Source organism: Antedon mediterranea, chromosome 4 (genome assembly GCF_964355755.1).
Source record: "Antedon mediterranea chromosome 4, ecAntMedi1.1, whole genome shotgun sequence".
Classification (NCBI taxonomy): domain Eukaryota; kingdom Metazoa; phylum Echinodermata; class Crinoidea; order Comatulida; family Antedonidae; genus Antedon; species Antedon mediterranea.
Genome location: NC_092673.1, coordinates 22183203 through 22449819, shown reverse-complemented (window position 1 = coordinate 22449819; position 266617 = coordinate 22183203). Strand labels below are relative to the sequence as shown.

Sequence of the window (266617 nt, the reverse complement as noted above, 5' to 3'; positions counted from 1 at the left end):
ATATAGTACAGAAGTAGTTTTAAAATTATTGACACCAATAATGAGCCTTACAGGTTAATATATTTGGCATACTGTGACAAAAACAAGAGGGTTTGTTTTATATAATTCTTAATATTATGAAGTTGTTTAAAATGCAGAAATAGTGTGTATGGAAATAAAGAAAATCTTTATGTCTATTTTGAGATTTAAAAAAAAAACCATCATACTTTGGTATGCCTGAACAAAGCACAAAGTACAGTCTACACTATCAAACATTATTTTTGTGTAAAATATGTGATGACGACATATCACTACCATATTTAACCATATCACTACCATATTTGGGCAAATCACATATTTTTGTCAAAACTAGTTTGTGTAGACAGAGCTTTAGGTCATTAAATTATTTATTTCAACTTTATTAAATTGTTTTGCTACATTTTATTATTTTTAATATTAAATAATCTAAACACCATACAAAATAGGTTTTCAGGAAAGATGATTACCAACATTAGGACATCATTATTATTTCACCTTCTCTGAGGAATGTTACCTTTGGGTTACCCCCTGCTGTGGAGTTTAATATGGGATCACCAAGAAGTTTACAAGTTTTCATTGCTATACTGCACAAAAAACTACAGTACATAGTGCAAAGAGACATTTTTTTTGCTCTAGGTTTAATAATAAAACGTACTTCTTTTAATACGTTATGTACTGTAGTTATACTGTATACTGTACTTTCTGTACACAGACACATACTATACAAATGCACTTGTAATTAATCAAACTAAACAATTTTCACTACAGTACACTACTACTACTAGTGTTTTAAACCAACCTACTACAGTACAATAATCAGCCAATTGAAAAACAATAGGATTAGGATAATTAATTATGGATACAGGATTATTAAGGATGTTTAAATCTTTCTGCAACATTATGAATGAGTGGATTACAAATACTAGCAATAATAATATAATTAACACATTTCTAATCAGTAAAATTCTCAAATCAAGAATGAGTCATAATAAATTGAACATTAATTGCCATATCCTAAAGCTCTGTCTACACTATCAAACTAGTTTGACAAAAAGTGTGATGTGCAACAAATGTGGTAGTGATATGCCCAAATATGGTAGTGTATGACATCATCATGTCCATATATGGGCATATCAGATTTTGTTGTCACATAAGTTTGATAGTGTAGACAAGGCTTAAAACATCGTTCCTTTTTAAAGCATTTTTTTTGGTGCAGTTTTTAAAATATTTTTTTTAAATTTCATACATATCCAACAGCAAGTAATTCACCAATTACAGGATGGAAACTATTTTATAATTTATCATGCTTATAAACTAAGCTTCATTTGAAGCTCAGGGAGTGGTGTTGAAAAAGTCTCGAGTTACAACCCTGGCACTAGGTCAGGATTGAACCCTGGCACTAGGTCAGGATTGAACCCTGGACCTTGGGATTGGAAGGCAAACATGTTTACCACCAAGCTACAGCTCCACTTCAGTTACAAAAATCATGCAAATTTGAAGTCAGACTAAATTCAAATGTAAAGAGACAAAGTCTGTACAAATCAATATTACAGTAACAACTTGAATAATTGCTAGTAAACTAAAGTATTATCTCTGAGACTAGTGACATTGACAATGGAAACAGTCTATCTTTTGTTAAACTCCAGAAATAGGCATCTCATCAGACACACATAATCCACTATAATTATTACAGTAATCAATACTTGTACCTTGGTATTTCATTAATACCTTCAATAAATTTGATTTTTTTTCAAATTGTTAATTATTACTGATGTGTTAATTATTACTGATGTGGTTATTATCAGTAAAATATTAAGATTTAAAGTTGACGACAAATATGGTAGGTGTATAAATTAAAAATTTGCAAAATTTAAAATGAACCAGTGAACTGAGCCAACTTCCAATGTAAAGCTATGTTCATTTCATTAAATAAACACTAAACTTATAGAAGCATTGGAGATCTTGTTCTTTGTTATTGGTTCTTTACCGGGGCAGACTCAAGCGATTCACTACAGTATGTCCCACAATAGTTGCAGAGGAACCCTTGAAACTTTGTTTTACTTACAGAGAAGATTAGTTTTTAATCGGTTTACAGGTACACATAAATATGGCAAACATTTATGAGAGGTACAAATCTGTTTTGTAAATAAAATATGTCAATTGTAATTGGACTGACAAATTTATAAATCCTTTTTACTGACACTCAACAAAATAAGTCTGCAAAAAATATATCCTGGACCTTGTGCAATTCCCGTTCAAATTGCGCATAAAATAACATTGTACACTTCCCAAATTATCCCAGCTACTGTAGCCCTATTATATATAAGCTAGGCCTAACGCACAGCTACTACAACTAGGCTAGGCCTAGAGCCTTATATCTATGACAGTGTGCAGTGCAGCCTAGCTAGCCTAGCCGCCAAGCAGCATCATCTCATCATGATGGGATAATACTTAATAGGCCTACTAGGCTAGGCCTAGTAGCCTAGCTAGCTAGTAGTAGTAGCCTAGGCCTAGGGCCTATGTCCTAGTAGCTAGGCTTAATAGAATTTATTCAAGAATTAATAAACTTACAATTGTCACGTGTATAACAAAATTATTGGATGAAAAGAATTAGGCCGACTTCTTGTTATATATTACATTTGTTGTTCGCCAATTAGTTTGTAAACAGAGTATTTTCTTTTGTATTTCACACATGCTTAATTTTCTGAACAAATTTATCAAATTGCACTTCCGCCAACAGTTGATCGTCGGCGTTGCAACAATTTCCTCTTTTTGATATGCAAATGAGACGTTGACAAGGAAACAGAATTAATGATTTGTTGTAAAAGAAAAGAGTTATATCAGATCAGATTTAGTCTAACTGTTGCAATTGGTTTCATATTTATTATACCACGGTTCATGTTTGTATTTTGATCAAAACAATATTGAAAAAATTAATTTACAGTAAAAAACCTTTGTTTACAGGCACTTACGTACATGACCAATCACCGATCGATAATTTGGTAGCCATATTGTGCGCGAAATGTATGCGTGAGAAATACCAATGTTTTCGTGGAGTAGTGGACGTCAAACGGAGTAGAATAACATAATAAATTAGCGAAATCACACGTTTAGACGATCACGATCGTTTTCACGTTATATCAAAATATGTAATAGGAGTTAAGTTACAATCTAGGACCGATTAGGGTAGGTAAAGAGGCTGTTTTGTTTTTGGAAAACGTGTTTTTATCCGTCATGACAAGATGTCTCTTCAACAACCTGTTCCGAGGCCGCGATCGAAGCACGGTCACAACAGGCAACAGTCTGCCAATTCCCGCACGTTATCCACTAACGTGAGGCGATTGAATGAGGAACTAACTGCAGTTTTAAATGAGGATGAAAGAGCTTTCTTTGTTGATGCTCTGAATGATTATCATTCTAAAAGAAATGTGTACTCGTTAGTACAAAATTTAAAGACGATTCTTAACACAACAGAGAAACAGAGATTGTATTTATTGCTGGGAAAAGTGGTTCCTAGTTCTGATCAAGCATTGTTTTGGCAAATTACCGAAGTACAGCAAGTAAAAAATGATAGAACAGTTAACAACAACAGTTACAATACTAGAAACTACAATACATTGCCGAATAGGACTCAACAGGTGGTTCAGAATCGGCAACCATTGATTGAACCACATGGAAAAACTATCCGCAAGGCATCTTCACAATCGGGTCTACCTCAACAGAATGTTCATACGAACATCCACAGGATTATATTGAAAAAAAATAAACAGGAAAATGAGGGATTGGGATTTAGTATCCGAGGTGGTGCTGAACATGGTGTTGGAATTTTTATTTCTAAAGTTGACGCAGGGAGTCTTGCGGAAGAACGAGGATTACAAACCGGAGACCAATTACTGTCTGTAAATGATGCGTCATTTGAAAAAATCAGACATGACGAGGCAGTTAAGGTATGGCAGTACTGTCAAATTTAAACGCCATAATAAATATTCTTTATTCTGTTATGGTTTTTTATTACAGTGGGATGCACACTTTTTTAAATGTATGAAAATTAGTACGAAATAAAAACATCAAAATGAATGAACAGTAATATAAAACATTTTTATTGCGTCAATTAAACAAAATTATTTGGAATTGCTTCTGAAAAAATAAGTTTTTTTTTTAAATTGGGTGAATATTTCGCAAAAAAAATTGTTTTTACAGTAATTATTATGATCTTTTCCATACTTGAAAATAAAATTACAGTATCAGTCTTTTTTTTTAATTACATCATCCATAGACAGCACATTTCTGCAGCAAATAAAAGTGATTTGCAAAATGTATGATAAATACAGTAATGATTTTTAGAAAGAAAAAAAAAACAATATATTATTATTAAAACAGTGTTTAGTTTTTGTGTATCCACATCCCCCTTTGAATATAGTTTTAAAATATTGAATTACATTCCAACCATTTGTTAAGTACATCCTTAAAAACAGTCTTATGCATTGCATAAATAATTGCACACATTTCTATATACTGTAGTACTGTAGAGTACAATATTGTACCAGCTACAGTATGCAAAATACACTTGAGACAGTATTCCTACATAAATTAGTGATGTTCTTGCCTCAATAGATTTGTTGTACAGTTAAGGGTTATTGTTACCATTCTACTGTCCATCCTTTTGTTCACAACACTCTGATTACATCAATCAGCTTATTCCTCTTAATTGTTATGAAAATACAGATACTGTACAATGATTTCTTATATTAATTACTATCCCTTTTCTATTTAATTTTAACGCCGTGGCCGTATCCTAACTTCCGTCTACTAAAGGTACGGTAAAATTGCATTATGTCATAATCAGCCAGGGGTGCTGGTACGTGTGTGACGTCATTGTATAAGGACTTTGGATTTTTGTTCACATCGCGTCTGTAGAGAATGCCTATCTGCGGCGCCAGGCTGCATGGATGTGTGCGCTGATGATTCTGTGACTCGGCCTCGGGGCTAGACGTAGCAATGTTGAATCCAGAATCGTCGATGCTGTAGTAATAGAGCAAGATCATGGGTTGGTGGACGTTACATAAAGCGTTTAAATCATGCACTCAATCTCAAATATTATTTCATTATACAACATTATACACTACACTACAGTAGAAATATGTTGATAGCCAAATTAGAAGTAAAGGAATTATAATTCAATGTTGGAAATTGTGTTGCGTCAAAGAATATATATTCTTTGGTTGCGTCTAGTTCATTCGTCCATAGTTACTACGAGGGTTTTATTTTTATTCCAAATGGCTTATTTAGGCCTATATTTTTTAATAAATTTTGTTTACAGATGGTAACCATAAACAAAATGCAAATGCGGACAATAAAGGGACCCTCAAATACTATGATTTAGACAATAGGCTTAGCCCCAGGTCTTAGTCACAGAAATCATCACACACATGCAGCTGGCCCCAGCCTGGCAAACAAACTCATATACCGAGGCTATAGGTTATAGCATGGTTATAGTACGTAGTGGTCACCTCTTTTGAAACGGTAAATTTCTGTATTCTAGAATTAAAATCAACATGTTTTGGCCTATCATAATAACAGACGTAGGCCTAGGCTACATTTAGTTTTTGTCACACGACGGGGATATTTTATAATAGCGCTAAATGAAGCATAAATAAAATGTTAAGCCGCACGCCAGTTGATCACTGTTTTTATTTCGCGATATGAAAAAAAATCCCAAGTCCTTATACGATGACTCACACACGTACCAGCACCCCATTGACTGATTATGACGTAATGTAATTTTACCGTACCTTTAGCAAACGGAAGTTGGGATACGGTACCGTATCTTTAGCCACAGCGTAATTTTAATCTATATTTTACAGACTGTAGATTTGTTTAAAGTTTGTTTTCTTACAATAGAGCCCAACAGTATAGTACTTTCTATACAGTATAATATCTTTTTAGTTGAAATAATTTTTTTAAATTAATTAAAGATGTACAGCTGTATTATCCTTCAAAAACCTGAAAAATAAAGATTAATAAAATCAGACTTTGAATAGGCCATTTTGCAGTTATTCACTTCTGTAGAAAAAAAATCAATAAAAATAATTATTTCACTTAAAAAAACATTGACAGACAATTTAGGTATTTTTTGCGTTAAATTACATTTTTTCAGGAAAATAATTTGTTTTTAGTTCAGTTCAGTTTTTAGTCAAAGTGAATAACTATTATGTGACATTAAAATGGCATATTAAAAAAAATCTTCTTTCATTAATGTATTTATTATTTCTAAACAATACTGTATTTAACATTCAGTTTTTTCTTTTTTTCTTTCTAATTACTGTAAAATATTTTTCATTAAAAATATAGATTCTTAAATCTGCTAAAAAGCTGAATATGGTGATAAGTTCTGTTGGACGTGTCCCTGGATCATACGTTTCACATCAGACATACACTTGGGTTAATCCCCAAGGTAGAAGTGTTTCCCCACCCCCTAATGTAGCAGCTATAAAAGGTCAGATGACAGAATCACAGGGTAGACGAAGCGGACTTAATCTCTTAAACGACGGCGATGAAAGAAAGGTTTGTTTATAATAACTAAGCAAATTACTGTAGTTTTAAATTAATACATTAATTTCATAATATTGTTTAAAGTTTACAAATTACACATACTGTACTACTGTAGAATTATTCGGAGGATAAGATAAGATTTTAAAGAATGACATGAAATATTATTTTAATAATCAATTTTATACAGTATGCTTTTATATGTTATGTTTTATTGTTTTACTGGTTTAATATTTTATTGTTTGTATGTATGTATATAATGGACCCCAATGGAAATAAGCTGGAATGATATTTACCGGCTTTTTTGGGTTATCCATGGAAGACTACAGTACTGTATGTTTTAATTGTTCTTGTTTACCAATTGTAATGTATTTTGTGTACTTCCGAATAAATTCAAATCAAATCAATTATTGGCTTGCAATCAAAATTACAATGAAAATTATAATACAGTACTAGTTACTGGACAGTCACAAATTACTGTTTACCTAAATCTTCTTGAGTAACGTTTTACTGTAAGTTTGGTGTTCTTGAAGCATTTTGCTTATAATTAAATACTTGCTGTACTGAAAAAAGGAGGCACCAATTTTATTCCTTTATCTTCACTTGTTTTTGTTTGTTTATTGATTTTCCACAAATAATAATATATAAAATATTTCTTTATAGATAATTAATTACTGTAAGTATAAATGTGGATGATGGTCAACATAAATCTACTTTAATTAGGGAAAATTAAGTACAGTATACTGTATAATGATTTCATTTTAAATTTAGGTGAATCTAGTGATAGGAGATGGACAAAGCCTAGGGTTGATGATCAGAGGTGGCCTAGAGTTTGGTCTTGGAATTTACATCACTGGCATAGATGCCTACTCTGTGTCAGATGCTGCTGGTTTAAAGGTATTCACAATCAATAAAATGATTTTAAAAGCATGGTTTTTTTTTCACTTAAACCATATACAAAAATTAATAAAATGCTGCACATGGTAGTGCTTCATTTAAATTGTACATATAAAAATGTGTACCTTTTGCTTCCAAATAATTAACCAACACATTTGCTTACTTGCTACAGTATTACAGTAGTTGTGTTGTTCATTTTTTAGTTAGATTTTGCACAACTAGGAAATGTTTGCTAGTGGATAAATTTTAGTAAATTTCTAGCCCTGGCTAAATGTACAGTAATCATTAAATGCTTTAATTACAAATTACTGTGAAATTTTCTTTTGTATTATTAAACTCTTTGTAATTCTGCATAGTAATTTCACTGTACATGAGTGCTGTGATTCTGCATATAGTATTGATTTTGTTGAATAGCTCGCCAGATAATCTCCTGCGACCCAGCCATGTCTTTTGTTAACTGTCAATAAACATCTCCATACGGACGCAATACAAAAATCAATTCCATCCAAATCACTGCTATTTGTTTTTAGTCAATTGCAAGGTGTTCTGAAATGTATTAATAAATAGACACTAATACTGTAGTAAATAATTTACAATTTTTTTAGTGTGTAACAAAATAACAATGAAATGTCTTTAAAAAATTAGTATTCTTGAATTTTTTAGTTTGTTCTGATTTTTTTCCACATTTTAAATTGTATAGAATATTAAATTAACAATTTTTTTCAATTTAAATTTACTATAAGAGATGTATACTATATAACTCTCAATGTAATTTTAAAAAAAGAAAAAAAATGTCATTAAATGTTATTTTGGTTAAATTTACTATAGTATAAACATATTTTACAGGGTACTGTAATTCTGAATAGTTTTTTGTGTATTTACACTGTCCACTTGTGTTTTGCCATACAGTATGTCTTTCCATGACAATTTTTTAACTAAAAAATGTGTAATTTAAGTGGTTTTCTGCGGCTATTGCTAAACTGAACAAATCTCATTCAAACCAATTAACATAAATTAGATCACAAGTAGAACTATAAAAGGAGACAATTTATGAGAGAAAATAAATGTAAAAATTGCTGTAAGTTTGCCTTTTTTTGGGTGAAAAACTTCAATTTGTTTTGAAAGTGTCAGATTCCACCACGTAAACCCAAAAAACTCTGCGCAAACCTCCTTCAAATAAATTAATATTGATTAGATTATAACTAGTTTATTAAAAAGAATTTTTTTAAATACTGTAAGTTTGCCCTTTTTTCGGTGAAAAACTCTACTTTGATTGAAGGGTTATTGGGTGTTTGAACAGTTTAGCAATACTTGTTTTCTGCTTGTAAATTACATTGTGCAGAATGTTTTGTTCAAACATTTTTATACTGTAAATACTCATGAATATTCATGATTATAATTTCCAGGTTGGAGACCAAATTCTTGATGTGAGTGGCAAAAGTTTTCTAGAGATTGAACACCAAGAGGCAGTTAACATACTTAAATCATCGAAATTGATGATGATGACTATTAAGGATGTGGGAAAACTACCGTATGCGCGTACCACGGTCGACAAAACGCAATGGATTATGGGAGATCAGCTGTCCATGCTTGGTGGCGATGACAACACTATGGAACCAGTACCTGATTCACAAAACGGAAATGTTGTTGGAAGAAGAATGGACATGGTATGATTATACATTTAAAAAAAATAATAACATTTCCAAATTTAAGGTGCTAAAAGTGATGAGGAAGGCATTTTAAGATACCTCATATTATACAGACATTAGAATTGGTTTCAAGATGTATTATTTCCCCAAAAACCTGAAAAATGAAGATTAATAAAATAAGACTTTAAATAGGCCATTTTGAAGTTATTCACTTCTGTTTAATAATAATTATTATTTCACTAATAAAAAAAAGACAAAAGAAACCTTAAATTTTTTACCAAAACCCATTGTCTGAAAGACAATTTAGGTATTGTTTGCTTTAAATTACATTTTTTTCAGATAAACAATTTTTTTTCTCATTCAGTTTTTGATCATATCACATCATGAAAAAAAAAATTTCTTTAGGGGGACAATATATCTTTAAATACCAGTAAAGCATAATGTTTGTAATTGTGACATACTGTCAACTACAGTATTTAATGGGTATCCATTCTACAATTAAAAAAAACAATGCAGTATCCTCCATTATTGTTTTTTGATTGGCTTACTGGTAATTATTGATCTCTCTTATTGAAAACACAACCAGATATTGTATACTATAATTGATTTGTATGTTCTACAGGTAGAATAGTATGAATACTACTGTACAGGTAGTATAGTATTGTGCAATTGCCAAAACAAATTGTGTGCACATGTGTGTTTTGATTGTGTGTAACTTTTATACTGTACCGCCGGTTTATGAATTCTACTGTGTATGTTTTTAATTAAAAAGCTCATACAAGATGTTATTCGATTATGAAATTAAATTTATTGTAATAATCAATGGTAATTATTGGAAATCAATTCTAGTAATACTAGTACTCATTGTATAGTGTAAATAAAGTGAGCAGTTGCAGTGTAAGTTGAATCATAGTCAGCTGAGTTTCAGGCTTTTGCATGCTATTGTTCTATAAGTATATAAATAACCTCGTTTTTATTTTATTGCCTGGGTACATATGATTTACAGAGGGCCCACAATACAACTAAACGAACAAAAGGGTAACCCTTTTACTACAAAGTGTTAATCCTACCTCTGTGCGGAAATTTGGTTTGGTTAATTTGAAAATTTTTTATTTTAGGTAGGAAAGAGGTTGCTCTAAAGTATGGGGAGAGGGGAGACAAACAAAATTAGTAAATTTGCATAATTTGTAGTCATGTGATCTGAAATCTATTTGTTTTCCATTTTTAATTCAATTCAAAAAAACAATTGTTCACAGAATTCTTATGTCTGCTTTGCTTGCATAAAGTTTAAACTGTTTTTGTAAGGATTTTCCTGGGCATACACAGCTAAGTTCAATAACATTTTGTTTATACGCAGTAGTTATATGTATGTCATAAATCATTTTGAATGCTTGCACAAAAACTTTGTTACAAATTAATTACTGAAAATGTTTTTCATGCAGCCTTCTTTCAAGAAAGGAATAGCTGGCTCACAGATCATGTATAACACATCGATGACTTGGAATATGATTGAAGAACAAGCAAGACAATTGCTCAATGAAAATGAACGTGGGACAATGAAGTACTATTTAGGAGAATATCAGAAAGCACACATCTCAGTTGATGAGCTGGTGTTGGCGCTGTTTGAGCTCCTTAACACACATGCTAAGGTAAAGCCTGGTCCACACTATCAAACTTTATGTGACAAAAAAATGTGATGTGCCCATATATTGACATGATGATGTCATATCACTACCATATTTAAGCATATCACTACTATATTTGGGCACATCACACTTTTTTTGTCAAACTAGTTTGATAGTGTAGACAGAGCATTAGACATAAACACTTCGTCTGTGGGACAAACCTCATTATTTTGAATTTTTATTTTTTAATTGTTTTTAATTTCATCTTTTTTTTTTTAGTTTTCATTACTGTCAGAGATCAGAAGTTTTATGATTCCAAGAGATATTGATCGATATGACACACTTGTATTGAAACGTGAAGTAGAAGCGATGAAGGTATTATATTTTATTAAAATTTGACTCACCTAGGTATCCTTACCATATATCACATGTATCGGTATCACTGTGTATACAAAACCCCCTATCTCTCTGTTTACACTCCTTTCAACATGCTTTTCTCCAAAAAAACTTGAACTGTAGCAGCACTGTGGTTTGATAATTGAGAAGTTTGCTTACCAATCCTAGAGTCCTTTGTTCAAATCCTAAATAAAACATGAATGAGAATTGGTTTTAGAAAGCATAGTTTACCATCCTGTGCTTGTTGTTCGATATTTTGTGAACATTTGAAACAAATAAAAATGTGTACTATTATGTAATGATATCAATTGGTATGTCATTCAAATATTACTTTATATTAATTACCATCATGCTCTAATATGGCTATATATAGACAAAAAATTTATATTTACTAATAATTTTCATTTTTGTAAATCGATGTACCTTGTTAAAGCCACATCATTAACCAAAATCACAACAATATTTATTCATCCTTTTTATGAATTCAGGCAAGACAGAAGATTTTTCCACAGAATGAGCGCGAGAACTCAACTGGAGAAACCTTCTCCGGAAGTAGTCATTACTCTTCAGGCTCCATTGATTCCAGACCAATAACGCCACCACAAATTCCCAGTTCCATCCCGATTGCCAAAAAGGTATATGTTGATTCCTCATTCTATACTTAAAAAGTAAATTTCAAATCTTTCTCTTAATGTTTTATTTTACTATGATTATTGAACTGAAAATGTGTGTTGTGATTTAAAGGCATTCTTAGGCCCTATATTTTTTGGTAATGGTTATATCGGCACATTTTTTTAGATACAATTATTAACATTTTCAATTCTATGCAAACACACACCACATCAAATTTTATTAACCAAACATTGCTAAACACTCAAAAACATATCTTCTTTTTTAACACCCCTCCCCTTACATTCTTATTTGATTTGTTATCGCTGCGTTACTTAGCAACAGACAGAGTTAAGAACATCAGCTCTCCTTTTACATGATATACCAATACTGGTAAGTGTTTTACATTGTTCGCAGTCTGGTATCGAAAGGCTATCAAGTGTTTAAATGTTGCTGGAGGGCGCTATCTTAAATGAAATTATTCTTTGCCGCAAGTACTTCTGTATGCACATCGATATTTCATCATCAAATTCCACCACCATCAATCTCACCATTACATTTTTAAGAATATAAGAAACCTTTTAAAATATTTTGTTGTTCCTATACTTTACATTCATTAATGGAGACAATTTTGACACAATTTGTGTAGCATGTGACTTTAACCCAATGTTGTAAATCTTTATATCTATGGCTCTGCAATGCATGATTATTATATTGAACAGTTGTAAATTCAGTTATTAAAATTGTTCCATTTTCTAACTAAACTAACTAAAGCTTTATCTACACTATCAAACTTTATGTGACAAAAAAATGTGATGTGCCTATATATGGACACTATAATGTCATATCACTACCATATTTCGGAATATCACTCCCATATTTGGGCACATCACACTTTTTTTGTCAAGCTAGTTTGATAGTGTAGAGCTTTAGAATAGTATTGTTGGGCACCCTGCATTCTGAAACATATCAGGATTTTTTTTACATTTTGAAACCTATGTTTCAATATATCCAGCATCATATGGATTAAATATTTTCTATGTTTGCCATTCTACATCATCATGCAATCATTTTAGTGTGTCTTTTGCTTTTTGATGCCAATTCCTTCTAGATTTAAACATATTAAAAAAACATAAGTAGTATACTTGAGCACATTTTTATTTATTTATTTATTCAACTTTATTTTACAAGGGTAGCTGTACTACAGCAGTACAGCTGACTTGAAGAGGCCCTCATAAAAACACTACAAAAATATACAATGACGTTCAAACATAAAGATACAAGAGGATCCATAAAAACATGCTTACATTTTTATTTTTTATTTATTCAACTTTATTTTACAAGGGTAGCTGTACTACAGCAGTACAGCTGACTTGAAGAGGCCCTCATAAAAACACTACAAAAATATACAATGACGTTCAAACATAAAGATACAAGAGGATCCATAAAAACATGCTTACATTTTTATTTATTTATTTATTCAACTTTATTTTACAACAGTAGCTCTACTACAGCAGACTTGAAGTTGAAAAGGCCCTCTTAAAAGTAATACAAAAATATTTAAAATTTAAACATAAAGATAATAATAATAATAGTCTGTTCTTATATAGCGCATATAAGCAAGCTCTCAATGCGCTTTACATAAAAAATAAAAGCAGTTCTGCATATTATCATTATTATTAATGAAAGCTAGTTGGAAAAGGAATGTCTTAAGTTGAGTCTTAAATGAGTTAAGGGAAGATACAAGAGGATTCATAAAAACATGCTTACATTTTTATTTATTCAACTTTATTTACAACAGTAGCTCTACTACTACATAAAAACATGCTTACAATTACATATTTATTTATGGTTACTTTACTGCAAAGTTTAGAATCTATGCTTACCATCCTTGTTGTTTCTTTATATTTTGTTTCTATGTCATACTGTATTTTGGTGCACTGTTGATTCATTGTATTTATTTCCATGGCTATTTTGTATATATTTGCTTATAAAGGTTAATAAATTGTGGTCAATGTTTTTAAATTATTCATCATTTATTGTCTTTACACATTGAATGCTTTGTTGTTCGCCACTACTGTATGATAATACAGTATAATGCGAATGGCAAATGTTATTTCTGTATTCTGTACAAAATGCTCACTGTATTCTTACAACATTTACCAATAATGTTTTAGTTTACTGCATTAATCCCAAGTTGTCTGCTTTCCAATGATTTTCAATTTGTTTCTGTATGATGACTTAATTTAATACAGTATCGTTATAGAGTGTTAAAGATGTATTGTCCCCCAAAAACATGAAAAATGAAGATTAATAAAATCAGACTTTAAATATGCAATTTTGCAGTTTTAATAAAGTTATTCACTTCTGTAATAAAAAACTTTTAAACTTTAAACGGTTAATTTTAACCAAAAACCATTATTTGACAAACAATGTTTGTATCTTTTGCTTTAAATTACAATTATAAATATTTTTTCAATCCAGTTTCTGGTCAAAATGAATAACTATTATGTGACATTAAAATTAGATATTCAACAAAAACTTGAAAAAAAATGTTTAGAGGGGATAATATATCTTTAATCAAATACTGTGGTTATTTTCAGGGGCAGCAGTATAATAATGGAATACACAGCCATATGAATGGGTATGGTGAACCAGAAAGGAATGGCTTTAATAATGATGTAATGAATGGGTACAACATGCCACAAATGAATGGATTTGATTCACCAGAAGATCACTCAAAGTTACCTGACTTTCTTCCTGTAAGTCCAGCATTGTGTTTATTTATTGTTTACAGTAATTTGTTTAAATTTTTTACTGATAAGAGGTTAAAAAATGTCTTAACCAATGTATATCCGCTGGTTTAATCCCACTCCCTCAGAACACGAAATTGGGCCGACTTTAGGGGATTGGACTATACTAGGGGAAACCCTGATTCAGGAAAAATATGATTGGTAAGCATTTCTTCTAAAAACTCATCTGAGCTGGCTAGAGAGAGGCCTACATCCACACCAAAAGTCAATACTGGGATTATACCTAGGAAATGCCTGTTTGTGAAATCAGACATAAAGTAGGGGGTGGGATTAAACCTGAATTGGGATTATACCCGAGGATTAAAAACTCATCTGAACTGGCTAGAGGGAGGCCACACCAAAAGTCAATACTGGGACTATGCCCGGAGATAGGACTGTTTGTGAAATCAGACATAGGGGGGTGAGAATAAACCTGAAGTGGCATTATACCCAAGGATATATGGTAAGCTAATTGAGATCATATGCTCAATATAGTGACAATTTAGGTACAAATCATATGATAATTATATCATTGCTTTCATACCATCAGGATTTCTTGTCCGTGTCACCCCCACCACCTCTCATCAACTCATCGTCATCCCATCTTTCATCCACATCACCTGCAAATCAACAAACAATCCAAGCGGATGTCCATCATCACGCCTCATTTGCCAGCCGCAAGTACATTGAACCAATTTACAGCGAGGTGAAGAGTCCAAGTGAAGACAGTGGGGTTGATGTCCTTATGAACTCTGGACGAATGACAGTACATCGGTATATAGCTTTATGTTATGTCCCTTATTTAAATGTGAAAAATTAGATTAATTAAATCAGACTTTGAATAGGTTATTTTGTACTTTTAATAGAGTAAATCTCTTCCATAGAAAAAAAAACGAAAAAAAAAAATGTTTTCACTTATAAAATGACAAAATAAATGGTTAAATTCAACCAAAAACCCATTGGCTGGCAGTCAATTTGACTACTTTTGCTTTAAATTACAGTTTTTTCAGGTAAATAAAATATGTCACAATAAGAAAATATATAATGTTGTTAAAATGGTTTTTGTCAAAGGCCAACTTCTATTTAGTCTATTTCATGCCTAGCTATCCCTAGATAAACCGACATTGGCCTATTATCTCCGAGAGCTATAACTCAAATATATACATTTTTATTAAACACCCCTGTCAGATAATGGTACATTCTATGAATAAATTTGTTTTAAAGTGTTTTGTGTGGTATTTTTCAGTCATGAGCCTGGTTTTGCCAACTTGAGTGACACAGAGAGTCCACCTCCATCTTTTGATCGTCCTGAACCAACTAAATCAAGGCACTCCGGTGAACATGAAAGACGGCACAGCTTTGACAGTGTAACAACAGAAAGCTCCAATACCAGCGTGGTAAGTTACCAATCATGCATTATGCTTTTTTTTTAACTTTTGTTATTATGTAATATATTTACTTTTACTTGTTAATATGTGTACAGCCACATCAAAACCAGGCGCTTGTCGCTAGATAGGGATTTGTGTAAAATGCATTTGAATGTGTGAAACTCATATTTTGACCATTTTGTTTTTTTACCATTATCTGATAGGAAATTTACCGTAGATTTCAAAAATATATATCTTATTAACTAATTCAAATGGAAAGGTGGTAAAAATTACATAAATCTGAGCCTCTATCCTCGTGTTTCGATTGAAAGAACGTGGTAATTCGTTATAAAAAAGCAGTTATTTTCGTCGTTCCTACGCCGTAATTTTGTAGATAACCCCTGAAAGCTTGGTATCATTCGATAGGTATTTTGTTCATGAATCTAAAAATAAATGAGTGATGTCACAGATTGTACGATATAGACCAATAAAAACCAATTTTATAGAACCCTTTAGTGTAAACAAAAACGGCCTTGTTGCTACGAACACGCTGAAAGAAGCGATGTGATTGGTTTAATTTTGTCACATGACCCATCCAGCATGGAAAATTCCAGGTCAACAAAATCTTATCGCTAGTACACGCTTGTCGAGAAAAATATATTTTTTATAGTTCATCTAAGTACTGTACACAGTAATACTAAAGTGACGTGTACTGACTCAGACTTGATAACAATAAGTTATAACATACTAAAGTAAAGGGCCTAGCTAAGTTATTTATCGTAAGAGTTGATATTAGCAATGTAACTCTCAATCCACTGGCACTACTAGCCTAGCTAGGCTAGGTACAGTAGGCTAGACCTGGCTCTACTAGCCTAGGCCTAGTACTATAAGCCTAGACTAGGCGGAGATCCGCCTAGGCCTACTACTACGCTGGGCTACTAGCCTAGATAGGCTGCATGGCATAGTAGGTCTAGCTAGCTAGTAATAATAATAGTAATAACAACAACAAGGCCTAGCCCAATTAAAATAAGATAGAGTTTTCCTCTCTATAGTATAATAAGCCTCCTGGAAGGCTTTACTTTACTTACTAGGCCTACTGCTGGGCTATTTTATTTATTTCAATTTGGTTAAATTTCATTATGCTTAAAAATTGCCAATGATGGGTTGGGTGTGTGGGGAGTGTGTGCAAAACATAAACCGTAAAAACCAGTACAATACAAATCCCTCACAAATAAAATACTGGTACCTTGGCTAAATTTCACGTTATTCGTCATGCTTAAAAACATTGTTCAAGCTAACAGGTGTGTCTATCTGTCATGATCAGACCAGGTGCTGGTTCAACAATAGACGTATTACATAACATTAACAACAGTAAAATCCAGTACAATACAAATCCCTCACAAATAAAATACTGGTACCTTGGCTAAATTTCACGTTATTCATCATGCTTAAAAACATTGTTCAAGCTAACGGGTGTGGCTATCTGTTATGGTGCTGGTTCAACAATAGAATACATAACATTTTTTGAAGGTTTGCATGGCGAAATCAAATGTTGATATAAAGTTTGCGGTACACCACGTATATTAAGTCTGAAAAGAACTGTTGAGTTTCTCTTACATACATAACATTAACACTAAAAACCAGTACAATACAAATCACTCACAAATAAAATACTGGTAATTGAATTTTGCCGACCAGAAACGAGGGACATTGTGTGCCCTGCGCCATTTTGAACAAAAAGCAGATAAAATAAAGTAAAAAGAGAAATAAAATTGAATAAAGTTCATTAATAAAATGTTTGCTGTTTTTTAAAAATTTGTTTAGAACTAATAATAAGCTAAGGCAATCTTCCTGAATACCTACTAGTAGGCCTACTGTATTATTCTTACACTACACTATTATAAATGAATTTGACAGATTTTACGTAAATTAGTGGTACTTTGTAATCGTCATAATTAACTATGATAACCACCTCGGATTTTGATGAAATTTTCATGAATATCAGAAAACACTATATTGAATAAGTGTGCCAAATTTCAGAATGATTGTTTATCTAGAAGGTAGTGTTGCTAAGGTGTTAATTGTTCAATCTGTAAAAGCATGGGGCAACTTCCTGTCTGATTTGTCATTAAACTTTGACTGTTAATTACTCAGTAATTACAAATAAATTGTTGTATAAATGCTATATACATTTATTGCCATAACTCTGGGAATATTTGCTTGATTTAAATGATCCAAACACCATTTTGAAGGATATATTGTGAGGAATACCATTATAGTATCAACTAAAAAAATATATATTTCACCAAGTGCCTGGTTTTGATGTGGCTGTACACATATTGTTATTGTTGAAGATAAAAAAATAATAATCTATTACATGTTAATTAGTTTGGGTAACTTTAATATATTATTTAAATATAAATTTATATATTTTTGTCCTTGTTCTATAAGCTCTTAGATTAAGATTTTTTTTTTCTCTCTTTTGCTATGGATATATTATGTCATCATGATATTCCGAAATAAAGATGAAATGAATATAGTTCCCTAGTGTATTAATATACAACATCTTTTGTTTCAAATTATAATTACCATATTGTTTATACATATTTTCTTCTATTTAAACAGTTACATGACCTACCTAGCAGGTCAAGTTTATCACCAAACGAGACAGGAGTTCCAAGACGAATCAGCGATCCGACACATGTAAGATAAGATAAGAATACTTTTATTGCAACTTTGAAATCAGTTGAATGTTAGTCTTTGATGAAGTAAACAGAAATATATAAAACTTTAACTCTTCAGCCTTGAACTGACCATTCTGTGTAAGATAGAACAATCAATCTTTTAACCCATGAAAATATTCATCCCATTCAACTCTCAAACATCATTCAGTATTTGTATAACACATTTTTTTTATTGAAATGTCTGCTGATTTGTAAACTTTTAGAAACAATCTAATTTATATATTGTGATTTTTCTATTTTAGCATGTACCTCGAGACCAAAAACGTAGCATAAATCGAACCAAAAAAGCTAGTCAACAGTTGTATGAACTTAAAAAGACAGACACGTCACCACAGTCAACCAACTATTCAAGTATCTATGAACAAATACCGCAAGGACCTCACATCACACCAGTCAAAAGCACGCCCTCGGCAACCTCGGCAATGAACGGTTCAATGATGCTGAGTCCGATTCCACAATCCAGTAAAGGAACACCAATATACGCAACTGTTAATAAATCACGGCAGAGGAATGGAAAGGCATCGTCAAGCTCGGAGATGGAAGCGAACTCGCGGAACTCGTCACTGAGGAGTCGTAGTCCAAGTGCTAGTAGTAGTAAATCAAGCACAGGAAGTATGAAAAGAAATCCTGCTGTAGCATCAAAGGTAAACCCTTTTCACACCTGCAAACAATTTGTAACCACATTATATGTAAACTTTTATGTAGAATTTTCCAAGATATCACAGGGATGAGAAAAACACACCAGCAAGGGGCTTGTTTTTTTTTGTTCCAAGTTGTTACTGTGCATGTGTACTTGCACTGGTGTTAAACTGACCAACCACTGTACATGATAGTACCCCAAACTACACAATACTTCTCTCAAGATTTTGTAAGGTTCGCAATTGTGTGTATGAGATCAAAATTATTATGTTATATATTCCATTTTCTGGCATTTTTATTTAAGTTTGGTTCTATAGATGTTGTTCTTGAGAGGTTATTGATATTTGGAACATATTTATTTCAAATAGACATATATGTAGTATATATAAACATTGTTTTTATGATTGTATGTGTTTTTTATTGTTATAATTTTGAACACATTTATCAACAATAATTACTTTGTGTTTATAATGGCAGATGGATGAACCTCCTCTACAGGTTGAAGTATTAATCAGCATCAGTGACCGTGAAGCTGTAACGAAGTATTCAGAAGAGGTACACATACGTAAAGTGAAACCAACACTGGGGATCGCTGTAGAGGGCGGTGCTGGCACCAGACAACCATTACCAAAAGTCATTACAGTGCAGGTTGGTGATTGCTATGTCTAGCTTGTATCATATTTTAACAACCTAGGATGACATTTTAATAAACAGTTTATTTACAATTTATGTCTAATTGTCCTATGAGAAAACTAGATCGCATAGTTAAATTGATAAAAACAATTTTGCAGTTGATAATACATTTCTTGATCCATTGTGTTTTGCTTACTTCTTTTTAAAGTTTGCAGGACAGAGATACCAATACTTACTATTTTAAATTTTCTTTTCTGTTGGTCTTTGGTTACTAATCTATTTTCAATTCAAAAAACATTTATTTCATCAAATGCCATACAAATAATATGAGCATAAAATGAAGTAAGTAAACTTGTCTCAGTAATATATATACTTTTATTGATATGATATATTTATATTCCTTTATTGTACATTTTCAGAGTGATGGAGCAGCTGGTCAGAGTAGCACCTTGAGGGTAGGTCATGTGATATTGAAAGTGAACAACAAAACGTTATTTGGCCTAGATCATAAAGCAGCGACACGCCTCATTGCTGAAGCATTCAAGAACAAGTCTCGTAACTCTGTTGATCTTCTTGTACTTGATTCAAATGCTTATAAGATCATGTACTGATCATTTCAATTATTTTAATTTGTCAAAAGACAAGCAGAAAACTGATTACTAAAGCTTGGTTCCCACTAGAACGTAACGCAAGGATGTAAACGCAACGCAAGCGTTTTAACCAATGGCCAGCGAAGTTATAGATAGTTAGCAATCACAAGCGAATAAGCCATCGTTTGTGATTGGTTAATTCACTTGCGTTGCGTTACGTCCTTGCGTTGCGTCGCTAGTGGGAACCACGCTTTTCACACATTTTTAGGAGAAAATGGAAGCTAGTATAAATAGTTACAAATTACAAGTCTGTAGCTAGGAATTTTACAGGGTGTTCGTTTTTATTCTTTACAGAAACCAAAACTATGTATTAGGGGACCAATAGGTGCAGGAGTACAAAAGAGGTTGTTTTAGATCTAGACTAGTAGATGAAATTTGCGTACTAGATAGAATTGGCCTGATTTGAAAATGACTTTGATAACCTGGCAACAGGCTTGGTTTTAAACAAAGATAGAAATAAAATTAAATTTAGGTAGTTTTTATTGAGAAAAAAATATACAGTAGTAGATTATTTTTAATTCATTTAACATCCATAGTAGTACTGTAATTGTTGTCTTATTCTTGTTAGATGCAGCTATTAACTACATTCCAATTATAAATATACCTTGATTTAATATATACCAGCCATATTTCATAGATTATAAAACTTAGATTATGATTTAATTTAAATTGTTCCGTTTTGCAAGTAATTAAACATTTTTTCTCATTTAAATGAAGAGGCTTAAGTTCCTATAGGTAAATGGAATCCGTGTAAATATTATATTTTGCAGGTTTAATTTAGAGTTTTTAGAATTATTGTTCTCGTTAAAAAAACAGTGATAAGGTTACTAATAGTTTTATCCATTTATTCCATCCATCCATGTGAACTTAATATTATTATGTCAGTAATGAAATAAATTCTATTCCATCCATGTACTCAAAAAATGATTGTTTAATAATGTAACTAAAAGTAAAAGAAGTAGTTTGTGTATTTAATTATTATATTCCATCCACATATAAATGATTTAATAATAATCATTTATGATTCCATCCATTTTTACTCATTTCTATAGTAAATATTTATTTCAAAGATACTTATGATATTAATTCTTACATATTTCTCAAATGCTGTGTTCAATTTGTAATCCCACAATTATTTAACCTTAACAATGTTGGTGTGCTTATGTTATTTAAGAGATTAAAATGACTAACGTAGTCACTGTTAATATTGTACATAATAGTAAAATTAGATCAAATGAATATAAGATAACGATATTAAAATAATTCAGGTCCGTTTAGTAAAAGGTTAAATGATTCGTAAGTGTTTTCTAAAAACTAATTATGATTACTACAGATAGCATTCTGATTCTATAAAATTATTTGATCCATTTGTATACTTAAAAGTGTGTTTGTAAATTTCAACTTGTTATGTTAAAAATGGAATTAATTTACATTCTTGTAATATATTTATTATACAATAGATTGCTGTGCAAGTACTTTGATATTTGTAAAATACTGTGACTATTTTAAATTTAGCTTTGAAGAATTTAATTGTGTAGATATCGAATGATGTGAGTATTGATTGTTACAATATTATTTTTACTGCATCAATATATTATTTGTATTTGCTAATAATTAAAGTTGCAGTGATTGGGTGTGTAATACTTAAGCATTTTGTACAGTTATATTTCGGAACTAATAATACTTAAGTTAAATGAATTTAGAAAATATTTGTAAATTTATCTTCAGAAACTATTGTTTTGTTAGTCATATTTGAAGCTCAATCAGTAGGTCATATTTTACATAATAGTGAAATAAATAAATGGTAACTTTATTTCCATATTTCTATCGAGTTATGAGGAATGATCCAGATCTTTCACTGCACACACAATAATGTGAGTTATTGTTACTCATGTCATTTTTAATACTTGATATGATTTTCTATATATGTAAAAGAATTCTCGTCTTTGCCTTTTTCACTACCGTCCATTTGCAGTGTCATTTTTACATTCCGTCCTAAATACATGGAAAATTGTAACACTGTTTGTGAACACTGAAATACATATCATTTAATTTTAAACTGTACAGCTCTGTCTACACTATCAAACTTTATGTGTGATGTGCTCAAATATGGTAGTGATATACCCAAATATGGTAGTGATATACCCAAATATGGTAGTGATATACCCAAATATGGTAGTGATATGACATCATCATGTCAATATATGAAAATATCACATTTTTTGTCACATAAATTTGATAGTGTAGACAGAGCTTTAAACTATAGATGTCACTGCAGATAAAACATGCTCTAGTGTTTTTTAAATTTTGAATCCGATTAACTGCCGTCCATTTTTAGCATCAACGTTTAGTACATTCCATCCTTTTAGTGCAATAAACTCTTATTCTTTCAAGTGTTAAAATGAAATTAGGAAGTTCATTACTATGGTAAAAACAGACAATATATTATGAATTAACCATAAGTCTATTTAAGAATGTACTTGTAGATTAAGTTTATTTCTACCAATTTATAGGTGTTGCCATCCAGTTAGCTGCTTAAGTACAGTACAGTAAACTATCCCAACACCGGACTCTCCCAAAACCCAGAGTAGAAGAGTGGACTGTATATTGAAAATACAGTACTGTATCTATTGTGAATTTGATTTTATTTACAGTATTTTGATACCATACAAAGTACATTATTATTACATTATCTGTTTATACAAAGATTATGAATATTCTTTTTTTAACAATGGAAATGGTTCTACTGTTAATATTGCAGTTTATTTTAAACAACCAATTCGGACGCTTTGAGTGTTTGTGAGCAATTGGTTTGGCAGAACGTCTGCCGTCAACATGTATACAAACATGGAAGTTCAAACTATATAAACGCCAGTTACTTTTTGTCTTTTTAACTCTATTATTATCAATCATTATTTGGTAAATTACATTAATAACTTAAATATTGCATAATGGTAATCATGAAATATACAATAACTGGTTTTGATATTGTTAAATTACATTTATATGATATGTAAATTACTACATAAAGTAATACAAATGTCAGCCTGAAATTTATTTTAAATCATGGATCTTTTAATTATATTTACGGTTAAAGATGTATTGTCCCCTTTAAAAAATAATTAAAACTTTTTTTGTTGAATATGCCATTTTATTGTCACATAATAGTTATCCACATTGAACAACAATAGAATAAAAAAATTGTCATTTACCAGAAAAAAAACTGTAATTTAAAGCAAAAAATAGTCAAATTGTCTGCCAGCCAATGGGTTTTTTTGGTTGAATTTGACCATTTATTTTGTCATTTTATATGAGAAAATATTTTTTTCCGTTTTTGTTTTGTTTTATGATAGGAATTAACTTCTACAAAATAACCTATTCAAAGTCTGATTTAATTTATCTTCATTTTTTTCATGTTTTTGGGGGACAATACATCTTTAATGTACTAATGTAATGTAATTAATAGTAATAATTGCTAATCTTCAATGCATTTTCAGTCTATTGATGGGATTGGTACTTATTTTGACATGCCCCTGTTTTGTAGTGCATGATGATATAAAGTCATTGCATTTCATTTTGGTTTCTCTTAAGTAATGTTTAAAATGTAGACTACATGTCAGATTTAATGAACAATACTATATTTTAAGTTGTGGGACCTGCTGTGTCCTTTTAAAGATATTGTACTAGATTTTAACTATCTTGATAAGAATTTGGCTAAATAATAAAGTATTTACTACTAATATTAAATTTTCATTTGTTTATTTAATACACTGGAAGTGTCAACATTAAAATGCATAAAAGGTCATTGAACTTTGACCGGACGAGGTCTAACATTGTGGCAGTCGTATCCGTTTTGATATCAAAGGTGCCATGTCTCTTGACGGCAGAGCGCAATGCAAATACGTTCATCATCGGAGATCATCATGTGATTCCGATGACTGGTCGATCTAAAAATTTCCTGGATTTAAAACACATAGGAACATGGTCTCTGATGTTTGTTTTACGTTTTCTTCATATAATATATATATATGGCAATTTGATAGATAACGATTGACGTTGGGTATTAACAAGAATGTAATTGGTTTTGATGGAGTTTATAAGGAGTTTATTTGAGATGAACCAGTCATTATCTAAACAATTAATTATTAACTTTAGAAAGTAAAACATATCAATGTGAATGTGAATAAAAACATGGTATATAATATGAACGGTTTTCTTCGTTTAGGCCTATATAAAGCTATTATTCTTCCTACCATGGAAACTAGGCAACTAGCAACAATAAGCACCAGTTTCGACGGGTGGGACCCCGATTAACAGAATTCAACTGAGAAAACTTGTCAAACGCATGTAAAATAATATGCAAGGGTTGCAATTGAAATCTCATTTTCTTTGTTTTAAATTCATTGATACACAGAATAACTCATAATTCAGTCAATATTTGGTTTACAAACTGTATAAAGACAATGACCATCTCCGTAGCAAAATGGACGTTGGGTGTAAAACCTGGACGGATCGGATATCGCACGGCGGCGGCGTAATAGCGGACAAACTTTTTGTGTTTGCCTTTTATGTATAAGATATAGACCTGGATAAAAATTATCTGTATTGGCGTTAACAATGAAAGAACAATCCAATCTGCTAACCCTAATTTCTTTTTAGGAAATTGTAGAGGAGGTCAAGGTAATCCAATTATCAATTGTGTAGAGCCCGTATTAAGGGGACAAAAGGGGACAAATTGTCCCCTTATTAGGGACTTTTGCGGCCGAAAACAAAATGAAAATAATTTATCAGAACTTAAAGAATTTAGAAGAATTCAAAATTTAGCAGCCAACTTTTCACTAATGAAAACTGTGAAGCCAGCGAAATTTGTATTCTTTTTCTTTTGTTTTTGTGATGGGAAAAATATTGTCCCCTTATAAGACTAGGCCTACAGCATGTCAGAAACAAGTGCAATGCCGAAAATTCTGGATGTTGTGTCATCAGTATCGCATGAGCAAACAGAAGGTTATCACAGATGTCTCTCAAAAGTATTGTTTGAACCAGTTTGATAGTCCAGCATCTCAGTTCCATATCACAAGATGTTTTAAATGTTTAACTGCAGAGGAGTCGAGCACTAGTAGATCTGCGTCATCGGATAATATGGCAGATGTTTTTTGTACTATTCGAAAGAACATCTGCATCAGCAGAACTGTAGGATCGATGCACACTCATATTTGCCTGTATGTACATATGACTTTATTGCCAGGATCTTGAATACATTGATTTTCTGTCGTAACCATATGGATTCTTCAATTGTCATTGTGTCCCTGACTGGTGGCCATAATTTGGTCTTGGTCACTGCTGGAGTAACACCCTGAACTATTTCAAGGCATTACATTCATTTCAGCGCAGATTTGGTCTGGATGTACTCATTCCTCTACCTCTTGTCATACCTCGAGGCTTCTCATAGAAACCTTTTCAATCACCAGGTCTGTTGACAATCCAGCCCAGACGGTCCGAACGTCATACAACATGGAGGTCATTGTCAAACTGCTGTTGAACATCTTGTATTTCCACTGGTTATAAAAATCGTTAAATATTATACTCTTATACATCTCAATATAAATTCTGGAATGCTCACTGATTTTAAAAGAGTTGTATTAAGATATTTAATGTGTGCTTATTTTATTACATCAGGTGGTTACGTACCAGCGCATTTCGAAACAAGTGGAAGGATGTAGAACCAATGTACAACGAAGGAAAGTTTGATAATGAGTTACAGCGATTAGAAAAGGTTGTTCGTAAAGAACTCTCTGATCTTGAAAATTATCAAAAACGTTATATCATGTATGTACATCAAATACTGTAATCGATAAATTTTGTTATTTAATTTTTGTATTAAAAGATTGGTAAAGACCAGCGTCATAAATACATTACAATATTGTATAGTTATTAGATTTATTACCGTACATAAGTATAGTAGGGCTAAGCGTGGGCCTACCACGTATTAAGGCCCATTTACACTAGGACGATAACAATCGACGATAAATAAACAAATATGCATTGCTCATACATAAAACAAAAGAAATCTAAAAAGTATTTATTCTAGGACTATTTAGAAACCATCTATGCTTCCTTTGATGAAAATGATATTTTCAGACGTCCAATCAAATGACGTCATGATTAGTAAGAGTAATAATATCGTGACAATACAACGATATTTTTTGTTTATTGATCATGACGTAATTTGATTGGATTTTTTAAAAACTATTAGTTTTAAGACAGAATAAATGAGTATTCTATAATTCTAGAACAAAAAACTTTCTAAATTATTTTGTTTTATATAAGAAAAATGCATGCTTATCTATTTATCGTCGATCGTTATCGTCCTAGTGTAAATTGGCCTTACCCGGTCTTATTACCCGATAACACTTTTTAATTACAACCCGGCTAATTTGAATGTCATGTAAATGGGTTTTTTTTCAAATAAATGTTACTTTTTCTCATTAAGATACATGTTTGTGTGATTGATGGTTGACACATGTCAATACGTGGTCAGACATTATTAAACGGGCCGGGCAGCATTCAATTGTTGAAAACCGCCCGCAAACCCGTTGAAAAATGCAACTGGACACTATTCAAAAGTGTCCGCTCGTATACTTTTAAATGCCGGACACATTTCAATCTTACACCGGCTCCGCCTCGTTAAATTCATTTGTATAATTATTCGTGACCATTTTAGTATGGCACCCTCTATTATTGAGTTACTTTATTAAATATAATCAGGACTAGATCAATATATTATATATCGAAGAACTACAATTATGTGTGAGTTTTGTGTATTTGTAAACTATTAAAACAATCTCGATTGGAACAATTACAGTACCGACACCACCAATACAATAATTAAAGTATATTAAATCGGTTCGAGTACTAATAATGCACTCTAGAGGGAGTCTTTGAGTGTTAGGTCAAAGATAGTTATAGACCGGCAGCCCAGAGACATTTGGTTAGATGAGCTAGGTACCAATATCTGACTATTTAAGTGTGTTGGGGGTCACTTTAAGGCAATGAAAATGAGAGTCTGCCGGGTACCCCCTGCTGCGTCTAGACCAGGGGGACCCCGAAACGTGCTAAAAAATCGACCCCGGTTAGATGAGAGAGATACCACCTAATTTTACCACCATGGGATGCCCATTGGCATCCTTATACCAGTATCACAAACGACAGACTTTTTCTCTGCTGCAAAAGGCCCGCCAGACCCACTCCCCCCAGGGAGGGCCTAAAATGGGGTTAGCATAGATGAGTGAGGTACCACTCAAAATTAATGCCAAATGAACAAGTTGTGTTCATACAATACTAAATGGATAACAACAGACTAATTGTCTGCTGCATCGCAAGTGACACCCTAAAGTTACACCAGAGACCCCACTTCCTCCAAATAGCCCAGCTTAGATATTGTAGATACCACCAGCAACCAATGTTATATGATTTAGCACATTGTAAGCAATACCAAATGACCTATTACAGACTATCTGTACACTGCCTTGGCCCTGGCAGACCCCTCTAAAGTTAGACTAGAGACCCCCTTTCCCCAACTATCCCAGCTTAGATATTGTAGATACCACCAGCAACCAATGAATATGATTTAGCACATTGTAAGCAATACCAAATGACCTATTACAGACTAGTACACTGCCTTGGCCCTGGCAGACCCCTCTAAAGTTCGACTAGAGACCCCATTTACCATTTAAGTATATGGCGTAGCTTAGATATTGTAGATACCACCAGCAGCAAAAAAAAACACCTAAAACAACATGTTTAGGCCTAATTGAATAAAGTTTAACTTTAATCGAACTAACACAAAACAATTGAAAATATATCACATCAATGACGATAAAATGACCATTACCATTCTAAAGGGAAAAATAGTTAAAGAGTTTCACTTAAAACTTATATAAGCCAAATATATATAACAAGTACAGATTAGAGTAATTTTTTTTTTTTTTTTTGTTTCTCCGACGTACTGTTTTCCACAAATATTACAGTATATGAGATAAATGACGTTTTTGGTTAAACAATTAATTGATTGTCTTATCCGAAAAATGCGGCCAGTTTGGTTACTCTTAAATTTTTCATTAGAATCAACCAATGAACAAGTTTTGCAAGATTTGCCTCAAATATGACTTTTTTTTTGGTCAAACTAGTTTGATAGTGTAAACTAACTTAATATCAATGAACTGTTTCATTAGAATATGAGATTTCAATTAAATTTGGATCTGACTAATACATCACGAAGGTTGGGAGGTCTACGAAATGCAATAATGGGTGGTTCCGGAAACAGTTCTGAGACGTTCTGTGGACTGTAGAATGGGCATTATGTTTCCAAATAAATAAATAGCCCGTAATGGAGGCAACTTAGCGCGATAGGTTGTGACCAATGGCACTTTGGTCGAACTTGGATTACGTAGTTTGTACGTCAGTGTTTGACATCGAGGAATATCTTTTGCTTTCTTTATAGCAGTTTCGATGTATTCCTTCTTGTAATTTCTATTCCGGAGAATGATGTCCGGTTAGTTCTTCGGTACGATTCTGAAAATCTAAATCTGAAGAACAGATGTCTGATACGTAATGCTTTACTGTTCGGTATGTTTTTAGTACAGTATTGGGGATGACAACTGCTAGGGAGCAGGTACATATTTTTATCCGTGTGTTTACGTAAACTAATCAACGCTACTAGTGGATTTGGTAGCTGTAAATTTGATAGTTGGGTGGGCTGAATTAATATTGAGAAGAAAAAATTCCAAATTATCTTCACCATGGGTCCAGATCATGAAGATGTCGTCAATGTATCTATATATTTTTTTATTTATTGCAATCCTGTTTTTTCTTTACACTGTTAGATCTTGAATAAATAAATAAAACCAAAAAAGTGGTTTATTAGGTTGGAGGGACAGAAATTTGGCCTCAAATTGTCCCATAAATAAATTTGCAAAAGATGGCGCCATTTTTGTGCCCATCGCTGTGCCATGAATTTGAAGGTAATGGTCATTTCCAAAAATAAAATTCTTGTTGTTAAAATCAACATGACCAGTTCTCATAAATGAGCTTTAGTAGGCGTTTTGCCTGTAATTTTTTTGTAATTTTAAATACTTCGTCGGCTCCTTCTTCGTGAGGGATATTAGTATACAACGATGAAACATCTAATGTAGCCAGAACAGAATTATTATGTTAATTTTGAATTTGGTTAATTTTGCGGATAAAGTTCGTGGAGTCCTGAATGTATGAAGGGAGATTAGTCACATATGGTCTAAGTAAATCATCCCCATATTCAGAAATTGTCTCTGTAGCAGTGCCATTGCCCAAAATAATGGGTCTACCAGGATTGCCTGTTTTGTGGATTTTAGGTAGGAAATAAAATCTGCCTGGAACTGGATTGACCTGTGCCAAATGAAGTCCAATCTTAGGATCGATGGAGTGTTTTTTTACCATCACAGAAACAGATTTGGCCACCTTATCCGTAATTTCCGGGGTGGGATCCGTTTACGATATATAATGAAGAGGATTGTTTAGCTGTCTTAAGGATTCCTCTTCATAAAATTTGATGTCCATAGCAACAATGGCAGAACCTTTATCAGCGGGTTTAATGATGATATCATTACGCTGACGCAACTTGGCAATGGCCTGCCTCTCTTGTTTTGAGAGATTGTCACGTTTATCTATCTGGACTCGGGACGTAGTTTTGTACATCCTCCTCATTATAGCCTGGATAAATGTTTCTAAAGCTGGACGATTTTTAGGTGGATTCCAGGAACTATTTGGTTTAAATTTGTTAACGTCGCCTTCGTTTTGCGTGGTGCTGCTGTCTGAATCAGCAAAATATTCACGTAATCGTAATCTTCTGGAGAAAGACTCTATATCCAAAGATAGTTGTTGTGCGCCGACCTGCCTTGGTTTGGGGCAGAATTTAAGTCCTCGGGAAAGACGTTTTTTCTCTGCTTTAGAAAGTCGACAATTAATTTTAACAACTGAATCAGAGGTGTTGCCCTGATTCTTGTTATAAGTCCCAACGAACCTTCTGCAGGGTTTCCTAAAAGCCCTGAAGTCATCCGAAGGTAGAGTCATTTGTGTTGAAATGACTAAGTCTGCAGGTAGACCACATTTGTGATGTCCCCTTCAGGCCATTACCATTGATTGCTTACGGCAATCATTGGCAATAATCCTGAGTTTGTTTTGAAACTCGGATGCAGGAAGTTCTCTTTTTAACTTCTTAGTTCTAGAGTGAATTTCAACGTCAAACTCAGTGAGGATTTTGCGGCAATTGCCAATTTGGATCTCATTGAGTTGACAAGCATTTTTGTAAAAGATTATACTAATTTTGTTCAAGTACATTTTTTAATAGATACAGTACTACATATCTACATAAATAAACTACATACAAAAAAAATATATATATATAATATATAATTATAATTATAATTATTATAATAATAATATTTTTTTCTATCGAGATATGGTACTGTTCAGTCTTATCTGAAGATCGTTTAACGTGAAACACAGTGTATAGACGTCCGTGTTCCATCTTAAATATTTGCTCTTGATTCCAATTGAGCACTTTTGCAGCCTCAACGCATCTATATAAATATATATATAAATATGAATACAGGATTAAGATTATAATATACAGCATTTAAAATTACCCACTATTAATTAATCAAATCACTTTAGATTAAGTTACTACAATCCTGAATTTGATTAAGGTGATTACTAAGCTTTCTCTTAAAGTAGGTCCAAGAGTTACAGACAAATGTATCTTTGACATCCAAAGGCTAGGAATGCTAAATTTACCCAAATCCGTACTTGTTATATAACATGGCTTATATAAGTTTTAAATGAAACTCTTAAACTATTTTTCCCTTTAGAATGGTAATGGTCATTTTATCGTCATTGATGTGATATATTTTCAATTGTTTTGTGTTAAGTTAGTTCGATTAAAGTTAAACTTTATTCAATTAAACATGTTGTTTTGGGTGTTTTTTTTTTGCTGCTGGTGGTATCTACAATATCTAAGGTAGGCTATACTTGGGGTAAATGGGGTCTCCAGTCTAACTTTAGAGGGGTCTGCCAGGGCCAAGGCAGTGTACAGATAGTCTGTAATAGGTCATTTGGTATTGTTTACAATGTGCTAAATCATATAACACTGGTTGTTGGTGGTATCTACAATATCTAAGCTGGGCTAGTTGGGGGAAGGGGGGGTCTCTAGTCTAACTTTAGGGTGTCTGGCACTTGCGGTGCAGCAGACAATTAGTCTGTTGTTATCCATTTAGTATTGTATGAACACAACTTGTTCATTTGGCATTAATTTTGAGTGGTACCTCACTCATCTATGCTAACCCCATTTTAGGCCCTCCCTGGGTGGGGGGGGGGAGGGTCTGGCGGGCCTTTTGCAGCAGAAAAAAAGTCTGTCGTTTGTGATACTGGTATAAGGATGCCAATGGGCATCCCATGGTGGTAAAATTAAGTGGTATCTCTCTCATCTAACCTGAGTCGATTTTTTAGCACGTTTCGGGGTCCCCCCGGTCTAGACGCAGCAGGGGGTACCCGGCAGACTCCCATTTTCATTGACTTCAAGTGACTCCCAAAACACTTAAATAGTCAGATATTGGTACCTAGCTCATCTAAACAAATGTCTATGGGCTGCCTGTCTATTAGTGTACACTATCTTTGGTTAGGTTTAGTTATTTTTTGGGTTGAGACGATTGTTGGGATTTATGTTATGCCAAATAGAGGTACATTGCACCTCGATGTTTTTATCATAATGAGTACAATATTGTATATAATTGCTATCTTCGTTATTAAAATTACCAATGATAGACGAATATTATTATATGATAAAATTGGGCATTAGGATTTAAAGTATATCTCCCTCTATAGTTCAATAACTTTTTTCTGACAGTTACTGTATACTAATAGTAATTTTGTAGGTCTAGGTTTTTGCATTTAAAAAAAATCTAAACAAGTGATAACATAAATATTTCTTGTTTATATTCTTGGCTTTGTTATAAGCTAGCTTATAATAATAGGCCTACGTTTCACACAGATCAATCGGCTAGAGAGAGCGCGCTCGGGCTGGGCGGCCGGAGTTTAATAAAGTTAAAAGTAATATTATTGTACTAATAGTCCGCACGCCTTTGAATGGGTGGGCATGGGAGACCATGGAGGAAAAAAACCCATGGAGAGACTACCCAAGTCAACAATAACCTAATTTAAATACATCCATACAGACGTCTTAATATAGCAGCACTTGATTTGGTTAAAGTTAAAGTCAAAGTATACAGAAGCTGCAAGCGCAAGCAATTTAAAAACTATGGTCTAGATGATGAATTAGTGTTTTACCATTTATATATCAATGATTTGTTTACGGTTTACAGCATTTACTTATACAGTATACTAAAATCATATCGCAATCATTAACTTATTCATTTTAACAACGTTTAATACATCACGTAGACAACGTGTTATATACGACCTATGCAACACCAGAAAACTGACTTTTATCTAGGCCCACTTAATTAAACATCAACATATATAAGCCCTATCTATACTTGTAGTATCATCTGATACTAACTGATAATGCAATAACGTTTATACATGTATACATGATAGTTAACCTTGACAGAACCTCTGTGTGAACCCCCATTGAGTTCAAGAAAAGGACAGCAGATCACATGATACATTTACTGTATTTGCAAAAGTACATTGCCATTGCACCAGCAGCCTGTGTTTATGTTTGTAACATACTTTATGTAACATTTAGGCTAAATAATAAACAGTTATGTCTAATCCAATTCGTTTGTTTAAATGTAAATAATTCTTCACTGATGATTACTGCGTATTTGTTTTCTCTTTTGAATATTTCTTCACCCCACCCTGTTATATTTTTTTCTCCTTTTTTTTATATTTTTTGTGGTTTACTACCACCTTTATTCATTCAATGTTACATAAACAACAATTACAGAATCTCATAATATATTTACATTATTTTCTGCATATTTTGTTATGTTATCTATTACAAAATATATTGCATATTTAATAACAAATTTGTTTACTTATGAAACGTTTATTTATCATAATTTGTGTGTCTTTCAGTTTATATATTTGTATATATATTTAATAACAGTACATTCACACGTGTATATATATATAGAAATACATTTTTTTTCTCCTTTTTATTGAGATCTCTCAGAACAAAAGCGAGTTGACCAATGACAAGCGACAGTTCGAATGATCCATCGCAGTATTGGTCAATCGCTTACGTTACACAACGCAATGATGTGCCGTACAAAAGTAACACAAGTTTGACCAATCACAAGCAAGATCATCCAACTACTATCGTTTGCGACATAGTCCATAGTTAATAAACTTACTAATAACTTATATAACATTACACTTTCGTTGTGAGCTTAGTCTTTGCGTTCTTATGGGGACCAGGCTTTAGAATGATGCAATTTAGGCAGTCTCTATCGTATCATTTTAACATAGGCTATATTTTTATTATCTAAACACCAAATCTATTATGGAATTTCAACACTGTGCATCCTTATCATATTTTATCATATTGTGGTTCATTCTATTTCCTATCATTATCTATTTCAAGTTCAAGGCATACATTTTCAATCGATGTGATAAACTGGCCTACGTGCAGTGCCCTTGACATCACAAACAATCGCATCTTACCAACCACACCTATTGGCTATCAAGCATATCAAAGCACTACCTTAAAAATAGTATATGATCCTCCATAGTTGATAACTAAAGTAGAGTCTGTGAAACCTCATTATGTAATGTTACTGCATGGTCTACTGTAGGCATACAAACGTTCATGTTGACGTTTAAAAACAAGTAGTGAAAAAATACAAACAAAGTTGTCGATCAAAATTAATGCAAAAACACTATGCTAAACCCAGTTTATTTCAAAACACACTCAATAAGCCTACATCCATGATTAGACATTGAAAGTAAAGTAACAAAATTGTACAATTAATCACTCTTTAAAAAAGTAATTGTAAACTGGATGGACTTAGCTGGCAGATTCAAATTTCAGATGCACCACCAGACTCAAAGATCGTATTATACAATCTTTGATCAAGTTGACACTTTGGTAACACATACTTATTAATACACCCAGCAATCCTCCGTTGACTGATTTTCTTGATTTAATTGTTATCTTTAATAATTAGTATCAAAATATATTTTAATTATATTTGGCACTCTCTGCAGCAGACCTAGGCCTAAGGTAGTCCTTTAGAGGCACAGATATTGTTCCTTAAAAATTTCTTTTCATAAAAACATTGAGAAACAATCATTCTAGAGCTTTTCTAGTCCTGCGCGCGTGCGCATATCGCATTTGTACCTTGATGACGCGTTATTGCACGTGCTACAAAACCTCTGACTACAGTATCCGTTTCATAGGGCAAATTGGTGCTGCTTCTCCCTGATATTTAAGCTGACCTTAAGACTCACTAACCTTGTTAAAAGATAGTATCTTTCGAGGTCAAAATGGCGCTAAACCGGATTTATCCATAATAATTGCAGCGATTAAACTCGAAGAATTATCTAAACATGTCACAGTATAATTAGTATACCGCTTGTGTGCTAAACAATTAATCGCCAGGAGCTATATGACAGTTTCTTTTAATCACAAAGGGATTTAGATAAGACATTCAGGTGCTTACTTGTAAAATTCCAGGGCCGTTTGTTGCTTCAACTTATAAAATACTGAACAAATTCCCATCAAATTAATCTCATTTTCCTAGTAGGCTAATTAGGGCGTATACCTCGACTTCCTAATTCACAGCTAGGCAAAAAATGTTTGTGTCATTTTTGTTGGTTACCGTATGTTAACAAAAAAGCTGATGAAACTAGTACTATGAGTTTGCTTTATAGAGTACAATACTGCAATACTACATATTGCGTCCGTAATCAGTGGCACTACCGACTCTCAGATTTATTCAAATATACATTTTGTTCTTTTTAAATTACCACAATGTATTATTGCGAGTTTCTGTCCATCACTGGCAGCCTTTTATGGAACAATATTGGAAACAAGAACGATAATGTGATGGACAGAGTCTTTTATATAGAGGAGATAGGGAATGAAATTATAAAACCTTGGCAGTGTCATTATTGTAATTTCGATATTTCTAAAACATTTAATATTATTCCCAATAGCTTTAATTTAGAAAAAGTCTTTTATTAATTTCTTTCCTGATTTTGGAAGAAATAAGATTTAAAACCAGTTGTAATCCTTTCAATTATTAAGAATAAACACAAAATCATCTGGTTAGACAAAATAAACACTAACATCGAAGAAGAATATCGTTTAAGGCCTATATTTAGACATAAATATCAAAACCAGTCATTTGAGGCATAAACAAATATTACTTAAAGAATAATATAATAAGTGGAGGAAAATTCATAGACCTAATATAAATGTTTATTATCAGACAACAGCAGTTTAATTTGTTCAATTTATTATTCGTATATTTACAAAATGAATGTAATGACCACACTTACTCTGTAAAATACTATTTATCTATCTGTAAAATGCAATAAACCTCTGTATTAAATTTGAATGAAGCTTTTGTTCAATGCGCTTTTGTATTTGTAATGTTTGACGGAAAGATATGCCGTCGAACTGAAGCAGCTCAATTCATACTGAGCAAATGGGGTTGATCAACAAATCTTAACAATTAATGATAACTGCCCATATGAAATTTAATCAGACATTATTTGAATATAATTGTTGAAATTATCCAAACTCACAGACTAATGATATCCACAATTAATAGCCTATTTACACAAAAATGACTGTAACCTGCGCCACGATAAATGTTAAAGAGTCGATGACGTCATTACGCAATAAATGAGTACGCGTTGAGGAAATAAGTAAGAACCGATGGAGGATTGACAATAAGGAAGCGTTAATAATAATAACAAAATACTTGGCAGTAATGCAGGGCTGAATCTTAATAGACAAGGCCCAGCTTCTTCCGAGGGCAAGTGTGACTCAGAGACGTAACCTACATAGTAAGAAGGGTTAGTGTCTAGGTCGTTGCCCTTCACCGAAAGTAAAGGTAAACTCGGGGAGGAGGTTGACAAGTCGGAAAATTAAAACTTTCTTTTTTTTTCAATTGAAATAGGCTGTGATCGTTTCCAGAAGGTAATAAAATTGGGACTCTCCCGTTCCCTGAAACCCTGTAGGCCTAGGCTCACAAGATTAAAATGTTCCTCCAATTTTTACAGGGGGTTGTACGGTAAGTTTACAGCTCCCTGATTTTACTGAACATTTCCGGACTTCTCGTATGCATCTACTGTTGTTTACGGTTTCTTTTAACTAAACAAATAACAATAAATCTGTTATAGACAATTTAAAATTATGCTAAATAGGTCATCTTCACATAATTGTTATTCACTTTTACACAAAAACAATTGGATCGCAAAAAAAAATTACATGATAAAATTGAAATTGAAGTAAAAAAAAATCCATTTTCTGGAAGTCAACAGGTTTTTGGTTAGATTTAACTGTTTACTTTGTCTTTTTAATTATTTTGGTAAATTTTTTCGTCACAACGTGACAATGTTAAAACTACACAATGGCCTATTCAAAATTGATCTTATTCATCTTTGTTTTTCATGTTTTATAGGGGACAGTGACAACTAATAGAGAACAACATAACACTGTATCACAGAAACCAAAACAAGACATTGGTAGGTTAGACAAACTAATAAATCGATGACGATTATATTATTTAGGTGATACAGAATTTATCGAATTGTGTGCCTATACCTATATAACCTAATGAGACAACGGGGAAACTAGTTTCGATAATAGGCCTACCTCATTTCATACGACTTTCAATATTTCGATTTTAACTGAACTACGGTACATTGTTTAGCGCTCTTAGGCCTATATGCGGCAGTAGAATGCCCAAATATTACAGAGCGTTTTCTATAGAAATCGGGCATAAATACGCTTTTAAAAATGGTATCATAACTATATCATAAACGCACGGGCAAATTGAATAGAACAAAAAGAATCCATTGCTTTGGTGTTTTTTAGTCGCGTGGAAGCGACTCTATAGTTCACTATGTCGGTCGGTCGGTCGGTCGGTCTGTCTGTCTGTCGGTCTGTCTGTCGGTCTGTCTGTCGGTCTGTCTGTCTGTCTGTCTGTCGGTCCGGTATCACTATGCGTTTTATCGCTTTATGACCTTATCTTGATATCAGTTTAATCTAGCTAAGTCAATTTTTCACAGAATATTCCTTATGGCCAGGAATCGATGTGGTTATGTTTTCACGGTGCGCAATAAAAAATTACGTGGTCTACGCACGATTTAACGAAATCACGTTTGTAATCATATCTTAACAACCATGAATCACAATTAAATAAAATTTGGTACTCATAAATTTCAGGGCATAAATCATCATATGGCAATACAATTACGTGCGTAGCGCATGTAACGCATGCGTAAGCGCGCTTAAAATTTTCAAAATTTATTTTCGATGAAATAAGAGTACCTTTCAGGCAATTTTAAGCGTTTACAAAATTGCCATGAGTGCGCAGATTTTTGCGCGCGCACTGCGCGTTAAATGTTATTGCGCATTCTTCTTGCCTGATTTCTGTTTTCTTGACTTACTTTTCAACTCGAAATTACGTTATACGAGCACGTCAAAAGTGACAGGCTACGCACGTGTAAATTAAAAAAATATAAATGTTTTTAAACATTTCAACATTTTTAAACATGTTCAGTAATTTCGGTCAGTATAGTTCACTATGTCGGTCGGTCCGTCTGTCTGTCGGTCTGTCTGTCTGTAGGTCTGTTTGTCTGTCGGTCCGGTATCACTATGCATTGTAGCACGCGACTTAATGGCTGTTGGCCTTGTTAAGTATGGGTCTACGTTGGTAAATGTAAAATAAAAGTCCACATATATCATAATTTCATGACTCTGAAGCTCTGTCTACACTATCAAACTTTATGTGACAACAAATGTTATGTGCCCATAATATGGACATGATGATGTCATATCACTACCATATTTGAGTATATCACTACCATATTTGGGCACATCCTTTTTTTTCTTCAAACTAGTTTGATAGTGTAGTCAGAGCTTTACAGCGGTAACGGGCCAATGATTTCTTTTTACAAAAAAAAAACCGAACGCATATAAATAATTTACAGTTACCAAAAACTACAATTGGTTTATATAGGCCTAATATAGGCCTGTGCCTGACTGTAGAAAAATACGCCTATATGAAATAAACAACAAACAAAATAATGAACACAATACGAGGATCGATGACGTTGCCCAAGGCGAGCATAAATAATGAATAATGTTTATTTTTAAACCGACCTAGTTTAATAATGAAATAATATATTGCGAAATACCGTATAAACATTATAAAGATAATGGTGGCATTATAGATATTGCGGGTTGGTTCCTTATTTTCTAATAAATTGTTTAATGTGAATTATGCTGACTCGGTCACTGTTTTATCTTAGTGATTTTTCAGTCCCATTCTAATTCTTTTTGGTAATCTTCCGTTTCCCACCCACATGCATACCAATTGCGTTTGGTATTGGCCGACCGATTGAATAATCAATAGATTAGGCTATGAATGAGGTAGGTGCCACCCGGAGAGGTAGAAATTCTCATATAACTTTTCTAGACCAGTTTTTTCTGGGGAATCCAAATATATTGGGTAAACGGGCTGTAACCTGAGAACTTTCGCGTGAGGGCGCTTTTTTCAAAATGGCTGCCAGTTACAGTAGACTATGATATCTTGGTAACCACTGGTCATAGAGAGTTGATTTTGGTGTCAAATTGTTTGGAATGTACATGTTCCTATTTGATGTAATAGAAAATTTTGTCAGAAAATTGCCGGAAATACCTCTATTGACCTTTGACCCAATATCTAACAGATATCATATCTCCGTAACTACTGGACACAGAAAGTTGTAATTGGTGTCAAACTCTCCAGAATATAGATGTTTATATTCAAACTAATAGAACATTATCTGTAAAAATGATCACGTTAATCCTGTCAATTAATTCATTTTGTGCCAATTGGAGGTTGACATTCTCATATTATTTTCTTGACCAGTTTTTCATGTGCAATCCGAGTAATATGAGATAAATAAGCCATAACAAGGCCAAGAATTTAATTCTTTTATTACATACATGCTTCCCTTTAGTGTTTCAGTCTGTATGTCGTGTATTAATCTTCAAGATCGCTCACATCACTGCAATCTGAAAAGTCTTCATATTCATAAAGCCTGGTTTCCATAAAATCGCTACACGACAGAGCGTAGCGATTCTATGGAAACGCTAGAGTTTATCGGGGATCTAGTACGCGTATACGATTCATCGCCGACAAAATCGGCAAAGTTGAACATGGTTGAACTTTGCCGATTTGACTGCGATGAATCGGGGAGCCTTCCCGATTGCGTCGGCGACATCTGCGCGTGTAGCGATTTTAATGGAAACCAGGCTTTATGTGTAAACAGTTCCTGGACATCAGTGGGCATCACTGTCTCAATCCATTTAGGCTCCATTTGTTCGTTCCATCCATTGTGTGTACTGTTGTTGACAAAATCATTGACGTCTGCTGATTGCCATTCTTTAGTAATGAAGTTTGCTCTAAGTATATGAAACTCAAGGGTCTGCTGACATAGTGGCAGTAATTATATATCTGTAATCTTGTTGTGTCTGGAAAACTTTCTGTTGAAGATATCATATCTTGCTTGATTTACACTTTTCCCCTTCACTCCATACAATGGTGAAACATACTCTTCAAGTTCCTCATACAACTCTTTTGATGGAACATCTGACACTCCAAGGTTGCAGAATGTGTCAACACATTTTGCTTTTGATTCCAGAAGCTTCCAGCAGGTACGTTTTCCTTTCCGAACGAAAGCGGAGTTATACTCGTTACCTGTGAAAGCATGGAATCCAATAAGGGATGATTTCTGCACTTTTGTTAAATCAATGTCACTCAATTTCAGTACATTTCGGTATTTCCCAGTGTTTGTATCAATAATTACCCTCTGCCCATCACCCTATGAAATGAGATAGTGAAATGACTGGAATGTCAAAGTCTCCAGAACTTTGACATTTTGAAACAAAAGCGCAGAAATCATCCCTTATTGGATTCCATGCTTTCACAGGTAACGATTATAACTCCGCTTTCTTTCGGAAAGGAAAACGTACCTGCTGGAAGCTTCTGGAATCAAAAGCAAAATTTGTTGACACATTCTGCAACCTTGGAGTGTCAGATGTTCCATCAAAAGAGTTGTATGAGGAATTTGAAGAGTATGTTTCACTATTGTATGGAGTGAAGGGGAAAAGTGTAAATCAAGCAAGATATGATATCTTCAACAGAAAGTTTTCCAGACACAACCAGATTACAGATATATAATTACTGCCACTATGTCAGCAGACCCTTGAGTTTCATATACTTAGAGCACACTTCATTACTAAAGAATGGCAATCAGCAGACGTCAATGATTTTGTCAACAACAGTACACACAATGGATGGAACGAACAAATGGAGCCTAAATGGATTGAGACAGTGATTCCCACTGATGTCCAGGAACTGTTTACACATAATGAATATGAAGACTTTTCAGATTGCAGTGATGTGAGCGATCTTGAAGATTAATACACGACATACAGTCTGAAACACTAAAGGGAAGCATGTATGTAGTAAAAGAATTAAATTCTTGGCCTTGTTATGGCTTATTTATCTCATATATTCGGATTGCACATGAAAAACTGGTCCAGAAAATAATATGAGAATGTCAACCTCCAATTGGCACAAAATGAATTAATTGACAAGATTAACGTGATCAGATGGGAGAAATGTCTTGCATTTTGGGTCAAAGGTCAGTAACGTTATTTCCGGTCATTTTTACAGATAATGTTCTATTAGTCTGAATATAAACATCTATATTCTGGAGAGTTTGACACCAATTACAACTTTCTGTGTCGAGTAGTTACGGAGATATGATATCTGTTAGATATTGGGTCAAAGGTCAATAGAGGTATTTCCGGCCATTTTCTGACAAAATGTTCTATTACATCAAATAGGAACATGTACATTCCGAATAATTTGACACCAAAATCACCTCTCTATGACCAGTGGTTGCCAAGATATCATAGTCTACTGTAACTGGCAGCCATTTTGAAAAAAGCGCCCTCACGCGAAAGTTCTCAGGTTACAGCCCGTTTACCCAATATATTTGGATTCCCCAGAAAAAAACTGGTCTAGAAAAGTCATATGAGAATTTCTACCTCTCCGGGTGGCACCTACCTCATTCATAGCCTAGTCTACAAGGTTTATTGATTGATTGAATAGATGGTCTTAAATTCAACAACATACAACAACAATCAATTCAATTTAAATTCAATTTATTTTCAGATACACCATTATGTTATAACACAAAAATAAGAGTATAATGCACTTATGCCAGAAAAACTTAAATAACCCTACAAACAATAGGGCTTTAAGGTTATAGTTCAACCAGAAAAAAGGAGTCAAAACGTATATACATAAATGACAATCAATTAATCGATCGATTAAATCAATAATATATTTATCCAATAATCAATCACTAGCTATATTTTTGGTAGCGCGTATAAGTGAAATCATTTACGTAATTCGTACGTACAAGTGCTCATAATACCAAGGCTTTAGTAATTGCATGTGGTATGCTTGTGACTGTACCTTGTTTCACTTGGATTTCCTCAATTACCGTATTTAGTTTTCGTTTCAAAGTCCACCGTGTCAAGTATATTTATATACTAAGCATTCATTTTTTAGGATACAGTATAGGCAATATCTATGGAACGCCGTTTACGCAACATTTCGATGATATGAATTTTTTGACGCGATATGTGAATGAAATGCATCGATATGAATTGAATGGTGTGATATATGAATGAAATGTTTTGAATTGAATGCTTTGAATTGAATGTTTTGAATGAAATGTTTTGAATGAAATGTTTTGAATTGAATGTTTTGAATGAAATGTTTTGAATGAAATGTTTTGAATGAAATGTTTTGAATGAAATGTTTGAATTGAATTGAAAAGTCAAACTATTGGCGGCGTATGTCATTCCCGCTCGCGATTTTTTTTCAACCTCTTAATAGGCCTAAGCATGGGTACCCTCATCTCCTTTCAACGCTGTCATCAATATGAATCCTTTACAGAGACTCCCTAACAGACCTGAAACATTGGAATACATATTTCCGAACCCAGGTTGTTAGGATTCTCTGTAAAGGCAGCGTGGAAGAAAAGAGATGAGGGTACCCAGGCTTAGGCCTAAGAGGTTGAGAAAATAATCGCGAGCGAGAATGACATACGCCACCAATAGTTTGACTTTTCAATTCAATTCAAACATTTCATTCAAAACATTTCATTCAAAACATTTCATTCAAAACATTTCATTCAAAACATTTCATTCAAAACATTTCATTCAAAACATTTCATTCAAAACATTTCATTCAAAATATTCAATTCAAAGCATTCAATTCAAAACATTTCATTCATATATCGCACCATTTAATTCATATCGATGCATTTCATTCACATATCGCGTCATAAAATTCATATCATCGAAATGTTGCGTAAACGGCGTTCCAATCCCTGCACACAATGCAAGCACAACCTTTTAAATTCGATGAATTGAAAGGTATAATAATAACTTGAAAATAAGACCAATTTTAAATATTAAAGTAGATTCTCTGCATTTCAATTCAATTCAATTCAAAATTCTGTAATCATCCCACACGATTTCTGTTTTCTTGCTTTCTTCTTCAGTTGGCAAATGTTTGTCTTTATTCAGCATGTTCTACATTTTAAGTTAAACGTTTGTCCGATTGCCTAATAAGGTTGAATAAAATTAATATTTATTTGTTTTTTCTTTTAGGCTAGCCTACTACACGTTTCTGTAGTGTTTGAATGTTTTCCTGTGTTGTTTACTTTTTTGGCTTTTGCTTTTTTTGTGTCATTTGTTGTTAAATTGTTTTGTAATTGAAAAAAAAAATTTAGGCCTAATTGAACAAATTGTTCAAAACAAGACTAGCAACGTTATTGGAAAGAAAACAATTAGAAGAAATGTTGAACATGCTAGTAACATTATTAATTCGGCCTACAAGAATAGTTTCAGCAGCATGATTGCTACCTGTGTGGGTTAATGTATAATTCCTGATTAATTTTATAAAAAAAAGCAACTAAAAATGAAACTTCAGAGGATATATGATAAAGGTAAAAACAAGGTGTACACGGAAATTGTTGTGAATATAACGACAAAATAAACACATATCGAGATAAAAATGGAAATTGTCTAGTCATTTGACTTTGTAGATAATGCCACGTCACAATTATCGTCATACGGCAATGAGTATTAAATGTATTTATTTAACAAAACAATATTACACTTATACATAAATATTAGTAATCTCATTCACGTGTATGAGAGTTCAACAGTCGCAACATTGAACATAATTTGGTGTGTTAATCATAATTAATGAGCCATAATGATAATGATGATGAAAGCACAATGATGCTAATTATTATAATGTTGATGAAAATTAACACAGTTATTTCACTCTGCCGCAGTTAAGAAGAAGACAGCAGCAGAACACAAAATGATTTTAAACATACAATTTTTTTTTTTACGTTTAAAGTTATAATTAGGCCTAAAAACATGAAATTGAATAAATTATCAGAAATTCATTTCTTTATTTCAGTCCAACAACAAAAACCATCAAATTATGAAACTTAAAATTTAAATTCTAATAAAATATGAGAAGGAAAGAAGAGGAGGGAAACAGAAGTAAAATCTTATTAAAATCTTTTTTCACTATAGGGCCTAGGCCTAATCTTAATTGTTCATGTTTTTGAGGGACAATATATCTATAAAGTTTCCACCATATAATACATTTTTTTTTAAATTACTATTGAGAGTTTTACCTTTATAACAGAAATTTATAAAGGTAAAGGTAAAAAAGTCACTTTTTAAGGACAATTTTTTGCAAACTTGAAAAAAACAAAACAAAAACCTTTTAATAATTATGAATAAATGTTTGTAGTATCAGTAATTCTTTGTTGTTACAGATGCATTGTCTCCCAAAAACATGAAAAATGAAGATTAATTAAATTAGACTTTGAATAGGTTATTTTGTAGTTTTAATCAAGTTAATCACTTCTGTAAAAAAAACGAGAAAAAATAATGTTTTCACTTATATAATGACAAAATAAATGGTTAAATTCAACCAATAATCCATTGGCTGGCAGACAATTTGATTTGTTTGCATTAAATTACATTTTTTCAGGTAAATAATTTGTTTTCAATCTAATTTTTGGTCAAGGTGGATAACTATTATGTGACATTAAAATTGCCTATTCAACAAAAAAATGTTCAATAATTATTTTTTCAAGGGGACAATGCATCTTTAACATTCCTTTTAGTGACAGTTATTTGAATTGTATACGGTTATACCACGAGTATCGTATGTACCTATTCGGCCATTCATGACAATAATTGGTCATCATTCAAAGGAAGAATACACACTAGCGATCGAGTAGGTGTTTTTTTAATGGACCCTGGATGCAGTGTGGCTGGAATAAAGCGTAGTCCCTGGATGATCTTGACCCATACGATGATGGCCTGTTACAGGTTATGTTACAACAGCGACCACAAACATGTACTTGTGACAAGTACAATGCTGATTAACATTCCGCTGACAAACATATGATGTTCACACTGGTCTATTGAACAATATTGTGATGTCTGATCCGTTTATTACATTTTCTTATAAACAATAAAAGCAATCAAGAAAACACTTGATATAAAAACAAACAAAAAACAAAAATAAAAACATTCTCAGAAGGTTCGTGTAATATTTGTAAAAACATACAAAGTGCATATGTGATAACATTTTGGAATATTTAAAAGAAAAGTTTCTTCTTGTTTGTGTGTAATTGAAGACATTTATGAAAGAGCTACCCAAATCATTGTATGAACTAAATAACAACAGGCCTCAATTTAACATTAACATTTATACTATTTAATTACTGCCTGGTAATAAACAGTCTCAAAATAATAATGATATTAAATTAAACGATTAAGTATCGGTAAATTCAGAGAGTGGTTAGGAATTGTTATTTACTATATTATTAAAACCAAGAATTTCTAAAACGGGGGTAATAGTCATGGGATTAGATTCAACTAGACTTAATTTAGACATATTAAATAATTGATTTATATATTATCATTACATTATTATAGCACGTTAAGATATATCTCACACTTTTTAAAATTCTAAACTATATGCCTCGTACTTTTGGAAATGATAAAAATAATGCCTCGCACAAATATTCGGCGCGCCTCGCATGCCCCGCTTGCCTCGCACACTTTGTCAACACTCAAAATAAATTGAACATTCTAAAAAAAATTGACATTATTTTTAAAAACAGAAAAATAGTGTATATATATATAGCATATAGTATGTGCAGCATAAATAATACATGACTTTCCGCCAATATTATTCAGAATCTATGACCATAATATCTGTATATCATTCACTTCTCTTGTTTCGCTTAAGTCCCAATCAACAACATCGTAAGTGCAATATTGCGCATAAATGTGGAAATGTTCGTCTGCACAGAGCAGTTCAATAACACCGAGCAATTGAGCAGGAAGCGCGACCCGCTTTTTTGTGTTACCCGAGTGAACTTGACGTGAACCTGACCGCGAACTCAATGAACGCACATCACCTTTTACAGTATTTTAATAAAATAAAAGATTTAAAGCTTAATACAAGTCTTAAAATGTAAGATAATGTACTCAAATAATATATACTTAGCATAAAAACATTTTATACTAACATTTCTATCGATTTCATTTAGAATTTGATAACTAAAACTTAATGCAAATTGTAATATTAGTGATCGAGGCTAGATGAATTCGGTGACTCACACTAACATTCCAGTCGCGAACGAAAATAGAACGCGGATAAACAAGTCGTGCTGTAGTATTCAAAGTCACGGTCGCGCAAGGTCGAGGTTATACGAGTGGGCCGATACATGTACATAAGAATGAATTAACCTAGATACTGAACCTTGCGCTTTAAGCCGACGCTAACTACACTTGCTTCCATGCTTCGTCGGTGATGTGAGGCGCTATACAACAAAGTGTACTATTGATTGTATTATGCAATTATATTGCAATGCAACGTATTTACACACCCACGCGTTTTATGTTTGTTTGATTACACGAAATAAGCTACAGTAATTTGTATAAAAAGTACAATGTATCTTTAATATAATATATATATTTTTCGTTGCATGTGTCAGTCATATTCTAATTAAAGGTTTATAAATAAAGTATTGTTTATGGTACAAACGGGGTATAAACTTATATATTTTTAAGACTAAATGAATTTTATAACAGTAGAGTACTATTAAGAAATAATATTTTATTATAATTTCTAAAATAAAATTTGACTTTACTTTTACTAAAACACAAACGTATGGGTTTTTTTGCAAATGTGTTGATATGCGCACCTGCTTAACGCGTATATTTGCGTGCGTACACTTAACTACAGTCAGTGCCGCACAACAGCGAACTAACTCGTTCGTGTGCGCTCTTAACTCTCGTGCATTATTCGGCGTACAGCCTATAACTCTCTATAAATATTTTTTTTTTTTTTATTTAATAAGAAGAAAAAAATATTTTCAGCATTTATGATCTATTTTATAATTCTATTTCGAATATATTTACCCAACAATACAGCAGTAGGCCAATTTAATATTTTTTAATTTTATTTGTGTGAGTAACGGTAACTGAACACGTATATGGTAGTCTTTTAATGAAGAAAATAATATGAATATGTTATTATCATTCATTCGCCTACATGATGAAAGACCGTTGTTTATATTCATAATTTAGTATTTGGAATACGAACAATGCTCGACCTAGATAAACCGTCATCGATACCGTCTGATCCATAGTCATGACGTTCGTATACTTGCTTTATTTGTTCACAATAAATGGGTTCTTTGATAAGACAAGCAACGATATTTTTGGAACAAAAATCATTAATATATTTCCTCTTCAATAGCGGCAGGCGGTGATAGCGCATGCGCGTTGTGGTCTATTAGTCAAGAGAGGGCATTGCCTTTGCAGTGGAAATGATGGGAAGCTTTCATTATAAAGCGACAAGCAACATGAAAGCCGGTGGATTTATCAGCTTGTTACCATTTGCTCAGACTGGTTCAAGTGATCATGCTACCGGGCAGAAACTTCCTGCGAGCTTTATAAATTACAAAACGATGCAGCCTTACTTTTTAAAAGTCACTTGTAAAACTAAAATATGTCATTTAACATTGTCTGTTAAATTACAGAGTCTAGGTGATTAGAAAAAGTACAAATTAGTTGGCTTTTTTGATATATTTATTGAAGAAGTGCGACACGGTTTGGCAGTGACCTTCTCTGTTCGCGGTGAAAGCACTTCGTCGCTTCATTTCACATTCAGGGTATGTCAACTAATAAGATGAGGTCGTACAATAGGTAAACTTTATTGTTAATTTTACAATTTTCTTTTATTAAATCTAACCAAACATAAAAACACGTTTTCGATTGTGTTTTAAGTTTAACAAAATATAATATTCAAAGAAGCGAAAATATGTCGGCACGTCGGACAGGGCAATTTATAAACGGATTCAATAGTTCTCCTTTTGCCGTACCATTTACCAAACCTATATATTAAAACCATTATATTTTAAAATGAAAATTTACATGATTACGTTTAAAACTCAAACGTATGCCTAATTTCTCCTATGTTTTGTTATATCCATCAATAATTAAAGGTCAATAAAGATTTTTGCCAAGGTATCGAATTTATCCCGAATTTATGTGTACTCAATTACCTGGAATTGAATATTTGCCATGTTTATTGTTATTGAAATGTATAACGATTTTTCTCTAACCGTATTGGTCACTTCGGGCAATGACTTAGTGACCGGTCAGTATGTCATAGGGCGCCCTCTTAACCAAGTGACCACAGGTTACACCAGACCATTCCACACCCAAAACAGGGGAATCTTCTTTAATATCACAAGAGAAAATCAGACAGTCGTCGTTCTCAATATTCTCTACAAATTAAACCAAGTCGTTGCACCTTCTTTTACAGTAAAGATTCATTAGAAATCACAGCTGTTTGGCTACTCCGTTAAATCTTCTAGCTGTGGCAATCGACAGCGGCACACAAGGTGGTTAGAAACTCTCAGTCAACGGTCAGCATGACATTTCTGTCTTCGGTCGTTCACCCATCCGCTGCCCGATCTGAATGCATAATTAATTAACCTGCACTTTCGAGTTGCAACGCACGGCGGATAATCGTATTGTATTTATAGCCTATTTCCATGCTGAACTTGTGAACGTTGGTGTATTAGGCCTACATTTGCCGGAGTATACAATTTTGCTTACATGCGATCAGACGTTGCTTTTGCAAGAGGTGACATTAAAACACTTTCAAAACAGCTTTACAAGGCACACATTTTACCAATATATCGGTAAGTCGTAGAAATGTTTTAATATTTTGTTTGCATATTTTAAAGAATTTTGTAAACTGAAAAAAATAGTCTTTAATACTATTTTTTAAAACTAAGCAGACTTACTGCTGAACGTTATTTGCTGGTATGTATTCCGGCGAAAGTAGTCTAACTTAAGTCAAGGTTATTGTTCGTTATTACTTATTTATTTATTCAATTTTAAGTTGAAAATTTAACTACTAGTAGATTATATAATGTATTTATTATATAAATAATAATGTTAAATTGAATATTGCCATTACAATTACATACAGCAGAGCAACATTTGTTCTTTTCTAAATAGAATAGCAACACATTTGTAATCGTAATATTATTAGTCACAATAAAAAAAATTTAAATCAAAATGATATTAATACTAAATGAATTAAAAATATGTTGCAATATAGACATAATATTAGGCATTATTTATTAGTACTACAGTTATGCCATATTATTTTTAATTAAATAATTACCTAGGTAGTATCAACAAATATATATTATAACTAAAAAATATAATACAGTCACTGAGCTGAGTAGACCAGCTATCTACTGTATAATATTTAAACATTGACATTGTAACATTGATTACAAAGATGTGTGTTATGATGTCTAACTAACCCTAACCCAATAAATTAAAAATCTTTATTTAACTCTAAAGAGTCTATTTAAAGTGAAAGCATTTAAGTTAATATTAACAGGAAGATAATTAGAATTTTTCAAGTGATAAAGGATTAATAATTATTTTTGTATATTTACTCTGATATTTGTATAGGTTTCTGTCTTTGTCTTTTGATAAAGAGAACCTAAAATTGACGATGTTTTTCACAAAAAGAAATACATATACAGTAGCACTTTGATTGTTGTATTGTATATATATGTATACCATTTGCATTTGCAAAATTTCAAATCAAACTTGGATTGTGATTTCTAGTTAAATTAATTTAACAACAGCAAAATAGATATGCTTGGTATACAGAACAAACATAGGAGAATGCAATATTATAAAATCAAATTTATACTTTGTCAATATTTCATACATGTTACAGGTAGGTAATTGAATATATTAAAGTATATTTAAAATTATATTACTTTTGACATATACAAGCTTATAATAATAATATATTTTTAATGCAATGATACAGGTTTAGTTTTGCCTGAAAGCTCTGCAATTTCTTTCCAGCTATTTTACTTTATCGTTTTGATTTAGCTTCTTTTTTTTTTAGATCCAGCAATTTTTTTATATAATATCAAAAAAATATTTTAAAATGAAATATGAATTCAGAGATTTTTAATTTCTTTACAACAGACAAAAATAATATAATTTTTTATTTAAGTATAAAGAATGATAATAAATATAATTTAGTTTTTATAGGCTAGTTTGTCTCTGTAAAATTATTCTTTGTGATTTAAAGGTTATAATTTATGATGTAAATTGATATGACTTTTGGTATTCACATAAAAACTACAGTTCAAGAAACTGGTGTTGCATTGGATATTCATATAGCCAATAGCAGTTAATATCATTTTATTAGTCTTATATCAACCAATTGTTTTATTGGATAAGAAATAGAACATGCAAATTTAAATTACTTTTTCACTATTGGATGAAAATCTTGCATTTGTAATGTTGTATTTATAAGTGTTTCTTGTTTAGTTAGTAAATATTGCATTTTGTGTAAATTTTCAGATTATGAAGAGATGTAGTGATGAGACAATATGTCAGCTGACAAATAATAACGATACACCGCCACCATTGAAGAAATTACCGCCGTCAAAACGCTGGAGCGAATTATATTTAAAAGACGATAAATCACCATCCCCCATCAAAGGAGAGATGTTCACACAATCGGACGTACTAAACAAATATCCTTTCCACGGATCTCATCACTTACCCCCTCCACCAATGTTAGTGATGCCTGGAATGCTACCCACTCCGTTAAGTGCTTCAGCAAGAGAATCACTTCTGATTCGTACATCGAGAGCAGGAATTGGCAGCTTCGAACCCGTAATCTCGAACCTTGCTGCAACATATTCTGGACTTTCATCACCGCGAGGGCACCATCCAACAGGAATCCCCAGTCCTGCAGCCCCGTTTATGCCATCACCGATGCGAGGGAACAAATTTGTGTGCTCTCCATACTCTGTGATTCCAAGTAGTAGTGCGTCACATTTTCAATTCCCACCGCAAATTCCTTACCAAGCGCAACCATTTTTAAAAGAAGCTGACCAGAAGCCGATAACGCAGAGCTCGGACACAGCCTCCTCGACATCATCTGGGATGGATAGTCAAGGTCAAAGTGAGGAAAGCAACTCGGACATTGAAGATGAAGAATCACTGATGCTTTGTGGGATCTGTAATGATCGTGCCACAGGACTTCATTATGGCATAATCACATGTGAAGGGTGTAAAGGTTTTTTTAAAAGGACTGTTCAGAATAAACGTGTGTATACATGCGTCGGCAGTGGCAACTGTGAGATCACAAAAGCGCAACGAAACAGATGTCAATATTGTAGATTTCAAAAGTGTTTACAAATGGGCATGATGCTAGAAGGTAAGTTTTTAATAAATTTTTTGTTACATAATACATAAAAACATACCTATCAAGGCTTTCCGTATCAGGACTAACCAACCAAAGTGGAAACTTGTGCTAAAATCAAACCCACAACCTCCAGATCACAATTCTGCCATTCACACCTCTAGACCAACAAGCTTGTGCAGATGGGAGGCTAGGGTTAGATTGAAGGCCAAAGAAGCAGACACGGTAATTGCACAACCTCCAGATCACAATTCTGCCATTCACACCTCTAGACCAACAAGCTTGTGCAGATTGGAGGCTAGGGTTAGATTGAAGGCCAAAGAAGCAGACACGGTAACTGCACAACCTCCAGATCACAATTCTGCCATTCACACCTCTAGATCAACAAGCTTGTGCAGATTGGAGGCTAGGGTTAGATTGAAGGCCAAAGAAGCAGACACGGTAACTGCACACCATTTAAAAGTTCCAAAAGTTACATTTACAAAGAACAAATTAATTAAGAAGAATTTAACAGTGTCCTTTATAAAAAAAACCTCACCAAGCCACTATGGGTATTGTAGTTTAATTTTCAAATGTTTGACAGCCTTTCTCTTGTGTTTGTGACTCTCAATTTGCCACTCTCGATTTGCCACCTCAATAATTTAACATACAATCGATTAATACATGAATAGAAGAAGTTTTTTTTTTTTTAATATAGGTATTTTTTATTTAGTGGATATTGTGTAAATAATAACACATTTAATTTGAATTAAATAATTTGATAGTTCATATTTTATAACACCAGAAGCAACAACTTATTAAAATTGATTATTTTGTAAATTATACCGATATTTGGTCAAGAGAAAATGATTAATTATTATTGCCAAATGATTGTATTGTGTATAGAACAGTAGATTGGTCAATCATTGTGCAGAAGCTGTTAGCATGAATGACCATTCAAAAGCTTTAATGTCCAGTGTATTGATTTTTAGAGAATAGCCATCAGTACACAAAGGTTATGGTTGACCTTGGAGAATGTTTTAAGATGAGTGAATTGGTACACACTTTCTACTTTAAATATACATAGTGTGCTTCACATTAACAATATAAAAAAAAAAATGATAGAAATCTACGAAAAGTATGAGTTAAAAAGATGAATTCACTTTTAAAGCTGCCTTAAAATAAGCAATTAAAGTTGTCTGACAGATAGAGACGAGTATACTGTACATTTCAACAACAAAAAACGACAAAGGCCTAAGAAAAAAAATGAAAATGCTTTGTTGAACTAAAAAATAATAAATGCCTTAAAGAGTTGAACACAATATCACAAACTTTCAAAAGTTCACTCATCAACTTCCGGTATACTGTATGCAATAATATTTGGGATTCAATATTAAAAAATGTAATAAAATCATCAGGCAAACTTTCATATTTACTTGGTAGTATGAAATATTATAATTTTATGTAACAATGTGAGAGTGCAAATCCTAAAAAGGTCAGTCCTGGTTATTAGGATTCTATGATATTTGCTGGTAGTTTTAACCTTTTATACAAAAAACTTATGATCCATCTTGATCGTAAAGAATCACATGTCACTATTCAATTTTATACCATACACCTAACAATTTATGTTGCTTTCAGTATATCGCAATTTGGTTTCCTAATAAAAATAGATAAGGGTAGAGTACGTATTATGCCCAAGATGTAAATCAGGCATCCGTAGTTTGGGAAATAGAATCATAGCCCAAATAATATTTGCAATGTATGGAACGTTCCCAATACAATAAACGCTGTCACAATTAAGCCAATCAGAAGCTTGTTTAAATTCTGCCCACTGCACAACACGCACCATTATAACCATATTACGCAAGTGAAAGCGTGCATGCGTACATCAAACTTCATGCAAAAGCAGAACAGCAGTTATCTTATATAGTAGTTTCATCTCTAACTTGGTTTTGTATCAGTGGTTTGTGCTTTTTTTTCTAGAGTTTTATACCAAATCATATCTCAAGTCTGAACAGGCAACTAAAATACTCATGCATTTCTTGTTTTAACTAAAACACTCTACAATAGGTCTGAACAGGCACCGAGAAAAATACTCATTGATTGATGATTTGAGCTTTTAAAATCTCATCAATTTCTCTTCAAATTTTCTTTCTTTCATCTATACTATATTATGAGTTATTTCAGAACATATCCCATGATAAAAGTGAAATACCCTAAACCTTGAGAAACCTTTGTTTTTCAGACAGTTGTGTAACTGCATTAATTGTGCTATTGTAGAGAGGGATAAGCCTCTAACTCATTACCATAAGAATAATGATTCTCCTTATTAATTATTCACCAAATCGGACTTTGACTTTTTGTCGTTACAACTTCCTTGTCTGTTTTCAATTGGATTCGTGGTAGCTTTAAAAGCCTGGTTTTTTTATGTGCGGAAAAACTTAGGTTAAAACAAAATTATTTTGTATTTAATTTATAAATTAACTACGCAAAAATATTAAATTTGGGTTTTAATTGCATAAAATAACATACAATAAATCGATCAAAATTATTATAAAAGAATCCATTCAAAAAATTAAGAATATTGTTCATTAATTCCATTTTGACCTAAATTTTAATAATTAAAATTGTTTTACCTTTTAGTTGTTAACTAAATTTGACTAATTTTAACATTGCATTGAAGGTTATCGCAAGTCAATATCCTTTTTACCCTTCAAAAACAGCAGTTACATGGAAAAAATCAATATTGTCATTATATGCAAAGTCATTAAAAAAATTTCTTTCTTTTTTCATCTATTATGCCGGTATTTTTTTTTACACAATTGTTGTTACCATTATTGTGGTATTGTTAAATATAATTCCAAATGAATTTCATTTAAATTCATTATTCCTGCAGTTGACATAATTAAAAAAATAAAAAGTACAGTAAAATTGCTTTGTGATTTTACAAGTCTGCTGTTAAAAAGCAACAATACATGCATTTTAAAACTCTTTAAGATGGAGCGTTGGCAAGATTTCAACATTTCGGCAATGTCAACATTCTGCCTAAATGCGAAAACAGCAATATGGCAGCTGAAACAGTTGAGTATTATGTTGTCCGCCTTATTGAAACAAAAATTAATGTAAAAGTACAGTACTGTGAAATGCATTTTAATTTTTTAAATGTTAAATTCTAGAGAAGTCTGAGGTTTTCAGAATAATATGTTTGATAGAAATTCATTTGAGTAAACCACACCTATTTGTGGTCAGCAAACAAACCCTTGACAAGAACCTTGGAACTTTATTATCTATTTAATGTCATTCACTATTGTATCAAGGACATGGTCATTTAATAACAGAACTAAGCCTGAAAAACTCAGAAGCAAATGAAAACCAACATTGATTACAAACTCAGCATTTATTAAATAAATAATTATTGAAAGTTTTGCCATTTCAATTTTCATCTACAGCAAAGATATGTTTATTAATTTACCTTGAGTAATTTATTGATTCAAAGCAAATTGTTTGTTCGGGAAGTAGGTTAAACAGAAGTATTTGGATCAAAGTGCATCATTTTAGAAATGAATGAAACAACATTTATTTTGTTAGTTAGCAGTGAACACTTAAATGAGTTACATATTCCAAAATAGTAACATCTTTATTCATATTGTAACTACAATATTCAGGATCAACAAAATTTCATAATTTAAGAATAGATGTTATGAACATTTTTGATAAATTGGAAAGTATGTTATTACAATATTAAATAAATGTTGTTACAATTCAATTTGAAAATATTCTCTCTTAATAAATGAATTTTCAAGATTATCTAATTTAATCAAAAAATGTAACACAAATCAACAAATTCAAAATTAAGTAAATATATAATTTAAAATAATAATTATGATATATTTATAATAAACAAAAAAAGTGTTCTTGTATTTTAACATTAATGATTATAATCCAATCAATATTGACTATATTTTTCAAATGTTTACAAAAAAAAATGAAAAAATGAAATACAATTTACAAATCAATGAATCATGTTTAAAAATATGTAAGTAAAATTTATTATTTTCATAATAACTTTGATAAATTTATGATTCTTAAAATATTATTTCTATTAAACTAACTATAAACAACTATGATATTGAAATTATTCATTTTTTTTATCATAATCCCATCAAATTTATTGCAATTTATGAATAATAAAGTCTGTATTTTCGAAAAGTTTGTCCTACAAATAAGACACAACTTCTATTATAAAATATATGTAAATGAAAATTTTAATTTCATAATAATTTTGATAAATTTATGATTATTTAAATATTATTTCTATTTTCTAATGAAAAATATCGTTATTCTTATTATTTTCTAATTTCATAATTCTATCGAATATATTACCGTACCTGTATTTTTCAAAAGTTTGTAAAATCAATTTATCATTCATTAGACTTAAATATTATAGCAACTAAAAATGCGTGTGTTTCACATCACACTAAAAATCTATTTCATTTGATTTATGTAATAAAATACTTAAGTTTCAGTAAAGTTGTTGTTGTGATCAAATACATACAAACAGGTTCAATATCTAAAGGTTTTTAGAAATTAAGTTAACACAGCGTTAAGCCTGTACACTTAACTTCCTATGTGACCATAGTGAACCTGCGCAATTCTAGGTCAAATGCAGTGAAAATGAGTGGTAAAAACTGAACATTAATTTATAAGATGACCTTTATGTTATTGAACCTTAGCCAATGACCATCAGTGTAAACAACTCTGTTCACTCGCTTGCCTTGCCAGCGATAATGGTAAAATGAAATATACCGAACGAATATTTAAATATTTAAACGAAGATGTACTTTATTATCAGACAAGTAAAGTTCCATGTTTCTAGAACTAGTGGAAATTTTAAGATTGCATTAAAAATTTATAATTTCGTTTGAACTGGTATTTCAATTGCATTGCTTTTTAATTGACCAACACTGTATAATTATTATTTTCCTTCCGAAAAACAATTGTGAAAAGACAATGCAATTCTTAATATCTTTAAAATTAATAAATTAAAAGAATATAAAAATAAATCAAACTGTGTTTTGTAATTATTAATTTTGTAATAATAAAAATTGTCATCTTATATTTCTACAGTTTCAAATTTTAATTTCTATTATATAATTATTATATAAAGCAGCTTCAACCTGTCAAATTTGTGAAATGATATCATTAGAGAAATAAAAGCCCAGATATGAAAAGGTTATTATATGCATTTGTGAAGTTTACTGGCACAGTTATGACCTTTGGAGCAATAACCTCTCAAGCTGAAGTTTCTCATCAATCAGTTAAGGGTATTTTCTTCATTATTTTCCATGTGCTAATTGCATTTATGTCTGTTTTTATCAGAAATAATTTGAGGGATTTATCCTAAAGTTTCCTGATAAATGAACCCTTTATGGTATTGCAGCTCACAATTAGTTGTTAATTGTCAGGATATATCAATAAAAATGGATCATTAATTACTCGATAAAACAACAATATCAATAGTTTAAGTTATATACAGAAAATTGCAAAACAATGTATACAGTATAAAAAGAGTATTATGCGATATATTATTTCTCCAAAGCCCCTTTCACACAGAGCTGTAAGACGGTAATATTGCGGTAATTCGCGAACGCCGGCTTATGTGTGAAAGGGTAAAAACCCCTTAATGCCGGCTTCCGTTAGACCGCCTCTGGACCTAGTAAAATTGCGGTAATATTACCGTCACAGTCGTAAGCCTGATCTGTGTGAAAGAGTCCACGATATAACGCCTGCTTACGCAGTGAAGCATGGATAAATTCGGGACATTTTCCTTGATTGAGAAAGACTGTGGCAATTACTTTAGGCCAAATTATTAGATTATATCCATATATATATTTTTAGGTTAGTTTGTAAATAATACAATGGAAGAATACGGTCAATAATAATAAAAATATAACATATATTGGTCCAAAGATTATTTAACTTGCTGTAACGTTTTATACGTAAGCCTAGGCCCTAGTTAGCATAGTTCTAGCAGGAACATCCTCCGGTGCGCGCTCCCGGTGCTAGCTCATAACAGCTTCTGATAATTAAATTCGCGTCTATTTGTAGGCCTAATAGATTTTGTTTCTGTAGAATGGCCATCACGATCGGGCAGTTATTAGCACGGAGTGGTGTTGGGCAAAAATATAGATTTTATGCATCGTAAATAAAAACCAATAAAACTAAACGACGGACACACAAAACAACATCAGCAAACATGTGCGCGCATGGCATGTTTTGTCGCAGGTGCCCGCCATTTTTTTTTTCTCAAAAAGTGCGACCTCTATTTTATGAAGACTGTAATCTTTAAATATTGCGCCTTTTCACTGTGGCCTTTCACACAGAAGACGGTAAAATTACCGTAATATTACCTTCTGTGTCAATGGGTTTAGACCGGCAAGAACGCCGGCTTGCTTACCGCAATATTGCCGAAGTTCTGTGTGAAAAGGCCTTTAGTTAGTGTATTGGAGTTTGGAAATTAGAGAAACAGTATTATAGTTTTAATATTACTATACTGTACATTTTTTTAATTTATAAATATTTTAAACAAATGCTACTTTCATTTAGGTTGTATAACAATTATATTAAAAACTGCAGTACAGTATTATTTAAAGGCCTATTTCTGATCCAAGCAAATAATAGACTAAATAGTATGTTCAAATCAATTATCTCCATATTTGGGCAATGTTTTACAGATTTTCTCATTTTCATCATTTAATTTACACAGTCATGTTTAGCTTTTCTTTATTCTGCTTAAAAATTTAATATCTTTTAAGTTCTACAGAAAAAGAAAGACTTGCATTCACAAATTATTGATTTACTTAAATTATTCATTAATATTTGCTTCAGAGAAGAATTGTTGGCCTTGTTGTGTGTTTTTCATGGCAAGTTTACAAGTTTAGGAGATTCTACTATATAATCTTTTAAAGGTCTTTTGTTCTTGGGTTATCCTATCTATCAGGTAACCTACACTATCTCATGGTCAGATTCTGAGAAAAGCCAGACATACTAAGGACAAAATAGGACAATACACATACAACATCCCATTACAAATGATGTTAAAAGGCTATGCTCAGCTGGTCAGTATTCCTGTTGTATTGTTACATGCAATTAAGTTCATTTAACTCATCCTAAGGGTATGTTCAGACCTACGGAGTTATGCTTTCGTATCACAGCCAAGGTCATATTTTAATGAGCGTCGTAAGAGCAAAGTGTTCAGATTCATTGCAACGAAGTTGCGTTACAAACGGATATGATGTCACTCGCTGGCGATTAACCAAACTCTAACGCACGTATAGACCTAGGCCTACCTTCGTTGTTATTAAAAGTAGTAGTGGTTGGGGTAGGAGTTACAGGCCTAGACCGAACACTTGGGCTCGGCATTATCGATGGGTTGTCAGGCATACCAACCAGCCGATCGTTTTGGGGTTTGGGTTTATATTTGGTCTAGGCCTAAAATATCATTTATGGCAGAAAAATGTTCAAATCCCGTACTTGCACCGGCTCCAGACTTATTTACTCGGTCTTTCGCCGCTTTATACGACGACCCCTTCAATTTCGTTTGGATATAATTTAAATCCTTCTTTATTATGAGGATGGCCCATCTGCTATCTAACGTGTCCGCCATCTCGTTGAACACAGACATCTTGTTGCCGGTGCTTTTACGCCAGTTTTTCACTTCCAACCGATCTCTAAACTCAGGGCTTCCCACCAATGAAATAAGGTATTTTACTTCGGTTTCTCGCCAATGCGCACGCTTCGATGACATTTTAAATTAATTAATATAATAATATTAATAATAATAATACTGTATACCTAGTGTAACAACAAACAAAAGGTATGATTTTTTCGCACGTTCACCGATCACAACAAATGGATCAGCTTGGCTGTACGATGAGGAGCACATGTCACGATGTGATGTGGCGAATATTGTAATTTGATTGGCTAGATATCTAACCTAGGTCATATTCATCGATGCGTGACTTTCGTATTGTAAGCGACGTCCACTAAACTCATACCTTGAGCTTTCGTAGCGTACGAAATATCAGTGTCGTACGAGGTGGCTTCCACTAATCTTTTCCTGGTTCAGACCTATGGACTTGTACGCCGCGTACAATACGAAAGCATAACTCCGTAGGTCTGAACAGGCCCTAAGTCTATTGACCATGAATATAATCAAAGCATAAAACAAGGACATTAATACCAGCCTGATTATGTATGCGTGTCCTAGTTTGCATAACAATTGGTGCACAAATACTGTACACAATTTTTTACACTTACTCTAGATATTCAAATTTATTATATACAGACATGTGATTATTGGTTTAATGTCGATTTCAATATTATTATTGGTAAGTCTGCTCTCTATACTCTGTAGTATTCAAACTCAATTATATTGCTTTATCATGTTAAAAAATAGGGAATTTTGATAGCATGGCTGACAATTTTTTAAAGACATAAAAATATTCTCCCCAAAATACAAAACATTTGTTTATTATAACACATAATTTTTTAAGGCTAGGCCATTCAAATGGTCGGCGCTTTTTGGTTGTAGAGCAGAGCAGTTATAGTTACGACAGCGCACTCTACGGGTTGGTTTTGTTGGTCGTACATAAGTCATGCCCATTGTGTCGTACAACAATTTTAACATTTTTACATGAAATAGGGGGAAATAATTCATGTCACATGATACGAAATCAACCAATAAAATGGCAAGGATTAACAATAGGTGTATAATTGATGTAGATTTTTTGTACATACTGGTATTATCAAACACTATACAGTATATACCTGTACTCATGATAAATTATTTATAGTTATGTACACATAGTTGAATAAATTAATAAAAACTACAAGTTGTTGTTTTATAGTTGTATAACTATATTATAAATATTAACATAATGAATATTTATTATTACTAATGAATTGGGACTGTTATTGCTATATTAATCCTACAGTATAAGAAATAAGTGTTATTTAATTTAATACACTTTGAAATAGGAAATGTTAATTTAAAAAATTTATCTTTACAAATTGTCTGGATTGTTGATGTAATAATCTGGAGGATTTCAGTGAAGTTTGTTGTAATTTTTAATAATCCTTATTGATCTCTACAAAGTTTCTTGTTATCCTGTTAATTTTCCTGTTTTTCACATTTTGAATTGAAATGCATCATCTATAACCTGTTGTTTTAGATGGTAATGTTATATATACTAACAATACAACATTATTTTGAAAAAAGAGTTTAAATCAAATTCAAAAAGTTTTAAGATGAAGTCTTAATAAACGCCTGCATGCAAAATAAAAAATGCAAAATAAAAAACGATAAATGATACAAATTTATTGAAAAATACTATGAATCAAAATAGTAATTTCCTTTGTAACCACAAGTCATTCATGTCGCTGACCAATGGTCAATTGATTGTCCACTGATAACCTTTCAAGGTTCCCAGCTGATTGGAAGCTAACATTTCAAGGGTATTTATTAGTCAAATTCAGACATCCAAGGTTACAAACATTATCAGCCTATTGTTTTGTGATGTACAATTATAACTGACTACTTCTGATCAATTGTCCATCCTTAAGAAGGTCAGATAACTGGCAATTTGTACATTCATTCATTGATGAATGCATTCAATATTACGTAACTGCATGTTAAATACCTACCAGCTTGTATTGTTTATTTTTTTGGCTTAGCTGAGTTTTCTTAATCTTTTTTATTTGCATAATATGAAGGTTCACAAGGCCAGGATTGCGAGGATTTTTCTGTTGTTTTTTTTTTACTGACAAAAAACAACTAAAAATTTCAATAATATCACAACATTCGATTATTGCAAGGGTACAGACAAAAAGAAGACATACAAATATATTGCGAAATTCAGCAAAATACCATTAAATCCAATTATTAAAAGTCCCTGGCATTTAAAGTTATAAACCTCTATCAATGAAACAGAATTATCCTTGGTTTGAGCAGAGACTTGTACAGGTACTACAAAATTGTATTAATGTACACCAATGATGACCATGATAAGCTAACCTTTGACCTTTGTCCATATGTATTGGATGTCCCGTGTCATTCTATCAAGGGCAGTGAGATTTATGAAGGAAATTTAAGTTTAATAATTTAATCTTCTTAAAGGTCAAAAAATAATTGTTTCATTCCCAATTAACTAAAATTGTTTTTCTTAAATCATACAAGTGCCACTTTTTTTGGGGGGGGTTCTGACTCTTTAGTTTTTATTTTGTTTAACATGTTTGTCTTAATATCATTAAAACTCGCACTAAAGATCTCACTTTTTTATTTGGTTTTAGGTAACAATATATATAATTCAACTACTGTAAAACTTAATATTTTACATGATAAATAATTTGTAATTTAAGTAAATGTACGATTGGCTGTGCTCTGGTATAGATGATGATTACTTCACTGGCATAATAGCAAATCTTTTTTTTGTTTTTTGTTTACAGCTGTGCGTGAAGATCGAATGCCTGGTGGAAGAAACACTGGTCTATCATACAAGGTATGGTTATTAAAAAATTCATGATAATAAATTAAAATACGAATAAAGAAGAATGTTATGTGGTACAGGGAAATTGGGTATTCAACATCACCACACATTAACTGTAGTAGGGGGCCTACTGAGCAACTGAATTTAAGATTGTTATTTATGTTTATTTTCAGAGCAAGCCAAAGAACTACGACAAATTACGGAAGAAGTTCCAATTGATGGCCCAACAGAAAGCACAGTTAAATCGAAAGAACCGTGCACAAAAGCAAGCATTCAAAGCTGCACGTGAAGCAATCAAGGCAGAACGTGAAGCTGGAAAATCTAAACACATAGTGAATCATATACCAACAAACAAGCCTATCGCTGAACTACGACAGTTAAGACCGCAAACAGCACAGCTTATTGAAGTATTGCAACAAACAGAATCAGCACTTTCAAAATTGTCTAGCAAAGAACATTCTGGTACCACATTGAGCAACTTTAATGATAAGAGTTTTGCGAATCTACTTTGTACACTCGGAGAAGATCTTGTGTACCAGTTGGTGCAATGGGTTAAACACCTTCCTTTTTATACGCAGTTGTCGGCCGTTGAGCATACTTATATGCTAAAAACGAAGTGGCAGGAACTCCTTCTACTGTGTACTGCCACCCGTGCAATGTATTTCAAACAGAATAGTGATGTGGAAAAAGGACTTAGCTTTGAACATTGTGTTCATGCGAATCTTATAAGGCTGCAGGAGTATATGAATAAAACACTTGATTTAAAACTAGATATGGACAATTTTCAGCAAGAAATGGGCGAGGTAGTCGAAAGGTTAACAAAACTTGCTGCAGCATTTAGAACAATAAGTATCACACGCAATGAATACCTGTTACTTAAAGTTATAATCCTGTTACATCAAGGTAATAATAATAGAATGAATGTAACACATTGTTTATACATTTTTGTGTATGTCAAATGACAATGCCTATAGTATGACAATAAATAAAACATCCCTCTTCTACTTTCAACAGTTTTTAAAACTGGACCACAAACACCTGGATAGTATACTGTAGGAACATACCAGATCAAAGAAATTAATTTTCTAGCCCTATATTTATCATCCAGATAAAACTTTATCTGAAAGCGTTATCTGAACTATACTACTCATTTTCTCAACTTTTGTTTCATGGTTTCTAAGATGCCCAAACAAGCTTATGCACTTTATTATGTCATCATTGACATTTGATATATATCTCCTAATAATATTAAACATATTAATTCTATCCACTTCCAAATGACATTGCTGATTAACTGCCAACTTTTATATTTTCTGTTAATAAATAGAAATTGTATGAACTCTGTTATTCATTTTTCCTGGTAAAAGATTAGTGTATCTTCCTCGAGGAATTTGTTACTTGTTGTTTAAATCAATAGAGATTTGGCTAATACATTAGCCTTGGTTATTGTCTTAATTTTGAAATGACGACAACATTCTAATAAGACAAAATATCTTTTTAGATGCTTTTTTTATGATCTTTAAAATAGATATTTAAATTACATATTTAAATAAACCTTTTTATAAGTAATTCTATAATAATATTTTTAAAATGTTTAGCATTGGCTACTGTATTCTGAATACTAAGAATGAACTTAGAATATTGAATCTAAATAATAACTTTTAACATGTTTATAATATCCACTAAAATAATTAATTGACAGATCAACGATTTCCTGCTTAAATAAAAAAGAACAAATACACGATAATCTTTTTTAATTGCAAATTTTTGGTACCAAACTAATTTAATTTTGTCTCTCTTTTGGTTGTATTTCTATGATTGACTTTTAAACAGATACATTCTTTTTTTTTGCAGATTCTTCAAACAAGGAAGAAAGCGTGCAATCTGTTCAAACACCGTACATTCTAGCCCTCGAAGACTACACACGAGTAAACTATCAAGAAAATCGTTTTGATGATATGATGAGCCTATTGCCCGAGTTACGGCTTTGTTCCAAATTGTTGTTGCATAGTAAACTCATTTATATGCCTTACCTTTTGAATGCAATGGCGATGGCAAAGTCTTAGAGTGCGTTGCTAAAAGTATGGGGAATGCTAAAAGTATGGGAGGATTTAACCAAATGAATATGTTTAACTAAGTTTCAATGGGTATAACGAGCTGTGCAGCATGAATATACTTTAATCTTGTAATTTGGCAACATCTTGGGGACGACTGTTTTGCCAAATAATTCAATGCTGTATTAAAATTTAGAAGACGCCATGTACAGGCTAACAAATGAAGACAAAACTTAATTGTCAAAGGGTGTTATAGGGTGATGGCCAATTTTAAAATTTTAGATTGTTGTCTTTTTTTATTGGGGAAGATTGGAAATTATATTAAAAAATTATCCAAAGACATTTCGTAAATGTTTTTAGAATAACTGTAAAATGTTAAAAATATTATTTATTGCTAGTCGATGCAGAAAAAAATATCAATCACTATATATATATATCCTCTTCTAACCAAAAAATGAAAAAAAAAATACAGTTGTTAATTATTTGTTTAAATACAGTATAGCTTTACCAAAAAATGTACTCTTTAGGAGTAATGTTATTGAAAAATGTGTTAAAAGGTGCTGTTGCATTGTTGATTGTTATGAGCTGTTTTTCCCTGTTGGGAACTTAAAAAGTATAGCAATTGATTTATTCAGCAATTAGCCTATTGGCAAAATAGAACACAGTTATATCTAGCCAAGTATTACTTCAAGTAGTCAGATGATTGTATATAGTTATTCATTGTAAATGAACCAATTTGGATGTAAAACAACTAAATACAAGCTGATTGTTGTCAGTTTAAAACCAGATGCATTACAGATTTTATTTTAATACATTTTTAAAAAACAAGGTACTTAAAAAATATACTGTTTGTCAATGAATTACTGAATTGCATTTACACAATTTTGGATGGAACATTTATATTTTGCTAAAGTTAATCTAGTATTAACATCGTAAGTCCTGCAATTTATTCATTTACCATATTTTGGGTAAAACCAGATTTTAAACAAATTAAGAGCTTTCACAATATCAGTGCTCTTATAATTGTGATCATTTTGAAACTTGTTATACTAATAAGTTTATTTTGTAGTCTTAACAATATTTAAATGTATATGTTATTAACAATGTGTACAGCATATAAAATAATCTTGTATTAGATTAATTCAGTTTTCATCCAGACAGTATATTTTTAAAAGTAATCTTGAATATGTAAACCATTTAATGTTGAATATGCTTATTTTGGTAGATTGTATTCTTGAAAGCTCAACTCGCATAGAGGAATCTCTGTTTTAGCCATAGCTTCTCTGTTTTTTTGTGATTGTAACTTAAGATGTTGCAGCTAATGGTTTCAATGACTCGCCAATACGCAGCTTACTAAAATCAGATATCTTTACTTTATGCAACTGTTGGTTACATTTTTGTTTTCTCCCAGAACAGCTGACAAATTTTTATCTTTGAAAATGCTGATGTTCTCCTTATTTTATTTTATACAGAAGCAGCTAATTATAAAAATGTTAGCAACTAATAATTATCAAAACTTTTATACAATACTTACTGCAGCTATATAATGCTATGCAGACATAATTATGTTTTATTGAGTTGTATACTTGGTAAATAACAGGGTATAAAGATAACTTTACATCTGTTTTATTATCTATAGAAAGAAAATCTCACCCCTGAATAGTATTAATTATGAATTTTATGGAGATATTTATTATTTATTTAAATAAATGTTTATTATTAGGGTAAATATAGTACATTGATATTGTCTGATTCAAAGGTCAAAGTTGGTTGCAGCTGAATGTACTGTAGTTTCTAGGTATGAATAATTCATCAGCTTAGAGACAGTGGTTGTGCCACTTGTACATCTAAACACTATCTAACGTCTTAAGCCTATTTTCCACTAGGCGAATTTGTTTAAAAGTGATAGTTTATACGCATGCGTATTCATGTTTCCATCTTCAAAATCTCTCTATGCATGTGTTTAATCTTGAGCTTTCGATTCGCACGAACAATTTGCCTAATTGGAAAATAGATTTTAGTCCATTCTGATCTGAAAGGGTTTTCAACAGGTTTTAGGTGTCCATTTGACTCTACCACTGAATAGTCTACCAATTACTGGTATGAACCGCTACTTGTACATATTGTTGTTGCAACAGATAATATAAAATCCTTCATATTTATAAATCTTCTTTGTGTTAATTTTTGTAAGTTTATGGTATTTAAATAATTCTATTTAAGACAATGATGTCTATTATGTTACAGTCTTTATTTATATATAATTGTTTAGTATACTTTTCTATTTTCTATTACAATTTAACTGGGATTCTTTATTAACTGTTGAAAGTTACATTTCTTGACTTAAAAAATGAAGGCTATTATTTTGAATAATTGTTTTGTAGATGTATTCGTTGGTTATTAATTAAAACGTATAACAGTATTGTTATATTATTATAGTCCCTAAACAAAATAAAATCTAGATTTTTATAGCAGATAAAACTTTTCCAGGTCAAATTGTATTTCAAATTCACCTTTGCCCTAAAAACATGCATATTTCAAATATTAAACTATTCATAAAAAGACAAAAGGCAAACTCCCATGTTTCAGATTTTATTACAATTACATATATATAAACATTTTATTATCCTGTAACCGCATTGATCATTTTGGTTTAAAATGTAAATTTTTTTTGTTACAAAGGCGAGCAAGGGGTATTTGTTTACACACAACATTGTTAAATAGTCGGTGATAAAAGCATTCTAAATTTGAACATACTAAAGTCATGAATATTATGATTATGTGGAAATGCTTGCTTGTATAGCTCTCATGGGTTGTATCGTGAATGTCAACATATAACTATTTAACAGTGTTTACAATGTACACATTATTTTACTTTAAATATATGTATTCAGATCTATATTGAACTTCACTCACACAAGGATAAAAGAGTTTCAATTGAGGTAAATGACTGCAAAGGTGAAGGCCACGTATTACATGTTACCTTTAAGTTATATAGTTCCGGTTTTTCACCACTGTTTTTCTAACAGTCTACCATATAATTATGCGGCCTATATAATTGGGTTTTTTCCTTACATGTTGGGACAAATAGGAAATGGTAAAGCTGGTACGGCTTTAGCTGCTAAGTATGCTTGATTGGGTCTCTTTGTTGTTTGTACTTTTTAAAAGGCAATTCAACTCTACATCAGGAAAGGCATAACTGAATAGGCACTCCTCACAGTCGACCTGTGAGAAGTTCCACATACACTTCCTACTGTTCTATATTGGTAGATTTTTTCAAGATATTGTTTTATACATGTCTTAATTCAAACTTTAAATTTGTTAATACAAATATTGGAAGAAAATGAATTTTATGTGGCAGATATCTCAGCAATGTAAATTCATTTGGTTAGAATACATTATGAAGGGTAAAATGCGTCTCCATTTAATGCTTTAAAGTTTATGTTGAACAAATTTAGTTTGCAGTCCATGGCTTCAAATGTACCTCATCAAAAAGTTTAATGTGCAAAGACAATTGATCAGTAAGTGTATATATATGTCTGTTTTGTGAGAGTTTCCGTAGCTTTGATGATAGTGTATTAAAAAATAGCTGTTTAAATTCATTGTGTGAAAATGTTGCGAAAATAAAAAAGGTATGAAAAAGAACAACAGAGTTAATGTGTTTTTTTTTTGGTGAAGCATATAAAAACCTGCTTATTTCAAGCTGATGGGGGATGGACAGCTGGTTCTGCTTGAAAAGTTAAAATAGGTTAAAGTGTGTTAAAAAATTTGTAGCTGAAAAAACCCTCTATTTGGAAATCACATCATCATGTTAATATGTAATCGTGAAAAAATGTAAAGGTGACTGGATTCTAGTTTAGGTTCTAGACAACATTTCAACTTATTAATTGTGGTAACAAATTTTGGCAAACATGGCATTTCATATGTATAATACTTCAGCCTCAAAAATTGAAACGCCGACTGGTGGACTGACAAAATAAAAAGACAACAATTAAATACTTGGGGATGTTCTTGTCATTCCATGTAAATACTATTATTTCCAGTGTTATACGAAAAACATAGTTTAATTAATGGGGGTGTTTCTACTAAATAATCCCAAATAGCCACTAGCTACAGTAGTTGAATTTCACAAAGAATCATCAGATTGGCCAATACACCAAGTCAGAACATAATTCATACGTTAAAATATGTTCTAATGTACAATTACCACATTTGTGAAGTGATGATATAGCATTACTACTACTAAACATTACAGATATATCATATTAGATGATTATTTATGTTTAAACTTAATTTTACAGACTTCTTAATTTATCTACCAACTGCAATATCTCTTATGCAAAAGTGATTTAAGGGATTATTGGAGACTTAAAGTGAATAGTGACAGAGAAGAAGAATGATCTGGAAATTGATACTATTAATATTGAGAATTAACATCAATCGCAATATTTTCCAATTTGCACTTTAAAGAAAATAAAAAAATAATCCTGTGTTATTAAACACATTTCCTCACTAATTAGTATGTATACCTCTTTATCTTAACAAATCAGACCACAAAGATGATTGATTTTATAATTTATCCCCTTTGCGGCAGTTACTATTGCTCGGCGAAGGACAATATTAAGTTACAAAATGAAATGAAATAATTTTGAGATGCCATAATAATATGCATGAGCGATAAGAAAGATGATGAGAATTAAGGCAGGTGTACAAGTGTTGAATATTCAAAGTATTGTTTGCCTAATCTCTAGGCATATCACTGTCTCTGAGGATTTAAACTTAACTTAGCAGTATCATCACAACCTCTACTGATGAGCAAATATATAATACTATCAAGTTGTTGAACCTTTAAGACAAGTGCAATAGACTATGCAATTGCATGGTAGTGTTTATGCTATACTAGATCCCCTCCTTCAAAAGAAACTTTCCTGTGAAATGAACAAGGGGAAACATATGTTTTAACACTACGGCTAACCCCTATTCAAGGGACACCCTATTCAGGGACATTTTGTTGGGTTCCGAAGTGGGTGTCTGTACTGTGTCTTGTACGTAAATACAGTATGTAAGAAAGTACTCAAATACATAAATAGTAAACATTGTTTTACAATAAATCAAAGAAAAAAAGTGTAATTTGTAAAAATGGAATACCACATGTTACTACAAAATATCTTTCATAATTGGTTCAAGATAAATGTATACCAAATTGTATGTATTCTGCATAGTGTGTTATAAAAAGAGATAGATATGATGTCATGACTTTACAGATTTGCCTTCTTTTGATTCTAACCACATCAATGCCATATTATAAAAAAGCCCAATTATTGCTACCCACTTGCTAAACCAAGCATTCCCCCTATTCAAACTTTCTCCACCAATAGGAGAAAAGCTCGTGGTCACAGTGAACCTTTTATGTCACAAAAGTTTGTTTGTCAAAGTCTGAATTCTTATTATCTTGCTCACCATCACTTTGATGTTTGATGACGTAATTATCACACACTGGACAAATAACTATAACAGCTAAACTCAACGTGTCTCGTTGAACTTTACTAATGATTTTGTTTCTTCGTAAGTTTAATATCTATTTTATTGTCTGTATTCCAATTTCTTGTCTCCATTTAAAAGAATATTAGCATTGTGGATATTTTATTGGCCACGATACTCTCCTATTTTGATCAGGTTACCTAACTTAAGTTTAGGTCATTGGCCATTTGGATATAGAACAAGATTATGATACACCAGGGAGATGCACATTAATGGTGTGTATTTCAAACTAATGACTAACAAACGGCTTCCTTTTTAAAAGGTAGATTTGCTGTCCTGTAATATTTTTTAATAAACTAGTCTTTTCAAAGCAAAATGGGTGTAATCTATAATTTGTTAAAAAGAAAATAATGATAGTTTTTGGATAAATGTATCAAAATATGATATCAAAACATGGAAAAGATACAAAATTAAAATAATGATTTCACTTAGAAAAGAAAAAATAAATGGCTACATAATAGTCTGACACAAAATGGGCTTCTTGTTGACAATTTTTCTTTTAACTATAGGTTTTTTTTACAGGTGAATAATTTTTATATGAAATTTAAATGGTAGGCCTATATTGAACAAAAATGTACTTTTTTCATGGGGAAAATATATCTTGCGTTATGTTATTACATAAAATGGTCATATTTTCTTGCTTTTATTTTTATATTGATTATTACATTTATATCTGCAATAGTATTAATATGGATTTTCTAATAAAAATGTAACCAAATTAAATAGTGAAATAAAAATAGTGTTAGGATGTGGTATCAAGAAATAAATCAAATGGCATAAGGAATTGTATTCATTATTGTTCTAGGAGTAGTTCAGTTGCCTGAAGAACTAGAGATAAACTTTGAGTGTATATCCTACAGTCACTTTATGAACTGAGAACGTGAACTGACATGAACGTGGCCCAGCTGAGGCTTAAACGGTCTCCAAGAGAGATACAGTTTACGGAGTTCATCATCTTTTCAGTACAAAAGTACTGCTTATGTAGGTTACTCAGCACATAAACTCTCCCAATCAAACACATTCAATTTTTCCCATTGTACTAAAGGGTTTTTTAATAGCCGAGGACATTGGCTTTCACATTATATATTGTATTTACTATTGTTGATGACATTTAATATACTTAATACTGCTTTTCTCCAAGGCCATAATACAGAGACAATTAGTTCTTATTTCACATTTTAAGATGAATTGTTGTCATATTTCATTAATTAGCATTTCAATCTCGCTTGATTTATTGTTTTAGACATGACAGATACTAGTTAGAATTTTACCGTTAATTAGGTATACCATACCATTATTATATTATTATATATCACAATAACACAATAACTAAAACAAACTTAAGTGGTACAGGTATAGCTCCTATATTTATTCATTTGTAAATAAATTCATAAATGAAATAAAATAAATCTCTGCAAAAAAATGACATTTAAATTTTTAAATAGTCAATGTTGATATAATATATATTTGATAAATATTTATTTAATTTTATTAATATTTTTTCTAAATATTTAATTTCAAAACTAGAAGGTATTACCAAATGTTTGTAGTTTGTAGTAAAAATGATATAAAGGTGTTTTATGAATAGATTATGATAAGAAATTAACATAATGTGCAATCTCATGTCATTACAGGTTATGTCCTAGCAAAAATGTTCCAACCTCAAGATCTGGGCCAATAGAATTATGACTAGCCAATCAAAAGACATGATCTATCCAATAGTAGGTCATGACATAATATTGACCTTGAACTAATGCTTCCATACCAGGGGTGAAGCGTTTATTCAGGCAACATAGTCCCAGTTCATTAAAAATTTAAACCAGTTTAACATATTTTGGATACATTGCACATCATGTTTGATTACCTGTATTGGAATGAACCAATTAGATAAACAAAAATAATGAATGTAACCTTTGGTTTTTTCCAGGCCATCCATTTCCTTTTGTTTTGTACAGCTTTCAGTTCTGTGAAACTCAAACAAGCAAATGGATTAGGAAAAGTGCATGTGGATTACAGCAGACCCTGTTATCTCTATTTCAACCAATAACTAATCTCTTAATCTGTTTTTTTATTCACACCTATGTCATGATATCGTTCACAGTAACGCCTTTGCCTTATAAAAACTCGCCAGTGGATTACCAGTATTAAAGCATTTCCTCTATTGATTCATGATGAAATTCATATTCATAAAGATTTTATACAAATGTTATATTAAATATAATTAGTACTCCCACTTGCACTGATGAAAGGCAAGTGTTGCATGAAATCTCTGCTAATTTTTCTAGCTATTTTACTCGTCTTGAGTTAGATTTTTGCCTTTTTTGTATTTTCATTGAGATCCAGCCACTAATACCCACATAATTGTCTTTTTTTTTTCAGTAATTTGCCTTTGGATTAAATATAATTAGGTTACACATTTGTTACAGAAATGTTGATTATGGTTAATATTTATTTTTCAATAAATGGTATTTGTTCAAATTTGCATATTACGAAAAGGTAAACTACACAGACTGCTTTTTGGACTTACAATTCTTTTTTAAATGTTTGTTTGTTTGCATAACATCAACAAATGTCAAGATCGTCCTTTTTTTATAATTATCAGTGTGTACCAATAGATCGTCTGATATTGATTTTCAAAAAAATGAATAATGTAAGAAAAGCTTATTAAACTACAAGTTATCTGTATGTTCAAAATATCAAAGGGCACACTCTCTGTCACTGATCTCTGCATTTTCATTCATTTCAAGTATTTCCAAGCATATAAATTTACATTATATTTCTAATCACAAGTTTTGAAGCATATTGATTGTGTATTTGACATTGATAGCTTTGTACTCTAAACACTGTAGGCCTAGTATTTGTCACTAGCTGGTAGTCTTTTATAATTCATATAATAATATAATTCATATAATAATTCATTGTGATTTTGTTAATTACTAGCTGACTGTGATAATAGTTATTCCTCTAACAACTTTTTGGGGCTATTTTGCAAAGGGGTTATATTTTTTACAAAAGGCTGACCATACAAAGTACAGGACCTTCAATTGTCGAAATTGGGGTCAAGTAATGGCCGACAAACTGATACGAAATCAACCAATTGGCCAAATGGCAATAACTTTGGTGTTTATTTATAATTCGACTTCAATTAAAATTGATGAAAATTTATTTTCTGTGCAATGATAAATTCTGTTTTATGTTGAATGTACTTTGTCTATTTTCAATACCTTTATAATTAATTTTATATTATTTATTTTGATTTTATTAATCTAATCTAATATTTTATATCTTGTTATGAATTATTATTCTGAATGAGCATACCAATTTCCCATAGTGAACAAATAAACAAAGTGAATTGACTTGTTGATGGGCAGAAACCATGAACACAGGTTTGATTGTAAAAGATAGAAAGAAAAAACTTATATCCTTCAAGATTCAAGATTTTATGTTACTGGTCCACTTAAAATGTAAATTTATTGGTATTGAGTGCAGTTGCATGTAGGATAGTGAATCATGTTTTGATCAATCTTTTATTAATAATCAAATTAATATTTAGGTTAATAATTACTAATTATGTTACATCTGCTTCCATGTTCAATTAAAACACGTTTGCTCATTTCTTTACGATTCACCTGTCCCTACCACTTTGACCTTTTGGCCGTTGACTCCTTACTATTTTGGGTTATACATTATCCCCTTGGTAATGAAATTGCAATAAATATTAAATCAAATGCTGCAATAGATAAGTTGATCATTAACAATGACAACATCTAATCCTCGATAAGATTTAAAAATCATATTTTAATTGCGTATGGTGAACTACAGACTGTCATTAACAGACACGGAAATAAGAATAAAGTAAGTTAACAATTAGAGTGCTGTATACAATAATGTAGTTAAAATATTAAATGAGGGCAAAAGTAAAAAATAGGCAAATAAATAGGCAAGACACAAGATGGTAAAAAAATAAGACTTTTGAAATGGGAAAACAAATAACTGTATGTACAGTATTTAACCTTTGGAAAATAAAGAAATTAAGATAGGCAAAAACAATCTCAGAATGCAGCACAAAACAAGGATGAAATAAAATTAAACCAATCAATAATCACAGTTAGTTGGCCCATTTAAAATAACTCCCTGGGTGGCCTACGTGAAATTTAAATCGCTATTTACCTTTTTGGTCTCTAGGCCTGTTGAATTCACCTTACCTTAGCTCATGAGGTCTTACTCTGAGACTTACGATGTGGCGAAATACCAGCGTGCACTCCGACCTAAACATACTTGGAAGTAGCCTAACAACTACACAAAATTGCTGCTTCAAATAGTATGATAAAATGCATAATTATTTATATAAATTACAAATATATATTAAAAATAAATGTTAGCTATAGATTCGGAAAATATATTATTTTGAAATGCTTGAATTGTAATATAGAAAATACTTACCATTTCTTGATCCCGCAAGAAAAACGGAGGTGGTGGAGTTGAGTCGTCTGATTTGACTTTCAGCCAATCAGAGAGCTGTATTGCTTTGAGGCTTCTCTTGATTGGTCTAAGTTCTAATCAAAGTTCAATTTGTTTGCATTTTAAATTAAGTTCATTATAAAGTACAAACAGAATATTCTTATTTCTTATAAAGAAAACACAACATCTGAAATAAACTCTAATGAATATTGTAACAACATTTAAACAATTATACTTTTAACATTAATTTACATGGTAGCATTGTTATTATAATCATATTGTAATACATTAGGCTATTCTTTTATGCATATTCTAATTCAGTGTTACATAGAATTATGTAAACATTAATAAGTAGGCCTAGTTTCCATTAAAAGTAATCTTATTTTACTAGAATAAAAAATTCATAAATTCGTTTTTCTATATATAGCATTGGTGTAGTACAGTATTGTTTATTACCATGATATAATAGTATGATCATGGTATGATATACAGTATTTCTCTTATGCCTATTCTAATCCATTGTTAATTATAATTATGTAACATAATGAGTCATTTAAAATCAATGTCTTTTTCTCATACAATTTATTCATTAATATTTTGTATTACGGTGGATTATTGTAATCATTTCCGGACATTATAATATAAATATAAATTTTTACATAATTGTTTATTTCATAATCACCCTTATCTTTACTGAACTTTTACATGGATAAATGTTTTTGTTGTTGATTTTAACATAGGGGAAGAATATGTTTAATCATACCTTTTAAAGTTTTGTTAAACATAATTATGTAATCAACAATTGTTATAGTTAAACAATTCTGATTGTATTTGATGTCCTAGAGCCTTGGAAAAAACTCTATTGCGGTTGACAAATTCTTTATGTGGTTAAATAAATGTTGTTGTTATTTATTTGGAAACACACAATAATACTTAAATATTTTTTATTTTTTATTATTTTATCATGACATGAATGTGGAAATTTTTATTTTTAGGTGATAGTTAAAAAATAATTCAAATCCTCCAATGTAAACTCCACTTAATCCGTTCATAATTTTCATCATACCATCTACGGTTGGTTGGTTGTACTCAGAGACAATCCATTAAAAGTGAAATATCACATTATTACAATAGTTAAATTAAATAAATAATTATATGTCTAGAAAAGATACCATAAACACATGAGGCTTTCTCAGGTACTGTATTTACAGCCTTCCTCTAAAATATGCTACAATTACTGTTTATTCCTATATTTCAGAGTAAAATCACAATGATTTAATATTTAATTAATTAATATAACATTATAATTTATTAAAAATAAATAAATTAACTTAAAAATTGTTATTAATTATTCATAATCATTATGTTGTTTGCTAATATTATTTTGTAAGGAAAATGTTACGTTTAATATGTTTAACCAATAAGTAACAGTTGATTTCGATTTTGTTTAAATATTATACTGTGACTTATCAAAAAAGAAATTCATTTATTTTCTGCATAAATAAATTACCTTATAATGAATTTAATGTTATTGATAGATTTTCATATTTTCCATATTGCACAGTAGGGCCTACTGTGTGTAACAGTACAGTACGTATATTGAGAGACCAATATGCCATACAATCATATTAGGAAGGATATACCTTATTTCCATAAAAAGATATTAGTAGTTGGTGCCTGAAAGCCTGTAGACTGAACAGAGTCAGGTTCTAAAGTGTTTAGAGTCTAAGCTGACAGCCTAGCAGGCATAACAATTTGGCGACAATCTCATATCGTAAAGCGGTGTCTTCAAAATTTAATTTAAACAATGGGATGTTATACATATAAATGAAGGAGTCTAGTTTATTTGAATCAAGTTATAGCAAACTAAATTTGCCAGATGTCACATTTATTCATTACATTTTAATTAAACATTTATTTAAATGTGTTTATATTTTATTTTAAAGGTTACTGATAAAGTTTTTAAAGATGTACTATCACCCCAAAACATAAATAGTATTTTACTTTTTGAATAGCTTTAGTTTCTCTTCAGTTAAAGATGTATTGTCCCCCTGAAAAAAAATAATTCTAAACCACATTTTTGTTGAATATGCCATTAAAATTAAACATAATAGTTATCTACTTTGACCAAAAATTGGATCGAAAAAATGTTTTGAAAAAAATGTAATTTAAAACAAAAAAAATTGTCAAATTGGTTGAATTTAACCATATATTTTGTCATTTTATAAGTGAAAATATTATTTTTTTTCATTTTTTTTTTTCTACTGAAGTGATTAACTTTATTGAAACTACAAAATAACATGTTAAAAGTTTGATTTAGTTAATCTTCATTTTTCATGTTTTTGGGGGACAATACATCTTTAAAATCTTTTCAGTTTCATAGAACAAAAATTATCATATTTATATCCATCAAAGATATTATTATTTTGCTTTTCATGTAATATTTCAAGAGTAAATTAGAACTGGTATCTGATCACTAGAACCTTTAAACTTAACTTTCCTTTGAGTAATTTTAAAGCTGTGTAAAAATAAAATCAATATTATTAGTTCTAAACAAAATTGAATAAAACGACTTGACTTACCGTACCGTAATGCATATATCGGAAATGATATCTTTATATTTAATTTTTAAAATTGACTAACCATAATCAATAGTGAAAAGTATAAGGAATATGCAATCTAAAGTAAACCATTAAGTGAATTTCTTATATAGATGAATCAAATTAAATAAATTGATGGATAGGTATAAGATACTAGAACGACCTGTTGGCAGGACGCATATGAATTAATGAATGAATACAAAGCATAAAGACATGATGTAACCCACAAGGATTGCTTGTCAATAGCTAAATCACACAGGTTACATTCTGACATACTTTTTTAACTCCAATGTTACAGTATTTTCAAACAAACTTGATTGCATTTCTTTGGATGTCTGTTTGACAACTTCAAAATTAACAGTTCTATTTTAAAGTTTTAAAGTTCCTTTTGTTTTTTTTCCTTTTATTGCATCAAGTAAACAATGATGAAGTTAACATAACTATTCATAAAAATTCAACAAAGACAAAATATACACTTAATAACTTCTTGTATACAAGTGTAGACTACAGTATATCTCTCTCCAAAAATCAAAACAAAATCAACACATTGGAAACAGAGAAGCCTTTTAAAGGTAATTAATTTCACATGTTATTTAATCAGTTATTTTCCCCCAGCAGACCCTTTGATAGAAATAGGTGGTTCCTGGAATGTATACAACATAGATAGAAAGTAAATTAATAATTAATTAATAGGCCCTACAAGTTTAACAAAACTTTAAAGTCATCCATAACCAGAGAATGCTGATATTTGTGCTGGTTATATATATAATATACTTTATAGAAAATACTTTACCATTTTCAATAATATAATTCATAGATTTTTAAATATCTTTTTACTTCAATTCAACTGAAAAAAAAAAAAAAATCTGCATTTAAAATTGTTAAATCTAATATTCAGTAATGTGAACGACTTAAAAGGTTGAGTGTGCTATACTTCAATTTTTGGGGTTTTCACATTGAAACATAAAAAAACAAAATGTATTAATAATTCAAATTGTTAAGATTATGCAGAAATGAAATGGTTCTTAAAATTTAAATTGTTGATTTTAACAAATAATCAGGCCTACTAAGAAAACCAATAATTGTTATTGTTTGAAATTGTACATCCAAATTAGGATCTTCTTCATTGATAAAACTTTTCATATTCCGAACTATACTTATATGAACCGCTACAGAAACTAGTACAATGATATCAAAAGTACATTTCAAAATAACAACTAAATCAATTCATTAATAAATGCAAGATACAAAATCTACCAATAAATAATTATTTAATAGCTATTATTGTAATTATTGGAAGGTAGTTTGAATGTTGAACGTATGTATTTAATTACAAACGTGCCTACTTCATTAACGAATAATTTGTAACTATATTATACCCTTCTGGATTGTCGGTTTTCCTTTGTTAACTTAATTTCTCCTTAAAGTGGAATCTACCCATTGATGATATTAATGTATCGTCCAGCTTAGCATGTTCGTTAATATAATTCATATTTGATGGATTGGTAATAAAGAAATTCAGGGTTTCACCGACTTGTTTAATGCTACAACGTGAGCACAAACTTCTTTATTAAAAAATATTGAATTTATCAATCAATGACAAAATGTAAACTAAATGCAGTTTATTATGATGAAATTAATAAATAAAAATTCAGTAACATTTTTATTCAATTTAATTCATGTAATGAGATAGATTGATATTAAAATGTCAGTCTTGAACGAAAGTTCCAAAGCAAATGTTATTTCTTATTTCAATGGCATTTAAAAGTTTGAAAATGGTAAATGCAAACTACATACATTTGTAGTGATAACATTGTTTTGTTCTGTAAAAACACGACAGCAATGTGAGGTGATTCACTTCTTCAACATTTACAAAGAAACATATAACAATAAACCATAACCACAAACACCGATTGGTAATATTAACATTTAAAAGTTGAAAGAAATTTGAAGGAAAAAAACCCCTGGGCGTGGGCGTGCGTCATCAAATCTGCAACCCCACCACAACATGCTCTCAGTATACAACTACTGTACACTGATAGCTGTGCTTCTTTCAGCTACAACACCATGACAATGTATGATGCCACCAGTAGCCCTACTAGACCAAATCAGTTTTTTCTACAACACCATGACAGTTTCTAATTATCAGATCCTTTTGCAATAGTTCTGCAACTAATCCTTGGCAAATCGCTTTTAAGTGTAATTTTTTTCATCAATCAACCAGTATGCCCTCACTAACTAACCAATTTTAAACCCGTTTAGCAATATTTAAAAATGTTCTCACTTAACCTTGTTTGTGGACATTGATACCTAAAAGTTCTTGCTGATTCTTCATAAACAATCCTCTAGTCTGGATATAGATAATTACCAATTAATCACCTTGTAGATCTCTATCAGCAGGGGACTTGGATGTGGGTGGAGAAAGGCTGAAAATAAATTTGCGTTAACATGTACCTTTATAAAATTATATTTTTAGGATGCAACAGGATAAATGGACAGTATATGAATATGAATTCATTCCTTGAATAATAAGTTTTTACATTGATAATAAAGTGAAATATTGATAATAAAATACAATGTGCTAAATATAGTTGATGTTCCTGAATTCAAAGAACTTCTCAACATGTTGTTAAAAGCATTATCATATTTATCACGCAGGGACTTAATTACTCTTGTACTATAATATAGACAAAAAGACCGAAGACTTTTGCATTGGCCCCAGATGTCTAAACAAGCCGCTTAAGAAGACGAGTATGAGACACTCTGTCTGATTCACAACACAGGCCTTATGGATGTAATTAATGAGAATTATATTGATGAGTATTCAAATTAATGCATGATAATTTTGAAAATAATAAAAAAAACTAACATTTGTGTTGTTAACAATAACATGTTGATGCCTAAAGCGATACTTACCTACGTTGTCTATGCACTAGTTGTATTGAAACTATATACCGTATACTCATGCGAATAACCTCCCGGCCGCCTATTAATATTTAGGACATGTTGATGTCTGTTCTATTAGTATAGTTTGAGAAGAAACTGAGAAAATGTGGCAAGTTATACTTAACCAACAGTAGAACCATTTCTTTGGGACACACAAGGGACTGGGCCAATGAAATCAACAAGGTGATATGTATGTCAACCCTACGGCCAACCCGTATTCCGGGCACACATCTCTATTCCTCATACTCTATAACACATTGTTGGGTCTCAAAGGTGTCCCCTTAATAGGAGTTCTACTGCATAAATATAAAAAACAAACTATGAAAGCAAAAGTTCCACAATATCTGTTTATCTTGATTAAGTTTTAACTACCGGTACTTTATTATTTAATTTATTGTGAACACCAACATCGTATTAAACTACCCTCTCCAGTCTACATCATGTAAGAGACCTCTCAACATTGAAACACAATCAAACGGTCATCTTACATGAAATGTATTTAAAACTACTGGTACTACCAAACACTTGATAGAATCAAAGTAATAAATTATGATATAATAATAATTGCAGCATGTGCATGAATCATAACAATACATATTTTCGTTCATGTTCTTTTTTTTCTGTCAATCCTTATAACATTCTTTTTCGGATAATATCTTGAATAACATTAAACAGTCCTTATTTCTTTCCAATATCTTTTAAAAAGTGTAGTGAAATAGAAATGATTAAACTCAACACTTCAACAAGGATGAATCTACATGAAAATATAATCTGCACATGGAAACTTGGTATTTATCAAAGAGAATACATAAAAGCTGGAGTAAGTCAGTACAAACATAGATTATTTTAACACCCTGCTCTATGGAAACTTTCTCTACTCTGCAAAGTAGGTGTGGATTTAGTTTTTTTACATGGTGTATAGCCAGTTAGAATTGTTTGTAACCATAGATTATTTTAACTTGGACACACTGTTCTATGGACACACTTTCTCTACTCTGCAAAGTAGGTGTGGATTTTGTTTTTTACATGGTGTATAGCCAGTTAGAATGGTTTGTAACCATAGATTATTTTAACTTGGACACCCTGTTCTATGGACACACTTTCTCTACTCTGCAAAGTAGGTGTTGAAAACAGTTTCATGAATTGAAAATGTTGTTTTGACAGGCCTTCTACAATGACTTACAAATAATGCATTGGATAGATAGAGAACAAGCTTTTATATACATTATTGACTACACCATGTGACAAATTCTCCATGTGTTATTTTGCTCATTTGAGATGATTTGGCAAGATGTAAAAAGCACCATTAATGCTGCTGCTGGCTTAGTATTCATCAAACCACAAATAAGCAACTTGCTTTTCATAATTTTTCCTATGGCAACCTGAAAACATGCAAATCTTTATATGCAAAATTAGCCGACTTATTTCAGCCTCTGTAGAATAATAATAATAAAAAAAAAACTATATTAAAAAAATGCAGACAATTACTAATAACATAGTATGTCATTATTTTACAACATAACTTACAAACACCTGTTAATTTGTAATAGTTATATGCAAACCTAATCAATTTTGTTCTATACAATTATATATTGCCATAGACATCATGAAATGAATTTGAAAAATAAAAAAACCCAGAATAACAAATGCCATTAATTGCAAATGGAAAATTTGAAACAAAATACACAAAGACCAGAATACGGTGAATATATGCATCATACAATGTAATTTATATTTAAATATATGTATGTCTTTAAATACCACATCAATTTATAGAAATTATTGTTCTAAGTAGGGTCAATGTTAACAACAGTTTCAAATAAATATTACAATTTTAAAAAGATGGATTGCCCATAAAAGAATAACTAGCTTATTAATGTATAATGTCTTTAAATTTAGCCAGTAAATATATTATATTGTCCTTATCATGTAACGGTTGTTTTGTTTTCAATATGATAAAAGACTAGTATAAGAGCATTGTTTCCTGTTAATCTATTCGGTGGGGTTACAACATGAACCATAACTGGGTAAAATCAACCTGCCTATTACAAAAACCGATCATTCACTAATTAAAGAACGCATAACACTTGAACTGCAAGAATGAAAACAAGGAGTTTCTTGTAATCACAATCGCTCCCGTCTCCTTCAAAAGATGTACTGATTGGCTGTATTATAGAAAAACATCTGCTACGCAGACGTCCGCCGTTTATTTGAGTAGTTAAAATTTCATCAACTTACAAATTGATGGTAGCATAATAGCTGATCGAATTTTCATTGGTTTTGCACTATATCCCTGGATATACAAAGCAGAATAATTAAACATAAATAAAAAATCAATACAGGTATATGTCTTTTAAAATAATATGACTATTTGGATTAGCATCCTATTGAAGAACTATTGTCTTCTATTTTTTTTACTTTCACTGTGACTTCAAGGCTAAGGCCAAGAGTAGTGAGCGTTGTTGAATGTGTTGGCTGTTTGCGGAACCATTTCCGTTGACCATATTTGGACACACATGCACGCACATCACAAGGTACAGCTTGAGTGGTTTATCAACGCCATTTCTACTTCTTCAAGCGTTCCTGTAGTTTTGATACAGCATGTGGTAGAAGGTACGAAGAAATCCTAAAGCTCTCATCTGAGCCCGCTCTTCACGGTTACTCACGTGTCGTGATGATGTTGTTTCTGTTGTTGTTGCCGTAGCAACATCTCTAATGGTGACGGCTCTGATGAAGAACCAATTGGGCTCGACCAAATTGACTATATAGAAAAAATAAACAAATGACAACATTGTATCTATAATCTACAATTACTATTTTTTTTTTAAATATACAATTTTGTCAATATGTACATTCATGGCATATTCAATTTTAAAAAAGCAGCTAAAGGCCAACTCAGACATCATCGTACAACAAAGCCCGACAAAACTTCTTGACTAGTCGGTGCTATCTGAGTTGAATCCAGACAAAACGAGTCGTCTTTAGATTGTGTCATGCATAGTTTTTAAACATGTTTCTCCCGTTCTACTATACAAGAAGTCAGTAAAAAAAAATAAATGAGCATTAAAACAATATGAGATTATTAAGACATATAATATACCGATGCTCGAGTATTAAGACATTTTTATCATAGGCCTCTATGGACAAATAGATAAAGTGCATGACACAGGTGGTGGTTTGATGACATGACTTGAAATCACTGGCGGTGTATTTGCCACCAATTGTATTATATCAATGCACATTCAACTGTAAATTACCCAGGAATTATTATATCCACTTATTCTAAAAACTCTAAGAATATACAATTTAAACTATTTGTAACTGTGTGCATGCTAATCCTATTTTAGTGGGATTGCACATTCACACTACAGCACCATTTATAACCCTCTTTTATGGAGAAATATCAATTTGTAATATATGGCTACCTTCCCAGGTTTTCAGTCAAGATTCTTCATGTAGAAAAAAGTGCATAATCTAACCAAATTAATTTGTAGCATAGCAGGCCTATGCTTCTCGAATAAGACGTAATAGTAATTTCAACAGTAAGTTATATATTCCAGTTTAATGAATTTTGATAATTGCTTATTTTGTTGTATTTGTTTAATAAATAATGTTAAGTAGTAACAATTGATGAAGTACACACATATTTGTGAAAAGGTTTCTATTGACAGCAATACTTGGTATCTCACCTGAATCCTCTCTGGTAGTAAGCTACTTGTAGGGGAGCTAGATAGTTGATGCGAAGGGCCCCAGACGTTGGATCTTTCATCACGCCAATTGAGACCTATGCCTGGTAGATTTTCTCCTAGGCCTAAGGTTCCTTGGTGAATGGGTGACTGAGATCGTGGTGTAGCATTCGGACTTGTTGGTTGGCTAACAAACGGTGAAGATGGCAAACCAAGATCTAATAACAAAAGAAAATTATTATAAATTTAAACAAATAAAAACACAATAGGCTTTTATATAATGTTAATTGTTTATATTCTATTAAGATTGTTCTCTCAGAGGGTAAAATCTATCAACTATAATAGTATAACCTCTCAAATGGCACACGTTTATTCAGGGACACTGCTATTAAGGGGATACTTTCCTGTGAAACAAACAAGTGGCAATATATGTTTTTCCACTAAGGCAAACCCAATTCAAGTGTTAAGCCCGGCGCACACTAGAGCTTCCGGCTGAGCCAACTGCCACGAGTAACACTTGCCTCACAGTGTGCGCCGGGGATTTCGTGAGGAATCGGCCACGCGTTCCGCTGAGGAAAATATCTATCGTGTTTAATATTTTTTGGCACGCGTGCCATTTTCCTCAAGTGTGCGCCGAACGTGAGCTTCCTGCTCACTCAAAAATTCCACTGCGCATGACAAGTTCTGATTTATTATGATATTTCAGCGCGTGCTGTATAGCGTAGTAAGTAATTATCCAATCAGAAAATCGTGTGCGTCCGATAGAACGTGAACATAGTTTGCGGCAATTTTTTTAGTGAGCCAAGTGTTACTCGTGCCAGTTGGCTCAGCTGAAAGCTCTAGTGTGCATCGGGCTTTAAGGGACACTTCGTTGGGTCCAAAAGGTGTCTCCTTTAAATAGGGGTTCCACTTTACACAATACACAAAATAAAAGCGCTACATGGCATTGAAAACCGAACAAATAAATGACAAAATGTTACAATTGCCACTATTTTGTAAATATATATCAAATATGTTGTTTTATTTTTAGTGTAAAATGTTTATCATTTTAATGACATGCTTTAGAAATATAATTTTAGGCTGTACCATTTAAGTGTTAGGAATCAAATAAAACACAAATAGCTGTAAACACGGATTATATTACTGATCATAAACAAGGTTTGTGGAGTTGGCCTAGAAAGGAATGGGTGAAAGAAAGGAGGTGAATTGGGAGACTGTACTGGCCATCTTGGTTCAATCCATCCCTGGGTACACATTACGCATTAAAATAAATACGGACCCTTTCCAACAAAGACAGCTTTCATAAAAACTAGTGCATACAAGTACTTTAAATGGACATCAATAAAAATGTAATGACATTTAAATGTCTAGATTTTGCTACAAAAGTCCCCCAGCTTCTAAATAACATTGAAATTAATATGTCATCATGATAGTAATACCACACAGCATTCTCATGTGTCTGATACCGCGGACTACTTGACTAATGGATTTACTATCATCGTCCCCTTTATGTGGGTTGTTTTACTTGAGGGAGTTTGTTGTGTTGTAAAAATCGGTGCACATTTCTTCATTGTGTTGATTAAATGAATATCAAATAACAGCTTTATTTGATAGCCAAACACTATTTACCCCAGCTCTATATTAAAATAGCACAAAGGAAAAATAGTGCTATATTACATACATACGAAACACAATTCTAAAATACGAATGGAAAAGTAGTATAGCAATTTTCTTTAAAATTGTATACGCATTTCTAAATCTATAGTATGCGAGTTAAACTTGATATTAATTTATGCTTGTTTTTATTTTACTTTGCCAATAAAAGTGACTGAATAAATACAAAATAAACAAGTTCAGTTTAAGTTTACTCAATATTTTTTTTTAAATATTTCGACTTTTAAATTTGATAATGCATTTTAAAAAGTTTTTAAAGCTTTTTTATAGTCATCTACAAAATTCATTTGCATTTTAATCATTGTTAAAATCCTTGTATCACTTTCTAAAATTAAGTAGGTGGAAAAATTTACACTTTGAAATATAAATATAAATCATTTATAATTCCTAAAACCAAACCTCCACCTAACTTTCAGAACAATTAAATAATAAATATTGCTGCTGACTAACAAGGTTTGAGGTTAAAGAATGAGGACGGGTTAAAAGAATCAAGCGTTAGTTCACAAGTGGCAATGCTACCAATAACATTAATGACAGTATAATTACATCAATTGAATTGTGTGCGAGTGACTAAGGTACATTAGCAAACTTGTTATCATGCATATTTAATATAACACTACTAATATATTGTATACTAAGCATACCCAACAGACGCGACCTGCTACTCTAGATTTTTTAATGCATTTATTAGCATTTAAATTTCTGTTGAAATATATAGATTGATTGCAAGTATGTATAGTTTCAAATATGAATAGGGATTTTATATTGTCAGTGAATAGATGATGTTTTGCTTGTGAAGCATGTCTTGCCATGAATAATCAAGAATTAACAACCTACATTATGATTACCCTTGTGAGCATAACGCACTTGACCTTCCAACAAACATCAATATGTGTTTTACCTCAGGACATTAAAATTCTAACTACTACCCGTTTTTGAATAATAAACCAAACAATAATCGTACACAGCCAGAGGTGGGTGGATCCCTCAGGGATAAATACATATGTAGGTCAACACATAATAAAGCCAACGATGAAATATGCGAAAACACTGATATTTGTGCTTGTACTTTTTATACAATGTAATTGCCTGGTTCCAAACTTTGTCAAGCATCATTTGTTTTTATAAGCAGTTTTGTTTATTCTAATATAGTTTGTTTAATAATGTTCTACTCAACAAACTGGAGCATGTTGTTTGGCACCTAAAGTCTTCAAATATGAATTCACTCAATTTAGGCTAATGCAAAATACATTTATATTTACGAATACATTTAACTAATCTAGTTTTATCGGAATTAGGATAATAACTGGACAATCGTTTTATTGTCAAATTACGAACAATGGCAATGTTTAGGTTTAGAATAGGAAATATCACACTAATTGTCATTAACAATGATGTCAATTTGATGCAACACACGTTCCATAAAAGCTACACAAATTATTCAAATTATAGCGATCTCAATGGAGATACAAAATAAAATAAGCAAAAAGCTGAATAAAAACGATAAAATAAGAGCTTTCGGTCAACACTAGCCCTTCATCAGTGCAAGTTTATTATATGGATTTATATATAGATATATTATTTATTTTAGTTATTGGTATTTTGTCATGATTTGTAATATTTTGAATGTGTGGAAGTTTTATAATAATAAATGGTATATATACTACCAGAATATTGAAGTAGCCAAGCACTAATGAAAGGATGAATAAAGATGACAATTATTATTATCAAACACTTACTATCACCCTGACCAGCTGTCCAAGGGGATGGAGTGAAGAGTCTGTAACCTCCAGTTAATCGTACGTTCTCATCGAAAAATCTAGAAAATATTATAATAAATAATATTTAAAATTAATTATAAAGAAAACAAAAAATGTATTAATACAGTACTTCTAAAAGGCAACATTGTGACCAGTGTTTAGATAATGGTTCAATCGATTTAATTTTAGATTTTATAATGACAAGTGGTGTTTCATTTAAGCTCTTTAGTGTGTAAAGCTCACTATCAAACTAAAAGAAAGTGTGATGATAGTGATATGCCTAAATATGGTAGTGATATGCCTAAATATGGTAGTGATATGACATCATCATGTCCATATATGGGCACATCAGATGTTTTTGTCACATAAAGTTTGATAGATAGACAGAGCTTTAGAAGGATCTTTTATTGAATAATAATACCAAATTACATCAAATTTGGACTACCTACAGTAGACGATAACGGAACCAGCTGGTCCAGGGCTCTCTAAATCGAAAATTACAATGCAAAAGATAGGACATTAGTTAAGAACTTAGATTTACAAAATCCTGGATAAGTCACTGGTTTAATAGCATGTCATAATAAGTGAAATAAATAAATTTGAAATTCTGTGACAAGGGGAGGCTGAATGAATTAACAGGCAAATGCTTGAATGTTTTTATTAGGCAAAATTATATTTTTAAAAAAATGTAAAATTGATGTGTTACAAAATACCAAATATTATTGAAAGTATAATAACCTATAACACTTGCTTAAATTATCTAGTTTAATTGCTATATTTGATTTTCAAATACCTTTTATCTCATCCTTTACTTTCATGTAATTAAACAGATTAATGATCTATTTCAGATAACCCAAGAGGATCCAATATGTGTTTTGTGGATCTGTTAGTGATCATTCGCATCTTTTTTACCCTATCTTGTTACAAGTAATAATGATTAAATTTCAATTTTTTTATTGTCATCTCATAAAATGAATTTCATAAAGTGATGTTGACTAATAAATCATTCAGTTAATATCATAAAAATTTCTAACAATATAAAATAATATAAAGAAAAAAACAATTTCTTACACAAGATCTTTTAAATACAGATATAAATATAAAGGCAAAAATATTTATATCATTTTAAATTTGAGACATTTTAATTCACAGCATTTTGGTTCCGTAATTTTTCTTTAAGAATTAAAACAATATATACATTTCGGAAACACTAACTAAAACAATAACAATAGTATCTACTGTACCCACTCATATACCAAATACATTAAACTATCAGTGTTTTTATAAATTCAATAAAGACATTTAAAATTGCATGACTTTAAATTTAAGTTTAAGTTGAAACTGTTTTTTTAATTTATTTAATTATTTTTCTTTTTTATTTAATTGGTATAAAAAGACTCAAAATACAACTCATAGTTGAAATGAAGAGCTTACATATGAAAATGATAATTCACATAAAACAAAGTTAAACGATGAAAAAACACATTAAGGCCTATGATGCAGTAATAATTTCTGTACAATTCATTAAACTTAAAATTACTATAAAAATTGCACAAAGGTCAAAAGATAAAATTAACTATTAAAAATTCTTAAATATTTACAAATTAAAAAAATAGAGACTAATAATATAATTAATCACATAATTTGTATACACCAGAGAGTTTGAGAGCCATTACAGTGTAAATCAGACCTGAAAGTACATAGACAGCATTAAGTGATACCTTACACCGTCTAATTACATATTTTGTCTCTTTTTACCATAAAAACAGCAATTCTATCACCCGGATAGTGTACAATAGTAGAATACATTATTTGGACGTACATCAACCGTAATTGGATTTTATGTGGTGAAACAATGATAATTGATAACAGCGTTGTGAACAATTTACTTGATGCGGTGTTAACGACAGGCTAATTGCTCATGTCCTAAACTTAATCTCTGCTTACGCTTGATGTGAACTTTCTCACCAGGTTATTTGTCATGGATAACGCTTGCCTGTGTACTTAGACCATTCTAAAGTATCACAACCAAATCATGATTTCTTTTTATTGAGTAGCACTTAAGTTATAAATGTATAAGGTGATTAATCAAATAAATGTTTCATATTTTTTAGGAGTTACCTAAGTGCCTTGTTGTTGTGCATTTCAATGTATATAGAAATAAGAACTTGAATGTGTAAGGTGTTTCAAATAGAGTGTTTAATAGAATAAATAGCAAGATATATACCGCCATGTCATTTATTGGTCAAACAAGCATGAATGTGCGATACACGGGGTACAGCAGAAGAAGCTGTAATGACGTCATAAGATGGGATGTAACGTCACATACACATCAATAACCTCGCTACCAAATACGGCTATATTCCGAAAAGTTACGTCACATAACCGGAAATGGCATAGTTACGGTAAATTATGAAATCTCAAAGTGATTTTTTTGCTATTTCCGGGAGCAGAAGTGACGGTAACAATATCATAAATAGGTTTTACTGTGTATATTCTTATTCTCCAATCAAGACCTTTGAAACGACACCAAACACGGCTATATTACGACAAAAATAAATAAAAGGTACCATCTTCAAAATGTCATATGGCTGCATCCGGTTTGAAATTAAAAAATCCGGCTCTATAGCTTTAAGGACATGTCCCTGTAGTATACCCATGCCAAATCCCAGCTCAATACTACAACGAAGGGTGGAATAGTACTTTATAAATCACACTTTTTTTTTATTGGTACCATATTTATGACGTCGTAATTCTGCATCCGATTGAAGTATGAACATTTTCTCTCTATAGCTTTGTTCACTTATTACCCTATGCACATGCCATGTTTCAGAGCCGTCAGACGACGCGTAAAGAACTAGTAGGACTTGAAAGTGTCCAGATGGAAGAGGAAGAAGAGGAGGAGGAAGAAGAAGAAGAGGAGAAGATGAGGAAGTCCTAGACTCGGTTACCCCGAGTAAAAATTATTTATAACAATGTTTGTAAGATAGGGTAAATTGTTAGAAGCCCACTTCACGACACAGGCCATAATCAGTATTTCTTCATCAACTAAAAACAGGCTGATATTTTATTTTTCTTGTTGATTAAATGTCATTTTTGTAGACTTTCAAACAATTATCAATATAGTACAACAAAGCATACAAAATCGTTCCTATTTTAAACATTGATAAAAAAAATATAATCACTACGCTACAGTACAATTAGGTGGGAAAACATTCTGTTATGAATAAAAAATGAAAATTTTTTATGAATTTTAAATTTGAAAATACGCTTTTGTACATTGTATATTAATGGCTGCTTTGATTTTAACAGTCAATCAAGTATGAATCCTATGAGACATTTTTATACTTCCAACAACTCTGCTGTAAGTATATTATTATTATTTTCTATAAAACAAGAAACATACACAATGTTTAAAAAAAAACTAGAATTTAATTCGTCACTTTGACGAATTATAGGTGATCATTGTTATCATTTTAATGAAATTAACATTTTTTAAACATGCATGTACGTTAACATACGATCGTAAAAAGTTGATGTACGCCATCCTATGACATGATGCATAATCTTATATCGCTGAGTTGTGCCTATTATATGCCATATACAATATGTACAGTATATACTGTATATCTATACACAGTGTAGCATAGGTGAAATTACGGGACACACATCATGTTCTAATTTTTTGGTATGATGGAATTATCAAAATAAACTCAAAGATGACAATTTCGAAAGATAATAAATTGAGCAAATAAATATAAGAATTGGAAGAGAATCTGGCACGTAGAAGCGCTGTGCGCGCTCTTTGAAATTTGTATAACTTTGACAAAAAAGATGAAAAAACTACTTTTTAACTTCATCTGGCCATATGTTAACGTCACAACATCTGATACGCTTGGTTTTTATATGAATTCATATCTACATTTCATCAGCTTTCATAATAAATTATAATCGTCAAGGTAACCTTCAATTCTGAAGAGCTGTAAGATATTCAAATTTACGGCGAAGGTGAAATTACACGACCTACGTTATTCAAGTTTTTACGCGTGATGACGTCATCAAAATGACAACACTGACAACTTATGAGAAAGATAAATAATTAAGCAAGCACACACTGAAATTTGTGCGAAAATCGAGGTCAAATAGCGGAGATGCGCTCTATTGAATGTGATAACCTAAACAAAACGGAAAAAAATCCTAATTGTTAAATTCAAGTGGCCATATGATGACGTAATACCATTTTTTACGTCTAATGTGTATATACATTTATATCTACAACTCAATGGCTTCACGAATAAGTTAAAAAACTTAGGTGTCATCGTGCATTCTGAAGAGTTATTTTCATTTTAAAAAAGACATATTTTTCACCATTTTCAGAACTTTTGTGAAATAAATGTGCGCATTTTGTCATTTTTAACGTGCTCGTATAGCGTTATTTTAAGTCGGAACTGACTCAAATTTGGTGAATGTACTAAGGATGGTGAGTAGAATGCGATTTCTACAAAAAAATCGTATTTTTACGCTTTTTAAGTATCGCGCGCGCAAAAACGTGTTTTTGCGCAGTAATTTTTTGAAACACGCAAATGGCCTAATTCATGCTCTAAATTGATCAAAACTTAATTTTGAGCCTTTTAAATTTTTAACGCGCGATTTCACGCGCATGTCTATACGTGCGCGTGCGTTTTTATTTGCTAATATTTTTACCTTGACCTGAAGTTTACGTGTAGTGAATTTCATAAATATGTGATAATGAATTATGGATATATGATTGATAATGTGATTTCACAAAATCGCGTATACGTGACGTCACGGGTCAGTGATCACGCTGAAAAGCTTATTATGGCTAAGTTAAAGTATTTGAAAGACATTGTAAAATTTTTGTGATCATTGCTATTCAACTTTTTGAGATATTTGACGAACAAAAAGTGTACAGAAAGAAGAATAATAAAGATTTTATACAATAACAATAGGTGATCATTTTATTCTAAAAATGATCACCTAACAAATGAAATAACATTGAAATAGTTCATAGTTCTAAATTTAGAAACAAGCTTTTGTCTCAAATAAAGAGACAATTATATAGGGAGGTTTCGCAACCTTACGAATACGATAACGAAAACAGATACGTCACACTTTTGTGAAACTTTTGAGCTGATCTCCATTTCATATTCGTAAAGCGTATTCGTGTTGACGAATATCACCAGTCATTTTCGTAACTACAAAACGAGTATAGTTTTTGATCTATTTTGCACATTTTGCATTTGAATCAGGAATGATTCATGATTATAATATAATTATACTTTTATTGAAAGTAATTTACTAAAGTAATTTACTAAAATGCCAGGTAAATTTTGATAAATAGCAATTTTTAAAGTCTTCACTCGCTTTGATGTTACGCTAGGCCTAGGCAGCCAAGCACCAAGCAACACGTACCTGCGCTTCCCTCACATTTACAGCAGTCATATTTTGGAAGGCGCCCTCAATATTTCGTTGCCATGCGAAACAGATTTTTACTGGCTTACGAAAAATGAATACGTGTGCGTGACGTATCCGTTTTCGTTATCGTATTCGTAAGATTGCGAAACCTCCCTATTATTATTAATAGTACAAATTTATAGTTTTAGTTCCAAGTGTTTTGATTGTCTTGTTATAACCTACCATGGAATTCTGATTTGACTGATTGATGTGATTGATATAAAACAAAATATCTGCACTATTAAAGCCAATTGCAACTCACCCCGGTTTTCCGCCTCCGCCAACATTGTTGTAATCATGCCCTCTATTGCTGGTGGGTATATTATCACGGCCTGGGAAGTTGATTGCTAGTCTTTGGTTGATTGCTGGACTAGGAGTTTGTCTAGATGAAGGCATGCTATCATCAGGGGTCTGAAGAATAAAGGGAATATAAAAAAAAAAGGCATTTAGTTGTATAGTAATACCTTATGGCAGATTAAAAATGGTTGGAATTTAAAGTTGTGTACTGTTATATTTATGTTATGGATGCCCCATCATTGAGATGCGTGCCAAAGAACGCATTTCGCCAACAAATATTACAAATTATCCAAACAAACACTACATAAAACATGGGTCTAATTTATACTGTACTGTAAACTGTTATTAATTTATTATTCAATTCAGTAACTTACTACAAGCTTGGGTGCCATTTTTTGCTGGCCATCGTTATTCATATGATAATTATATCCATAGGTATTACCAACCGGTTGCTGAAATGGTGCTCTATCGTCGCGAAAATTAACCTCCTGATCGATAGCGTTTAACAAAAGTTCATTCATACTCATGATAACTTCCTCCGTCAACGCTTGCATGGTTGCCGAATTGTTGGGCACGTTTGAAGGCGGCATCCTTGAATTATGGCTGTTCAGCTGGTCGAGACTGGCAGGCTGATTTGGATGCACGTCCATGCTAACCGGATTAAAATGTCTCATAGAATTGATTTCTGCAGCAGTTGGGAAGATAAAGCCATCCATGCTCTGTGGTGATTTGGTAGGTGTACCTGCTCTTGGATGGTTGATGATACCACCTTGATTCTGCATAGACTGCTGCGGACTGTGTGGAGAAGACTGTCTGGCTCGGAGTGGGTATTGCCCAGTGTGAGATGGTGGTGGTCCGCAGTTGGGATTGTTCATAGAGCGTGTGTGCATATTAGGTTTTGCAGTGGTGGGTGAATTCAGTTGGGTGGAACTCTCACCAGGACGATGAAATGGTGGTGGTCGATGGTTGTACATCTCTTGGGGAGACATGGGTTGAGAATGAATGCCTTGAGGATTTTGCTGGTAACATTTCCATTCCATCTTAGAAGCCTGTTGATAAGGCTGACGGCTGTCATTCGGCCACTGATTAGGTTGTCGTTGTTGAATGTTGCCATGGTTTTGATCTCCTTGCCATGGCATTCCTTTATTCCAGTTTGCTGGCAACATGCCAGGAATATTTTCTTTCATTTTATTACTTGATCCCTGAGGTAATTGGGGATAACCTGAAGGTTGCTGACCTCCAGGGTAATTAGGTCTTGGTGGATTAGTTTGAGAGGGACTACGTTGAGGAGACGACCAACCACCACCAGGGCTACTTGGCATTCCGTACGGTCCCATCCCTTGATCTTGCATATGTGGTTGAGGATGTCTATATCGTTGATTTTGATATTGTCCTTGCGGTAATTGCGGTCCCGATAAGTTCTGATAGGGACCCGCATTGTTGTTGCCTCCAGGGCTGTTGCTACCTTGCCAGGACTGAATATTATGCATAGGGTTTGCTTGAGGTTTAGGCCCTCCTTTATGAAAATGGGCTGCAGACTCTGGATCCCATGTAGTGACTGGTGATTGGTGGTTCTGTTCATGAAACACTCCAACAGGCTGGCGACCTGGTATGGAAGGAGGGCTACCAATCGGGGTAATTGAAGAATCAGATTCAGATGATGTCTTTTTTCTTGGTAGAATTGCCTAATATGTTCAAATAAACAAAACAAAAATTTAAATGTAAATAAAAAGCAGTACTGAAAAATATGTTCATTTCAAATTTACATTTAAAAGGAATAAAGATATTTAAGATGTCTCAAACACACTTAGTAGTTAATATCTACAGCCTCTTTTATAGGTATATTAGTTGGATATTGACATATTGAAAACTTAGTTATAAACAAAAAGATTTATTTTTAGTGAAATGGTAAACGTTACGCAAGTAAAGTCTGTTCGTGAGTACTAAATTAATGTTTACAATTGTCCGCTGTGGTGATAGTTCTAGTTTGATGATCTAGATCTTTTCATTTTCAGTAGTATTAGGTATACAGTATCACAATGAGTGTTTCTAAATACTTCAAAATATGTCTATGCTTTCACCTGTACAGCAATACTTTGACTTTTTGACTCAGGACGTTTGTTTTCTGATCGTCTATCATCATGAATTATTTCTTCAATTCCAGCAAATTCCACTTTTCTAGGGGGTCCATCTCTTCCTTTCTTCAACGCTGTCTTCAGATTAGTGTGAGTTTGAATCTTGTTCTCTGGTCTAAAATTATTAAAATAAGACTAAAAATACTAAATTGTGTAATAATAATGTATTTACTGTTATTATTGACAAAAAAAAAATTTTGAATATGGATAAAAGATTTTTTATACTAAAACGAAAATCAACAGAAATTTGTTACTTGTGGTAGTTTTATTGAACATAAGTTTACTAAAACATGTGTTATTCAACACAAACTAATCCTAAAAACAGGCAAAATACTTACTTTGGTTTTGTGGGTAAGAGTTTTTGTTGTTTTGATCTTTGTTGCTGTTTCCTCACCTGTTCTTCACTCAAAGCACACGTAAATATCAATTTACTTGAAGTGTCAGATCTTTCAGACTTCATTAAGCTATATAAATCAATTCAAAAGACTAATTTACAAATTAAAGCTGGTTCATACCAAAATGAACATGTTACATATTTGTCTTTGGTGGTGGCGCACCATAAATGTTGGCACTAATATACATTGTGTAAATGCATGTTTACACTTCTCATCTGCCTCCTTCAATTTATTTCACAGGGTAAACTCATACATTATGCTCTCCCTCAGAGGGAAAAAGGCCTATGCTGGTTTATCCAGCTAATCTAGGCATGTTAATATGCTTCAAGCTTCACAAATAGGATCACAAGCCCACTTTATAAATCTATAGTAAAGTTGAAAATGTATTATAAGTTTAATTATGTATTGAGCATTTTTCATGTAGTGTTTATTTCCATTGGTAAAGCTCACCCTGATTGGTTTTGAACAAGCCATTTTCCATGTTGCACAAGACGACAAACTCTTTCTCTACTTTCCATTTCTGCATTCAAGTTGACTTGATTAAATACATCAAAGTTTAAAATACTAAAAAGCAAAATAAAATTACAAGGATGTTAATCAGTGCTTTGGTAATAGAATAAATCCTAAACCGCACGGTGATATACTGAAATTTAATTAATTAATTTGAAACGATAAAGATAAGGAAATCTGTGAGAGTTAGAAAAAGTCGCCCCCAACCGAGATTCGAACTCGAAACCTTCTGCTTGATATGCAGATGTCCTAACCATTAGACCACTGGGGCTTTCATGGTATTGTTCAAACTCGATTGGATAGCGACTCTTTAACATTCTCAATTGATGATTTCATTTGATTTCTATTATTTGTCAACCATGACAGCAGAGAAAATTTGTACAGCATTTAAGTTTTCTTTTGCTGAATCCTGTCATGGGTTTATTTGTATTATATGATCATGTTTTGAATTGAATTGAATGAATTTGCTAGTAGATTTGTTATTATTGCTAGTTGACAATTTCAAAATTCAAATGTTTGCTGGATTTATTTTTGAAAATAAAGTTACTTTTTAGTCTAGCAAAATGTACTTTATTTGGCAATTTCTGTAAATTCAACTTTTTGTAGAATCTATTTACAAATATATAAAAAAAACATGTTTACTAGTGGGGTCAACAGTCCTTTGCCAGTTGACGACAAAAATAGTAATTTTTTACCTGTGAGCTTTTTTAAGAGGTAGAAACTCATCAACTTCAATATCTTCCCATAATGCCTGTTTATTGGGATGTACATTAGCAGAATCTTTATACTGAACAAAATTCAGTACCTTTGCTAATTTACTCCATACCCTGTTCAAAAATAAATACTACATAATTATCGTTTGTGCTAATTAAATCTAGAAGAATGATTACTTAAAAAATAGGCATGAAGAGCGAGAAGAGAATACATTCTACAATGGTAAAAAACACCAAGTTTACTAGGACAGCAAATACATCTTTGTCCAGTTAGAAAATTTAGCAAATTTATTTTAGATAGATGATGAATGATGTGATGAACATAGGATTTTAAAAACAATGCTTATACATTGCCATCTAATTAAATATGAATATTAAAAATCCACAAAAAAAAGTCGCATTGTCAAATTGAGATCTTGGAATACAAAAATTGTAATTTCACCTAATCTACAACTTTACTTACACTGGTTTTGATAGGACAACATCATCTTCAAAAATGTAAGGACGATGAATGAGCCAATCTAAGAAGACCTTTACAGCTGGTAGACACACCCATTGACGTGCTTTCTCCTGAGACTTTGATGGCATATAGTGCAACATTAGCTGGAACAACGTCACTAAAAATATATATATATAATATATTGCACTGATGAAGGACTAGTGTTGCCTGAAAGCTCTGCTAATTTGTCTGGCTGTTTGTTTTCTTTATCTTTTTGATTTAGCTTTTTGCTTATTTTATTTGTATCTCCATTGAGATTCAGCCACTGATTACCACAGTATTATCATCTTTTCAGTAATTTGTGTTTGGATTTATATATAACAAAAAAAAGCAAGTGTAGAATGCATTTCATTTCAACTTGGATATTGAGTCAAATACAGTATAAGTTATAATAATGCAAGGAAATACAGTATACTTTGAAACACTATAGTCAACCTCTATTTAAGGGTCAACCTCTATTTAAGGGTCAACCTCTATTTAAGGGTCAACCTCTATTTAAGGGCCACCTCTATTTAAGCCCGGCGCACACTAGAGCTTTCGGCTGAGCCAACTGGCACGAGTAACACTTGGCTCACTAAAAAATTTGCCGCAAATTGTGATCGCGTTCTATCGGACGCACACTAAACGCCTTCACTACGCGATTTTCTGATTGGATAATTACTTACTGCGCTATACAGCACGCGCTGAAATATCATAATAAATCAGAACATGTCATGCGCAGTGGAATTTTTTAGTGAGCAGGAAGCTCAAGTTCGGCGCACACTTGAGGAAAATGGCACGCGTGCCAAAAAATATTAAACACGATAGATATTTTCCTCAGCGGCACGCGTGGCCGATTCCTCACGAAATCCCCGGCGCACACTTGAGGCAAGTGTTACTCGTGCCAGTTGGCTCAGCCGGAAGCTCTAGTGTGCGCCGGGCTTTAGGGCCAACCCTTAAGCCTGTTTTCCTGTCGACGTTAAGTTACGTTGAGTTACGTTGAGTTGCGTTGAGTTGACATATTCAACGATTTAACAGGAAAAGGGGGTAAAAATTAACGTTGAAAATCGTTAAAATCTTAAATAGTTAAAGTTGAATCGAGTTCAACTTTTGTTGATTACGATTGTTACGATCGTTCAAAACTGACCAATCAAATGGTCCACAAATTACGTCATTGCAGTTTGTGAAAAAAAGGTACGCGCTGACAATTCTTGAATGTTTACAACGCGACGATGTTTTTCACCTTTTTTGTACACTTTTAAGGTCTGATATTTAAAAAAAACAAGTGTAAGTCAAATTAAATTATAATATTAAACCAATTAAATTTAATGTTTGTCTTTAGTGTAAGCCTAGATTAAGATATCAACGAAAGCATGTCCTAGGCTGGGTTTAAGCATCAAAACCCGTAACTTTTTCAAGTGGCCGGCCTGAGTTTTGCAACACTTCCCGTCCGCGTGTCCCAGCACCGCTCGAGAGAACCAAGAGAAACTATTAACGATCGCGTAAAAATGTGTAAATATTAGCGGTCCGACTCGATCATCGTCATCGCTATTTTATTTTCAACTTTAACGATTTTAAACTCAACGCAACTCACTGTAACTTAACGTTGACAGGAAAACAGGCTTTATGATGCATAAAGAGCAGTTTTTATTTAAGAGCCAGAACCAAGTTTCGACAAGCTCCTATCAATGGTGATGATGTCTTTTAATTTAATTTATAGAACAGAAAATCACAAAACTTAGATTTTGTACTGACAAGCAAATAGCTAAAATAGGACCCAAAAGTTGGAATTGTAAAATTGTGAAAATGTAGGGAATTGAAAAAGGGGCTTTACAGAAGTAGTAGTTATTCTTTCTGCTTCTTAATTATTTGTTTTATAAATATTGTAACAAATAATGAAATTTAACCTGTTAAATTCAGGGTTAGATTCCATGACTGAATCTCATCCTGTGTGAACATGTCATCTGAGGTCACGACTTCTTCATGGTCTTTTTCACCATCCACATTTACTGTCTCTTTATCAAGATGTTTAATATGGTGTAGTGTGAACAAATTGATAGACATCATTTGAACAAGTTGCTTTGCTGATAGTGACTCCTGTGCCAAGTGTGAACGGAAGTTCTCTTCTAGCTTATCACGAATCATTGATGCAACTTGTAAGTCTAAATTGATAAAATACATGAGAAAAATATAATTCTAGTGAGACATCTGGATGTATGTACATTGCTTTTTTGGAGTATAAATACAGTTAGCAATTGTTTTATTTATGATTTTTTTTAAATTTCCATATAGGTAGTAGGATTAATTAAAACATAACAATCACTATACAGTTTGCGGCACACCACATATATTTAGTTCTGAGAGGAACTGTTTAGTTTCTTGACGTTGTGATCAATATACTTTGATTGTTCTCAGGAGTGAGAATGTAGAAAATCCAGAAAACTGGAAATATAAATGAAATTGGATGGAACTGGTGTGAAAGCTAAAACAATAGCAAGTTCACCATGGGAGGGATTGGAACTAGCTGTAGAAGAGCGTTTTTTCTCAAGAACAATGCTGAATAGCAACTATCGCCATGCAAACCTTCAAACAAAAATCACTATACATAAACAACAATATAGATTTATTTGGGCCTTAATTCAATTATACCAATATATTAATGACTTAAGAATCATCAATGTTAAATAATTGGTAAAAAATATAAAAGGAAAATATTAATTTATAACTTCTAACCTGCATCTCCCACAGTGAGATGTATGACAGCATGAAACTTGGTAAAGAAATGAATCAATTCAACAAGCTTCATTTTAAAAAGCTTCACTTCATCTCTACATAACGAAAAACATTTTAACACAATATTATTTTGTGTGCTGTTTTTCAAATTATGATCATAAAGTAAAGCTTGGTTCCCACTAGAACGTAACGCAAGGACGTAAACGCAACGCAAGCGTTTTAACCAATGACAAGCGAAGTTATAAACAGTTAGCAATCACAAGCGAATAAGCCATCGCTTGTGATTGGTCAATTCACTTGCGTTGCGCTACGTCCTTGCGTTGCGTCGCCAGTGGGAACCACGCTTAAGAGTCTTAAAATACCATGTCAGACAAAGAGGGTTGTTTTATACAGTAGATCCTCCTCTTTTGAGACTCACACCTCAGGGGATACCCCTAAAGGGGACACCTCAGGGGATACCCCTAAAGGGGACACCTCAGGGGATACCCCTAAAGGGGACACTCTCACATAATATTACACAATTATGTTTTAACACTATCGCCAACTCCTATTCAGGGGAAATCCCTATTATCTCAGGGACATTTATATTAAGTGGGCACCTTGTTTGGTTGTGAAGGTATCCCCTTCATAGGGTTTTTACTGTATATGTGCAATGGTCATTTTTAATGAATACATATTCAAATCTAGGGTTGTACTATTACTTAATATATATCTATTTCATCTCAACTATAGTAGTTTGTTCTATATGTACTTTACTAATATCTTTCTGGCATCAGTTATGTTTCTGTTATTTTGCCACCAGCACTATCAGGAGAGTCTATTATAGCGATATTTTTGTTTTTTGACAATCCGCCAGGATAGTGTCCTGCGTTTTTCTATGCTTGTTTTTGTTTTATGTAATTTATGCTTTTTGTATTATTGTTTTTTTTATTTTTCTGGATAATAAATGAATATGAATATCAATATGAATATCAGATAGATCATTGTGATAGATAATAGCTATACTTATTATAATTTAATAAAACTATACTAACTTATCAACAAGCTTTGCAAAGGTACTCTGTAAATTAGTAGATGCAGCCGGGAAGGGGTGTCTAACAGCAGTGCTTCGAACGTAAAAAAACGTCATAGCTAACTGGTCCCCACGTGACGCTGCTACAATCGCCAGTTGGTTGTAAGGTTGTCCGCTTGAAGGAACTAGCTTAGCTGCATGCCGATAATAGCTCTCTGCTTGACTAGTCTCCAATCTGTAACGGGCTAGGATGAAAATAATAAAAATGTTGGAATCTCAAAATAGCATGCATTATAACATCATATGCATTATAAAAGTGTATATCCTTACTTTTGAAAAGTAGACCAATTAAAAACGGGTACGGTAGAATAAGTTTGAAACCCTTTAATAGACTTTTTTTTCATTTATTTGATTTCTGATTACATGTAAACAACAGAAATATAAAAGAGAAGTACAAATCACCTTTAGTATAAAAGTCTATAAGAATACCTATTAAATTGTGCATATTTTAAATAACACATTTTAAACATACACAGGTCTCCGAGATGTACGAGACAATACTGACAAATGTAGAGACAGGACGCATGTTGCGCTTGCTTCAGTTTGTGATGGTTTGGGTTCTTGTCATCAAGGATCCCTAGTTTAGCTGGTGTTACACGACATCCCAGCCTCAGTTCAAAGGCACTGCATAGTTCCTGTAGAAGCTAAAACACAATCACAGCATGTATTTATAATAAGTGTTTAAAGCTCTGTCTACATTATCAAATTTCGTGTGATGTACCTATATATGGACATGATGATGTCATATCACTACCATATTTGGGCATATCACTACCATATTTGGGCATATCACTAACATATTTGGGCAAATCACAACATGATGACTTAAACCTTTGAAGTTTCTGAAGTTGTTTATGACTGTATCCTCCAGACTAAAGTTAAAACTACAGTATTTCTCCATACTATATTGTACTTACACAATTATGTAATAGTTAATCAATCAATCAATCAGTGGTGGTGGCAACGTCAAAGAATTAAGGGGTTAGTGGATTTACCATGTTTTACCTAAAGTTAATAATTTGTATTTACTCTGGTAGTATCTTGAGAAACAGACAAAACATTCAACCTTGTATTTTTTTCATACAGTCCTCCATCTTGGGTCACTTTCAAAACATATTCGCTCTTAATAATTCTAGAGCCTTATTTAATGCAAGAATACTTTACCTGAAGGTAGAAGCCACTAGCACTGTCTAGGAATAATGTCAAAGTTGCTTGTAGTTCTGTACGTTTTGGATTCTATAAGAAAGTATAATCTTGTATAACTTATCAATTGTCAAAAGAATTTTGCTATATTATTATTGGTATGCAGACATACTAACAGATGGACTTTGCTAATGACATCATGGAGACTCATGGATGGGATCAGAAATAGAGGAAGGCAAAGAGTGCGATGACGAGATGAAATAGACAAGTATTGGGGTACAATGCAGTGGCAGGGAGCAGCTAGAGATCGTTCACTATGGCAGAAACATGCTAAGGCTTTCGTCCAGCAGTAGACTGACAACGGCTGATGATGATGATGATGAACACTAAATTTAAAAAGTATTTTTTTGTGAAAAATTGATTATTCTTTCGATTTGTAATTATATACTTGTAAAATGCCCCAAATTAAAATAAATATAATATTTCCTTTTTTTTTTATTTTCATGGCGCTTGTTCTGCTTCACAAAAATGAGTACTATAGGTGAAATTTCAATGTTGTTTATAATATATTAAATATCTTATACAGTAGTAAACAATTAAAATTTACCCTTTAATAATTAATTAATGTTTAATTTCTAAAAATAAATAAAATTAAATACATACCGTCTTGTCCTTTACTTTTCTTTGTAAGATGTTAATTTGATTCTTAAAGACATGATTCCACAAATCTTGCTCTACTTTTTTGTCGAGGGCAAACTCAAGATTGGTTACGAGAATTTGTTGATAGAGGTCCAGGAGCGTCTGGCGGGTTACCCAAGTTTCAGCATTTCCCTCTGAATGATAAATAAACACATTTCCAACAAGCAATTTACTTACTTTAGTTAGTACTATACTTAACTTTATTAGTACTAAATGTGGGGAAATGTCTAATTGAGTTGAATTGTGCACAACATTTTTCATGTACAGTACAGCTGCCACTAAACAGTACTCATTTGTATGGCCACATTGAGATGGACCAGTACAGTACACTGGGATAACTTCCTAATCTTCAAAAAGATGCTCTGGGTTTTTAGAAGTGCACACAAGCTATACAGTATGTTTACACTGGATCTCCTTATCCGAAAAGATTTGTTCTAAACACCAAAAACATATTTTAACCTGTGCCGATTATGATTATGGTTTTAAGCGCCACTGCCTTCCCCACTTGGCCATTCAAATCTATTCAATTAAATTCACTATAAATATATTATACAATTAATCAATGTATATGAGATGGAATATTAAATAGGACAGTTAGGCTTTCAACGATTCTCCCCCATTCAATGAATACAAACAAATTTTGATTTTTAAAACACATACTATTCAATGATTCAATTATGAATTCATTAATTTTCTTACGCTTACCTAATTTAATAACAATTAAAATATCTAGGCTAGAACCACCAACACTTTACATTCAATTTATGGATTGGTGGTGGCTTGTTAACTGGCTATACTGTAGCATTTGGAACCGATGATTAGTTCAGATGAGTTTGTTGTTAATGTACAGTAATTAGCATTTAAATAATCCGCTATTTGCTGGTTTACATTTGGAATGTGATTATCAAAAAATATCCACATGTTCTAAAAACCGGTAAATGTCTCAATTTGTAGAGGTTGGTTGTCTGTTCTTTTTACAGTATGTCAGTATTTTTTGTTTTTAACCTTTTAATGGGAATACAGTAGAGTAGGTAGAATGAAATATCCGATTGTTGCTTGTTGCAGCACAATTAATGTCCATCATATGTAGGCACTGTGAATATTATTATCCACTGTACTTTATGCGGCATAGCATCCACAATGGTTTTTGTAGCATAATGCAATTTTTGATAATCAATCTTCTGATATACGATCTTTGGTATTAATTAATTATTACTAATAAATAGAATAGGTCTTTCCTACAGCAATTGCTGTCAGTGTCATTGCAAAATTAAATTCTGTCTAAATATGGGAAAACATTACCTACCTATTATTTTTGCCTTGAGTTCATTAGCTCGCCTGTTAAGATAAACAAACATAGGAAATTTCAATTTGTTTTGTTTAAAAAAGGCTAGGCCTAGTTCTTATGTTCGCATCAAGCTCAGATGAAAAAACAATTGAACATGCACTACGTCCACGGCATGGCACTCCACTTTTTTACTGTGTCTAACTGAGCTCATCATCAATAAAAACAGGTCAGGTATAGGTTAGGCTAGGCCTCTACTTACTTACCACCACCTACAAATTCATTTATTTAGATAGATCATAGGCCTAGCCTAGATGTGCACAGCTAGCTTCAGTCAGGCTCATCACATATGCCCGTCAAAGTATATTACTAGAAGCAGCCTCTAAAATAGTAGCATGCCTTTTATAGTCTATGCCAATAGGTAGGGTACCAGACTAGTCTAGGCCTAGTATCTTCAGCTGGCTACCTGGCTAGCTAGGACTGTGCCAGGCAGCCGACCCCCGGGCCCAGGTAAGCCTCATACACTCTCCTGGACCTAAATTATACAGGGTCAAGGGCCTTGAAAAAAGTAACGAATACTTCTACCATTTTTTATACGCAAACAATAGATTTTTAAAAATCAAAGGGTACAGAAAATGTTTATCTTACCGGAGCAACTGAGCACAACTCATTACATTCCTGCGAAGTTTGTAAAGTTGTCGCCCAAAAATTATTAGTTCGTGAACTCCGCCGCCATTATTGTATATTTCTACAATTTGTGTTCAGTTATTTTCTTTTAGATTGTAAAATAAATAGTTAATGTTAGGAAACATTATTAAAAAAGTTATATAAAATCAAATAAAATAATATTAATTTAAATACATTTTTTTTATTGTTTAAGTTGTTTGCATTTACCTAATGAAAACGGAAAATATATAAATTAAATTAAAATAATAACCTTTGACTCTCGAGTCTGAGGTATAGGTGGCGCGCTTTAAAAATACAATTTTGCAATACTAATTTTCCTATTTCATAACAACAACAATTTAACAGGTGATAACTTTCCAAATCAACAAGCTTATGCTTATGCTACATAAAGGAAACAAGTATGAAATTTAGTGAACATTTACAAGCACACCTTACTCCAGAATGGCGAAAACAGTACATCGATTATGAGGTAACGTGTATAATATTAAAATAAATACACAGACAGAGTAGTAAGTAAGCCTACCTAGCTAGCTAGCCTCTCTAGGTTAGGCCTACTCTTTTACTACTACTACTAGAGCCTAGTACTACCTAGCAGGAGGGCAGGCCGGGCGGGTTGTCTACTAGGACTATGTAGTAGGCCTGGCCTATATAGTACAAGTAGGCTTACCCCTTCCTAAACCATTGGTCTAGGCCTACTACTAGCAGTACTAAGGCCCACTACTACTAGTACTAGCCATAGACAAGCCTGCTAATTTTCAACTTTTTTGGTTGAGATTTTAATACTGTAATTATTTTTTTAGAATGTTTTCTTGAAATCTAAATAGGCCTGGGCCTAATTGTTGTTTAATTAATAATTTACTGTTTGTTTTCTTTTCCACAGCAAAAGATTATCTAAGTAAACCGATATTAAATTATATGCTCTCAAGATGAATTATCTCTATCTAATCAGATACGATTATTTAAATCTGATTGTATGCAATAATTTTTAACCCATGACCAGACAAATTTTTTCCAGTCATTTCAGTTCATTTTTCCGAATCATTGGTTTTTACATACAGTTAATTAGTACAATGGAAGTACGCTAATGTGGTATTATCAATTTCCACCTCTTTGTTTCAAACATTCTGACAACACAATTATTGTTAGATTCTGAAATTTACCTAAAAATTGTCAATCATTGTATAAAACAACAGTATTAATTAAATTGTTGGAAATAATTGATAGTTCAATTAGTATCAATTTGACAAATTACAAAGTAAAAAGTAAAAAAACATCAACAAAGTTGTTGTTGTTTTTCTGTGTGTTGCTGTTTTTACCCTTTTCCACTTTATTACACAGGAAATTACTAAATCAGACATCTGCACAATATTTCATCATGACACCAAATGCTTTCCATTGTTAATTGAATTGTATAGTGACGCTACAGTATCATAGTGAGGTTACTTAGCAATGAGTCATGGGTCCAAGTCCCACCCAAAATATATAATTCTTGATATTTGTATAGTATTTGGTACAGTTTTGTCAGAGCTAAATATATTGTACCCCTTAATAAATAATTAACAATTTTAATGTCAACAATTTTTTTTTACCCAATAAAACCGTAATATACCAGAATCCATTGTCTGGAAATCAATGTGTTTTTGGTTTAACCTTTTTAGACTGAATAATTTTATTAAAACTACTGTACTGTACAAAATGCCTATGCCTTGGGTATTATTCATCTTTATTTTTCATGTTTTGGGGATTCGCATTGTAAAGTTGATTTCCTTTATAGTATTTTGTTTCAAATTGTTGTTGGCAGAAACTACCAATGATGATTAATGTGACCTTCCGTACTTAATTATTCAATTCCTGTTCATTCATCATTAGTGTACCCCATAATACAGTTATTGATGGAAAAATAAACCATCCATCCCCTATACATGTGGAAGACTTTGAATCCAGAAATATCAATTTTAGGTTTTTTGTTGAAAAAAGTTTTCATTGATTCTTATGCTAGAGTACAGAATAGTCTGTACCTAAACAACAGTTAAGAAGAAAGAAAGTGGTTTCTAAAAACAAAACAAGTAGTACAGTAGAACTAGTGTATTAGTTCACCTGTTTATACAGTACAATAAAAAAGGGTAACTTTAGTGGAGTGAGGGTGGGAAAGGTTGTCAGATTCTAGACCCCATGGACAGACACTACGGGATCTTATTATGAATTGCTTCCAGAATCACTTGTTGATCATCAGAAGTATGTATTTATTGACATATTGAAAAGTGTCAGTTATCTGTATTTATTGCAAATATCTTTTTCTTTTTTTTTCACAGAATCTTAAGGAAATAATATACAAATATTGTGAGAATATTCCACAAACAGAAGGTATGCATAAAGTGCAATAATATATTTGCAACCATTTCCAATTTATGTATTATAATGTAATGATGTTGATATGGAAGGTTTGGAAAAAAAAAAAACACCTGTTTTTCAATAGTGAATATATTCACACGAATCAAACATTCCTGATTTAAAAAAAATAATGTTAATGAAATCAGCCAATGAAAGTCAATAAATTCAAGTAATTTTTCTTCTTTATTTAGAAGTTGGGGAACAAGTTGTGGAAAGATTTACCAACACAGTAGAGGAGGAATTTTTCCACTATTGTGAAAAACAACTTACAAAAATAAATACTTTTTTCTCAGGTAAGTACAGTACTAATGCACTATACTGTAGTTATACAGTATAAATAACACATTGTGTCACAGCGCTTGCTTGCTTCTAATGTTGTTCAAATTGTTATTTTTTATGGACATATTTAACTATGATTTAATTGATTTAGAGAAACTAAATGAAGCAACAAGACGCTCTGCAAGTTTACAAGATGAATGTCGTCAATTTAACAATAACAAGTCGAAACCTAACACTCCGGCTAATCTTCGACGACGGAGAAGTTCTGTATTTTTTATGGAAATGAAAGATCCAACAATGAAAGCATTAAACAGAACGGCTGCTGATCTGAAGCTTGCGGTCACAGAGTTTTATCTTTATCTTATCTTGTTGCAGAATTATCAGGTACTATTTGTATGTGTATACGAATTGGGTATATTAGCAAACATTATCACAGAATACCATTTCCAGATAACACCCACTACTTAGGACAATTACCTCTAAAGGAGATCTTTTGGAGATTTTTCAGGAGATGTTTGTCCCAAATGCTCGACTCTACCGATCACCATGTTTCAAATCCAGTCAAATATCTGGATTTTTTATCATTTTTTTCATCAACAACTCTACTTTCAAAGACTTTGACTTTGTTTTATATACCTAAATAAAGAGAATGATAAATACTGTGTACATATCTTAACTTTCCAAGCTTTTCTGAGTTTTTAAATCTTATATCTTGTGAGAGTCTTCAGTGCTGTAAAGCTCTAACGTCGTGAGGTGGTTTCCCGATTAATCGTATTATTATTATTTTTGCAATGTTCTATTTAAATTGCAGTCAGTCTGTTTTTCCCCACAGAGTCTTAACTTTACAGGATTTCGAAAAATTCTAAAGAAACATGATAAAATGTTAATGACGGAACGAGGGCTAACATTCAGAGTGGAAGAAGTTGAAAAATCTCCTTTCTATACATCCAAACAAATTGATAAACTGATTCTTGAGACAGAGGTATGATTTTTTAATTGTTGATAATAATATTATAAAACAAAATTCAAACAAATACTTATTTCAAACTATTTAGAACATTAGTACAGTAGAACAATTAATTATGCCTTTATTGTTTAATTTGTCAATGAAAGAAAGAAGTTTGTTTTTTTTCTCTCACTTAAATCAAATAATCATATTTATTTATTTATTTGGAGGACCAAATTTAAAGCCTTGGCTTAATGGGTTCTCCTAACACAATTATATTTATTAATTTATCAAATGTTCTTTATCTTGTATTGTGTGAAACAATAAACTTGGAAACTTTTTAACACAACTGTACGTACCTAAAAATATTTTTGTTATTTTTTAGACCCTATATATCAATGAACTTGAAGGTGGAAATAGACAGAAAGCTATGAATAAGCTCAGAGTGCCGCCTCTTAAAGCTCCGGTATACTCTTTTTTCTTATTTTTAAGAATTAAAATAAAGTTAGGAGAATAGCATGTGACCTACAGCCTATGGGGTTGAATTGTGAGAATAGCCTGTGACCTACAGCCTATGGAGTTGAATTGTGAGAATAGACTGTGACCTACAGCCTACGGGGTTGAATTGTGAGAATAGCATGTGACCTTCAGCCTATGGGGTTGAATTGTTCACAGGTTTTGACAACAACTTTCATCTCCCCAAAAGGTCCCTTTGTGTCGGCTGTTACCAGATGGAGCTCATTCTGTAAAAGATACATTGGGTAAAATGCACTCAAGCCACCAGATGTGTACAGTGAACCTCGATTTTTAAGTCTGTACCTTTAGAAAACCTTAATTCTTAATTATCACATGCCATATATAGTATTATTTTCTTCCCTTTCAACAATTTAAGTTCTTGTTTAAAAAATTGATGTGCACCGCTGAAGGCCTTACACATACCTTGATTTACCATTGATACTTAAACAATTTTACATATTATAATGGGGTTTTACAGCTTACACATGTAAATTGTGATATCTTGTTTATTATTTATTTAGAAAATGAACTGGAGTACAATGAGAGTTGGCTTTTTCTCTGGAATTTTCTTAGTGCTATGTATTGTTATCGTTTTAGTTGGTAAGTGCTTAATTAGAAACAGTTTTACACCATTTATATTGGCTTAGTGGTATCCAAATTATAGGGTTCTAGATTAATCAAATTATACTATAAAATAAGATGTAGTTTACCCGCTTACTGTAACTACAATGAATGCAATATACCAATAACAACAACATAAACTAAAACATAATTAGTGTACAGATTACTTTTATTTTTTTGAAAGAGTATTTGATTTAATTGACTAAAATTTTACTTTTAAATAGTTGTAGGTTTTGTTTTCATGGAAAGGAGAAATATTTGTTGATTTTATAGACTACTTTATTTTCCTTGTTGAATTTTTCAACAATATTCTTTCCATTCCACTGAAAACATTTATTATTTGTATTAAGCCTAGTAGCTCATGCATATTTCTTTGTATTGATGACGATGTTTTTTTTGCTTTCTTTCACAGCAATAACATTACCGATTAATGTAGACATTACTCCCGCTCTGAAGATGTATCGTGGTGTGTTTCTTATCATATTTATCATTTTTCTACTTGCTATGAATACGTATGGTTGGCGTAAGGCTGGTGTCAATCATGTACTTATATTTGAGTTGGATCCACGAAGTAATCTTACTCACGAACAATTATTAGAAGTAAGTTATTTAAAAATATTAAATGGAAATTCCAGTAAAATTTTGTTTTATTCTCTATAGTATAAATAGTTGAATTAAAATACAGTAACAAATTTGTAATGCAGTATTTGATTTGTACTCTATAATAGCAAGTACCTCTTGGTATGATTTTGGCTTTAAAGGTAAAGGTATTTATATTTGTCCTCAAGCTTAAACTGGAAACTGAGGAAATTCGGATTAGGCCCTCCACGGACCCACAGCAGCCAACAGTGCAGCGCCTACCAGATCAGCACACCGGGAGACGATCCCCTACTCTTTTCGAATTGTGTACCAAGTTCTTTAACGTGCACTGTTAAGTACACGGGACTAACGGCATTACATCCCATCCGAAGGATGAGGCAATGAGAGTAAAACATCTTGCCTAAGGATGCAATTAATATGGTACAGATAACATCAAACTCATGCCTATTACATGCTAGTCCAATATTACCATTACACCATCACTCTCCAGTATATACAGCAGCCGCCGCGATTTCTAGACGGCCTCCCATCCAGAACGCAGCCGGGTTTCAACGCAGTATGGCCGTATGCTCTTATTGTAATAGTACTGTATCGTGTTTCTTCCAAGGGCAAAATTCTCTACTCTCATTGCTATTTGTGTGAAATTTACTATTAAAAAAATAGAGGTTTGTCTTCCGATGCTCATAGTACAGTTGAGTATGTGCAACACTTTGTGGCTGCCATTCTCTTTATTGTGAAACATCAGTACAGTATTCATTAAGTAAAAACATTTAAAATATGAGTCTTTATGCGTTTTATTAATGAAAATTATATTGTTAATAGATTTTTTGTTTTGTTTTCAGATTGCAATGTTTTTTGCAGTTCTTTGGGGAATAAGTATTATCAGTTTTATGTACTGTACATACACTGTGATACCTCCTTACGTTAACCCTCTGATACTTGTCACGTTCCTTGCCGTGTTTCTTATTAATCCATTTCCAATACTCTACTTCAAGGCCAGAATTTGGCTTCTTAGAGTTTTAGTAAGTACTGCATTTCATACCGTAGATGTATTGTGTTTTTATTATACTGTAAATTTAAAGCATTAAGAAATTAAGCGAGTGAGTGGCCAAGTGGAACCATAATACCTAGCCACAACATCGGCAAGGGTTCGAGTCTTACTCGCTCCATGGTTCTGGTGGTAGAACCAGTCTTCCCGGATCGGATAATGATTATCGTACCGTAGGTCCAATGTACACATCTAGCTCATGTGCACTTTAAATAACCCAGTACATCTTTCGAAACAAGTAGGGGGTCCCCCAGTGTACTATTATATACACATCAACTGTCACGCACAGACAGGGCCTCTTGATTTTCAGCGTACGCTGTTTTAGGGTCCACCCTCTATAAATATGATTGAATAAAATGACAAATATTAATAAAACAGATTTTAACATGTTGACATGAGCATACTCGTCCAATAGGGTATTTAACATGTGCGTTTGATTAGTATAATTTATTTGATGTGATTGCTTGTTATATATCCACCCCAAAAGCACTCTTAAACTGTGCACATTGTGGTAGTAATTATTAAATTAGTATTATTAGTAAACGTTTGTATAGCACCTTTAATGTTTGGTGTATTATTTAAAAAACTATTATTTTTGCCATGGACCATGTGTCTTGTGTCTGTTTTTTTTTAAAATGAGGTGGAACCATAATAAGAATATATATATTATAAGAATAACTCTGACACAATCCTGATATAGATCCAATCATAAAATGTTTGCTTCTCTGTTATGATTTCTATTTTTGTTTGTTTCTAGTTACGTATTATTCTAGCTCCATATTACCCAGTTGGTTTTGCTGATTTCTGGCTGGCTGATCAGTTAAATAGTTTGGTTACAGTGCTGTTGGATCTAGAGTTTCTGATATGTTACTATGTTTGTGAAGTTGATTGGATAACAGGTTCATGTAAGTAGGACATACATTACAACCCCTATTAAGAAGACACACCTTCAAGACCACATACATTCCAACCCCTATTAAGAAGACACACCTTCAAGACCACATACATTACATCCCCTATTAAGAAGACAACTTTGGGACCACATACATTACAATCCCTATTAAGAAGACACATTTGAGACCACATACATTACAACCCCTATTAAGAAGACAGCTTTGAGACCACATACATTACAACCCCTATTAAGAAGACAGCTTTGAGACCACATACAGTACATTGCAACCCTATAAGAAGACACCTTTAAGACCACATATATTACAACCCTATTAAGAAGACACTTTAGGACCACATATATTACAACCCCTATTAAGAAGACAGCTTTGAGACCACATACATTACAACCCCTATTAAGAAGACAGCTTTGAGACCACATACAGTACATTGCAACCCTATAAGAAGACACCTTTAAGACCACATATATTACAACCCTATTAAGAAGACACTTTAGGACCACATACATTACAACCCCTATTAAGAAGACACATTTGAGACCACATACATTACAACCCCTATTAAGAAGACAGCTTTGAGACCACATACAGTACATTGCAACCCTATAAGAAGACACATTTAAGACCACATATATTACAACCCTATTAAGAAGACACTTTAGGACCACATATATTACAACCCCTATTAAGAAGACACCTTTAAGACCACATATATTACAACCCTATTAGGAAGACACCTTTAAGACCACATATATTACAACCCTACTAAGAAGACACTTTAGGACCACATATATTACAACCCTATTAGGAAGACACCTTTAAGACCACATATATTACAACCCTATTAAGAAGACACCTTTAAGACCACATACAGGACCCGACCCAAGATCCTGTATCTTTCTGGGATCCTGCCTTCTTCCTTTTCCCCTTGATTTATTGTTATTTGGCTATGTTATTTCTTATTTATTCCATTATTGTTTAAATCTCAATCCTAATACATTACAACCCTATTAAGAAGACACCTTTGAGACCACATACATTACAACCCCTATTAAGAAGACACATTTGGGACCAAACAAACTAAAGAGTTGTATGTAGTAACTTACATTTGCCTTGGTTCATTTCACAGAGAGTGTCCCATAGGAGGGGTTCTAGTTGTATTCTTAATATCAATACAGTATTAGGTGATCTGCCATAAGAGTGGGTATCATATCACTTATAGTAGCGAACCATCAAATTATAATAAAGTGGATAATTTTATGTGTTCTATACTAATATTTTGGTAAAACATTAGTAATATTCTATTGAATAATCTATCGGTGCTAAATTTAGGAAATAAAAGTAATGTAAAGGGTTGGGTTGGGTATCATTCTCAAATTTTGTTCACATTGTTCGAAACAATTATAGAGTTGAAATGGCTTTTAAGGTTTAAGCCAACATTTGATTAACAAAGTAATATTAATTAGAACTTATTCCAGATATGCTATTATCTATCTTATTTTTTTCCTCAAAACCATTTTATGTACTAATTTTGTATTATTTTTCATTAGGTTCCATTACATGTGGTACATATGGCTATGCTGCTCGTGCTATTGTTGCTTGTTTACCTGCGTGGTTTAGATTTGCTCAGTGTTTACGTCGTTACCATGACACCAAATTAGTTTTTCCTCATCTAGTAAATGCTGGCAAATACTCCTCAACATTTTTGGTTGTTATTTTCTCCTCTGTTTTTAAATTAACTAATGGTAAGTAAGTTTAACATTTGTTACTATGTTGTTATTGTATTCAGTATTTTGACTTTATTATTTTTTGTTTACATTAGAGAAGCACAATTACACACTTTGTTCACTTTTACATACGTTAATGTACAAATATCTACATTTTACATTTGTAAATCTAAATGTTTTTTTTCTTCAGATGATCACACTTTTTATCGTAACCCTTTGTTCTATTTATGGGTGATTAGTGCTGTATTTAGTTCTTGTTACACTCTTTCATGGGATATCAAAATGGACTGGGGTTTGTTCAGTTTCAAGAGTAAAGAAAACAAGTTGCTTCGGGAAGAGATTGTTTATTCTCCTGTGGTAAGTTTGTGGCAACCACATTAAGTCTACTTTGCCAAAGTATAAATAGAAGCCTGACGTGTCAACATATGCATTGACATGTCAACATATGCATTGACATGTCAACATATGCATTGACATGTCAACCTATGCATTGACGTGTCAACATATGCATTGACATGTCAACATATGCATTGACATGTCAACATATGCATTGACATGTCAACCTATGCATTGACATGTCAACCTATACATTGACATTTCAACCTATGCATTGACATGTCCCCCTATGCATTGACATGTCAACATATGCATTGACATGTCAACATATGCATTGACATGTCAACCTATGCATTGACATGTCAACCTATACATTGACATTTCAACCTATGCATTGACATGTCAACCTATGCATTGACATGTCAACCTATGCATTGACATGTCAACTTATGCATTGAAATGTCAACCTATGCATTGACATGTCAACCTATGCATTGACATGTCAACCTATGCATTGACATGTCAACCTATGCATTGACATGCCGTTGGTTGCTAGACCAATAAAACCTAGATCTAGACTAAACCACCAAATAGAGTGATGTTCGTTAGTTCATTCGTTCGTTTTTATTTCACATGTCAATCTATGCATTGACATGCCAACCTATGGATTGACATGTCAAGCTATGCATTAACATGTTAACCTATGCATTGACATGTCAACCTATGCATTGACATGCCGTTGGTTGCTAGACCAATAAAACCTAGATCTAGACTAAACCACCAAATAGAGTGAGAAAACTTCCCTGCAAGCGCACAACTAATTAACAACAAACTATTGTTTTTTCAGACCTATTATTTTGCTATGTTTGAGGATTTTATACTGAGGTTTGCATGGACATTAGCATTAACAATGTCAATCAAGGGATCTTTGCAGCCTTATGGTGACATATTAATTACAGTGTTGGCAATATTAGAGGTGTTCAGGTAGGTAATATTTGAGATGTCGAAATACCTCACTTTGAGGGTTCTCTTACAAAAAATGAATTAATTTTTTGAAAATATTTATTATAGTTTTTCTTCTGAAATACATTACATTTTGTCTATGAATGAAATTATTGTGGAGAATCTAAATTTACTGACAATTTTAAAGTAGGTTGTTACAATGGTGTACTCCACACAGTCCCTGCTGTGAAAAGGTCACATGATCATTAAGAGAGAAGCTTGTTATAGAAAAAAGGTTAACATCTGATTCATACTCTGATCTTAACAAAATCAAATCACATCATGCAAGAATACAATTATTTCCAAACTTGTTTTGGTCATGATGGATGGCAACAATTTTAATAATGTCATTCTTATCTAGTTAATTTAAAATGATGATAGTGAAAATTAAAACCAATAGAATCTTCTGAATAAAAATAAGTTCAACCTTGCATTGAAATTTCAACCTATGCATTGATGTGTCAACCTATGCATTGACATGTAAACCTATGCATTGACATGTAAACCTATGCATTGACATTGTCAACCTATGCATTGACATGTCAACCTATGCATTGACATTGTCAACCTATGCATTGACATGTCAACCTATGCATTGACATTTCAACCTATGCATTGACATGTCAACCTATGCATTGACATGTCAACCTATGCATTGACATTTCAACCTATGCATTGACGTGTCAACCTATGCATTGACGTGTCAACCTATGCATTGACGTGTCAACCCATGCATTGACGTGTCAACCTATGCATTGACGTGTCAACATATGCATTGACGTGTCAACATATGCATTGACGTGTCAACATATGCATTGACGTGTCAACCTATGCATTGACGTGTCAACCTATGCATTGACGTGTCAAACCTATGCATTGACGTGTCAAACCTATGCATTGACGTGTCAACCTATGCATTGACGTGTCAACCTATGCATTGACGTGTCAACCTATGCATTGACGTGTCAACCTATGCATTGACGTGTCAACCTATGCATTGACGTGTCAACCTATGCATTGACGTGTCAACCTATGCATTGACATGTCAACCTATGCATTGACATGTCAACCTATGCATTGACATGTCAACCTATGCATTGACATGTCAACCTATGCACTGACATGTCAACCTATGCACTGACATGTCAACTTATGCATTGAATAAAAATATGTTAAATTTCAAATTGCATTATAAAATTTTATATCGTTGCATTCTCCTCACATAACCTACTTAGACGCTTTGTCTGGAACTTTTATCGTCTTGAAAATGAACATCTGAATAACTGTGGTGAGTTCAGAGCTGTACGAGATATTTCAGTGGCACCTCTGACGGAAGACGATATCAAAGATCTGGAAGGAATGATGGATGATGAAGAAGAGGTTCCTTTATACAAGTCAAAGTCAAAAAAGAAGTAAACAAAATATTTATTATTTATTCTATATTTAGTGCTCTTGAATCATAAAGATGCACACTTTATGTTATGTTGCACTTTGTATTAATCTTTGGTAATAATCTGTTGCAATTCGTAATGTGAGCTACGCAAGACGGAGTTACACTGAAGTAATACATGGTACAGTATTACAATGTGCGAAATTCAGACAGATCAGTTGTTATAAAAATCTACCATTGTTATTACAAATTTTAACAGGTTATGCAATATTAAGTAGCTACTCAAATAAATTTATGTTCACTTTTTTCCCAGCGGTCGTTGTGTTCGATGGGAAAACGAAGAAGATGATGAAGAAGACGATGAGGACGTGTATTTACAAAGAGGTCATTCTGAAAGTAATGAGCCATGTTTAAATTCATCTTATTCACTTAATATGAGAAATCTTAAAACATGAACAAGTAAGCAAACAAACAAACAACAAACAAACATGAACAAGTAAGCAAACAAATCTTTCAAACAATGCTTTCAGATGCTCTACATCAAGTAGTTTCAAATAACTTTATTGATTATAAACATAAATGAGGAGAGTATCCCAATTTATAATTTATTTGAATAAATGACCCAATACATTTATTGTTTTGGGAGAGTAGTTGGGGGCGAGGTTTAGCAATATTTTGTCAGAGGCCTATATTCGAGGGAGGCATTCATTTATTTAACATGTATAACCAAATAAATTCTTCCTGGATATGAAAAAATGCAACACAATTAAACGTGATAAAATACAGTAAAACAGTACAAGTGGATTATAATGCAATATATTGTATGTATGCACAAAAACTATGTTCTATGCTGGCTGTCTATTCAAGGCGGTGGGGCATTTATTCAAATAAATATGGTAATAATAAGCTAACCAATTTCCAGTATCTTTGATACACAACAGAATATGTTGGTGAACAAAGCAAGGTGTATTAGATGCATCATTAGCGCCCTTTTAAGATGCCTCACCCGCCTACGCAGCTGTGTGTGTGTGACTCAACAGCTGCGTAGTTGCATGGCAGATCAGATCACAATTCAAAACTCACAATTCAAAGAGCCCAATGAAGTCTGTTTTTTTATTATTTTATTAACCTGGTAAATATTGTAAATAATTAAATAAATATATACTTTTTAACAGAATATTTAATTTTTGTTATATATTGTAATTAAATTTAACAATATTACATGTTCAGTGCAAATTTTACCAGCTTTCTATAAGATTAAAAAGAATATTATATGCAAAATAATTATTTGTTAAAATTATTCCAGGAAAAGATTATACAGTATATTTTTTTACTGAAATTTTCTATGGTTTTTTTATATTAACTTTCCATGAACGGGTTGGAAATTGTTACTCCATGTTTTTACAAAGGTTCTGTATCTGCTGTACAAAAAATAACCGATTAATAACAGCAGCAGGAACAGGTAAAATTTTCAATAACCGGTTAAATGGCAGTGTGAAAATAATGATTATAAACACCTAACGATTAAGGGTTACAACGCCATTTAGCCAGTTATTGCTGTCAACCAGCTATCAACTTTTAGATGCAACGCAAAATAATGGTTATTATACGGGCATTATTATCTTGAACGTTTGACCGCCGCATTGCATTTTGGGTAGGTAATGTCAGAAAGTAATCATGTATGGCTATGTATAAAAAAATGTTCAATTAACAATATGTTAAGTACAGTTGTATAACCTCAATTAGGGGTAATATGTAATAGAACGTGCTAATGTCAAATGATGAAGCGTATTGATGATAATAAAACTGTAGTAGTAGGTTAGTAAGTTTTCATGGAACATGCCAATTACTTATTAGAATGAATATGATTTTAAACTGAACCAAACCAGACTTTTAATTCAATTTCTTTCCAAATTATCTTGCTGTAGATTATCAATTTCATTGACCATAGATTTATATGAACCAACTCATGTTTTATTAAATTTTAAGGTGCTAAAACATTGTTTAATGTAACATTTAACAGAAAAGAAAACATTGTGATAATCCAGTACTGTTGTAAACCGTCTACCGTAGAAGTATTGTTACTATCATCTACACCACACCTTACATGGTCCATATTATAAACCAATATTTTGTATTTCGACCTAACTTGATTTGTAACCAAAATATCAGTATTTTTAAACAGAAATACCAACAATAAAGTATAAAACATTTTTATGGAAGTTTGTGTTAATTTTAGTCATTTCCAAATCATAATATAGTTTTTATATTGATGTTTAGAAGCTATTCTCACAAATCCCTGACCCACTGGCCAAACAATCGCATGACCGTTTCGCACCACGCATGGAAGATGGGTTTATGTAAATGGTTCCATTATTTAACACTACTACAGTATACTTGGTGTGAACAACGCAAAAGTGCGACAACAAATTAGCCCAATTAATAACGGAGAATATATGGACCAGTGACCATTCAAGATTGTTGGACATACTGTAGGCCTAATAAAACTTCACGGTCACTCACTGTTGTGCAGTTTTTATTTTGGTTAGGCCATTGAGATCATTAGTTAGACCCTAGTTCATTGGGTCTGGTTCATTATTGGGATTCAATGGGATGATGAAACACTTCTGAACAAAACACGGTCAAATGATGTCCAACTCTATTTTTCATAAAAGTTTATTTTAATAATATCAATAATAAACATTTCACATAATCATGTTTTAAAAATCTTTAATATATTTAAAAGCGTAAAAATAAACAGATTAATAGCCAAATTACATACATCAAAAAACAACAGGTACGACACAGTTAAAAGATGTCCGGGTCCATTGTGTATAATTTTAGGTACTATACCGGAGATACCATACAAAAGTAATTATTATAAAATGATTTGTCCAAAAAACAGCATGCAATTTAAAATGATAAAGCTATACGACACTGCATTCCAGTGAAAATATTCATTTGTTTCGTACTCTCTAATCATTCATATGGGTATATTAACCAATCTGAAAAGAGAAAAAATGCATCACTAATAAAATCAAGCCCAGGCTAGGCATATTTATTATTTACGATAGAAGGTAAAAATGGAGAAAGATCAAAATATAAACAATGAATACATGAACAATAAATATCCACCAACCCAAGCATTCTAATAATAGTAAATTAGCCTAGTAATAACAATAATATTAAAAGTAATAACATATTTTCACAATCATACAAATAGACTGATATAATTTGAGGCCTATTGCTCTAGTAGGCCAAGCAAACCCACCTCCATGTGAAGAAGTAGTGTTATGGAAATGTTGTTGATAATGATATTGCTGCGGTGGTAACAGAGGTTGCTGCTGTTGTTGTAGACCTGCTTGACAGCAGAGTGTTGGTGGTGGTGGGTATGGGGTCGGGAACATACTTCCTCCTTTCTCCTCCTCCATTGATGATCCTGAACTACATACACCTGCTGGACCAGAGTGATAACTTGTCGGTGAAAGAGGTATAGGCTGTTGTATGCCTCCTTGACTAGGTGGCGGGTATGTGGCAAGACCTTGGCATCCTTGTAACAATTCTGAATTGCTATATGCAGCAGATTGATAACTTGTCGGCAGTGGCATAGCCATAGGAAATAGTGATGTTTGGCATGAATCATCTTCTCGAATTCGCCGCTGTTGCCGCATGTGCATACGCATCACCCATCTCCTTTCATTAGTTAAGGTACATTTTGGACATGCACACATTGCGTATATACATTCCCGTTTGTGTCCTCGAGACAAACTATTTATTCCGTGATTGAAACACAACTGGCATCTTGGCGAATTTCTCGTTTTAATACCTTCTTTCCCTTTTTTACCCACGACATTTAGTTTGGACAGTCCACTAATTGACATGGCAAGACCGCTAGCTTTCGAGACACCCTCTAAAAAAAAACGCGCAAAGAATAAAAAGTGTTTGCGCATGTGCACAAAGCAGTGTGCAATTGCTTTACAGTATTTTAATAATTTTAGTAGGTCTACATAAACTTTTGAAAAAACACACTCCTTCCCCAACATTCTAGCATTACACACTTCAGAAACCGCTAATTAAATACAGGAAAAATTGTAATGTCACCACCTTCATTAAATAATTAATTTTACTTTACAGATAAAGTCGTTTTAAAGGCATTCTAGTGGATCAAATTGTGAATTGAACTTCCTGAGCCAACTTGTTTCATATTAGCCTACAGATTGATTTACAAGATTTCCAGTCAATTTCTTTATCAATGAATAGAAATTATAAATACATTTCTACACTAAAACGCATGGATTTATAGAGGCTTCTGAAATAATTCATCTTAAGAATACACAGTGTCCTTGTGTAGGAATTTATATAACGAAACCACGGTGACGAAACCAATAATTTCACGTATTCTAAATAGAATAGACTGTAGAAAAAGTGTTTTTTTCTTCTCTTTAAAAACGTGATTATTGCTGATAAACGATATAACCGTTGTGATAAAACGTGAAGCTGTACTTCTAGAATACATGGCATTTAAACATGATTGAGAATGTTCTAATGGAGGCACTCAACATTATGAAGACTATTAGCAAATTACCACTGGCGGATCATTTAGTCTTCATAAGAAGAACTCAAGGTTCCGCGTTTTATTAATATTAAATGTTAAAAGCATTACATTATTAATGTTGAAAATCGTGATACCAATTTACCAGTATTTAAATATACTTATCCTACAGATATTATCAGGTCCCAAATTATGGAATATTCTAAATGATACTTTCGCAAATCACTACATTTTATTTAAATTCGTCTTATTGCAGTGACTCTAAATAAAAACAGTAGTTTTATCTTATTTATATTTGTGTCCTGTTATACAATATTCATTAACGTATGATTATGATGATATATCATTTTTTCGGGCCTATACCCATAATATGTATTGTTATCAAGACAAGAAATCGGCTAGTAAGTTTTTACCTTATACGGTTACATTGATTATCCGCAACTTGTGTTGTTGCGGGTAACCTATTGTGATTGTCAAGTCTCTTTTTAATTTTGTTTATAAAATACTGCTATTTGTTAAAATGTTGTTTTGAATTACATTGCTTGCTGTAAACACACTAAAAGAGATTTAATTCAATCACATTAAAGAAACAATTTAGAGGAAAATATGATTATAATTGACGATTGTATTTTATTTAATAATGGGGAAAAACGTCATTGAAAACGAAGCAGTACTGATTGGCGAATGGTAACAGTAACGTCATTGCAATGATAATGGTGTAATATAAAGCCAAAGGCTGCGATTCTGAAAGTTGAATACGTTATATTGGCAAAAACAAACCAATTTTACTTACGTTTTGGAGATTTTGACATTCTATTGTGAACAGTTGGGCCTCGAGGATTTATAAGATTTTCGACATTTGCGATTAATTATTGATCGAACATTTTAACCGAAAACTGTTTCGTACATAGATTTATTATACAGAAATTAAATTGTCTGTATTTCTACGGTGCGTTATCATTTGTCTATCTATTGTAGAACTGCATTGCAAGATATGGCCACGGTAGACCTTCGTATTCAAAATAATGTTTCGATGGATTTACTTATTTTTGTTTCATGTTTAAGCATCCCTCTACTTTTAACGATAATTATTGGAAATACAATTGTTATAGTTACCGTATATACAAAACGTGGTCTTAGGAGACTGCCAAGCAACATCTTTATATCGTCGCTAGCAGTAACTGATTTGTTGAACGGCTTGATCGGACTCCCGTTAAGTATAATCGGATACATTCTCCGTAGACAGTTTCTTTATTCTGTTAACTGTGCAATCTGGTATTTTGTTCCATGTGTAATATTAATACATGTGTCTGTACTTCATTTGATTGTTATAACTTTTGATCGATTTATTGCGGTGAAATATCCTTTCCGATATCATGTATGGATGTCATCAGGAAAGGCATTTAAAACTTGTATTTATGTGAGTTTAATCGGTATATTGATTGGAGGTAGCCCATTTGTTTCGGCAGGCGTTGCTAGCATTTTTGTGCCAACGCCAAATGTAACATTCGAGTATGAATGTGGCGGCTCTGCATTGTTTAACATTTACGGCGCTCCTGTGTTTTATTATTTCACGCATCCTATCACAGGTTTGACGATTCCATGCTTGTTTGTTGTATACGCGTACATATTTTTAATTGCGTCAAAGGCAGAATTGAAGACAGCTAAGCAGAGTGGAAAGAACGTTACCAGAAGAGAAATGAAAGTGACCAAAACAACGGCAATAGTGCTCCTTGTGTACACCTTGTGTATCGCACCATCTGCTCTTAAACATTTCATACAGGGATACATTGACAATGGCTACACCTGGCTGGCATGGTACCCCTGGTTTTCAGATTACATAGGAATAGCCAATTCTATGATGAATCCATTTATTTACGCTGGAAGAAGCAAGGAAATGAGAAAAGAATTTATAAAAACAGTGCGTAATGTCTGCTCGTGTTTGAAAGTTAGTGGAATCCGGAAAAACGACGTTCAACAGTGGACTTCTTCAACAATATCAGTATCTGAACAAACATCAAATTCGAGACCACATACTTAGCGCCTTGAGCTCTTCTGTAGCGACTTGAGCACTTCTAGTGGATATGTGCGATTTAAAAATTATTATTATTATTATTACATATTAAAATCACCGTCGTCTGTGTGCTAGTAAATTAATTGTAGTTGAATATTGCCACGTGTATAAGCTCTGCCTACACTATCAAACTAGTTTGACAAAAAAAAGTGTGAAGTATCGAAATATGGTAGTGATATGCTTAAATATGGTAGTGATGACATCATCATTGCCATATATGGCCACATCAAATTGTTTTGTCACATAAAGTTTGATAGTGTAAACAGAGCTTAAAAGTTAATCAGAGATGTATTGATAAAGTATCAATTACAGTATAAATATTGTAGAAAGTATGTCTTAGAATATGAATAATATTAATAGTTAATTATTATACTATATAAGCAGACCCTCAATGAGAAATGAACAATCGTGATGGAAAAGAAAGGTAGAGAGTTTGACAACGTTGAAGCTGCCAAATCTTTTCGACTCGACCGTAGGTATGATCCTCATAGTCTAGGGTCGAGTGTTAACAGCGATATATTGGAGGACATATGTCATGCAGATGTAAAACTTTTAGTGTAATAAAATTGTGAGGATTTTTTTACAGTGTCCATTATTGATTCAATACTTGAGTAAGTTCCAGAATTAATCCATTCTGATAGACTCGTCGTAGTACTGAATTACTAATACTAAATATAATGTTAAGTTCTTTCACAGTATAATTTATATAAACTAAATAAAGTCAAATAAAAATGTGTTCATAGAGCAGTCACAGAAACTATAAATACATTCGTAAGCTCACTTTTATGACTTTAGAAAAATTAGTTATTATGAATAACACGTTGTTGACATTATTGGCATGCACACAAGATCATATATATCATGTATATCTTGTTATAATTCATCTTCTGTTCCAAATAGCTGTCTGTCAACCTGTCTTATTCTTCTTATAGCTTTCATTATTTCTAAGTTCATCATTCTGTGAAAAAAAATAAATCTATATCCAATCATATTTATTTCTAACAAAAAAAACTGTAGGGAATATGTGCGAAAGGAATTCTTAGTGAGCTTCAATAGCCCAATGGCTCGATCGCGAGTTTTCATTCATACACACGCCTACCAAAATATTAATAAAAGCAATCTTTAGATGCATTAAATGACATTTATGTTGTGGAATCTCATAATAATTGATGAGATTTCATCTCATCGTTAGCACCCAAAAAAGTTTCTTTGGCATATACTGTAGGCAGACAGATCCCTCTCTCCAATAACCTGGTTATCGTTAGCTCTTTTAAAAATATGCTCAGTGCCAACGTATTGATTTTGATCAGGATATTCTTTCTTTATAGTACTGTACCTGTTTGTTTTCTACCAGATAGAGAGATCTCCAGCAATTGAGTGATATTTGCTCAAATCCAGTGATTGTGATTTAAAAACATCTTTTTCTTTCTTGTTTGGGGTATTTGTTGCTGTTGAATTAAACATACTACTTTCTCTAAACGGTAACGCAAATGAACTTGCACCACTGAACCGCATATCACTGCCGAGGTTGGAGAGAAAAAATTGATGAACTGCTGTACACTTTCTCTAAAAGGTAACAAGTGATCTTGCTGGTTTTTGTTGCTTGTTCATAACCTGATACTTTTGCACTGAGCCTAGAAACCTCTGCTTCTTGGATAAAAAGATATTAAAACAATGTTATTATATCAAAGCAATAAAGGGCAACGCATTCGCAATGTTATTTAATAACAGAGCATATGAGTCACTGTAACATTTTATGACAGTTTCAATACTGTCAAGTTGCATTGTAGTCATGGGAAATGCTAGTAGAAAAGGTAAATCTGCACGTCAAGACAGTAGAACCGCCGTAGTACTTTGCCATTACATCGTCTTTTCGGATAAGGACATACCGTAGATCCAGTGCACACATCTGGCTCATGGCTCACTTTAAAGAACAATCTTTCGAGACGAGTAGGCGGGTTCCCCAGTACTAGTATACACACAGCCACTGTCACATACAGACAGTTTTCCTCATCAAGAGGATTTATTTTCAGAATACTCTCTATAAATATAAAGATAAACTTATAAAGCGAGTACTGTATATGCGAGTGCAAGTCACTATCCAATCAAACAATACAATATTGCAACACTTCATCCCGAATAAAGGTTAATCAAAACATTAATAAAATTGTTAATTGAAATCAAGCTTTTATTTCTGTCCTGATTTGTTTTTGTTTTGTTTGAAAATGTTTCAGTACTTAGATTGTAATTGTAGTTAAGTTTTTTTTTTCACGAAAGAGACACGTTTCACTTGCAGGGGACTGTCTTTTCTTAGATTCTTTCTGATCATAAAAAAATACTAAATATTATTTTTATTTCCGCCAGCCTCAGTAAATCGACGGCTTATCTGATGTTTATGTAGAGCGTAGCCTACTTGTTGCTATAATTTGTAATCGATCCATATAATATCTAAATACAAATTTATGTAAAGATGCTCTTAATCTCTCTCTCTCTCTCTATTATGGAACGCCGTTTACGCAACATTTCGATGATATGAATTTTATGACGCGATATGTGAATGAAATGCATCGATATGAATTAAATGGTGCGATATATGAATGAAATGTTTTGAATTGAATGCTTTGAATTGAATATTTTGAATGAAATGTTTTGAATGAAATGTTTTGAATGAAATGTTTTGAATGAAATGTTTTGAATGAAATGTTTTAAATGAAATGTTTTGAATGAAATGTTTTGAATGAAATGTTTGAATTGAATTGAAAAGTCAAACTATTGGTGGCGTATGTCATTCTCGCTCGCGATTATTTTCTCAACCTCTTAGGGCTAAGCCTGGGTACCCTCATCTCTTTTCTTCCACGCTGCCTTTACAGAGAATCCTAACAGACCTGGGTTCGGAAATATGTATTCCAATGTTTCAGGTCTGTTAGGGAGTCTCTGTAAAGGATTCATATTGATGACAGCGTTGAAAGGAGATGAGGGTACCCATGCTTAGGCCTATTAAGAGGTTGAAAAAAAATCGCGAGCGGGAATGACATACGCCGCCAATAGTTTGACTTTTCAATTCAATTCAAACATTTCATTAAAAACATTTAATTCAAAACATTTCATTCAAAACATTTCATTCAAAACATTTTATTCAAAACATTCAATTCAAAACATTTCATTCAAAACATTCAATTCAAAGCATTCAATTCAAAACATTGCATTCATATATCACGCCATTCAATTCATATCGATGCATTTCATTCACATATCGCGTCATAAAATTCATATCATCGAAATGTTGCGTAAACGGCGTTCCATACTCTCTCTTTCTGGCGGACACTTTAGCTTAACACGATTTGGTCGGCCTATCCCCCTTCGAATGAACTACATCCTCCCTTCAACACATCAACCCAACATGAACTCTCTCCCAAATACTTTAGTTAAAAAGAAAACAATCCCGAACACTCTGGCGGCGGAAACTGCATGGCATAAGTTGTAAAACAAAACAGTGCAATCCTCTATTTTAAAACGGACACTCAAATCCGATAACGGGTGTATATGTAACCCAGTGCAAAATCACAAATGACAGGGAACCATAATAGAGAGCCCTCTTGCAATGTTTGTAATTAAAGAAGACATAAATTACCCAAAGTTGTCAGATAAGCTTAGCCCCCACATAACATTCCATTCTCCTGATGCACACAGATAAGACCAAGACATACAACAGTGATCCGACCATTTATTAACAACCTGTTTTTTAAAGTTTCTATCTGGCCCGTACGACTGGCTCTTTTAGGTAAGCAATTGTTTTGTATTAATTACCTTTAATTGTTTTTTTTATTTTTAATAAGTTTTTTTTGTAGTATAGTTAACTTTATATTTGGACTCGTTTTGAATTATTATTTCTAAAATGAAACTACTTGCTTGATTAATTATGATATGTGTGTATGATTGTTTTCCCACAATCAAATAGTCCAATATATTAACAGGGTGAACTTTTAAGTGTAATTAGACCCTATGCTAGCATTCCTAATCACCGTCGGCCCTGTTTCTGCTGCCAATCCCAAATATACCGTATAAATATACCGTATATGAAATTCGTGCACCGTTTCCGCTGCACATACTTCGTGCAGTGAGTTGTTATTACTAGTAACAACTCCCTGCTTCGTGGGTGGGCTGTAAAAAAGTTGGCTTTCATTACCCAAAATGCATTTCGTGAGACGGAAGTATGGATTGACCTAGAGTCTCGTGTAGTGAGGTTACATGACAAAAACAAAACAATGATGGTTTCTCAAAACGTCGTAGCATTGCTTTCTATTTTAAATCTAATGAGCAGAAGTGGTAACGAATTTACACTGCACAAACAATCTAGAAATGTAGAATGGGCATTGACTAGATTTATGCAAAGAAGACGACGGCGTTTGCCGATAACTTTGGCGTTATTAAGTCTACCACAAATTCTGCTTTTATTTTGTTTGAGATACTTTTGTAAATCTCCGTATCTCTTCTGTTACCATGCAGTCTCCCTCCAACTTCGCTTCTCCCCACAATTGAATTGCAAAAATAGTTATTTCTTCAGTCCACAGTGATATTTTGATCTGATGCTTGCTTATACAGTACACGTGTGTGTCAATGCAGCAGAAAAACCAAACAAACGCGTCACGCTCTGTTAGTTTTTGACCTCGTGTCATGGGCCAGGTCACATTACGGTATATTTGAGTGCAGCAGAAACGGGGTACGAAATATACGGTATATTTTGGAATATACCGTATAATATCCACAAACGATTGGGATATTTATGCGGTATATATACCGCATATATATACGGTATATTTTTATGAGACCCATTTCTGCTGCCAAAAAATATACCGTATATAAAATATACCGTATATAGGCCCTATACGGTATATTTTTGGCAGCAGAAACAGCTAGGCCCTCGCATATGTTCGCTGAATTGACTGAACGAATGATATTAGCACACTTGTTAGAACTTTTATTACACTCTTGATCTAGTATGTTAAAGGATACGTTTGTATTAAGATATTCAAAGGAATATGTTAGGCTTAGTAAATGTATAAAGTGATGAAGCATTAGCGTGTTTTATATTGAATTTTCACTTAATTACTATTGCTATAGCATTTATGTTTTGTTACGATGTTATTGATTATAATGAAGATGATTTTGGATTAATTAGAGATCAAGAGTTACCTGTTTTAATAGGAATTACACATAGTATATTGTATTGTTTTAATCGATTTATGTATGTTAGTTATGTTATAATACATGTATGTATTTTCTCTTTTAGTTTCAGATTAAATTAAACTTCAATTGGAATAAACTCCGGAATAATATATAAATTTATTTGGAATCCGAGTTTTTATTAGTATTTTCGAACAAGAAGGGTTACAAATAGGCAAGACATAATCTGTCAAAGTCTGGCGTATTATCACATTACACAAAATTAAATGTAGGCCTACTATATATCATATTATTTTCAGTGACAAAGCGGACAATTGGCCTATATATTTACCGTTAATTATAACACATATTGGCACGTTTTGAGCGATGAAATCAACGGCTCATCTGATTTTTATGTAGAACGTACCTGTTGATATAATTTATAATCGATCCATATAAATTTTAAAATAAATGTATGTAAAGAGAGGCTCTTCTCCTTCTCTCTCCGCCCGGTGGACATCACAGCGTTTTTTTAATTCATGTTATAAATCAGAGCCATATATATAAAGAGTTACGACATTGGATTATAGTCACGTGATATGCAGATCAATTTGTCACAGTGTCAAACTTGTCTCCGTTTTAATGCATGTAAAGTATAGGAGCAAGAAAATACTTTCAACTTTTTCTTATATTTAAAAAAATGTAATTGCACATTTTACGGTGAAATATCGATGTGCACAGCGTACAGAGAAGTACTTGCGGCAAAGAATATTGTATTGCGCGCGCGTGCGCTAGTACATTATAAAGTTCGATTGATTGATTTTGGAACGAAACATCCCATAACCTTGCCATAACTAGGTCCTATTAACAACAATTATGTAATATTTTCAATTCATAATGCATGCTTTGATGACTAAATAAAATAATAAAGTGTCGTGGATATATTTGTTACTATATTGAATAGTGTATGAACAATATTAAAATAATAAAAGCAAAAGTATTACAAACGAAATGATGAATGAGTCTCTGAAAGTTTGTGTCAAAAACACACAGAGAGCTAGCCATAACTGTATAAAAAGAGGGGTGAATTGTGTGTTTTTTGTATTGGTTCATGCTTTGATGTATCCTGACTTGCATGTAGGCCCTAGCATTTATTCTTTTGTTATTATAGACACAATATATATATGTTACCAAATTAATACCATTAATATAATTAATTACTAAAATAAAAACCGAATAAAAGCGTTATTTCATAGACAATAAAATCTAAAAATAATGCAGGAAAACGCTATACAAAACAGAGCCATATATATAAAGAGTTACGACATTGGATTTAAGTCACGTGATATGCAGATCAATTTGTGTCAAACTTGTCTCCGTTAATGCATGTAAAGTATAGGAGCAAGAAATTACTTTAAACTTTTTCTTATATTAAAAAAAATGTAATTGCACATTTTACGGTGGAATATCGACGTGCACAGCGTACTTGCGCCAAAGAATATTGCGCGCGCGTACGCTAGTACATTATAACGTTCGATTGATTGATTTTGGAACAAAACATCCCATAACTACGTCCCATTTAACAATTATGTATTATTTTCAATTCATAATGCATGCTTTGATGACTAAATAAAATAATAAAGTGTCGTGGATATATTTGTTAATATATTGAATAGGTATGAACAATATTAAAATAATAAAGGCAAATTATTACAAATGAAATGATGAACGAGTCTCTGAAAGTTTGTGTCAAAAACACACAGAGAGCCATATACTGTATAAAAAGAGGGGTGAATTTGTGTGTTTTTTGTATTGGTTCATGCTTTGATGTATCCTGACTTGCATGTAGGCCCTAGCATTTTTTCTTTTGTTATTATAGACACAATATGTATATGTTACCAAATTAATACCATTAATAAAATTAATTACTAAAATAAAAATGGAATATAAGCGTTATTTCATAGACAAAAAAATCTAAAAATAATGCATGAATTACAGGAAAACGCTATACAAAATAGACGCGCGCGCCTTCAGCGTGCGAATTCTTTGACACAAAAATGGCTTCTAATTTTTAATGTCGTAACTCTTTATATATATGGCTCTGTTATAAATGTATAAATAGCGCCCTCTGTTACCAATATTTTCCAATTCTTCAATTTCACTTTATAACCAATTGTAAAATTTATTAATAAAAGAGAGAAAAATTTTAAAAATACACAGTTTATCAAATACTAGTATAAGTAATAACAATACGAGTAACTGACGGTCTACAACACTGTAGTTACAATAATTACAAGGTATCGGTGGCGCGGCGGACAAAACTCCGCCTGGTAGACATTCCGCATGGCAGACAGTCTGCAGCAACATGCAATTGGGTCCTGGGATTTTCCATATCAGATAAAATTACTAGGAACATTAAACCGCATGCGTTGCAGTTTTAACGAATTATAAAAAGAGCCTACAATCAATAGTAGTACAGTATTTAAAAGCAACCCACCATAGAGGCATAATTCCAATTGTAAAGTATACACAGAGCATTAATCGTAAGTACGTTTATGGGAAGTCTTTTAAGTAAGTCTTCTGGTCGACGAGTTTGCATACCCGGTTTGCATAGAATATATGCCTACCATCACTCACAGAAGGGCGTGTCTGATTACTGAAATGACATTCTGATTTTATTTGACCAAATAAATGCTATGAGAGCAGGTTAACTGAGTATAAAAATAAGCGTTATCTATTTTGAAATGTTATAGTGTACAGAAAAGAATTTATTTGACCAAATAAATGCATCGGTAGCGCATCACAGTTGGTTTCACCAACTCCCTGGTTTCACCTTGTGTGATTAGATCCTGACGTCTATGTCTGTGAAGTTGGGTTACTAGTTTCTAGTTCCTATTCCTACTTTAAATGCTGTTTTAATTTCAGGTAGATCATGTTGTAGGCCTACTTGTGTTGAAAAGTTGTAATGAATAAAATGGAATAATAACTTGTGGTTACCGTTTATAACCAAACTGTTGTATTTGTGTTTGCTTCAGAAATTATCTTTTAAAATTGCATGTTGGGTAACAAGTCAAAACAAAACTAAAATTGTTATAATAATACTGCTTTAGTATAGCGACCTATATACTGTATAAAGTAATAAGACACCATAGTCATACGATATAGATTAACCAATCACGAGCCACCTTACTGATATCACTTTGTACAGTTACTTTTTACAATAAAGACTATCCTTATTATACTTGAGAGTTTCTTCATTTATTATTGATATATATAACATAACATGGTGACCCCGACCTCAGTTTTCTATCAGAAAAGGAGGTAAATACATGCAGAAACAACAGAGCGGACTTTTGTGAAATTTCTATACCATAGGATTCACTGGGAGCTTTGTTACCTTCAGAATTGTTAATTGGACAAGATACCTGAAATTGGAAATACGTCACATATTACTTGGGAGTACAGTAAACAAAAACAAAAAACTGTGAGTATTCATTTTCATAAGAAGAGGATTATTGTGATACAACTTGAAGCAAAACCAACAGTACCTAGCATAGGATAATATACACTATCTACAAGTTAAGAAAGGAGTAAGACACTCCCAACTCATACTGTACTAAAGTTGATTGATCACCAACAACTTGCTGTCAACAAGGAATTCCATTCTACTTTGTTTTGACCTAGAAAAAAAAAAAACCAGTCAAATAAGGCATCAATCATGGCTGAAACAGAGCCTACAAATCAACCTGTAATAGCCCCTTTAGGACTCCAGGGGGTAACGATGCCCAAAGTGGAATTTGACTCACCAAGTGTACTTGAACAATTTTTAAACACTTCAAGGAAACAGTTGAAATGGCCTTTGCAGGGCCCCTATCCACAATACAAGAAGAGCAAAAAGTTAGCTATGTCATGTTGTGGATGGGAGAAAAGGCAATGAAAATCCGACGTGGATGGTCTCTTACTGAGCAAGAGAAAAACAACCTCCCGAAACACTGGGAAAAATTTGAAGCGTTTATTCAACCAAAAACAAATTTTAATCTAGTCCGCTGGAACTTTCGAAGCCTTTAAACAAAAACAAAAGGAAAGCATAGATGCGTATGTTGCTCGCGTTGAAATCCTATTAAAGGAGTGTGAATACCCCGATGAGCAACACGACCAGCACATTCTTGAAGCAATCAAATTCGGCACAAACTCTGAAGATGTACAGAAAAAGCTCTTCCGTCAAGCGAAGACTTACACACATAGCGACGCTATCAAGTACATTCAGTCCAAAGAAGCGGCCGATAAACAATTTAACGAATTGCAAAGAGTTTCAAAAACTGGCACCACTGTTGAGGAAATAAAACAAAACACCAACTATGGTAAACGCCACAGTCAATTAAAACTGATCAAAAACTGCTCCAACTGCGGTACAGATCATCCGTCCAGACAATGTCCCGCATTTGGAAAAGAATGTAAAAATTGCGGCAAGAGCAATCACTGGGCGAGGAAGTGTAGAGCAAAACAATTCAACAAAACGACCCAGGATCGACAATACAATCAAAAGCGCCCAAACAAAGGGAAACAGTATCGTCGCACGCAGGAGATTACAATAGAAGACTCGGATGACCCAACAAATTACGGGTTCGAAGAAGTCACCATCCGAGAAATTCAATTCAACGATATCGATGGCAAAGACACCCAACTTGCCACAATAAAACTCTCCACACCGAATGGACAAATGCTCCTTCGAGGCAAAGACAATACAGGTGCGCAAGCCAACCTTATCAATTATAAAACCTATACACAGCTGTTTGGGAAACAGTACACGATCAAGAAAACCAACACAATCCTAACTGGATATGGAGGTAGAAAATTTCAGAACCATGGTGAGATAACGGTTGACACAGAACATAATAGTCACATCGTGAACAAAACTAAATTCCACGTGTCAAGCTATGGGAATAACCTATTCGGACTGAAACTTTGCAAAGCACTGGGAATTGTTAGAATTTTATGCGACGATCAATGCATCGATTGCAATGGACACTTTGATGTTTGCGAAGTGTCGGAAAGAAAAAACAGACAAAAAAGAGGAAGTATTCTCCAGAAAGACTCAGTCTTCAAGTGGACAAACATACACGACGATGCACTAACAAAAATAAAAAAGAGAATCCAAGACGCCCCAACACTTGCGTATTTCGATAGCAAAGAGGAGATAACGATCCAATGTGACCATCTCAAAAGGGACTTGGAGCCGTACTGATGCAAAATGACCGACCAGTACACTATGCATCAAAGTCACTAACAAATGCTGAATCAAATTATAGCAACATCGAGAGGGAACTACTCGCAGTGGTATGGTCTGTGAAATATTTTAGAACATATGTGTTTGGGAAACACTTCACAATACATACAGACCACCAACCACTGGAAAGCATCCAAAAGAAAGACCTCTCTAAAATGCCAACGCGTCTACAAAGACTAATGCTACAACTACAAGGATATAATGGCAAGATAAGATACGTACCAGGAAAACAAGTACCTATAGCAGACTGTCTATCCAGATGCATCGAGACCAAAAGTGAACCCTTCACTTATCCTGACATGAATGTACAAGTCCATGAAGTCACAAACATGGCACCTTTTGTCATCGACAATATCAGAGAGAAAACTAAAACAGACACTGTCCTACAAGCACTCATCCCATATATAGTAGAGGGATGGCCAACGCAAAAGAACCAATGCAACAAATTCACGCACGCCTACTGGCAGCATCGATCAGAACTGGCCATATATGATGGAATTGTCATCAAAGGACAAAGAATCGTTATCCCAACATCCATGAGAAAGAAACTCCTTGGAATACTGCATAAGCAGCACCAAGGAATAGAGAAGACCCGCCTCCGTGCGAGACAGAGCTTATATTGGCCTGGATTGAACGCTGATATAGAGCAAATGATAACGGATTGTGACCTCTGTCAGACATACCAGAGAAATCAAAAGAAGCCACCAATAATCCCAATACACGCCAACACGCCAATGCAGCGTATCGGAATCGACTTGTTCGAAATCCAGAACCAAAACTTTCTCATATGTGTCGACTATTACACGGCATACGTCTGGGTTGATAAGCTGAGCAGCACAAATAGCAAGGCAGTATACACAAAACTAGACCAAACATTTTCAATGTTCGGATATCCAGAGACAATGATGTCTGACAATGGGCCACAGCTAGTGAGCAGTGAGTTTGAAGAATATTGCAGACAACATGAAATAATTCATACCACAAGCGCACCATACCACCAATCCGGAAATGGCAGAGCAGAAAGAAACATTGCCACTGTAAAACAACTTCTAAAAAAGAGCACACTTACAGACATGAACGAGATACTATGCGTTCTTAGAGACACACCGATTTCAACAGACATCCCGTCCCCATTCACACTAATGTTCGGACACCGGAATATCAAAACCAACCTACCTGCCATAAATAACACGCCAAATTCCGTAGCAAAACAATACGGAGAAAACCTTAAAAAAAGAACAGCCGCATACGAAGGACAACCTACGGACACAAGTACATCAATCTACATCGGACAACCATGTAGATTCCAAACGAAACCAAATTCGACATGGACACCAGCTACCGTAATCACCCAACACTCACCAAGAAAATATACCGTTCAAACAGCATCCGGATCACAATATACAAGAGACAGAATAAATATCAAACCAGATAAACCGAAACCAGTACCACCAGCCACACAAGAAAACAACAAACCACAATTATCTGAAAATCCACCACCGCCACAAAACGTAGAGACACCAAGACAAGAACTAACTACTAGTATCAACAAGGATCAAGAACCCCAAACGGAAACAAGAAAATTACCACCATTAGCGATACACGACAGACCAAAACGGATTTGCAAGCAACCACCAAAACTAAGAGATTGAACATTATGAACAATGATATATAGAGGACATTTTTAAAAAAATTTAGAAATTAGAATATAGAAGAGAATTAATAGCACGCTTAAAGTTATTAAAATAAATATCTATAGCATTGTAAACATCGTAACGCAACGATAGATAAACCCCTCATCCAAACAAACTTTAAATAATCCTAGGAGGGAGATGTTATAATAATACTGCTTTAGTATAGCGACCTATATACTGTATAAAGTAATAAGACACCATAGTCATACGATATAGATTAACCAATCACGAGCCACCTTACTGATATCACTTTGTACAGTTCAGTCACAGACTTCTTACAATAAAGACTATCCTTATTATACTTGAGAGTTTCTTCATTTATTATTGATATATATAACATAACAAAAATGAATTCGCCATAAAAGGACATAGGTACAAGTTCGCGGAACTAGTTTGGCAAATGCCAAACTATTTTGAAAAAATTCAGTTGGTAAAGTGTAAAACGTTCGTAAAAGCTAGTTACTTATTCGCCGTAGAGGGCGTAGATGCAAAAAAAAGTTCGCGGAACTCGGGTGGTTTTTTCTCGTTAATTACCACATTTGCAATCGATCAAGTAGGTCAAAGTGATCGATCCATACAAAAATATTTTGAAAAAATTAAGTAGGTCAAGTATTATAACGTTCGTAAAGCCAGTTACTTATTCGCCGTAGAGGGCGTAGATGCAAAAAAAATCGCGGAACTGGGGTGGCAAATGGTAGAGTAGGTCAAGGGTGATCGATTCATACCAAAATATTTTGAAAAAATTAAGTAGGTCAAGTGTTCTAACGTTCGTAAAGCCAGTTACTTATTCGCCGTAGAGGGCGTAGACGCAAAAAAGTTTGCGGAACTGGGGTGGCAAATGATAAAGTAGGTCAAGTGTGATCGATCCATACCAAAATATTTAAAAAAAATTAAGTAGGTCAAGTGTTATAACGTTCGTAAAAGCCAGTTACTTATTCGCCGTAGAGGGCGTAGACGCAAAAAAGTTCGCGGAACTGGGGTGGCAAATGGTAGAGTAGGTCAAGGGTGATCGATTCATACCAAAATATTTTGTAAAAATTAAGTAGGTCAAGTGTTATAACGTTCGTAAAAGCCAGTTACTTATTCGCCGTAGAGGGCGTAGACGCAATCAAGTTTGCGGAACTGGGGTGACAAATGGTAGAGTAGGTCAAGGGTCATCGATCTCTACCAAAATATTTTCAAAATATTAAGTAGGTCAAGTGTTATAACGTTTGTAAAGCCAGTTACTAATTCGCCGTAGAGGGCGTAAATGCATAAAATGTTATTGAACTTTGACCTGAAGAAGTAGAGGAGGTCAAGGCTAACAAGTTGATGCAATAACTCAATTAGACAGTTATTTCGTATTAAAATCTGTTTTTTTTTATATATGTTTGTTTTGTTAAAATTATAATTACTATCTTTTTAGGGACCACATTGGAATTAAGTTGTTTTACTTTAAACGACTTTATGTGTTTTCCCGTGCATCGTCAGACTTCATTAATCCCGCCATTTTTATTTGCTTTTTTGATGTACATGTATATTAATATTTAAGGTGATTTTATATATTATTGATGTATTTTTAATGTTATTTATTGAGATGCCAAATAAATGAAAGAAAGAAAAAAAGAAAAAGTGACTGTAAATTTGAATAAGGAACTAGGAACTAGTAACCAACTTCACAGACATCTGACGTCTGATTCTGAAAAAAGAAAAGATCAAATAAGTACAATGAGTTATGTTTCGGATATGGGCAGCCTATTCTATATTATAACTTGGATCAATCCATGTTTTAATGTCAATTTCCAGTCAAAAGTTACTGCAGTACATTTAACCAGGTTAAAGAGTAAGTAACAGTAATCTAGGTTAGGTTCCCGGTTAGGTTATCTAGTAAATACAAATGTCTGTGAAGTTGGTTACTAGTTCCTAGTTCCTAGCTCCTTATTCAAATTCAATTAAAGGGACAGTCAAAAATATTTTTAAAAACAAATTTTAATATGTAATAACTGTCTAATTGAGTTGTTATTGCATCAACATGTTAGCCTTGACCTCCTTTTACTTCTTCCGGTCAAAGTTCAATAACATTTTATGCATTTACGCCTTCTACGGCGAATAAGTAACTAGCTTTTACGAACGTTATAACACTTGACCTACTTAAAGACCCCTTCCCTGCAATTTTGGACGTTTTTTGGAAAATAATACATATATATCACTTTAAAAACATTAAACCATGTCATTCCTTGTCTTAAATGTACGTTTTATGGTAAATTATGATAAAAAGTGAGAAACAATGCACTACCTAAGTAGCTCGCGGCGATCGACCTCTCGTGGACGGTCTTAGGCCTAGCCTAGCTAGGCTTAGTTTTGTAGGCCTAGCTGGTAAACATCGACAACGTACGAACATCGTACGCTAGCTATATACCTAGCCTGACGTTGTATAGTTGCTGCATTAATTGTCTTTCTATTTTTGCCAGACTCCGTTGATACAAATTGGGGAAAACCCGGTATTTTCGCTGAAAAGTTAGGAGTCTTCCATTTGTTTTGGCTTCACGATCGATCGAAAAGTGGGCGAATTACAGGTGAAAAACAAAAATATCAATACGCGCGCAATGCATTTTGGGATTTATAGCGGGCCGCTATAATTATTAGAATCGATTTATTTTTCACATTTTTAACCGTTTAAAGACGAAAAAAGTTATCGCAATAGGACCATGTAGTATTATTTTTACATTAAATATAGTTTGTGATCTTAAATTAGATCTCAAAAACGTAGGGAATGGGGCTTTAATATTTTCAAAATATTTTGGTATAGATCGATGACTCTTGACCTACTCTACCATTTTCCACCCTAGTTCCGCGAAATTTTTTTGCATCTACGCCCTCTACGGCGAATAAGTAACTGGCTTTACGAACGTTATAACACTTGACCTGCTTAATTTTTTCAAAATATTTTGTTATGAATCGATCACCCTTGATCTACTCTACCGTTTGCCACCCCAGTTCCGCGAACTTTTTTGCGTCTACGCCCTCTACGGCGAATAAGTAACTGGCTTTACGAATTTTATAACACTTGACCTACTTAATTTTTTCAAAATGTTTTGGTATGGATCGATCACCCGTGACCTACTTTACCATTTGCCACCCCAGTTCCGCGAACTGTTATGCATCTACTCCCTCTACGGCGAATAAGTAACTGGGTTTACGAACGTTATAACACTTGACCTACTTAATTTTTTCAAAATATTTTGGTATAGATCGATCACCCTTGACCTACTCTACCATTTGCCTCCCCAGTTCCGCGAACTTGTTTGCGTCTACGCCCTCTACGGCGAATAAGTAACTGGCTTTTACGAACGTTATAACACTTGACCTACTTAATTTTTCCAAAATATTTTGGCATGAATCGATCACCCTTGACCTACTCTACCATGTGCCACCCCAGTTCCGCGAACTTTTTTGCGTCTACGCCCTCTACGGCGAATAAGTAACTGGCTTTTACGAACGTTATAACACTTGACCTACTTAATTTTTTCAAAATATTTTGGTATGAATCGATCACCCTTGACCTACTTTACCAATTGCAACCCTAGTTCCGCGAATTTTTTTGCATCTACGCCCTCTACGGCGAATAAGTAACTGGTTTTACGAACGTTATAACACTTAACCTACTTAATTTTTTCAAAATATTTTGGTATGAATCGATGACTCTTGACCTACTTTACCATTTGCCACCCCAGTTCCGCGAACTTTTTTGCGTCTACGCCCTCTACGACGAATAAGTAACTGGCTTTTACCAACGTTTTAACACTTGACCTACTTAATTTTTTCAAAATAGTTTTTGCATCTACGCCCTCTACGGCGAATACGTAATTTGTTATGGGTAGATGACCCTTGACTACTTTACCATTTGCCAAACTAGTTCCGCGAACTTGTACCTATGTCCTTTTATGGCGAATTCATTTTAGTTTTGTTTTGACTTGTTACAACATGCAATTTTAGAAGATAATTTCTGAAGCAAACACAAATACAACAGTTTGCTTATAAACGATAACCACAAGTTATTATTCCGTTATTATTCATTAACACTTTTCAACACAAGTACAACATGAATACCTGAAATTAAAACAGCATTTAAAGTAGGCTCTATCGTAGTAAATAAACTAGAACTAATAAATAACTTCTTACGTCAACATGTGACGACACACTGCATTATAGTTATTCAATACCGCCCCACAATGTTAAGCCGGGCTATTTTTTCTTGTTAATTACAACAGTTGCAATCGATCAAATGTAATATCTTTTTAAACGTGCTTACAGTATCCATTCTATAAAAGCGCACAAACAAAACAAATCTGAACTGACGTTTTTTTTTTAATGTCATTACAGCAACTGTTACTTAAAAACAGTTTACACTACCTAACAGCAAAATTAACATATTATTCATTACTGTTATTAATATTAAAAAGCGCACAATATTCATTGAGTGATAATAGTCGTTTAAACACAATATACAGTAATATTTTGAAAGCTATATTTGCACAGTACCCGTCTATACCTCACAATATAAATTGGGTGGAATATTGTTTGAAAAACGGTTTAGGCTTATAGACTTTATAACAACAAAATTAACATATTGTGAAATAGGCCTTTAACCTTTAATGTGAAACATATTCATTAATAATCCTTTATTAATTAACAATTAAAAAGCGCACATTCTCCCTGGGTAAATAAAGTTGTTTTAAAAACAATACAATAATTGTAATGTAACGAATGTAATGTTGAACTGTAAGTAGCCGGGGTCCAAGGGCCGAGTGCCCGGGAAAAATTTCGGTATCTGACGCTTTCAAGACTGATTTATGGATTGTTATTTTATCGATGACCATCAGAATCTCACACACAAAAACAACAGCTTCAGTGAATGCAGCTATACAAAATATGTAAACGAACACACTGTAAGGCGGCATAGATTAGACCGCATGTATTTTTTGTCAAGAGGATCACAAAACTCGCACTGAATAAATAAGAGTACAATGACATTTGTAGATATTGTTTATTGCTATGAAATTATCTCCTCAACACCATGGCCAATGAAATACCCGACAAATAATTAGGCCTTCTAAAAGGCTAGGCCTAAAGACCCTCCACGAGAGGATTCACCACGAGCCACTTAGGTAGGCCTAGTGCATGTTTCTCTCTTTTTATCATATTTACCATAAAACGTACATTTAAGACAAGGAATGACATGGCTTAATGTTTTTAAGGTATATATATATATGCATTTATTTTTAAAAACGTCACAAATTGTAGGAAGGGTCTTTTGTTGAATTTGCCAATTAAATGTTTTTTGTTTGTTTTTTTTTAAATTTAATTTAATTTGATTTCATTACCATCTTTATTGAGGGTAGCCTATCCAATTCCAAATAGAACTGATCATTCAGGGCACTCGATAAAACATACATAGGCTACAGTACAACACATAAAATATTAAATATTCAAATGACGTAAAAATATACATAATAGGCCTATAAATTTACAATGATTATATAAAATTCAATAGGAGTTAAAATCGTTGACAGATAAAATATATATACATGGTACAAACAATATTAACTGGAAATAAATTCTTTAAGTTCACGTTTAAAGGAAATAATATTTTCAGATTGTCGAATGATTTTAGGAATTATAGTAAAATACATAGGCGCTTTATAACTGAAACATTGTTTAAAAATCTCTAATGAAGGTCGAGGAATAATATAATTACAATTAGAGATGGATCTGGTAGTTGGTCGACCTCCGGGCTGAGTCCTGGTTAACATGCGACTGATGTAATCCGGAACGGTATTGATGGAAGCCAGATAGGCGAGACAACCAAGTTGAAACTGATAACGTTGAGAAACGGATGAGATAGAAAGGGTGTTATCAATAAGGTGGGATGAGGTATGAGGGTGAACTTTCAGAATAACTCTTTTAGCTCTATTTTGAAGTTTCTGGATTTTAGCAACGAGTGGTGCTCGTGAGCCCCAGATAGAACAACAATAGTCAATATGAGGTAAGACAAGAGCATTGTATAATATAAGAGATGTAGCTTGGTGGACAAATTTTCGAGTTCGGGCGAGGTTGGAGATAGAGGAACTTAATTTGTTGCACAACTTATCAACGTCCGGAATAAAAGTAAGATGATGGTCTAGAATGATGCCAAGATTCTTATGTTGGGTGACCTGTTTGATAGGTAAAGTTGCTAATAGAAACATTTATAGGCCAGAGTGAAGAAAGCCTTTGTTGCGTTCCAATTACCATCACTTCAGTTTTTTTAGTATTGAGCGCTAGACGATTAGCTAGAAGCCAAGTGGAGATTTTATCGAAGTCAAAATTAAGATTGGTTACAATATCGTCAACCTTATCGCTAGCAGGCCCGTAGCCAGAATGCATCAGAGGGGGGTTTTCTTGACACCAAGTATTTTGCGAGCTCAGCGAGCAACTGTAGGCTGGGGGCCAGGGGGCCGCCAAGGGCCCCCGGTCGGGGTCCCGGGGGGCGAAGGCCCCTGGAAGCTTTGGCTCTCAGAGCAATTGCGGTTGTTTTAATAAGCTTACAGAGACATTTTTTACCTACTAAAATCTGAGTTATGCAGATAAATTATATAGTACAGTATTATGGAAGTTAGTAGTACTGATCATGAAATACAGCTTTATTGTTGCAAAAAAGTATATTATATTAGGCCCTTAAATAATTTCTTATCCTATAAACATAAAAAACAAATAGTACCATATATTTCGGTGTAAAAGTCGCACCTGTGTATAAGACGCACCCATAACGAAGACTGAAATATTAGTATTTTTTATGTAGTCGATGCATAAGACGCACTTATTTCTAGGCCGAAATTTAAACATTTTACAATCAAAACAATGGTATTTTAATAATAAAACAACGATATTTGAGACATATTTATTAGAATCAAATGATATAATTTTGTTTGATTGCCTTTATTACATCGTAATCAGTCTCTACTTCAACAACTGAACGTTCAATGAAAAGGGAAATCCCCATATTTTTTTAGTTACGATGCACTGTGTGGGTAGGGCTAGCCTATGTCTATTTAAGTAACTTTAATTTCATATTATTTAAATATATACCTTCTTATTGTGTGTATGACCATTATAAAATCAATCCAAATGATGTTCAGTTTTTTGGGCTGATAATGAACCAGGAATATCATGTTGGGTAGGCCTATATGAAAATCTTTCCTATTTCCATGCATGCATTACAGCAATATGAGGAGAGGAGAGCACTAACCATGGAGGTATAAAATTTTATTTTATACCTCCATGCACTAACCATGTGCTCCTTGCCTGGTGGCCAGCACTGTTGGCCATATACACTATGAGATTAGGGGAAGCTACTTAACATAATAACAACAGTTATTGTGTAATTAAAATGTGACACCACCGTAATTAATGGACTCTTCCATAAATGTGTTGCGCTGTGATGCTGCATGCTGCAAGAATACACACCCGCGAGTTCAGAGAGTATTACTAGGCCTGGGTAGAATATCTAATGCGTACTGTAATATTAATTAATACAGTCGAGGATGACAATTTACCTTAACTAAAAATTCAATAAACTTGTTACCACACTGTGGTTAGACAGGAGTGAGTAACTAGCTAGGCCTACATTGCAGAGTAGTACACTATTTTTAATTAATTTAAGTATTAGTAGGTAATTAAATTAATTAGGGTAACATTTAGAGGTCAAATTTGCGTGTCAAAAGTGCGTCTTATACACCGAAATATACGGTAGGCCTACGTACACGTACCAATTTAACTCAGCACCATTTTTATTCAAGTTTACACAGTGAAATTCTTTGGTTTAATGACAAATATTTCCAGGAAAAAAATAAAAATCCCCAAAAAGATTGAACTGAACTGAACGTGATCTTGTGCGTTCCGAAAAGCCCGGCCGAAGCACGCGATTGGTCAGTCCATTTTTCTGTCATATTTATAACCATCATCTCTCAACAAACTCTCGATCTCACGCTCAGCAGTGACTTTGACATCGGACAATCTGTATATTCGATCGATTTAAACATAGTCAATAGAAGTAAAATGACCAAAAAATCTGCTATAATTGATAATTAATTGCACGATTTTGGAAGTGGGGCCTTTGTTTTTCAAGGGGGGTTCGCTGGTAAAAGGGGGGTTCGCGCAAAAGGGGGGGTTCGCCCGAACCCCAAAAAACCCCCCTGGCTACGGGCCTGGCTAGAATTGTAAATTATGGTATCATCAGCAAACATATCCATAGAAGAGTACGATAAAAAATTGGGGAGATCATTTATGTATATGGAGAATAATAGTGGTCCAAGGTTGGATCCTTGAGGTATACCAGCGTTGAAATTAATAGATGACGATATAGTTGATTTGTAACAGGCATGTTGCTGACGTCCAGTAAGATAGGCTGTAAACCATTTCACAGCCGATTCGGAAAGACCATAAAGGGAAGTTTACGTAACAGAATTTCGTAGTTTACTAGATCAAACGCTTTCCTTAGATCAATAAAAACTGAACCAATGATTTTACCTTCATTTATACTGTGGATCCAGCTGTCATGAGTTTTAGTGATAGCAGTAATTGTAGAATATGTGGGACGAAATCCAGATTGGTTAGGGCAGAGAAGATTATTTGAAGAAAGATATTCCAGTACTTGCATGCCGACGGCCTTCTCAATCACCTTAGACATGATAGGTAACACAGATATAGGTCTGTAGTTATCCGGTAGATGTTTGTTACCGGATTTAAAGATGGGAGTAACCTTACCAATTGTCCACGAGAGAGGGAAGCTCTGACTGGAGATGGAAGTATTAATAATCTGTGTGAGGAAAGGTGCGATGATGGGGGCTGCCGTCCGAACAAGCTTACCATCAATACCGTCGTGTCCAGCAGATTTCGCAGAATTCAGTTCGGAGATTTCTTTCAATACAAAATCAGTACTAACATTATGAAAAGAAGAACATTGTTTAAGAAATGAACATGGATCAACATCAGTAAACTGAAGGTTTGACGTTATATTATTTGCAACATTTGTAAAATAAGTATTCAATTCCTCTGCAATTATAGCAGGTTCGTTAGTGGTAGCACTAACTACCAAAAAAAAACAAACAAAGCTGAACTAATGTTTTTTTTTCAAATGTCATTACAGCAACTGTAAAAAAAGTTTACACTACCTTATAACAGCAAAATTAACATATTCATTAAAACTGTTACCGTTAATATTAACAATTAAAAAGCGCACACTATTCATTGAGTGATAATAGTTACGACAGGTCAAGGGTGATCGATTCATACCAAAATATTTTTAAAAATTAAGTATGTCAAGTGTTATAACGTTCGTAAAAGCCAGTTACTTATTCGCTGTAGAGGGCGTAGACGCAAAAAAGTTTGCAGAACTGGGGTGGCAAATGGTAGAGTAGGTCAAGGGTGATCGATTCATACCAAAATATTTTGAAAAAATTAAGCAGGTCAAGTGTTATAATGTTCGTAAAGCCAGTTACTTATTCGCCGTAGAGGGTGTAGATATAAAAAAGTTCGCGGAACTAGGGTGGCAAATGGTAGAGTAGGTCAAGGGTCATCGATCTATACCAAAATATTTTGAAAATATTAAGTAGGTCAAGTGTTATAACGTTCGTAAAAGCCAGTTACTTATTCGTCGTTGAGGGCGTAGACGCAAAAAAGTTAGCGGAACTGGGGTGGCAAATGGTAGAGTAGGTCAAGGGTGATCGATCCATACCAAAATATTTTGAAAATATTAAGTAGGTCAAGTGTTATAACGTTCGTAAAAGCCAGTTACTTATTCGCCGTTGAGGACGTAGACGCAAAAAAGTTTGCGGAACTGGGGTGGCAAACGGTAGAGTAGGTCAAGGGTCATCGATCTATACCAAAATATTATGAAAAAAATTAAGCAGGTCAAGTGTTCTAATGTTCGTAAAGCCAGTTACTTATTCGCCGTAGAGGGCGTAAATGCAAAAAAGTTCGCGGAACTAGGGTGGAAAATGGTAGAGTAGGTCAAGGGTGATCGATCCATACCAAACTATTTTGAAAAAATTAAGTAGGTCAAGTGTTATACCGTTGGTAAAAGCCAGTTACTTATTCGCCGTAGAGGGCGTAGACGCAAAAAAGTTCGCGGAACTGGGGTGGCAAATGGTAAAGTAGGTCAAGGGTGATCGATTCATACCAAAATAATATGAAAAAATTAAGCAGGTCAAGTGTTCCAACGTTCGTAAAGCCAGTTACTTATTCGCCGTAGAGGGCGTAGATGCAACAAAGTTCGCGGAACTAGGGTGGAAAATGGTAGAGTAGGTCAAGAGTCATCGATCTATACAAAAATATTTTGAAAATATTAAGTAGGTCAAGTGTTATAACGTTCGTAAAAGCTAGTAACTTATTCGCCGTAGAGGGCGTAAATGCATAAATGTTATTGAACTTTGACCGGAAGAAGTAGAGGAGGTCAAGGCTAACATGTTGATGCAATAACACCTCAATTAGACAGTTATTACATATTAAAATCTGTTTTTAAAAATATATTTGTGACTGTCGCTTTAATTGAATTTGAATAAGGAACTAGGAACTAGGAACTAGTAACCAACTTCACAGACATTAAATACAATTTGATCTCTGACTTCATCTATATTTTTTTGTTTCTTCATCTTAGAATTAGAAAAACAATCAGATGGATTGTTGAAGTTTATGGTTATAGATGTTAGTGAATGTTAAGAAGCCTTTTAGAAGATAAAAGATGCAGAATCAAGGGAAGATGCAGAACCAAGGGATGATTTCCACAGTGAAGACTGAGCCAACAGACATTGTGACATTGACGAGCACTGGCCAATCTGCAGTAGTACGAGATGGAAAGCAAGTTATGATTTCAACTCCACAAGGAATATCTCAGAGGCAACTGGTCAAACCGCCTCAACATCTTCAGTTCCAGCAACAGGTTATACGTCCAAAGCAACCACCTAATATTTCCATAACGTCTAAACCACAGTCATTGCAACCCAGAATAACAACCCAAACTGCAACTACAAGAGCTCAGATAATTACATCTTCACCAAGATTTGTTCAACGGTTTCAGGTTCCACAGACTATGGCTAATCGGAATACGTCCATAGCAGCTATTCCAGTGACGCAGTCGATGCAGATCGGTTCTCAGGAGTTAACCCGATTACCAACTTCAACAGTGACGTTCGCCAACCCACAGAATCCTCAGATGAAGCAAGCCATAACAGAAGACATCCATACTGTCAAAAGAAGTGTGCAACCTCTGCAAGGTGGTGTTAAACAAACCGCAGGAAAACTCAATGTCCCTGTTGTGCAACCGACAGCTCAGAGTGCTTCACAGAATATTTTGCAACTATCCCAACAGACCACACTCCACCAGCAAAATGTAGCTATTCAGCCTGCTCAGTTACCATCAAACCAGCCTTTCAAAGCTGTAGTGGAAAAAGCAGTCCGACACGTTACAGTTCTTACACCTCGATCGCAAAATGCATTGATCGCGAAAGGACAGCCCCCACTTCAAGCCACACAAACACCAACAAATATGATTCAGAAAATTCTTATTCAGCAAGCAGTACCATCATCGAGCACTAGAAAAATTGTCAATACCTCTTCTGCGCAGCCGCAAATAATCTCACAGCCACGATTGTTCTCACATCCCAATGTGATTTCACAACCACAAGTAATCTCACAGCAACAGTTAAACTCACTCTCGCCGCAGACCATTCAGTCGCAACAGATAAGTCGGCAAGTGGCTAAAGGAAGTTCATATCAGGTTAGTGATAACATACATTAAAACCTGTAAATATTATAAAAACTTGGCTCTTCCCTTAGCAGTTCTTTTATTTGTTTGCAAATTTTCTTTTTATTGTGTCACTTTACTGTATATCATTATCACCAATGCTATACTTTTATTACTGTAGCATAAACTGACTTAACAAAAGTGTAAACAATATATTTAAAATTACATGTTTTTATTATTCCATTAGTTGCCAGAATCCACAAATATCTCAAGTCTGTCTCCAATGCCTGAAGACTTTCATATTAAAGAAGAGGCAAATGAAGACCCAGTATCCACAATAGACTATGCCATCACGTAAGCTTTCTGAAGATAATTTGATATAACCCCACAATTCTTGTACAGTTTGTGTATCAAAGCGTTGTCTTTTGAGGCATGGAGGTGCGATCACACTCTAAAGATGCACTTAAAGAGTGTGATTTACAATATGGTAAACTACATCACGAACAGCAAACCTACATCACACCTGAATGTGTTTGATGAGCACCTGCAATTTTCAACAGACAATGCCTGTTGTATGAAAGTGCAATTTGATTGTCATCCTGTCCACATAGTTTAAACCTTTAAATCTTGTCTAAGTTTACTGTGATCAACACCGTGTGACTAGACAATTTAATCTTTCCACACTATTCTGAATATAATCATGTACAAAGTGGTTTGATGGCATTTCGAGTGCAACAGCCCAGACCCTATTCAACTGACCACTGTACAAATTCAGCCAATTACTTTGTTCTAATTTCGACCTCAATATTTGCAAAGTTCATAATACTGTTTAGTTTCATTACTGTAGGATGCAAGGCAAACGCAACGTAAATAGACCAATCACAAGCGATTGATTATCTAAACTGTCTAAACTTTGTATGCTTACTTGCGGTGCACTTAAGTCCTTGCATGTATTGTTACTTAATTTTGACAATTTGTATTACTTCACTTCCATGGTTGTATTTTTTTTAGACATAACATTTTGTGTAAACAAGAGAATATAGAAAGGAAGCGAAAACTTGTTGAATGTGATGACAAGGTCAGTGAACCTCCTGTAAAGGTAGAGAAACCTAATGAATCGGAACCAGTCATTCAAGAGCAGGTCATCATTCATATTCATATAATATACTCTTTAAGGCATCCTATAATTGGCGATATTGCTGTTGGATGTGTGTGAAATAAAATAAAAATAAAGTAAAATAAAAATAAAAATATCTAATCTCATACTCGTTTAACTTAACTTAAACTATTTATTTTTTCAAATGTATAGATGTCAACAGGAAAAGCATTCAAATTCTTTGACAAAAAGAAGATTGAATCTGAAAAACCAGAAAAATGTTCAAGTTGTGATTGTCAACCACATTACTACTGTTCTGATTGTTCGATGTATATGTGTCGACAATGTATCAAACATCACAAAATAATCCCTGCATTGAAAGATCATCCACTATACACACTTGATAGAAATGAGGAGGAATGTATGGATGGACAAAAGCTATGCATTGATCATGACAAATTCATAGAGCACTACTGTAAATCCTGTCGCACTTACAACTGTGAAGATTGCAAGTCTGTTCTTCGTTGCCTAATTAATAAACATGACGTAGTTCCGATGAAAGATGCCGTAGATGAATTTAATGCAAGCGTTACTAAATCTACGAAGCTAGCTGAGGAGGTTAAAAGAAAGTTAAAGGAAAAATTAGATTCCATCTCTAAACAAAAATCAGACTTAGAATCAAATGTCACTTCATGCAAGAAAGCAATTGAACTCCAGGCAAATGAACTCATCAAAAAAGTAAAAAGACAAGTCACGGAAATGAATGCAGTTGTTGACAAGAATCACTATGAAATGATTAAACCCGTTGACGACAAATGTAAAGATACTTTTTCAATGCTGAATGAAGTAAACATGCTGACATCATCAATCAACAAAATGATAAATAAACCAGAAGAAATGGAAAAATTTACATCACACAATTCAACTATCCTTACGGTAAAGAAGAGGGTTTCTAGTCCTGATTTTGTTAACCCAATAACAAGTATTCAACAAACTTTCTTTCCTGTTTCTAAACTGGTGGAGTTGGTGAATAAAGAAGGCATTGGTAAACTTGTGATAACCAAGACTGGTATTTACAAGGTTTCCAAAGATGATGAGTCAATTACAGTGACAAAAGGACAACCATTTGCAGTTAAAGTAATAGTAGCGGCAAGTAGTATTACATTTAAATTAGCAATAACTCTGGAAAACTCATCTGGAAATATATCAGCTACCCAGGTAGAATACCACGGAAATGGAGAATATAAAATAAATGGTGAATGCAACATAGAAGGAGATTGGAAGATGGACATCAAAGATGGAGATGAGCATATTGAGGGGTCACCAGTGAGTATCAAGGTGGAACCACTTGGATGTGTACAAACCATTTATAACATAAAAGATTATAAAAAAGATAAAAAGAAACATAAAGTCGTAGATGTAATGGTAGATGCAGGTGGACTTCTATTAGTTTCAAGTGATAGTAAAGAGGTGTTAAAGTTCGATCAATCAGGTACATTTATTAAGAGGAAGAAGATGTCTACAAATGTAGGACATATGAAACAAATAGGTGATGGTAAAATGGTTTATAGTGATAAACAATCAAATAAGAATGTTGTAATGTGTGATAAGAAATTTAAGACAATTCGATCATTTGGGGAAGGTGTCTTAAAAAGTCCACAGGGTCTGGCATTGAACACACAATCCAGGATAGTGTATGTAGCAGACGAGGATGAACACTGTGTGTTTAAATTCAATATTGATAATGGTAGTCTACTGGGTAGGATAGGCTCAGAAGGTAGTGAAGCAGGTAAAATGAATCAACCAAAAGATGTTGCTGTAACAATGGATGGTCATGTGTTAGTTACCGAATTTGGAAATAATAGAATACAAATGTTCAATGCTGAAGATAAGCTGATAAAAATCCTCATAAGCTATGGTGAAGAAGATAAAATATATGGACCTTGTGGTATAACCATAGATATGGATGAGAATTTAATAGTATCCAGTTATCACAAACTACAATTATTTGATAAAAATGGTACTTTTATAAAACGAATAGATAAGGATGAGGATGGCTTAGATGTTCCTGCTGGAGTCGCTGCGATTTCAAACAGGTCTAGAAAACTAGCTGTCGCAGATTTTGCATCCAATAATGTAAAAATATTCAATTATTAGTATAGAAAACTTTCATGCATATACAATTCAAATAATAATGATAATAATATTTCGAAAATTATAATCAATTTAATATTAGGTTGCGGTACATAACATGATCGTATTTGCAAAAAAAGTATATTAGGCCTACAATACGATTGTAACTAATCTATGCAATAGGTATTGAAATAGCGTAAAGGTGAAAAAAATGGTCACTAATGAAAATGATTGTTTAGCATTGTTTTATGCTCAATATATAGGTTTATTATAATGTGTGTAACTATGTTTTACTTTAGTATTCATATTTTTCAGACAATTCAGTTAACTTGTATTGTATTTCTGAATAGTCTAATAGACTAATAGTATTGTTTACATATCGATTGATTAATTTAATTGTTGTCTTGCATAACAATCTTACATGGTAATTATTATTATTAGTCGGAGCATTATAGGCCAAGGTAAATTAGAGTACTTCTACCCAATAACTTTACTCAATATTGATTGATGTATTGACTAATATTATAGATGAAGTTACGGATATCTAATAAGAATCCCATAAAATAAGCGAAACAAAACAAAACGTGTATGTATGTGTAACTTTTGATCATTTTCTGATGTCATATTCATATTTATATTGTATAATAAAAAATCATCTGAAATATCTTAAACAGTTTATGAACAATAATACTGGTATATATAAACTAGTGAATAACTTTATAGGCCAGCTCTACATGTTTGCCGAATCCCAATTTGGCGACTAATGGAAATGTGTAAGACAACGTTCAAGTGGCCATGTGTGGGAAACTCAGATTACCTACTGTAATAAAACTTACAAAAAATGTATTACAAATAATATTCATAATTAATAAATTGTACTACCATTAATAATATTCACTTTCCATGTTGTTGTTGTTGTTATGTTCAAAAGTTTAGTACATAGGCCTACATTTACAAAGAAACTAAAAATAGACATTATACTGTATACAACTCCTAATAATTACATTAGGACGATAACGATCGACGATAAATAGAAACATGTATTTTTTTACGCAAAACAAGGGGGACGGGGGCGTTTATTTGAATAAATACGGTACTTTAATTAATAACTTTAACAATCCTGATCTAATGAGTGCAGAAGTAAATTCAGAACTGAAGGAATCCATTCCATTAGACTCATCGTATACACTACCAAACTTTATGTGATGTGCCCATATTTAATTTGTATTTTATTTAATTCAATCGAAACCAACAGCGATAATTACCGGCACTAACAGGTTTGATACAAACAAAGCCAGGACCCACCTTCACCAGAGGAAAGGCAGATACTAGATGCAGGGGCTGCCATAAGAGTCAGCAATGCTGATTTCAAATGCCTAACAGGACCCCAGCTCCACATACAGCACCCAATATTCCCAGATGGTCTCCCATCCAAACTCTAACCAGGCCCAATGTTGCGTAACTTCGGTGATCTGACGTTGACATTTCAACGTGGACATATGTCCTATCACTACCATATTTAAGCATAGCACTAACATATATGGGCATTTTTTGACACATAAAGTTTGATAGTATAGACTATGCTTAATACTTGTTTAATATTTCAAATAGTAAAATTTAGATTTTTTTTTTTTTTTAAATAAACTAAATAAAGTAATTGGACGAAAAAAGAGAAATTGTTCGTATTTATCGAGCAGTCTGACTATAAACTATAAATACATTCTACATAGTTGAGACGTTTAGAATTATTAATAACAACCTTTGTTGAAATATTGGCATGCATAGGATGGCTACTTATCCCATCATAATGTATCTTGTTTAAATTCATCTTCTGTTCCAAATAGCTGTCTGTCAACCTGTCTTCTTCTGCTTTCATTATTTCTAAGACGCTCCTGAAGATTCATCATGCTGTGAATTAAAATAAATCTTTATCCAATATTTTTTTAAACTTGAGGGCATGTGTTAAAGTGGGAAGCAAGTATGGAAAACTAGCAAACTGCTGGTGAGCTTCAATTGGCCATCGGGGAGTCAATCGCGGGTCACACACACGCCGACCCAAATAAGATTCTTTAAATACATTAAATGTTGACTTACAAATCGTGAGGTTCTAATGCAGATTTAGATTTCTGTGATGCTGCAAGTAATGCTCTCTGTCTTGCAAGCCTTTCTTTTAGTGGGGTCACAATTGGTGAAGAATTACCGTCGTCAATTACTCGCTTCCTCTGTGTTTGCAAATCTTCACTTAAATGCAAGTGGTCGCCTGGCATCTCATCGTGAGCACCTAAAAGGGATTCTTCTGGCATATAGGGAGACAGATCCCTCTCTCCAATAACCTGGTTATCTTTAGCTCTTTTAAAAATATACTCAGTGTCAACGTATTGATTTTGATCAGGATATTCTTTCTTTATAATACCTGTTTGTTTTCTACCAGATAGAGCAAGATCTCCAGCAATTGAATGATATGTAGGGCTACTCAAATCCAGTGATTGTGATTTATAGAAATCTCTGTCTTTCTTGTGTGGGGTATGTGTTGCTGTTGAATTGAACATACTACTTTCTCTAAAAGGAAACGCAAGTGAACTTGCACCACTGAACCGCATATCACTGCCGAGGTTGGAGAGAAAAAAGTCTGATGAACTGCGTTTACGGGGTGAATGAGCCATGTCTTGTCCAAAATCAATGGACAGGCGAGAAGACGCTGTCATGTTATGGCTAGGAGACCGAGCAAATGCTGCTCGTTCATAACCTGAAACTTTTGCACTTAACCTGGCAACCTCTGCCTCCTGGATTTTGATAAAAAGATATTAAAACAATGTTATTTATATCAAAGCAATAAAGGCAACACAATTTTATTTAATAACAGAGAATAATACCCTTTCACATCTGCATAAATTGTTACAAGTTGTAACCAGGTTTGATCTCCTGACTTATTACACATTTTCACAAACGCATACCTTGTGAAATCTCGGGAGAAAGCATAGTTGTGCGCTATTTGATTACTATGATTGGTCAGTTTAATACCAGGGCAAGACATACGCGTGGAGTTACAACTCGGAAAAAAAACAAGCCTATGATCGGTGTGATTTTCCACAAAATTGTATTCACACTATGCAAACCAATACAATTTTGTTACAAGTTGTTCATTTTGCAGATGTGAAAAGGGTATAAACATTGCTGATTCATGTACACAGATGTTTTGGTAATTCTTCATGTTTCATAGTCTGTGGTGGTATGTATATGTAACCATTTATTGGCTGTGAAAACATTATTTTTGGGGTTTTTGTTTTTCTACAGAAGTGATTAACTTTGTTAAAACTATAAAATGACCAATTTTAAATCTGATTTTATTAATCTTCATTTTTTATATTTTTGGTGGACAATACGTTGTCCACTAAGTAATAATCGTTACCTTAATGACAATCGCTTCGTTGGCAGCATTGATAACTTCTTTTCTTGCCTTTAATTCATTGTCTAAACTTGTTATGTGGTCTTCTGCTAGCCTTATTTCCTCCAGCCACTTAGTCTCCAGTTCTTGCATCTGTTGTACCTGCACTTTATGTGTTGCTTCTTGTTGATTCTTGGAGGCTAATAGCTCTGAGTAGCTTTCTTGCAGTTGTGTTAGCTATAGAGTTAAACCACAAATTGTTAATAAATTTTCCTTAATATATAAAAACATCTTTCTATCCAACTTGAGTTGTTTGCATGGCCAGCCTTTTGTCGCAATTTCATCATTATTTTTTCCATTTTATAAGTGAATGATTTTTCATTTTACTTGTTTTTTTGTTAATAAAAGTAAATGAAATTAAAACATAATATTTTCCCTTGTGTGCTTTGGTCTAAACTGATTATCAAGGCAACTGACCTGTCTCTCCATCTCTGTTCGTTCTTCTAGCAGTTGTTTCTTTGTGCCCTCTAGCTCAGCTAATAACTTGGAATGCACAGATGTTTCCCTAGCTTTTGCTGCTCCAGCCTCTTCCGCTAATCTTATGTTGTTGGAATCTTTACTTTCACACAAATTAACCATCTCTTCCAATTCCCTCTCAATACGATTCTGTTAAAAGCATTTGACTCATTATTAGTTAATTAGTACATACAAAATGGTTAAAATGTGTCTATCAAATTTGACCTTGTGTTTGAACTTAGCATATTTATATCTATAAAATGAAAAATAATTATCATTATTATATATACCACTACCATATTTGCTCATAACACTACCATATTTGGGGACATCAGACTTAGTTCGATAGTGTAGACAGAGCTTTACATTTGGTCTTTTAAGCTAAGAATAGTTAATCATATTAATAGTAATAATAAATATAGTATATAATACAATAATAAATATTATGTATCTCAGTAACATAATAATACTATATACAAAGAGAGATGGATGGTGACCCTACAAGTTTTTTAAAGTGTATTTTATGGTTACTTTCAGGGGACAGAACACATGCAAATTAAATTCAACCTTTTCACGTTCTACATCTGCCATTTGTCGTTTAACTTCGGCCAAGTTGATCTCTTGTCGCTGCATTTGCTCTCGTGTTAACCGCAGCTCCTGGGTTTGTCCACAAACATCTTGTTTCTGATCATTCAGCATAGCTTGTAAATCTCGGGCTTGCTAAAAAAAATACAAGAAAAATTGATTTTCTGACTTGTGTGTGGTTGTTGAAAAGTAGTTCTACTATAATAAAAACAACCAATTAGTTAACCGAGGTAAGATAAGTTCATAAAAATAAACCAATATAAATTTAAGAGAGTTTGTCGAGCTACTCAGTTTATTTCTCCTACGTACCTTTTCTAAATCTGTTACCCTGCTACTCTTTTTTGACATTTCTTTTTGTTGCTGTTTAATATCCTGTTCAAGTTGCAGTATCTGTAATGCCTTATCTTTCAGTTGAGCTTTTTGATCATTTACTGTGTCATCTAAGTTTTCAATCTAAATGAAAACAAGTACTGTTATAAAGCCTGTTTTCCTGTCGACGTTAAGTTACGTTGAGTTGCGTTGAGTTGCGTTGAGTTGACATATTCAACGATTTAACAGGAAAAGGGGGTAAAAATTAACGTTGAAAATCGTTAAAATCTTAAATCGTTAAAGTTGAACCGATTTCAACTTTAACGATTTAAGATTACAATCGTTACGATCGTTAAAACTGACCAATCAAATGGTCCACAAATTACGTCATTGCAGTTTGTGAAAAAATAGGTACGCGCTGACAATTCTTGAATGTTTACAACGCGACGATGTTTTTCACCTTTTTTGTACACTTTTAAGGTCTGATATTTAAAAAAAACAAGTGTAAGTTAAATTAAATTATAATATTAAACCAATTAAATTTAATGTTTGTCTTTAGTGTAAGCCTAGATTAAGATATCAACGAAAGTAAATTTCTCTCCAAGGACCTTTGCCAACAACTAGTTCAATCGCTCGTGCTGTCACATATTGATTACGCCAATGCATTGTATTATGGTCTACCTGCTAATACCCTTGCTCCAATGAAGAGGTTACTGCACCAAGCTGCGAAAATAATTGTCAGGAAAGGTCGGTATGACAGTGCAACTAACGCCATGCGATCCTTGCACTGGCTTCCGATATCTCATAGATGTCAATTCAAAATAGCGTGTCTTGTATGGCGTTCGCTTAAAGGTTCCGCTCCAAGTTACCTGAGAGATATTCTTACTGTGCGGAATGTTTCTCGCAGTACTCGTTCAAGCACCAGCAATTATAACCTGACAATCCCACGAACTAAACGAAAGACATTTGCTGACCGTTCGTTCGCCGTAGCAGGACCCAAAATTTGGAACAGATTACCAAGTCACATTAAGCACTTAGACGACTATAATCAGTTTAAAAAACATTTAAAAGCACTATATTTCAAAGAATGTTACGATACTAATTGATGTGAAGCGCCGGTGATTATAATTAAATGTTGTATAAATGTGCGCTATACAAGTAATAATAATAATAATAATAATAATAAGTATGTACTAGGCTGGGTTTAAGCATCAAAACCCGTAACTTTTTCAATTTTCACACGGTCCCGGCTGCGCGTGGCCGGCCTTAGTTTTGCAACACTTCACGTCCGCGTGTCCCAGCAACGCTCGAGAGAACCAAGAAACTATGAACGATCGCGTAAAAATGTGTAAATATTAGCGGTCCGACTCGATCATCGTCATCGCTATTTTATTTTCAACTTTAACGATTTTAAACTCAACGCAACTCAACGTATTTCAACGTCGACAGGAAAACAGGCTTAACAATATTATTCAAACTGTTCCACTGACTCAAACTCACTGGTTACCACAATAAACCAGGTTAGTATTTTAGATGATCACTAGCAAATCAGGTGACAAAGTGATTGTATATAAATGTTGGTCACCATTATAAACCAAGTGCCATACATGAAGTGACAAAGTGACTATAGAAAGTTGGTTACCATCATAACCTAAGGTGACAAAGTGAATACAGAATGTTGGTGACAATCATAACCTAAGGTGACAAAGTGAATACAGAATGTTGGTGACAATCATCAACTAAGGTGTCAAAGTGAATACAGAATGTTGGTGACAATCATAATCTAAGGTGACAAAGTGAATACAGAATGTTGGTGACAATCATCAATTAAGGTGACAAAGTGAATACAGAATGTTGGTGACAATCACAACCTAAGGTGACAAAGTGAATACAGAATGTTGGTGACAATCATAAACTAAGGTGACAAAGTGAATACAGAATGTTGGTGACAATCATAAACTAAGGTGACAAAGTGAATACAGAATGTTGGTGACAATCATAACCTAAGGTGACAAAGTGAATACAGAATGTTGGTGACAATCATAAACTAAGGTGACAAAGTGAATACAGAATGTTGGTGACAATCATAACCTAAGGTGACAAAGTGAATACAGAATGTTGGTGACAATCATCAACTAAGGTGTCAAAGTGAATACAGAATGTTGGTGACAATCATAATCTAAGGTGACAAAGTGAATACAGAATGTTGGTGACAATCATCAACTAAGGTGACAAAGTGAATACAGAATGTTGGTGACAATCACAACCTAAGGTGACAAAGTGAATACAGAATGTTGGTGACAATCATAAACTAAGGTGACAAAGTGAATACAGAATGTTGGTGACAATCATAAACTAAGGTGACAAAGTGAATACAGAATGTTGGTGACAATCATAACCTAAGGTGACAAAGTGAATACAGAATGTTGGTGACAATCATAAACTAAGGTGACAAAGTGAATACAGAATGTTGGTGACAATCAAAAACTAAGGTGACAAAGTGAATACAGAATGTTGGTGACAATCATAAACTAAGGTGTCAAAGTGAATACAGAATGTTGGTGACAATCAAAAACTAAGGTGACAAAGTGAATACAGAATGTTGGTGACAATTATAACCTAAGGTGACAAAGTGAATACAGAATGTTGGTGACAATCAAAAACTAAGGTGACAAAGTGAATACAGAATGTTGGTGACAATCATAAACTAAGGTGACAAAGTGAATACAGAATGTTGGTGACAATCATAAACTAAGGTGACAAAGTGAATACAGAATGTTGGTGACAATTATAACCTAAGGTGACAAAGTGAATACAGAATGTTGGTGACAATCATAAACTAAGGTGACAAAGTGAATACAGAATGTTGGTGACAATCATAAACTAAGGTGACAAAGTGAATACAGAATGTTGGTGACAATCATAAACTAAGGTGACAAAGTGAATACAGAATGTTGGTGACAATCATAAACTAAGGTGACAAAGTGAATACAGAATGTTGGTGACAATCATAAACTAAGGTGTCAAAGTGAATACAGAATGTTGGTGACAATCATAAACTAAGGTGTCAAAGTGAATACAGAATGTTGGTGACTATCAAAAACTAAGGTGACAAAGTGAATACAGAATGTTGGTGACAATCATAAACTAAGGTGACAAAGTGAATACAGAATGTTGGTGACAATCATAAACTAAGGTGACAAAGTGAATACAGAATGTTGGTGACAATCAAAAACTAAGGTGACAAAGTGAATACAGAATGTTGGTGACAATCAAAAACTAAGGTGACAAAGTGAATACAGAATGTTGGTGACAATCATAACCTAAGGTGACAAAGTGAATACAGAAAGTTGGTGACAATCATAAGCTAAGGTGACAAAGTGAGTATTTAGAATGTTGGTCACCATCACAAGCTAAAGGTGACAAAGTGAATACAGAATGTTGGTGACAATCATAAACTAAGGTGACAAAGTGAATACAGAATGCTGGTGACAATCATAAACTAAGGTGACAAAGTGAATACAGAATGTTGGTGACAATCATAAACTAAGGTGACAAAGTGAATACAGAATGCTGGTGACAATCATAAACTAAGGTGACAAAGTGAATACAGAATGTTGGTGACAATCAAAAACTAAGGTGTCAAAGTGAATACAGAATGTTGGTCACCATTACAAGCTAAGGTGAATCATACACTGGTTTGTTTCTAATACAGTGGGTTTGGAAGTGCCATTATACATTTGCTGGAAGATCCATCAAAAGCTCACATTCTTTTTAGTACCTGTTTGTTTCTGTGTTGTACATCAGCTTGTGCACGACTCAGTTCTGACTGTAGCACTAAGATGCGTTGCTCCATTTCCCCCTGATGCATTTTGATGACACTGTTCAATTGTGAAAGCTATTAAATACAAACTTAATACACTTTAAAAAACATCAACCACATTATGAACTTGAAAAATGGAGATAAAATTGTATGATATGCCAGCATGTATTAAATCATGAACATGTTACTGTACATGTGACAACATGTTTATTGCAAATTATAGTGATACATCTTAAGGTATGTTTACACTATCAAACTTTATGTGACATATATGCCTATGCCTGTATATGGACATGTCATATCAGTAGCATATTTGGGTATATCAATACCATGTGCACATCACACTTTTTTTTCAAACTAGTTTGATATATTTATTTATTATTTATTTATTCTTTTTAGGCATTAATAGCCAGTAGTAGACAGAGTTTATTTAAATAAATTGATAAAGTCTACAAATTAGGAAGCGGAAATCCTTTAATTTTTAAACAAATAATAACAATAACCTGAGCTGCCCGTTGTTGTAGATCTCTTTGTCTTGACTTCAGAGCTTCATCTAGCTGTTCAATGTCCTTCTCTTTTACTTTTAATTCATCATGACTTTGTCTAAAATGAAAACACAGCTGAAAAATATACTGTACTGCGTTTATAATTTGTTTTTGCATATATAAGAATACTCAGTAAAACTCACCATCATCAGGACAATTTTACATAGATGTAACTTTACATAAATGTAACTTTACATAAATGTAACTTTACATAGATATAATTTTACATAGATTTAACTTTACATAGATGTAACTTTACATAGATCTAACTTTACATAGGTGTAACTTTACATAAATGTAACTTTACATAGATGTAACTTTACATAACTGTAACTTTACATGGATGAAATTTGACATAGATGTAACTTTACATAGATGAAACTTTACATAGATGAAATTATACATAGATGAAACTTTACATAGATAAAACTTTACATAGATGAAACTTTACATAGATGTAACTTTACATAGATCTAACTTTACATAGGTGTAACTTTACATAGATGTAACTTTACATAACTGTAACTTTACATGGATAAAATTTGACATAGATGAAACTTTACATAGATAAAACTTTACATAGATGAAACTTTACATAGATGAAACTTTACATAGATGTAACTTTACATAGATGAAACTTTACATAGGTGTTACTTTACATGTTAGATGTAACTAAACTTTACTTGCTTGATAGGGCCTAGATTGTTTAATGAAACTTTACCTGAGACTAAGGCCTAGCTTGTTAGCCTGGTCCTCATGACTTTTTGCATTTGATTTACTTCTTTGCAAGTTGTCTTGAAGATTAGCGAGTTGTTCAAAGGCTTCATGCAGCTGTCCCTGAGCCCGTCGTAACTCTGAATCCATCTCAGTTGCTCGGTTCTTGAACTGTAATAAATCTGTCTCTGTAGTTTCTTGATTGTGTTCCAAATCTTTAACTTTTATCAAATAAACCAAAACTTGTTTTAAATGTCAGAAAACAGACAGCAGATACCTACAATATATTGTAATATTAAAATGTTAATTCACAAATGTTTTTCTATTATAATATGGACAATTTAATTTAAATGTTCTTTTAAATATGTCTTTTATGTTACAAAATTAAAATTCTAGCCACCAAATGTAGTTAAAACCCTTCCAAAAATTCTTGTCATTTTGATACACCATATCTATTGATGTATGCAATTGCAAAAATGTATATAATGGACAAATGTACAAATACTATTTTATAGCACAATGTTTTAAATTGTTGATATTACTATATTAAATATCTTGAGGTACTTTATAATATAATTATTTTGGTATGCTGTTGGCGAGTCCATATCCAAAAATGTTTGTCATGCGTCACACTCAACTATGATAATACTATCCTCACTTTTCTGTTGATATATCTGTATACTTTCATTTGCTTGGCTTAATTCTTGTTCTAAGTCTTGTTTCTTTTGAGTCTGATTCTCTGAATCTTTTTTCACTTGTTGCGTAGTCTCCACAAGGTGTTCTATATGTTTCTCTTTGTCTTCTAATTCACATTTCAACTGTCTGTAATGTTTCAAATAAACTATTATGAAATAAGGTGAAGATTTGTTTTTTTAATATTTGAACCATTAATGCACCAGCTGCCAGAAACATTTTCAACTGACATTTATTAGATGGTAGGTGCAATTCACATCTAGGCTAATATTATATTTTTTGAAATATTTATCTAAAGCTCTGTCTACACTATCAAACTAGTTGGACAAAAAGAGTGTGATGTGCCTAAATATGGTAGTTATATGAGCACATCACATAAAATCTGATAGTGTAGACAGAGCTTAGGGGAAATATCTCACTTGTGTGTGATTGGTAAATACAACCACTGGATTTCCTTTATAATTGTGGAGCATTGTGTTTGCAATATTGTCCAATTTTCATACTGACTGTACATACTTAAACAATATCAAATACATCAAAGTAGATACACCATGTAGCTCATTCTTACCTAACATCATGTGTTAGTTTTGCAACTTGAGTTGTTATCTCTTAATCAATATCAAATACATCAAAGTAGATACACCATGTAGCTCATTCTTACCTAACATCATAAGTTAGTTTTGCAACTTGAGTTGTTCTCTCTTCGAGATCACAGCAAGCACGGTGTAACTTCTTCTCTAACGCATCTGCATCTTTTTCAGCACTGCTCTCAAATTGACTTAACTCTTTTTCTAGATCAGAAATCTAGTAAAAATGAACAGATATAAAGTAAATTAATATTATATAAATGTTATTGTTTCTTTAGAAAACTTTTGTTTTGTAATTCTACCAAATCTATCCTGCACAAGCCAAATTTGCACAAATCGGTTAGGCTGTGAATGTCTTCCGAGGGAGCTTTCACCAATGCCAAATAAAACATTTATGGATTCTAAATTTAACAATGATTCTTCAGCTTTGTAAACAACATGCTGTAAAGAGCATGATTCAAGGATTATAATTGTTGACTTTCACATTTGAAGCAAATAATGGATGAGCAAAATGTGAGAATAAAATGCACGTCTTTACCTGTTTTTCCAGTTGACTTTCTCTATCTTCTAGATCACTGATGCGGTTGCTGCTCTGTGCCAGCATTTGTTGTCTTTCATTCAATGACTGGTGAAGTCCTGTAACCTCGTCTTCTTTATCAGCCATATCACTCTTTAAATCTTGCACCAATTTTTTAAGGGTCTCAATCTGATAATTACATATTAACAAATGAATGATCTACATTGTTTGTTTCAAGTATGTGCTAAAGCTCCAACCCGATGAGTTTCTATTTGTATGGCTTCTATCATGTGTCTTTCCACCATGGGATTGGGAGATCCTAACCAGAAGATTTATCTCTAGTTGGCATCGCTCTAGGGGTCACTGAGAGGGAGACACACAAGCTCCTGATTTATTTTTTGTTTTTTGTGAGAGAAATCATTTTAACTTCTTTAATTAAAATTAATTGGACATTTTAATTAAAACTTGGAATTTAAACAAACAAAGGTTGCCTTACATGCCAAGAAGTGGTAACAATCTATCTGAACCTGGACGCTTTGAACCTATGCCTATGGTTGTAGGTTACAGTGCCTCTGCTTTAATCAGCCACTCAACGTGAAATAGTATTTAAAAGTATTTTTAAATAGTATATATTTAATACCTCTTTTATTTTTCCTGTCATTTCTTTCTCATATTCATTAGTCTGCTCATCAAGTTGCTCTACACATTTTTGAAACTGTTCTTTGCATATAATGAGGGCGCCTTCTAGCTGTGCCACTTTGTTGCTATCTTGAGCAGCCCTGCTCCTTAATGTTTCCCAGGCTTCTTGCTGATCAGTAAGTTTTGTGCTTAGTTCCTAATTAAATAAGTACAAAACCTCTCAACTACATTATGTGTTTTTTAAATTTCACTCATAGGCTCATCAGCCACAACCTTAGTCTCAAGGAGCCTCTAAGTAACCAATGACAAATTGATAATTTATTAAATATAAAAGTGATACCTTATTGTTTGAGAATAATTTATTGCTAAGATCTTGAATTTCAGAATTCTTGATATCAAGTTCATTTCTCAGTAAGCATATACTTTGTTGAGAAGCATCAACTTGCTGAAGCCTGTCATCACACAGATTCTGAAGCTAAAATGTAATACATACTAGGAGTCAAATTTATATGTAAAAATAATCATCTTAACTCAATGATTTTCAAAATAAAACAAGCACTTATTTGTGCATATTTATTTTCTTAAATCTTAATTCCACAACTGGTTTGATAGCTTTAATTTTTCAATTAAGCACTTCTTGAATACTTATTCTGTTAATAAGAGTGTCCCCTTAATAGGGATGTCCTCCAAATAGGGTTTTACTGGAGTTGCAGGTTACATTAAAATCTGGGTAACTAATCAAATTAAGCCTCTCTACAGTTAAATTGCACTGAAAATGGTTTTTATTATTATTATTATTATTATTTTAATTGTTTAATTATAATAGATATTTTTACCATTTCAATTTGTTTTTCTAGTTCATGACATTGCTCAGCATTTAAATCCTTTATTTTATCAATGCTTTGTGTTACATCATCTAGTTCTGTATTTCTTTCATCCATTAAATTCTGTCAAAAAAAGAATTATTATTATTAACAAAGTATTATGAATTGTACCACAAATGAATCTTTACAATATGAATGTTGAAGGCATGTTTTAAGAAACTACAGTCTATTACAAGTATTGTTTACGAAGGCAATATTCATTACTCTAACAATAAAACAATGACGTTATCTGTGAGAATGGTTTTATGTATATTAAAAAATTTGTCTTAAAACTTATTTTATCAATCTTTACCTAAAGTTCTTCTGCATTCATTACTTTTTCAAGTGAAAGGACAAATCTAAAAAAATAGTAATGACTTTGAATGAAAGTTATTGAAATAAAGTTATACCATTGTTGAGTATAGATTTCATTGTTGTCAATATTACGCACCTTGTAATTTCTGCATTCCTGTTTAGTTTGATCAAGTTCGTCTTTTAGATTTTCAACAGTAGCAATGTGATGTCCTAGTGCGGTACTCTTGTCATCCAAATCTTTCTCAACAAGTTCAAGTTGATTTGACTTCTTTTTAAGCTAAAAACAGGAAAACAGCAGGAAAGCACTTATTTTTGATTCACAAAGACAAATACTACGTTTTTTTAAATTTTTTAGACATGCTGATTGAATACTGTTTAGTGGTTGATCCAGGATTTTGAAATGGGTGGGGTGGGGGTGCAGGGTCTAAAATGTGAAAGAGTGAAATAAAGTGCTGAACTTAATCTGATATCCTATCTTTTGCATTATGAGGAAAAAGGGTGCGGGCAGGCTGGTAGCCCGCCTCCTGGATCCGCCTATTCTGTTATGTCCTAATATGGTCATTGTTTGCTTAATATAAATAGAAGCTCATCTGCAAAGAGCTCTTATCCACTGCACAACATATCTACACAAAACATCTTGCTGAAAAATGTTTCAAGAAGTAGCTAATTTGACTAAACACATGTACACAATACGCACTCATTTATATTTTCACCTTTACAACAAAAATAAAACAAACCGTTCTCTGGACAGAAACAAATTCTCCTTGTTTTTCCTCAAGATCATTTTGCAGCTCAACAACTTGAGCATTACGCTGGGTAATGCGTGCTTTGAGAGCAGTATTCCTTGCATCGCTATCAGCCAGCTGGTCACGCAACATGAATATTTCCGATTTGATGCGCCTCCTATCATCCTCAAGTTTACGAACGATGGTTTCTAACTCATGTGCTTTTCTGTCTCCTAACAAGAACAGAAAAAAACTATTTATTTATATATTTATTTTTAATATGAACAAAAACAATTATTTTAAAACTTCAAGAAAAAGGTTTAACTATAGAATTTCTAACAATTCACTGTGTAGAGAAATCGATTTTGTGCCTTAGTGAATATTCACTAAAAATAGTATATTCCTATTTTTTAATTCTATTCTTTGTATCATTTTTATTTTTATAATTAATAATAATAAATTCCTGTATTATATAATTGTATTATACATTTTAAGCATGAACATATTCTAAGTAGAGATATTTCTACTAACCTTGTTTACTTTTCTCAACGATTGCCATAAGTTCAGACCTAAGCCCGTCCATCACGCCTGAATCATTAAGTCTGGCCTCTTCTTGTTGTCTTGCAGAATTCAACGAATAAACCTCTGCTTCTTTCATTGACAGCTTCATTCTAAAAGAAACCATTTTAACTTTTTATGACCCGGAATGAATTTAAAATCAACCCTCATACAAATAATGAATGTTTATGAGTATTCAATAGGGCAAAGCCAGACTAGGATTGTCAGGCAATAGTATTAAAGTACCTCTCTGTTTTGTTATTATTTTTAGAAACAGCAGTTGAAACCCAAAGAGGTTATATAATAAAACTAGAATTTGAAATAGATGAGGAGCGCTATATGAAACCCACATGATCATTATGGTTGACTTACTTAAGATCATCAACCTGTGCTTTATATGATAAATTGGTTCCTTGGTATGCATCCATGTCAACAGATATACTTGATAGAAGGGTTTCTGGGATTGATTTGATGCTATTAGTAGGACTGCTTGCTTTTGGATGGTAATATTCACCTTGAACTGAAGATTTTTCCTGTACATTTTAAAAACACAACAAGAATTACATTAATAGAATAGCTATGCAGATTTGTCAACTTTCTATACTTAATTTTAGAAATCTTGATGAAAAATTTAAGAAAACAGAAAATTTAAGCTGTACATGTCAAACAGTCCTTCTGTACTTATAGTATGTTTCTTAGTCTTAGAAACGAAATGTCTCTCTGATAGGTCACAACGCTTATTGGCTGTGGACGACCCGGTGGTGTGTGGTATTAATTATTGTATCATTTTTATACTTAGTTATATTAAAATACATATTTTTTATTTTTATAGAAAGTCATGCACATTTCTTAACATATTGTTTAGTAAATTACCATTCTAAAAAGGAATTTAACAAAAAACGTTAATTGCTACACTTTTACCTGTTTTGTTTGTAGTGTTTGAATTATTTTTTCTAACTGACTAAGCTGTTGGTGGCTTTGCTCTACCTCCCTCTGTGATTCTGCCAATCTTTGGTTCTGCCTTGACGTCAGTTCTTGAAGCTCTTCTCTGTCATGTACACTGCTCTCCAAATTCCTCTCAAGTTGATTGATCAGCTGTGATTGTTGTGATAGACTTGTCTCGAGTTCTTTGTTTCGCGAAAACAGAGCTGGTTTCTCAACACTATCCACCTTTCTAAGCCTTCTAAATGTTAAGTTGAAAGAATAGATTATTAACCTGGTGTTATTGTATAATATGTTTTGAATCTTTGTTCTGGGTACTAGTGAGACTATAGTTCTACTTCTAACTATGGTTCATGATAATAATGGTATTTTTTATTTATAACTTATAGTATATACTTTCTCTCTTTATGTCATTTGTTTTTTTCAAGAATCAGAAATATTGACTTGTAAATTTGATAATCTAAATGACCAATGGCTTCTTACGTAATTTCTTCACTAAGGTCTTGCAATTGCTCTTCAAGACTTGTTGTCTTGTAAAGGAGTTCTTCCCGTTCTTTATCACAATGTAAGAGACTTTCTCGTAAATGATCTTCACTGCTCTGATGCTGTTAATAATGACAACAAAAATGTTTACAAAACGGTATCAGAATTTTATTATTTTCTTCAAAGGTGAGATCTTAACATTTGAATATAGGGATGTTTTTTGAGTAATTGAGCAACTATTTTTTGTAGAAATTGCATGCAAGAATGACTTTTCTATAATACCGTTTGTATTTTAGATTTTTTCCGTTTGTATTTTAGATTTTAGCAGAGTTAGATGATTTCTAAGCAATAGTACATAATTAGTATAAAATCATCTGTATTAAAATTCCTATCCAACCGACTCAGTTTTTATGAGAAGCTGTAGTTGGATCACATAACAATCTTTGTATAGGCCTGGTTGAATAGAAAAAAATCAAGAAATCAAGATGAAACATCGCAGGAGTTACGGAGGAATGGAATAAGACATGAACATCACATTTTTTGGTCACATAAAGTTTGATAGTGTAGATAGAGCTTAAGAGATATCTGGCCCTGGTCAATAGCTTCAGAGAAGAAGAAATTGAAAATAGGAGGAGGCAGGTTACATGAAAGAAATGCTTTATACCTTTTGTAACTTCTGTTGAGTTTTAAACCTGTATTTTTCCAGTTGATCATTTAAATCTTCTAGGTTCTTTTGAACTTCCTCATTTTGATTCTGAACACTGCATACATAATAAATCACAAACATTCAATTTTTATTATTTCATAAAAATATATCTTGGGGCGTAAAAACAAAATGTTGCTCAAGCCAGAATCTAGCGTCAGCTTTTTTGTTTGAAATCGAGTTGTTTTTTTTAGTACAAATTGCATACATCAATGAATTTTCAATAGTGGGCTTTTTCATATTTTAGACTTTGAGCCAGTAGATTTTAAGCAAGACTACATAATTAAATATTTACACAAACTCAATTTAAAAAAAATGTAGGACAATTTTATCGACACTGTATCATAATTGATGGTATGCTTGGGAAACATAAGGTTTTTGTTTTCATTGTCTAGACATTATATAAATCAAAGGTAAACCTTTCTCTTCTCAACATTTCTTCTGCTAGATGATCTTTTACTTCAATGAGTTCTGTTTTAACCTGATCAAAATGTTTATCTTTTTCTGCGTGATAGTGATGACTCTCATTAAGACGCTGCTCCGTTGATCTGAGGGCGCTGTCATATGTGCTCAACTCTTCTTTAAGACTAGACACTTGTTGTTTCAGTTTAGGTACTGAATCTCTTGTAGAGTCCAGTTCAACACTAACTGAATTGAACTTTAAAAAAAATGTTTAGTATTGAATTTTATTTAAGCCTTGTCTACACATCAAACAAACTTTTTGTGACAACAAAATCTGATGTGCCCATATATGGACATGATGATGTCATATCATATTTGGGCATAGCACTACCATATTTTGGCACATCACACTTTTTTTGTCAAACTAGTTTGATAGTGTAGACAGAGCTTTAGGGTTCTTTATAAGGCACAATGCATTCCTATTGAGATTTCTTGGATGGATGCTATACTGAAAATAGGCTGGGTAAAATACTGTAAGCTTTAGGGTGGGTGGGAGGGTGTGTGGGAGACTTTGAAGATGGGTGACCCTGCACACCCCAATCTACAAATTAGCAAGGCACAGGTAATTGCCCCACAAATACATTCACAATTTGTACCTTTTCTTGTGTGGAGTGAAGTTGATAACTAGTGTCTTCTAACTGACTTAGAAGACTATGATTCTGCAAGATCAACTGTGCATTCTCTTCTCTCTGAGCTTGCAGCTTAATTCGAAGAGCCTCATTATCAAAATCCTTCAGTGGCAAAGAAATTCTTCCTCCTGATTTTGAACTCCCCTAAAATAATATATACAAGTTCAGTCATAACCACTGTGTATACAATACATATAAAAAACCTCCTATTCAGAACTAAGTAGCATACTATTACTAAAGTGTTTGTTAAGATGTTTTAAGGTTCATTAACAGTAGACTTAATACACTGTTAAAGGTCTTTCACACCTGCTCCGGCACGGTTTTGGTCCGGCGACGGCAAATCCAATCGAACATCAATGTTTCGTTTTTACGCGGCTACGCGCATATCGATTGGTGCTTGGCCGTGTGGAGCGTCGTGAAAACGAAACATTGGCGCTCGATTCGCCGGACCGGAACCGTGCCGGAACAGGTGTGAAAGACCCTTTATTGCACACATTTGTATTATGTGTCATGTTTAAACGCACAAATTGCAAAAAATGATCACTATAATAGCGTGATTGCTTGTCACGTTTGATACTAAAATCCTTAAAGATGTATTGTTTACATTTTTTTTCTTGAATATGCCATTTTAATGTCACATAATAAGCAAAAAATAGTCAAATTGGCTGCCAGGATTTTTGGTTGAATTTTACCATTTACTGTGTCATTTTATATGAGAAAAATATTTTTTGTGTTTTTTTAAGTGATTAACTTTATTAAAACTACAAAATAACCTATTTAAAGTCTGATTTAATTAATCTTTATTTTTTTCAAGTTTTTTGAGGAACAATACATCTTTAAATTATGCATTAATAGTGTACATCTCATATTTGGAGTGCCTACTCGCCAATACTTTATCAATCAGTCTATTACAATCAAGCGTTAATCTTTCCTGTTGTAAAATTCTCACCTTATGCAAAGAGAATGATGGCTTGCTTCCATCCAGGTGATGACTTGATGTTTTTGCCATCCTGGGTCGATAACCTTTAGTTCTTGATACCAAATCAGTGCTGGATTCTGGGGTAAGATCCTCAATTGTTAATGGTGGAACTGGATCATCTGAATATTCTGTATCTCCACTAAATCTGTATCTATTAAACATGGTTAAAATGAAAAAATTAGCGAGAGTGATCAATATCTACTTTCTAATGTTGTTCTGTAAAAGTTCTCACAGACTAAAATTGATCTATGAGTACTCTTAGGATCTGTATCTGTGTCATTCAATATTAGTTCTATTTAATGTTCTATTGCACTCTTAGCTTTATGATTTTTTTTGTAACTGTAACACAACAGTGACTGTTGTCGTTTGAAAAAAGCAACCTGTAGTAGTGTGAGCCATCCATAACTGTTTTCTTTCGCAAAAATTGAAGAGCATACCCACTTTAATATACTCTCCTCCCATCTAGACTTAGTTTAAAGATAGCAGTATCAGATTAATTTATAACAATAAAAGTTCACTTTAGAAAAAGTAGGTGAATGAATGGTTGGTATTTGTTTTTAATATGGACAATATTCTTTGGAAACTTCACTGTCCTACTTTAGTCTGCCCTCGTTAAATATACAAGTTATAATCTTTCAACTCATAAAATATTTTTCCTATTTAACTAAACATTCATTCTTGGTTTCGGTTGGTTGACTGGTTCACCTGTTCTGTCCATGTTTTGGAGGGGTTTGTAACCGATGAAGATTCTTCTCGGTTTCCATCAACCTTCTACGTAAAGAATTAACATTCTCCATCAATTCCGTATCATCATCTGTTGTTTTTAACATAACTGGTTTATTTTCCTAAAATGTGACAAACACAAATAGAGGTCATGTTAAAATTTAGAGAACTTTCTTTGCTTGGTGTAGTAGATTCTTCACATTTTCTTTTCTCAAGATCCTATATACTAACACTAGACATAAAACACAACTTTTGAATTCCACACTGTGCTAAAATATAAATGCCACTTCATTATTAAACCTTTTCCGTGTTTGGTAAGTAAGATTAAAATTATTTTCAAATGATATTTAATTGCTGTTAGGAGAGTATCATATTGATTGTAGAGATAGGGCACATACAGCAGGTACAAAACAAGTCAATTTCACACCAAACAGTGTGAGTAGTGTAGTGCATAGTTAAGACATTATATTATTCTTCTACTTTTTCACCTAACTTTAACACTAGTAATGGTAATATTATTATTATTATTAGCAACACTAGGTCTACCTAGTACTAGCTAATACTAGGCTACTGGCTAGGCCTACAATAGCTTGCTAGTCTAGACGGGATATTAGAGGCCTGCCCTTCTACTAAAACTAGGCTACTTCCGGGCCCTAGCCTGCTAGCTAGATAGCCTGCCTGGGCCCCTAGTAGTAGTAGTAGTAGGGGATTCCGTAGTACTCTAAGTAGGCCCTATAGTAGGCTAGAATATAGCCGCTAGGCCTAGCTAGCCAAATAATGTTTTTATTCACTAATGCTGGTATTTTATTGAATAAATCACAAGGCTAGTTAATGCCTAAATGCAATTTAACAAACACAATATGGTGATTTAGGCCTACCTGCCATTAATTTCAGTAATAATTTAAATTAGAAGACTTATTAGGTAAGTGCGATAATAATTGTTGTTTACAAAATAAATTCAAACAAACCGCCCTCTCTCTTTCTTCTTCAATCCATGCCACCAAAAAAATAACCTTGTATCAGTTTTGGGTTTAAAGGTCAAAAAATTGTAAACTATATAAAATCATCATAAAATGGTCTAACATAAATATATTATCACAAATAATATCTTTAAAATTTACAATTGGTTTTAATATATTTTTATTTACTAACTAGATACAAGTTTTTATTAATTGAAAATATGTTTTATGAATAAACTAACATGATTTATTGTTCACGTCTACCATGTCTTTTCCGATGTGGCTCAGCCCCCAGCCGATGCTATCTATATTCACTGGGAATAAACCCAGAAAATCTCACAATGGTAAGATTAAATGTAAAAAATAACAACACGTACTATTGATTAAATATATAGTTTAGTCTATCTCAATGTGGAATACGCAATTCGGTGCGAGATTAAACGGAATTTTAAGGATAGATTTCCCTATTGATCCTAAGCCTGGTATTCACTGTTAATGAATTGCTAAATGTAGGAAGGCTATGTAATATGTTCAAACGTGTGCCGAGAGTTACCTCTATCGACATAAGACAGCGTTGAACCGAATGTACGGCGTAAAAGGATATTTTCCCAATGTTTAATTGACATGTTTGTGCAAATAAAAATGATGCAATAATTGCAGAAAGAAATATTTTATGATTTTGTTTGGGACTTTAATTAGTAGAACAGGATGGAATCCTATATAAATTTGTTATAGCGCCACCTCATCCAGGTTGACTGTAGCATACAGTGCATATTTGCCAAATTTCTCTTCCCAATTGCTACCCAACTGAAAAGATATTGATGGTGATTAAAGGGGGTACCATGAGTTTATGGTGACTGATAAAACCTGCTGTGTTATTTCTGTTAGTGTTGGTTTACACTTCCCTGGTCCCGGTGGGTGTAACATTGTGATTATATAGTACCTCTTTTTGCGCTCTGTAGAAACGAAAACGTTCAACCACTTCAAAACGGAGTATGCGAACAGTGTGCGAGTAACATGTCTATAAAATCATCAATTGAAAGGATTTATTTGTTTCTTTTTTATTGATCAGACCTTCATAAAAGTGATTACGTGGCCTAATTCTATCATGGTGTGGTATTCATGATAGTTATTTAACAAATTTTGAGTTGAGACAGGTGCGAAAGTGAACTACCACCAATTCAATCGAAGATGTCTTCCATTCCATATCGTGAAAATGGCGTATGGCTAGGTCATACACATTTGATATCGTAATTCAACAATTGTTCATGATGATTAAGCCATGTAAATGCTGGAATTACCGGCTGAAACATTTTGATGATAACGTGGCGTCTGAAAACAACTTGGATTATGTAATGTTATATTCTTGCTGTAGTTCCCCTTTGCCATATTTATATGAAATTGATATTGAGTTTATAAGTATATACGTTCGTTTTTTAGGGGTTTGTAAAAGTGGTGAAGAATAAGGCCTATTTCAAGAGGTATCAAGTGAAATTCAAGCGTAGACGACAAGGAAAAACTGATTATTATGCTCGCAAACGCTTGGTTATTCAAGACAAGAACAAGTACAACACCCCTAAATATCGTTTGATCGTGCGATTCACCAACAAAGATATCACATGTCAGGTAACATTACAGCTTATTTGTACTGTCATTTGGTACTATGTCTGTGGCCATATTAATAATAATTTTCTTGGACAGCAGGAAAAAAACCCATACCATTTCACCATAATTTAAAAATTCTCTAAATGTTACCCAATTAAGGAGAATTCTTAAAATAATTACTGTGAGTGATATAAGTGTAATAAGTGAATACGCCTTTACCACTACTGAAGTATATTATTCAGAGCTGTAAAGAGTGTAGAGTTGAGAGTGAATGAGATACTGTAGGGATTTTGGGTGTTTGTGCAGCAATACTCAATGTATAGCCATACCAACCATTTATTTTGTGATGACTAAGCCATGTAAATGCTGGAATTACCGGCTGAAATATTTTGATGATAACGTGGCGTCTGAAAAAAATTCCACAAATAGAGGATGATACTTTTTAACTGGCAGAACACTTTTCAACAAGGTTCTTTTTTTTTTCATTTCCAGATAGCGTATGCCAGAATTGTGGGAGACATTATTATAGCATCAGCTTATTCACATGAACTACCCAAGTATGGCATCAAGGTCGGGTTGACCAACTATGCTGCAGCTTATTGCACAGGACTTCTCATTGCAAGAAGGGTAAATTATCATTATCACAAACTTATCAATGATCCAAGCATAAAGCAAATGCTTTAATTTATTAAAATAGTGTGTATTTTAAACCATGTTTGTCTTATCAACAAAATTCTACTGTAAAACAGTAGTATTCTTTTATAAGGTTTTGATGATGATTAAGCCATTTAAACGCTGGAATTACCGGCTGAAACATCATGATGTTCAAGTGGCGTCTGAAAAACAAACATTTCAATTAAGGAAAAACTTTCATGTAAAGTCAACTAATGTTTGTACAGGTCACACCACAAATTTGACAGAAAATTGGAGTACCTCTATGTATATAAGAAACACATGTAAGGTTTTAGCATTTGAAAATATGGATAGAAAATACTATCTACAGAATTCGCATTATTTGGGAAATTGAATATTTTGTAACGCGATTTAGGGTAGGCTGTTCCCAATAGTAGTAGTTCCCAATATACAGTTATCCGGCATGAAATCAAACAATATTAAATTTGATTTTGCAGATCCTCAATAAATTTAAGCTGGACGAGATTTACAAAGGGGTAGATGAAGTAACTGGAGAGGACTATTACGTAGACAGTGAGGAGGGACAACCAGGTGCTTTCCGCTGCTTCCTTGACGTTGGTCTGGCCAGAACAACCACTGGAGCTCGTGTCTTTGGAGCTCTAAAGGGAGCTGTAGACGGTGGACTGGATATCCCATACAGGTAGATTATTGGTTATATAGGCATATTGCCAATAACAAACTTTATTACCAATTCCAAAAGGTGTTATCTGTTAATAGGATATACACAAAACATGTTACATGTCTTTTGGGGTGGATATTGAGATACCAGATAGGATTTGAACCAAGACGGTGGGTTTGCTAGACTTTGCTAAGCTAAACCTCCATCAATTTTTAAAGTATTTCATGATGATTAAGCCATGTAAATGCTGGAATTACCGGCTGAAATGTTTTGATGATCACGTGGCGTCTGAAAAAACTGCATCACAAGTCTTTTGTACTGCTTTATATATTGGTAATGCTTTCCTAACCCTTTCTGAATGGCAATACCTTTCAGACCTTCTGTGTTTTGCGAATTATTGGTTTTGACTAATATAACAATTTGCATGTATATTTATAGCAACAAGCGTTTCCCCGGTTATGACCAAGAAAGCGGTGAATTCAACGCGGATGTACACCGCAAGCACATCTTTGGCGGTCATGTATCAGACTACATGAAATCTTTGGAGGAGGAAGATGAAGATGCTTACAAACGCCAGTTCTCTCGTTTCATCAAGCTTGGCGTTTCAGCTGATTCGGTAAGTAAAATGTGTGTATAATTAGAAATAGAATTTCGACAAATGGAATGTGTGGCTCAGACAGAAGTAGGGTAGACATTGTTTATAGTTTAAACATGAAACATAACAGTGTTCAGGTTTCATTAAATACTTGTTTCAATACATGTTTGGCTATTGCATTATCACAGTGGTATTCTTTATAGGTTTTTGATGATGATTAAGCCATTTAAACGCTGGAATTACCGGCTGAAACACCCTGATGTTCAAGTGGCGTCTGAAAAAATTTAAAGTGTTTTTAAATTAAGAAATATACTGTGATTGTATAATGACTACTGAGCTAACTTAATTTTTAGCGTTAATTGGTTGAAATTGAATTTAAGGTATTTTGGCAAATTGTAAGACCAACCTGGATAAAATCAACTTTTAGTGAAAAACAAAGTTTCTGTAATCATAAATAAATTTTAAAGTATATGGGAATGGATATACATTGTTATTACATTGTTATTTTAAATAGATGGAAGAAATGTACAAGAAGGCGCATGCTTCCATCCGCTCTGATCCTGTTCATGTATCCACTGCCAAGCCAAAGCCAGACAAACAAAAACGGTAAGTAAATAGTTATGAAAATACTACAACCCAATTAAATGCAAAGGTCACAGCAATTTACCACCGTATCAAAGACAAACAATAGTCCATCTAAGCAATGGTAAGGACGATGGTCAGTAAAGCCGGATAAGTTAATTTTAAGCTTAGGTGGCTGAAAGTATTGGGAGACCAATGCAAAGACTTGGTAATAACAGTCTCTCTGTTTTAATATTGTACATCAGTTAGATGTAGAAATAGTTAAAATATTCTTATCGGGTCTTTAATTCATAATCATTGTTCCTGCATGCTAATCTTCCAAGGAATCCAAAACATAGATCTTTTAATCCTGCTATGAGATATGTGCTCCAATTAATTGAAGTAATTTATGATGCTAAAGAAAGAATTGTGTTGAATTTGTTTTTATTTTGTGATGATTAAGCCAAGTAAATGCTGGAATTACCGGATGAACTCCTTTGATTATAACTTGGCGTCTGAAAAATACTTAACATATTTATTACCTTAGTTGCTGATGTTCTTGTCTCATTTCGTTTAAAATTGTCATTAAATTTTATTTTTTTTGTTATGTAGATGGACCCGTGCAAAGCTGTCCAAGCAACAACGCACCGACCGAGTACGACAAAAGAAAGCATCATTCAAGCGGGCTAACAACATCGAATAAATTGGCTCTATATCAACTAAATTCAATTATATTGAACACCATCAATAGAATAAAGTGGAAATTATTTATAAAAGTAACCAACTCTGTTTATTAATGATTGTCCATTAAAAAAACAAGTGTGTCATTGAAATAAAGTAACTTGTACTATTGAAACTAATTGGATCTGAATAAGTTTTGTCTGTTTTTTTTCCATAAACTTAAAATGTTAACCCTAGGACAACTACCCCCTAGGATAACTAGAATTCTTATATACAATATACCATACGGACATTTAACGCTAGTATAACTACTACCCAGACAGTTACTAGGATGAATACCACCTGGAAAATGTCCCCTACGACGATTACTACATGGTATGGACTGGACCTCTGAAGTTGTGGGTTTGAGTCCACAAATATCTCCAAATTGACTAGGTCTACAAAAGTTGTCTAATATGTTACTCAAGACTCATCGTTCCATTGTTGTGGCTCTTTTAAATGGGATGTTGTGTTTTGAGGACAGATTGTAACACCAATACTATACACAGCAAATGAAGCATAATATACTCTTAATGTTTTATTACTGTACAAATTGCTAATACTGTAAAAATCGTTTACAGAATGACAATGTAGTAAAGGAATGTAATCAAATTAAGGTTGATGTTTATTTTGGAATATAAATACAGTAGTTAAATATTGCATTGCAACATCACTGTGTATGCTTCTGTTCAGGTACAAGCCTGTCGAATATATTCATACAAATCGAACACTCTTTGAGCTCCAGTCCAATCTTCCTAATACTCTGTACATATTACTTAAGGGCATACAAACAATGTTACAGTATATGGCTAGTTAGTGGAAGCAATTATAGCACACCATACAACAACAGTTACAATTACATACCCTATATACTAGGCCAATGTACACAGACGAAGGTAACAGTAATAAAAATATAGAATCTATGTTATTTCTTATGACCATTTACACAAAATGCGAAGTAGATGGGATGTTTCCGCTTGGGATAGATACAGATTTTGCCCACAAATTAATGATGGTTGGTTAATCTACCTTTAATTAAGATATATTACAAATATTGCTTATGTTACACATTAGGCAATGGGAAATAGAACCATCACATCAACAAGTTTCTCAAGAAATGTCCTTTGCATAATGTAGGGGGTCTAAGAATAGCTAGGTTGCCACATATTTATGACCTTTTAACCTTGACATTTGTGCAGGTGATTAAAATCTTGTGTCTACCAAAAATGTTTTTGAGAGATGTTGACAAGAACCATATATGGGTAATCTCTGGTCTTATTTTATTGGAGTTGAAGACAGTTCACTTCCAAGCATCCATATATGCATTTGAAAAAAATTAAAGGAAACATTTGAGTGCAACATCCCATTAAACATAAGACCTAGTTTCAGGACTTTTCCTCAGGCCTTGTTTCTTCTACCTTTTCTTCACTTGCTTCCTCATCATCATCATCCTCTTCGTCAGCCTCTTTACTTTCATTGCCATCCTCCTCACCGGCTTCCTCTTGCGATTTTTCTAAGTCCGTTTTACTTTTCTTTCGTTTTTCTGAAGCTACCTTTTTACCTTGTTGTTCTTTCTTGAAATCTGGTAAAATGAAAATGTACATTGTTGCCATATAATAGTACGTTTAAGTTTTACAGGAAATCATAGAAACTATAAAATTCCCAGCAAATTAGCAATATTAATAAAATATAAAACGGAAACTAGTCTTACAGCCATTCTGCACTTGTTCATATTTTTCTAAGCATTCAAACACAGAATGATTTTTTGACTCCATATCTGTAGTTTAGTAGTTAAATCATAAAATTGAAAAGGAAAGAGCATGTGATGGTACAGTAATTGTGCAGGAATTAAGTGCTGAGTAGGCAGTACAGTACACTGAATTTAGGCTACTGCATGCTGTGAATATTGTTAATGCAAGTACACCTGCTTTTTTAGTACAGTTGAAAAACTAAATCATTATCATTATGGATGGTAATGGAGCTATCTGCTGAACAAACCTTCTAAGCTCTGCTGTAAAGGTTCAAGAAACTCATCAAATTCCATGTCCTTCATAGCAGCAAATACATCAGACGCATTCATTGTTTTTCGTTTTGCCTTCAATGCATAGTTGTTGGCACTAAATTAGAGTATGTTAAGAATAGAAAAAGATGCAGTATTCAGGCCTGAGGAATTCCACATTCAACATTACTAGTATTAGCCGTAATGACTAGCAACACACTTGCCTCTACAATCTTTTTAATTAACACTAATATGAAATGCCTGCTCACGAGGACGATTTGGTACTCTTGGGCTGAAACGTCTCACTTTAGTCAAAACCATTGATTGTTAATATACATTTTTTGGGTATTTATAAAGTTTTTAAAGGTCTTTGAACTATCATTTAATAACATATTTTATTGGTATTTCCAAAAATAAATTGCTACCCTATAGTCTCTGTGGAAAAAAAAATTCTGCTTATAAAATATCAAAGCTGATAAAATATAAACGTGGACCAAATCGTCTCAGGACCTAATTGTCCTAGGCCGAATCATCCCAGAGCCGAATCTTCTCAGGGCTGAATCGTCCCGCTAACTTTACAAGGAAGTATCATCATTTTGGGTGCTAGCATGGGCTTCCACTTTCTCTCTTTTCCTTGAACATCTTCACTTACTTTTCACAGCGTTTTTTGCAATTTATAAATACCTAACCATTAATTTTATGTTCAGAAACAAAAAGTAACAAAATGTGTTCAATATGATTATGAACATGTGTGAAAGGATACCATGATGTAGCATATAAAACAAACACACTGGCTGCCCTGGACACAGCACTTCTAGCTTCTTTAGATACACTAACACCTTCAGGTACCTATAAATGATACAAAAATTCCACAGAAATTGTATACAATGATGTATTAATTTAAATGCAAGGTTATGAAAATGTGCCCCAAAGGTGAACCACCAAAATTTACAAACATATTTGATTAATTATTGGTTTCTTTTCTTACTGGACATCATTCCTGGTATGTGACCATGACTATAATTGTTTAGAAATAAATTTATAATTATGGCAAACTATTGTTGACAGGAAAGACATTTCTTAATTAAGCGAGAAGTCACATGGATGGTGGTGCAACAACATCAATACATACCAACTATGATCCAACAATTTTTGTAACTTACCGCTCCTTTCATTATTTTGCTAATAACTGTCAATGGAAGATTCAGATCTTCAGGTCTTTCTGCCATTTTCTGTTTCATAAAATTAAAAATGAATGTTAAAAAAACAAATTCCTCTCTGCTGCACTGTGGACTGCTTCTGCAGAAGTTGCAGCCTAAGCTATACATACCTTACCTGCCTATATACACATAGCCTAGTCTACTTTTTGTAGCTAGGCCTAATTAGTTTGCCTCTTTTTAAGCCTAGCTAGTAGGCCCAAGGCCTAGATTCCCCAGAGCTGAGAGGGCCCATTTTATAGGATAGGGCCTTTAACTTTTAGACCTCTAACTAGCCTAGGCCTAGCCTATTTTTATATTTGTCTAGGCTAGGCTCAACTAACTACTTTACTTATCCAGTAAAGGACAATTAGAAGCTTCAAATGCATTTTTGTGTAGACTTGCATGTTAAAAACACTATCAACAACTCTAAAAGTAATCTTTAATCTCTCTTTTACGGACACTCGCTATCCCTTTTTGAGATTGACTTTTCCCGCAATGTTTTTCTTTTCTTGTTGTGTTCTCATTTACTGGGTGGCCAGAGTGTTACAATAATTTACCCAAATTTGTAGGCGTCACAAAATAATGTGGTGGTACTTTCACTTGAAGGAGCGGTATAGTCAGGGATTTATCAATCTTTTTGTAGTCAAGATATATATAGTATATACATTTAAAAAGTAAAAAGATTGTATTCATTAATTGCGGTCTTATCTTATAGACTACTATAAATTGAGAAAAAATTCTAAAAATATTTGCTTAGGTTTTAATTTTGAAAACTGATTATCAAAATTCAACTTCAATAAAAGTTAACATGACTCTTTTTGCTAAGCATTTTTTATAATTTAAAGCAATGATTGTTTTACATATGCTACAATGATATATACAAACAAAACCGGTTAAAAAATAAAAAAAAATAATAGCAAGTATAAATATAATCAAGAATATATACTTAGCAAAAAGTACAGTTACGTCAGAGTTGGGTAAACATCTGACTAATATTAATAACAATTACTTGAGCCACAAGAGTAATACACAGAAAAGGAAGACGAAGTAGTGAAGATTTCCTCAATATTTATTCAAAACAACATAGTTTTCTGGTACTTCTATGAAAAATCATACTAATACTTTCAGACAAACTTATGCAAAACACAAAAATAGCATCTGAATTGTTTACTACAAATATAGGACTGTCCAGAATTTAATGATTAATGATTACAATTTTAGAAAAAAAAATGTGGACTCGCAATGATTTTCAAGAATATCTCTCTACCATGTCATAGAGATTAGGCAAGCTTTTCAGCACTGTTACTTTACAAATGATTGTGTCCGAAGCAAGCACCATGTGAACTACCCCTGCTGTAAGCCATTGGTCCATTTATCCTGTTTTTTCAATTTTGCTGAGCATAGTAGGCCAAGCAAATAAAGATCTAAATCTAGCATTGAATAGTTTATACTCCGGTGTTTTTCGAATAACATGTAATGCATCTTTCACATTCTGACTGTCGCATTCTGAATCTGTTGTCTCTGTTTCTGTTGAAGTGTTTCCCAATACATTGGCGTTTGCATCCTTCAACCGGTGATGTACATGTTTAGGTATAATACAACCTTTGGTCTGATTGATAAGTTCTTTACGATGTGATCTAAAACTTATCAAAGCTTTTACGTTTGCTAAGTTCGGGGGAAGTAATTGCATAGACGATGGATTGTTTCCCAATATTCTAAAAATCAAACTATTAGCTTTACTTATCTCATCTGATGAAAAGATTTGGCTTTGAGAAACGACCAATTCAGGTCTTGGTCTTTTTTTTTTAGCTCCTGGTCGATCATGATTTGCAAGAAAATCTGATATTCTTTCAGGGTTTGGAGAAAGATACGGTAACTGTTTTTGCTGCTTTTGGCGTTGTTTTTGTAACATACTACAGGCAATAGAGGAATCAACCATCACTGATGAAATATTTTCATAAACGTTATACTTTCCAAGATCGGGAATAACCACTGTGAATGGGTTTTTTCTTAGTGTCCCTGGCTTATACACAAATGCATTAATTTTACCATGATCTGCAATAGTCATTGGCCGGACATCTATTTTCACCCAGGAACATTTCCTGCTATCATTTTTCTCCTTAACACAGGTTATAAAATACTGTGAACCAAGGTCATCACACGCAAAAGAGATGTTATCTTCATCATATTTAGGAGACCTAAATATTAACCGAACAAGGCTTTCATGGTAATCAGAGGACACACTTTGGTTTGTAGATTTTGCACTACAACTTTGTTTTGTTGATGAAGTTTCAGGTAAGTTAGTTTGTACCTGATTGGTGTTTGGTCCAGAATTGTTGTCTTTATCAGCTATGAATGTCTTCCGTGCCAGTAATAAATCCATGTCTCCAGAATCAAACAATTTGAAATATCGTGTTGGCACAATATATTTGGTTTCTGATACTTTTTCCACTTCTGGTAGTGATGCAATCAGCAACATCTCGTGTGAAAACTCTCTCCCCTCGTCAGGAACAGTTGTTATTTTTCTTGACATTTTCTTCAATGAACGTTCATAGTATGGTAGGTTAATCGTTACAGATTTAGTTGCATTACCAGCAATTGGCGCAACATTTTTGGTGGTTACTGGTGTAGAAGATACAGCAGGTGGTGAGGAAACATTCAAAGAATTTGGAATTGCAGCAGATGTTGTAGTAGGTACATATGATGGTGTACCAGATTGTGCTATAGGTCTTGTAGAGGGGTTGATCACAGCAGATTGTGTTGAACCCATCTGTGGAACTGAGCAGAAATTTTGTACAGGTACCAAAAAGCCCTTTCCTGGTATATTTATTACACCGGATGTCTGGAGAATATTTCCTGGGTTTGTAGGTAAAAGGCCTTGAGCTAGGATATTTGGCATTAGTGTTTGAAAAAGTTGACTACCTTGAGGTTGGAACTGGTTCATATCTGGCAGGATATTCTGTACTAGATTTGTTCCAGGCAAGTTTGGTAACTGTACTGATGATAAGCCTATAGACTTTGCTGGTAGTGGTGATGTATTAGTTTGATGTCCCTGTGCATGTGATGTAACAATGGTAGTAGGCAAGGGATTCATCATTGTCGAAATGGCAGCAGAACTACCAGAACTGATATCTTGTGTTTCTTCTCTTGGTTGTGCTCCTTCTGTCAATATTTGAGATGCTGTTGTAGTCAGTCGAGGGGCTGTTGATGTCAAGGTGCTTGTTTCAGATGTACTTGAAGAGGTACATCCTACTGTCCTGGAAATTGATGTAACGGCAGGACAATTTGATGTAACCAATGCCTTTTGCTGTGGATTAGATGTCGCAGCATTTGGAGTTTGAATGTTAAGATTTCTCAATGCAGCAAAACGTTGGATAACATTCAATGGTAAAGTCTGTAACAAATTTTGATTAAGCTGCCTCATTTGGCCTTGCATGTTGACTACACCTGGCAACCGGAATTGAGTTTGCGATGCAGTTGAATTATGTTGAGGAGATAATAGCTGCATATTATATAAATTATGTTGTGACATATTTCTTGCAGGCTGTGTTGTTTGTCCTGGAGCTTGTAATCGCTGAGTTGCTGGTGACATTGGGGCTTGTGACATTGGTGACATTTGAGATTGGAACCTTGGTAGCTGGGTACTATGTTGTGACAAATTTCCTGCAGGCTGTGTTGTTTGTCCTGGAGTTGTTAATCGCTGAGTTGCTGGTGACATCGGGACTTGTGACATTGGAGCTTGGAACCTTGGTAGCTGGGTACTATGTTGTGAAAAGTTTCCTGCAGGCTGTGCTGTTTGTCCTAGAGTTGGTAATCTCTCAGTTGCCAGCGACATTGGGACTTGTGACATTGGAGCTTGGAACCTTGGTAGCTGGGTACTATGTTGTGACAAATTTCCTGCAGGCTGTGTTGTTTTTCCTAGAGTTGGTAATCGCTGAGATGCCGGTGACATTGGGACTTGTGACATTAGAGCTTGGAACCTTAGTAGCGGAGTACTACTATGTTGTGACAAATTTCCTGCAGGCTGTGTTGTTTGTCCTAGAGTTGGTAATCGCTGAGTTGCTGGTGACATTGGAACTTGTGACATTGGTGCTTGGAAGCTTGGAAGCTGCATACTATGTTGTGACAAATTTCCATCAGGTTGAACTGTTTGTCCTGGCAATAGCCAAGTTGCCGGTACCATTCCCATTTGGAATGCTGCTGTTGATAAATGGGTATTAAGACTAAATTGTGGGGACTGTACACTAGGTGATCTTGTTTGTACACTTGACAAACTCATCACTGGTGCTGCAATTGATGTATCTGGTACTTCTCGGTTTTCAGTGTTAGAAACGGTTTTCTTTGGTGAATCTTTGTCGGATAAAGTTAAAGCTTTTCGTCTGTTTGTTATGTGTCGTATGTAAGAAGATGTAGTGTTCATATCAACCTGAAAGACCTGGAAAGAAAGGACATACTTTAAAGAATATAATCTACATTTTAAATACAGTAAAGCATCTCCTTTGGGACATCCTATTAAGAGGATACTCTTTGATTGGTTCATGTGATTATTAGTGACGATTCTACAGATTCAGACTGTTGGCACATTTGACAAAACAGTCAATACTAGACTAGAATAGTAAAGTCACAACTGCACCGTCTATCTCCTGTACCAAAACATGAGTTTTGCCATTTTACCGTTCCATTTTTGACTTAAAATAGAAGTGGCAAATATTAAATAAACATTTACTTTATAATGTTAGGTGTTTTTAAGTGTTTGTTTTGTCTATATACAGTTTATGGTTAACACTATGGGCCAAGCTGCATTCTAAATTGTAACATTTCTGCATAAGTTGGTGACATCTCAACAAATACTAATGTAGTATGCCCACTATTTCAGGCACCTAATAATTTTACTCAGAAACTCCCTAGGCAAAAGTATATTTGTAGCTGTTAAATTTTGAAAGACGTACTTTTAACAGAGCAATGTACACCGACAAACTTGATTGTTTTACTTTCAATTCTGGTATTTTGCTAAGCGTCTCTTGAGCTGAAATCAAAATGATACACAACAATAAAGTGAAAATGCAGGAGAGGAATTAGGTTGGAATAAACATCTTCTTTGTACCAATCAGTGCCAACAAAAAAAACAAAACATTTTAAAGTTATCTCATTTTGCAAAATCTTTTACTGAAGATAATTTTAGACCATTATGGTAGCTGAATGCGTTATTACAGTAATGCAGAAACTACAGAGGGCATGCATTGGGAAAATTTATAATTCTAGCTAGAGCACCTTTTGAAATCTTCATCTGTCTATCTCTAGTCACAAATCCAGCATATTGTTTCAGCAAGTGCTTGATCTGAGCTGCCACAATGGTGTCCATTAAAGTGCCTTTCGGCCTCCCTACTTTCCGTGAAGTCTTTGGTTTTGATAGCTGTTCCCCTGCATCTTTCTCCTCTTCATCTTCAAAGTCATCTTCCTCATCCTCGTCCTCCGATTGGCTGCTGTTCTCAGACTCTGTGCTGCTGTATTTGCGTTTTTTGGGTCTTCTTCTTCTTAGTACGTGGGGTTTTCCTTCTTTATTTCGATCCTTGCATATCTGTTCTATCTCACTCCGTCTGAACCATTCACGGAGTTTGTTTGCATTTGGAACTTGATCCCATTTATTTTCTTCAATCAATTGCTATAAAATGATGGAAACAATTCAATCAATTACAATATATTTATTAATCAATATATAAATTAATACCAACACTCCTACTAATACCAACACTCCAACTAATACCAAAACTCCAACTAATACCAAAACTCCAACTAATACCAACACTCCTACTAATACCAACACTCCTACTAATACCAACACTCCTACTAATACCAACACTCCTACTAATACCAACACTCCAACTAATACCAACACTCCAACTAATACCAACACTCCAACTAATACCAACACTCCTACTAATACCAACACTCCTACTAATACCAACACTCCTACTAATACCAACACTCCAACTAATACTACCTGTAACACTCCTAATACCAACACTCCTACTAATACCAACACTCCAACTAATACCAACACTCCAACTAATACCAAAACTCCTACTAATACCAAACTCCAACTAATACCAAAACTCCTACTAATACCAACACTCCTACAAATACCAACACTCCTACAAATACCAACACTCCAACTAATACCAACACTCCTACTAATACCAACACTCCTACTAATACCAACACTCCTACTAATACCAAAACTCCTACTAATACCAAACTCCAACTAATACCAAAACTCCTACTAATACCAACACTCAAACTAATACCAAAACTCAAACCACTACCAACACTCCTACTAATACCAACACTCCAACGACTACCAACACTCCTACTAATACCAACACTCCTACTAATACCAACACTCCAACACTCCTACTAATACCAACACTCCTACTAATACCAACACTCCTACTAATAACAACACTCCTACAAATACCAACACTCCTACTAATACCAAAACTCCTACTAATACCAACACTCCAACTAATACCAACACTCCTACTAATACCAACACTCCTACTAATACCAACACTCCAACTAATACCAACACTCCAACTAATACCAAAACTCCTACTAATACCAAAACTCCTACAAATACCAACACTCCTACAAATACCAACACTCCTACAAATACCAACACTCCAACTAATACCAACACTCCTACTAATACCAACACTCCTACTAATACCAACACTCCAATTAATACCAAAACTCCTACTAATACCAAAACTCCTACTAATACCAACACTCAAACTAATACCAAAACTCAAACCACTACCAACACTCCTACTAATATCAACACTCCAACGACTACCAACACTCCTACTAATACCAACACTCCTACTAATACCAACACTCCAACGACTACCAACACTCCTACTAATACCAACACTCCTACTAATACCAACACTCCTACAAATACCAACACTCCTACTAATACCAAAACTCCTACTAATACCAAAACTCCTACTAATACCAACACTCCAACTAATACCAACACTCCTATTATTCCAACACTCCAACTACCACCAAAATTCCAACCACTACCAACATTTCCAGTACAAAAACACTGATCATCTATGATGATAATTTACCATAATCTGTTTTTTCCCGACCAACTTCTTCTTTAAATGGTTGATATATTTCCTCATCCATTCACACATTTCCTTTGACAAACTCCCGTCTTCCTCTTTGATTTCAACTTTTACTTCATCCCCTTCGGCATTTTCCTCTATTTTATTTTTAAATCTGTTTATTTGTACCTCCTACAAAAAAATCTTATATTAGTTTTAAAAATCAACTATTTATTTCAAACTAAATTTTAGAACAGTAGGTGTATTAATTCTAAAACAAAAAATGGATGTTTTGTATTCATTGAATGGAGAGAATGTTTCATTTGATGAGAGATTGACGGGTCAATTTAACAAGGTGGAGCAGTCGATTATTCAACTAATGAACGAAAAAAACGAAATATTCTCCCCATTCAACTCGTGAACATTTGATTGGACGATTGTGGGTTACATGGCGTGCAAAAGTATGCACTATTGAACCTTTCATCATTCATCTCATGCCATTATTTGCACCATTACACTCATTCATTATTTGTATATTATTTCATGTTTTTAAATTTAAAAGTGTAAAAAGATTTTAAAAAAAAGGTTTTAACTCACCAAAAGTCTTTGCCTAATGACAAGTCCATTCATTGCCCTTTCATGTTTTGAATTGGTACGTTTTGCCAACTGTTCTGTCATAAGTCTCCAATTTCCTAAAATTGTAATATGTTAACATTACATTATTTAACTGTAAACTTTCTATTTTTAAATTGGTAAAAATGTAATATATGTTGCTTACATAGCGCTTAAAAAAAATAATAGATGCCTTTTTATAAAATGGTAAAGACGCTCCACACTTAAGTTTAAATATGAAAATTAATTACAGTAGAATTGTTTTTAATGTACTGTAGACACTACAATATTTATATCCAAATTTGTATTATTTTATTTATTCTACATTTTTTTTAAATCTGTTTTGCTGCCAATTTTATTTTATGTATACAAAATAAATATTTAATACTCCTGGGTTTTAAAGGTGTATGTTTTTAGGTGTATGGTTTTGTGACAGCTTTTTATGTGCATGCCCGACACGTCTAGATCAGCTCAACATTAGGTACAAGGAGATGGTTGATATAATTTGCGAGAGGTTGAAAGCAGACGAGGCAAAATTGCGTTAAATATAATTATTTATATAAAATATGATGATCTGTGCTGGAGAATTGGGGTCGGTGGTGAAAATTTAAAATTTCAGACAAGGCCTCTAGCTGGCTACGGCCTTGATCTACACAAATTAAATGTAGGTTTGTAGTACTGTACCTTTGCCATATTCAAGCCTCATCTCTAATAATGAAATGTCTTCCTCAAGCGACCATTTTCCACTTTTTCTTTGAGGATTTAAACTAGTCAACCATCTAATAATTATTAATAAATACAAATGTATAATTAAATACTAAACTTAATGACTTAAATTTGAAGATCTACTTCATGGAAATGATAAAAACATTTTTGTCTTCAGCTTTCTGCTTACCTTTCACGAATACTAACTGGATGTCGACCTTTTATACGATCAGCAATCTTCATCCAGGAATTTCCAAATTGTTTAATTCCTTCTTTGAGTAACTAACAAATTTAAGAACTATAATATTAATATCATCATTTTAATGGCAAAGAGATACATTTGAAACCACTATTTCTATTTTATTTTTTATTTCAAAACCCAAACCAACAGCTAATGGAATTCGCCAATAACAACAGGAGGGTTTAACCATACGAATACAGAATGGATAAAATAATAATGTAATACTAAATAGTATAATAGTGTGTAATAGTCGGATTTAAACCATAGTTAATGTACTTCCACAATCCAAACTACATCAGCGTTGGTGCAAAATGGTATTTCAGGATATTGTAGGTTGTTTTTGTGGAAGTTGCTATTGTTAATTTCCTGATGAAATCTTTTTCTTTTTATTTTGTATAATTTGTATATGAATACTATTCAAAATATAGGAAATGAATGAATATAATAATAATAATAACAATGAATAAAAATACAATTAACAACATTATATAAAATAGTATTTGACTATAATATATAATAGAATAATATACAAGTAACAGGTCATAAGTTCATGCTAGGCTAGCTATAGTCTTAAGCCTTGTAGGTAGGCCTACACGTTTACATAAACATTTACATTACAGAAAGTCATGTTTTGTGAAAAATACTAAATGGATTTTATTTTTTTTTTCTGTTAATCTCTTTTTGTTGTTAAAGATGAAAGACGGACTTCTTGATACAGGGCCGAATTTCACACGCGGATGACCTCATCATACATCCTAATCATACACAATAGAATTCAATAATTTATCTACTGTAAGGTATGAACAGCTTAGATTAGGGGATTGACCTTGGTCTGTGAAAACATGCATATACATAGCAGGCGTGTAAACTAAAAAGGGTGTTGTAAACACAGCCTAAGTAAGAGCTTACCTGATCTTCTGCAGCAGTCCAAGGTCCTAACTTTAAGTTTGGATCAAGCCTAGTATTCCAACGAGCGACGACTTGTCTACGAAGTCGATTCATGAAAAATGCAACTTAAGGAACAAACAAGAGATGTTTTAATGTACACAGTTAGGACTTTGTGTACCTTGATTTTACATTCCTGAATTTTCCGTACAGTATGTGTAACTGATAATTTAATCTTTATGTAAATTAATGCATAATAGTATGTTGTTTCCTATGCATTTTATATTCATTGAAATTAAATTTAAGTGGGCTGTAAATGGCACATTTTATGTGAGTGATAAGTGCATGCACACTCACATGCCTCAAAAGAAAAGGCCTGGAGGTTTTAATAGAAATTGTTTACCTTTTTGAAATGGTATGAAATCACCAATTCTGAAAGAGTCAACAAGCTTCAATAGCAAGGCATCTTCCTCTTCTGTGAATTTTCTGTAAGATATTTATAGATTTTGAATAGTAAATCTTAACATTAAATTTGTTAAAAATTGCCAGTGTCAATATACATCAAGGTACAGTACTTACACATTGTCTGACTCTTGAGGAATTTCTCGTTGATATGCATCTAAACACTGCCATGGGAGACGGCCACCCTAAAATTATAAATATTAGTAAAGTAAGTAAATATTATATCATTCAATAACTAGTTATATAAAAAAGACTTTAAAGATTCAACTTTTTTTAAAAGCACTGAATCATTTTGAAGTATTTCATATTTTTTGGATAATTTATAATACAAAAATGTCATAATGTAATTTTTCCATTGAAAAAGTTAGACCATCGCGAACAAAGTGTCGCGATCCCATTCCCATCACACGTCATTTTTGCCTGCCAACAACAGTTCCATTTCGATCTGGTAGAGAGAGGCCTATCAGCCTAGTGGCCTATAGCTATAGGCCACTAGGCTGTAGGCCTAGAGGCATAATTGATGGGCACATTTCAAAATTCTTATTTGAAATTGTGTTACTTACTCCTATCTCTTCAGCAACTGTGTCCCAATCATATTCACCATATGTGTTAACAGCATTTGCTAAACTTTGAATCTCTTGTGAACTCCAATCTGTTTTGTTGATATCTGGGTGCTGATAATTTTGCCATTGGACTTGACATTCAAAAGCAGATCGAGTCCCTTCCAGCTGAAAAAAAGTTCACTGTTTATAATGGTTTCTTGGTTTTTAATGGTTTTTGGGTTTTTAATCCTTTCTCGGTATATAATGGTTTCTCGGTATATTGGTATAATATCCTCTTAATTATCATCATAGGAAACGTTCTCATTGCCATCAGTTTTTAATTGCAATCAGTATTTGTTTATATAATCATAAATGTAAAAAAAACTTACATCCATGATTGATATCTTAGTAAAGTCCACTTGTCTTAGTCTATCCCCAACGTGTTCTCTATCTGGCAGGTTCCTAATATCAGTAATAAAGCAGTAAGAGTAAAGATTTTAAAAAATTACCAATTCTCATATTGATGCTGATAATTGCCTTTATATAACAAAACAACAACCACAACATAAAGCCTGTTTAAGGCATTACTGTGAAGAACAGTTTTTCATTGCCAATTTAATATTTTTCAGGGCGCGATATAGCTTTAAAATAAGTCTTTAACTACGATGACATACTTAATCCTATCCAATTCGTCATCAATTTCTTGAATGGTTTTTTTCAGTTCATCTTTTTCTTCTTCTTCATTTTTCAGTGATTTCAGTTTTCGCATTAATACTTCACGTCGGTTCAAGATTGGCTGCATCTTTTGTTCCATTCCATCTGACTGCACACCTGCGGTCAGTCTTTCAAGTTGAGGTTTTTGCCCTAAGCCAAAATAATAATATAGCCATATGTGAGCGCAAACATCGCTTTAACAACTTGTTTACCATATATAGATGAATTTGTACATTATACAGTAGAACCTCTTATTTGGGACACCCCTATTGAGGCGACACCCCTATTGAGGCGACACCCCTATTGAGGCGACACCCCTATTGAGGCGACACCCCTATTGAGGCGACACCCCTATTGAGGCGATACCTCTATCAAGGAGACGCCCCTATTCAGAGAATACCTCTATTTGGGGGGCTATTTGTTGGGTCCCGAAAGTGTATTCTATTGAATTTATATATTATTATAATGTTACAGGCATAGAGAGCTGTTTTTTTAAATCAATGTAGGTTGTGATGATATTAGATTATGAATTGTTTCGCAAACCTCATAGGTTGCAAAACATTGATCTAAAGTGTTGTGTACTACTGTATTACTGCATGCTTTATTCTTACATTTCAAAGCTGGAATGATATGAGCTGATGGTTCTTTGCCAGCATGGCGTCTAATTGTCTCTTCACTTGGTGGTGGTCCCTGCCAGAGAAAGAAATTTTGTTACGCTCAGGTTCAGAATATTCAAGACAACATAGTGAACGCTACTAAAAAAACTAAGGTTCTACTTTACTTTATGGGAAAAATTGCACCTTAGTGGGAGGCTGACTCAAAATATTGGGAAACTGGGAGGTCTTGAAGAAAACTGTTTTGGAGAGATCTTTAGGCAGTCAAGTTTTGACAGAGTTGACTACCTTATAACTAGTGCGACTGTAATGGATTATTTTTGTTTTTCTTACCTGGCCAAGATCACCTATAAAGTATGATTGGCAGAAACTCAAAAGAGAGCGTTCTCGCTTCGGTCTTTTCTTGCTTATGTAGGCGATATTGTAGTCATCTTTGATCTCTGCCTACAAATCAAAACAAACACAACATGTAAAAATAACTACTACAGTATTTGAGTATTTTTTGATAAAAAAAAGACATTTCTATATTTATTAATATACTGTGACAAAGATTATTATAGAATTTGTAACATGTGTTGTATGTGTGAATTGGGGGTATCAGCTGCAATCATTGACATTTGACCACTAACCTGTCTTTCCCTGTTTTGAGCAAGAGCATGTTGAACTTTAAGAAGTTGTTGCTTGATAAGTATTTGGTAGTTCTGGTTAAATTTTAGACATTCTTCAAGACCTCCAGCTTCTTCTTCGTCTACCACAAGTTCACTTTCATCAACTGCAGACTATCAAAAATAGTTAAAAAATAAACATATTCATTTAATCACACCATAATCGGGTCATGCTAATCAAGGCCCGGTATCACCCAGCAGGGTTTTAGGATATAAAATGTTATCAACTCTGACTACAGCATATTATAAACATGTACTTGACATCATATTATATCATAAAACACTACCAAGCGATACCGGGCCCTATCTGGCGATACCGGGCATGACCGCTATAAATGACTGGTTCCTTTCGTTGGATTGGACTAGTGTAGTAAGAATGATTAATTCAGGTGGTAGCTAACAGGATGAAATTAGCCTGCGATCAAACAGTGAAGAATTAGTTAGTCGATTATAAAACCTTCATTGTGAAACGCACATTACTTACAAATATATTCTCCTGGCTAACTTTATCTTCATTGTCTGAAAATTAAAAATCACAATTATTATCAAATTCAATACACTACATAGTACATACAAGTAATCCATTCTATTTCTACATTATTTTGTCATTATTCATTTGCTTTATGATACTATAGAGGAAAATAGACAGACTGACTCCTTCCAATTTTGTAGTTTTATATATATATTTTTCCCGAAGACTACTTACTAATAATTAATACTAATAGAGGCTCCTAGGGCCTACCCAGATTGATCCGCCTATACTATAGCCTACCCTACACTACAGTGATTGAAGCGAACAGTGTGTGTACAGAGCAAGCCATGCTAGGCCTAGGGCCTAGCCCATTTTTTATTAGGGCCTAGCCCATTTTTTATTAGGGCCTAGGCTAGGCCACTTGACCTTTTAAAACCTTTTTAGCCTAAATTCAAGGCTAACTATATAAAACACAAACTAGGCTATTGTATTTTAAAGTTCGCGCGAAATCTTACCAATCTTCTCAGAAAGCTCGACTACGGAAGTGTCAGTAGTACTAGTAGTATTCAGAGAACATGTCGCAGTCGACTGGTGGCAAAAATCACCCTGCGTCGGCTCAGCTGCAGTAAGAGACTTGAATTCATCATTATTTTGACGGTTTAGTATACCCTTTAGTTGAGAAATCTCTTGGTTTATTATATCTACTTCGCTCTGTGTATTATCTGTCATACTTTATTCGGTTTTACTTGTTTAAACACAGAAAACTTTTCCACAACATTTCAACACGCTCGCCATTGTATTATGTAAATAAGATAGGTCATGCATAAATTGAGAGGTCAAATCGTAGTGGTTACGTTTGATTTGTGAACTTTTGACAGGCAATAAGTTCAAAACGTTACGAATGCGTTTCCTTTATTCTCCCAATTTTTTTTCATCTAAAATTACAGTAATTAATTTTATAAAATAAATCTTATTTTAATTTCATCATCATCTCATTTATTATTATTTATTTAAATTTTACTAAAATCAGAGAACACAAAATAAAATGGCTGCTGCATTGTTCATGTATTTATTTCCATATTAATATTTTAGGAATGTAATTAGTAATAATAATTTGCATAAATTATACATGCACTAGAATTTAGCTAGATGAGGTGATGACCAACAAAATAAAGTTTTAAACATAATCTTAAAACAAAATTCAACCATTTCTTTGAAAAATTACTGTTTAATATTAATAAAAAATAGATTATATTTTAAACTAACTAATATAGAAAATGTTAATTTATATTATAATATTTTTCGCCTATGTAGCATCACTATTTCTAATTCTGTTGGTCTATAACATAAATATTCCAGTATCTGTGCAACACATGAGATTATGCAGCACAACAAATATTTAAATAAAAATAATAGAAGTTTTTACAATAATTATGAAAATATAAATATTCTAAATAAAAAAAATCACCACTAACATAGATAATTACTAACGCAACTACTAAATAAATAAAACAGCCAATATGAGAAATTTCAGACATCTACCGAGGCAACTAGGAATGAAATTTAAATTTTTAAAAGTGAACAATAAAAGAGTTATTAGGAGTTGTTTCCATTTTAGCCAGTGGTTAGATGGCTAAAAGATATTGCTATTTTTCATATGCTTGTTAATCCAGACTACAATTCAATAGTAAATCCTTAATTTAACGTTATTATTTTTCTCATTTGAAATAACAACATAAAGAACAAATTCCTAATTTCAATGTTCAGATCGCTTAAAAGCAGGGAAGGGTGTTAAAGTATTGACATTTCTTCATATTCTTTTTACACATTAATTCAATAGTAAACTCTTTAATTGCGAACTAGCAAATTTTAATGTTATAATATTAAATTTAATTTTTAATTTTTCTCCTAACTCTGCATCACTACACAAGTGTTGGTTGATAACATAAGTTCACAAATTTCAGTTGCAACACATTTTAGCCAACTTTAATAGTGACAATTTGTGACAATAAACAGCCTACAATGTTACTCTGGATGCACTCTGAAGCTTGGTTCCCACTAGAACGTTACGCAAGGACGTAAACGCAACGCAAGCGTTTTAACCAATGACAAGCGAAGTTATAGACAGTTAGCAATCACAAGCGAATAAGCCATCGCTTGTGATTTGTCAATTCACTTGCGTTGCGTTACGTCCTTGTGTTGCGTCGCTAGTGGGAACCACGCTTTACTAGTTTCTTAGCTAATGATGTTTCTAATGATACAGCTCCAGTAAGAACTTATAGAGATTTTCAGTGGCAGTGTTTTTTTCTTTAACTCTATATTAAAACACCTCGAAAAAAGTTCAACTGGCAGTAAGGAGATACAGTATCATACAGTAGATTGTAAATTAATATATGCGAGTATACTATGATTTCCTGTTTTAATAAAAATTCCCTTAGTTTACAGAAAGTGTGGTAGAGTACCCTTTTCAAATCTGCAAAATGTAACAACTTGTAACCAGGTTTGCATAGTGTGAAGAAAATTTTCAGGAAAATCTCCCCTGATTTCGCCTGTTATTTTCTTCCGAGTTTGTACTGCCCATGTGTGTTGCCCTGGAATTTAACTGACCAATCACAGTACACTAATAATTAAATAGCGCCTCCATCTATGCAATGACAATACTTTCTCCAGAGATTTCTCAGGGTTTGCATGTCTGTATGAAAGCGAGTAATAAATCAGGAGATCAAACCTGGTTACAACTTGTATCAAAAGTTGTAACAATTTACGCAGGTGTGAAAGGGTATAAGGTTCACTCACTCTTCCATGCATAATGTAACTTCATCTTGACAAGTAGACAATCCTATTGAGGTTTGTTTAAAAGGTTTCACAGAGCTGAATGTCCTGTATACTATATCTACTACAAGACAGACTCAGTACCCATTACAGAAGTTGAATCTATCCTGCCCCTTAGCGTGCGGTACTTCTTCAACTCTTGTAAGATTTTCTGTACTCTTTGGTCGTTTTAATTGCCCATTACATGCACCATTATGCTTTTTAGACTCTTTTCTGGCAGTAATTCCAAACAGTAACCCAGCACTGGAGATGTTTCCAGACTTTGAAGAAGTATTACTCTTTAGTCTTTTGTTCTCTTTCTTCAAATTTGAAGCAGATGATGACTTTAAATTGTTCTTTTGCTTCTGTTTGTTTTTTAAACGTCGATTTTTCATGTTTTCATTTGCCTGTGAAATAATAAAAAAAGTATTTTTAATAATAATGATTGATGATTGTTGATGATTGATGATTGCTGATAATTGATGATTGTTGATGATTGATGATGATTGTTGATGATTGATGATGATTGATGATTGTTGATGATGATTGATTGTTGATGATTGTTGATGATGATTGTTGATAATGATTGATGATTGATGATGAGTGTTGATGATTGCTGATGATGATTGTTGATGATGATTGATGATGATTGTTAATGATTGTTGATGATTGTTGATGATGATTGATAATGACTGATGATGATTGATGATGATTAATGATTGTTGATGATGATTGATGATTGTTGATAATGATTGATGATTGATGATGATTGCTGATGATGATTGATGATTGTTGATGATGATTGTTGATGATTGTTAATGATTGTTGATGATGATTGATGATTGTTGATGATTGATGATGATTGTTAATGACTGTTGATGATTGTTGATGATTGATGATGATTGTTGATGATTGTTGATGATTGATGATGATTGTTGATGATGATTGTTGATTGATGATTGTTGATGATTTATGATTGATGATGATCGATGATGATTGTTGACGATTGATGATGATCGTTAATGATGATTGATAATGGATGATGATTGATACTGATGGATGATGATTCATATTGGATGATGATTGATAATGATTGATAATGGATGATGATTGATAATGATTGATGATGATTGATAATGGATGATGATGGACAATGATTGGTCTTTGAATGTATAATTAAAATTATGTTGCAAGATGGATTTGGCGTAATCAGGAAATAACGTACACCAAAAGTCAATAAATAATTTAATAAAACATCTAAGATACTTTTCAAAAAACAATTTACATAATGTTATTACTATTACATAACAACAAAACATAAGGTGCAAATGGTTTGAAGGATCATCACCTGAAGAGACGCCTGTCTTATTGGTGTCGGTGGTTCGATTATTAATAATTCTTCACAACCTCCTGTAAAGGAAATGAAAATAAAAAAAGAAACATGCTACTTTAAAGAAAATAAATTAAACAGAAACAGGTTGTAATTTAATCATAAAACCAAGCAAAATAATTGTAAAAAGAAAGAAACATTTATTGCATATAAATCAAACATGTAAGAATTAACTTACAAGAATTTATGAACCTAAAGCTCTGTCTACACTATCTACGTCTTAAATCGAAATCTCCATATTACTGTATTTAAATCCATTGTTGTTTGATAAATTCATTACATTAAGTTCTGTCTACACTATCAAACTTTATGTTAAAAATACCACACATGGGCATGATGATATCATATCACTACCATTTTTAAGCATATTACTATACCTTGGGCACATCATACTTTTTTTGTCAAACTAGTTTGTTTGATAGTGTAGACAGAGCTTTAGACTTTAAAATGAATGTAAAGAGCCATACCATATTACCACAATGGGAGATTATTATATGTTTCAAGGATACACAGAATATACACCATGCAGTAGGTTAAACTGGGCTTTCCCAAGTGCAATTACATACTTAATCCCTTATTAATATATAATACACTACCTTCTAATTTACCACCGTCATGTGGCAAGTTTAATATACTTTTGTGATTAATTCTTCCACTGTATGAATTCCGTCTGCCATGACTCTTGGAAGGCGTTGTTACCGACAATTCTTGTAGACCTGTGGGCATTGTTTCTTTTACCTGTCGACAAGAACGTGTGCAAACCAACAGACAACAGACGATGGTAACCTCTATCAGCATTAGGAAGAAATGACTCTCAAATGTCTAGAAAAAATTGTGATAATTGTGTTTAAATTCTATGGTGAAGGAATTTTATAACGCACAAAATACTATTCACTGTAACATTACAATTACAAAAAAAACCACAAAACTATGCAATTCAAATAAAATGATACGATAAAAGTGTGCAGTGTGTTGGATGTTGGATTACTGATCGTGAGATCGTGATTAAAATCCAACTCTCACCGCATTGCTTGTATCCTTAGGCAAAGACAGTTTACTTACATTTGCATCTCTACACCCAAGTGTATAAAATAGGTAGATCAAGACATGTTTCCAAATTTGTTTGATCCAAAAAATGACTGGGGTAATAATGTGCTGTAAAGCGCCTTTGAGCGTAATTACTCATGAAAAGGTCGCTATAGAAATGTGGTAAATATTATTATTATGTAACAGCCTACTACTAATTTGCTGTATAACTATTTCTGATAATATAAATCACACACTAGTCCTGAAAACCTCCAACACAGTTTTATTACAAAAAGGCTTATTCTTACCTGGTTATGTAGATTTTCAACTGTATAATTCAAGTTACTAATTGATGTCTTTAACTTCTTGATCTCATTTTCAAGTTCTTTCACATGTTCTGCTTCTATTTGTTTCTGAGGAATAAAAACATTTAAGTTTACACCATCATCACAGATCACCACATTTGTAAAACAATCATACTAAACTATATAACTATCTTCATAACTATTTATGGGGGCAGGAGGAAACAAAAGCCGTCATTGTCAATTATTCTCATTCTCTCAAAATCCGGAAGAAAAAAACCAAAATCCGGACAAACTTTGTAAAACTGTTCCGCCACCAGAACTAAGAGTGAGTCAGCCTCAAACCCATTCCGATATTGTTGGCTATTTAGGTACACGTACTGCCTGCCTTAACCGCTCAGTCATTTGACTCCATTTTTAAAAATATGTAAGGACTATATATTACTAAAATTGCAAGAATGTTTATTGATGTTTTAGTTTAGCCAATAATTAAAATGACAATTATTAATCCGTTATCTAACCTTTTCCTCAGCTATCATTGCATCTTCATAAAGCTTGGCCACTTTAGTATCATACGTCTTCCTCATGTCATCCATTTGTTTTTTATAACTTTAAAAAGAACAGTAGTGAAAATTATGTATCTGGGAAGTTAGTGAACATAATCTATACGGGTTTGAGGTTCTTTAGCTATAATAACATCACAGTAAATTCTAATTATGGTTAAAAAGTGTTAAAATTAGTGTTACTAATTACATTTTATAATATGTACCCCCACCTAAACTTACCGCTGACTAAGTTCTTGTAAGTATAGGCTACTTAATGACAAGTTGACTTCAAGTGATTTAATCCGATTATTGAGTCTCATAAGTACAGACTCCTTAGGAATCCCAAAACCAAAAGAATTTCCAGATGCTCCATCACCCGGTTTTGGTTTTGTACTGTTATCATGTTCTTTGCTAACTTTCAGATTTGAAGTGATATCAGGAGCTGCTTCAGATGTTTTTTTAACAGAGTCTGTGGCAACAGATGCTGGCTGTTCTTTAACATCTGATGGAGCGGCAGTTTCTGTCGGTGGTTTGACATCATCTTTAAGAGTTTCTGCTGAAGTAGACTCTTTAACAGGTTCTATTTTAATTGGTACACTGCCTACATTCGTCTGATCTTCCTTTTTCTCTTTCACGGTGTCAACATGTTCTTCTAAATGACTATCGGTCATTGACTCACTTTCTGTTGTCTGTAAAGCAATTGGAGAACCTTGGTGTTCTATTTTAGGTTTTCCATTTGATGCCTCAGCAGTTACTGTAACATCCACTTTTAATTCCTCTTTAATCATGTTGTTTTCTTTTTCCTTTTGCAAGTTCACATCTTTTGTTTTTAGTTCATCAGCTTTGCTAGTTTTAACAATATCTGATTCTGTCATCGAAGAAACACCATGTACTTTCAGGTCAACTTTAGTTGTTTCATAAGAAGTGTTTGCTGGTAATGGAGGAGTTTCTTTTGAGGAATCGATACCAGATGTTATGGCAGCAGCAGGCGTGCTTTCCAGGTTAGAACTCGCAGCAGGTTGGACATTGAATGTTTGAATATTGACAGACTGCAGTGAGGAGGTTGACACACTGATGCCACTTGCATCTATCACTTTACTACTGATGTTAACAGAATTCACTTTCACACTACTGCTACTATTACCATCATTGATAGTAGAAGCTTTAAGACCAATGGCACCAGTGTAAACCAGAGTTCTGATTGGAGCATCATAACAACAGAAGTAAACACCAACTTCAGAAATTGATAGTTTAACTAGATGGCACTTGTGGAAGACGTCACCATAGTGAGGTATGAAGCAGTACTGGCATATCTTGCATCCAATATGTTGGATGATTGGTGGTGATGGTGAGATTATAGAGTCTTGTAAGGTTATATTTTCTACAGATTCTGAAGATTTTTGGTTTATCGGTAATGTTGTTTCTTTATTCAATTCAATCTTTTTTTTAGTTGCCGTATCAGTCTTTTTCAACTTTGCATTTTTGGGCGAATTAAAGGGCCTCTTAGACACGCTGTTGAAAGAGAAAAACAAAAATTATAAGTTCATAATAATTTAAACTTTAAAACTCTAAAATTGAATTAAAGAAGAAAAAAAAATGTTGTCCTCTTTTCAAAATTGACAATAAAGACAATTAGTTGGTGCAATATCTGGAACATCAACCAAAATTTAAGTTTTAACAAATTAGTTTTTCAAATAGATTACTAGTATAATTAGGCTTGTGTACCACAAATCTAACTTTACTAGTGTTTATTCGCCAAGCAAACCTTCAAACAACATAATAAGCTCAGAGTTATAAAATTATTATAAAATCATAGAACATCTTTGTTCTCTATTCTTACCCATTGGAATATGGAAAACAAGAAAGCAACTCATCCTTGCGAATATCTTCAGCTACAACAGGAATTCTTACTTCAGCTGGAATGCAAGTAAATGCATGCATGAAAGTTAATCAAAGATATGTTATCTTTCTTAAAAGTATTTTTACAGTTTTTTACAATATTCTTTGCCATTGTTTTAATGAAAATGTTTGTTAATACAGTAATGCAAAGAACAAACATCTCATAGAATTGAGATAAGAAAAAATGAAGTTATACTACCTATGGCTAAAATCTATGAATATTATAAAATCTATGAATATTATTATTTCATTTCATTTTATTTATTTCATCTTACATATAACAAAAAATAACAAACAATAGAGAGAGACAGGATTCCCAAAAGCGAACTAAATCAAACTATCAAGTGGGTCTCCATTAGAATATAATGTGAATAATTTTGTGCCCTAAATATGTTTTTACAAATATAAATCTAGAATTTCAAAAATCCCCCTTTTTAGAAATGTCTTGTATTCTATACTATGCCACTATAATTGTTCACAAAAAGTAGTCAAAACTACAACACTGGAAATACCATACAGTACTAGTTTAAAGTGGTCAACAGAAAATGTTTACGATTTATTTCGAACATGATAGATTTGTTTAAATATATAAATGTTAATTTGCTTGTCTAGTCGTATTATATTTTTATTGAAATCCATAAAGCTCTCACCATGGAATGCTTTAGCTGCCTCTTTCACTATTTTGATAACACTGTCAAAGATACCATCTCCAGCAGCAGTGTCTTCTGGAGAGACTGTTGGATGCACTGGCAACACTTCTAAAGTATAAAAAATATCAGATCTTAAAAATATTGAATTGAAATGAAAGCAGTAAGGACCTGTACTATAATACACTACATATTTTTAAGTAGGCTTCTTATTAACAGTAAAAATGAGGATGACCGTAATAAATGTATTAAAATGACATTTTGGTTCTGCAATGTACAATTTCATAAGCTGATCGATATAACACTGTTGCTCATTGAGCCACTAATGCATATTGCGTATCCAGAATTCTTTTTTTTTTGGTGGTAGGAGGGGGAATGCTAAAATATAATATTAATAGTTATTAAAAAATAGGTAACATAAAGTGCAGCAGTTCCTCATCATTTGTTTTTAGCTGTCAAAAAAAGGAGGAGAAAGGGCAACCACCTGGATTAGCCACTGTAATAATTTTCTTCAAATCATTTCTAGCCCACCTAATCAAATTGTAACTATTTTTCTATATTGCATTGGTCTACTAATTGCCACTTATTACCTGGTGGACTAGGATCTATTTGCTGATCACTTTCACTATCAATCTCCTCTTCCATACTGGTACCAAATACTCTAAATGAATCAATGTAATCAAAGTATATTAATGTTACTTTCTTACTTGCAAGACTGAAAAACATTTTGTTTGATTCTTTTAAATGTTAACATTCATTTCTTATCACAAATAACAGTAAGAATCTCTTTTTCAAATAAATTGATATTATTATTTACGGTATTGTTATTAAGTGAAAAACTGTGTTGCTTTTCCACGTAGAGTCTGTATCTATCTTGAGCAGAAACCACCCATCCGCTCCGCGTTGTTTGTAAATGGTCATAAGGAATAACAAAGATTCTATATTTTTATTACCGTTACCGCTCGGTACAATAAACAGTTCAGTGTATATTGAAATAATAATAATAACAAGGTAGTATAATATTTTGTATATGAAAAAACAACACACCTCAATAATGATATTGGACAGTAGTGTTCCTCTCCAAAAAATGTTAAGAATTCTACTTTTATGAATTTTGTAAATAAGGTCTCGTCGTGTACTGTAAATGTTTGCAAAGAACGTTCGTCTCTAGCGTAAAACAAACCGACTTCACGCCAATAGGATGTTGGGTATCTATAAAGCAAATGAAATACACATACAAAATCAGTTCAATAAAACATGTGTTAACTTAAATAGCATATGGCTGTCTATACACACATTTTACTAAATCAATATTACCCTGTAACACATTTCATAGAAGTTTAATAATATAGTTTAATAATATAGTCAAATAAGGTTTACTGTTGTCACTGCTGTAAATGTCGGCCATCTTTAAGTTTATTTTTAAAAGATCAGTTATTTCTATAATATGTTACATAGGCCATTACATCATTATAATTTTGTATATACGTTTTTATTATGTAATTGGGACTGGACCGTTTTAGAGGTGTTTACCACCTGTTGGTCCTATCCTTCACTAATATGCATTTTGTAATTTCTATGCATTTTAGTGAGTTGAACAAATAATAAATAAAGATTTGTTACTTAATTGGAAATTAACTTAATAATAAAACCATGCTTAAACTTTTGGAACTTTTGTATCATTCCCGAATAACCCAGTTCTTATTCATTCTGAACCATTTTTTCTACAATGAGCTTCTATAGATTGGCTAGAGGGTGGACTCCAAAGTTAAAAATTCTTTGTGGAGAGGGGGGGGGGGGGGGCAGCGGGGGGTACCAGGAATTCTATATAGTTGATGATCTACAGTACTGTAACTGTAGATTACAAAAAAGTTCAATTTTCCCTCAAACATTAAATCACCATTTCCACTAATTGTGACAAAAAAGTGTCATGTGCCCAAATATGGTAATGGTATGCCCTAATATGACATCATATTGTCCATATATGAGGACATTTTTGTCACATAAAGTTTGATAGTGTAAAATCTCTACGTTAAATGTGTCTAGCCTTAATACTATTCTAAAACATTTGTTTAGCTTTACCTGTCACTTGTGAACACTTTAAAGCTTTCAGGTGTTGATGAAAATAGTTCCAAATTGGCAATTTCAACTCGTTTTACTTGAATAGGCTCACACATTTCAACTGTAAACCTTAAACATCAATAACAGGTAAAACTTATAAATTCACACTTGAATAAGAATCTTTTCATTTCAAATAAAAAATAACTGTTATTTAATGAAACTTTTTAATCATTTTCAAGAATCTTTAATTTATATAATTTAATGAATAAAAATGTGATAAAAAGCAAAATGAAATAGTTTTTTTAACTACTGTAAATTTACCTAATTTTTTTGTGTTCATGTTTTAAGTACTGTTAATAAACAAAATATGGCAACATTAGTAACAGACATACTTCAATAACAATACAAGTAAATCCACTATCTATTGAGTTTTGTTTGTTAGATTTGCTGTTTTTTTTTGTCTTATGTAGGATCGACCCACTTCATCAATAAAATGTTCGTTTACAATGCATTGCACATGAGTAATGTAATGATACATTACAATAATTGACATTAAATAACTTTCAGTACATCTGATATCTCACTACTACCATTGCATTTTTTATATAATAGTATAAGGAAAGAAGAAAAAAAAAATTTTCCTCTATGTTATACACTCTTTACACGTTTTTCAATCCTTAACAATGTACGTATAATTTACCACAGAATTCTTTATTTTATAACTCTTATGCTGTATTTATTGGATTTTGGATACAATGTGTATTGTAATGCATGGATTTGGTATATTAAACTATTAAAACAATTAATGTTGAGTGAATTTGCAAGGTGGCTATGATATTATGAACATGCCATTTATTATTTCTGTAACTCCCTATATAGTTTTCAGGATATCCTAAGAATTAACAATTATTTTTGTTTTTAGAACAATAGAACATCATTTTGATGCTCCTACATACCCTCGACCTCGATTAAATGCCCCTTTTTTTTTTTCTTTTTTTTTTTTTTTATTCAGTATATTACACAGAGGCGCCTTACAAGATGGAACCACCTTAGCTTCAAGGCGCCTCAGAGGATTAACAAATACAACATTTTAAAACAACTAACAGAAACATCAATCAAATCTTCCAGAATTAACAAGAAATTGTTGTACATAATAAAATAAAAAAAAAAGCCCTTTCCTCAAATAAATGCCTTGCCACATGAATATATACACAATATTGTATTACAAAACATTTCTATTTGTAGTAGAATTCATTGATTGACATGATCTGCAATTTTTTAATTTTTTCAACCATTTTTTTTTTACTGTATTTTATCACTTCTCGATGTTAATTGTATTGTTTTGATTGTCACTTGTAATTTTGGTAGTATTATACATAAATGTATTGTATTTTTTCATATCTAGGGGGTATTTTTTGGAATATACATGGTACCATACAGTGTATACCCCAAATAAGCGCCGCTCTAAAAACCCTCCTGAACAATAAAAATAAATAATAAAATATTTGAAAAAAAATAGTATGCAATATAAATAAATGTCTCATGTAGTAATTAACAAATTTAATAATGTTTATAATTATGAGGTTGCGACCTACTTACCATATTTTAGCTGAGCATGGGTTCAACATGTATTCATCCCTATTGCTTGTTAATATTGCTGATGCAGTGCCTCTACTTTCTTTATTGGAATCTACAATTTTAGACCCACAGTCCACAGATGCATAGTTTTTACTCGATAGCTTTGTGTTATGTCGGGGCACAGGAATAGGATGGCCATTTATGTGTGCTAAAAACATATAAGCAATTAGTTACAGTAGCCTATAATAATAATAAATTAAAATTACATAAGAAAAAATGCATAAAAGTTTTAACAAATATAATATACTGTATAATAAGCAAATATTAAAGCTACTAGACCTATATTTGTTTGACATAATTTAAGGTCACACACTACATTATAAATGCTTATCAATGTGTAGAGTAGTATATTCAGTATTGGAGAAATATAGAAAAATTAAAAACAAATTTTGGTTTCGATTGAGCATAGGACATTTTTAGATATCAAGTCCATCATCAATATAATTACCAAGTATAGCTTTGGGCATTTATACATTGTATATACCAGATTTGAATAATACAGTAATACATTCCTGAAAACAAATTACACTAACAGGGAGTTGTTAAACTCCCTGGTTTCAACAAGGGCGTTCACTTAGTTAGTTTTCAATAGTTTTTACAAAGGTTATTGTCTTTTTACTATACATACTCGGTCAACCGATAGATATAAAGAACAGTTTATACAAAACTGCATGGATCACCTATTACATTGTAACACATCTTTCTAATACTACGACAAAATATTATAAACTACATTTACAATTTTTTTTTCATTTTGTAAAGGGACTTTACAAACGAAAGAAATACCTAAATTTGTTCGTGTAAAATGTCTTTTTGTCTAAATAAATATGAACTTGAATTGAATTAAAATATCAATCAATTAAAGCAACTCTTTTTTTCATCTTTCCAGTTTCACATTTATTTATAGAAATGCGGTCCAAACAAATCATACTTTTGAAATAAACAGTTCATTCTGTGCTATGCAGCAGAAACGGGAAGATTCAAATACAGTTTCAAAAACAATATCTCTTGTTTTTATAGATCAAAATCAACTCTTTGACCTTTTCACAGTACAGTACCTGTATAACATTTGGGTGTGGGACTAATTGAAACCATGGAGGAAAAACTCCATGTTGAAACTGAAATGCTTTAGATACTTATAACAGCACACAGGAAGCATTAAACAAATTCATTCATTCATAAACCAGCCCACTTGCAAATAAAGTAATAGAATAAGATACATACCTTTTATTTTTAATTTTTCTTGTTCATTTATGACAAGCTTTAGTTGTTTCCATTCATCAAATGACGGCATTGGATCTATTTCCTCCTTTTTCACTATCTTTTCCTCTTTCCCTTCCATCTTATCTTCATCTTTCTTTTCATCTTCTTTTTTAGTTAAATCAATCTCTGGTATATATATACCATCTATATTTTCTTCTGATTCATTTTCTTTTTTATCTATTATTTCTTCTTTTCTTTCCTTTTCCATTGTTTTTGTTTCATCATTCTTCAGCTCATCACTAGTATATTGCACATTATCATGTTTACTCTTTGCATCTTCTTTTAAAATATCTCCTTCCACAACTTTCTTTTCCACCTTCTCATTTACAACTCCCTCTTTTCGAGATGCTTTCAATTCTTGTTCTATATCTAAGCGCAGAAATTCTTCAATATTTTTTCTAGACTGGTTTGGATCTGATTCACTAGTTTGACCAGCACTAGGATCATCAGTATTCAATTGTTCCACTTCTTTTTTATTATTCTCCTCCTCCTTCTCTTGTTGTTCCTCCTTATCATGTTGTTCCTCTTTGATCACATGATGAGGGAGTATAATTGTCCTCACTTCATCTTCATTACCAGGCATTTTTTGGTTATCATTTGTTATTTTATCTTCAGCACCAAGCACTTCTTGGTTTCCATTTGTTATTTTATCTTCAGCACCAAGCACTTCTTGGTTTCCATTTGTTATTTTATCTTCAGCACCACTAAGCACTTCTTGGTTCCCATTTGTTATTTTATCTTCAGCACCAAGCACTTCTTGGTACCCATTTGGCTTTTTGTTTTCTGTACTACCACTAAGCATTTCTTGGTTCCCATTTGTTATTTTACCTTCAGTACCAAGCACTTCTTGGTTCCCATTTGTTTTTTTGTTTTTTCCTGTACCACTAAGCACTTCTTGGTTTCCATTTGTTATTTTATCTTCAGTACCAAGCACTTCTTGGTTCCCATTTGTTATTTTACCTTCAGTACCAAGCACTTCTTGGTTCCCATTTGGTTTTTTGTTTTTTTCTGTACCACTAAGCACTTCTTGGTTCCCATTAGTTATTTTACCTTCAGTACCAAGCACTTCTTGGTTCCCATTTGTTATTTTATGTTCTGTACCGCCAAGCACTTCTTGGTTCCCAAATTTTAGATCCTCTTTACTATTACTTCCACCACCAAGTGCAGTTTCTGATTGTTTTCTGTAACATAAAAACAAAGTAATAATTTGAGGAAATTACACAAAGGAATTACAGTACCTTAAGAGAGAGAGAGATAGGGTTTGTCTGGTTGTTTTTTCCCTACTGCATACACCCACCCCCACCGGGATATGAAAATGGCTGGAATTGTATTGGGAAATGGTGTCTTAATTCTTCCCCACAAAACTGCTTGTTATACTTGGTCTGGGACAGGCATTTTGCTAAAATCTAAACAAATATAACTTTTCTATTTTAAAATTATCAAAATGTTTTACGCGAGTACACCTTTTTATGTCCACTATTATACAATTCAGAATACTAAACAATTATATTATTAGGCTGAAGAAGGTAAAAGGAAATAATAATAAATATAGTACTTTACGTTTTATTTTCTTCGTCACTAACTTGTTGAGTATTATTACTTATTTGTGTTTTTATAGAATCCTTGTGACTAGTTTGGAGACTTGCTTCAGACCTGATAATAAATACTATATTAGTAAAAATTGTAATTTTATGTATTTAAAATTTCATATCATAAATTGATAAAAAATATAATTATTGTTGATTATTTGCAGTAATTATAGTACCAATGTCATTTCATTATAGCTTAAAAAATATTTTTTCTTTAATTAATTTCCGAACTGACAGTTCGGAAAAGTGTGCACGCTTATAAATATGTGTTTACGCGACGAGACCTGTGAAAAGCTACCAAAATGTTTAATTTACTAACAGAAATTGTTATCAAGACTTCTGGAAATAATTATGGCTCTATTGACATAGATAGAGAGATGAAGTACAAAATACATTTCACTTGCAATATCTGTATAAGAACCACCAGGATGTTCACAATGTAAATATTTGCCTAGTGTTTAATTTATCTGTATAGATAACAATTGACATGATATTTGAGCATAAGATAAATACTAATAACATCACGCTTTACTTGTTATATGATGGCAACGAGGATGAGGTAGGGGTTGCTGGGATAGATTTAGTACTTTCTTTTTCTCTTCTTCTTTCCTTTTTGTCATCAACTTCTTTGTTTTTATCTTCAAGTTTCTTAGCACTGTGTATCTAATAAAAAAATAATTTAAATAATTGAAATAATAGTAAATATGAAATAATAATGACAGAATAGAAAACTTAAATTTGGCGAAAATTTTGAGTGAAAGACTAGTCAAAGTGTATTACTATAAGGAGCTTTCGCAGGTAAACACTCACTGTAATGGATGATGTCAACATTTTAACATTTTGCATAAAGTGTAGAACGCATTGGATGTGTCGCACGCAACATACACCGCTCATATTAAAATAAATCATGGAATAAATTGGGGGTAGATACTAGGTTGATATAGATATATACGGCCATACTGCGTTGAAACACCGGTTCTCGTCAGATCACCGAAGTTAAGCAACATTGGGCCCGGTTGCGTTCTGGATGGGAGACCGTCTAGAAATCGTGGCGGATGCTGTATATACTGGAGAGTGATGGTGTAATGGTAATATCGGACTAGCATGTGATAGGCATGGGTTCGAGGTTATCTGTACCATACTAATTGCATCCTTAGGCAAGATGCTTTACTCTCATTGCCTAATCTGGTAGGCGCTGCACTGCTGGCTTCCGTGGGTCCGTGGAGGGCCTAATCCGAATTTCCTCACTGAGGACAAAAATTAATATACAAAATACAAAAAAATATTGGGTGATAAATATGTAGGATATTGCGATGAACAATTCTTATTGTTTGGCTTAAAAGCATAACTTGAATTTACTTTTGTTTTCTTAATCATTTTGCGGAAATTTAATGATTCTTCCATGTTTCGATACCCTTCGGTTATCATTTCACTGACACTATTTATCAGAAATAAGGTTCTCGACGTACGTAACTAAAGTTTTTCCGAAATGCTTGCGCATGCGCAGATCGATTTGTTTACAAAGTGGGCTCACAAGCCATTATGGCTTATTGAAATCTCCATGCACAGTGAAATTTTATTATTTAATATTTATCATTACAAATGTATTTATTATATGTTGTGTGAAATAAACTAAACTGAAACCTCAATATAAGCATAGACCTGATGTCAACAGGTGTACAGCATATGAAAATACTGTACCAAACAGCTTCATTTAGCTTACCCTCTATATTTCCCACTCTTTAGCTTACCCTCTATATTTCCCACTCTGCAGGTTCAAATATATACTGTATGTGTGTAATGAATTTAGAGCTTTTCCACACCTGCTCCGGTTCAGCTTCAGTTCGCGTCAGATTTCGAGTGACAGCATTAGCCAATTTTCGTTTTGACGACACACCACAAGGTTATGCGCATATCAAGTATAATGATAGACGTGGATTGTCATGAAAACAAAACATTGGGACGCTATTTTATGTGCAGAAGCCGGAATCTGAGCAGGCATGAAAGACCTCATAATGGTTTTTATATCGAGGGCGAAGACAATAAAGATAGCAAAATACCTGCACAATAAAGTTTATCATTTCTCAACATTTCTATTTAGAAGTTAAAACCATGTTTACATGTTATATGTAGTGGATATGAGTTTGAAATATTGTACACGCAAATAAATTTAAATGTATACAGTAGTCTATAATTTATAATACAAAATGAAAGAATAATTACAGTATGTCAGAATATGCTTTCAGTTTTGTTTCATAATATTTACAGTACATAATTATTTTAAATCTACCAAATCAGTTATTGTTGCTATGAATGATTTTTAAAAATTATACTTTTTATACTGCGTTAAAAAAAACTGTTTTCTTAAAATTTCACATCTTGTTTCCTGATATCAAACAGATGGGAAAGTCAATAAAAGAATTTTACAGAATCAGGAAACATTTTATTATTATTTTATAGTATAGTTTTTTATTTAAGTATAGTTTTGAAAATTTAATATGGATAATAATGTTCAATGTTAGATCCAACTTTACACCTTTTACAAAATACATGCATTTAGCATAGTCTCATAGTAAATAATAATTCTTGGATTTTAATATCATAGTCAAAATATAAATTACAAAGGTTATTCATATTCTACGTATAAGGAAATCATCAGGAAATTCATATCAGAAAATATGAAACGTAACTTTTCAGACATAACTTATTCAGTAACAACTTATAGTACGACGGAACTTGATTTATTGCGTTATCAGGGTTATACAGATTTATAAGTCAATTATTATTTTTTGCCGGTCAGTCAAACAACTCACTAACATTAATTTAAGTGACATGTGACCCCATGATTATGACTTAATGTACAATAGTTAATATTCATATTCTGTATAATGTTACAGACTGTTCAATTTAGGTATGTTGTTTGAAGACTCCAACCTGGTTTTAAGTATTCTTTCCTTCAAAATTTACATTTTCAATTTAATTTAAAGTCATTTTTATTTTGGTATCTCAGTTGTAAATCAAAGTATCGGTTGATGTGAGAAACAGCAGAAACAAGTATCTAATATCACCAAATACGTAATATCTGAAGTAACACTTTCCAGATTTATTTGATATTCCTGTGGACATAGTCTACTGTACCATTATTTACAAGATATGATGAACCTGCCTGACACCCACAAGCTATAAAACATCTGCTAATAAGGTTCATTAAAATACAGTACACTTTCATTCAAATTTAATTATAAAAACAATTATAAATTCATACAAATTATTACTGAATAGTATTATTGTAACACTCATTAAACTGTTGATTAATTACTTATTGTTGCGTTAATTGCCACATTTTACAAGGCCACTGAAATTGTGTACTGTGACAGTCATACCCAGATGGAATTGTAGGACAGGTAAACAGAAGAACATTTTACCTAGTTTACCAACTTCCCGCCCTTGTTATACAGTACCATCCCTGTAAACAGAATTATTATGCACAGTGGAAAATTCATGCAACAGGTGTGTTTATACAACTTGTACTTCAAAGGTACTTATTGTATTAGAACACTTTAGTATTAAAAAAAAATTCAAAGGGTAGTATTTATTTCAAGTAAACTCTACCGTAGAGTAGTACATTTGAGAGAAAAACCAAATAATAATTAAGGCGTCCTGCACCTCAAGTTGGTTATAACTGGTGTGGGAGTGGGACAGAGACAGGAAGTAATTAAGTGTTAACCAGCAACATTTTTTACATCCATCATCATTTACTTTTAAGCACCCTGGATCCAGGACAAACAACTTTAAGGGAACTCCTTTTATTATATAATTTTAGTTTAAATTTTAAAATGAAATATAATATTTATTTATACTATTATATATTTTTTTAATGTCCATTTGATTTTTAGAAATATTTTTTTTATTAAAAACTATAAAATTATACTGTACAACAAATAAAGCTGACTTTTTTTTATCCTTGCCAAATTGATGAATACATTTAGAAAACCAAAATGTGAGATGTTTTGAAAAACAAAATTGCAATTATAGTACATGATGCAGCTGGACGAATTTAGATACAATAAAACATGTGGCAGAAAAGTTTCAGATGCATTAGAAACTAACACATTAAATCAATTGTAGTTTGTATTTCACTAACAATCAAATCATAAATATGTTGAATTAGTAAATTAGGGATGTAACTATAAAACAGTTTTTGAATGCATAGAGTAAGTGGTTGAAAAAAATACAATATTTATTCTCCCCTGAGAATGTATTGTTCAGGTGGGTTTTTTGGTTGATTCGAGGGAGGGGTTTATTCGGGGGTGTAATATGTAACATGTATAATCAAATAAATACCCCCCCCCCCACCCCCACATAGATATGAAAAAATACAACATAATTAATATTGAGAAGTGATAAAATACAGTAAAAATGCTTCGTAAATTGTAGATCATATCAATCAATGAATTATACTAAAAAAAGAAATGGTGGTGGGGGTGGGGGCATTTATTCGAATAAATACAGTACTTAAACATTGAACCCTCTCCCCTCCCCACCTATAATTAATGGACTTGCTTACCGTTGGGTGAATATGTGCTTTACTTTGTTTTGTCTCATGTTCATGGTCATCACTAGTTTTTTGTCTTGCATGGTCTGAACATAGTGACAGACTGAATAAGAAGCTGAAATGAGAAAATGTGGTTAAAAAAGGAAGGAGAAGAGTAAGTATACACAGATAGAACACTTTCTATTCAAACAAACCAGGGAGATGTAAAATGAACAAACCTTGTCTGAAATTGTCATTTTAAAATTTAGTTAAATAATGTTGACCTGGAACTCAACACAACAAAAAACTAGAATCATTTCATGTGTGCGGTAAAATAAGTAAGAACGACCAGTTTAATCATATTCGCATGCTCCATCATGATACATAAACAGTATTTAACAATATTATAAATATATTAATAAAATGGACCGCCTACCTAGGTAGTGGCCAAACTAGGCCTAGGCTCATTTAGACTTTAGTAGGCTAGCTAGGCCTAGGCCTAGGTTGACTTCTGCTCACTGTGTGATACTTTAGCCTGTACTGTGTAGGCTAGCCTAGCTTAACTAGCCAGGAGCCTAATCCTGCCTAGCTAGGCCTACCTAACATACATGTCATACATAGACGGGAGATAGGCTAGCTACTAGGCTAGGCCTACCTAGTCTAAGCCTCTAGCTGGGCTAGCTTTTAGCTGAACAAAAATAGAAGGAAATATAGGCCTACCTTGATATGAGAAAAACAAACAGCAATATAGTTGTTCTATGTAATTTCTTTTTCGCCATAATTATTTACATCTTTTTGTCCCTTAGGCCAGGCTTAGGTGCGGGGCGGCGGCAACAACAATTCAATGGAATGGTGTTAAAAGTTATCAACAAAATCTTGCTTGTACTGGTTTTTTGGGGATAGAGCGAGCATGTGTAATAATACTAGCTTGCCGTGTTTTGTTTTGTTGATGCGGCCGAGATGACGTGTATGTAGTAAATTACACAGAGTGTGGCAGGTGAATAAAAGGAAAGTGAGCCATCTATTTTTCAGGATTGATTTCATTTCTTTTAATTTTTTCAAAATGTTCACATCTTCAATAATGATTAATATAGGCCCTAGGCCTACAAAATGTATTATGTATTGTACTACTACACTGTAATGAGTGTCCAGTTTTTGCGCGTAATGCCAAATTAATGCGATTTTCTTTTTTTATAAATGATTAATTTTCAAATGAATAAAATTATAAAAATAACAATTTTAAAAATTAAAATCTAGGATAGGCCTATAAATTAACAATGACAGAATGCTTATTTATTATATCATTTCTATATATAGTTTTTCCCCAGAGACCGTAGACAAATTAGGCCTCAATGAGATGATTAGGACCAATTGTTTTAATAAAATAAGTAATGTTACCTATAAACTATACACTACAAAACATGTGTTTCAAAAAATTTATATTAAAGATGTATTGTCCCTTGAAACACAAAAAAATGAAGGTCAAAATATTCTAAATTTAAATTGACCATATCAAAGTAATATTAAAGTTATTCACCTTAAGTCGAAAATTCGAGCCAAAAAAACAAGTTTACGTAATTAACAGGTAAATTAATTTGATTACATTTCGTCTGGAAAATCGTCGCGAGCGAAAGTAAACAAAGATTTAAACCACGAGTATGCATTATGCATGATGCTAATTAGGATTGTTTACAACTCGTCACGGTTGAGAAGGTGTTCTCACACAGATCGCGAGGAAGTTTTATGATTGTGCATACAGAGTAGCCAAGTAAGCGCGTTGCATTATGAGATTTTGATCGAAAACTTTTTGTTATTTTTTGAACTAAAAAAACGTCTGTATTTCAGTTCAATGATTTTTTTTTCGACTATTTTTTGGTGAAAGTTAATAACTATTATATGATACTTCAAAATGACCCACTTTTTTCAACATCTTTTTTTTTTTTTTTTGGAATTAGTCAAAGGGACAATACATCTTTAATAAATAATTATTATGTAGCCTAAAATTATTAGATCTAAATCAACCAGTTATTATAAACAGGGAAGGGACGATTAAATTTAACTAACGTACCAGTTAAAAGCATTTATCTTTCTGTATAAGACGTCTGCATATTTCTTTTGTGGTTAAATTGAGCTACGAATAATAGAATAACGTAGTCACGGTAAACATGCCTCTTTGTGTCATTGATACTAATATACCAGCAAACAACGTTCCAGATTCCTTCCAGGAAAGACTTAGGAATTTCCTTACTAAGCTTCTTGATAAGAAGGTAAGTGTCTATCGTATTTGCAACAGCCATCTCTGCAATGCTGTATTATTTTAGCTTTTGGGTTTTTTTTTTTTATTTTGAAAAACATTATAATAAAGATTTAATATCATAGGGCGGCTGTTTCAGAGAGCATCAATATTTAAGCACAAACACAATTGTATAAACACCATTGGTTGAATTGTTGATTTTTGTTGAAATTGTTCACTATGAAAACGTTTAGTTTGGAAACCCACTTTCTGAATTGTTGAACCTTTCTACTATTATTTTATTTATTTATTGGTATATATTCAATGTCTAATGGAATATCTTGTTAAAAACGAATATAAGTATTTGACGTTTGCAATATAATATATAAAAAATGTATTCTATGAATATTTTGCTGTAGAGCACTATTTTTGGTACTGTATAAAATTAATTGTTCACAATTTATATATTTCGAATGCCTCATTGTTTCAAAAAAACTATTTTTCGGAAAATACTTATTTCGATTTAACATTTTACATACAAAAATACATTTCACTGCCATCATAGACATTAAATTTTGTCTGTCTATACTTTGTAAGTAAAACTTTAGGCCAGTTATAATATTGTGTTACCTGTTAGGATTTTTCTTGTTCTCAACATTAGAGAAGTATTGTGTGTTGTTAATTTTTCGGCTCTAAATTTTGTTTGGCAGACAAGTATGTAGAATTTGTCGGTGATATGATCACACCGAATATTTGGTTAGTCTTCAGTTAGGCCTAGCTAACAATTTAAATTACTCAATGCTGACAGCCGTCTAGTAAATCATTCTTCGTTTTTAATGTATGGTCTTGACAAAACTCCATACACAAAATAAACAATATTACTACAAGGAGTCTTCTTGGCTGCTGTCAGAATGTGATAAAATGCAGACATTATGCCGGTGCATTTGTTTAATGGGATATAATATAAAACTATAGTTTTGTTTGGCATTTTTTATATAGTTTGTTACTGTTCGAATCAATAACGGATTGCGTATGTGTCTTGGTGGTGGGACTACTACCGAAGGGAACATTGTGAATGTCGACCTTTATGGAGAGTTTAATTCCAGTGAAAGAAATAAGGAATATTCAACGGCTGTGCTTGCATTCATCGCTGAAGAACTGCAGTTGGAAGAGAAAATGTAAATCAAATTATTTTCAACAGACCATTTCTTTTCTTCCTTCAAGAAAATATAATATTTTATAGAAAAACAAAGATATAGGCCTATTTTCCTCTAAACAAAAAACAAAAATATTTAAAAACATTTTTTAATACACCATGTTTTGCGGGGAAAATACATCTTTATTGTTGTGGTGTATGTTTGTTGTGAAATACACCCAATGAAACGAATGGTGATGGTGGTGAAATTTGGCCTGTGTGGTGCGAATGTTTGATAGTAAATGAAAACTACGAAGAGGCCACTTTTTTGCATCATATTTGCTGAATGTTAAAGGTAAAGTAGACGAGTGACAATAATAATAATATTCAATTCTATGCTGTTTTTCTACACAGGATTGCTTTTGTAATCCACAATATTCCTGCAACTCATCACTTTACGGTAGACATGCTGGGGTGACGTGTGAACTGATGCTGATTCGGAGTTTTCAACAAGTTAAACACAGTTTACCAGACTGCATGTCATTTACGTTGTCTATGGCACATTTTAAACCACATCTTTATTTGCTGGGAACATTGCATAACATTTAAAAGTCACAAGTTAACTTGCAAATATTTTCGGGGGACTTTAAAAAACCGATAGGGTCTCGAAAGCTAACACGTCTATGTAAGTTTTTGTGAGTATCTCTTTATCTCCAACCCAACTAAAAAGAAAACTCCGATAGGCCTATATTTATTAAAATTATACCTATTAATAAAAAAAGTTCATTGTAAAATAAAACGCATCTTTTTAAAATGTTTTCCAAGTTTTATTCATATACCACCATCTTATAATACATATTTATGTTAGTAGCCTTTATACATATTCATCTGCCATTCTAATAATACAATTTTAGTAAAAAGTAACTTCCCTATTTAGGCCGGATGAAACTATAGTTCACAAACACTAGTGACTATTAAATCAGAAAAGGCCTTACATCCTTTTTTGGTCATATCTTTTATTATTTAATAATTTTTAGAAAATATACTCCACCTATGATACTGTTCGGAAGGTGGATTTTGAGTATTTTGAAAGATTATAGTCCCCGTATATAATCATTGTTTAAGCATCATTAATATTAAAGATAAATTAACCAAGAAATCGGCACAATAAGGCACTACTGTTAAGCAAACGATGCCATTTATTAACAATATCTTGATGATAGATAGTGGCTGAAATTGTATCAATCTTTCAACTATCTATGCAGATTGAAGGATATTTACTTCTTTATACTTCAAAACATCCACCTATACAGAATTGGCAAATGATATAACAATGTATAATAATGTACAAAGTAAAATGTGATGCAAATCGAATGTTCATTTCTAACGAAAGTACAATTCAGTATTCGTGTTAATGTGAAAGTCCATAAAATATTATAGATTTATATATATGCCAATCACCAATCATGCTATTTAATTATGGTTAAATATAAAACAGCTCTAGTTTTAGATAATACAATTTTGTTGCTAGTAGTATGCGATATTATTTTGGTTACTGTAATATTTACAATTATATATTATTATTATTATTATCACTTCTAAACTATTGATTAGACCTACTATACTATTATTATAAAGTTTACTGCATCAATTGGCCTGACACAAAAGGTTATAATATATTATGTAAATAATGCTACTGTACTAATAGGCTAGTATGTAATATGAGACTTATTTCAATACCAATTTAAGCCTTTATAAAAAATAATAATTACATTGTGGTTGTTTAGTGTTTTCACTTTTTTTCGGATTTGAGTAGCAAAGCTTGCTTTCCACTTAAACGCTACGTTTTCTGGAATTCTTTCACTGACTATGCGGTAATCGGTAGTTTCAAGACACCATGTAAGGCCTAACCTTTTCCCACTGCCATTAAGTAATTGTGCTTTTTTCATAAATAAATGCATCAGCGGATAATGTCTTATCAAATATCAATCACCCGATACTGTATCCAGCACATGAGACTAGAATCGAAGTAAAAATAAATATTTAACCTCTACGGCCAAGTTCGAATTTGATGCTTTCTTTTAAAATATTGTTTATTAAACAAATCCATTGAAAAGGTTTCTGACCAGTTATGCCATACTTCAAATATATTAGATACATCACTCACGGTCCTGGAACGTAGGTAGGTGACCTCAAATCGACCACTGGATGATATTGTTGACCAGTAACTCCATATTTTAAGAATCTTCTTGGCCTATCAGAGCTGGCGGAAACATTTGACCCAAAGCTTGGTCGTCCCATACTTGAAGTGCTTACTTCAAACGAATAATCGTGATCTTCACTTTGAGGAGTACTTGTGAGTTTTGTTGTTCTTCTTTCAGTGTCAAAGAGATAGGTCCCAGACATTGAGGGGTTATGTTGTCTGCTGTCACCATTCATGTCTCTGTTAGAAAAATAACCATTCCCGTTGTTGTTACCATAATTAGTATCTGCTTGTCTCGTGTCTTGTAAACTGGTAAACTTGAGTGAAGACATTGTATGACTACTTTCGCCTAATCCGTTCCTGTCTATCATATTTGAATAATAACCAGATGATTCACCTGATGACTGATCTGTGCTTGTCTCAACATCCATATACCTCATCGATTCTAAAGACACAGTGTGTGGCTTGTCTGACTTTAGAAGAACACCAGCAGCTGTAACAACATCGTCACTTCGGTTTCCGGATGTCTCAAGGTACTTCAGAAACAATGTATTGTCTGGCAGCTCAGGAGTTTCTGACCGAACTGTCTTTGTTACGATTTCAGTTTGTTCTCTCTGATGATACAGACTAGCAAATTCTTCGATTTCTTCTAGATCTGACAATGAAAGTATAGTTGAGTCTGAAGCGTCCTTGGTAGCCGGTGAGCATTGGACACCAATGTTAAAACGTGGTGTTTCGATTGTCGAAGATCCTTCGTCTCTGGTAACTTTGTTCACCTGGATTTGAAGGTCAGATGAGTCTGGATATTGCTTACCAGCATCAGTGTACGTCCAGAGATCAGATGTTTTAACATAGGTCTGAATACCTGAATCATATGCGTCAGGGCTAACTTGAACTTTGACATTTGACGTATTAGGTACTTGTTTAATCTGACCTTCAAGATTCATTATATTTTGTTGAAACTCTAATGTCAGTGTATTGATCTCTGTTACTTTCTCCTCATACAAGATCTCAATTCGACTGTGTTCCTTCTCTAAATCAAATAACCTTTTCTGAAGATTACGAATAATGTCCGTTTCAGTGAGTTCCTTCGTTTGTGTTCCAGAAGTATAGGTTGGTGTTTCTTCTGTTATTGTTACAAGATTGGATGTTGGTCTATTGTACGTACTAATTTCCATGCGTATTTCTTCCATCTCCTCAAGCTTACTATTATACTGCCTACGTAAATGATCGTAATCTGTTTGGAGATTCTGTAGTCTTGCTTTAAGTGATTCAATGATACCAATCTCTTCTAATTCTCTTGTTTGTGACGATATGTTGTATTGACTAACGTCGTCCGTCTGGGTTTTCAAAATAGACAGTTCCGGTTCTGGAATGGCGTCAGTCTGTGAAACGAAATCTGTATGTTTCACTTCCAGCGGTTGAATAAATGGTCTTGCTTCGACAACCGTTAAATTAGCCTGTGTTTCACTTTCCTGAGTTGGAGGTTTCTCAGCTTCAAGTTTCTTGATTATTTCCTTGCGTATCAGATGTCGTTCTTTCTGAACCTTCTCAATGTATAATGTCTCCATTACTCGCTGAATCTCAAGAACCATACATTCCCAAACTGTCAGCTTCTGATTTGTACCAGAAAGTGATGGAGCGCCAGTTTCCCTTTGCTTCCGTAATATTTTATCCACAGTTCTTCTAACCTTTCTCTCGATTCGTTCCTCCAATTCCTTTAGTTGGACGGGAGGTATACCTTGCACTCTCTGTAAATCTTGTTGAGGACTTTGAATAGGAACTGTTGTCACGGTCTGAGGAGTTGATACGGGAGAGCTTGCAATGTTCTGACTGCTTGCCACAAGTTTAATTACTCCAAGATTATCTAATTCTCTTGCGCTTGGAGTTGACTGTGATCGTTTAAATTGATCTTGTCTTTCACTCCTACCATTATCAATTGATTCGTTTTTATCTTCACTACTGTCACTGAATGACCGAAGTTTAACATTACGAGGAAGAGTCGCTGACCTATGACCTCTGGAAACATGATCTGAACTCCCATACTGCTGACCAGGTATGGCGTTTGGTTGTATATAATCAGAATCATGTACTATTACTTGTGGCGGCACTACGTTGCCGTTTGAAGTGGAAGCTTTGGAAGAAGCCCATCCAGCATCAGATATCCTGCCTTCTTCTAGGTTTTTAGTACTGTCAAAATGTACACTTCTAAAGACACTGATAGTCGCTGCCGAATTAAGACTCTCGGTGTCATCATCATCCTTGGTGTCAATTTGATTCAATGATCTGCTACGTTTGAGTATACCATCTTGGTTCTTGTTTTGTCCTGTTCTGTAGCCGTGGCCCAAAGTTGCAGATCCACTACCACTTCCGCTACTTCCATCAAAGGTTGTTGTCCCAGGGTGTGACTTCTTAGGACTCTTTACCAGTTTTGAAATTCCTGCAAAGAAAACATTTCAATTTATTAATAATTAATAAACAGTTTTGTTACGTTTCAATCCACTTGGTTTTCACGAACGAAAACGTTATATTACCAACGTTTACTTTTCGCATTTTTGCGTGTTTTCAACAAATTGAAATTCCAAACGATTTTTTATAAAATTCTGAATGGGTGACAACATTCCCACGTTTGATGTTACAATACAAAAGACAAGTATATAATACCTCGTTTAATATACTGTATACCAAAAACCCTGTAACAAACAAACAAATCAATTCAATTCAACGCAAACATTTATTTTCTTCAACAGCAATAATATGACGAAGTACCTGTAAACAAGATTTTTTTTAAACAAATCTATAAAAAAAGAGGATATTTTACATGAATACAGCTAATTCACTATCCTTTATCAAGAAAAAACGACATAACAACGTGGATACGTACTGTAACTTACAATATTTTTGCTTAAAACGGTAGTTTTAGCGGTGATAATGCTACGTACATTTTTATAACCTAATCACATAACATACATTTCTTGATTCATCTCATAAACAAACAAAAACAGCGAGGAGTAAAAACATATTTTAAACGATAAAAGGAACCTCCAAGAAACCCAAGGGCTTGTGATTGGGGGCCACTAAAAACTAGTTACATTAATTAAGATACCGTAAAAATAACAAATAAACAAACAAATAAATAAATAGACGAATAGACCATATTATAACAGGGGACGCGCATTGTTAGGTCATACCATTGTCAGGACAACCAAATACCAGATGAGGTTCGAAACAGAAGCAGAAAGGTTGTTGGTTGCCGTACATAATTATTTAAAACGAACCCACAAACAAAATAGGCCTACATGACTGTATGTTGTTAAGCGACTGCCAGAAAACCAACATTCTATAGACCTGATTTTGAATACATCGGTTTAAAATAGTTAGGGTATCAAGTTTGATTCTCTAGTGGCAGCGAACTAAGGTATTTTTCAGTTTTTGTTATAGAAATAAAACTGGCTTTTCAGCTTAAGCCTAGCTGCTACTAAGCCTAGTCAATAATCAAGTAGGTTCAAAGCCAAATATTAACAAATTGAAAAGAAATTGTTGAAGGATTATTGTATACAAAGCTTGATCGTTTCTGTATAGACGCTACATACCAAACGGTGTCAATTCATAAACACTCTACTATGCCAATTCTTTACTGATTTTGAATAAATAAAAAACCACTTCTTTACAAAATTTTGTTTCTAAAACATAAAGCGTATTTATATAACCTTTGGTGTTCAAAGCAGACTTATTTATTTTACCACGTCGATTAAGAAGTCAGCAAGTCAACTGGGCAAAATAAATACTGTATTCTTTTATATAATATACTCTTTTTAAAGACTTCAACGAATATCAGGATATAGTAGGCCTACTAAACTGCTAAATATCTATCAAACCAGTAGTTATTAATTTCAATAAACATGATTTTGGAACAGTTAACCTTTATACATACTACTTAACCTCATCATTTCATACAGTAAATAATGTGGAAGATAGACCTATAATAGACCTAGTTGATTGTAAAATTCGTTAGCTCTGTTTTAATTTTCTTTTTTATACTACTGTCTGGGATGTAGCTCATTGAAAAATAATGTACACTATATAGCTTTGTGGACATAAACGGAATTGCATAGGGAGGAATGACCAATCTAATTTCATCTATCTTTACCAAATACAATTAATTTCCATATTTTGTCGTGTAACTTTCTCTCTTAAAGAAGCCAGCTAATTTATTGTAACTACTGTAGAAACGCGGAATATTTTTAATAAAGAATAATTTACGAAATTATTAAATAATTGCTGTAATAAATGAACTATTATTTTAGATAGAAACCGCAAATACAACATTTTTATATAGGACTGACCAGTTCTACAGTCTGGTAATACTATAAGCTGAAGTCGACGATAATATTAATCTATTTTGTACTGTACTATAATACTAATTGTTATTATAGGCCCCTATCTACAATAGTGGTGGAATGACTTCAGGCTTCATTCATCATTTTGAACGATGGACACTCCTAATCTGTTGTTTCCCCTCCCAAATTGTCAATATTGTACAATAGATTCGACTCTAACATTACAAAATGAATGCATGTATCGATGGAGACTCTCCCTAGGGTTACATTAAAGCGTAAAAACATATTAAACTAGATAATAGCCTGTAATACGGTAACTCCTCAAACACCTAAACATAGGTCAAAGTAAATAATTATGTCAGAATAATAACTATTCATTGACACTCAAGAGGTTTGATAAAACACGGCCATGGCATTGTCTATTTTGTTTAGTTGAATCACTAACTAAAACACACACACTAGGCCTAACCAATTAAAAAAAAACAAATATCCTTGTTCTCTTATTATAATCTGTTTCATCTTTAGTGACTCTGCGCGGTCATCACGCGTTTTTACCGGAATGATGAATCCAGACCGACGTATGCGTATGGTGCAGTGAGAGAGTGTTTTAATTCTCAACATGACCATATACAAAAATATCTTTCACAGAAAGTTGAAAATAAACTATATTCATCAAAGAAATATGAAGAAACAGAACAAAAGTTTAAGTAACTAAACATCAAATAAAGCAATTGCCTTTTGTCAAAGAATCGGGTAAAATATTTAATTCTTATTTTTGTTATTATTATTTTGTTTTGCGGTACTAACTGCAACAGCCAAAGATTTAGGAATAGCCGTATATTCCTGCAGAAAGTATTTTGTATCGGTGGCCTAGGCTACAGCCATTAAGAGAATGGGTAATTCCTCCATTTTACAATTCACAGATTGTATTCCCAAAAGGTTCTTGTCAAATAATGCGTCATTTTAAAGGACTTTATTGGGATTAGGCCAACTTCGGCCACAGACAATTTCGGCCACAGACAATATTACTACCATATCTATGGAACGCCCATAGTGCCATTGATAGGGGAACAATGAGACACGACAATGTAATACAGGATTATCGATTTCATTGCGTTTTACTTTTGTTTTTACACAGGAAAACACGGACACAGACAAACTTGGCAATTAATTAATTAATTAATTAATAATGAAAATAAAATACTAACACGTATTTTGTAGCTAGGTGGCATGATGAGATAAGAAACGAAGAATTACGTAGATACCGATATTTCAGAGTACAAAAAATACAATACGGTTGAAATTAAAATGTATAGTTTTTACAAATAAAAGAAATGAATTGAATGAGGCCTAAGTGATACTAATTGTATGTACATTTTTCTATAAATATAAAACGAATTGAAGTACGTAGGGATATATACTAATTTTATTGTGTACAATAAATATAACTTTGAAGGAATAAGAAACGGAAGAACAAAGTGGTTAAGAATACGATTTATTTTATCGGAAGAAACAATTGAAGAAAGTATATAATTATTAAGAATTAATTTGTTGTAAGATGTAAATGAAACACTGGTAAATAAATGTTAATAGAAATGCCTGCGTTGTTTTTGCGTGTAAAATTTTACCTAATAAAATGAACTTGAAATATTAGTAAAACACCACTACCCAAGAGGAATTATGCGAAGGCATTGAAGAATTTTTTTTTAGATATGTTTCTGAACAGGCTCGGAATGAATTTCTGACTGTGTGCGTCATGAGAAGGTACGTGGAAAACCCCGTCATATGGGTGGTTGATTTGTCCGTAGTCATTGCATTTTGCCGGGGATTCCCCATCATTTCCGTAGTAGCCTATTTATCTTCATTTCCCTACGTCCGAAATATTGGGCCGAATTTCCGTAGTAATTACTGATGTTCCGAACTTTGAAATAACAGTGTTTGGTTGCTTCTTTCTGCAAATTTCTTTCATATTTTCTTTTCTGGAGTGTGGTTTAAGCAACACTTGTACAGTTTAGTGGATAAATGAAAATGAATTTTTTAAGTTGTTGTTTTACTGACTTACTTGCATTTATTGAAAAATAATACAATTCAACGTTTTGCTCAATATATTTATAGCAGCAATTATTAATTGATAATAGGCCTAGTAATTAGTTTGGGGACTTCCTCTGACGTTCGCATTGAACGCAACAAATGTTATCCTTAGTCGCATTTTTATCCGAATTATTACTCATTTTGTTTGTACTGTATTTTGACATGTTAAAATATGTTAAATGCATATCGCCGCAAATTACTCGATTATTATTTTTATGTTGGGTCTGATATGTTCGTTTTATTTATGCACCTGTGTTCTTAAGACATGACCTGAGCTCCATAATAAAACATTTAATTACTCCTGTGTTGTATTAAAAACCAATCAAATGAAGATGACAAAGTTTTATTAAATTTATTTTTTTTTATCACTAATTTTCTTCTTGATTCTGCTTGTATTGATGTGTGAGTTCCTGATATTCCTCTTTGTTCCTTAGGTCACCTAAGCAATGGAAGGAAAAACGTTTTAATTAAATTTCTTTTTTTTTCTTAGCATTTCTATTTCTTTTTTCATAGCCAAACTATTAATACGTCTGTACTAAGAGAGTATTTAACTGTGTCACTGACAGTTGAATTTGTTTTTCGCCAAGACTCCATGATATAACTAAACTGGAATGGAAACAACAAATCTAATAAATGCAAATTGTAGTGGAATAACGTTAAGAATGATAACACTGTAATGGTAGTAATCGTCATAAAAAATACTATCCAACAAAGCATGAGATGCGATAACTAATAGCAAAAACAATAGCACGGTCTAATATATGCGTGAATGGCGCGCCATAGAAATCTGTTGTGGCCGAAACTGTCTGTGGCCGAAACGGTCATATGCCCTTTATTGTCGCCCACAACGCTAAAACTTCTTCAACTTACCTTTCTTAAATGCTTTAGTTTTCGATGTTTTTTTCTGCTGTTGTTTTTCTGGTGATTCAGACATGTTTATGTATTCGTTTCAGACGCAACATCTGGAAAAATATGAATCAAATTGTATTAATTTCGATGATTTGTCAGAACTTCAACAAGTATGAGCCATGGTTGTGTGAACTGACAACACGCTACTGTTGAAAAGAATTTACAGAACAGATAATGAATAATAAAAGCCTTGAGGTTGAATTTGAATGAATAGAGCTTAGGTCACTCAACCATGCAGCCAAATATAACAATAGCCTTTATAAGTGGGTGACGGAAGGTGTGTTGGCCTAAATTCCTTCAATTTTAAAACTGTATTAGTACTTACTACCTGTACAAATTTACAATCGAGGTATAATGATAATTAAGGTTTATCGACTCTACCTACCATCGACTGATAGCCACACAAAAGTCTTTGCTTTTTTATTGTAAAAATAATTAGGTTTATGTTCTGTTGTGTTTGATCAGTAAATAAAGTAGCCGGCCGAATCTCAAGATGAAACTTCAACTTTCTAACCTTATAATAACTATGAAAGCATGTGCATATGTGTTTTGCACATTTATTGTCTTTGTGCCTTGACTCTGTATAACAACAATGGGGAAAACGTTGAATAAGTCGTTAATTTAATAGCTTGACGTGACATTTCTGTTATCTAATAATTGGTATCGTCGATTTTATAACTGATTACTTCGTGTGATCCAATAATTAGGTGTGCAGAAATAGTATAGTACTACTTTGTATATAATTATATTAATATATAGGTGAAGAAATCGAGATCATCCAATGTTGCCAATATAATATCAATGTAGGAGTTTAACGCAATGTCACTACTCATAGGGCCTAATTCTTAAAGGGGTGGGTGTCGGTTGGGTTTTGTGCATTTGAAAGTTCGTACGAACGATCTTTTATAGGCCTATTGGGAGAAGTGCCCTTTTCAAACTACAGACCAGCTGGAGAAAAAGTGTCCCCCGTTGTATCCAATATAAATTCTGGCATACAGTCTTGAATAATAGATTTTTAGACGCGGGATCACGCCTTCATATTTCACTTTAATCCAGGCACTGAAACAACAATTGAAACAAGGGTTGGCTAATGGCTTACATTTCGTAAAAGCATCATATAATAAAAGAAACGAAACCACATAAAATATTTGACTAATGCAGGTCAAAACCACTAAAATATAATTGATTTAATTGAATTAATACAGAGTCAACTTAAAAACTTTAAATTCATATTTTATTTTTCAATTCATATCAATTCTAGCGCAAGTTAATTAACTAGTTTGTTATTTTTCAGTAACTTATTCAATTTGTAATGAAACTTGATTTCAGAATAAATTGGCTTTTATTTTAATAAATGATAGGCCTGGTGATTATGATAATTTTAATACATGCAATTATGTATAGAAATGGAGTAATTAAGTTTTAAAGTTTGGCACGAGTCATAATTGATGTTGTTGATTAATATTTTTCCAGCCAGCGGTCTTGTTTTGATGTTCCTGGTGTCTAATTCATACCAGCACATTTAATAGGCCTGGTGATTGAATTATACTTGTAACAATGTATTGAAACGGAGTAATTAAGTTTTGACTCTTCGGTAGTAAAATGACAGTCATAATTGATGTTGTTCATGTCATGTTTTGATGTTCCTGGTGTATATTTAAGTCATGCCAGCACATTTTATAAAAAAAACTCTCTTTTTCTCCACAAACATCTCAAAGAATTCTTGCAGCCAGCCTTTTTCGGCCTAGGCCTAGTATGATAGTGATACAGGGTACTAAAGTATCTGAATAGTTTAAAATCTGTTAACAGTTCCATTTTCCCTAGATAGATAGGCATCAATTGCTTCCTTTCTTTGGCCACCACCGACGTGACACTGACTGTGTATAATGTGTTTTTTTTTTACTCCATGGTCGTAGCCTGAATGAATTTAATATAGAGAATTACTTTTTTCTCTATAAATAGGCCTACTACTAGGCCCGGGCCTAATAATATTAATAGGCCGCCTGGCTTAGTCTAAAAATATAATAGTTTTGTCGGTATTAGAAATTTGATTCATACACCATCTCTAAGTTCTCCTATTCTATTAGAAGCAGTCTGCACAGGGGTTGGGTCATAACCAATACGTCTGTGTATTTCGTCTTGCTTTTGTTTTGCATCTGGAACTAGGCCTAGGCTTAACGGTAGACCTTCCATAACAGCGTCCTGTACGGCGGGAGAAGATGTCGATTGTTCGGGGTTGTTGCTAGCATGTGAAACCTGGTTCTTTTCTCGTCGTTTATTTTCAAGTTCTTTCTTAAAACGTTCAAATTCATCAATATCTTCAAGTCTTGGTTCAATTCTTGTAGGTCCTCTTTTAATCATTTTTAATAAAAAAAATAACGATAAATCCAGGTTATTTTATCTTTACTTTAGCCTAAAAAAACACGTTTTTTCATCGAAATATGGATCATTAAAGGAGGCGCTGTTGTTCTGTTTTTCAAATGAACGTATGGAGTGCAAAAGGTGAATTTATGAATCAAATACCGAATTCTATATAATTGTAGACTGATGCAACCATGGAGGATGCAACATACTATACTACTAGTACTACTAATTTTTACCTTCCTCCAGCTTTAATAATATTTGGATTTTTTAATATAATAATATTTATTTTCATTACCGAAAACGGAGTTTGCATAAATAAACAGTATGCTAGTGAAAAAAAATAATATAATATATATTTTTATATGTACCTGTAATGTATATTTTAATGTATTAAAAAAAATTAGGGGCAATATGTATATAGTTAGTTATAACACTACAGCCAACCCATTTAGATTACATCCCTATTAAGGGACACTTTTAATAGTGGTTCTACTATCAATCATACATGTATCTATACATACAATCTCAAAAGTGTAGTTTAAAAACATACAAACAAACATATTCAAAAAGAGGATTTATTTTTGTAAAATAAAAATACTGTATCAAATATAAATTCCACTATATTTGGTTTGTTTATAATCAGATCAATTTTTGACATTCTGTTTATTTATTATTATTATTATTTTATTTATCAGTGACAACCCATTCATCATACTTTGGAATGTACCCAATGAAATTGTGTAATAATCAGTCACATTTTGTACTCTCAAATATTATTGCAATCAAAGCTGATAATTTTTTTGGAATGAAGGTGATTTTAAGCTTGGGTTCTACTAGGACCATGGACGTAAACGCAATGCAAATAATTTGACAAATTATGATGGATCATCCAACTAATGAATGGGGAGATTCTAATACAATTTGAACAAGAAATATTTCTTACAAAAAACGCTGCTCGCTTATTGAAAAATATTTTTTATTTCAAATGTTTTTGAATGTGTCATTTTATTGTCACATAATAGATAGTTATTTTACCTGAAAAAATGTAATTTAAAGCAACAAATACTTAAATTGTCTGTCAGACAATGGTTTTTGGGTTTCTTTTTATCTTTTATATGTGAATAAGTTACAGAAGTGAATACTCAATTTCTGTCACTTTAGTTAATTTTATCACCCTAGATATTTCAATTGTGAAGTATCCTATTACAAACACAAACTTTAATGGACTGTTTCGATAATAATTCAATGAATATCTGACTATCTGACAGTGAATATAGGGATTTGTAATTTTAGCATGACATGTCCTAATAGACTCTTTCCCAGCCGTTTTTTGGGTCTACTGTAGCAGCTGGAATCAATAAATCATAGTGGAGTTTCCATTTTCACAAAACTGTCTGTCCTTAGAACTATAACTGCTGCTTGCTTTAGCTTCTGATTGAGTAGTCCTAATGGGACGTAGCGGGCTAGAGCAGCAGCGTGAAAACAGTAGCTGTGATCAAAATCAAAAGTATGCTTGGGTTCTACTAGGACGTAAACGCAATGCGAATAATTTGATCAATTATGATGGATCATCCAATTAATGAATGGGAAAATAATATTTGATAAAAGTAGCTATGGTCAAAATCAAAAGTAAGAGGGCGATATAGAAAATTCACTCATCCATGCACAAAAATAGACTACACTTTTCTATTGTTGTTGGCTATCCTTTAGACTACACTTTTCTATTGTTGTTGGCTATCCTTTGTCTCAAACATATTATTTTGATCACTCATCTTATTATAATTACCAGATTTTCAATCTATAAATAAATTACCTTTATTTAACATTTATTATTTACAAGAATTCAATTAACTTTTGAATAACTTAACATTTTAAGTTGTTACTTGTTTTTGCTGCTTAATTGCACACTTGGCTTGCTCTAGTGATGTCAACAAGTTCTGTAGAGTAGGCGTGTCATCAACTACAAAAGTAAAGTCTTTGATTTCAGTTAAGCACTCTCTACATTTCTCAGCTAAGGATGTTGATTGGTCCATTTCCTCAAAAGCTTCACCGCACTCGCTTTCAACATTACTACTCTCACAGGTTACAAAATATGCCGCCTCCATAGCTTCTTGGTTGTTAGTATTCAGCACAGGAACAATACTATGATCCAAGATAAGGCTAGGATAGTTTCTAAACTCTGAGCATAACTGTTGCCAGCCCCATTCTGGATGGCGTTGGAAGACAGCATGGAAATGCTCACATGGTTGGCGTTGACGTTCCCAGTTTTCGCAAGTGTAGCAAAATGGTAATTTCTCACTGCTGCCAAAATAAACTGTGTTCAATATTCCTGCGGTTTTAACTATAAAAGTTCCTAAATCTGTTTTCTGAATATCTATCTGATCTAACAAAGCAGCTTTTTTTGACATGGCTATGAAAGTGTCTACTACAAACGTTGGCGTATTTCGTACAGGTTCCGGGATGTTTGGTCTTTCTATCGCTTCAAGGTTCCTTGTCTCGTATCTGAAAAAGACAGCAAAAATTTGATCCAAATGATAATATGTAAAACTCATCACCACAATGTTTTTATATTTGTTGCATTCTTAAATCAAAAACTCAATTCATTATTGTTTTTTATCAAGTAAATCAATCCAAGCATATTTAAACATTTGTATGCAACCTCTAAGAATATTACCCAGAAACCTTTCACTTGCCATTCATGCCAGTGATAAAATGTGAACAGACAAAATGATGACTTAAAATTATTTCCAATTCGCTTAGCACTATCATGTGTATTAAATATGAAATATAAAGGAATAAAATACATACCTATGGTAAACTGTCGGCATAAAGTTTGTTACTATCTCTTCTACCATATTACTAATTGCAGCTTTGTTGTAGCTCTGTATGTAGGCAAATGGAAGCAACTCAGCCATCATTTTCAATCCATTGCTATTGTGTACATGGAATACCATCTCAGTAGGCTTGAATGCCCTCACCCATTTCTAGGATAAGAACAAAACATTATCTATGATTGAGTTAATTATAAATATATATGATCAGATCATGTGTTGACTTCACAGAACACATCAAATGGAAGGCGTCTAAAGGCCAACTCAGACAGCGTAGTACGACAAGGCTCGACGAAGCATCTTGACTTGTTGGTGCTGTGTGAGTTTAATTCCGACGAGTAGTCTTGACATAGCGTCTGGCATAGTTTTTAGGTAGTAGCAAGAACTATAACATTTTTAATTTTCTCCCGACAAGACTCGTCGGGCCACGTAGTGCGACGCTGTCTTTGTTGGCCTTAAGAAATTGAGACACATGGAAATCAGACCTTTTAAGACTCTTTAAAGTAAAGGTTTTCCCAGACTTGGGATTACTTTACCAAAACAGCATATAAATAGGCAATTGAGTATGCCAAAACATGCCAAAACTATCATAGTGTATTTTCACATACCAAATAAATATTAAATATGAAAATATTTTAAGCTTAGATTATCTTTTTGTCCATTATCTTCATGCATTATGTATTTACAAACAATTGCAACTATTTTATGTTCTGCAAACAAAGGGAGTATTGTATGCTATTTATCTGCCTACACAGTATATTCAACCACGAAGGAATTTCCTCCATGATTCAACAAATGAATCATGGATGCATTGGACAAAGAAAGTGTTATTCTAACAATGCTTGTATGTCTGATAATTTGTGCCATGAAGTAGATCTTTTATTTACACCATTGATATAATTGTAACACCCAATCACATTGTATGATCACGAAAGCTATGTACTTGATATTATTATGATAATGTATTGATCTCGATTATCCTACTCCTTATCCGGAAATGTATTATAAAAAATCCCCAACCCCACAAATGACATACCGCTGACTGGCAACCACACACTATGATGATAAAAACCAAAGATAACTACCTCCCCTCTCCAGCTGTACTGTAGTTGTCCACAGGAAGTTGTCCTAAGACAAGAATTCTAATTGCATCACAGAATTATGTCAACACCAAAAAATGCAAAGATGAAATGCATAACCTGATGTAGTTTCATATTATCACTGCATGAAAAACAAAAAGAGCACTCGCAGCACTGCAGTTCTTACCTGAGATGAAGGCAGCCACATGGTGTTAATCCACTCTTGGAGCTTGACAGAATTTTTCCATACTTGACTTTCCGTCAAGCCAGCCACTGCTGCTAAGTAATCAATGGTAGTGCTAGCATCAGCTATCCTGCGCAAGGTTGACATCATCATCTCTATATGTTCCGTTACCCCATTTTCACTGCACTTTCCCCAACTCTCCCACCGCTTCTCACGATGGAAATCGCTCATGAAAATCTTACAGTCTGAAAAAAGAAAACCATTATCACTATACATTGTTTGTTTTGTGGATTGTAAGAATTAATTATTTGAAATATGAAATGTAATTTATTAGATGTATATTTAATTAGTTAAACTGAAAAAATAGATAAAAAAAAAACACATGTAATTAAATAGGGTATAAATAAAATAGTACATACAAACAAAATTATTTTTAAAAATCTGACCTACTGTACCAAGCCTGTTGTTTTCAATTGATGGTGTACTCATGCGACATATAGTAACACTTTTTTCTATTATGTGGGGTAAAAATAGCACATTTTGGGAAAACATACTTTACTATCATTATTCCAGGAAAAATCCTAATAGCAACGTCATTCAGAACTTTAATAAATTAATTATTATAGCAGGCTAGCTATGTTATGAAAACTGCAGTAATTTTGATATTGTTCTTACCAGGAAAGATATTTTTCAAGAAAATCTCTTCTTTTTCGGCAAAATCCAACATGAAGTATTTGGCGTTCCAATCAGGATTCCAGGTCTTAAACATTTTGAGTGCGTCCATCATGGTGAGATTAGTTCCCTTTTGAACAATAAACAAGCCTACAATTTGATACGCCACATTCGTCTGAACGCACAGAAAGTAAAGTGGTACAGAGTAACCAATTGTTTTATAAGTAGCATCAAGCATAACTAAATCTCCATACAAGTTCAACAGTCGTTTTTGCTGTTTTGACTGATAGCAGAGTAAAAAGCTAGAGTTTTCTTTCGCATTAACTTTTCTTCTGTAATAAAAATGATCATCTGGATTTTTTTCAGACCAATTTTGAACTAATTCCTCGAGTTGTTGTAGTTCTACAGGTGAAGACCTATTTCTACATTTGTACCTGTATAAAATATTATGCAAATCTTTATGATTTGGGAAGTATGCTCTGCTGGACGTTGGAGGCATCTCTTTGTTTTTGAAGAGTGTGTTGCGCCTGAACTCATCTAAATGTTTTGAGATGACGGAAACCTTCCAGATTTTTCGTGCAGCCAGAGATTCAATTTGTTGAATAATTTCTTTGGCAGTCTTTTCAATTAAACATGACTAAAGAAAAACAATAAACATTTATATAATACATAACATGTATGTTATATTGCACTTTCATTTACTAGTACAGTATAATACAACAACAAACTAACAGCATACATAAGCATTTAGTAATGGTGAGGCTACAGTACTCGCACAGATGGTTCATCAATATTATTATCATAACTCAGCATATATTATAAAATATTAAAAATAAAAACATACCTCACCAACTGGATGGTTTTTATGAATATCAAGATCAGGTAATATGACTAAATATTTCATGATTACTTCAACTGATTTTGCATTCTTTGTCTTGTCGTTCCAGAATTTATTAGCAGCTGTTTTCCTAGAACTTTCTGTTGGTCTAGTTAACTAAAACAAGTAAATCAATCTATATGTTTATTTTAAAACCATGTTTCAAGTTATACCTCATAATTATTAGATTTAAAAAAAAGCTACTGTACTAACTTTGCTTTGTTCATACCTCTTACAAATTTACAAACAAAGAAAATCATTTAATGGTGATACTATTTGTTTATTTTAAATGCGCTCAGATGTATTTGGATGCTCACAAACTAATGGTTGACTAAAGCTCTGTCTACACTATCAAACTTTATGGGATTTGCCCATATATGGACATGCATGATGCTGATGTCATATCACTGCCATATTTGGGCATATCACTACCATATTTGGGCATATCACTACCATATTTGGGCACATTCACATTATTTTTGACAGAGCTTAACAAGCTGAACCTTCACGTGAACAACTGCTTAAGCACTGTCTACATTATCAAACTTAATGTGACAAAAAAATGTGATTTGCCCATATATGGTCATATATCACTACCATATTTGGGCATATCACTACCATATTTGGGCATATCACTATAATATTTGGTAGCCACTGTATATGCTCACCTTATATGCAGGGAATGTTGCCATCTTCTTTATCCAGATAGATGCTGGACAATTCACTTTCTTTGTTGGTTGTGATCTATTGTATGTTTTAACTTCTCCATTTAGTTCCTAAAATACAAGAGACTTTTTTTTTTCAACCAATAAACAAAGTTTGATTTCATACTGATTGATCATCATATTTATAAAGATGTCATAAAAGAAAATCAAAAGACTAAATGACCTCATAATGAAGTAAAACTGTAAAAGTTAACCAACTAATGATTAAATAAGATTTGTTTTTATTAAAAATAAATTTTTTAAATGTAGGTAAAAGATACTGTACATATAGTACATCAACAATTAACAACATAAAGTGTTAAACTAAAATTAGTTAATAAAAGAATGACTAAAAATTATAAAATTACTAATTATATTTTTGAAGGTGTTAAATATGTATGGAACTTGACAGTATCTATAAACAACATTGCACGCACTGCACATGATGAACAGACTATCATTCCTGTATAGGTTATAACAAACTATCTGCTATGTCAAAGGATGGATCAGGTTATTCCTAAAGCTCTGTCTACACTATCAAACTAGTTTGATGTGCCCAAATATGGTAGCAATATGACATCATAATGTCTATATAAAGGCACATTAGATTTTAGTGTCACATAAAGTTTGATAGGGAAGTGTAGATAGATAAGAGCTTTGGTGTTTCAATTTCAGGTGCTGTATGCTTAAATTAACGGAAGCCAACAGGTATATCTACAGCATGGTTTGCAGACACCAATAGCTTAAAATGCGCTTTACACAACTACCCTATTATTGTAATAATTGTTAATATATTTGTTTCATTATTCTATATAATCTATCATATATTTACCCGTTTTCTGTTTTGCCTTTCCTTCCATTTCCTTTTGTTTTTAAGATTACGATCTTTTCCATACTGACATGTGAGCAATTTAGAGCCTAGATACATTGCTGGAATAGTTGGGTCTAATAATGGGAAACCTTTCAGCTTCCATCTAAACTTACATTTTGCCTGCCAATCTAGATACAAAATAAAATAATAAAAAGTATTACTAAGTTAAAAAGGGGTTCCACTCTTTCATAATTAAAACAAAGTACTAGTGTAATTAAGTGATTAATGTATTTTAAAGGAATTTTGAGAATACAGTCTTTTTTTCCTTTTGATATACAATGACAGTATAATAAATAATTATATAACTCTCCTAATACCGGACACCTTTGGGCTGGCCTAATATGTCTGGTTTTCAGGAAAGTCTGATATTTCGAAATGTGTTTCGAATGGTAAAAATGCATGTTTGGGACCTTCTGGACCTAGTTTTGGGAGAGTTTCCGGTTTTCAGAGAGTCCGATATTAGGAGAGTTGACTGTGTACAAAAGTATCCAAGATTACCCTTTAAAATACATACCATCGCGATTAAAACCTCTATCTGTTTTGTCCGATACAAATCTTGAGAATGTTTTCTTTTCATATTCCCTAATGATATTTTCCACTTCCATCAATGATCCTACAACATGGAACTTTTCTATTTGTAGTGGGACATCACTATTCCCTATTTCTTCTTCTTGCAAACTATCATTAACAGTCTCTGATGTTGGATCACAATTTGTGGTAGAATCTACCTCATTTGAGGCTAACATTTTTGCTGAGAAGATAAAATAGGAGTTTTTAAAATGAAAGAGTCAGACCAACTCCCTGGTCAAATCTATTATTATATTCTATTCTACTCTATAGAAGCGCTCTACAAAGAACAGAGCGCCTAACAATACTTAGTAATTAATTAAAAAGAAAAGTTTTAAGTTGACGTTAAAATAGAGGTGCCAAATTCGCTTCTCTCAAATCGACAGGTAGCGCGTTCCAGATCCGCGAAGCGGTGACAGAAAAGGCATTGTCACCAGCTTTCCAATTAGATCGTGGAACGAAGTCAGGTGGGATAATTAGAGGAGCGAAGTCGGCACCTGTAATTAAATTAATAATTTTATAATACCGGTATGCTATTTTACTATTATCTTGTTGAGGAAATTAAATTAATATTTTTTAGGGAACAATTCTAAATAATAGTAAGGGACCCATGTACACCAGCCAACACAGCAATAAGATATTATTTGAGTAACACTACCAATATACAATTTCGAGGAAGACCGAGAACCACCCTACCCAAATAACTCTCAGCAACGGCCTACTCACCTTTTATAAGCAGAACGCAAACATCAAGTATTCCGGACAATTGAAAACCAAGAAAGACATCAAATAACTTAAAGAACTAGCCAATGAAAGATCCGATTGGAAGAAACTGGTAAAAGAGTTTTACGGAGCAGCTTAAGCGGAAATGTCGGCAGACTTTTCAGCGGAGAGGCAGTTCATCATCATTAAGGGAATTTAATTTAAATTTGCAAAACTGACTGTAATCGCGTCATATCTACTCCCGGTGTAGGCTATTTTAATATAAAATGTTATCAAGTACATGCTAACATTAAATCTAATGTTATTGTGATATTTAAATGCACGTTTTATACATTTAAATGTGAAAAATTGTCAAAATACTGATTAGATTTATTCCAAACTGAAGACCGCCCTCTGTGATAAATGACGTTTTGTGTGGAGTTGAACGCGTTCCGAACTCGTTGTGACGAATGAAAAGTTTAAAATATTATTTTAACTTGTTTCTGGAAAGAAAAATATACAAAAGTTAAATTTACCAGTAATGTACCTGACATCATTTTATATCATAAAACCCTACCAGGCGATACCGGGCCCCTATCTGGCGACACCGGGCGTATAGAGATTAGTACTGTAATCGGCCATGCCAGAAACCGCCTCACTGACTACGTTGACTGAGTGAGAGTCTGACTCATTCTCCGGCCTAACTATAGATGTTAATTTGGCGGGGTTCAAAATCAATAACCAAACGATCTTAAAATATAGTTAAATAAATAGTAAAGCAGTTTTATTATTTAAAAAAATGTACTAACCTTTTTTTTCTAATAATAATATAAAATAATAATAATTGAAATCAACGTTGAAATCCGGACTCTAGCTAGCTAGCTGGCTACTCGATTGTCGAGAAGAGGAATCTTGGATTATACCATTTTGGGATAGGCCCCTAGTAAGTTTTTAAATCTTTTTTTATATCAGTATCATTTTAAAAATATCACTCACATAGACATTTGTATTGTTATATATGATTGCATTATTAGCAAATAATGTTGGCTTAGAACACCATTGCTGGAACAAAATAAACACAATTTTGAATAATCATATTACGTATTTCATACCCTATTTCCATTTTTGTCCTCTTAAGTTACTAAGAATAATTGTATCAAAAGTTCACACTATAAACACCTACTACAAAATTGATGGCGCTGTTATTGTATTAATACAGAAAGTTAGGTAGTCAGCAATTGCACAACCAAAACATGCATGGAAGGGATTTCCCCTACTTTTTGAACGTGGTCTTCTTTATTTGATCATTTATGTACTTTTTTGTGTAATAACCGTATTTTAAAATATTTAATAATCATGGACATGGACTCAATACGACCTGGGTTGTTTATTGGAAGCTTGGATAGCATTAAAAGCGCCAGTAATTTGGCAGATATGGGAATAAGACATGTGTTGTCCATTATGTCTTCTGTAAAACCATCACTTTCTTCACAGGAAGTTGTTCATAAATTTGTTGAAGTTGATGACGACTTAGAGGCAGATATTCTGCAGTTTTTACCAGAGTGTACTGAATTTGTCAAAGATGGATTGCAGAAAGGTGGAATCCTGGTGCATTGGTAAGGACATATTAAAAGATTTGTTTTTTAAACCCAGAGAGAATGAGATTCATGTACTGTAATGAAATTCAAACATTTTCTTCCAGCTTTGGAGGAGTGTCAAGGAGTGCATCAGTTGTTATAGCATATCTAATGGAGAAGGAATGTCTAACAGTGGACGAAGCTTTAAAAGAAGTACAGAAAATTAGACCTGCTGTCATGTAAGATATTCAAATCATGGTATTTAAGTAGTAATTTGTTGTTGTATGTTTTTTATTATTTGCATCGATCACTATTTTTGGATGGTATGTAATTGTGCCGTGCTGAGGTGAGCATCTCCAAAGTCTTCCACCAAATTTAAAGCTTATTCAGGCCTTCTACCCAGCCCGACTACTATAGCAAATCCTCCTAAAGCTCTGTCTACACTATCAAAATGTGACAACAAAATGTGACCACATATGAACATGATGGTGTCATATCACATCACACCTTTTTGTCAAAGTAGTTTTATAGTGTAGACAGAGAGCTTAAGAAACCTTTTGGATAATGTCTATGATGAATAGATAATTTAAAAAAAAAATTGAATTTGTTTGTTAACACTTTCAGGCCAAACGAGGCATTTATATCACAACTACAACTGTATCATCAGATGGGAAACAGAATAGACAAAGAAGATCCACGATATAAACGATTTCGTTTAGTACAATGGGCAAACAAAATTAAAGGTACATTTAATTGATTATAAATTACCTGTATTCCATTGGCACTTGTTATATACAAAGTTATATGCGACTCTTAGAAATTGATTTGCTTTTTAATGCTTAATATTAAAGATATATTGTCCCACTGAAAAATAATTTGTCAACACTTCATTGTTAAATATGCTATATACCACATAACAGTTATCACTTTGACCAAAAATTGGATTGAAAAATGACTTAATTTTTCTTACAGCTGGAGATGATACAAGTTACAGAATAGCAGCAGATCCAAAGAACAGTTCAACGTTACAAGAGGTGATCTTTAAGTGTAAGAAATGCAGGTAAATTACAATTAGAATTTTTATTTTTTAGGTGGTCGCAAAAAAATGTGCATATACAGTGGTTCATTAGTATGTAAAGAACTACAGTATAAACAATCATTGGAAAGAGACATAGTATTTTATAAAATTGCTTTTTGCAATTTTTGTTTTATTGTCTTAATTATGCCAAGTAAAATGAATTTCCATTTTAAAGTGGACCAATACAATTTCTTGTGTTTCATTTGTTCACGATGTAAGTGAATAAATGGCAGACATTATTTATTTGCAATTAAAAATAACAGACGATTGTTGCTGTCAAGAGGAAATATCATTGGGCATGATCAAGGGTCAGGACAAGAGGCATTCAAGTGGAACAAACGGAATATGTTAGCTGAAGTGAGCAGCGATCCCGTAACACAGTCCAGGTGTACATCCTTGTTCATTGAACCAGTTTCGTGGATGGAGTCGGCAATTATCGGCACCACACAGGGCAAGGTAAATATTTCATATGTACGATATGTTAAACTCAAAATATTGTCAAGGAAAAGCAAATATGTAAACAAAAAAATGAAATTAATATGAAATAGTTTTTAAAAATCCTGAAAATTACTGATTTTACCGGAAAGCAAAAGTATAAATTTATTTAGTTTTATTATACATGCTCCCTAACATTGGTTAATATTACAGTATTTCCAGTTGAAAATGTGGCATTACTATGACACATTAGTGCTAAACTAAACCTAATGCTGTAGATAGTATAAGAAAAACAGCACCATAAATCTATGTGACTCAGCACGTTTTAAATTATACCACACCATTCTAATTTCTTTAGATTGTCTGTCCAAAGTGCTCAGCTAAAATTGGTTCATTTAATTGGTCTGGTAAGAAATAATTGATTATTATGTGCACAGTACTGTATGTGCTTTAACCGCAAGAAATAAGGTGGTGCGGTTATCGCAATAAAAGTAAATAATCCTGTGCGGGCTACAGGGTTATTCTTTTCTTTAATTTACCCAAAAATATATATATAAACATAAATAAAACAATAATATATCAAGGGAAGGGCTAAAGAATAATCAGAATATTATAAAGTTCAGCTCCTAAACATTGAAAAAAATAAGGGCAACCTTCCTAAACTTAATATAAAAAAAAAACCTATAAAAAGTGGTCCGGTTGAAATCTTACAAACCATGGTGAGTGAGTGGCCGATAGCGGTTAAGACAGTGGAACCGTAATCACGTAGCCATAACATCAGCAAGGGTTCGAGGCTCACTCACTCCATGGTTCTGGTGGTAGAACGAGTCTTCTCGGATAAGGACTATAAACCGTAGGTCCAGTGTACACAACTTGCTCGTGTGCACTTTAAAGAACCTAGTACATCTTTCGAGACGAGTAGGGGCTTACCCCGGTGTATTAGTATATCACAGCCACTGATCATCACCAACTGGGCCCTCTGGGAGATCAGTCTTTGACTGAAGAGGTCACCCAGTATAAAGATAAAACAAACAATGGCTACAGTCCAGTATACTTATATTCAATCTTTCATTCAATATTCATCAAATGATATTATTGTACCTAAAGGCCAATTTACACAGACGAGCGGTAACGGTAAACCATGTTTTGTCAGCCCATCTGCTCCGCGCTTTGTGTAAATGGTCATAAAGAATAACATTCTATATTTGTGTTACTATTACCACTCGTCTGTGTAAATGCCCATGCAAGTTTTGTCTGAGCGCACTTTCAACCAGATACAAAATACTATCTCTTATTCACTGACAGGTGAGCAGTGTTCTTGTGGTGCTTGGGTAACCCCATCATTTCATGTGCATCTTAACAAAGTGGACAAAGTGATTCAACATCCTAAAGACACTGTTGAGAGTCAATAAATATGATCAAAGATGGTTCTCCATCCCTGAAGACCGTATCCTTGTTTCAGCAAGCAGTGGCGGATCCAGGATTTTGAAATAGGGAAATGAAGTGCTGAACTTGATATACTATCTTTTGCATTAAAATTTGTGAAATTTAGAGAGAACCCGAGCCAGTTGGGCTCCCCTTGAATCTGCCCCTGGCAAGGGAACTGTTCATGATGTCCTGTGGTAATTTTCAGCCAAAGATAAAAATGTTTCATCGGTCAACTGATTTCCAAACTTTTAAATAATTTGGACCAATCTTTGTTGTCTTTTACCAAGGACATTACATACAAGTACTTGCTTTCATGCACCAGCAGGCCTTTTGATTTAAAATATTTTTCAACACGATTATTATGTGCCAACATGAATTTAAAAAAATATTTACTTGAAAAAACTGTTTATTTTGTCTTTTTATAAGTTAAATCATTACTTTTTGAGTTTTTTTTTCCTACCGAAGTGAATAACTTTATTAAAACTGCAAAATGGCATATTCAAAATTTTTAATCTTCATTTTTCATGTTTTTGGGTCATCAAATCTAAAAAACTAAGACGTAACATTATATTGCTTTTGTAATACTGTATATGCAAATTTCACCTTTAAAATATGTTCAGAGAAAGATGTTTCTAAACACCACTGTAGGCAATATTGCCTCGTTCAAAAAAATATACAAATAACAACACTGATAAATAAATTAATCATTTTAATTAAACTTTGCTGTTATATATTTCATCTAATAAAAGTAAACATTCCTATCAACAATAATCAAATTTATTTTGCTATTTACAAATCCACAGCAATGATAATAGTAATAATAACCCCAAAATCTACATTGTTTGTATGATTAATTGTTGATAATTTATACTACCCTACTAGTATGTGTGCACACACCACCAAACTACCTACAAAACATATAATATAATAATTATAGATTCTTAATTTTATTGAAAAGGTAACTTGATATGCTTGAATGTGGTCAATGGAATTCTCATAATATTACAACTACAAGGAAGTATGACAGCTCTCATCCAATATTACTTGTTTACCTGGTATTACTATTCCAGTCACCAGCAAGTGAGGGTGGCCTCACAAGTCCCAGACTCAATGCTAGTCGTTGAAGCCAGCTTAATGCCTGTGCTTTCTCTTCTGGACTCGGTATAACCTGTAATAGATAATATAATAATAATAAAATTTGCACTTTTTTTAAACTAAATAAAAAAACAGTTCTCAATGAAGAGCTATACTGGATTGGGTGTAGGTGAAGTGTCGGAGCAAAAATGTGCAAAAAGTACTTAAGTACAGTACTAATAGGAATGCTTGACCATACATATACTGCATTATTAATATAAGTACTGTCTTGATTTTAAAATCATTCAAGGAGTTACCTCATGCAATCCAGGACATGCAGTCCAGAATGTTAGTGATCTCTGAACTTAATTGTAAACAACTTTATTATTGAATTAGTTGCCAACGTAAGTACACTAGTAACACAATATTTTACCTTGTCAAGCACATGCCGGTGAATCAGACCATCTTGTCCTATGTAAAATGTGGAAAATGCATCAAAATACCTAAAATAGAATGAAAACAAATCTATTAGACCCACATAGTTCAAGTTCAAAAATTTTTATTTGTTCAACAATGGCATTATACAGTATAATATATAGATATAGTGTAATGTAAGGAATTGAAATAGTGTAGCTTGTTAAATCCTTGGGCAAAAGACCTCATTTTTCAGATTGCACATTCATGGTACACTATACTAGGCACTGCACTGTGACTGCCGTGGGTCCATAGAGGGCACACCTCTGTTATACCGAAATCAAATTATTATAAATTTACATTATATTATGTACTGTATATTATATTTTTATTTCAATTTGAAATCTATGAAAGCCTATTTGTGTCAACATAAACAAAATTATTAGTGAATTACTGTACTGCACTGTTTTACAACATGTCTTTGATTGGTCAGTTAAATTAAAATCAATAAATGGAATGACCTATATTATTTATACCTGTATCTTGTTTTTCTTCTCAATAGTTTATTAATATAATAAGTATGAGCCGGTAAGCCTTTGACACGCCATCGCACCTGAATATTATCTCGCTCTTCTTGAAGACTTATTTTTAAAACTTCCATTTGTAAATCAGTAAAATACACAAAACTAGAATATTTCATTGTCTGGATACTTCCTTTATAAGCAACAAGACCACTGAAAACAAAAACAGATAAAAGACTAGTCCAGGGGCGGATCCAGCCTTAAAGAAAAGGTGGAGGAGGGGGTGCACAGTTCGTGACGATATACTAACAACCGGCTGGGAGGCTGCTGCAAGGGCTGTTTTAGGAGTGGTTAGTTTTTTTCAATGGTAATATAATAAATTTAAATACAAACCGTGTTTTTATATGAAAAACCTTGTTTTCAAACAATATGTTTGATGAGTAAATGTTAAAATCATGATTTTTTGCAAAGAAATTTGGCATCTGAAAGAAACAAACATTCAATTCAATTGAATTACAGATACTGATAACACTTTATTGTCCATACTACAGGGTGGACAGGGGATGAAGTTTACATAAAAAGGAGAGGGAGGGGGGGGGGGGTCATTATTATATGAAATTAATACTACTTTTTGATATTTATTTTTAACTATCAATATTATATGCTCGACACCCTGGAAATACATTTGAAAACTGAGGACATATTATAAGAAAGTCACATAATGTCCTGGAACACATGAAGGACCTGCATACTCAACATACTTACTTCTTCTGAAAGCTTTTCCATCATCAGATTCAGTTGTTCTTTACTGGGACGTAGTGCCTTTACTACATCTTTACCATACTGCGATGACAACTGTGGTACACCTCTCCGGAAATAGACATGGCTTGTTGAGTGTACATCATTTGATTTGACATCTACAAGACTTTTAAAGTAACTATAGCATTTAATATCGTTCTCACGCCATTCATTTTTTATGATATCGTTGATTGTGCCTTGGTCTTGTGTGATATGACGACACTTTTCAAGTTTGTTGCTACTGTTATAATTCATATCTGCGTAACAAGCAATATCATCCGCATTGCAATTGTGAGGTTTTGCAGTCGTGCACATCAGTCTATCAACATGCAGTACCTCATTAACAAGCTTCAATATCTTCTCTTTTAACTGTAGTTCTAATATACTTGAAGAAATCAAAGACAACAGGGCATTAATCTGACTTTCCTCTATCATAAAGACAGCAGGAAGCTCTTGTTGTTTCTTGTTTCCAATTCTCTTTGCATCACCTTCTTCTGCTTTCCACATTTCAGCAGGATAGATATGCATGCCATCTGTGAGGCACATAACAGATGTGGGTCTGACATCTTTATTAAGTGATTCTGATCGTCTACTTCTAGATCGATTCTTAAGATCATGCTGTCCTTTGATCAGAAAATGTAAATCTTGACAATTAAAGACTGGTCCTACATGTAGCTTTCCATTTGTTTGGCGGTACACACCGATGCGAGGGGCAGATAACTTCTTATTCTGAAGTGAAAGAGAAATAACTTTAGGGCCGTAGCCATGAGCATGATCCAATTTTCACCACCCAACCTAATTCCCCAGCACAGATCGTCATATTTTATCCTCGTCTGTTTTTAACCTCTCATTACGGCCTTGAACTTTCTGAATATATATTTTATTTGTATTTACTTGTTTATTTGAGTGTCAGAAGAAGTATTCACACGTATGGCGCCGGCGTAAGGCTGGCGTACACTTTGCGTAGCCTACGCCTTTGTGTGTGGCGTTATTAACACCATACCCATACCCTATCTTTTTAACTAACGACACGCTAACTCCAGTGACGCTTGAACAATAATAAATGTAATATTTAATAATTTTTTATTTATATTTCAAGAATTTACTAATTTTTGTCTCAATAGATAACACAATTAAAATCTTCGATTCCATTGCACAACCTACCCTATCTTGAAACATTGCACTGGCGCAAGCCATGTCAGGCCCAATGGGTGAGGCACCATTGTTTTGGTGGCATTGGTCCCAAGTGCAATAATAATAACAATGTCTGTCAAATCTGGCTGGCCTAGGCCAGGGTCTAGGCCTAGCAGAAGCCACAAAAGCAGCCTTGCACGGTGCCAATAACATTCTTCTGCACAGCAAAGACTGGTTTAGCAGTCGTAAATGATTCATGGTAAATATATAATATATTCATATATAATTAATATAAGCTTAACAAATCATTCCCGTGGCAAACTTTTTGATTTTCACATGTTTCCCCGATGATTTTGTTTTGATGATGAGCCAGGAATTATTATTGAGAAGAAATCACAAGCGCCACCAACGTTGATTCCGAGAATGGTGGTGGGGCGCGCCGCGGTACGAACCCTAACCATTTTTTATGTTTGTTTTATAAGTGAACAAAAATTGGGTTTTTTTCTACGTGAATAACTTTATTACAACTACAAAATAACCTATTCAAAGTCTGATTTAATTAATCTTCATTTTCATGTTTTTGGGGGACAATACATCTTTAAATGTAGACTACTATTCCTGTATAATAAATTATCATATATTATAATATTATAGGCCCTATATATATAATAAATATTTATTATTCCGTCACATCATGAATATTCATGTGTGTGGATGCACACCCTCTATAGTTTCTGCCACCTAATATGAAAAAAATAATGCTTCCCAGTCAAGCAGACTACACAAAACTTAGCAATAGCACGGTTCTCAAGTAAAAAATTCGTTCTAGAGTTCTAAAAGAGTGATAGTTATTATTAAACAACATATTGAACGATAAATTGAATTAGATACTTTCTATGGACCAGGGATTGAATGAATGAATAGGCCTACCTCTATGGTCTAATAATATACAGTATACATAAACACCTTGTTGACTGCTTTACACTAAAATGTATGGATTCTAAAATACAGACAAAAGAAAAATACTCACTTTGTGAAATGACAAGATTTAACAATTATTACAAATATCGCAAACAGCAACATTATCCATCCCTGTATTAAACAGTACATTATTTTCTATAAACAAACCCGAATTATGCTATGTTGTCTAGCTTATTCGTACGATGAATCGACATATTTAAATCGTTAGAAAACACGAGAATACATTCTTTAAGCACATCGCAAGTGCTGTAATCTTTCTTTCATTAGTGTTCAAACGTTTGGTAACCTAGTTTATGCCTTCACCCTGACTAGTCACCAACCAACCAATAATGTAGACGTTTTTAACGACTCAACAAAAAACTTGCAAAGATCAATTTCCTGGAATAATTTTGAAGTATTTTAACTCACATGTTAAATTAACTACAATTATATTTTCCTGCAATGCTAAACAATTTTGCATTATTTACCAACAAGATGTATCTACAAAAAAAGCAAAAGTGTGGAAAAAAAAGTGGAGTGCTTGTTAAAAGAAATGGTATATATAACAACACAATGCAGTGAAGGCTGTTACACTACTGTTTTGTTTCCCTATAATATTATTGTTTTGTGTATGCGTGAAAAGAGAATTAAGTTCTTTAATTATAAATAATTTCAATGGTGATGACAACATATCAATTTAAAACAAGACTTTTCAGATACAACAGCTTCATTGCGCATTCAATTATTAGTCACGTGCAAACGCGACTCTAGCTCACTATGTCGGTCGGTTGGCGGGCGGTCGGTTGGTCGGTCGGTCGGTAAACACTAACTCAAATTTGAGCGCGCGACTGCAGCCAGTTTTTTTATGTACTTTATACTATAAATCACATTCATTTGGTAATATTTATTATCACTGTGTAATAATGCTATATCCATTATCATGTTCATGTTATTTTATCATTGATTAATTATTATTATATGTATTTGTATTAACTGTAAACGTTTGGTATGCTAATTAAAGTATAGCAATCTTTGCCTTTCTTTCTTATATCTTTACTCTTAACAATTTTTTACTAACATTTTTCATTATTTTATTTATGTTTCACTTTATGTACAGATCAAGTAACAGTTTTCTCATCGCAACTTGTAAAAATTAATTTAGAGACTATTACCATTTTTCTATAAACATATTCCCATCAACTAGCCTACCTACGTACATTTCTATCCTAACACAATTTTTCAAAACTTTCTATTATTTAAAAGTCGAAGATAGCCAGGTCTCGGGTCCATTCTATTGTCGCCACAGATTGATATCTTCATCAGTACTTCTATGAATGGATGATTAGGTGGGAACACGAACACTAGTTGATCATACCCAGTACCGTTTTGATCGTACGATTAATCGGGAAACCACCTCCGATGTTATTTTATCATTGATTAATTATTATTATATTTATTTGTATTAACTGTAAACGTTTGGTATGCTAATTAAAGTATGGCAATTCATCACAGGATTTCTTGGGTAATCTTGATATTACTGTTTAATAATGATATTGTTTTGTTTTTGTTTTTTTTGTGATAATGATATGATATTGTTCATTTGTGATTTCTAACATAATAACATAATTATTTATTTGTCTTAAATTGCAATCTATCACATGACAAACATTCAAAACAGCTGGTATCAGACGCACGCTTATTCCGCTTATTATATTGACTGCTGGCAACAATGTAATTAAGGGGGTTACATGGGGGTCTCTTAATTAAGGGGGTTACATGGGGGTCTCTTAATTAAGGGGGTTACATGGGGGTCTCTTAATTAAGGGGGTTACATGGGGGTCTCTTTTTCACGTACAATACAGTATTGTTTTTGATTATTATTGATACAGTGTATCTAAAATCTGAATATAATTACAATTAACAAATTAATTTCATTATGATCATTTGATAAATATAAATATATACTTAACTAAAATATTATAACATTGTTAGATAAAATATCATAATAATATTTAAATTTTAGTAATCCACAAATCTTGAAATAGATCTTTAAATATTGACTTAGTTTCATTAGATTGTTCAAACAAATATACCAAAAACCTGAATAATTATTATTTAAATCATTTCTAAAGCACTAATGGTTTTTTTTAGACTCTCACAATTTACAATCTATATTTAGGCCTACAATAGGCCTAATGATCACAATTGTAATATAAAACAAATTAGAAAAAAAAGTGAGGCGACCATTATCATTATATTATTTCGAACTTGTTTCGTTCATCTTGAAGATAAACATAAATTTCAAAATATACAATCATAATGGCCTGTTTTTTATCTACTTACTTTTATTTTTTATTTATTTCAAAAACATTCTAACTATTAAGTTCTCACTTACAGATGATATAAAATAGCAAACATTTTGAATAATCCACTCAGTTTGTTTTATATTGATCATATATATCAGCTTCGGCTGGATGGACCACCCTCGTAAAATATTATTGAAATAAATAAATAAAATATCAAAATAACAATTCCCTCTGGGTAATGATCATTAAGGCAAACGTAGTTACATCGGAGTTTCGGATACAATATTATGCGTGTATCTAAAATCGATTTTATTTACTTGGATAACTGAAATAATGTTAAGCTTTATAGTATACAAAGAGATTGGCTATAGAGGGCAGAACATCGAGAAGATATACACTAACTTCACCATCATAGAGATTGGCCGATTGAGGATGCAGCCATTGGGTGGTCCCAATAATCATTAGAAACATGCGCAAATTAAGCAAAAGATTCTTGATTGTTACTTGAATCTCTCTTTAAACTCAAATGTGTTTGCTTTTCTTTAGGTGAATTCAAACCAAAAGAAATAGTGTTACTTACACTGGAATTGACAGAGCTAGTACTCTTTGTTCCTGTAAGTGTTAAAGACACCTCGATAAATCGTTTACGCACCTCTGCAGTCCAAAAACTACGAACATCCTTACTTCTTAAACAATACATAACGAAGATAGCGAAGCCTTGAAAACAATTCAGGATACAGAAGAGTATCTGAATCACCTTCGAGGCACTACCAATTGCAAAGAATCCAATAACCCATGTCAATCCCATAATTACCGATATGCACACTGCATTCTGCAGTAAATGCCTGTTTTTCTTTTGTCTGTGAGCTTGTGCTGTTATTTTACCAAGTTTACTTATGCTGCGTAACACCATAATAAATACAACCGTATTAAAGAGTAATATGATTGCAATAGGTAATGCTACGCTGTAATACATACGGGTTACAACAAGGAAACAGCTGTAAAAAAAGAATTACATGCACTCATTTTAAAATTGATTTATTCTAATATTATGAACGACTAAAATATTAAATATAATATAGGCCTAGGCCTACAAACAATTTTGTTATTTTAAAGAAAATATGAAATCAGTTTGCAATCATTTAAAATATGAAAAGAAAATAAGAAATTTAAAGATTTGCCATAAATGAAACGCAATATGTGTTATAAATATAGTTGTACCCTTGGTAACATAATGAATCTAAAAGTGTTCAAGTATGAGGCTAGGATTATGTAGGATTGTACATATCTGTATTCCAAATTCAAGTTAAAACTTGATTCTAGATCAGTCAAACCAAATTTTAGTAGTAATAAAATTGGGTCTTTGTTTCATAAAAATACAACCATTTCTCTGTAGAGGTCACAATTTTTAAATATAGGGAGACAAAAACATGATCCAAAATGTTTCGTTTGCCATGTGTGGAAATTAACGTACATCATAATGTTTTCACATCTAAAAGAATTGGAAGAAATTGCAGCATTGCGGAAGGCATGAGGTTGACTCGAATTATTGGGAAACTGCGAGTTTGTATACTCAATTTTTATTGAATATTATTTATTACATATATTATATTACAACTTTTAAATGATACATTATTAAACATTACCAATAAAGAAGAACGTTTTATAAATGAATTGTATCGAATGACCACTTACTAGTCTTTATTTGCGTAATTGTCAACATCAATACCAATAGTTATAGGAACAATCAGAGCTGGTATACCTGTGAACAGAATAGATATAGTGATACTCGTATATCCCAATGTATAACTTACTTACTAAAAGTAAACCTAATATATCAATGATGAATCTAGCGAGTAGCGATTAAGATGCATTTGATAACATGCTTTGACAACAAATTCATCAATGACTTTCTTTTAATTATGTAGTTTACATGAGCAAATAATTGTGGATTTAGAAGTATTTGTACTTACCCCAAGCAAAAAGACAGGCTTTTAAGAAAAACCTAGAAACGTGTGTATTATAAACTTTCACGATCATATAATACAGGTTAATAGCCTGCACAAACATCCAAAACATAGACGTCAGCAAAAAGTAGTGAATCAAACCAGCGATGGCTGTACAAGTGCTCTTTTTCTTTGTTCTGTCAATCCCAACGAGAAAGATCAGATACAAGCAGAGTAATGATACACACACGTTGCATAAGATCTGCTGTGGTTTACTCTTTCGTAGCTTTCTGAAAATTTAAATGAAACAGCATTTGTAATTTAACCTCAAATGTGAACTCTGGGTTGAAAATGTATATTATTAATAATTTTCATCAAATTGAGGTTTTTACCCGAATTGTCTACAAACATATAGCAAATTTAAATAACAATGTTGAAACGATGTGAATAGTTCTCTACATAGTAGGAAATAATTAAATACAGTGCAACAAAACTATCGTACTTAAAATCTGCAGTGAGAAACGAAAACGAATAGATGTGTCCAAGCTCCAAGTATTGCAAACAAAAAAACAAGCCTATCAAAAAGAGGTATTGAAATTTATAAAATCCAGAAACTGGAACCCCAAGAGAAATGGACCACATTAACGACTATTTTTCAAAAATTGTTTTGGCAAGTCATCATGCTCTGCCTAGACTTGCCCCAAGTCTGTATTATCTTTTTTTTTTTATTTATTTGTTTTTATTTCGACCGCGATTTTTGTCTGAAAATGTGTACAGCCACATCAAAACCAGGCACTTGGTGAAATATATATTTTTTTAGTTGATACTATAATGGTATTCCTCACAATATATCCTTCAAAATGGTGTTTGGATCATTTAAATCAAGCAAATATTCCCAGAGTTATGGCAATAAATGTATATAGCATTTATACAACAATTTATTTGTAATTACTGAGTAATTAACAGTCAAAGTTTAATGACAAATCAGACAGGAAGTTGCCCCATGCTGTTACAGATTGAACATTTAACACCTTAGCAACACTACCTTCTAGATAAACAATCATTCTGAAATTTGGCACACTTATTCAATATAGTGTTTTCTGATATTCATGAAAATTTCATCAAAATCCGAGGTGGTTATCATAGTTAATTATGACGATTACAAAGTACCACTAATTTACGTAAAATCTGTCAAATTCATTTATAATAGTGTAGTGTAAGAATAATACAGTAGGCCTACTAGTAGGTATTCAGGAAGATTGCCTTAGCTTATTATTAGTTCTAAACAAATTTTTAAAAAACAGCAAACATTTTATTAATGAACTTTATTCAATTTTATTTCTCTTTTTACTTTATTTTATCTGCCTTTTGTTCAAAATGGCGCAGGGCACACAATGTCCCTCGTTTCTGGTCGGCAAAATTCAATTACCAGTATTTTATTTGTGAGTGATTTGTATTGTACTGGTTTTTAGTGTTAATGTTATGTATGTAAGAGAAACTCAACAGTTCTTTTCAGACTTAATATACGTGGTGTACCGCAAACTTTATATCAACATTTGATTTCGCCATGCAAACCTTCAAAAAATGTTATGTATTCTATTGTTGAACCAGCACCATAACAGATAGCCACACCCGTTAGCTTGAACAATGTTTTTAAGCATGATGAATAACGTGAAATTTAGCCAAGGTACCAGTATTTTATTTGTGAGGGATTTGTATTGTACTGGATTTTACTGTTGTTAATGTTATGTAATACGTCTATTGTTGAACCAGCACCTGGTCTGATCATGACAGATAGACACACCTGTTAGCTTGAACAATGTTTTTAAGCATGATGAATAACGTGAAATTTAGCCAAGGTACCAGTATTTTATTTGTGAGGGATTTGTATTGTACTGGTTTTTACGGTTTATGTTTTGCACACACTCCCCACACACCCAACCCAGCATTGGCAATTTTTAAGCATAATGAAATTTAACCAAATTGAAATAAATAAAATAGCCCAGCAGTAGGCCTAGTAAGTAAAGTAAAGCCTTCCAGGAGGCTTATTATATACTATAGAGAGGAAAACTCTATCTTATTTTAATTGGGCTAGGCCTTGTTGTTGTTATTACTATTATTATTACTAGCTAGCTAGGCCTACTATGCCATGCAGCCTATCTAGGCTAGTAGCCCAGCGTAGTAGTAGGCCTAGGCGGATCTCCGCCTAGTCTAGGCTTATAGTACTAGGCCTAGGCTAGTAGAGCCAGGTCTAGCCTACTGTACCTAGCTAGGCCTAGGCCTAGTGCCAGTGGATTGAGAGTTACATTGCTAATATCAACTCTTACGATAAATAACTTAGCTAGGCCCTTTACTTTAGTATGTTATAACTTATTGTTATCAAGTCTGAGTCAGTACACGTCACTTTAGTATTACTGTGTACAGTACTTAGATGAACTATAAAAAATATATTTTTCTCGACAAGAAGCGTGTACTAGCGATAAGATTTTGTTGACCTGGAATTTTCCATGCTGGATGGGTCATGTGACAAAATTAAACCAATCACATCGCTTCTTTCAGCGTGTTCGTAGCAACAAGGCCGTTTTTGTTTACACTAAAGGGTTCTATAAAATCGGTTTTTATTGGTCTATATCGTACAATCTGTGACATCACTCATTTATTTTTAGATTCATGAACAAAATACCTATCGAATGATACCAAGCTTTCAGGGGTTATCTACAAAATTACGGCGTAGGAATGACGAAAATAACTGCTTTTATATAACGAATTACCACGTTCTTTCAATCGAAACACGAGGATAGAGGCTCAGATTTATGTAATTTTTACCACCTTTCCATTTGAATTAGTTAATAAGATATATATTTTTGAAATCTACGGTAAATTTCCTATCAGATAATGGTAAAAAAACAAAATGGTCAAAATATGAGTTTCACACATTCAAATGCATTTTACACAAATCCCTATCTAGCGACAAGCGCCTGGTTTTGATGTGGCTGTACACAAATACAGAGTATCCAAACTCAAGTAATACACGTATGAAACGCCATATGTGCAAAAATATTTTTATTTTTACTAATATTAAGAAAAAACTCCGTCTGGAGCCCAGACTATGCTCTGCCCTATGTGATGAAGACTGGATTTTGTTTAGCTATTTCACACACACTTTCACTCGGGTAACAAGAGCAAACATCCGAACTTATTTACCTACCAATTACATTCATATTATCATTATAACTTTTCCTTTCAAATCAAGAGTTTTTGCCAAACGTCATACTTGAATTTCCAGCCAGTAAACTCCAACTTTATAATAATAAATGATGATAAATTTATTCATACCTGTTGACTGCAAACGAAACTATAGTTGCAAGTAAACAAACGATTGAAACACCAAGACCAATATTTGTGATGTACTTTGCTATTTTTGGTTCTTCTTGATCTGGATAAAAATTCTAGAAATTATAAAAATAGAAAAATAATATTCATTTCACAATTCATAACGCAGTACCCATGCTAGCTGGCATTCATATGTTTTTTGACTGGTTTTTATGGGATTTACAAGCCCGACATATTGTATAAAATATTCTCTGATAAGTATGGTGCTGGGAACTGGGAAAACAGTGATAATAATAAGTCATTTTATTAGAAATTGTAAACCAGGCAGGAACATTTAATCACGACTGGGCTGACGTTGTAATAACTATTGAAATGATTTATTATAATGCTATTAATATTAGTTAAACAATTAAAATTATCGTTGCTTTAGAACGTTCATAACTTACCATAAGAATTGCAAAATTTGTTAAATGGTCACAATGACAAATTTGTCTGTCACTGCCATCCAACGATCCATTAGCTAAGTAACATCCAGCACTTGACCAGCCACCTCTACCATCATCAAGTTCAAAATCCCACAACACACAGGTTGTCTCGTTATTATTTTTGGAGATCTAAATGAAAATAAATAATCCTTGGTCAAGTAATCATGCAGAATGACATGTGGTATTTTATCAAACATTATTTTTTTTTTAATAGTGGTAAAATAAAGATAGCCTCGTCACAAGTTTGCAGAATTGTAGGCATATTATCTCAACTTTCAAGAAAATAGAGCATCGTTACTGTATAGAGGACAATCAACTACGGCAATGTGTTCTTCCCTTATAATTGAAAAATGCGTACCACTAAGCTCTTAAACGTGTAGTCCCAACGGCAGATATGTAGGCCTACTATCGTTCACTTATAATAGGCCTAATAAAACCTAATGTTGAAATTTCTAATTACCTCAGCAGGTATAAACGTTGTAACAATTGGATCGGATAAATTGTTCAATTTGACTCCAGGTATTGACAGTGAAATGACCTGACCATTAGTTCTTGTTGCATTATTTGACTGGTTTGTTGGAAACAGTGAACTTTCATTATATACAACTGTAACCACACGGAAAGCAGCTGTTCCTGTTTAAAAAAACACAAAATTTAAATAATCATTAAGGAAAGAGTTTTCTGCTGAACACATTATTTCTAAACATGCAGTATTTTGTTATTTTATTTTTTTAATATTGTTCTGGTGTAAATTTTAAGATTTGAAACATTTGGAAATATACAGTATGTCATGCTTCTGTATACGTCTCATACATTGGATAAGGAGTATTTTAATGATGATCCTGATCCAGTTGTATTTCGAAATCATTTTCATTTGACAACTTACCATTGGAGGCTGCAAACATTTTAGTAATTGTTGGAGGAATGTAGATACTGACGGATGCGGCATTATCCAGATCTTCCTTCTCACTAAATCCTGTCACATTCACTATTACATCTGCCGATTGGTAAGATGCGATTCCAATACCAGTGTGACCAAGTTCATTTGTTGTAACATTCTGAGCTTGCACTGCTACACTGCTGGTTACGAATTCATATTTATCATGTTCAAGATCAACAACTGCTAATTGATCTTCAAGAGATTCAATAATTCTACTAGGAGCTTGTGTTTCCTTCTGACTCTCCAAGAGAACCATATCATCCACTTCAAAAAGACTAGAAATAGTGTCAACTAGAGTTGATGTCACCTGCATGAGAATATAGAGACGTAATAACACATGAAAAAATCTAGCTAATATGTTAAACTACTACTGGATTGACATTTTTTCAGGAATAAATGTTACGCACCTACTGTAAATTAAGTTATTATCTTAAAATAATAAATGGATAAACTAACTTCAGTGGATGTTGAATTTACAGAAGTAACACTTTCAATAATCTCTGCAGTTGCTTCTAAACCATCTGGTGTTATGCTATCTGATCCAGTTGCTGTAATGTTGTTAACAGCTGTAATTACTTCCTCTACATTTTCTTCAGTAACTGTGATCTAAATTAAATTACAAAATATATCAAAATTAGGGAAGAGTGAATCCCTGCTAACATATTGAACTAAGTAAGCAAATAATAATTTTAACAAATAATTAAATAGTAAGTTCATTCTAATTAGATCTCATGTATTTCAGTGATTTCAATATTCTTGTTCTTACGTACTTACCATATTTAATCTTTCTAAAAGTTCATCAGATGTAGCATCTCGACCACAGTCTTGCAACATTACATCCTGCCACACAGCAGCAGACAGGCCATCACTAAAGCATGTACACAAGCCTAGAGGCATACCATCTATTAATGACAAAAATACAGTATTTATATGACTACTGTACGCATTATTGTGAGGCTTACTATTACAATGTAATAAATTCACCGCAGCCGTGTAATACATGAATATGAATGAATCTGAATATAAATATATATATATATATATTCCTGTCCACCCAGGCAGCACTTGCCAGTTCTTATGCTATGACGTTATCCAAATTCCTTCACTTGCACTGATGAAGGGTTAGTGTTGCCCGAAAGCTCTGCTAACTTTTCTGGCTGTTTTACTTTATCGTTTTGATTTAGCTTTTCGCTTTTTTTTGTAAAACAAACATAAAACAATATATATATATATATAAATCCAAAGGCAAATTACTGAAAAAATGACAATGCTGTGGGTATCAGTGGCTGGATCTCAATGGAGATACAAAAATAAAAAGCGAAAAGCTAAATCAAAACGATAAAGTAAACAGCCAGAAAAGTTAGCAGAGTTTTCGGGCAACACTAGCCCTTCATCAGTGCAAGTGAAGGAATTTGGATAACGTCATAGTATAAAGCTGGCAAGTGCTGCCTGGGTGGACAGGAATAAAAGAAATATGACAAAGGGAGCCAGGGTGGAGTCTGAATAAGAGTAGAAAACAAAGAAGGTAGCTTGGTAGAGATATAAACAATTTTGGAATGAGACTAAAAAACAGCTAAAATGGTGGTTAATATTGAAACTTAAATTTTGGTAAAAAAAAAAGGTAAAGTCGAAACCTAAGCTAATGCTAACGGCCGTGGTGCCCATCTCCATTTCCTTAGCGTTTGGGCCAGACTCCACTAAGTGTGTATGTTTGTGGGGGGTACGCCACTCCTCCCGCACAAACGAGTCTGATTTACCTTCCCAGTACTTTTTACATACCGGTACCCATTTCTATCACCTGGGTGGGGAGGAACAATGTGGATAAAGAATCTTGCTCAAGGACTCAACACTGCAGTGACCGAGCCGGGGCTTGAACCGACAACCTCTTGATTGCAAGTCCAATGCTCTAACCACTGCGCCACAGTGCTCCACTTATTTTGGTAGTCAATGGAATAATTTTACCGATCTGGGAGTATGTTCCTAATGTTAAGTCCAAAAGGTTTTGTGGTTTTAAGTAGTAATTCCCAGTGGTTTTCTTTGTCTTTGCGAGTTTTGTCGCTCCATTTGACATCGTGGTCTATTGCAATAACTCTGAAATTTGCAATCGAGTGACCAGCTGAATTAAAATGTTCGGCTACAGGTTGATATATATATATATGTAAATCCAAAGGCAAATTACTGAAAAAAATGACAATGCTGTGGGTATCAGTGGCTGGATCTCAATGGAGATACAAAAATAAAAAGCGAAAAGCTAAATCAAAACGATAAAGTAAACAGCCAGAAAAGTTAGCAGAGCTTTCGGGCAACACTAGCCCTTCATCAGTGCAAGTGAAGGAATTTGGATAACGTCATATATATATATATATATATATATATATATATATATATATATATATATATATATATATATAAACACATCAGGCAATGAACATTAATTCTAAACCGCCCGGTGATATACTGAAATTTAATTAATTAATTTGAAACGATAAAGATGAGGAAATCTGTGAGAATGAGAAAAAGTCGCCCCAACCGAGACTCGAACTCGGACCGCCTGCTTGATATGCAGATGTCCTAACCATTAGACCACTGGGGCTTTCATGGTATTGTTCGAACTCGATTGGATAACGACTCTTTAACACTTCTCGGCGTGGTACGGCGGAACAGCACTAGTCCTCAGTTGTACGCACATATAAATCCAAAGGCAAATTACTGGAAAAAAATGGATGGAGATACAAAAATAAAAAGCGAAAAGCTAAATCAAAACGATAAAGTAAACAGCCAGAAAAGTTAGCAGAGCTTTCAGGCAACACTAGCCCTTCATCAGTGCAAGTGAAGTGAAATATATATATATATAAATATGAACTGGAAAAAACCTGGGCCTATTGCCTCTTTCTTACATGATGTGTTGATAATGATTGATAATTATTTTAATTCCACGCAAGCTGTCAAAGTACGATATCACAAAATGTGTTGGCGTCAATGCATAAAACAGAAAAACTAAATCAAAATGAAACCCCTTCTTACAGTTGATTTTAGATTCTGGACACACTTCTTTAGATGGTGTATTCTGACCGGAAGCAGCAGGGCCGAATGTCAATCCATCTATGATCTCTACATTGCAACTCTCTAATGAATAAAAACAATGTACAGGCCTATTGATTAAAATAGTCTACAAAAAACACAGATAAATAATTACATAATTAATGTTTACAGATGGTTGATTTTGAGGAAGAGGTTGCTAACTCCATGAGAAAACCTATTGATTAATAGTGGTTCTCGTAAATTCTCTGAAAACGTATCTGTTTATAGCAGCACTATACCGATAAATATTATGTTATCTATCTATTGAAAAATAATGGAAAATATTCCCAAACAGAGTTTGTATGTTTGTTTATTTGTTTCTCCATACTTCATTCAAACATTGAAGCAGAGTAATTACAATGATATAAATAAAAGGAGTGTGGAGGGATGGAGATTCAGGAGTTACATGTCAAATACAGTATGGAAAATATTTTTAAACGACGAATAATTAACACAAACATGCTCTTCTCTTACCAGTGGTAAATATGACAACATTATCAAAACCTATAATTCCTTCATCTCCTTCCTTGCTAAATTCTTCTGATAAACTGTTGCTGAAATTATTGTAAGTTTGGTCTTCACTTAGTTTGTATATGTTGATATCAGCAATCACACTCCCAGAACGTAGTCTTGGAACTTGAACGAATATATCACTTATACTTATACTCTCAGTTAACTGAAAACGAGAACAATAATTCAGTTAAAGAACTGCACTCATCTTCAGAGCCTGTTTCTACAAAAAAATAACTGTAATCATTTTATTTAAAACAAATAATTTTGTTTTTGACACCATACAAACAATACTGTTTTGTAACAAGGGCAATAATTGGTGTCCAGGTCAAAACTACACAGTAAAAATACATGTACAATGATTAAATAAAAAATGTAAACAAAAATTGCATGCCAGTAACAACAAACAAGCTAGTATAAATTCATAATAGCTCTTCTTGAAATGTTTTTTCACGAAAACATTAGTCAACAATGGCAACAAAACAATACATATGTAGCCATGAGTCCAGCTGGTTAGTGTTCACAGTTTTATATAATTTCGGATGAGTAGTTGGTTACCCCGGTGTGCTGGTCTATTGGAACCGCAGTGGAGATGCTAGTTACCAATCCAGTGTACATTTAATTACTTACTACATCGAACTACAGACACTTAGTGTTAAAATCTACTTTTATAAATTATTGTTTAGCCAAACCTACCAATTTTTCAATTGTAGTTGAAGTGTTTTTGAATTCTTCAGAGGAAGGGTTGTTTAATGCAGAAGTAAATTGTAAATTCTGGAAAGTTACTACTATTGGTACCGCAAATGCATCTATAGTTTAATAGAAACACATTAAAATACCGCAATATTTAATGTAGCAGTATACAGTACATATTTGACATCAGTATAATGTTTCATATACACATAGTCCAAGTTATTGTGATATCTGTGGGAGATGTTTATATTAATGCATCACAAAGAAATGAATACATATAATATTTGTTAAGTGTGATATCATGGTCATAACGATTGGATGAAAGTATACTAAATAATATATACCTTAAGGTGTTTTGTCTATATCTTTTAAGTTCACACACTCCCCGTGTAATTGTGCTTAATTTGAAATTCTTTAACATTAGTATAATACATTTACCTGCAACAACAAGGACTGCCCTCATCGATGTGTCTGTTGCCCCATCATGTGGAGATACCCCAAATGCTTTGCAGTAATAATAGCCTTGGTTTTCCAGATCTACTTCATTAATTGTGAGGTACTTCAGACCTCGTGTTTCAGAAGAGAGTTCGATGTCGTCTTTATACCAACGCCAATCAATTGAATACGTTATAATACATTGGAAATTGACTGTATTTTTTAAATTAACACTCGGTGATAAAGGTTGAATTTCTGCTGTTGGCTCACCTAAATTATACAATATGATACACATAATATGTACCATTAATGTACAGCAATGATTAGTATTATATCTTATACATTTCATTAATGTCGTAATCCAATATTAGGCCTAGATCTGAGTTGAGTGAAAAGGTACAGTAAGTTAATACCTGGTAGTATTTGACAGAAGTTGCCTTCATAAAATGCAGGACAGTTACATGCAAAGTTTGTTTCAAATTGTACACACGTTCCTCCATTTGTACAAGGTGAAGAAGTACATGAATCTGTTATGTTATGGAAAAAAATAAATTTATTCAGTACACCTAATGCATCTCTTAGTCAACTATCTCAATGTTGCACTGGTTTGTCAGTATAAAGGGATCAATCTTTTATTTTCATTCCACATGGTTATTGTGCCAGTTGTCTGGGTGCTGTTATTGGAGGTTGGGATGACATTGTACACCTGTATAGGTAAATGAAAGTAGTAGTATTTCCTGCAAAATTAAATTGTTTGATACTTTTCACAAATAGGCCTAAATATCATATCTAAAACATACTTGCCTCCTATTTCTATTTCAAATTGGCATGTGTCACTGTTTGTCGATTGGTCAAATCCAGTATACATTACTGTATGCGTACCAAAAGTAAATATATCTCCTGAATTTCTTGTTGAACTTAAAAGGACAATTTTTCCAGAATTATCAATATATCTGGGGTCTGGCCAAGTAATGGCAATTCCAGATGTTGTAGTTGCAACATCAATGATGTCACCAGGACACTCTAACATCGGTGGTTCATTATCTACAAAAAATAACCATAAACACTTCCTGCTAAAATATATTCACTAGATATATATATATTTGTAAACAAAATTGTACAGGTTTGAGAAATTTAAAACTCATTATAATTATTCGAATTTACGTCTTTCACTATTTGTTTCAGTTTGTACTATTATAGGAAAGGATGGTTCGTAGGTGATGCGATATATTTATATTTTGTACTTTATTGACTGTTCCAATCCAAGATTAACCTGCTGAAGTTAGTTGTATTGTAGATCATCCTGGTTTGGTCAAGTTAAATACTTAGAGCTTAGATAAATGTACAATATCGCAGTATACAGTAATTATACAAGCATTATCATAATATTTTATTATTAATGTACCAAATACAACAAAAAGTTACCTTCAACAGTAACATTAAATTCACATTTGTTTATGTTATTGCTGTTATCACTAGCCGTGTATACAACAGAAGTGGTTCCAATATAAAATACACTACCAGGACTAGTAGACGCAACAAATGATACTTGGCCTGAGTTATCTTCAATTTCAGGAGTTTCCCAACTTACACGTGTATTAGATGACCTATGATCAGTTTCTGTTAAAATGCTATCTGGACAAGATTTGAATACTGGATCTTGCTCATCTTATAAAAATAATCATAGAAAATAACTTGATGAAGGTTTCATAAATAGATTCAAAGATCGATAACTGCTTACAAAGGCTTTTGATTCATGAAACACTGTCAGCTACGGATATAAATCTAAAAATTGTTATAGATTCAATTGACTTAAGTTACGTTCACATCAAGCCCGGATTCAGATTGAGGATTTATTTTCTTGAGTCCTTACCATGTGTACTCAGGTAAACTTATATATTAAGGTGAGTTATGAGTGAATGAATGAATACTAATATTTATTTCACTATTTCCATAAAGCACTTTGTACATGAAATATAGTATTTGATTAATTCTAAAAATAAATTAACAACAAATAAGAGTATTTAAGAAGTGGTAAATGAAATTATTACAAATTAAAAAGTCATTAGTACATAGTGTTATAATATTCTTTTCATGCAAATCAAGATTTTGAGGCAATAAAGAGAGACCTTGATAGAGAAAAATACACATAAGACACAAAGTGTCTTCTTTTGAATTATATGTATTCTATTTAAATTAGTTTTATTTCCCAAAAAAAAAAATTAGTTTTCATTTGTAAATAATAAGAAGTATACATGATAAGGTAAAACGGATTTTAAAAGGTTCATAGCATGTATCAACATTGGATTGGACATTGTTATTAGATTACGAGTTAATACCAATGTTATAATCGCCCAAAAAGTAGCTTCGTTTCTTTTTTCACTATTGCATTTGTGCATGAGTTCTCTTAATATAGTTGCTCGTTAAAGGAGGGGACATGTGATTGTGGTGGTCTGTACAATACACCACATATAATCGTGTGTTTACCATAATTAATTTCTATAATATATAAAATCCTTCCGGCGGTGTCAATAACTATAAACTATAATAAATCATCTCTTACTCTAAAAGATAGATTAGATTAGCATAAAGGGCTCCCCAACGACCCTGTCTTTCATGTTTATTTTTTTGTTTTTAGCTGTGTAATTTGGGAGTTCCGGATAGCCAAGTCTTAGTCAAACCAAGAACAAAAAAGTACTGACAACGTGTCACTTCGGGAAATTCGATCTTTTCAGGTAAAGGCGTTGGTTCAGCTATTTTTTAACATTTTATTTCTCCTAGACATCTATTATATTTTCTTATAAACGTTAATATTTAGTGTGCTTGAGATCAAAGTGAATTTGTGGCGTATAACAGGATAATTTAAGTTGTATCTAATGTTGATGTTTGATTTTGGTCGATATAAATGTTGAATTAAATATTGAATATAACGTCAAAGTAAAATGTTTGTCAAAATATAGACGACAATGAAAAGTCTTCATATGGCTAGACTTTCTTTTTAAGACAACATATAATAACATCTGAATTTCTAAAAACAATAATAATGCAATTTAAAGAGCCTATTTAAATTTCCTGTTTATATAGCTAATTAGGCCCTAATCCCTACAAAAATATATCCTAACAAAACAACATTTAGAAGAGGCTATGCTTACCAATAACTGTAATTATAAAGTCGCATGTTCCTGCATTGCCTGAACTATCAACTGCATCATATATAACATCAGTGCTGCCAATATCAAATAGATTATTTCCAGGAATGTGATTGGACGTTGTTGTTATATCTTTATCACAATTGTTATTTACTATTGGATCTCTCCAGTTAACGTTGACTGCTTGATCTGAACCATCTGCTGTATTAGTTGTAATATCAGAAGGACAGTCCAAGTGAGGACCCTCGTTACCTATTAGGCCTATATACAATATATTATACATAAAAATCTCACAATATTTAAAGGAAGTGACGTCACATTTCAATCAAAATCTGCCTTCACTTGATGACACCAATGGGTATTTTTATAATAATTAAAAATTACATTTTCTAAATTGTTGCAAATACCAACCTATAGATCAAAATTACAGGTGTCATTATGCCCAGAGTATTTAGTTGCTGTAAGGATGATGTTTATCTTATAAGGAAAACATATTATGTACAGGTATATGTATGCATTTTACTGTTATACAATTCATTCATTCAATACTAATCGAAACCAGAAGAAAATGTTTTAACTATTATGCACAGAAAGTCATACTCTTCTTAGTAATATATGAAAAACATCTCAAATACGTTTTACATAATATTGTAACTAATTAAGAAAGATGCATTTTTACAGAACTGCCTTGCAATTATTATAACCTACTAACTTGTTGGGCACCTGAATCTAACTTTGTAATTTTCACATTGTTCATCTGTTTGATCTTTATTTTTACAATAAAAACCATCAACAGTGTTACAGGTCACAACATCTCCAGTAGAAGTGTAAGGCAAATCATCAATAGTTTGGCATTCAATGCCTGTTGGATACAAGCACATTTCATCAGGTTTCTCCTAATATAGAATCAATTTAAAATACGATATTATTTTTTACCTTTGTTTCAACAATAAATATATTAAAAAGAGTTCAGTGATTCTTAGAGTCATCAAGAAAGCAAGCATATACAGGTTTTCATTTTTGAAACATTTTATTTGTAAAAGTCCAATGTGTGCCATATGAATTTATAATCAATTAACAAAGCTGATATGTACTGTATATTATTAGTAATAAATGTACACACAATAAACCATACATACTTCAAACAATTGGCAAATATTTTCCCAATCTCCAGTTAATCCTGGCCCGTCTCGGTTAAACCAGGGTGTCCATGGATCTGTAAATACAAAATAGCATAGTACCACCAGCTAAGTAAGTTATTGTTATCATTATGCCTAAACAAGTGTTTGTTTGCATCCGCCACCCCCTAATAGTCCAGTCATTTTAACTTTTTATTTGGAACTAATTGCAACAGAATATTTTTCCACCATACTAAAAGTCCAAAAATAGAAGTCAAAATATGTTTTGGCGGCCATTTTGGATTTATACAATTTAGACGTCTTTCCTCTATTAGGAATATTTGGGGCTTTTAGTATGGTGTTCTGTGGACCTCAGAGAAATGCATTGCGGTGGACAAAATGATGTTGCAAGTTTGGCTAAATTTCAGGCTAAAATGACTGGACTATAATTTTCGAAAATTACTAGATAGGCTATCGTAACGATACATTCAAACAAAGCCGTCGTTGAATGGTTTTTATTGCTATTCAATTGTATTTTGGTACCCTTTTTTACGAACATGAAGTTTAAAATTAATAGGCATATGATTTTTAAAATTGATTTAATCGAAGTAGACACAATATTTCAGATTTAACAGTGTTTTTAAGTTTTTCTTTTTTCCGTGTATTGAAATTATGTGTACCGTTAAATTTCATTTGGACAATGTTGACATAAAAATTCCTAAAACCAGATGACTCACTTTATTGTTATGAAGTACCATACATTCTCATTAATTCTAGCATTGATTAATTTATATTTAAAGTAGAAATGTTCTTAGATTAAATAAAAAGATTTAAAAATATGATTATTACAATTTAAAATCTTAAATTTGCTGTAACAAGGGTAAGCTAAATCATAGCTTATTTGTCAATTACTATTTTAATAAGTATCATCAAAATAACTTGTAACTTACACAATGCTTTTTCAAACAGGACAACAACTTGTAAAAGTATGTGAAATTCTACAAACTACCATACAAATTTGTTTTATCGAGTACCAAACATTGAAAGGAATTTGTACCTTTTACTGTTTATTGTGAAAATAAAAGATTTCATAGAATTAGAAAATAAAATTGTATGACTGTATCGTACAAAGAAGTCACGCAATTCCATACATACAATTCTTATAGGATGCTTAACTTTTCAAAAGGGGCATCTCAAGTTATTATGAACAATAATCATTTTTTACCATAGTCAATCTACTTTGTCAAAAGTTTCAAGCAAGTCAGAAAGTCTATTTATGGGCACGGTTTGTTAGTATATTAGCGTCACAACTTACGAATCTTTATGTCTGTCCGATTTATTTAAATACCACAAGGCAAATGTGTTAATAAGAAATTATAAGATATAGTGTGTAATGTGTGTGTGGTGTCTGCAATGAGGATTTGTTAGAGGCCATGGCACGATGATGTCTGCAATGTTTATTAATCAGTTTCGGAAAACGAGCTCTGTAATAGATATAATTATATTAGTAGGAATGAGAGGCAGCAATGTTGGCAATACTGCCTCTCATGTGTATGTTCAATTAAATACACATAATTTTAGACGTTTCAAATTTAATAACTAATGGTGAAATATATAATATCATATAATGTGTATGGGATCGATATATCTTCCGGTATGTGTGTTTATAGCACATACCTAAATCAGAACACAACAAAAAGGCAGAGCTTTGCCACAAAACACTAGCCTATAATATGCGTTAGTCCTTCGTGAGGAATGTAAGCAATGTTCGCTAATGCTCAAATAAAGAATACATAATGGCATGCTATAGGCCTAATACTTTATCTATGTCACACTACACAGAAATGAGAATTGACATTTATGATTTATATTTATGATTATTTAACGACAATAACGATGGTACAACATTATTAAATGTACAAAATATAATATTGGTTAAATCAAGAGCAAGATTATAAAACAATCTGAAAATGTAGTGATTCTGACTGATGTTATAGTCTTAAGGATCAATACCCGAACTAACTAACTTAACTACAAAACATATATTATTTATATTAAGGAGACAGGAAGGATGAGTAAATAAATGGTACCACATCCTGATTGACTTTTCTTGGAATACCAACCTCAGGAATGTAGTGTTCAAAGTTAATTATAAGACATGGGGGAGAGTAAGGGGTGAATATATATATATATATATATATATATATATATATATATATATATATAATTCACTTGCAGGGCTAGTGTTGTTGAAGGTCTAGTGTTGCCCGAAAGCTCTGCTAACTTTTCTGGCTGTTTTACTTTATCGTTTTGATTTAGCTTTTCGCTTTTTTTTTGTATCTCCATTGAGATCCAGCCACTGATACCCACAGCATTGTCATTTTTTCAGTAATATGCCTTTGGATTTATATATATAATTCAATTTACAAATATTTAAAGGATAGATTGTAGAACAATTGTGTTTATTCATATGTAATCACTACTTGTTTAATTAAGAATGAATTAAATACATTTTCATTGCAGTCATATTACGCGATGCATTTTTTGTATGATTATGATTATTTGCCCATTATGTATTACCACCAAACAACACAATAATATACGACTTTACTGTGGTAATTAGGCAGTCCCTAGAAGTAAACAAAGGTAAAATACTCACCTTGTGAATTGACCAGATTAACAATCAGTCCAAATATCGCAAACAGTAACATTATTCTTGTATTAATTAGCATGCAGTATGTACCATAACTAAACAGAATTATGATATGTTGTCTGGCTTAGTAGTACGATACAAATAATTTTAAATATGTATCTCCAAAATAATGTACATAGTACAAGTTTCTATAATATCATAATCTAATTTTGTCTTCTGTCATGCATAATAACTCCATTCATGATGCTTTACAATTCACCCTTTTGACTTTGAAAAGGCAACCATGGACTTCTAGGAAACCATTTTCAACAGCCTTGCCATAGTTCATTGTCTGCTCAAAATAGAATGATTTAGACCAGAGTGACAGACACGTATTCAGAAATTGTGTTTGAGGGAACGCTAATATTAATGAAATATAGGCAAATAGGCCTAAAAATTCTTGATAATTTAAATATTCACTGAAAACTACAAATAATTAGTTTATCTTTGATAAGTTAACTTTTTGAGTTTCCTATCTGGTTATCAAATTTAATTTGTTCCTGCAATTGTAAATTGACTCCAAAGTAAGGTAAGGTAGGCATACAGTAGATTATTCTCAATTATTATTTCAATACGTAGATAAAAATAACTTACACAATGCTCTTTCAAACAGGACAACAACTTGTAAAAGTATGTGAAGTTCTACAAACTACCATACAAATTTGTTTTATTGAGTACCTAACATTGAAAGAAATTTGTACAAGGGGCTTTTACTGTGTATTGTGAAAATAAAAGATTTCTAAGAAATAGAAAATAAAATGATATGACTATTCGTACAAAGAAGTCACGCAATTCCAGACAGACAATGCTTACAATAAGTTTAACTTTTCCAAGAGTAGTGTTACACCATTACGTTAATCCACTTTATACAATTAACTCTCCCAATACCAGACACCTTTGGGCTTTATGTCTGGTTTTATGGAAAGTCTGGTATTCGGAATGTGTCTCTAGTGGTAAAACTGAATTTGGGACATTTTGGATCTCAAGAAAAGTCTAATTTTGGAGAGTTAGTAGGCCTGTTAAGTGACCCAATCCTTCAAATTGTGATAACATTTTGAAACTTTGCACAGTTATTCATTAGGGTGTCAAAAACATGAAATAGAAGGGTTGCACAAAATTTGGTCAGGGAAAGCCGCCATTTTGGATTTCAAAATGGCGGACCCAAATCGTTCACTTTTTCAGGTATATCTCTGCTAAATAGGCACCTAGAGTTCTGAATTTAGGTGCAAATTAT

The 266617-nt window shown here is 32.9% G+C and overlaps 18 protein-coding genes and 1 long non-coding RNA gene across 25 annotated transcripts; 8 read left to right on the top strand and 11 right to left on the bottom strand.

Moving 5' to 3' along the window:
- The first annotated feature begins 3077 nt into the window (after nucleotides 1-3077).
- Nucleotides 3078-24337, top strand: LOC140046937 (whirlin-like). Of its 3 annotated transcripts, XM_072091700.1 has the most exons (15): nucleotides 3078-3965; nucleotides 6370-6582; nucleotides 7339-7464; nucleotides 8871-9131; nucleotides 10556-10762; nucleotides 11018-11113; nucleotides 11623-11769; nucleotides 12083-12136; nucleotides 14347-14505; nucleotides 15086-15309; nucleotides 15782-15932; nucleotides 18528-18605; nucleotides 18889-19290; nucleotides 19763-19933; nucleotides 20338-24337. In XM_072091700.1, the coding sequence occupies exons 1-15, from the start codon at nucleotides 3261-3263 to the stop codon at nucleotides 20527-20529; spliced, it is 3186 nt and encodes a 1061-aa protein (XP_071947801.1). In that variant the 5' UTR covers nucleotides 3078-3260; the 3' UTR covers nucleotides 20530-24337. The 3 variants fall into 3 exon arrangements, with proteins under 3 accessions (XP_071947801.1, XP_071947802.1, XP_071947803.1); XM_072091701.1 differs by lacking the exon at nucleotides 12083-12136; XM_072091702.1 differs by lacking the exons at nucleotides 11623-11769; nucleotides 12083-12136.
- Nucleotides 24338-48524: 24187 nt separating this feature from the next.
- LOC140046936 (nuclear receptor subfamily 6 group A member 1-like) lies at nucleotides 48525-65264 on the top strand. Its single transcript, XM_072091699.1, has 5 exons — nucleotides 48525-49188; nucleotides 50894-51758; nucleotides 62232-62284; nucleotides 62446-63175; nucleotides 64127-65264. Exons 2-5 carry the CDS (start codon nucleotides 50897-50899, stop codon nucleotides 64336-64338), a joined length of 1857 nt encoding a protein of 618 aa, XP_071947800.1. The 5' UTR covers nucleotides 48525-49188; nucleotides 50894-50896; the 3' UTR covers nucleotides 64339-65264.
- A 14949-nt stretch (nucleotides 65265-80213) lies between these two features.
- LOC140046935 (uncharacterized) lies at nucleotides 80214-104661 on the bottom strand. The gene is made up of 18 exons (XM_072091697.1): nucleotides 104575-104661; nucleotides 103948-103979; nucleotides 102606-102775; nucleotides 101964-102035; nucleotides 101272-101443; nucleotides 100762-100984; nucleotides 99728-99822; nucleotides 98902-99156; nucleotides 96980-97133; nucleotides 96499-96630; nucleotides 95744-95857; nucleotides 95237-95362; nucleotides 94845-95013; nucleotides 93138-94448; nucleotides 92729-92877; nucleotides 86971-87050; nucleotides 83561-83775; nucleotides 80214-82632 (listed from the first exon to the last, which is right to left on the bottom strand). Exons 1-18 carry the CDS (start codon nucleotides 104595-104597, stop codon nucleotides 82534-82536), a joined length of 3591 nt encoding a protein of 1196 aa, XP_071947798.1. The 5' UTR covers nucleotides 104598-104661; the 3' UTR covers nucleotides 80214-82533.
- A 310-nt stretch (nucleotides 104662-104971) lies between these two features.
- LOC140046933 (xenotropic and polytropic retrovirus receptor 1 homolog) lies at nucleotides 104972-118838 on the top strand. Its single transcript, XM_072091695.1, has 15 exons — nucleotides 104972-105082; nucleotides 106926-106977; nucleotides 107196-107297; nucleotides 107435-107667; nucleotides 108116-108265; nucleotides 108615-108695; nucleotides 109267-109345; nucleotides 109779-109966; nucleotides 110809-110988; nucleotides 111772-111919; nucleotides 113476-113670; nucleotides 113843-114009; nucleotides 114836-114972; nucleotides 116226-116402; nucleotides 116694-118838. Exons 1-15 carry the CDS (start codon nucleotides 105014-105016, stop codon nucleotides 116833-116835), a joined length of 2100 nt encoding a protein of 699 aa, XP_071947796.1. The 5' UTR covers nucleotides 104972-105013; the 3' UTR covers nucleotides 116836-118838.
- A 202-nt stretch (nucleotides 118839-119040) lies between these two features.
- LOC140046934 (doublesex- and mab-3-related transcription factor dmd-10-like) lies at nucleotides 119041-120279 on the bottom strand. Its single transcript, XM_072091696.1, has 2 exons — nucleotides 119652-120279; nucleotides 119041-119385 (listed from the first exon to the last, which is right to left on the bottom strand). The coding sequence occupies exons 1-2, from the start codon at nucleotides 120259-120261 to the stop codon at nucleotides 119360-119362; spliced, it is 636 nt and encodes a 211-aa protein (XP_071947797.1). The 5' UTR covers nucleotides 120262-120279; the 3' UTR covers nucleotides 119041-119359.
- Nucleotides 120280-121926: 1647 nt separating this feature from the next.
- LOC140047702 (adenosine receptor A3-like) lies at nucleotides 121927-123300 on the top strand. The gene has a single exon (XM_072092740.1). It carries the CDS (start codon nucleotides 121927-121929, stop codon nucleotides 122971-122973), a length of 1047 nt encoding a protein of 348 aa, XP_071948841.1. The 3' UTR covers nucleotides 122974-123300.
- A 598-nt stretch (nucleotides 123301-123898) lies between these two features.
- LOC140046932 (uncharacterized) lies at nucleotides 123899-129290 on the bottom strand. The gene is made up of 3 exons (XR_011844884.1): nucleotides 129174-129290; nucleotides 124343-124656; nucleotides 123899-123964 (listed from the first exon to the last, which is right to left on the bottom strand). It is a non-coding gene; the product is annotated as an uncharacterized lncRNA (long non-coding RNA).
- Nucleotides 126772-150967, top strand: LOC140046930 (uncharacterized). 2 transcript variants are annotated; one of them, XM_072091693.1, is made up of 5 exons: nucleotides 126772-126787; nucleotides 145826-146944; nucleotides 147159-147265; nucleotides 147923-148052; nucleotides 148221-150967. In XM_072091693.1, exons 2-5 carry the CDS (start codon nucleotides 145910-145912, stop codon nucleotides 150162-150164), a joined length of 3216 nt encoding a protein of 1071 aa, XP_071947794.1. In that variant the 5' UTR covers nucleotides 126772-126787; nucleotides 145826-145909; the 3' UTR covers nucleotides 150165-150967. The 2 variants fall into 2 exon arrangements, with proteins under 2 accessions (XP_071947794.1, XP_071947795.1); XM_072091694.1 differs by lacking the exon at nucleotides 126772-126787 and adding an exon at nucleotides 130475-130712.
- Nucleotides 150968-151879: 912 nt separating this feature from the next.
- Nucleotides 151880-169942, bottom strand: LOC140047701 (uncharacterized). The gene is made up of 26 exons (XM_072092738.1): nucleotides 169818-169942; nucleotides 169083-169263; nucleotides 168065-168277; nucleotides 167462-167700; nucleotides 167004-167100; nucleotides 166340-166461; nucleotides 165836-166097; nucleotides 165287-165447; nucleotides 164888-165027; nucleotides 164345-164589; nucleotides 163768-163908; nucleotides 163290-163400; nucleotides 162794-162928; nucleotides 162455-162649; nucleotides 161836-162033; nucleotides 161372-161514; nucleotides 160676-160839; nucleotides 160025-160238; nucleotides 159262-159361; nucleotides 158717-158833; nucleotides 154936-155079; nucleotides 154609-154761; nucleotides 154003-154191; nucleotides 153550-153762; nucleotides 152235-152923; nucleotides 151880-152048 (listed from the first exon to the last, which is right to left on the bottom strand). The coding sequence occupies exons 1-26, from the start codon at nucleotides 169940-169942 to the stop codon at nucleotides 151943-151945; spliced, it is 4797 nt and encodes a 1598-aa protein (XP_071948839.1). The 3' UTR covers nucleotides 151880-151942.
- A 1079-nt stretch (nucleotides 169943-171021) lies between these two features.
- Nucleotides 171022-175727, top strand: LOC140046928 (large ribosomal subunit protein uL18-like). The gene is made up of 7 exons (XM_072091691.1): nucleotides 171022-171138; nucleotides 172235-172420; nucleotides 172892-173026; nucleotides 173530-173732; nucleotides 174150-174327; nucleotides 174821-174912; nucleotides 175480-175727. Exons 1-7 carry the CDS (start codon nucleotides 171037-171039, stop codon nucleotides 175568-175570), a joined length of 987 nt encoding a protein of 328 aa, XP_071947792.1. The 5' UTR covers nucleotides 171022-171036; the 3' UTR covers nucleotides 175571-175727.
- Nucleotides 175728-175904: 177 nt separating this feature from the next.
- LOC140046929 (DNA polymerase epsilon subunit 3-like) lies at nucleotides 175905-179322 on the bottom strand. Its single transcript, XM_072091692.1, has 5 exons — nucleotides 179188-179322; nucleotides 178750-178818; nucleotides 178350-178435; nucleotides 177586-177704; nucleotides 175905-177169 (listed from the first exon to the last, which is right to left on the bottom strand). Exons 2-5 carry the CDS (start codon nucleotides 178813-178815, stop codon nucleotides 176973-176975), a joined length of 468 nt encoding a protein of 155 aa, XP_071947793.1. The 5' UTR covers nucleotides 178816-178818; nucleotides 179188-179322; the 3' UTR covers nucleotides 175905-176972.
- Nucleotides 179323-179947: 625 nt separating this feature from the next.
- Nucleotides 179948-192538, bottom strand: LOC140047700 (uncharacterized). Its single transcript, XM_072092737.1, has 18 exons — nucleotides 192325-192538; nucleotides 191822-191856; nucleotides 191302-191451; nucleotides 191006-191116; nucleotides 190670-190748; nucleotides 190019-190208; nucleotides 189734-189806; nucleotides 189366-189530; nucleotides 188920-188987; nucleotides 188744-188826; nucleotides 188365-188468; nucleotides 187405-187496; nucleotides 187194-187288; nucleotides 186495-186589; nucleotides 185919-186089; nucleotides 184057-184447; nucleotides 183735-183811; nucleotides 179948-183220 (listed from the first exon to the last, which is right to left on the bottom strand). Exons 1-18 carry the CDS (start codon nucleotides 192536-192538, stop codon nucleotides 180158-180160), a joined length of 5256 nt encoding a protein of 1751 aa, XP_071948838.1. The 3' UTR covers nucleotides 179948-180157.
- Nucleotides 192539-192867: 329 nt separating this feature from the next.
- LOC140046927 (SUN domain-containing ossification factor-like) lies at nucleotides 192868-212437 on the bottom strand. Of its 2 annotated transcripts, XM_072091689.1 has the most exons (17): nucleotides 212235-212435; nucleotides 211548-211650; nucleotides 207513-207643; nucleotides 206952-207044; nucleotides 205353-206572; nucleotides 204090-204276; nucleotides 202512-202619; nucleotides 201477-201641; nucleotides 201020-201090; nucleotides 200433-200540; nucleotides 199724-199799; nucleotides 198124-199395; nucleotides 197860-197947; nucleotides 197345-197449; nucleotides 196607-196832; nucleotides 195969-196030; nucleotides 192868-195027 (listed from the first exon to the last, which is right to left on the bottom strand). In XM_072091689.1, exons 1-17 carry the CDS (start codon nucleotides 212291-212293, stop codon nucleotides 194719-194721), a joined length of 4383 nt encoding a protein of 1460 aa, XP_071947790.1. In that variant the 5' UTR covers nucleotides 212294-212435; the 3' UTR covers nucleotides 192868-194718. The 2 variants fall into 2 exon arrangements, with proteins under 2 accessions (XP_071947790.1, XP_071947791.1); XM_072091690.1 differs by lacking the exon at nucleotides 195969-196030 and having other exon boundaries at nucleotides 194931-195027; nucleotides 212235-212437.
- Nucleotides 212438-213459: 1022 nt separating this feature from the next.
- LOC140046926 (D-dopachrome decarboxylase-like protein) lies at nucleotides 213460-215715 on the top strand. Its single transcript, XM_072091688.1, has 3 exons — nucleotides 213460-213781; nucleotides 214747-214925; nucleotides 215297-215715. Exons 1-3 carry the CDS (start codon nucleotides 213680-213682, stop codon nucleotides 215358-215360), a joined length of 345 nt encoding a protein of 114 aa, XP_071947789.1. The 5' UTR covers nucleotides 213460-213679; the 3' UTR covers nucleotides 215361-215715.
- A 151-nt stretch (nucleotides 215716-215866) lies between these two features.
- On the bottom strand, nucleotides 215867-224557 carry LOC140046925 (uncharacterized). The gene is made up of 2 exons (XM_072091686.1): nucleotides 224387-224557; nucleotides 215867-219525 (listed from the first exon to the last, which is right to left on the bottom strand). Exons 1-2 carry the CDS (start codon nucleotides 224448-224450, stop codon nucleotides 217046-217048), a joined length of 2544 nt encoding a protein of 847 aa, XP_071947787.1. The 5' UTR covers nucleotides 224451-224557; the 3' UTR covers nucleotides 215867-217045.
- Nucleotides 224558-226477: 1920 nt separating this feature from the next.
- On the bottom strand, nucleotides 226478-226786 carry LOC140047698 (anaphase-promoting complex subunit CDC26-like). Its single transcript, XM_072092736.1, has one exon. It carries the CDS (start codon nucleotides 226784-226786, stop codon nucleotides 226478-226480), a length of 309 nt encoding a protein of 102 aa, XP_071948837.1.
- Nucleotides 226787-228588: 1802 nt separating this feature from the next.
- Nucleotides 228589-236173, bottom strand: LOC140046924 (uncharacterized). 2 transcript variants are annotated; one of them, XM_072091684.1, is made up of 10 exons: nucleotides 236086-236173; nucleotides 234522-234758; nucleotides 233969-234135; nucleotides 233101-233208; nucleotides 232400-232549; nucleotides 231559-232192; nucleotides 231330-231395; nucleotides 230887-231128; nucleotides 229598-229773; nucleotides 228589-229291 (listed from the first exon to the last, which is right to left on the bottom strand). In XM_072091684.1, the coding sequence occupies exons 2-10, from the start codon at nucleotides 234751-234753 to the stop codon at nucleotides 228661-228663; spliced, it is 2406 nt and encodes an 801-aa protein (XP_071947785.1). In that variant the 5' UTR covers nucleotides 234754-234758; nucleotides 236086-236173; the 3' UTR covers nucleotides 228589-228660. The 2 variants fall into 2 exon arrangements, with proteins under 2 accessions (XP_071947785.1, XP_071947786.1); XM_072091685.1 differs by lacking the exon at nucleotides 231330-231395.
- A 357-nt stretch (nucleotides 236174-236530) lies between these two features.
- Nucleotides 236531-240893, top strand: LOC140046923 (dual specificity protein phosphatase 12-like). Of its 2 annotated transcripts, XM_072091683.1 has the most exons (8): nucleotides 236531-236892; nucleotides 236979-237092; nucleotides 237478-237596; nucleotides 237826-237913; nucleotides 238195-238387; nucleotides 238725-238773; nucleotides 239672-239813; nucleotides 240753-240893. In XM_072091683.1, exons 1-7 carry the CDS (start codon nucleotides 236633-236635, stop codon nucleotides 239776-239778), a joined length of 930 nt encoding a protein of 309 aa, XP_071947784.1. In that variant the 5' UTR covers nucleotides 236531-236632; the 3' UTR covers nucleotides 239779-239813; nucleotides 240753-240893. The 2 variants fall into 2 exon arrangements, with proteins under 2 accessions (XP_071947784.1, XP_071947783.1); XM_072091682.1 differs by lacking the exon at nucleotides 240753-240893 and having other exon boundaries at nucleotides 239672-240176.
- LOC140046922 (uncharacterized) lies at nucleotides 240823-244099 on the bottom strand. The gene is made up of 6 exons (XM_072091681.1): nucleotides 243766-244099; nucleotides 242569-243330; nucleotides 242197-242285; nucleotides 241819-242016; nucleotides 241302-241371; nucleotides 240823-240962 (listed from the first exon to the last, which is right to left on the bottom strand). Exons 1-6 carry the CDS (start codon nucleotides 243991-243993, stop codon nucleotides 240843-240845), a joined length of 1467 nt encoding a protein of 488 aa, XP_071947782.1. The 5' UTR covers nucleotides 243994-244099; the 3' UTR covers nucleotides 240823-240842.
- Nucleotides 244100-266617: the final 22518 nt, after the last annotated feature.

Coding starts and splice junctions, on each gene's coding strand:
- LOC140046937 (XM_072091700.1), top strand. CDS start 3,261: ATGTCTCTTCAACAACCTGTTCCGAGGCCGCGATCGAAGCACGGTCAC. Junction 18,606..18,888: donor GAATCAGCGATCCGACACAT/GTAAGATAAGAT, acceptor TTTCTATTTTAG/CATGTACCTCGAGACCAAAA. Junction 19,291..19,762: donor ATCCTGCTGTAGCATCAAAG/GTAAACCCTTTT, acceptor TTATAATGGCAG/ATGGATGAACCTCCTCTACA.
- LOC140046936 (XM_072091699.1), top strand. CDS start 50,897: ATGAAGAGATGTAGTGATGAGACAATATGTCAGCTGACAAATAATAAC. Junction 62,285..62,445: donor ACACTGGTCTATCATACAAG/GTATGGTTATTA, acceptor GTTTATTTTCAG/AGCAAGCCAAAGAACTACGA. Junction 63,176..64,126: donor TATAATCCTGTTACATCAAG/GTAATAATAATA, acceptor TTTTTTTTGCAG/ATTCTTCAAACAAGGAAGAA.
- LOC140046935 (XM_072091697.1), bottom strand. CDS start 104,597: ATGAGTTGTGCTCAGTTGCTCCG. Junction 103,980..104,574: donor AGTTGTGCTCAGTTGCTCCG/GTAAGATAAACA, acceptor TTATCTTAACAG/GCGAGCTAATGAACTCAAGG. Junction 82,633..83,560: donor TACTACCAGAGAGGATTCAG/GTGAGATACCAA, acceptor TTTTCTATATAG/TCAATTTGGTCGAGCCCAAT.
- LOC140046933 (XM_072091695.1), top strand. CDS start 105,014: ATGAAATTTAGTGAACATTTACAAGCACACCTTACTCCAGAATGGCGA. Junction 113,671..113,842: donor TGTTTTTAAATTAACTAATG/GTAAGTAAGTTT, acceptor TTTTTTCTTCAG/ATGATCACACTTTTTATCGT. Junction 114,010..114,835: donor AGATTGTTTATTCTCCTGTG/GTAAGTTTGTGG, acceptor TTGTTTTTTCAG/ACCTATTATTTTGCTATGTT.
- LOC140046934 (XM_072091696.1), bottom strand. CDS start 120,261: ATGTCAATTAGTGGACTGTCCAAACTAAATGTCGTGGGTAAAAAAGGG. Junction 119,386..119,651: donor CACTACTTCTTCACATGGAG/GTGGGTTTGCTT, acceptor TTCTCTTTTCAG/ATTGGTTAATATACCCATAT.
- LOC140047702 (XM_072092740.1), top strand. CDS start 121,927: ATGGCCACGGTAGACCTTCGTATTCAAAATAATGTTTCGATGGATTTA.
- LOC140046930 (XM_072091693.1), top strand. CDS start 145,910: ATGCAGAATCAAGGGAAGATGCAGAACCAAGGGATGATTTCCACAGTG. Junction 146,945..147,158: donor CTAAAGGAAGTTCATATCAG/GTTAGTGATAAC, acceptor TTATTCCATTAG/TTGCCAGAATCCACAAATAT. Junction 148,053..148,220: donor AACCAGTCATTCAAGAGCAG/GTCATCATTCAT, acceptor TCAAATGTATAG/ATGTCAACAGGAAAAGCATT.
- LOC140047701 (XM_072092738.1), bottom strand. CDS start 169,942: ATGTTAAAAACAACAGATGATGATACGGAATTGATGGAGAATGTTAAT. Junction 165,448..165,835: donor AAACACTACAAACAAAACAG/GTAAAAGTGTAG, acceptor TAAAATGTACAG/GAAAAATCTTCAGTTCAAGG. Junction 162,929..163,289: donor TAGAAAAACAAATTGAAATG/GTAAAAATATCT, acceptor ATTACATTTTAG/CTTCAGAATCTGTGTGATGA.
- LOC140046928 (XM_072091691.1), top strand. CDS start 171,037: ATGATTTATTGTTCACGTCTACCATGTCTTTTCCGATGTGGCTCAGCC. Junction 171,139..172,234: donor ACCCAGAAAATCTCACAATG/GTAAGATTAAAT, acceptor TTCGTTTTTTAG/GGGTTTGTAAAAGTGGTGAA. Junction 174,328..174,820: donor TTGGCGTTTCAGCTGATTCG/GTAAGTAAAATG, acceptor TATTTTAAATAG/ATGGAAGAAATGTACAAGAA.
- LOC140046929 (XM_072091692.1), bottom strand. CDS start 178,815: ATGGCAGAAAGACCTGAAGATCTGAATCTTCCATTGACAGTTATTAGC. Junction 178,436..178,749: donor GCAAAATAATGAAAGGAGCG/GTAAGTTACAAA, acceptor TATCATTTATAG/GTACCTGAAGGTGTTAGTGT. Junction 177,705..178,349: donor GTTTTATATGCTACATCATG/GTATCCTTTCAC, acceptor ACTCTAATTTAG/TGCCAACAACTATGCATTGA.
- LOC140047700 (XM_072092737.1), bottom strand. CDS start 192,538: ATGACAGATAATACACAGAGCGAAGTAGATATAATAAACCAAGAGATT. Junction 189,807..190,018: donor GACGAATTGGATAGGATTAA/GTATGTCATCGT, acceptor TACTGATATTAG/GAACCTGCCAGATAGAGAAC. Junction 187,497..188,364: donor GGACTGCTGCAGAAGATCAG/GTAAGCTCTTAC, acceptor TAAATTTGTTAG/TTACTCAAAGAAGGAATTAA.
- LOC140046927 (XM_072091689.1), bottom strand. CDS start 212,293: ATGGCGAAAAAGAAATTACATAGAACAACTATATTGCTGTTTGTTTTT. Junction 207,045..207,512: donor TCGTTGCCATCATATAACAA/GTAAAGCGTGAT, acceptor ATTTATTATCAG/GTCTGAAGCAAGTCTCCAAA. Junction 197,450..197,859: donor CAATGATAGCTGAGGAAAAG/GTTAGATAACGG, acceptor TTTATTCCTCAG/AAACAAATAGAAGCAGAACA.
- LOC140046926 (XM_072091688.1), top strand. CDS start 213,680: ATGCCTCTTTGTGTCATTGATACTAATATACCAGCAAACAACGTTCCA. Junction 213,782..214,746: donor CTAAGCTTCTTGATAAGAAG/GTAAGTGTCTAT, acceptor TTTTTTATATAG/TTTGTTACTGTTCGAATCAA. Junction 214,926..215,296: donor CTGCAGTTGGAAGAGAAAAT/GTAAATCAAATT, acceptor TTTTCTACACAG/GATTGCTTTTGTAATCCACA.
- LOC140046925 (XM_072091686.1), bottom strand. CDS start 224,450: ATGTCTGAATCACCAGAAAAACAACAGCAGAAAAAAACATCGAAAACT. Junction 219,526..224,386: donor AACTAAAGCATTTAAGAAAG/GTAAGTTGAAGA, acceptor TTTTCTTTGCAG/GAATTTCAAAACTGGTAAAG.
- LOC140047698 (XM_072092736.1), bottom strand. CDS start 226,786: ATGATTAAAAGAGGACCTACAAGAATTGAACCAAGACTTGAAGATATT.
- LOC140046924 (XM_072091684.1), bottom strand. CDS start 234,753: ATGTTAGCCTCAAATGAGGTAGATTCTACCACAAATTGTGATCCAACA. Junction 232,550..233,100: donor CAACATTCCCTGCATATAAG/GTGAGCATATAC, acceptor TACTTGTTTTAG/TTAACTAGACCAACAGAAAG. Junction 229,292..229,597: donor ATGCCGACAGTTTACCATAG/GTATGTATTTTA, acceptor TGTCTTTTTCAG/ATACGAGACAAGGAACCTTG.
- LOC140046923 (XM_072091683.1), top strand. CDS start 236,633: ATGGACATGGACTCAATACGACCTGGGTTGTTTATTGGAAGCTTGGAT. Junction 237,093..237,477: donor AAAATTAGACCTGCTGTCAT/GTAAGATATTCA, acceptor TAACACTTTCAG/GCCAAACGAGGCATTTATAT. Junction 237,914..238,194: donor TTTAAGTGTAAGAAATGCAG/GTAAATTACAAT, acceptor TAAAAATAACAG/ACGATTGTTGCTGTCAAGAG.
- LOC140046922 (XM_072091681.1), bottom strand. CDS start 243,993: ATGAATCATTTACGACTGCTAAACCAGTCTTTGCTGTGCAGAAGAATG. Junction 241,372..241,818: donor AGAAGAAAAACAAGATACAG/GTATAAATAATA, acceptor ATTCTATTTTAG/GTATTTTGATGCATTTTCCA. Junction 240,963..241,301: donor ACCGGCATGTGCTTGACAAG/GTAAAATATTGT, acceptor TATCTATTACAG/GTTATACCGAGTCCAGAAGA.